This window comes from Pleurodeles waltl, chromosome 6 (genome assembly GCF_031143425.1).
Source record: "Pleurodeles waltl isolate 20211129_DDA chromosome 6, aPleWal1.hap1.20221129, whole genome shotgun sequence".
NCBI classification, from domain to species: Eukaryota; Metazoa; Chordata; class Amphibia; order Caudata; family Salamandridae; genus Pleurodeles; species Pleurodeles waltl.
The window spans coordinates 16,306,873-16,595,230 of NC_090445.1; positions in this window are offsets into that span (position 1 = coordinate 16,306,873).

Sequence of the window (288,358 nt, forward strand, 5' to 3'; positions counted from 1 at the left end):
ACAGTCTAGAGGAGAGCAGCTCCTGTAACCAGGCCTCTAGGCACCGTCTAGAGCAGCGCAGCTCTTGTAACCAGGTCTCGGGCACAGTCTATAGCAGAGCAGCTCCTGTAAGCAGGCCTCTGGGCACAGTCTGCAAAAAGAACAGCTGCTGTAACCAGGCCTCTAGGCACAGTCTAGAAAAAGAACAGTTCCTGTAACCAGGCCGCTGGGCGCAGTCTAGAACACCACAGCTCCTGTAGCCAGGCCTCTGGGCACAGTTTAGAACAGAGCAGCTCTTGTAACCAGGCCTCTAGGCACAGGCTAGACCTGCACTGCTCCTGTAGCCAGGCCTCTGGGCACAGTCTAGACCAGCGCAGCTCCAGTAACCAGGCCTCTGCTCAAAGTCTACAGCAGAGCAGTTTCTGTAACCAGGCCTCTGGGCATAGTCCAGAGCAGCGCAGCTCTTGTAACCAGATCTCTGGGCACACTCTATAGCAGAGCAGCTTCTGTAACCAGGCCTCTGGGCACAGTCCAGAGCAGCGCAGCTCCTGTAACTAGCGCAGCTCCTGTCACCGGACCTCTGGGCACAGTCTAGAGCAGTGCAGCTCCTGTAACCATGCCTCTAGGCACAGTCTAGAGCACAGCAGCTCCTGTAGCCAGGCTTCTAGGCACAGTCTAGAGCACAGCAGCTCCTGTAGCCAGGCCTCTTAGCACAGTCTAGAGCAGAGCAGCTCCAGTAACCAGGCCTCTAGGCACAGTGTATAGACGCGCAGCTCCTGTAACCAGGCCTCTTGGCACATTCTAGAGCAGGACAGCTCCTGTAACCGGGCCTCTAGACACAGTCTAGAACAGAGCAGCTCCTGTAACCAGGCCTCTAGGCACAGACTAGAGCAGAGCAGCTCCTGTAACCAGGCCTCTAGGCACAGTCTAGAGCAGGACAGCTCCTGTAACCGGGCCCCTAGGCACAGACTAGAGCAGAGCAGCTCCTGTAACCAGGCCTCTAGGCACAGTCTAGAGCAGGACAGCTCCTGTAACCGGGCCCCTAGGCACAGTCTAGAGCAGGACAGCTCCTGTAACTAGGCCTCTAGGCACACATTTAGAGCAGAGCAGCTCCGGTAACCAGGCCTCTAGGCACAGTCTATAGCGGCGCAGCTCCTGTAGCCAGGCCTCTAGGCACAGTCTAGAGCAGGACAGCTCCTGTAACTAGGCCTCTAGGCACAGACTAGAGCAGAGCAGCTCCTGTAACCAGGCCTCTAGGCACAGTCTATAGCAGCGCAGCTTCTGTAGCCAGGCCTCTAGGCACAGTCCAGAGCAGCGCAGTTCTCTTCCTCTAACACTCTGAATAAGGTCTTGACTCTGACTTCACAAACCCTGCGCATTAGTTTTATTTCCACCTACAAACGGTGATTTCTCTGCAGTGACACAGCTGGTTAAAGTGCTCTTTTTGTTAGATTGCATTTAGTGAAATACCCGCCCTTTACTTCACCTTTCCACTGAGGCCCTCATTTTGAGGTTGGGGCAGCGGAGGGCACCCGCCAAACTCTTTAGGAGGAAAGATGCTGATTTTGTGTTGTTTCTTTTTAGGGTCGAGCCTGCATTGCATGCACTTGTGCATGCGCATCGCAGCGAGACGCTTTAGGGTTTAGAAAAGGGCTCGGAGCCCTGTCGACGTCACGTCAGTGTTTTTCATTGGTTCGTGGGCTTGCCTATTAAAATCTGCTTGCTTTCATTAGTCGAAGGCCTGCATACGTCATGCCTTTTCCGGTGGCTAGCCCTCCTCGAGCGCAGCGGGCAAGTACAGAAAACATGCGAGGCGCGCTGTTTTCTGTCCGGCTCGTGGACTACTTTTTCTCTAATTTACTAGCGCTTTTTCCCTTGGCACAAGTCGAGCGCTTTACATAGTTAATTGCACTTTTTTGGGTTACGTACATAAATGAACTTTTGCCAATAGGTGAAAAGTCGGGTTAGGAGTTTACAACGCTATCAGCTCTAACATGAGCAAACGCGAGACCCGTTGCATTGCAAATGCTTGTTTAAAGATATAAAGGGTTTAGGTAGCATTGTAGCTGCTGTTTGTCTGCTTGGTTATGTAGGGATTTATCCTTGTCTTCCTCACAAAAAGTAATTAAATGCATGACACAACTAAAAGGTTTGTTATTTTTTAAAACATAACTAGCAAAACACACACACCAATGAACTATTTTTTAAAAATATTTGAAATGTGTAATTGAAGCATAAGGTAGCCACCTTTAGATTTGTTTTATTTTGTGGAATATACAAGTAATAAAATAATAATAAAAAATTGCCATTGCACAGTTTGTCAAGTCCCGGTCGAATGGTTTTGCCAGTGCTTGTTTTCTGCGCCTCCTCCTCTCTGGCCCCTGCATGCCTCTCTCCTTGCCCACTCTCCTCTCTGGCTCTGCAGTTCCCTCCCTCCCCAGTGACTCTACCCTCTCGCTTACTACTCCCCTCAGGGCATGAGTAGGAAGAGGAGGGGTGTGGGGGTAACCTCCCCCGATAATTCAGAGTAGGGGGGCACTGGGCCAAGTTTCCAGAGTTTTATTGGTGCACTATCCATGCCCAGGCCGGGCGGAGCGCGGAGAGGCCACATTACAAGAGAGTGAGAAACATAAACTGGTTTCCACAGCAGGGACAGCGCTGCAAGCAGCAGATCACAGGATGGCTTTAAACTGAGCATCCTTGGGATTCTTCGGGCAGGAGAACTCGTTCTTTTTCACCATATAAGAAGAAACAGAACAGGCAACATACAATTTAAGGCATCTCAATAAATAACAGTTACTTTTCTTTTCAGATAAATATAGTTCGTTTTCATATCAATTAATCACTGTGAACAATACTGCAAAAAGTTTCATCTAGAAGCCCTTGTCATCTAGACAAAGCAACGAACATTTGGAATGTAATCGGTTTTGCATTTGCTCCAGTTAGAGCTATTGGCGTTGTAAATTCCTAACTGGACTTTTCTTGCCACATAAATTGAAAATGAAAAGTAAAACATTAGTTGACAAAAGCGAGCCGATTCAAAGCGCAGCGGCTGCCATGAGCGCGAAGGAGAGACTCAAAAGGAAAAAGAAGTTTGCTCGCACTCAAACATATCAGCAATCGTGCAGTTATCGATGTAACAGGTTCAGTCTGCAAGGTGGTAACACAACCTCCCCAAGGAGGGACAAACGTAAAGCATTTACCAACAAGAACAAAGGATTTTTGAAAGGCAAGCCCATGAACGAGTGATAGTGATGGGCGTGAGGTGTGTGTGGTTAAAAGCCCACAAAGATACCAAGACACCGGAAAAGCAGTGTTTGCGCGCTGCTATGCTCAATCTAAAAACAGTTTTTTAGGTAGAAGCATACCAGACAACACAGCTGTGTGGTTTGCTAAGGACATCTTGCGGACATTCAGAAAGCTTCTCTGGGAATACATTCTGCCCGTTGCTTACCATTGGCTTTGTGGTTTGTAACTCACAGTTGCTTGCTTTCTATTTGCTGGCTTTATTTGTTTTAGGCTGACCAGTTTCAGTTCTCCCTTCTGTGGAGCATAGCCTATAAACAAGGGCTCCTTGTGGTCTTCCACAAATCCTCCCTTTCTGTAAACAGGCCTTTAAATCTTGTTCTTATCTTGGCACATTTGCTGTGCATTCAAAGACAGAAGTCAGGAAACAGAGGTCGACGCCGTGGAAAATGGCAGCACGGAGATGAGGCCGCGGACCAGTGATCACATCCCTGCTCGCCTCACCCTACACTAACCACAGTTTTTGCAACCGGAACGATCAAGGCAACTTTTGAGAGCTGAAACTTTACTTGCAGATACCTCCTTTGCCGTGATTCCTGATCGCACGAGGAGAGCGCTGGTCAATGCTGCAAAAGATGGCAGCTCGTTGTTGGAAGTCCATAACTGAGGGTGAGATCGCAAGTTGCCAACTTTCCTCCCGTTCTAATTCATACTACATACGAATAAGAATCAACAGATTTAATAAAACTCCCACAGCAAGCTGACTACTTACTTGTTGTCACAATTTATGTGACTTAATGCCGTATCCAGAGTATATAATACACAAGGCTTCAGACAGTGGCAGAGGGTAAAAGCTGTACGCCACGGAAGAAGATGGAGGATAGAACCATAAAAAGAGAGACCAGACCACGGTCCATCCACTTCCCCCATACTTACCTCATCCTACACCAATACTAAATTGGGACACTTTTGGCATCCTGAATCTACACCCTCGGCAGCCCTGACTGACGCAAATTTTAATCGCTGGAGGATTGCTGTGATTTTCGATCCAGCAGATGGCGACTTACTACAAAGGGCCTGATTGAAGTCTTGGCGGAAGTGAATATTCCACCACAAGCGTGACAGATATCCCGTCCGCCTCATTTTTATCCCATCATATCCTACGGACATCGTAATAAGGTGGCAGGGACGTTTGTGGCCTGTGAGAAAGTAGCCTCTTTCTAGCATGGTTACCCTGTTTGTGAGTGTGTTTTTACTGTCTCCCTGGGATCCTGCTAGCCAGGACCCCAGTGCTCATAGTTTGTGGCCTACATGTCAGTATGATTTACTGTTTTGTCAGTATGCTTGACTGTCTCTGGAGTCCTGCTAATCAGAACTCCAGTGCTTATGCTCTCTCTGATTCCAAATTTGTACTTACATACTGGTAACCCAGTATTCCACTACAAATTGGTATACTGGACCCCCCTCTTGTAAGTCCCTAGTATATGGTACCTAGGACATTGGGGCCCCAGGAGATCCTTATGGGCTGCAGCATTTGTGTTGCCACCCATAAGGAACTCATACAAACACTTCTTCAGGACTGTCATTGCAAGCACTATTTCACAGCCATTTTCACTGCACCAGGTCACTTATAAGTCACCTATATGTCTAACCTTCAGACCCTCAAGGCTAGGTGCATAATACCTGTCGGTGAGGGCAGCCCTGCACTAGCAGAGGTGCCCCCACATCGCCCAGGCCCATTTTCCCAGACTTCGTGAGTGCGGGGACCCCATTATAAGTGTGCACTATATATAGGTCAATACCTATATATAGCTTCACAGTGGTAACTCCAAATATGGCCATGTAAGGTGTCTAACAACTGTGAATTGGTTGCACAATCCCATGCACTCTGGGGGCTCCAACATGGCCCCTCACTACTGCCATACCAGCCTTCCGAGGTTTTCACTGCAGCCCCTGCTGCTGCCACCTCACAGACCGGCTTCTGCCCTCCTGAATACTGCAGTAGACAAGACATTATTAGGATAATAGATTTTCCTGAGGAATCAGAGAAAGACAATATCCTACAAGTTTTGACTAATTTTATCCGCACTCCAATGAACATCAATTTTACTCCTCAACTTGAATTCCAATACGCTCATCGTGTACGTTCAAAAACCTCTAATCGTAGCACACAACCTCATCATATCGTAGCCTGTTGCTTACGACATTAATGCACCCGGCAGAGTATCACTGAAGCCAGGAAACATGGAAACATGGTCCTTATACCTATGATAAAGCACAACTTATAATTACAGCAGATTTTTCAACATCCACAAATCTCAAAATGAAACCATTTCTAGCTCTCTGCCCTAGCCTGAAAAGAGCGGCATTAAATATCGACTCTTGGAACCAGTGATCATAATTATAACTTTTTAAGGGAAAACTAAAGAATTCTCACACCATCATGACCTAGAATAAATGATTTAGACAAAAAAGAGTCAGAAATGGAACATAAATCTTTCTTTCCTCCACTTGCACGGGGCCCGTCAGCTGTTCCTACCTCAGACTCAGATGATTGAGGAAGATGGGAAACTGTTCCTCGCACTTGGTTTTATGGCAGTAAATTAAAAGCCTGGAAGAATTCACAACCTAAGATGAATCTAGCTTACCTATGAAATCTTGATCATATCTGACTTTGATTTTTTAAGGAATAGATATTACTATTTGGTTTGGTTGATTGTGATATGTTCAATGCAATTTCATTATTCAGTTTTTTTAAAATGTCTATTTTATATATATGTACAAATTATTTTTCTCTTAATTATTCTCGTTGGTGAGATTTGGGGTACAAAAAATTATTAACCTTTTTTTCTTTTATTGGTACTCCACCCTAACTACCCCCTCACCCTGTGACATCCGATCCTCACTCCCTCATCACTTATCACTCTGTTTGGACAATTTTCTTCCACTGGTTGTTAATGTATATAATCATTTATTGATCATTCTTCCGATTGATTATCAATCTTTAGATACTTTTCTTCATCTTTCTTTTTTTGATAATCAGACTATACTATACTATTAGAATTTGATTTTGATATACATTTCCTTTACAGTTCTATATAGACTAAGGGCCTCATTACGAACCTAGTGGTCTAATGACCACCAGGGTCACAATGGTGGTCGGACCACCAGCACTGGCAGATTACGACTTAGCGGTGTTGGCAGTCCTAATCTGCCAGGTCGGCGCTGCCCTGGGGACTACAACCCCCTTCTCTGCCAGCGATTTAATGGCGGTAACACTGCAGTGAAAAGGCTGGCAGAGACAGGGTGCAGGGGGCCCCAGGGCGGCCCCTGCACTTGGCATGGGCAGTGCAAGGCCCCCCTCCCCAGCCCTGTTGCAATGTTCACTGCCTGCTTTGTAGACAGTGAATATTAAGACGGGTGCTGGTGCACCATACGCACCACAGCATTGCCACCGGCTCTATTACGAGCCAGAGGCAATGCTGTATGCCGTTTCCGACAGGGCCAGCGCCAGAAACTGAGTTTCTGCCCACTGACCCAACAGAAAACTCGTAATGGTCCCGCAGGGAGGCTGCCTCACTGGCAGCAACCTACCCGCGTGGACTTCGGCGGACAGGCTTTTCCCGTTTTCCTTCTTTCTTTCTTTCTTTGTTTCCTTCTCCCTCAATAGTTACAATATCAATCCTTTACCTTTTCTCTTTTCCTTTCTCTTTTTTCCACTTATTTCCCCTTTACTTTGATTTTACGTTTTCTTTATTATGCAGTCTCCTCAGACAAAACCACTAAGGATTGTATCTTTAAATGTTCATAGTCTTACACATTTTATCAAGAGGAAAAAAATACTTATCTTGATCAAAAAAAACTGAAATAGCATTATCACAAGAAAATCATAGTACTGCTATAGAAAGTGATGAATTAAAGAGAGATTGGGTTGGACACGTTATACATGCAAGTATCACTTCTAATAAGTCATCTGCAGATTGTATTCCTGCACGAAAATGTGGTGTTTCTATCCCTTCTACTAAAAATCTACCTTATAAGATCATACAAACTTGGGAAAATGTAGAAGGAAGGTACATTTTTGCTGAAATTATTGTATAAAACACTTTTTTAATTGTTGGATTAGATCAAGTTATGCCCCTACTGATTCTAAAACAACCTATCAAACCGGTGAAAACACTGATCGACAGCATCCCCGGATCCCCACCGGCCGCATAAAGAACTGTCCTGTGGGCCGGCGGGCGGAAACATTGTTTCCACCTGCTGGCCCACAGGAAGGCCTGGCCGGGAAATTGACGGCGGCTCCACATGGAGCCGCCGCCAATGCCTTTGTACGGCGGGTGTAGCTGCACCCGTCGCGCAGATCACTGCCCAAAAATCGGGCAATGATCTGTGCGATGGGGCACTGCACCGGGCCCCTGCGCTGCCCATGCCAAGTGCATGGGCAGTGCAGGGGCCCGCAGGGGTGCCCCGGTGCACCCCTTCCACCAGCCTTTCCCTGGCTGGGAAACCCGCCAGGGAAAGGCTGGAGGCTGAGGAAACATTATCCGAGGGGTAGCACCGCTGCCCTGTCGGATAATGTTTCCCCCCACCGCCAGGCTGCCTGACGAAGGAAGCCTGGCGGTGAGTGAGGGCTGCCGATGGCGGTCCTCACTGGGTTCATTATGTGTCGGTTTGGCCCTCCATGCCGGCTGGCGGTTTCACCCACCAATGCCGGCATGGCGGGCCAAACCGCCATGTTCATAATGACCGCCATTGTACTTGATCTCATTGAAGGTGATGCACTTTAAGGACCTTGGAGACTACAGCCAGGTGAAGGGAACTACACTTTCACATTATGCCCACATTCAACTTGGGGAAGAATTGATTACTTCCTAATTCCCCCTTCACTCTAACAGCTAATATCAAATACAGATACAATCACTTGCAGTCATTCAGATCACAACCTCATAGACATACACTTAGGCATAGGTTTCTCCCAACCTCCAAAACCTACATGGAGAGTTCATCTTTCTTCTTATAACGCCTCAAGAAAAAGCTAAATTGCATTTGCATGTGGAACAATTCCTAAAATATAATGAACATTTGGTAAATAGTGCAAGTACATTATGGGGTGCAGGTAAAGCTGTTATAAGAGGATTGTTTATAAAAGACTCAGCTCTTCCTAAAAACAGTTAAATGATGTTAGGTTAAATCTTGAAAGAAAAATCTCTATTCTTACAGATAAATATTCTCAAATGGAATATCCAGAATTATCGAGGAAGTTACTTTCTGCAGCATTCAAACTCAATAATCTGTATACCTCGCACACTGACAAATGTGTATGTCTTATTCCTCAGTGGCATTATGAAAGAGAGGAAAGGGCTGGAAGACTCCTAGCTTACCAATTATGCCAACAAGAATCTTCCAAAGTAATCCCTACTATTACAAATTGTAGAGGAGATCTACTTACTTATCCTTCTGAAATATTGTCACAATTTCAAAACTATTATGAATAACTTTACACCTCCCTAAATTGATTAGATAATAAGGAAGAAGACATCTTTTTTGCAAAAATCAACTTTCCAAAATTAACATAGGAACCAAGAGAAAGCTTAGAGGGGGAAATTACATTGGAAGAAATTTTAAAGGCTACTGAATGTCTTGCTACCGGTAAGATGGTTTCCCCATTGAATTTTACAAAATGACTAAAACACACATGGTTCCATTCTTGGGATTTGTTTTTAATGAAGCATTACACTCGGGACATTTACCTTCCGACTTCCTTCGTGCTCGTATCACTGTCATTTCTAAACCTGGCAAGGATCCCTTAGAATGCTCCAGTTATAGACATATTTCATTGATTAACTCTCACGTTAAAATGTTGACAAAAATCTTAGCTACTCGGCGCAACTGCATTATTCCATCATTAATCCAATCTTCACAGGTTGGTTTTGTTCTAGGTCGCTCTTCCTCTAAGCACCTCTGTACAATTTTACATTTATTATGGCAACTACATAATCACACAGAGGAGAATGTTATATTATCCTTAGATGCAGAAAAAGCTTTTGATGGGGTGGAATAGGGATATCTGTTTTGAACCATGGAAAGGGTGGGCTTTGGAAAAAAAATTGTCACTCTAACTTAAGGCATGTACTAATCTCCTACTGCTGCTATTACTTGTAATGGTTTTACATCCTCATACTTATCAAGACAAGGGATGCCCATCATCTCCATTGCTATTTCTTCTTGCACGTGAACCCTTAGCCATTGCTATAAGACAAAATACAAAAATAAAAGATATAGCATCTCCTGCTGGTGAAATTAAAGTCTTTTACTACTTAGATTATATTCTTTTCGCCCTCTCACATCCAGAATCCTCAGCTACCTCTTTGATTTCTCTTTTAACTCATTTCTTATCCTTTTCAGGTTACAAAATGAATTGGTCTAAATGTGAAGCTTTACCAATCATTAATGCTACTACCATTGCTTCTGTGGGTACCCTTCCTTTTAAACGGAAATTCTTTCAACTTAAATATCAGGCTTACTTTTCGATCCTGGTGTAAATAACATAATGATGGATAATTTATCTCCTATTATTGATCAAATTAAAAGAGATTTATAGCATTGGTCTCTCTTAAACCAATCACTTTGGTGTAGATTACAAGTAATAAAAATGAACACAATTCCTACATTTAATTGTGTATTCTGCATGATTTCTTTAACTGCAAACATTTTAAAGACAGTGTCCTCCATGATATCATGTTTTGTTTGGGGTGATAATAGATCTTTTTTAAGTGGTTCAAAGTTACATTCTTCTTCATTGAAAGGTCGATTACACCTTCCCCATCTAGAAAATTATTGGATGGCTCAATTGGCACACTCTATTTATATGCTTTCAACATATTGGAATATCCCACTTTGGGTTAAATTTGAAGAATCATTACTTAAAACAAATACCCCTCTTGCTATGTATTATACTAATAGTCCTTGTTTTATGAAATCCTCTGTCCCTATTACACACTCTTCTGAGTTACCAGTCTCAGCCTGGCAAAAAGCACATACAATTAAAAATCTCATGCTCAAATACATTCTCAAGCTCCATTATGGATTAATGCTGATATTAAGTGAATGGAGAAATAACTCAATTGGTATCTTTGGAGTAAGCAGAAAATAAACACAATTTTAGACACTTTTACACAACAAAATTCTCTAAAATCTTTTTCAACACTACAAGAGGAGTTTAACCTTCCAGGGTCACAGGTCAATAATTTTACTCAATTAATTTCTGCTCCTCTCAAATCTATGTTGGTCAAATCCCAGGAAATGATCCTTCATTCACCAACCACATAATATATTCACACTTGGAAGAATTTCAAAGGTACAGTTTCAGGTATATATTCTATTCTAATAAAATTTTCCTTTTCTACTGAAAGGTATAATAACTTGCGATCCTGGTGGTCTTCCGACTGAACACAACTTTTTCAGAGAAGGAATCGATCATACTACTGGAAAATTATAACAAATGTCTTAGAGACTCACGCCTGAAATAGAACTATTTTAAAATACCATTAATTCGATCTACCGGCTCCACATTTAGGACGACCGATATTCTTTGTCCTTTCTTTATTTTTAGTGACTCCCACACACACCGGAGCCCCTTTTCTCTTTCACTTGTTCTGAGACGCGCACGGACCTGGGTCGATTGTTGACTTCCGGGTCCTCGACCTTTTTATAAACTCCGATGGCGTTTCACCGCGTTGAGTTGCGGTTCCACGTTCCGGAGGGTAGGTCCATAACTTTGGACCGCCGCTTCCTCAGTAAGTACTTTGTATATATATATTTTTTCAAATAAACCGAGCGATGTACTGTTGGTCGGCAACTGCGTTACTGGGCATTTTGACACGTATGATAATCCGGGTAGCGGCTCGGTGACAGAATTAGCCAATCTTTATCTTTGTTTTTCCATATCAACATCCGCAGCATTGTTGATGGCAATATTTACTATGATAAAGATCGCCTTAGCATTATTAGGTCTCATTATTGAATTTTCATCATCATGAACAATGTTTTAATGACCTAGTCACTGGACAACTCTTCCATACCTCCGTATTAACCATATACATTGAGTGATGAGAATTCCTTGTGTATTTTCACTACTATATACATCACCAAATGAGGGTACTGATGAGTCCTTATATTCATTTATGACAGACAATACCTATATTTACATATGTTGATTACTTATGTTTAATATATTTAGCTGTGAGCCGAGTCCTTGGGACGTGCTTACCAAGGAGCCTGTTCCCGACTTGGGGGTGGTAAGCCTACTTTATTGTCATCATACCTCCTTCTGTGATTTACTGCACAATGTTTGCACGATTACACGAATGACCACCTCTTGGGTATATTTTGGTGTTTGTTTCCACCTTGTGTTTTCTAGGGCGACCTGACTGTGACTTAGCCTAGTGTACTTCAATGTAAGTGACCGGCTTATATAATTTTTGATCTTTATATCATTCGTTTTCGTTTATTTGGAGAAGAGCTTACTTACATCTTAAACATTTTGGTCCTGATGAAGCGTCGTTGGATCCGTAGGGACCTCACGACGCAAAACATGTTGACCCTGGTTGAGGAGGATTTCTAGAGAGTTATTCCTCCGAGTTGATTGCTCTTTGAAAGTAATTGAGCATTGACACTCATTCTATTACTTTCCCTTGTTTTTAATCTTGGTTTCATCCCTGACTATTGATTAAAATGATGATATATGTAGTGATGACTAACCAATTTTATCCTTAATTTTCTTTGTTCTCTCCTTCGTGCACTGGTGCTTGAATGTAGGCATGTCTGTTTAGATAGTTAGAACTTACCAGTCACTATCAGAACAATACGGCTAAGTGCCCCCCCTTTGTGGGGAGCCCGTCAGGCGTTGCACTGCCGGCCTGGCGAGGAGCATTACCCGATGATGATGCCAGCCATCCATTGTGATGCTTGAGGGCACCCGCTCCTGATGTTTCAGGTCTCCCTAGTTTCTTTTTATGGAACAGTGTACTTTTGATTTTTGTACTATTTTAAAATACTACAGTAATATCACTGGTCTCCTGGTAAACTTCATGCATCTAAACTTAGTCCAAATTCCACATGCTGGAGATGTCAAGAACAGGATTGTGACATAATCCATATATTATGGGACTGTTTAAAAATTCACTCTTTCTGGTCACAAATTGAAAGCTATCTAAAGAAATATTCACCTGTTCTCTTCTCTCTTACTCCTTATCATTATTACACAATACTGCAGGTCAGATATCCATTTCTACACATACCTTTAAATGGGCCTCTACAATTCTAAGTTTAGCTAAAATTAATATATTACATTTTTGCAAATTGAATACTGTTCCGACATTTATGCCTAGTTGAAAAATCAGTTTGAAATAGCGCATTTTGAGACGATGATGTATAAATTGATAATAATCTACATCCTTTTGATTCCACATGGGGTCCTTTTCTAGAACTGTAAAGCATTTTTATATTTCAAAGTGTTATATAGTGAATATCATATTCTTTGAAGATATTTGCTTGAATTAACATTGAAAATTATTATACTAATGTATCATATGTTTGAACTGGTTTTTATCAATAATTGTAGGTGGAACCTACCTTTTAGTGACTACTATTTCTTATTCTCTTTATATCCATTTATCTCTATTACTTGATATTATTTGTACCCTTCTTATCCTTGTAATGCATATGAATTGTTTTAATGTTTATTGCTGCTATATCTTTTTATACTTGAAAATGCAATAAAGAATTGATATAAAAAAACAGACAGAGGTCATATGTCAGGTTCTGTCTTCTGAGGGAGCTTTGTGTTAACTTTTCTTTCTCGGACTTCAAAGTGAGAAGATTTATGTGACAATCCTGATGGGTACCCAGGGCGGAGGAAGGCTGTACCTTGTTATTTTTTTCTAGCACACAACAAACTTTAACTGTCTGTAAGTAAACTGTGCAGATATTTCAGAATATGTCTGAAATGGGAAAGCACAAAGGAAGCACATGTTTTGGAAATTCTAAAGTGCTGTAGAAACAAATATTTTAATTCGATCAAAACAAATTAACACACTAGGTGATGACATTTCCACACATTACTGTTTGTGCGATGGATAGTTTTATCAGTAAAACTGTATGTCTGTACAACTGTAATGGTCATTTCAAATGAAAATGTGTTGTCTCTAATGTCAGTGCGCTACCACATGATGCATACTCCACTTTATGCCACTCCACTCTACTCTGCACCACTCCACCCCACGGCACGCCATGGTGTGCTACTTCACTCTATACCACTCCACTGTGCATCAGTGCACTCTACTCTGCAACACACCACTCTATACCACTGCACTCTGTGCTTCTCTACTGTACACCACTCTACTCTATGCCAATACAGTCTACTCCACTCTACTCTGCACCACTGCACGCTTTATCAAAGTACTCTACACCACTCCATCCTGCATCACTTCACTCTATGCCTCTCTACTCTGCGACACTGCACTCTTTGGCACCTTACACTATGCCAATGCACTCTATACTATGTACCACTCCACTCTGAACCAATGCACTCTACATCATTGCACTCTATGCCACTCTAATCTACTGTGCACCACTGCACTGTATGACACTGACCTCTACACCACTCTAGTCTGTACCACTGCACTCTACTCTACTCTATGCTGCTGCGCTGCCACTGCACTCCACTCTTCACCACTGCACTCTACTCTAAAAACAACATACTCTGCCCCACTGCACTCTGCACCACTCCACTGTACACCACTCCACTCCACTCTGTGCCTCTGCAGTCCACGTTGCGCCAATTCACACTATGCTACTCTACTCTGCACCACTCCACTTTACACCCCTCCACACTATGCCACTGCACTCTGTGCAACTGCACTCTACGGCAATCTACTCTGCACCACTACACTCTATGCCACTATACTCTACTCTGCAATACTCTTCTCTATGCCACTGCACTCTACGCCACTTGACTCTGCTCCTCTGCACTCAATGCTAATGCACTCTACGCCACTCTACACTACTGCACTCTATGACACTCTACTCTGCAACACTGCACACTATGCCACTCTACTCTGCACCCCTACACTCTGTGCTACTGCACTGTACTCTGCACAACTCTACTCTATGCCACTCTACTGCACTCTACACCAATGCACTCTTCATCACTCTACTCCACACCACTGTATTCTATGACACTCCACTCTGCAACACTGAAACCTACCCCACTCCACTCTGCACCACTGCACTCTATGTCACTGCACTCTACACCATTCTGTTATACATCACTGCACTCTAACTTGTGCAATCACATGCCACTTCATTCTCCTTTGAAATCTTCTACTCTGTGCCACTGCACTCTACACAACTCTAGTCCATGGTACGCCACTCCACACTGCGCCACTGCAACCTACCCCACTCCACTGTAGGCCACTCTACTCTACACCACTCTACTCTATACCGCTGCACTCTATGCCACTTTACTCTATGTCACTGCACTCTAGGTCACTGCACTCTACGCCTCTGCACTCTAAACCGCTCTACTCTATGCCACTGCACTTTTCACCACTCTACTCTATGTCACTGCACTTTACGTCACTGCACTCTACGCCACTGCACTCTAAACTACTCTACTCTATGCCACTGCACTTTTCACCACTCTACTCTATGTCACTGCACTCTATGTCACTGCACTCTACGCCACTGCACTCTAAACCACTCTACTCCATGCCACTGCACTTTTCACCACTCTACCCTATGTCACTGCACTCTACATCACTGCACTCAGTGCCACTGCATTCTAAACTACTTTGCTCAAAACTAATGCACTCTACACCACTGCACTTTATGACAGTCTACTCTGCACCACTGCACTCTACACCACTGTACTCTACTATGCAGCACTCTATGCTACTGCACTGTATGCCACTTTATTCTACTCAAATCTATTCCACCCTTCGACATGCCACTCCGTGATACTCCACTCTAATACTCTGCTCCATTAACTCTACTCCACCTTACTTTATGAGCCTCCATTCTATGCCCCCCACTCTACTCTCCCCCACTCTACATCCATTCACTCCACTCTATGCCACTCCAGTCTGTGATACTGTACTCTAGGCCAGTCTACTCTACGCCTCTCCACTCTACCCCACTTCGTGCTGCTCCACTCTGACACTTTACTCCACTCTGTGCCACTCTACAACACTTTACTCCCCTCCACTCTACACCTCACCACTCTATGCCACTTTACACCACTGTGCGACACTCTAGACTGCTCCATGCAACTCCCTCTAAGCCACTCAGGGCCACTCTGCTCCAGTCCACTACTCCACTCGATATCACTCCATACCACTCTATGACAGTCTACTCCACTCTATGCTCTTCTACTCTCCGACAGCCCACTCCCTCCACAAGACTCCATGACACTCCACAACATTCTATGCCACTCCACTCTATGCCACTTTGTGACACTACACTTCGCTCCGTGACACTCCCTTTATGCCACTATCTTTTAGCCTTGCTGAACAGTATCCACACTGGTGTACAACATGTCTAAAACACATTTGCAAAGCCAACAGCTCTTGCATAGACAAGCCCTATTCGCTTTGCCAATGCTTGTTGTTTATTTGGGAGAACGAAAGTGCTCAAAAACACAATGGTAAAAACAAATTGCACACCTGAATGCCAGTTGAAATTTCATACCTGCTATGTTTCCCAGGTTCATGCTTGGCAAGCTGGTATTTTTCTTTCTATTCTGGGCATTGTGATTTTATACTGTGATACTCAGTACTACAAGACCCAGAATGACATAACACGTCTGAGCTACGCATGGACCTGGGAAACTTGGCAGGGCTGCAATGTCACTTCTCCTACAGTGCATTATTTGAAGAGCTACCCCACTAAGAAGAAGATACTGCTAAGCAACTACCAAACAACTGCTACATCACCCATAAAGCCCTGTACACATCCACCCCCCGTTACGGACATAGTCAAGCTATCAGGCGGCTGCAGACCATCACAAAACTCCATAGCAATGCTGCTAGAGCCCAGTCCTTTAAAGGGGAATGACTGATGGCACAATAAAACATTTTCTAGCTTTGCGTCAAGAATTTTAGATTCCATTAAGGACACAGAGACGAGGATTATGCTTCTGAAGCTTTACAAGTCAGAAACAGCAACCAATAGTAAAACAGTAAAGACAGAAAACACACCATAACACTGAGGCTTTGAAGCACACCTCTATATGAGCCACCAACAGCAGTCCATAACAGTCTACAGATTAGAGAGGCACCATCTTGACTTCCTCTTTCTTTGCAAAAAAAACACGCAGATCTTGGATAAGAATTCCAACTGCGCAGGCCAATCCAGTCAGATGGAATGCTGATCCTGTAGACAACCAAGAACTTGGAACTTCTTGAAGAATTATGAGTCCTTAGGATCTGATGCTAGAGAGGAAGAAAACTATGTATACCTCAACACACCATCCGTGACAAAACAAGGGAGGGTACTTTAAAGGACCATAAAGAACAACTTGATCAATTGCAGAATCAATCACAATCCCCCCTGGGTGGGATAATCCTCACGTTTGTGCCCTTAATAGAATCTAAACTTCTTGACCGAAAGCTAGAAAAGTTTGTATTCTATGTCAGGACCGGAGGCTCCGATTATGCTGGTTCAAAACTGTTCAACCACCAAAGAAAAAACATGCACAATGGGTTTATAATAGAACATCTTAAACATAGAGTCACTGGCCCAATCAGCTGCACGCAGCGTATCTTCCAACCTAGAACCCAATGTAAAATCTTTAGAAGCCACGGCACCTCTGGTGGAATGGGCTCCATAAACAGAAACATCAATGCCTGCTTCTGACATGATCCTGCGAACCCACCGGGCCAAAGTCGCAGCAGACACTGGTCGAAAAGGTTTCTGAGTTGCAGACAACAGAGAACCACGCAGATCACTCCTATGAATAGCAGTATGTTCTTTGAATACCTTCAGACACTTGACTACACACAATTTATCATTATGGGGAAAAGCCGGATAATCCACTGATCTAGACGTGCATTTAGTCCTTCTGGAAATGACAAAAGAAACTCCATTGGGAGAAAACAACCTACCTGCTAAGTCCAGGGCTTTCACATCAGGAATTCTGCGACATGAAATCAAACATAATAATATTTTGCAGATAATTGTTTAATAGATAATAAATAGTTGTCTGGCCAGGAATTTAAGAATGCCAAAACCACATTCACACCCCAAAGTTGCGAATAACGTAATTTGGGTGGAAGAGCCACCCTGATACCTTTAAGCAACTTACAAACTAACACATGTTGACCCACTGGCTTACCATCTATCCATTCATGTCCAGCAGAAATTACTGATCTAAAATAGTTTACTGACCTGTATCTGAAACCTATTCAGTGCATTCAGATAAGAAATTCAATACATCCTTGAGTTCAGGTCCCACGGGATCCACATCCCTTTGAAGGCAATAACCCACCTGTTTGTTCTATGTCAAAGAATAACGTTTGCGGGTGGATGGATCCCAAGCCTGTTGTATAAATTGGGCAGCTGAAATGCCCTGCACTAGGCTATGTCCCCTGAAATCTTCCAAGCGATGAGGGTTAATTGGCCCAAAAGAAGAAGAGGGTGGTGTGCCCCCACTGGGTCCAGAAGGAGATGCAGGAAGACAAGGAGGAGAAGAGTAAGAGCAGTGGATAACTCCGGAATGGAGGGGAACCAAGACTGACTCCTCCACACTGGGATGATCAGAATGAGAGATGTGCTCTGATGTCTGGTATGAGGTGCCACTCTCTGGATCATTGTAAAGAGTGGAAACGTGTAATTAATTTGACCTGACCAATCCTGTAGGAAGGCATCCGTTGCTAGAGCCAACAGATCTGGTCTCCAACGGAAGAACCTTGGGATCTGGTAATTGTACTGAGATACAAAACGTTCTAACTGTAAATGGCCTAGAATTGAGCTAATCCACTGTAAGACTGATGGATGAAGTTTCCAGTCGCTGGAATCCCTCAGGAAACGAGAATTCCCGTCCGCCACAAGGTTGAGTTTCCCCGGGAGAGACTCCGCCATTACCATGATCTTCTGCGAAAGGCAAAAGTGCCAGAAATCCTTGACAAAAAGTGCCAGAAGCTGAGATTTGCATCCACCCAAGTGGTTGATGTAATGAGCCACGGAGACATTGTCCATCCTGAGAAAGATGCAACAATTACTCTTGATGGGAGAAAGGGGTCTGACGGCGGAGAAGCCCGCTAAAAGTTCCAGACAATTGATGTGGAGGAGAAGTTCCTCCGAAGACCACCGCCCCCCTTTTGAAAACTGGCCGCATCTCGCTCCCCAGCCCCAACGGCTGGCATCTGATTCTATCACTCCATTCGGAGAGGCCCCCGAAAATGGCTTTGCCATTCCAGGCTTCCATGTGAGACAACCACCACTGGATATCCTCCTGAGCACCACTCGCAAGGGGAATGAGATGATCGTAGGAGAGCCATTGTTGGAGATAATGAATCTTCAGCCTTTGAAGGGCCCTGTAATGCAGAGGACCTGGGAAGACCGCCTGACTTGAAGAAGCAAGTAATCCCACAATCCTCAAAGAGACCATCTGTCTCGACAGAGCTGTCTTCAATTCTTGTTTGATCAACTTCATTTTCTGCGAGGGAAGAAGCAAAAGAGCTTTGACTGAATCTATTTGAAACCCCAGAAACTCCAACTGCTGGGACGGAGTCATAGAAGATTTCCTGAGGTTGATCACAAAACCCAGACTTTGTTATGAGGAGACTGTCCATGTTAAATGGGTGAGAAGAAGAGACTGATCCTGATCTAAGATGATCATGTTGTCGAGGTATATGATCAACCAGATACCCCTCTTTAAAAAGGTTTCAACTTCAGAAGTTTGGTGAAAACCCATGGAGCTGACGATATGCCGAACGGGAGTGTCAGATATTCAAACCATTTTTTCTTCCAACAGAATTGCAGATACTTTCTGTGGGAAGGAGAAATAGGAACTGTCAAATAAGCATCCTTTAAATCGAGACAAACCATCCAATCTCTCTCCTGGAGAAGATCTTGTAAAAGATGAATACCTTCCATCTTGAAGTGTCGATATACTCCAAAAGGGTTGAAGTGTCTGAGATTGAGAACCAATCTCTGCCCACCACCTTTCTTCAGAACTAGAAAAACAATGCTGCAGAAGCCCATTGGGTGACGGGAAGACAAGGCGATGGTTTGTTTTGTATAAAGGCTTCGTCTTGTAGGGAAAAACAGAGCGTTGGGGGCTGGCTGGAAGGGAGAATCATTTAACTCTATGACGTAACCTCCAACTGTGTTTAGCACCCATACATCGGAGGAAATGCTTTCCCAATTGTGAACGAAATGCTTTAACTTGCTCCCCAGAGGAAGAATGGAAACAGAGAGATTTGTTACCTGGGGGGGTGGGGTGTTGTCGATGGCTTTGTAGCCTCTGGAGTAACCACGGAAGTTGCGACCACTAGCACTTCTAGCTCTGGACGGGTAGAAACCTGCTTGGGAAGGGTCCTCTGCATGTCAGGTAGGCCCCTCTTGTAGGACTTTGTTGGAAACCCCGGCCGGTCGAGCATCCTCGAAAACGGCCGGCCCTCCCAAAAAGGGGGTTGAACATGCGCTTCAAGGATGTTTGCGATTTGTCCAAAGATGTGAAGGCATTCACATACTTTGCGATGTCCTTCACGAAACAGTCTCCAAACATTTGTCCTTCGGCTAACCGAAGCTAGATCCACCAATTGAGGGTCAATTCGTAGAAGGACGGATTTCTGTCATTCGGAAGAGAGCTGACAGTTTGCATTGACAAGAAAACAAATAGCACGCTGGGTCCAATCAGCTAACACTTCCGGCATTCCCTGATTCTTGCGCTTACAGGGCAAGTTCCAATATTTCCGCCAAAGGGCCAGAGACGTTCAACAGCTTGTCTTGACAAGCATGAAGGGCCCTGCCAATGCCTTTCTTAGGATCTTTGTTATATTTCTTTAAGAAAGTTACCATGGTCGTATCAATTTCTGGAGTGACAGCTGTTTTGTGAGGTAGATCCTGATTTCAACCTGGATCTCACCTCCTTCTCAAAACTCTTTTGAAGGTGCGCCTGCATATACTCTGCCACGGCTGGGGCCGGGGACCAATCCGTAGATCGAGGGTGAATAATTTCTGAGGGTTCGAAGGTTAATGGGGAAGGAGTGGGAGGGGGAGAGAAACGTCTGCGCTTCTTAGAGCATTTGCGACCTTTCGTGGATTCTTGGGGTGAGGATGAGGAACAGGAGTCAGAATCTGGGGGGGGGGGAGATTAAAGGAATAGAAGAACTGGAAGCAGCAGCGGCTGCATAGGTATGTTCAGGTACTTTAAATTGAGACAGTTTGGCCAGGGTATTCGCATGGGGCCAGGGAAGTAGGAGCAGGAAGGGACGAGTCCCCTGACAAAGGAGGAATGGGGTCTAGGGGTTGGGAAAAGTTGTCCAAATCTTTTGAAAAAGGTTGTAAAACAGACGAAAAAGCTTTGCTAATTGGCTTAGCGACAGAAGAGTCACTGACTTGCTCCATACAGGGTTCATAATAATGGTCCTCATATGGGCCACAGGCCTCAAGCCCCTGTTCATAGTTTTCTAAATCAGACAAAATGGTGATAAAAACCACCGGCCAGAGTCCCCTAAGGAACAAGGGTCTGAAAGAAAGTATAGAAATTGAAGGGTTAAACTCTAAAGTCCCCAAATCAAAATTATTGCAGCTCCAGCCTTCAACCGGCCTGGGATGTCATCAGTGGAAACTGGCACAGGCAGAAGTTTCCAAAAATTATTTGGAGATCCAACCGATCATCAAATTACAAGGTTCGACTAAAAATTCTGCTGATGGATTAAAGCCCTCGTTATTGCAGCCTGAGGAGTGGTCGTGCGACTTGTAGAAATTGGCAGCCGAGCACGAGTGAGCGATCAGCTGCCCCTCGCCCAAATCGGCATGCACCCACCCCACTGGGTAACGGTGCGCGTACCAGCTTCAAGGGAAGAGGACATTGGGCCATACACACCGGCCCGGAGCAATGACCCTTGGAGCAGTCCTGTGTGCCGGGAGCGGTCGGAGAGCAAAGATAAGCAAAAGGCCTCGAAGAGGCTGAGGAAAGAGAGGGGGGACGAAAGGGGAAACGGAGGTGCAGCACACACCGAACAAGAAAACAGGATGCGGTGTCTCTGCATCGAAACCCAGGAGTCACGCGATCTGGAGCCCACTCGCTCTATATACCATTCATAGCAGTAATATTAGCATAAATCATGACCTTAGATACTATCATCACGAATAAGGAGAGAGGCGCTTATCTTGACTGCGGAGCAGCAAAGAAAGAGGAAGTCAGGATGGTGCCTCTCTATTTTGTAGGCTCTGCTGGACTGCTATTGGTGGCTCTTAGAGAGGGTGGTTCAAAGCCTCAGTGTTATAGTGTGTTTTCTGTTTTTACTGTTTTACTATTGGGCGCTGTTTTTGAGTAGTAAAGATTGAGAAGTATAATCGGAGCCTCCAAATCTGCGCACAAAGACCTCGCTGGAGACTTTCAAAAGGGACCTGAAAACCCTTCTCTTCCAACCTTTTCGCTCATATGCTGCACAGACACCTAAACTGTCTCAACCATTTTACTGTTTTACGTACCACGTTGTATTCTCAACTTTTGCAATTATTTATAGTTGGATTTGTTCATTTTAAACCAGCTGTAACTTCCAGGTACCAAAATATCTCTTCTGTAAAGCACTCTAGCACCTTTGGGTAGTGTCTGCGCTATATAAATATGCATGAATGAACATCTACAAAACTGAACAACCCCTCAGCGAAAAACAGAAAGATCTCATGTCATCTCATCTCAGAGTGTGACCTCAGTGTAGTGACCCCTCTTCGTGTCATAGTGTGACCTCAGCAGTGCGACCTCTGTGTAGTGGCCCCTCTTCGTGTCATAGTGTGACCTCAGCAGTGCGACCTCTGTGTAGTGGCCCCTCTTCGTGTCATAGTGTGACCTCAGCAGTGTGACCTCTGTGTAGTGGCCCCTCTTCGTGTCATAGTGTGACCTCAGCAGTGTGACCTCTGTGTAGTGGCCCCTCTTCATGTCATAGTGTGACCTCAGCAGTGCGACCTCTGTGTAGTGACCCCTCTTCATGTCATAGTGTGACCTCTGTGTAGTGACCCCTCTGTGTAGTGGCCCCTCTTCGTGTCATAGTGTGACCTCAGCAGTGTGACCTCTGTGTAGTGGCCCCTCTTCGTGTCATAGTGTGACCTCAGCAGTGTGACCTCAGTGTAGTGGCCCCTCTTCATGTCATAGTGTGACCTCAGCAGTGCGACCTCTGTGTAGTGGCCCCTCTTCATGTCATAGTGTGACCTCAGCAGTGCGACCTCTGTGTAGTGGCCCCTCTTCATGTCATAGTGTGACCTCAGCAGTGCGACCTCTGTGTAGTGACCCCTCTTCATGTCATAGTGTGACCTCTGTGTAGGGACCCCTCTTCATGTCATAGTGTGACCTCAGCAGTGCGACCTCTGTGTAGTGGCCCCTCTTCATGTCATAGTGTGACCTCAGCAGTGCGACCTCTGTGTAGTGGCCCCTCTTCATGTCATAGTGTGACCTCAGCAGTGCGACCTCTGTGTAGTGGCCCCTCTTCGTGTCATAGTGTGACCTCAGCAGTGCGACCTCTGTGTAGTGGCCCCTCTTCGTGTCATAGTGTGACCTCAGCAGTGCGACCTCTGTGTAGTGGCCCCTCTTCATGTCATAGTGTGACCTCAGCAGTGCGACCTCTGTGTAGTGGCCCCTCTTCGTGTCATAGTGTGACCTCAGCAGTGTGACCTCAGTGTAGTGGCCCCTCTTCGTGTCATAGTGTGACCTCAGCAGTGCGACCTCTGTGTAGTGGCCCCTCTTCATGTCATAGTGTGACCTCAGCAGTGCGACCTCTGTGTAGTGACCCCTCTTCATGTCATAGTGTGACCTCTGTGTAGGGACCCCTCTTCATGTCATAGTGTGACCTCAGCAGTGCGACCTCTGTGTAGTGGCCCCTCTTCATGTCATAGTGTGACCTCAGCAGTGCGACCTCTGTGTATTGGCCCCTCTTCATGTCATAGTGTGACCTCAGCAGTGCGACCTCTGTGTAGTGGCCCCTCTTCGTGTCATAGTGTGACCTCAGCAGTGCGACCTCTGTGTAGTGGCCCCTCTTCATGTCATAGTGTGACCTCAGCAGTGCGACCTCTGTGTAGTGGCCCCTCTTCATGTCATAGTGTGACCTCAGCAGTGCGACCTCTGTGTAGTGGCCCCTCTTCATGTCATAGTGTGACCTCAGCAGTGCGACCTCTGTGTAGTGACCCCTCTTCATGTCATAGTGTGACCTCTGTGTAGTGACCCCTCTTCATGTCATAGTGTGACCTCAGCAGTGCGACCTCTGTGTAGTGGCCCCTCTTCGTGTCATAGTGTGACCTCAGCAGTGTGACCTCTGTGTAGTGGCCCCTCTTCGTGTCATAGTGTGACCTCAGCAGTGTGACCTCAGTGTAGTGGCCCCTCTTCGTGTCATAGTGTGACCTCAGCAGTGCGACCTCTGTGTAGTGGCCCCTCTTCATGTCATAGTGTGACCTCAGCAGTGCGACCTCTGTGTAGTGGCCCCTCTTCGTGTCATAGTGTGACCTCAGCAGTGCGACCTCTGTGTAGTGGCCCCTCTTCATGTCATAGTGTGACCTCAGCAGTGCGACCTCTGTGTAGTGGCCCCTCTTCATGTCATAGTGTGACCTCTGTGTAGTGACCCCTCTGTGTAGTGGCCCCTCTTCGTGTCATAGTGTGACCTCAGCAGTGTGACCTCTGTGTAGTGGCCCCTCTTCGTGTCATAGTGTGACCTCAGCAGTGTGACCTCAGTGTAGTGGCCCCTCTTCATGTCATAGTGTGACCTCAGCAGTGCGACCTCTGTGTAGTGGCCCCTCTTCGTGTCATAGTGTGACCTCAGATGTGCGACCTCTGTGTAGTGGCCCCTCTTCATGTCATAGTGTGACCTCAGCAGTGCGACCTCTGTGTAGTGACCCCTCTTCATGTCATAGTGTGACCTCTGTGTAGGGACCCCTCTTCATGTCATAGTGTGACCTCAGCAGTGCGACCTCTGTGTAGTGGCCCCTCTTCGTGTCATAGTGTGACCTCAGCAGTGCGACCTCTGTGTAGTGGCCCCTCTTCGTGTCATAGTGTGACCTCAGCAGTGCGACCTCTGTGTAGTGGCCCCTCTTCGTGTCATAGTGTGACCTCAGCAGTGCGACCTCTGTGTAGTGGCCCCTCTTCGTGTCATAGTGTGACCTCAGCAGTGTGACCTCAGTGTAGTGGCCCCTCTTCATGTCATAGTGTGACCTCAGCAGTGCGACCTCTGTGTAGTGGCCCCTCTTCGTGTCATAGTGTGACCTCAGCAGTGCGACCTCTGTGTAGTGGCCCCTCTTCATGTCATAGTGTGACCTCAGCAGTGCGACCTCTGTGTAGTGGCCCCTCTTCATGTCATAGTGTGACCTCTGTGTAGTGACCCCTCTGTGTAGTGGCCCCTCTTCGTGTCATAGTGTGACCTCAGCAGTGTGACCTCTGTGTAGTGGCCCCTCTTCGTGTCATAGTGTGACCTCAGCAGTGTGACCTCAGTGTAGTGGCCCCTCTTCATGTCATAGTGTGACCTCAGCAGTGCGACCTCTGTGTAGTGGCCCCTCTTCGTGTCATAGTGTGACCTCAGATGTGCGACCTCTGTGTAGTGGCCCCTCTTCATGTCATAGTGTGACCTCAGCAGTGCGACCTCTGTGTAGTGACCCCTCTTCATGTCATAGTGTGACCTCTGTGTAGGGACCCCTCTTCATGTCATAGTGTGACCTCAGCAGTGCGACCTCTGTGTAGTGGCCCCTCTTCATGTCATAGTGTGACCTCAGCAGTGCGACCTCTGTGTAGTGGCCCCTCTTCGTGTCATAGTGTGACCTCAGCAGTGCGACCTCTGTGTAGTGGCCCCTCTTCGTGTCATAGTGTGACCTCAGCAGTGCGACCTCTGTGTAGTGGCCCCTCTTCATGTCATAGTGTGACCTCAGCAGTGCGAACTCTGTGTAGTGACCCCTCTTCATGTCATAGTGTGACCTCTGTGTAGTGACCCCTCTTCATGTCATAGTGTGACCTCAGCAGTGCGACCTCTGTGTAGTGGCCCCTCTTCATGTCATAGTGTGACCTCAGCAGTGGGACCTCTGTGTAGTGACCCCTCTTCATGTCATAGTGTGACCTCAGCAGTGCGATCTCTGTGTAGTGATCCTTCTTCCTGTCATAGTGTGACCTCTGTGTAGTGACCCCTCTTCATGTCATAGTGTGACCTCAGCAGTGCGACCTCTGTGTAGTGGCCCCTCTTCATGTCATAGTGTGACCTCAGCAGTGCGACCTCTGTGTAGTGATCCTTCTTCCTGTCATAGTGTGACCTCTGTGTAGTGACCCCTCTTCATGTCATAGTGTGACCTCAGCAGTGCGACCTCTGTGTAGTGGCCCCCTTCATGTCATAGTGTGACCTCAGCAGTGTGACCTCTGTGTAGTGGCCCCTCTTCATGTCATAGTGTGACCTCAGCAGTGCGACCTCTGTGTAGTGGCCCCTCTTCATGTCATAGTGTGACCTCTGTGTAGTGACCCCTCTTCATGTCATAGTGTGACCTCAGCAGTGCGACCTCTGTGTAGTGGCCCCTCTTCATGTCATAGTGTGACCTCAGCAGTGCAACCTCTGTGTAGTGATCCTTCTTCCTGTCATAGTGTGACCTCTGTGTAGTGACCCCTCTTCATGTCATAGTGTGACCTCAGCAGTGCGACCTCTGTGTAGTGATCCTTCTTCCTGTCATAGTGTGACCTCTGTGTAGTGACCCCTCTTCATGTCATAGTGTGACCTCAGCAGTGCAACCTCTGTGTAGTGACCCCTCTTCATCTCATAGTGTGACCTCAACAGTGTGACCTCTGTGTAGTGATCCTTCTTCCTGTCATAGTGTGACCTCTGTGTAGTGACCCCTCTTCATGTCATAGTGTGACCTCAGCAGTGCGACCTCTGTGTAGTGACCCCTCTTCATGTGATAGTGTGACCTCAGCAGTGTGACCTCTGTGTAGTGACCCCTCTTCGTGTCATAGTGTGACCTCAGCAGTGCAACCTCTGTGTAGTGACCCCTCTTCATGTCATAGTGTGACCTCTGTGTAGTGACCCCTCTTCATGTCATAGTGTGACCTCAGCAGTGCGACCTCTGTGTAGTGATCCTTCTTCCTGTCATAGTGTGACCTCTGTGTAGTGACCCCTCTTCATGTCATAGTGTGACCTCAGCAGTGTGACCTCAGTGTAGTGGCCCCTCTTCGTGTCATAGTGTGACCTCAGCAGTGTGACCTCTGTGTAGTGGCCCCTCTTCGTGTCGTAGTGTGACCTCAGCAGTGTGACCTCTGTGTAGTGGCCCCTCTTCATGTCATAGTGTGACCTCAGCAGTGCGACCTCTGTGTAGTGGCCCCTCTTCATGTCATAGTGTGACCTCAGCAGTGCGACCTCTGTGTAGTGACCCCTCTTCATGTCATAGTGTGACCTCTGTGTAGTGACCCTTCTTCATGTCATAGTGTGACCTCAGCAGTGCGACCTCTGTGTAGTGGCCCCTCTTCATGTCATAGTGTGACCTCAGCAGTGCGACCTCTGTGTAGTGATCCTTCTTCCTGTCATAGTGTGACCTCTGTGTAGTGACCCCTCTTCATGTCATAGTGTGACCTCAGCAGTGCGACCTCTGTGTAGTGATCCTTCTTCCTGTCATAGTGCGACCTCTGTGTAGTGACCCCTCTTCATGTCATAGTGTGACCTCAGCAGTGCGACCTCTGTGTAGTGACCCCTCTTCATGTGATAGTGTGACCTCAGCAGTGTGACCTCTGTGTAGTGACCCCTCTTCGTGTCATAGTGTGACCTCAGCAGTGCGACCTCTGTGTAGTGACCCCTCTTCGTGTCATAGTGTGACCTCAGCAGTGCGACCTCTGTGTAGTGGCCCCTCTTCATGTCATAGTGTGACGTCAGCAGTGCGACCTCTGTGTAGTGGCCCCTCTTCCTGTCATAGTGTGACCTCAGCAGTGCGACCTCTGTGTAGTGATCCTTCTTCGTGTGGTAGTGTGACCTCAGCAGTGCGACCTCTGTGTAGTGATCCTTCTTCGTGTGGTAGTGTGACCTCAGCAGTGTGACCTCTGTGTAGTGACCCCTCTTCATGTAATAGTGTGACCTCAGCAGTCCGACCTCTGTGTAGTGATCCTTCTTCCTGTCATAGTGTGACCTCTGTGTAGTGACCCCTCTTCATGTCATAGTGTGACCTCAGCAGTGTGACCTCAGTGTAGTGGCCCCTCTTCGTGTCATAGTGTGACCTCAGCAGTGTGCCCTCTGTGTAGTGGCCCCTCTTCGTGTCATAGTGTGACCTCAGCAGTGTGACCTCTGTGTAGTGGCCCCTCTTCATGTCATAGTGTGACCTCAGCAGTGCGACCTCTGTGTAGTGGCCCCTCTTCATGTCATAGTGTGACCTCAGCAGTGCGACCTCTGTGTAGTGACCCCTCTTCATGTCATAGTGTGACCTCTGTGTAGTGGCCCCTCTTCATGTCATAGTGTGACCTCAGCAGTGCGACCTCTGTGTAGTGATCCTTCTTCCTGTCATAGTGTGACCTCTGTGTAGTGACCCCTCTTCATGTCATAGTGTGACCTCAGCAGTGCAACCTCTGTGTAGTGACCCCTCTTCATCTCATAGTGTGACCTCAGCAGTGTGACCTCTGTGTAGTGATCCTTCTTCCTGTCATAGTGTGACCTCTGTGTAGTGACCCCTCTTCATGTCATAGTGTGACCTCAGCAGTGCGACCTCTGTGTAGTGACCCCTCTTCATGTCATAGTGTGACCTCTGTGTAGTGGCCCCTCTTCATGTCATAGTGTGACCTCAGCAGTGCGACCTCTGTGTAGTGATCCTTCTTCCTGTCATAGTGTGACCTCTGTGTAGTGACCCCTCTTCATGTCATAGTGTGACCTCAGCAGTGCAACCTCTGTGTAGTGACCCCTCTTCATCTCATAGTGTGACCTCAGCAGTGTGACCTCTGTGTAGTGATCCTTCTTCCTGTCATAGTGTGACCTCTGTGTAGTGACCCCTCTTCATGTCATAGTGTGACCTCAGCAGTGCGACTTCTGTGTAGTGACCCCTCTTCATGTGATAGTGTGACCTCAGCAGTGTGACCTCTGTGTAGTGACCCCTCTTCGTGTCATAGTGTGACCTCAGCAGTGCAACCTCTGTGTAGTGACCCCTCTTCATGTCATAGTGTGACCTCTGAGTAGTGACCCCTCTTCATGTCATAGTGTGACCTCAGCAGTGCGACCTCTGTGTAGTGATCCTTCTTCCTGTCATAGTGTGACCTCTGTGTAGTGACCCCTCTTCATGTCATAGTGTGACCTCAGCAGTGTGACCTCAGTGTAGTGGCCCCTCTTCGTGTCATAGTGTGACCTCAGCAGTGTGACCTCTGTGTAGTGGCCCCTCTTCGTGTCATAGTGTGACCTCAGCAGTGTGACCTCTGTCTAGTGGCCCCTCTTCATGTCATAGTGTGACCTCAGCAGTGCGACCTCTGTGTAGTGGCCCCTCTTCATGTCATAGTGTGACCTCAGCAGTGCGACCTCTGTGTAGTGACCCCTCTTCATGTCATAGTGTGACCTCTGTGTAGTGACCCCTCTTCATGTCATAGTGTGACCTCAGCAGTGCGACCTGTGTGTAGTGGCCCCTCTTCATGCCATAGTGTGACCTCAGCAGTGCGACCTCTGTGTAGTGATCCTTCTTCCTGTCATAGTGTGACCTCTGTGTAGTGACCCCTCTTCATGTCATAGTGTGACCTCAGCAGTGCGACCTCTGTGTAGTGATCCTTCTTCCTGTCATAGTGTGACCTCTGTGTAGTGACCCCTCTTCATGTCATAGTGTGACCTCAGCAGTGCGACCTCTGTGTAGTGACCCCTCTTCGTGTGATAGTGTGACCTCAGCAGTGTGACCTCTGTGTAGTGACCCCTCTTCGTGTCATAGTGTGACCTCAGCAGTGCGACCTCTGTGTAGTGACCCCTCTTCGTGTCATAGTGTGACCTCAGCAGTGCGACCTCTGTGTAGTGGCCCCTCTTCATGTCATAGTGTGACGTCAGCAGTGCGACCTCTGTGTAGTGGCCCCTCTTCATGTCATAGTGTGACCTCAGCAGTGCGACCTCTGTGTAGTGATCCTTCTTCGTGTGGTAGTGTGACCTCAGCAGTGCAACCTCTGTGTAGTGATCCTTCTTCGTGTGGTAGTGTGACCTCAGCAGTGTGACCTCTGTGTAGTGACCCCTCTTCATGTCATAGTGTGACCTCAGCAGTCCGACCTCTGTGTAGTGATCCTTCTTCCTGTCATAGTGTGACCTCTGTGTAGTGACCCCTCTTCATGTCATAGTGTGACCTCAGCAGTGTGACCTCAGTGTAGTGGCCCCTCTTCGTGTCATAGTGTGACCTCAGCAGTGTGACCTCTGTGTAGTGGCCCCTCTGCGTGTCATAGTGTGACCTCAGCAGTGTGACCTCTGTGTAGTGGCCCCTCTTCATGTCATAGTTTGACCTCAGCAGTGCGACCTCTGTGTAGTGGCCCCTCTTCATGTCATAGTGTGACCTCAGCAGTGCGACCTCTGTGTAGTGACCCCTCTTCATGTCATAGTGTGACCTCTGTGTAGTGGCCCCTCTTCATGTCATAGTGTGACCTCAGCAGTGCCACCTCTGTGTAGTGATCCTTCTTCCTGTCATAGTGTGACCTCTGTGTAGTGACCCCTCTTCATGTCATAGTGTGACCTCAGCAGTGCCACCTCTGTGTAGTGATCCTTCTTCCTGTCATAGTGTGACCTCTGTGTAGTGACCCCTCTTCATGTCATAGTGTGACCTCAGCAGTGCCACCTCTGTGTAGTGACCCCTCTTCATGTCATAGTGTGACCTCAGCAGTGCGACCTCTGTGTAGTGATCCTTCTTCCTGTCATAGTGTGACCTCTGTGTAGTGACCCCTCTTCATGTCATAGTGTGACCTCAGCAGTGCGACCTCTGTGTAGTGACCCCTCTTCATGTGATAGTGTGACCTCAGCAGTGTGACCTCTGTGTAGTGACCCCTCTTCGTGTCATAGTGTGACCTCAGCAGTGCGACCTCTGTGTAGTGACCCCTCTTCGTGTCATAGTGTGACCTCAGCAGTGCGACCTCTGTGTAGTGGCCCCTCTTCATGTCATAGTGTGACGTCAGCAGTGCGACCTCTGTGTAGTGGCCCCTCTTCATGTCATAGTGTGACCTCAGCAGTGCGACCTCTGTGTAGTGATCCTTCTTCGTGTGGTAGTGTGACCTCAGCAGTGCGACCTCTGTGTAGTGATCCTTCTTCGTGTGGTAGTGTGACCTCAGCAGTGCGACCTCTGTGTAGTGATCCTTCTTCGTGTGGTAGTGTGACCTCAGCAGTGCGACCTCTGTGTAGTGACCCCTCTTCATGTCATAGTGTGACCTCAGCAGTGCGACCTCTGTGTAGTGATCCTTCTTCGTGTGGTAGTGTGACCTCAGCAGTGTGACCTCTGTGTAGTGGCCCCTCTTCATGTCATAGTGTGACCTCAGCAGTGTGACCTCTGTGTAGTGACCCCTCTTCATGTCATAGTGTCACCTCAGCAGTGCGACCTCTGTGTAGTGACCCCTCTTCATGTCATAGTGTGACCTCAGCAGTGCGACCTCTGTGTAGTGGCCCCTCTTCATGTCATAGTGTGACCTCAGCAGTGCGACCTCTGTGTAGTGACCCCTCTTCATGTCATAGTGTGACCTCAGCAGTGCGACCTCTGTGTAGTGGCCCCTCTTCATGTCACAGTGTGACCTCAGCAGTGCGACCTCTGTGTAGTGACCCCTCTTCATGTCATAGTGTGACCTCAGCAGTGCGACCTCTGTGTAGTGATCCTTCTTCATGTCATAGTGTGACCTCAGCAGTGCGACCTCTGTGTAGTGGCCCCTCTTCATGTCATAGTGTGACCTCAGCAGTGCGACCTCTGTGTAGTGGCTCCTCTTCATGTCATAGTGTGACCTCAGCAGTGCGACCTCTGTGTAGTGACCCCTCTTCATGTCATAGTGTGACCTCAGCAGTGCGACCTCTGTGTAGTGGCCCCTCTTCATGTCATAGTGTGACCTCAGCAGTGCGGCCTCTGTGTAGTGACCCCTCTTCATGTCATAGTGTGACCTCAGCAGTGCGACCTCTGTGTAGTGACCCCTCTTCATGTCATAGTGTGACCTCAGCAGTGCGACCTCTGTGTAGTGACCCCTCTTCATGTCATAGTGTGACCTCTGTGTAGTGACCCCTCTTCATGTCATAGTGTGACCTCAGCAGTGCGACCTCTGTGTAGTGGCCCCTCTTCATGTCATAGTGTGACCTCAGCAGTGCGACCTCTGTGTAGTGATCCTTCTTCCTGTCATAGTGTGACCTCTGTGTAGTGACCCCTCTTCATGTCATAGTGTGACCTCAGCAGTGCGACCTCTGTGTAGTGATCCTTCTTCCTGTCATAGTGTGACCTCTGTGTAGTGACCCCTCTTCATGTCATAGTGTGACCTCAGCAGTGCGACCTCTGTGTAGTGACCCCTCTTCATGTGATAGTGTGACCTCAGCAGTGTGACCTCTGTGTAGTGACCCCTCTTTGTGTCATAGTGTGACCTCAGCAGTGCGACCTCTGTGTAGTGACCCCTCTTCGTGTCATAGTGTGACCTCAGCAGTGCGACCTCTGTGTAGTGGCCCCTCTTCATGTCATAGTGTGACGTCAGCAGTGCGACCTCTGTGTAGTGGCCCCTCTTCATGTCATAGTGTGACCTCAGCAGTGCGACCTCTGTGTAGTGATCCTTCTTTGTGTGGTAGTGTGACCTCAACAGTGCGACCTCTGTGTAGTGATCCTTCTTCGTGTGGTAGTGTGACCTCAGCAGTGTGACCTCTGTGTAGTGACCCCTCTTCATGTCATAGTGTGACCTCAGCAGTCCGACCTCTGTGTAGTGATCCTTCTTCCTGTCATAGTGTGACCTCTGTGTAGTGACCCCTCTTCATGTCATAGTGTGACCTCAGCAGTGTGACCTCAGTGTAGTGGCCCCTCTTCGTGTCATAGTGTGACCTCAGCAGTGTGACCTCTGTGTAGTGGCCCCTCTTCGTGTCATAGTGTGACCTCAGCAGTGTGACCTCTGTGTAGTGGCCCCTCTTCATGTCATAGTGTGACCTCAGCAGTGCGACCTCTGTGTAGTGGCCCCTCTTCATGTCATAGTGTGACCTCAGCAGTGCGACCTCTGTGTAGTGACCCCTCTTCATGTCATAGTGTGACCTCTGTGTAGTGGCCCCTCTTCATGTCATAGTGTGACCTCAGCAGTGCGACCTCTGTGTAGTGATCCTTCTTCCTGTCATAGTGTGACCTCTGTGTAGTGACCCCTCTTCATGTCATAGTGTGACCTCAGCAGTGCGACCTCTGTGTAGTGATCCTTCTTCCTGTCATAGTGTGACCTCTGTGTAGTGACCCCTCTTCATGTCATAGTGTGACCTCAGCAGTGCAACCTCTGTGTAGTGACCCCTCTTCATCTCATAGTGTGACCTCAGCAGTGTGACCTCTGTGTAGTGATCCTTCTTCCTGTCATAGTGTGACCTCTGTGTAGTGACCCCTCTTCATGTCATAGTGTGACCTCAGCAGTGCGACCTCTGTGTAGTGACCCCTCTTCATGTGATAGTGTGACCTCAGCAGTGTGACCTCTGTGTAGTGACCCCTCTTCGTGTCATAGTGTGACCTCAGCAGTGCAACCTCTGTGTAGTGACCCCTCTTCATGTCATAGTGTGACCTCTGTGTAGTGACCCCTCTTCATGTCATAGTGTGACCTCAGCAGTGCGACCTCTGTGTAGTGATCCTTCTTCCTGTCATAGTGTGACCTCTGTGTAGTGACCCCTCTTCATGTCATAGTGTGACCTCAGCAGTGTGACCTCAGTGTAGTGGCCCCTCTTCGTTTCATAGTGTGACCTCAGCAGTGTGACCTCTGTGTAGTGGCCCCTCTTCGTGTCATAGTGTGACCTCAGCAGTGTGACCTCTGTGTAGTGGCCCCTCTTCATGTCATAGTGTGACCTCAGCAGTGCGACCTCTGTGTAGTGGCCCCTCTTCATGTCATACTGTGACCTCAGCAGTGCGACCTCTGTGTAGTGACCCCTCTTCATGTCATAGTGTGACCTCTGTGTAGTGACCCCTCTTCATGTCATAGTGTGACCTCAGCAGTGCGACCTCTGTGTAGTGGCCCCTCTTCATGTCATAGTGTGACCTCAGCAGTGCGACCTCTGTGTAGTGATCCTTCTTCCTGTCATAGTGTGACCTCTGTGTAGTGACCCCTCTTCATGTCATAGTGTGACCTCAGCAGTGCGACCTCTGTGTAGTGATCCTTCTTCCTGTCATAGTGTGACCTCTGTGTAGTGACCCCTCTTCATGTCATAGTGTGACCTCAGCAGTGCGACCTCTGTGTAGTGACCCCTCTTCGTGTGATAGTGTGACCTCAGCAGTGTGACCTCTGTGTAGTGACCCCTCTTCGTGTCATAGTGTGACCTCAGCAGTGCGACCTCTGTGTAGTGACCCCTCTTCGTGTCATAGTGTGACCTCAGCAGTGCGACCTCTGTGTAGTGGCCCCTCTTCATGTCATAGTGTGACCTCAGCAGTGCGACCTCTGTGTAGTGATCCTTCTTCGTGTGGTAGTGTGACCTCAGCAGTGCGACCTCTGTGTAGTGATCCTTCTTCGTGTGGTAGTGTGACCTCAGCAGTGTGACCTCTGTGTAGTGACCCCTCTTCATGTCATAGTGTGACCTCAGCAGTCCGACCTCTGTGTAGTGATCCTTCTTCCTGTCATAGTGTGACCTCTGTGTAGTGACCCCTCTTCATGTCATAGTGTGACCTCAGCAGTGTGACCTCAGTGTAGTGGCCCCTCTTCATGTCATAGTGTGACCTCAGCAGTGTGACCTCTGTGTAGTGGCCCCTCTTCATGTCATAGTGTGACCTCAGCAGTGCGACCTCTGTGTAGTGGCCCCTCTTCATGTCATAGTGTGACCTCTGAAGTGCGACCTCTGTGTAGTGACCCCTCTTCATGTCATAGTGTGACCTCTGTGTAGTGACCCCTCTTCATGTCATAGTGTGACCTCAGCAGTGCGACCTCTTTGTAGTGGCCCCTCTTCATGTCATAGTGTGACCTCAGCAGTGCGACCTCTGTGTAGTGATCCTTCTTCCTGTCATAGTGTGACCTCTGTGTAGTGACCCCTCTTCATGTCATAGTGTGACCTCAGCAGTGCGACCTCTGTGTAGTGATCCTTCTTCCTGTCATAGTGTGACCTCTGTGTAGTGACCCCTCTTCATGTCATAGTGTGACCTCAGCAGTGCCACCTCTGTGTAGTGACCCCTCTTCATGTCATAGTGTGACCTCAGCAGTGCGACCTCTGTGTAGTGATCCTTCTTCCTGTCATAGTGTGACCTCTGTGTAGTGACTCCTCTTCATGTCATAGTGTGACCTCAGCAGTGCGACCTCTGTGTAGTGACCCCTCTTCATGTGATAGTGTGACCTCAGCAGTGTGACCTCTGTGTAGTGACCCCTCTTCGTGTCATAGTGTGACCTCAGCAGTGCGACCTCTGTGTAGTGACCCCTCTTCGTGTCATAGTGTGACCTCAGCAGTGCGACCTCTGTGTAGTGGCCCCTCTTCATGTCATAGTGTGACGTCAGCAGTGCGACCTCTGTGTAGTGGCCCCTCTTCATGTCATAGTGTGACCTCAGCAGTGCGACCTCTGTGTAGTGATCCTTCTTCGTGTGGTAGTGTGACCTCAGCAGTGCGACCTCTGTGTAGTGGCCCCTCTTCATGTCATAGTGTGACCTCAGCAGTGCGACCTCTGTGTAGTGATCCTTCTTCCTGTCATAGTGTGACCTCTGTGTAGTGACCCCTCTTCATGTCATAGTGTGACCTCAGCAGTGCGACCTCTGTGTAGTGATCCTTCTTCCTGTCATAGTGTGACCTCTGTGTAGTGACCCCTCTTCATGTCATAGTGTGACCTCAGCAGTGCGACCTCTGTGTAGTGACCCCTCTTCATGTCATAGTGTGACCTCAGCAGTGCGACCTCTGTGTAGTGGCCCCTCTTCATGTCATAGTGTGACCTCAGCAGTGCGACCTCTGTGTAGTGACCCCTCTTCATGTCATAGTGTGACCTCAGCAGTGCGACCTCTGTGTAGTGACCCCTCTTCATGTCATAGTGTGACCTCAGCAGTGCGACCTCTGTGTAGTTGCCCCTCTTCATGTCATAGTGTGACCTCAGCAGTGCGACCTCTGTGTAGTGACCCCTCTTCATGTCATAGTGTGACCTCAGCAGTGTGACCTCTATGCCGTGACCCATCTTAGCGTTGTAGTTTGACCTCAGCAGTGTGACCTCTGAGCATTGACCCCTCTTAGTGTGGTAGTGTGCCCTTAGCAGCATGTGCTTTCTGCAGTAATTCCCTCTTAGTGTGGTAGTGTGACCTCTGTGCATTGACTTCTCTTAGTGTTGTAGTGTCACTTCAGTAGTGTGACCTTTCTGCAGTGATTCCCTCTTAATTTCATAGTATGACCTCAACTCTGTGACCTTTGTGCGGTCAATAGCCTCCTCACTGAGGACAGCAGGGCTGACTGGGGCAGGTCCTGAGGTGCCTGGGGTGAAGGAGATGCCCACCCTCCTGGGTGAGTGGGCAGGGGCAACTCGGTGAGGGACTACTGGGAGGGCGATGCTGGTACGGGGGTGGCGGCTGTACCTGCAGCTGAGGTGGTCCCAGAGGTGTCCGCCACCACCAGGGAGCTTCCATTTGAGGAGGAATCAAAGTCAGTGTTGTCACCTCCTGTCTCTGCCATGGTGCTCCCCTCGCCCTCCATCCCACTGGTCCCTCGGCGTCGGTGGACTCTGCCTCCTTGGTCATGTGGGGTGCAGCTCCCTCTCTCGTCGGTGCCCCTGCTCCTCCGTCAGATGATGCTATTGCACACATGGACAGGATGACAGAAGTAAAAAGCATTTTCAATGCAAGGGGTCTCACATTTGCTTGAGTTAGAGCTTTTAGCGTTGTTAAGAAAAAAAAACGCAGCACAATCGCACTATGTAAAATGGAGCACGATCACACTGTGTGGAAAATAAACAGATAAAGTAGTCGGGAACCCAGGCTGAAAACATCGAGCCTTGTATGTTTTGAGTAGTTTACCGGTGCTGTGTAGGTGGGCTAAACAGCGGAAAAGGCATGACGTATGCATGCCTTTCACAAATGAAAGCAAGCGGATTTTAAAAGACAAGCCCACAAACCAATGTAAGTGACTGATGTGACATGGGTGTGGTTTGAAGCCCAAAGAGAGATTACAGAATGGACGGAGCACTTTGCGCTCGCCCATAAAAAGGGGGAGGGGGGAGAGAGAAAATCACCACAAAATACTAGGCAGGTTACCCACCCTTAGGAGGTAAGGAATACACTAAATATACAGACTAGTAATCAGAAACAGGCATAGAAAAGGTTAGAAAACAGTGCAAATAGTAAAAACCAATAGTGACTGTAGGAAGTTGGCTCTGTATATATTGTTTCAAAGTAAGAAATAGTGTGCACAGGGTTCCCCTTAGAGGTAAGATAGCAGCAAAAGTAGATAATTCTAATGCTCTATTTTGTGGTAGTGTCGTCTAGCAGTAGGCTTATCAGAGGGTAGTGTTAAGCATTTGCTGTACACACACAGGCAATAAATGAGGAACACACACTCAAAGACTTACTCCAGGCCAGTAGGTTTTTATACTGAAAAATATATTTTCTTAGTTTATTTTAAGAACCACAGGTTCAAGATTTACAAGTAATACTTCAAAATGAAAGGTTTTTCACTTAGATACTTTAGGAACTTTGAATAATCACAATAGCATGTACAGTCTTTGTAAAAATGGCAATAAGCTATTTTAAAAGTGGACACAGTGCAAGAAATCAACAGTTCCTGGGGGAGGTAAGTAAAGGTTAAGTTTTCAGGTAAGTAAAACACTTACAAGTCTCAAAGTTAGGTCCATGGTAGCCCACCATTGGGGGTTCAAGGCAACCCCAAAGTTACCACACCAGCAGCTCAGGGACGGTCAGGTGCAGAGGTCAAAGAGGGGCCCAAAACACATAGGCTTCAATGGCGAACAGGGTTGCCCTGGTTTCAGTCTGCCAGCAGGTAAGTAACCGCGTCCTCGGGGGGCAGACCAGGGGGGTTTTGTAGGGCACCGGAGGGGACACAAGCAGGCATAGAAAGTACACCATCAGCGGCACAGGGGCGGCCAGGTGCAGAGTGCAAACAGGCATCGGGTTTTAGATAGGAAGTAATGGGGAGACCCAGGGGTCTCTTCAACAATGCAGGCAGGCACAGGCGGGGCTCCTCAGGGTAGCCACCACCTGGGCTAGGCAGAGGGTCACCTGGGGGTCGCTTCTGCACTGGAGTTCGGTTCCTTCAGGTCCTGGGGGCTGCAGGTGCAGTGTTGGTTCCAGGCGTCGGGTCCCTTGTTACAGGCAGTCGCGGTCAGGGGGAGCCTCTGGATTTCCTCTGCAGGCGTTGCTGTGGGGGGTCAGGGGGGGTCGTCTCTGGCTACTCACGGGCTCGCAGTCGCCGGGGAGTCCTCCCTGAAGTGTTGTTTTTCCACAGGTCGAGCCAGGGGCGTCGGGTGCAGAGTGGAAAGTCTTGCGCTTCCGGCGGGAAACGTGAAGTCTTTAAAGTTGTTTCTTTGTTGCAAGAAAGTTGAAGATTGTTGAACAGGGCCGCTGTTCACAGGAGTTTCTTGGTCCTTGGTTGCAAGGCAGTCCTCTGAGGACCCTGTTGGATGTGTCGCTGTTGCAGTTTTCTTCGTAGTTGGGAGACAGGCCGGTAGGGCTGGGACCAAAGCAGTTGTCGTCTCCGTCTTCACTGCAGGGCTTCAGATCAGCAATCCCTCTTCTTGTTAAGGTTGCAGGAATCTAGTTTCCTAGGTTCTGGGGAGCCCCTAAATACTGAATTTAGGGGTGTGTTTAGGTCTGGGAGGGCAGTATCCTTGAGGGTGGCTACACCCTCTTTGTGCCTCGACCCTGTGGGGAGGGGGGCACATCCCTAATCCTATTGGGGGAATCCTCCATCCACAAGATGGAGGATTTCTAAAAGTAAGGGTCACCTCAGCTCAGGACACCTTAGGGGTTGTCCTGACTGGTGAGTGACTCCTCCTTGTTTTTCTAATTATCTCCTCCAGCCTTGTCGCCAAAAGTGGGGGCAGTGGCCGGAGGGGCGGGTATCTCAACTAGCTGGGATGCCCTGTGGCGCTGTAAAAAAAGGGGTGAGCCTTTGAGGCTCACCGCCAGGTGTTACAGTTCCTGCAGGGGGAGGTGAGAAGCGCCTCCACCCAGTACAGGCTTTGTTACTGGTCACAGAGTGACAAAGGCACTCTCCCCATGTGGCCAGCAACATGTCTGGTGTGTGGCAGGCTGGCAGAAACTAGTCAGCCTACACTGGAAGTCGGGTATGTTTTCAGGGGGCATCTCTAAGATGCCCTCTGGGTGTATTTTACAATACATTGCACACTGGCATCAGTGTGCATTTATTGTGCTGAGAGGTTTGATACCAAACTTCCCAGTTTTCAGTGTAGCCATTATGGTACTGTGGAGCTCGTGTTTGACAAGCTCCCAGACCATTTACTGTTATGGCTACTCTGCACTTACAATGTCCAAGGTTTTGCTTAGACACCGTAGGGGCATAGTGCTCGTGCACCTGTGCCCTCACTGGTGGTATAGTTCACCCTGCCTTAGGGCTGTAAGGCCTGGTAGAGGGGTGACTTACCTATGCCACAGGCAGTGTGAGGTTGGCATGGCACTCTGAGGGGAGTGCCATGTCGACTTAGTCATTTTCTCCCCACCAGCACACACAAGCTGTGAAGCAGTGTGCATGTGCTAAGTGAGGGGTACCCAGTGTGACATAAACCATGCTGCAGCCCTTAGAGACCTTCCCTGGTATCAGGGCGCTTGGTACCAGGGGTACCAGTTACAAGGGACTTACCTGAGTGCCAGGGTTGTGCCAATTGTGGAGACAAAGGTACAGTTTAGGGAAAGAACACTGGTGCTGAGGCCTGGTTAGCAGGGTCCCAGCACACTTTCAAGTCATAACTTAGCATCAGCAAAGGCAAAATGTCAGGGGGTAACCATGCCAAGGAGGCATTTCCTTACATTGACCCTAGGGGTAGTACAAACCATATATTAAAAACATGGAATGCGAATAAGGGACTCCCACTAAGGTAAGTAAAATGTGTAGAGGGGAGCTGGGCGTATCAGAAAACCTCAAAGGTAAGTTACACAGTACACCCCCCCCCCCCCAGCAACCAGGAATGCAGGAGTAAAACACTGGATTTTCCCCAAACCACATAAAAGGAGGAAAAGAAGAAAAAGAAGACACTCAGAGAAGACTGCAAGAAAACCAGCAGTGGATTCCTGAAGAAGAAGACCTGTGGAGAGAGGGGACCAAGTCCAAGAGTCACAGTGGAGTCCAGGAGGAGTAGGAGCTACTACCCACCCAGCTGTGGATGCAGGAGTTGGTTGACGGTGATGAAGAACAGGTCAGCACTGCAGCCTTGGAGCCGGAGTTGAGTTCTTGATGAAGCCTCGTGCTGTAAGGAAGATCGTAGATGGGTGTTGGGGCAGGAATTCCACCAACAAGCCTTGGCAAAGGCAAACTTACGGTTAGTGGAAAAGAGGTGCTGCCAGGGACCAGCAAGGCCCAGGAGAACGCAACCTAGGAGGGGGAGCCACAGGGGACCCTCAGCATTGCAGAAAGTCCACAGGACCCACAGGAGTCCTACAGGACAGGGACACAGGAGTCGCAGAAGAAGCCCACACAGCACTACAAAAGAGGGTTCCACTCTGCAGGAAATCCACGCAGGAGGCTGTGCTTTGCAGGATGGAGTGTGGGGGGCTGGAGCTACACGTCGCCTGAAGATCCCTTGGAGGAGATGCAAATAAGCCTTGGCAGCTGCAAGAGATGTGGTTCAAGGGGGTACTGTCCTGTGAGGGAAGGCAAAAGCTTACCTCCACCAAAGTTGGACAGCTGGCAGAGAGGACCAAGAGGACCATTCCAGGCCATGATTGTGATGCAGGATCCATGCATCTCAGCAGGAGAGGGGATCCACACAGCCAGTTGTTGCTTGTTGAAGGTGCCTCTGGTTGCGGGGAAGTCACTCCTTCACTCCAAGGGAGATTCCTTCTTCTTCTTGTGCAGGCTGAAGAGTTCCAGTCTTCTGAGAATGCATGGTGAGGGAAATGTTGCAAAGCTGGCAGGAGCCCTGGAAACAATGCTGCTGAAGAGTCCTTTCTTCTTGGAACCAGCTTTGTGGACCAGAGAGGTTCCAGTTGCAGTTCCGGAGACCAGACGTTGAAGCAGAGGTTGCAGAGGAGTCCTGCTGGAATCTTGCAAGCCGAAGCTGAGGACCCACCCAAGAGAAAGACCCTAAATAGCCCTGAAAGGGGGATTGGTCCCCTAACCAGGTAAACACCTATCAGGAGGGGGCTCTGATGTCACCTGTCTGGCATGGCCACACAGATGCCCCTAGAGTTCCCTGACAACCTTGAAAAAAGATGGCAGAACCCAGGGACCCTCTGAAGGAGCTCTGGGCACCACCCCTGCAATGGTGATAGAAAGGGGAGTGGTCACTCCCCTTTCCATTGTCCAGTTTCATGCCAGAGCAGGGCCTGGGGGTCCCTGAACCGGTGTGGACTGGTTTATGCATGGAGGGCAAAAAATGTGCCCTTCAAAGCAAATCAGTGGCTTGGGGAGGCTACCCTTCCCAAGCCAGTCACACCTATTTCCAAAGGGAGAGGGTGTTACCTCCATCTCTCAAAGGAAATCCTTTGTTCTGCCTCCCTGGGCTTGATCAGATCAAGCAGCAGGAGGGCAGAAACCTGTCTCAGGGGTGACAGCAGCTGGGCTGCCCGGAAAACCCTGTAAGACTGGTGGTAGCAATGCTGGGGGCCTTCTAAGGAGCCCCCAGAGTGCTTGGAGTCATACTTCCACTACTTGCAACAGTATTGGGGTATGATTCTGACATGTTTGATACCAAACATGCCCAAGTTCGGAGTTACCATTATGTAGCTGGACATAGGTAGTGACCTATGTCCAGCATGCACGTAAAATGGCGTCCCTCATTCACAAAGTCCAGGAAAATGGATCTGGAATTTGTGGAGGCACCATTGCTAGTGCAGGGGTGCCCTCACACACAGGTGCCTGCACCCTGCCCTCTTGGCTGAGAGGGCCTACCATACGGGTGACTTATAGTGAGCTGGTGTGGTGACCTGTAGTGAAAATGGGTGCATGCACCTGTTTCACGCAGGCTGCAATGGCAGGCCTGCAGAACACTGTGCATGGGCTCCTATGGGTGGCAAAATAACTGCTGCAGCCCGTAGGGATCCCCTGGAACCCCAATGCCCTTGGTACCATATACTAGGGACTTACATGGGGGGACCAGTATGCCAATTGTGGGAAGAAAAAGTTAGCAGCAACCAAATTTACAGGAGACAGCACAGTCACTGGGGTCCTGGTTAGCAGGATCCCAGTGAACACAGTCACACATACTGACAAACAGGCAAAAAGTGGGGGTAACCAAGCTAGAAAGAGGCCACTTTCCTACACATAGTGTGATCTAGGCAGTCACCTCACTGCATTGTACCCCTCTTAGTGTTGTAGTGTGTCCTCAGCAGTATGACGTCTGTGTCAGTGTTGTAGTGTGAGTTCAGTCGTGTGACCTCAGTAGTGCGACCTAGGCAGTGTGAGCTCTGTGCAGTGACCCCTCTTAGTGTTGCTGTGTGACTTCAGTACTGTGGCATCACCAGTGTGACCTCTGTGAAGTAACCCCTCCTAGTGTTACTGTGGCACCTCTGCCGTTTGACCTCTGTGCAGTGAACTCTGTTGGTGCTTGTAGGAGGCTGGCCTGGTTTGTAGTGGGTACCTAGGTTACTTACACCTTATACCAGGTCCAGTTATCCCTTATTAGTGAAATGTAGGTAGTGTTCTGGTAGCTTAGGCTGTTAGAGGTAGCTGTAGACGCGCAGCTTAGGCTGAACTAGGAGACATGCAAAGTTCCTGCACTACCAGTATAGTTAAACAGTACTTATATGCAATAAAAGACAATACTCAGTGATACCAAAAATAAAGGTTATAGCTCCATGCACGGTATTTTAGCATACTAGGCCTACCGCTGTGCATTTTAACCTAGATATAGTTTATTCAGCTTCATTTTATTATTCTTACAATAGCCACTTTTGCGGTCTTGTTCTATTTTACTCTATCTAGCTGTGTTTGCCTAGGCCAGCACTGAGTTCTCAAACAAGACATTCCTGCTCACTCTGTGCTTCTTTCAAGGCTGTAGTAAGATAGGTTGCTGATGAACGTGGTACAAGTTTTGTCTCTGACATTCATAGAAAAACACACATCCTTACGTAGTGAAATTTTCTCAGAACATCACTTGTTTCATTATAAAACACTTCCATGTCCCTTACACATTAGTGGGAGATTCCAGCCAGAGAACCACGACTGTATGCTGATTTCTGAACGCTTCGCTACAGCTGCTCATGCAGACTTCAAGCCTTTGCTCAGGTATGGGGGATGATGTCTTCCCAGGGGAACCTGAAGGGCAGAATTAGAGCTTAACACGCTGTGCTCTATCATAGCCTAGGTAGGAGTTAGTCTATTGACTCTCGTGACAATATGGTAGCGTTATTTCTACGCTTTACTCTCCTTGTCACCATTTGAATCTTGTCATGCTGTATTGTCCTGGTTATTGCAGCCCATGCTTTGCTATCTAAGATGCAGTCACTTTATTAAAGCATTATTGAAACATATACTGCCTCTGGATGTCATTGTGTATGTGAGACTAATCTAACTGAGAGAAACGGATGAGACCTGAGTGACCACGGTTTCCCTGAGAAATCAATTATGTCATGTGCTCGGCTGCCCAATGATCGTTGCCCTTGGGTGGAGATGAGGCACTGCTAGTTAACCGGAGCAAAACCCGGATTAGGGCGACCGGTGTCACCTGCAGTGGATCAGATTCAGTATCCCACCCCGCAGGCGGTTTTGCCGCTCAAAATCCAGTAGTCTCATTCGAATAATGAAAGCCTACATGACAGTTTTTGTGACACAAGCCCAAAAATATCTTAGAGGCAATACTCCTTCTAGAGGTAAGTATTATACACAGTATATACACTAGTAACCAAAATCAGGTAAGTAAACAGTCATAGAATAGTGAAATACAGTAGAAAATACAACAGATTGCAATGGGCATAGGGGCAACACAAACCATATACTAAAATAGTGGAATGCGAATGTCAAATTCCCCCCTAGCAAGTGTAGTGTGTAGAGGGGTGCTGGGAGTGTAGGAAAACACCAAATGTAAGTAAAGTACCCCACCCCAGAGCCCAGGAAAGCAGGAGTAAAGTACAGCAAGTTTCCTCAGGACACACTACAGGTCGTGATAAAGGATTTTGCAAGAACCAAGCACGACTACAAGCAACAAATGATGTATTCCTGGACCTGAAGACCTGTGGAGAGAGGAGGCCAAGTCCAGAAGTCAAAGAAGAGCCCAGGAAGGACAGGAGCCCCTGCCAACCTAGAAGAAGGTGCAAAAGTGGATTCTCCGGTCAGAGGAAAAGTACAGAAGTGCACCAAAGTAGATGGCTGCGGGTTCCTGCTTGGTGCAGGAGATGTCCCTGCACCGAGTTGTTGGATGCAGGCTGTTTGTGTCACTGGATTCCACCAACAAGCCTTGGTTCAAGTACACGGTTTGCGTCAAAAAGGTGCTGCCTGGACCCAGGAGGGACCTCAGGGTCTCAACTCAGACTGAGGAGACAGAGGGGACTCTCAGCACTTCGGAAAGCCCTCAGAAGACCAGGCAGCACCAACTGGAGTCACAGAACACGGGGACAAAGGAGTTGCGAAGTGTGGTCTTCGCAGCACTACACAGGAGGGTCCGAAGCCGCCGGAGAACAACTCAGGGAGCTGTGCGTCACAGGATGGAGTGCTGGGGACCTGGGCTACACTGTGCACGAAGAACTTATGGAAAAAGTGCACAGAAGCCTGAGGAGCTGCAGAGGATGCGATGCACAGGGGTACTGTCTGGCCTCCAGTAGGAGTATTGCCTCTAAGATATTTTTGGCCTTGTGTCACTGAAATAAAGTACCTTTATTTTTGTAACACTGAGTATTTTCTTTCATGTGTGTAAGTACTGTGTACTGCATGAGCTTTGCTTGTCTCCTAGATAAGCCTTGGCTGCTCAGCTACAGCTACCTCTAGACAGCTTGGCTTCTAAACATTGACTACATTTCACTAATAAGGGATAACTGGACCTGGTATAAGGTGTAAGTACCTCTGGTACCCACTACAAGCCAGGCCAGCCTCCTACAGTGCTCCGCCGGCTGTGGACCCCCAGGATCCACACTTGCTTGGTGATGGCATGCCAAATCCCCTTCTTCTGATGGGCATTGACCTGCATGGATGACACAGACAAAAGGAGAAAGTCATGTACACATGCACCATACCAATAGGAGTGGTGAGTACACATCAATCACAGCAAGCAGGCACACATACCCATCCTCTCTACTGACACACCTTCACATTATGCCATCTGTATGCCTCTACACCCTCACAAGTTCACACGCCAGATGCAATGTCACGCACAACACCTATCACACATGACTAGGGCATTGGACTCACCTGCTGCTCTGGTGCCCCAAATAGCTGTTCATACAGGGGTAGGATCTCCACCACTAGCCTCTCAAGCTCTTCCGGGATAAAGGCAGGGGGCCTATCCCCTGCAGGACGTGGCATGATGGCTCTCATAGGCAGTACACAGCAGCTCAAGTCGTGGAGGTCTTGCTGGCAACAGTGTCAGGAGTCAAGTGAGCAATACTGCAGAAAATGGTGGTCACGGCCGCCATGTACAGAACTGTCACAGCCGGCGGTCATGCGCATTGGCCCAAGTCTGCCAAAGGCAGCAAAGTTAACCAACTGCAAATTGAACTCCAGTTGCGACTGCCTACCGCCATGACGACTTCTGCCGGCTGACTTAGGTCACTTCCAACTGTCCACTACAGTAGATCAGGCGCCTGCCATTTTGGGCACATGTGATCGATGGATGTGCTTAATTTTCTGCGTCAGTCACTTACTCCCCCCACATATCCGTATGAAGTGCCATCATGGTTGTGCAATATATTGTGCCAAATTTAACAAATGTACGTGTTGAGGGAGTATATATGGTGAGAACTATGTAAAACTACTCCGAGGTGCACAGGCCACGGGTAGATACTGGTACAATCCAAAACATATGTGTGAATAGTGTAGGACACCTAAGTCTTACACACATGTACACTTACATTAGTTTCATATGTACGATCCCATTTACATGTTAGCCAATGTGCATCAATGAGGGCAAATTAGGTGCATATGTATGGCCTCTACTGTATATGTCAGAAGTGCTACGCATCCTCTACAGATGTTAGGTGTCATGTAATATACAATGTGTTAACGATGTGTGCATACTGCATGACTCGTAGTATATTTTCTTCTCTCAACATAGTAATCCTGCCATGAGGAGAGTGAGACAACCACCAGTGTACCGTCCCCTAGTATACCTGGAAACCATAGAGGAAAGGCATGTCATCCAGACATATCGTCTAAATCGTCATAACATCATGGATCTTTTTACACTGTTGGAGACAGATCTGACGCCTGCCATTCGCAATCCCTATGGCATACCTCCCATCATTCCAGTCTTGTCAGTACTCCACTTCCTGACAACAGGGTCTTTTCAGAATACTGTCGCCTTAACAGCAGGGATGTCGTAGCCCATGTTCAGTCTGGTGTTGAAGGGTGCACTGTGTGCATTGATGAATCACCTGGACAGCTAAATCAGGTTTCCCCAATGAGCAGATTTGGCCTATATGAAGGCAGACTTTTATAAGATGGACACATTCCTTATGTGGTAGGATCCATTGAGGGCACACATATAGACCTGGTTCCTCCACGTGCCAATGAACAGGTGTATAGGAACAGAAAGAACTAACACTCAATCAACGTACTGGTGCCGTGTCTGGCAGACCAGTGCACCTCACAAGTAACAGCCAAGTTTCCAGGATCTGTGCTTGATTCCTACATCATGCGGAACAGCAATGTCTCACATCTGATGGCACGGCTACAAACCGAGAGGGCTTGGCTGCTTGGTAAGCTGCCATTGTAGTGTGTGTTTGTGTGTTATGTCTCCTGTCATCACAATATAGCCAGTCGCAGGAACTAAATATTCGTTGTTCCACCAATGTGTTCACTGGTGGCTCAGGCTATCCAAACCATTCTTGGCTGTTGACACCAGTGAGGGACCCAGCCACGCCAGGGTAACTCCGTTACAATGAGGCCCACAGGAGGACAAGGCATGTAATCGAGTGAACATTTGGGCTCCTGAAGAAAAGATTCAGGGGCCTCCACCGATTTGAAGGAGCCCTTCTCCACTCCCCCCACAAGGTATGCCAAACAATCGTTGCCTTCTGCATGCTCCACAATCTAGCCCTGACATGTCCGATACCATTGATAGCAGATGAGGGGGAGGCAGCTGGACCAGTGGCTGGAAATGCTGATATGGCAAGTGATGAAGAGCCAGGGGAAGAAGGAGCAGGTGACTCTAGGACTGAGATCATCAATCAGTACTTCCACTGACATCCAGGTATGTGAAGTGGACCTTTTCATGTGTTGAATGTGCACAACTTGAAGTAGATGGCTGCCATTACACCTCCTGACTTTATTAATCAGTGGGCGTGTAATGAGCTCCAATGCGTATGTGTGAGTTGTGGATGAAGACTGATAGACTGTAAAGTCTACAGCACAAAATGGTCTGCAATATCATGTATTGTTACATCTGATCCTAACAGACTCTTCGGTAATGGACTACTCAGTACCGAGGTATGCTTCTTGAATTTTCCTATCCTCTTTTTCTTCTACTCACTGAAATTGCTATTTCGTGTTTAGCTCTGCAACCTAGGCTTGAGGTATCCATTGTCAATAGCAAATGGTAAATGCTGACAAACGTGGGAGGTGTACCTGGCGGACAGCTGGTGAAATGGATGTAGTGACAGTGGGATGGTACCTTGTTAGTACTTCCTTCATATCAGTGGGGTTGCGACTGCTTAGTGCTCTCCTATTACCAGTGGGGTTGGGGGGGTGTGAAGTGGTGTATTACATGTCAGTTCAAGTATGTGGTCCATGTGTGATGACTGGATCATGGCCTCTGGCTCCACGATGGGTGGGGGACCTTGTGATGACCTTAGGACCTAGTTGTGTTTATATTCTGGTGTTGCTGTCCAAGGTGCAGGTAACTATTTACAGACAAAAGTGAATGACAATCCTACGGGTACGGAGCCTACGTTAGTGTATGATAAAGTACTGGGTTCCTCAGTGATGTTCTTTGTGTGTTCCATGGGATATGTGATCATGTAGCTATGGCATGGGTATGTGAGGAGCCTCTACCTGGTGATAAATAGGTCCAATCCGGGTGCCCCTGCTTAGGAGGTAGTTCACCATGGGCATGGCTTCCATTACCTGTATATGTGCATTGTATACCGCCATGCCTTCCATCCTGATGGTGCTCTCTGTCGTGCTCTATTTGCAGATTGGTATATTGACTATACTCTTGTGATTTCAACCTCTCTGACATCTGTCCTGCAACATTTCTGTTGTTATGCTTCTCCTGCTGAGGAAGCCTCCGTCTGATAAGCATTACACTGGCTACTGATGCAGGGGGGCATGACCAAACCCCAGTTGACAAGCATGACAACTGTTGATGTGTTATAAAAGAGACATACACAGTAGCTGTGTTCAATTGTGATTTATTGTGCGTATCAAAATACTAAAAGTCTAAATAAAAATAAAAAAGCATAAATGAAAAATAAGGTGATGATTGAGGTCATGGTAGATGGATTCATCAAGGTAACTGCTACACCAGTTGGCTACACAGGTCCAATGTCCTTTTACCATGGGAAAATGTAGTCATGTCTCAGAACAGTCTGCAGGGTGTCTCAGTGGCACACAAGGGTGACAAAACAGGAGAGGTTCACTTCCTGGCAGTGGGTTTGGTCTTGGCATATGCTCCAGCCGGATATCTGGTTGGACGCCCACATTTGCGGGGGGTTCTTCAGCTATAGAGGGAGGGGTGTCTGAGGCATGTGGTTTCTCTGGCAGGGCCTCCATTCCGCTAGCTGCCGCTGATGTAAATGGGGCAGATGTTACGTTGCTAGTGGAAGGGGACTGATGGTGTATTGAGAAACCAACCAGGGTGGTGTTGATGTCCCTCAGCACCCCTGCAGTGGAAGCCATGTGGGCATTTTGTGCATGCCACTGCTGCATGACTTCCTGCAGCCTTTGATTTCCCCCCCAACATTGATTATTTGGCCCATCCTGTCCTTGGAACTTTGGTATGCTCCCAGGACACACACTCAAACACCATACAGACACCACAAACACATGAACACATACCTTCACTCAGCCCACACACACCACACACATACACTCATACACAGACACACCATGCACCAAACACATACTACACACGCACCACACACATTCACTTACTCCCACTCATCCCACACACCCATACACACCACAGACACTCACACACATACACTCACATACCACACACTCTTACTCAGATACCACACACACTAGCTCACACAAACTAAACATCCATAAACACACCCCACACCAGACACTCATGTATCACACATACACACACAATGCGCATAACACCAAACGCAAACTAAACATGTACACCACACACGCCCCACACTCACTTATCACCCACACATCCCACACACCCATACACACAACACACACCCATAAACATACAACACACTCTCACTCACACCACACATATAGCACACATGCCACTCAAATGTCACTCACACTGCCCCACACACACCACACACTAACACACTACACACACGGGACACATGCCACACACATGTACTACACAAACCACATGCACACACCGCTTGCGCGCACACTACGCCCTGCCCCCCCACACACACTACACATGCACACTGGGGTCTCCAGGTATTGTTAACCTAACCCCCTCATCTATTCAATGTGTATCTCTATCTTTCTCACACTCTCAGAGGGAGATGAGGCGACATAGTATGTGTCCTACAGTCGTTTTCTCCCCTGTCTCGCTTCCATCCACCCTTCTCTCTATCATCTCCCCGCCCTCTCCTCTCTGCCTCTCTCTCTTTCCCTGACTCACCACCCCCCTCTCCTGCCCATCAGCCTCACCCCCTCCGCTGGAGCCGTTTATATCCCTCACTGCTACTGCCCCTTTCATTCCTTCCTCTCTCCATCCTTTCTTCTCTGCTCCTCCTTCCATCCATTCCTCACCTCCTCTTTCGCACACCCTACTTTCATTAGGGGGATCTCTTCCTCTCCCTTTCCCATCTTTTCCCCTCCACCCCCTCCCCATCTCACCTCTCCCTTCCCTCCCTACCCCATCTACATCCCCTTCACTCTTCCCTCTCCATCTCAACTCTCCCCTCCCTCCCTACCCCATCTACATCCCTCCCCCTCCATCTCACCTCTCCCTCCCTCGTTACCCCATCTTCATCCCCTCCACCCCCTCCATCTCACCTCTCCCCTCGATACCCCATCTTCATCCCCTCCACCCCCTCCATCTCACCTCTCCCCTCGATACCCCATCTTCATCCCCTCCACCCCCTCCATCTCACCTCTCCCCTCGATACCCCATCTTCATCCCCTCCACCCCCTCCATCTCACCTCTCCCCTCGATACCCCATCTTCATCCCCTCCACCCCCTCCATCTCACCTCTCCCCTCGATACCCCATCTACATCCCCTCCACCCCCTCCATCTCACCTCTCCCTTCCCTCCGTACCCCATCTACATCCCCTCCACCACCAGGCGACTTCTCCCACCTTCGTTACCCCATCTATATCCCTTACACCCCCCTCCATCTCACCTCTCCCCTCGATACCCCATCATCCCCTCCACCCCCCTCCATCTCACCTCTCCCTCCCTCGTTACCCCATCTACATCCCCTCCACCCCCCTCCATCTCACCTCTCCCTCCCTCATTACCCCATCTACATCCCTCCACTCCCTCTCCATCTCAACTCTCCCCTCGTTACCCCATCATCCCCTCCACCTCCTCTCCATCTCACCTCTCCCTCCCTCGTTACCACATATACATCCCTCCACTCCCTCCATCTCACCTCTCCCTCCCTTGTTACCCCATCATCCCCTCCACCCCCTCCATCTCACCACTCGCTCCCTCGTTACCCCATCATCCCCTCCACCCCCCTCCATCTCACCTCTCCCTCCCTTGTTACCCCATCATCCCCTCCACCCCCTCCATCTCACCTCTCCCTCCCTCGTTACCCCATCATCCCCTCCACCCCCCTCCATCTCACCTCTCCCTCCCTTGTTACCCCATCATCCCCTCCACCCCCCTCCATCTCACCTCTCCCCTCGATACCCCATCATCCCCTCCACCCCCCTCCATCTCATCTCTCCCTCCCTCGTTACCCCATCATCCCCTCCACCTCCCTCCATCTCACCTCTCCCCTCGATACCCAATCTACATCCCCTCCACCCCCTCCATCTCACCTCTCCCCTCGATACCCCATCATCCCCTCCACCTCCCTCCATCTCACCTCTCCCCTCGTTACCCCATCATCCCCTCCACCTCCCTCCATCTCACCTCTCCCTCCCTCGTTACCCCATCTACATCCCTCCACCCCCTCTCCATCTCAACTCTCCCCTCGTTACCCCATCATCCCCTTCTCCTCCTCCCTTCATCCTTCTCTCCACCCCCCATCGCACCCCTCCTCCGGCACTCCACCCCCATCGCCCTGGGAGGGCTGTCTCCTGGTCATAATCTTTCCAGAGCTGCAGTTAGTTTCCCTTTCCTGTCTCTCTCTTTCCTCCTCAGTGCCCCTCACTCTGTGCGGGTGGGGGGGGGGGGGGTTTGCCCCAAGCCACGGTCCCTCTGCAGTAGTCCCTTTTTAAACCTCTGCAGTTCTCCTGCTTCCTCTGCCTCGCTCTCCTCCCTCCCCCCTCTCTGCCCTTCACACTCTCTCTCTCCCCTCCTGGTTCCAGCCCTCTCTGCTCTCCTGGCAAGCAGGTCTCCTCGTGCCCCCAGCCCACAAGCTCAGCACCAACCCTGGTTAAAGCCCTTGGAGGACCGCTCCCTCTCCTCTCCCTCACCCCCTTCCCCTCCGTCCTTCACAGTCCCTCCCCTCTCTCTTCCAAGCAGTTTATCGTCCCCTCACCCCAACAGCAGCCTCTGATTATAGCGCCTACAGGCAGCTGCTGTTCACTCTCCTCTCTTATTGTCGCTCTTCTCCCCATGCCTTCCCCCTCCCTCTCTCCATCTCCTCTCTCTCTGCCCCCCCCCTCCTGCCGCCTGATTTCCTCTTGCCCCTCAGCCCCTCCTCTCCTCTGCCGCAGCCCCTGTTTATAGCTCCCTCTTCTCCCTTTCTCTCGATCTTCTCTCCATGTCCCCTCCTTCTCCCTCTCTCTACCTCCCCTTTGTCTGCCCCCCTGCATGGTTCCCTCTAGCCCCCCCTCCCTGCTTGGTTCCCTCTTGCCCCTCTCCTCTGCAGCAGCCCCTGTTTATAGCGCCTCCGGTGCTGCCTCTCCTGTGTCTTCCCTTCATACCTCCTCCCTCTTTGTTTCCCCCCTCCCCTTACTCTGCCCCCTCCTTCCGCCTGAGTTCCTTTTGCCCCTCAGCCCCAGCAGCCCCTCTGCAGCCGCTCCTGTTTATAGCGGCTACAGGCTTCTGCAGTTTACCCTCCTCTCTTCCTCTCCCTCATCTCTCCATGCCCTCTCCAAGTTCCCTCCCTCTCGTCTTTCTCTGCCCCCTCCTCCTGCCTGGGTTCCTCTTACCCCTCGGCCCCTACCCCTGTGTAGCAGCCCCTGTTTATAGCCCCTCCGATGCTGCTGCTGCCTCTCCTCCACCCCCTCTGAAAGGTCATTGCGCAAATGGTTAGTCAGAGCCGCGTTGCCTGGCAACTGCCTCCTGTAAGTGGGCCAGGCTCCGCTGAGGACCAGAGAGGTCGCCGTTAGCATCCTTAGCTGCGCAGCGCTCACCTCCGCCACCCGAGCCCCCAGCCCATGCAGCCTCACAATCAATTACTTCCCGCAAACTTCAGTCCTGGGTTTCCCCCCCATTTTTTAGCGCCGTCTTTTAAAATAATAAAAAAAGAATCCTAATTCTGCGGCGGTTTTCTTTTCCCAGGGTGAGTTCGTTTTTTTCCTGCCTGTGCTTCTAGCTTTTTCTTCGCTAATAGGCTCCGCGCTGCGGCGCCTTCAGAGCGGAGGATGGAGCCGCGGTACCGCCGCGGCTCCGGGGGAGTGGGGGGCAGGGGGTCGCTTCGCTCCCCTTCCGTCGGGCTCCAGTCCTCCCTGCCGCTTCTATTTTCGGTGGCGCCCCCTCCTCCCCAGCTCCATGAATTCCTGACATCCGCAGGAGGCTTCTCCCTCCCTCCCAGCGTGCGAAAGAGGCCGCCTAGGCTCGTTCCCACGGAGGTTGGAAACAAACTTATCAAAACTTTCCAGAAGAGAGAGGCCAGGGCTGTCATGCCCTCTGCTCCGTCCTCCGGGGGCCCTGGGGTCTCAAAGAAAGCCTTTCCGTGCTCAGGGAGCAGTCTTAAGGGGAGGGATGTGAGGCCAGGGGCAGGCCAGCACTGGTCTAGTCACTGGTACCTCATGACCTGGTGTCCACTGGTGACAGCGTGGCATCTCATGGCCTGGTGTCCACTGGTGACTGCGTGGAATCTCATGACCTGGTGTTCACTGGTGTTCACTGGTGACAGCGTGACATCTCATGAACCGGTGATTACTGGTACTTGCATGGTACCTCATGACCTGGTGTCCACTGGTGACAGCGTGGCATCTCATGGCCTGGTGTCCACTGGTGACTGCGTGGCATCTCATGACCTGGTGTCCACTGGTACCAGCATGTTACAGCGTGACATCTCATGACCTGGTGTTCACTGGTGACAGCGTGGCAGCTCATGGCCTGGTGTCCACTGGTACCAGCATGTTACAGCGTGGCATCTCATGACCTGGTGTTCACTGGTGACAGCGTGGCAGCTCATGGCCTGGTGTCCACTGGTACCAGCATGTTACAACGTGGCATCTCATGACCCGGTGCTCACTGGTGACAGCACAGCATCTCATGGCCCGGTGTCCACTGGTACCAGCATGGCATCTCATGACCCGGTGTTCACTGGTACCAGCATGGCATCTCATGACCCAGTGTCCACTGGTAACTGCTTGGCATCTCATGACCTGGTGTTCACTGGTACCTGCATGCTATCTCATGGCCCGGTGTCCAATGGTACCAGCATGACATCTCATGGCCCAGTGTCCCCTGGTACCAGCATGGTGACAGCACTGCATCTCATGACCAGCTGCTCACTAGTAACTGCATGGCATCTCATGACCCGGTGTTCACTGTTACCTGCATGGTATCTCATGACCCGGTGTCCAGTGGTAATTGCTTGGCATATCATGACCTGGTGTTCACTGGTACCTGCATGCTATCTCATGACCCGGTGTCCACTTGTAACTACTTGGCATCTCATGACCTGGTGTTCACTGGTACCTGCATGGTATCTCATGGCCCGGTGTCCACTGACACCAGCATGGCATCTCATGGCCCGGTGTCCACTGGTACCAGCATGGCATCGCATGACCCGGTGTCCACTGGTACCTGTATGGTATCTCATGGCCCGGTGTCCACTGGTACCAGCATGGCATCGCATGACCCGGTATTCACTGGTACGAGCATGATATCTCATGAACTGGTGTTGACTGGTACTGCTTGACATCTCATGACCCGGTGTTCACTGGTAACTGCATGCTATCTCATGGCCCGGTGTTTACTTGTACCAGCATGGTGACAACACTGCATCTCATGACCTGGTGTTCACTGGTAATTGCATGGCATCTCATGGCCTGGTGTTCACTGATAAGTGCATGGCATCTCTTGACCCTGTGTTCACTGGTACCAGTATGGGATCTCATGACCCGGTGTTCACTGGTAATTGCATGGCGTTTCATGACCCGGTGTTCACTGGTGACAGCACTGCATCTTATGACCCGGTATTCACCGGTGACAGCGTGGCATCTCATAACTAGGTGTTCACTGGTGACAGCGTGGCATCTCATGACCCGGTGTTCACTGGTGAGAACATGGAATCTCATGACCCAGTGTTCACTGGTAACTGCATGGCATCTCATAACAGGGTGTTCACTCGTAACTGCTTGGCTTTACATTGTTCGGTATTCGCTGGTACCAGCATGGCATCTCATGACTCGGTGTTCACTGGTGACAGCATGGCATCTCATGACCCGGTGTTCACTGGTAACTGCTTGACATCTCATGACCCGGTGTCCACTGGTACCAGCATGGCATCTCATGACCCAGTGTTCACTGGTAACTGCTTGACATCTCATGACCCGGTGTTCACTGGTACCAGCATGGCATCTCATGACCCAGTGCTCACTGGTGACAGCACAGCATCTCATGACCTGCTGTTCACTGGTACCAGCATGGGATCTCATGACCCGGTGTTCACTGGTTCCAGCATGGTGACAGCGTTGCATCTCATGATCTGGTGTTCACTGGTACCTGCATGGCATCTCATGACCTGGTGTTCACTGGTAATTGCATGGCATCTCAGGACCCAATGTTCACTGGTAACTGCTTGGCTTCTCATGGCCCAGTGTTCACTGGTAACTGCATGGCATCTCATGACCTACCATTCACTGACCCCAGCATGGCATTTTATGACCCGGTGTTCACTGGTGAGAGCATGGCATCTCATGACCTGGTGTTCACTGGTAACTGCATGGCATCTCATGACCCGGTGAACAGTGGTAACTGCTTGGCTTCACATGGCCTGGTATTCACTGGTACCAGCATGACATCTCATGACCTGGTGTTCACTGGTAACTGCTTGGCTTCTCATGGCGCGGTGTTCACTGGTAACTGCATGGCATCTCATGACCTGCTGTTCACTGGTACCAGCATGGCATCTCATGACCCGGTGTTCACTGGCGAGAACATGGCATCTCATGACCCAGTGTTCACTGGTAACTGCATGGCATCACATGGCCTGGTATTCACTGGTACCAGCATGACATCTCATGACCCGGTGTTCACTGGTGACAGCACAGCATTTCATGACCCTGTGTTCACTGGTACCAGAATGGGATCTCATGACCCGGTGTTCAGTGGTAACTGCTTGTCTTCTTATTGCCCAGTGTTTACCGGTACCAGCATGGCATCTCATGACAGGGTGTTCACTGGTGACAGCACAGCATTTCCTGACCAGGTGTTCACTGGTGACAGTGTGGCATCTCATTACCAGGTGTTCACTGGTAACTGCTTGACATCTCATGACCCGGTGTTCACTGGTGAGAGCATGGCATCTCATGACCCGGTGTTCACTGGTAACTGCTTGACATCTCATGACCCGGTGTTCACTGGTAATTGCATGGCATCTCATGGCCCAGTGTTCACTGGTAACTGCATGGCATCTCATGACCCGGTGTTCACTGGTACCAGCATGGCATATCATGACCCGCTGTTCACTGGTACCAGCATGGCATCTCATGACCCGGTGTTCAGTGGAAACTGGATGGCATCTCATGACCCGGTGTTCACTGGTAACTGCTTGACATCTCATGACCCAGTGTTCACTGGTACCTGCATGGCATCCCATGACCTGGTGTTCACTGGTAACTGCTTGACATCTGATTACCCCGTGTTCACTGGTAATAGCATGGCGTCTCATGGCCCGATGTTCACTGATAACTGCATGGCATCTCATGGCGCTGTGTTCATTGATACCAGCATGGGATCTCATGACCCAGTGTTCACTGTTACCAGCATGGTGACAGCGTGGCATCTCATGACCTGGTGTTCACTGGTAACTGCATGGCATCTCATGACCTGGTGTTCACTGGCATCTGCATGGCATCTCATGACCCAGTGTTCACTGGTAACTGCATGGCATCTCATGACCCGCTGTTCACTGCTACCAGCATGGCATCTCATGACCCGGTGTTCAGTAGTAACTGGATGGCATCTCATGACGTGGGTGTTCACTGGTAACTGCTTGGCTGCCCATGGCGTGGTGTTCACTGATACCAGCATGGCATCTCATGACCCGGTGTTCACTGGTAATTGCACAGCATTTCATGACCCGGTGTTCACTGATGACAGTGTGGCATCTCATAGCCAGGTGTTCACTGGTGACAGCGTGGCATCTCATGACACGGTGTTCACTGGTGCCAGCATGGCATCTCATGACCCGGTGTTCACTGATAACCACTTGACATCTCATGACCCGGTGTTCACTGGTAATTGAATGGAATCTCATTGCCGGTGTTCACTGATAACTGCATGACATCTCATGACTTTGTGTTCACTGGTACCAGCATGGGATCTCATGATCTGGTGTTCACTTGTACCAGCATGGTGACAGCGTAGCATCTCATGACCCGGTGTTCACTGGTAACTGCTTAGCATCTATTGGCCTGGTCTTCACTGGTAACTGCTCAGTAGCTCATGGCCCGGTATTCACTGGTACCAGCATGGCATCTCATGACCTGGTATTCACTGGTGACAGCATGGCATATCATGACCCGGTGATTGCTGGTAACAGCACGGCATCTCATGGCCAGGTGTTCACTGGTGATATCATGGCATTTCATGACCCGGTGTTCACTGGTACCAGCGTGGCATCTCATGACACAGCGTTCAATAGTAACAACACAGTATTTCATAACCACGTGTTCACTGGTAACAGCATGAGATCTCATAATCAGGTGTTCACTGGTAACAGTATGCCATCTCATAACCAGGTGTTCACTAGTAACAGCATGCCATCTCAGAACCCAATGTTCATTGGTAACAGCATGGCATCTCATGACCTGGTGTTCACTGGTAACAGCATGCCATCTCATAACCAGGTGTTCACTAGTAAGAGCATGCCATCTCATGACCCGGTGCTCTCTAGTAACAGCATGCCATCTGATAACCAGGTTTTCATTAGTAACAGCATGCCAACTCATTACCAGGTGTTCACTGGTAACAGCATGCCATATCATAACCAGGTGTTTACTGGTAACAGCTTGCCATCTCCTAATCAGGTGTTCACTGGAAAACAGCATGCCATCTCATCACCAGGTGTTCACTAGTAACAGAATGCGATCTCATAACCAGGTGTTCACTAGTAACTGCATCAAAACTCATAACCAGGTGTTCACTAGTAACAGCATCAAATCTTATCACCATGTGTTCACTGGTAACAGCATGGCATCTCATAGCGAGATGTTCACTAGTAACAGTATGCCAACTCATAACCAGGTGCTCACTGGTAACAGTGTGGCATCTCATGACCCAGTGTTCATTAGTAACAGCATGCCATCTCATAGCCAGGTGGTCACGGGTAACAGCATTGCATCTCATAACTAGGTGTTCACTGGTAACAGCATGCCATCTCATAATCAGGTGTTCACTGATAACAGCATGCCATCTCATAGCCAGGTATTCACTGGTAACAGCATCAAATCTCATAACCAGGTGTTCTCTAGTAACAGCATGGCATCTCATAACCAGGTGTTTACTAGTAACAGCATGCCTTTTCTTAATCGGTTGTTCACCGGTAACAGCATGCCATCTCATAGCCAGGTGTTTACTGGTAAAAGCATGGCATCTCATGACCAGGTGTTCACTAATAACAGTATGCCATCTCATTACCAGGTGTTTACTAGTAACATCATGCCTTTTCTTAATCAGTTGTTCACCGGTAACAGCATGCCATCTCATAACCAGGTGTTTACAGGTAACAGCATGGCATCTTATGACCCAGTGTTCACTGGTAACTGCTTGACATCTCATGACCCGGTGTTCACTGGTAACTGCTTGACATTTAATGACCCGCTGTTCACTGGTAATTGCATGCCATCTCATGACCAGGTGTTCACTGGTAACTGCTTGGCTTCTCATGGCCCGGTATTCACTGGTGACAGCACGGCATCTTATGACCCGGTGTTCACTGGTAACTGCATGGCATCTCATGTTCCGGTGTTCACTGGTGACAGCACGGCATCTCATGACCAGGTATTCACTGGTACCAGCATGGGATCTCATGACCCGGTGTTCACTGGTACCAGCATGGTGACAGCACTGCATCTCATGACCTGGTGTTCACTGGTACCAGCATGTCATTTCATGACCCGGTGTTCACTGATAACTGCTTGACATCTCATGACCCAGTGTTCACTGGTAATTGCATGGAATCTCATGGCCCGGTGTTCACTGATAACTGCATGGCATCTCATGACTCTGTGTTCACTGGTACCAGCATGGGATCTCATAACCCAGTGTACACTGGTACCAGCATGGTGACAGCATGGCATCTCATGACCTGGTGTTCAGTGGTAACTGCTTGGCTTCTCATGGCCTGGTATTTACCAGTACTAGCATGGCATCTCATGACCCGGTGTTCACTGGTGACAGCTCGGCATCTCATGACCAGGTGTTCACTGGTGACAGTGTGGCATCTCATAACCAGGTGCTCACTGGTAGCTGCTTAACATCTCATGACCCGGTGTTCACTGGTAATTGCATGGCATCTTATGGCTCAGTGTTCACTGGTAACTGCATGGAATCTCATGACCCAGTGTTCATTGGTACCAGCAAGGCATCTCATGACCCGGTGTTAAGTGGTAACTGCTTGACTTCTCATGGCCCGGTGTTTACCAGTACCAGCATGGAATCTCATGACCCGGTGTTCACTGGTGACAGCACAGCATCTCATGACCAGGTGTTCACTGGTGACAGTGTGGCATCTCATAACCAGGTGTTCACTGGTAACTGCTTGACATATCATGACCCGGTGTTCACTGGTACCAGCATGGCATATCATGATCCGGTGTTCACTGGTACCAGCATGGTATCTCATGACCCGGTGTTCAGTGGAAACTGGATGGTATTTCATGACCTGGTGTTCACTGGTAACTGCTTGACATCTCATGACCCAGTGTTCACTGATACCTGCATGGCATCCCATGACCCGGTGTTCACTGGTAACTGCTTGACATCTGTTACCCTGTGTTCACTGGTAATAGCATGGCATCTCATGGCCCGGTGTTCACTGATAACTGAATGACATCTCATGGCGCTGTGTTCATTGGTACCAGCATGGGATTTCATGACCCAGTGTTAACTGGTACCAGCATGGTGACAGCGTGGCATCTCATGACCTGGTGTTCACTGGCACCTGCATGGCATCTCATGACCCGGTGTTCACTGGTACCAGCATGGCATCTCATGACCCGCTGTTCACTGGTAACTGGATGGCATCTCATGACCTGGTGTTCACTGGTAACTGCTTGGCTTCTCATGGCTTGGTGTTCACCGGTACCAGTATGGCATCTCATGACTCGGTGTTCACTGGTGACAGCACGGCATCTCATGACCCGGTGTTCACTGGTGACAGTGTGGCATCTCATAGCCAGGTGTTCACTGGTAACTGCTTAGCTTCTATTGGCCCGGTCTTCACCGGTAACTGCTCAGCATCTCATGACCCGGTATTCACTGGTACCAGCATGGCATCTCATGACCCGGTGTTCACTGGTGACAGCATGGCATCTCATGACCCGGTGATTGCTGGTAACAGCACAGTATCTCATGGCCAGGTGTTCACTGGTGATAGCATGGCATCTCATGACCCGGTGTTTTCTGGTACCAGCGTGGCATCTCATTAAACAGTGTTCACTAGTAACAGCACAGTATTTCATAACCACATGTTCACTGGTAACAGCATGATATCTCATAATCAGGTGTTCACTGGTAACAGTATGCCATCTCATAACTAGATGTTCACTAGTAACAGCATGCCATCTCTTATGAGGTGGCATGCTGTTACCAGTGAACACCTGGTTATGAGTTGGGATGCTGTTACCAGTGAACACCTGGTTATGAGATGCCATACTGTTACCAGTAAACACCTGGTTATGAGTTGGCATGCTGTTACTAATGAACACTGGGTCATGGGATGCCATACTGTTACTAGCGAACACCTGGTTATGAGATTTCATGCTGTTACTAGTGAACACCGAGTTATGAGATGCCCTGCTGTTACCAGTGAACACCTGGCTGTGAGATGGCATGCTGTTACCAGTGAACACCTAGTTATGAGACGCAGTGCTGTTACCAGTGAGCACCTGGCTATGAGATGCCCTGCTGTTACCAGTGAACACCTGGCTGTGAGATGGCATGCTGTTACCAGTGAACTTCCGATTATGAGAAGGCATGCTGTTACTAGTGAACACCTGGTTATGAGATGGCATATGAGATTCCATGCTGTTACTAGTGAGCACCTGGTTTTTGAGATTTGATGCTGTTACCAGTGAACACCTGGTTATGAGATAGTATGCTGTTACCAGTGCACACCTGGTTATGAGTTGCCATTCTGTTACCAGTGAACACCTGGTTATGAGATGCCATGCTGTTACCAGTGAACACCTGCTTATGAGCTGGAATGTTGTTACCAATGAACTCCGGGTTATGAGATGTCGTGCTGTTACCAGTGAGCTCCTGGTGATGAGATGGCATGCAGTTACTAGTGAACACCTGGTTATAAGATGGCATGCTGTAATCAGTGAACACCTGGTTATAAGTTGGCATACTGTTACCAATGTACACCGGGTCATGAGATGCCGTGCTGTTACTAGTGAGCACCTGGTGATGAGATGGCATGCTGTTACCAGTGAACACCTGGTTATGAGTTGGCATGCTTTTACCAATGAACACCTGGTTATGAGATCTTATGCTGTTACCAGTGAACACCGGGTTATGAGATGGCATGCTGTTACCAGTGAACACCTGGTTATGAGATCTTATGCTGTTACCAGTGAACACCGGGTTATGAAATGGCATGCTGTTACCAGTGAACACCGGGTCATGAGATGCCGTGCAGTTACCAGTGAGCACTTGATGATGAGATGGCATGCTGTTACCAGTGAACACCTGGTTATGAGATGGCATGCTGTTACCAGTGAACACCTGGTTATGAGATCTCATGCTGTTACCAGTGAACACCTGATTTTGAGATAGTATGCTCTTACCAGTGAACACCTTGGTATGAGACTGCATGCAGTTACCAGTGAACAACTGGTTATGAAAAGGCATGCTGTTGCCGGTGAACACCTGGTTATGAGATGACATACTGTTACCAATGAACACCGGGTCATGAGATGCCGTGCGGTTACTAATGAGCACCTGGTGATGAGATGGCATGCTGTTACCAGTGACCACCTGGTTATGAGATGGCATGCTGTTACCAGTAAATACCTGGTTATGAGATTGCATGCTGTTAGCAGTGAACACCTGGTTATGAGTTGGCATGCTGTTACCAGTGACCACCTGGTTATGAGATGGCATGCTGTTACCAGTAAATACCTAGTTATGAGATGCCAAGCAGTTACCAGTGAACACCAGGTCATGAGATGCCATACTGCTACTAATGAACACCTGGTTATGAGATGTAATGCTGTTACCAGTGTTACCAGTGTTGGAGTGTAGGGGCTTTGCTTAAAAGGCACCCCGCAGAGAGGCTGACTTGAGTGGTGATGTGAGTGCAGGGCTGGTGGTGGTGGAGTGTTGGGGGCTTTGATTAAAAGGCACCCCACAGAGACTCACTTGAGTGGTGCTGTGAGTGTAGTGCCGGTGGTGGTGGAGTGTGGGGGGCTTTGATTAGAAGGCACCCCGCAGAGAGGCTCTCTTGAGTGGTGCTGTGAGTGCAGTGCTGGTGGTGGTGAAGTCTAGGGGGGCTTTGATTAAAGGCACCCCGCAGAGAGTCTCTCTTGAGTGGTGCTGTGAATGCAGTGCTGGTGGTGGTGAAGTCTAGGGGGGCTTTGATTAAAGGCACCCTGCAGAGAGGCTCACTTGAGTGGTGCTGTGAGTGCAGTGGTGGTGGTGGAGTGTAGAAGGCACCCTGCAGAGAGGCTCTATTGAGTGGTGCTGTGAGTGCAATGGCGGTGGTGGTAGAGTATGGGGGCCTTGATTAAAGGCACCCTGGAGAGCGGCTCACTTGAGTGGTGCTGTGAGTGCACAGGGGAGGTGCAGTGTAGGAGGGCTTTTATTAAAAGACACCCCACAGAAAGCCTCACTTGAGTGGTGATGTGAGTGCAGGGCCGGTGGTGGTGAGGTGTACCAGGGCTTTGTCTAAAAGACACCCCACAGAGACTCACTTGAGTGGTGCTGCAAGTGCCGGTGGTGGTGGAGTGTAGGGGGCCTTGTTTAAAACCACCCCACAGAAAGGCTCACTTGAGTGGTGCTGTGAGTGCAGTGCCAGTGGTGGTGGAGTGTAGGGGCTTTGATTAAAAGGCACCCCACAGCTAGGCTCACTTGGGTGGTGCTGTGAGTGCAGTGCTGGTGGTGGTGGAGTGTGAGGGCTTTGATTGAAGGCACCCACAGAGAGGCTTACTTGAGTGGTGCTGTGAGTGCAGTGCTGTGGTGGTGTGGTGCTGTGAGTGCAGTGGGGGTGGAATGTAAGGGTTTTGATTAAAAGGCACCCCACAGTGAGGCTCACTTGGGTGGTGCTGTGAGTGCAGTGCTGGTGGTGGTGGAGTGTAGAGGGGATTTGATTAAAAGGCACCCCACAGAAAGGCTCACTTGAGTGGTGCTGTGAGTGTAGTGGTGGTGTGGTGCTGTGAGTGCAGTGCAGTGGGGGTGGAATGTAAGGGCTTTGATTAAAAGGCACTCCACAGATAGCTCCCTTGAGTGGTGCTGTGAGTGTAGCGGTGGTGTGGTGCTGTGAGTGCAGTGCTGGTGGTGGTGCAGTGTGAGGGCTTTGATTAAAGGCACCCACAGAGAGGCTTACTTGAGTGGTGCTGTGAGTGGCGCGCTGTGGTGGTGTGGTGCTGTGAGTGCAATGCAGTGGTGATAGAATGTAAGGGGTTTGATTAAAAGGCACCCCACAGAGACGCTCACTTGAGTGGTGCTGTGAGTCCAGACTGCTGTCTGGGGGGGCATTAAAGTGCAGGAGCCCCCAGCACCGAGGCGTCTCAGTGAGTGGTGCCAGTAAGTCCAGAATGTCGGTGGTGGGAGCTGGGGGGGGTTAGAGTAAGGCTGAGATGACGCAGACCCTCAGAGGGGTGATGTGCTGTAGCCCCCCCCCCCCCCGGAGGACGGAGGTGACTCACCGTCTGTGCGGATGTGGACTCAGAGAGAGGCAGGGAAACCAGACAAGGGTGACCCCCCAGGGATGGAGAGCAGTCATGAACACCCCACAGGCCAGGGAACCAGACAAGGGTGACCCCCCCAAACCCCCAGGGGTAGAGAGCAGCCATGAACACCACACAGGCCGGGGTACCAGACAAGGGTGCCCCCCTCAGGGATGGAGAGCAGTCATGAAGATCCCAGAGGCCGGGAGGGTGCAAGCCCCCACCATGCACACACACAGGTCACAACACCACCCCCCACGCACACACACCCAGGTCACAATGCCCCCCCAGCCACACACAGGTTGCAGCCTCCCCCACACACACTCAGGTCCCAGCCCTTGCCATGGCACATATCCAGGTCAGAACCCTCATCATGCACACAGAGAGTGTGGAGCATGCATGATGCAGTATGCCCATACATCCAGGCAGAGCCCATACCATGCACATACAGAGCTTACAGCACGCCCAAACATCCAGGCAAGAGCCCCCATCATGCACACACATCCGCTCATAACCCCCACCAGGCACACATGAAGTACAGGGCGTCCACCATGCACAGACATGCAGCTCAAACACCTATCAACATGCACACACATCGAAGTCAGGAGCCCCACTGTTCAGAAACATACTGCTCAGAAGCCCCAAGCATGCACATGCATCCAGTTCAAAAGCCCACACCATACAAACACGTCCCACACGGAAGCCGCCACTATCTACATACATTCAGCTCAGACTCCCATACACACACATCCATGTCAGAGAGCCCCCATACACACACACGCAGGGCAGTGACATCCACAGTGTACACACATCCAGGTCAGAGACCACCCCTTCATGCACACACATCCATGTCAGAGAGCCCCCATACACACACACCCAGGGTAGTGACATTCATAGTGCACACACATCCAGGTCAGAGACCATCCCTTCATGCACACACATCCATGTCAGAGAGCCCCCATACACACACACCCAGGGTAGTGACATCCACAATACACACACGTCCAGGTCAGAGACCATCTCTCCATGTACACATATCCAGCTCAGAGACCCCCCCCAGGAACATACATTTAGGTTACTGACATCCACAATGCACACACATCCATGTCAGAGACCACCCCTCCGTGTACACACATCCAGCTCAGAGGCACCCCCCATGCACACTCACCCAGGGAAGTGATATCCACAATGCACACTCATACAGGTCAGAGACTACCTCTCCATGCACACACATCCAGCTCAGAGACCACCCCTTCATGCATCCACATCCATGTCAGAGAGCCCCCATACACATACATTTAGGTTACTGACATCCACAATGCACACACATCCATGTCAGAGACCACCCCTCTGTGTACACACATCCAGATCAGAGGCACCCCCCATGCACACTCACCCAGGGTAGTGATATCCACAATGCACACTCATACAGGTCAGAGACCACCTCTCCATGTACACACATCCAGCTCAGAGACCACCCCTTCATGCACCCAAATCCATGTCAGAGAGCCCCCATACACATACATTTAGGTTACTGACATCCACAATGCACACACATCCATGTCAGAGACCACCCCTCTGTGTACACACATCCAGCTCAGAGGCAACCCCCATGCACACACATCCAGGGTAGAGATATCTACAATGCACTCACATCCAGGTCAGAGACCACCCCTTCATGTACACACTTGCAGCTGAGAGACCCCGTACTATGCACACACATCCAGCTTAGAGACACCCCATGCATCTTCAGGTGGCTCCCCACCATCACCCAAGCCGTCATCACCAGCAAGCTCGACTAAGGCAACACACTCTATATCAGAATCAACGCTCAACTGTATAGAAGACTCCAGACCATACAAAAATTAGCGGCCACGATCACCCTCAACCTCCCACCTGCACTCACATCACCGCACACCTCAAAGAGCTCCACTGGCTCTCAATCCACAAACTAGCTCCCCTCAAACTACTCACTCACTCATGCAATGCCTTACACAGCTGTAAGAAGAGGCTCTTTACTTTTTTATTGGGTGCGGAAAGCATGTCAGTATCCGGCAGGAGTTTTCTTCTTTCAGCGTGGATGTGGTGGCACCCTCACCCGACGCCATGTTTTCTTTTCCTGTGCATATAACGCATGCAGGGCATTATGGGGTGAATTCGTGCATGCAGGCGTCTGATAGACCTTACTTACAGGAACAAATTACTGTCAAGAAAACAGAGGGGGTCATTCTGACCCTGGCGGCCGGTGACCGCCAGGGTCACCGACCACGGGAGCACCGCCAACAGGCTGGCGGTGCTCCCAAGGGCATTCTGACCGCGGCGGTTCAGCCGCGGTCAGAAAGGGTAAACCGGCGGTCTCCCGCCGGTTTACCGCTGCCCCATTGAATCCTCCATGGCGGCGGGGATTCAGACACCCCCTACCGCCATCCTGTTCATGGCGGGAAACCCGCCATGAACAGGATGGCGGTAGGGGGTGCCGCGGGGCCCCTGGGGGCCCCTGCAGTGCCCATGCCAATGGCATGGGCACTGCAGGGGCCCCCGTAAGAGGGCCCCACAAAGTATTTCAGTGTCTGCTTTGCAGACACTGAAATACGCGACGGGTGCAACTGCACCCGTCGCACCCCTGCAACTACGCCGGCTCAATTCTGAGCCGGCGTCCTCGTTGCAGGGGCATTTCCGCTGGGCCGGCGGGCGCTCTTTTGGAGAGCGCCCGCCGGCCCAGCGGAAATGTAAGAATGGCCGCCGCGGTCTTTTGACTGCGGTGCGGTCATTTGTCGGCGGTACCTTGCCGGTCGGCCTCCGCCGTCCGCCAAGGTCAGAATCAGGGCCAGAGTGTATTCTGTATTATTTTGTGTTATATACTATTCAGAAAATCTGACTACATATATTTATGGCTATGTTAATCCATGTTTCATTCTGTTTCTTTCCAATCCAAGATGGCAGTTAGAAATGGGGTCCCTGGTTGGCAGTCAGTTTGCACTCTGTCCAAGCAGGGACCCTCACTCTAGTCAGGGTGATGGAGAAATAAACTTAAGATAACCCCTGCTCACCTCCTTGTAGCTTGGCTCAAGCAGTCAGGCTTATCTCAAAGGCAAGGTGTGTGACAAAAGACCTCTTTTTGACATGGTTAACCCCCCACTTTTTGCTTGATATAGGATGTAGCCTAGAAATTGTAGTGCCCCAGGCCCCTGCTAACCAAGTTACCTAGGCCAGAGCTCTTTCCCTAAAACTGTTGTAATGCATTGGCACACTTAGATACACCTTTAGCTACCACTATAAGTCCCTACTAAAAGGTACTTAGGTACCCAGGACATGGGGTACTAAGCGTAGGCACCTGAGGGCAGCAGCACTGATTGTGCCACCCTCTAGGGCTATGCCTCCAGAGGCCCCCAGCACTGACACTCCAGGCTGGGTGTCCTGGTGCAAGCCTAAAATACAAACTCGACAGTGTGCCATGTCCACCATATAGTGCATACACCCCTCTGGCAGGCCTTCCAACCCTAAGGCACGGCGCACCATATTATATGTGAGGGTTTAGCTGCATGAGCAATATGCCCCTACTCTGTTCTTGCCAGACCTGGGGCATAGTGACTAAACAGAGCAGCCATTTTAATAAATGTGCTGGGCATCCCTAAATGTACTCAGGAGTCACCTAGAGGTGTCCCCTGCAAAAGCTAACTATCCTGGCATCGTTGCTGACTGGTTCTATCCAGCCTGCCACCTCTAGACACCCAATCTAGAAACCTTGGAGGATAGATCCGTCTCTCTGGTTTGTGGAACAAAGCCCTTCCTGGGTGGGGGTGCCAACACCCCCTCCCTCAGGAATGTGCACTGCCCTAGTGGTGTACTTCAAAGGGCTAACTGCCTTTGAAACTCGACCTCAAGGCCTGCTGCTAGCAGCCATTAGAAACCCCCGTGCAAACCCCCACTTTTGGTGGGAGCAACAGCGGGAAACTCAAACAAAGGGTAGGAGGAGTGGCCATCTATTTCACTTTCCTCCATCTTAGATGGAAGGAAAATAAACAATCAAGGATAGGGAGGTGACCCTTCCCACAGAAAGTGATCATTTTAGTGGGTGTAGCCACCCAAAGGTAGATGACCTATAGGTCACTACCAGGTTCCATCCCAAAAGACTCACTAAATACAATATTTAGTGGGCATCCCTAGTCCAGGAAATCAGATTGGATGGACAAAACTGCAACAAAGAAAAGGAGCCAAACCCTGCCTGCTGCATCCTGGACCCATCAATCATCGCTGTGGAGCTTCTGGACAGCTGAAAAAACTCTAAAGAAACCCAGGGGACCTCCAGGCTTCGAAAATCGCCAAAGAACTCCCTAAAGAGTGGAGGTACCACTCTACAGCAGCAAGAAACCAGCAAACCAGTAAAAGTCACTTAACTGACCACTAAACCCCGAACCGGAACTTGCAGTTAGACCAAACAACACACCTACAATCGCAAAGACAAACCCTGCAAGTGTGCCAAGCTTGGTGGCACTGCACCCTCCAGTGGTCAAACCATATCAATACCCTGGGTATTGATCAGCTAACATCAGAAACCATTAAAACCAGCCCGCCTGGGTCTAAAAAAGGACCAGGAGGAAGCCCCAGCAGAGGGACTTCAGGAACACCCTAGACCTCCCGCCAGAGTGCTCCTGTTGTCCTGCAAACAACACTTGAACCAACTTACCTCCTGCTCCAGAGGGCATCATTGCACCCATCTCCTGGCTCATAGATTCACTCTGAACCTGGCCGTCCTGTGCCCTGCAATGAAGAACCTACTGTGTCCTAAGGGTCAGTGCTTTTCCAAGTGGTTCTTTCTGCAGTGGCCCTGTACCAGTCCAGAGACCTTTCACTGCTGCTCCCACTGGAACCGGGAGCCACCTGAACTTCTCCAGCTGGCACAGTGTGCTCACCGATAACCTCGACCAACCTGCAAAAGAAGATCTTGGTAAACCAACTGTACGATTTTATCTGTATTTTTAAAGGTGATCTTCCATTGATTCCTAAGGTGCATAATTGTGCACAAAAGACTGTTTTTCTTAAACTTCAAAAATTCATATCTCAAAAAAGACTCAACCAATTTTGATAATCTTGGTCTTAAAATTTACATAAAAATCTGAAGGAGTTTTATAAATTGGTCTCAAGTTATTCCTAACTGATTTGTCTAACTGCTCGACCAATGTACCTTAAAAATTAGAACATTAGGGGGGTCATTCCAACCCTGGCGGTCGGTGTTAAAGCGGCAGCCAACCCGCAAACAGGCAGGCGGCCCAAAAAATGGAATTCTGACCCTGGCGGGAACCGCCAACACAGACCGCCACTTTAACACTCCGACCGTCACGGCGGGACAAACAAACAGCGCAGCGGTCACCGCCAACAGACAGGCGGCAGACAATGTACCGCCCACCCTATCACAACTCACCAATCCGCCACCTTTTCCGGGGCGGGAGCCCCGCCGATAAAAACACGGCGTAAACAGACTACGAACGGGAAAACGCTCACCCTACACACTCCACGAGGAATCTGGACAGCATGGAACCAGAACTACACATCCTACCAGCAATTGTCTACCTGCTCCTCTACCAGGAGCACGAACGCCGGCGCAGAAGACAACGGTGAGTACTGCACCTACGACACAGGGGAGGGGGGAGGAGAAAAGAATACGGGCACACACTTACGCGACCCCCCCCCCACCCAACTACCTACACACCAATGCAGAGCAACAACTCAGAGTGACACCCCCCAAACCCCCCGGAAGAATGCAAAGACAAAATAATATGTTATTGGAATTCAAATATATTGTAAGGCTAAGTAAATAAGTAAGTCGAACATCCCATAACTATATACACATATGTAAATTGTCCCATCAAAATTGGCTTTCTGTCATTGTACGTGGGCCAATGGTCCTCAACACATGGGCAAAGCCCACACATGAGACCCGAATCCATTGGAGAGAACACTGCAGGGGCATCAGATAGGAAAACTACAGGCACCTCAGGGGGAAGGGGGGGCACCTCAGCCACATGAGTCCACGACGCCAGATCCACAAGGGGCCTCCATGGCCACTGTTCAATCCTGGGGAGTGCAAAGCCACAGTCTCACAAGTCCCTACAGTGGGTGGCTTGCCCACTGTGCCATCCTGGGGAGTGCAAAGCCACAGTCTGACAAGTCCCTACAGTGGGTGGCTTGCCCACTGTGCCATCCTGGGGAGTGCAAAGCAACAGTCTCACAATTCCCTACAGTGGGTGGCTTGCCCACTGTGCCATCCTGGGGAGTGCAAAGCCACAGTCTCTCAAGTGGATGACAGACTCCAGCGGTACTGGAGGAGTCTTGGTGCCCAGAGTGTATCATGCAGCCCTGTCCGACACTGATCCGGGCCTGCCCCTTCTGCCAATGTGTCAGCGGTGCTTGAGTTGAAGGGCCCAGCGGAGCAGTGCTTGAGTTGAAGGGCCCAGCGGAGCGGTGCTTGAGAGGAAGGGCCGAGCGGAGCGGTGCAGAGACGGCGGTGCCCAGCGGAGCGGTGCTTGAGTTGAAGGGCCCAGCGGAGCGGTGCTAGAGTTGAAGGGCCCAGCGGAGCGGTGCCGAGACGGCGGTGCCCAGCGGAGCGGTGCTTGAGAGGAAGGGCCCAGCGGAGCGGTGCTAGAGTTGAAGGGCCCAGCGGTGCAGAGACGGCGGTGCCCAGCGGAGCGGTGCTTGAGAGGAAGTGCCCATCGGAGCGGTGCTTGAGAGGAAGTGCCCAGCGGAGCGGTGCTTGAGTTGAAGGGCCCAGCGGAGCGGTGCAGAGACGGCGGTGCCCAGCGGAGCGGTGCTTGAGAGGAAGGGCCCAGCAGAGCGGTGCTAGAGTTGAAGGGCCCAGCGGAGCGGTGCAGAGACGGCGGTGCCCAGCGGAGCGGTGCTTGAGAGGAAGTGCCCAGCGGAGCGGTGCTAGAGTTGAAGGGCCCAGCGGAGCGGTGCTTAAGAGGAAGTGCCCAGCGGAGCGGTGCTTGAGTTGAAGGGCCCAGCGAAGCGGTGCAGAGACGGCGGTGCCCAGCGGAGCGGTGCTTGAGAGGAAGGGCCCAGCGGAGCGGTGCGAGAGTTGAAGGGCCCAGCAGAGCGGTGCAGAGACGGCGGTGCCCAGCGGAGCGGTGCTTGAGAGGAAGACGCCCAGCGGAGCGCTGCTAGAGTTGAAGGGCCCAGCGGAGCGGTGCTTGAGAGGAAGTGCCCAGCGGAGCGGTGCTTGAGTTGAAGGGCCCAGCGGAGCGGTGCAGAGACGGCGGTGCCCAGCGGAGCGGTGCTTGAGAGGAAGGGCCCAGCGGAGCGGTGCTAGAGTTGAAGGGCCCAGCGGAGCGGTGCAGAGACGGCGGTGCCCAGCGGAGCGGTGCTTGAGAGGAACGGCCCAGCGGAGCGGTGCTAGAGTTGAAGGGCCCAGCGGAGCGGTGCAGAGACGGTGGTGCCCAGCGGAGCGGTGCTTGAGAGGAAGTGCCCAGTGGAGCGGTGCTAGAGTTGTAGGGCCCAGCGGAGCGGTGCTTGAGAGGAAGTGCCCAGCGGAGCGGTGCCGAGACGGCGGTGCCCAGCGGAGCGGTGCTAGAGTTGAAGGGCCCAGCGGAGCGGTGCTTGAGAGGAAGTGCCCAGCGGAGCGGTGCCGAGACGGCGGTGCCCAGCGGAGCGGTGCTTGAGAGGAAGGGCCCAGCAGAGCGGTGCTAGAGTTGAAGGGCCCAGCGGAGCGGTGCAGAGACGGCGGTGCCCTGTTCAGCGGTGCTTGTCTTGAAGGGCCCTGTTCAGCGGTTCTTGAGACGGCGGTGCCCTGTTCAGCGGTGCTTGTCTTGAAGGGCCCTGTTCTGCGGTGCTTGTCTTGAAGGGCCCTGTTCAGCGGTGCTTGAGACGGCGGTGCCCTGTTCAGCGGTGCTTGTCTTGAAGGGCCCTGTTCAGCGGTTCTTGAGACGGCGGTGCCCTGTTCAGCGGTGCTTGTCATGAAGGGCCCTGTTCAGCGGTTCATCACATGTGTCTCCAGGGCACCAGATCCGGCCAATATATGGTGTTCACTCGCCATCCGACTTCTCGCTTGCGGGGCCCTCCTGTGCTGGTGTCCCGTGCCCGTGGGTGTACTCCTTCACCCCCGGAATGGGGCAGGTGGGGCCCTCCTGGGCAGCTCGCCTGCTGCCGGACTTGTCGGCCGTGCTGCCCTTGCCATCCTTGCCTGATCCTCTGTGGCCCTTGCCTCCCTTTGGAGATGTGCCAGGTGGCACCCCACTTCCTGACGGTGCCAGGGTGGTGCCTGTGGAGGCTGCCGTCTCTGTCCTCTCGCGCCGGCCCTTGCCTTTTTTGGATTTTTTCCCAGGGGGTGGGCTGGCTGTCCCTTTGCTGCTGGCCGATGTAGCTGCCCTCGAAGGTGGTGGACTCCAATATCCCTGGACTATGGTCCTTGTAGGTCCAGGGGTTGTGGTGGCTGAGGTGCAGATTGGACTTTTACGAGATGGAGGGGGTGGGTCAGGTGATGGAAAGAGGTTAATTTTGGAGAGGAAAAACTTTTTAGGAGCAATGGGAAGGGTAGGTGCAGTGGGTATGGGAGTGGAGGAAGAGGATGTGGTTGTAGGAGAGTCAAGTGTGCTGTCTTTGGGTGCAGGTGCTTGTGACGGAGGCTGTCGTGAGGTGGATGGCTGTTGGGTGGGTGGCTGCCTGCGTTTGTGTGGTTTGGAAGAGGGGGTGACAGACACACTGGGAGAGGACACAGGGGACGTGTAAATGGCAGTGGGGGTGGTGACTGCAATTGTGCGGAGTGTTCTGGTGGGTGTGCTGGTGATGGATGTAGTGGCTGATGAAGTGGTGCATGCAAGTGTGAGTGGAGACATCACAGGGAGGGAGACGAGGAGGAGGGGGACACAGAGGAGGCAGTGGCTTTTGGCATGTCTGCATGTGGATGTTGCTTGTGTGAATGCTTGTGGGATGTGTGGTGCTTATGTTTGGATGAGCTGACCTTGGGTGTTGAGGTGTGTGCAGGCTGGTCTGTAGGTGTGTCTGGGATAGGCAGAGGAACAGGGGAGTGGGACTGGGTGGAGGGAGTTGGAGGAGGGAGGCAGAAGACAGGGACAATGGCTGCCGTCAGTGCTGAGGCCAGAGCGTTGAACGATCGCTGATGGGCAGCCTGACCCGAATGAATGCCCTCCAGGTATGCATTGCTCCGATGCACCTCCCTTTCCACCCCCTGGATGGCATTCAAAAGGGTAGACTGCCCAACAATGAGCGTCCGGAGGAGGTCAATGACCTCCTCACTGAGGGCAGCAGGGGTAACTGGGGCAGGGCCTGAGGTGCCTGGGGCGAAGGAGATGCCCACCTTGGTGTGCGAGCGGGCACGGGGCGAACGCTGAGGGGCTGCTTGGAGGGCGGAGCTGGTGCGCTGGGTGGCGGCTGTACCTGTTGTTGCGGTGGGCACGGATGTTGCCGCCACCACAAGGGAGCTCCCTTCCGAGGACGTGTCGGTGTCGCTGATGTCTCCACGTGTCCCCGTTGTGGAGCCCCCCTCGCCCTCCGTCTCACTGGTGAAATCAGAGTCCGTTGAATGGCCCTCCGTGGCCATGTGAGATGCAGCTCCCTCGTGCTCCAATGCCACTTCTCCTCCGCCAGATGTTGCTAATGCACACATGAACAGGAAGAGCAGACATAAAAAGGGGGGGGGAGAAATAAAGACATGTTGAGTGCATGCATTGGCAACACAGTTGGCGGAGAAGACAGACACAGAAGCCCCCTGCACTACGCCGCGCACTTGGGGTACACTACTCAATCAGTGAGACTTGGCCTACAAGCCAATGGACGACATCTGCACACATAGGTGACACAAGGCCATGGATAGCTGTCCTTGGCACCCTATAGAGGTGGAGGGCGGGGGCACAGGGCCATGCCTTACGGAGGGGACTAGCCTACAGAAATCGCCCTGGCCTAGGGATACCCACATCCCTCCTCCCCCACCCAGACACCTCCACTGCACGCTAAGATAGCAGAATGTGCTTGTACTCACCCCCTTGTGTCTGCTGTGATGTCCTCACGCGCCCATCCAAATCTGGGTAGGCCACCGCCAGGATCCGAGACATCAGGGGGGTCAATTGACGAGTGGCACCCCTCCTACGTTGGGAGGCCATCCCCAGCAGAGCCTCCGCGGTCTTTCTGCTCCAGCGGCGGATGTCCTCCCAACTCTTGCGGCAGTGGGTGCCCCGTCTGTTGTGGACCCCCAGGGTCCGGACGTCCTTGGCGATGGCACGCCAAATGTCGACTTTCTGATGGGCGCTGACCTATGTGACACGTACAGGGAGAGAAAATAAAATATCATCATTTTCTGCATGCTCGATGTGAGTGTCCCCCCATCCCCACCCTTGCCATGTGGCACATGCTCTCATCTGTCGTTTGATGCATGCCTCATACGCTCCCCTCCGCACCATCGTTCATTCACCCCACTCAACCCAGGCATTGCCCACAAAGCATGGTCCCAGTGTTGATCTGTTGGTCTGGAGGACCGTAGAGTAGCGCATACTGGGGGAGGACCCCATCCACGAGGTTCTCCAATTCTTCAGAAGTGAAGGCAGGGGCCCTTTCCCCAGTCGCAGCAGCCATTGTCTCTTCCAGACCGAGGTCACAGCAGCACTTGCAGTATAGGTCCTCTCCTGTGGATGATCAGGTCTCGAGTGATTAAGCTGATAGAAAATGGCGGTCACGTACCGCGGCGGTGCGTACCACGACCGCTGGCGCACTTCGTCATTGGCTCCTGAAACCCATAGGGTTCTATGTTAACCAATGCGGCTTTGCACCGCGGTCTTCGACCGCCTACCGCCACGGTGTGCCACGCCAGCGCATTGACCTCACATCCCATTGTCACACTTCACAGGTCAGGCAGCCGCCATTTCAAGGGCCCACATGGCTTAATTTCTACTGCGTCACACAGGCCTAGGCCTTGCATTGCCACTCATACAAGCCATTCAATGCATAGCGAATCGTGTACTGTGCAAGCTGTGGGAACGTACCTGTGGTTTGCTTGACTCTGTGCTCCATGTTGTTCTTCCTAGGCACAGTCCGCTGGGACTTGCGAGGAGATGGGGGAATGTTCCTGTGTACAGACCGCTGGTGGACCTGTCGACAATGGAAGAAAGACATGTCATACTGACATACAGACTTGACCGAGCCACTATACAGGAACTGTGTGCCCAGCTGGAGCCAGACCTGATGTCACCCATTCGCCAACTCACAGGGATTCCCCCTCAGGTGCAGGTTCTGTCAGTACTCCATTTTTTGGCAAGTGGATCATTCCAAACAACAGTGGCCATTTCATCAGGGATGTCTCAGCCTATGTTTTCTAAGGTTTTGTCCAGAGTGTTGTCTGCCCTGATGAAATACATGCGGAGCTACATTGTTTTCCCTGAGGTGGGCGATTTGGCTACAGTAAAGGGTGATTTCTATGCCCTTGGACATATTCCCAACATCATTGGTGCCATTGATGGGACCCATGTGGCTTTGGTTCCCCCCAGTGAAAGTGAACAGGTGTACAGGAACAGAAAAAGTTATCATTCCATGAATGTCCAGGTGGTCTGTTTGGCTGACCAGTACATCTCCCATGTAAATGCCAAGTTCCCTGGGTCAGTGCATGACGCGTACATCATGCGAAATAGCAGCATCCCTTATGTGATGGAACAGCTACAGAGACACCGTGTGTGGCTAATTGGTGACTCTGGTTACCCCAACCTGTCGTGGCTACTGACCCCAGTGAGGAATCCCCGGACCAGGGCAGAGGAACGGTACAATGAGGCCCATGGGCGGACTAGGAGGGTGATCGAGCGGACCTTCGGCCTCCTGAAGGCCAGGTTTAGGTGCATGCATATGACAGGTGGATCCCTAATGTACTCACCGAAGAAGGTGTGCCAGATCATCGTGGCCTGCTGTATGCTTCACAACCTGGCTTTGCGACGCCAGGTGCCTTTCCTGCAGGAGGATGGTCCAGAGGGTGGTGTTGTGGCAGCTGTGGAGCCTGTGGAGAGTGAAGAGGAGGAAGACGACGGGGACGACACAGACAACAGGGACACAGTGATACAACAGTATTTTCAATAACAGACAGGTACGAATCCAAACCGCCATTTTACATGTACTTACAGTCTCCTGCCTCTCTACTGTCTGAGTTTCCCCCCAGTTTATGTTAACTGAGTTGTGACTTTCCCTTCCGTTTTCAGAGATGTGGGCCCCACTGCGTGACCTCTGCTTTGTTTGCCCATGGACTACAGCTGTGTGACAGTGGTATGTTGTCATCACAATGTAACTGAACATTTTGGCACCGTTAAGTCTAATACATATGTTCAAAATACAAGCAGACTCCAGATAATTTTAGTGCAATAAGTGATTTTATTTAAGTTCTAAATTTAGGGACATGCTTGAAAATCGGTGATGGGTGATGGTGGAGTAATGTCCATGGCAGAGTCCAGATTTTCAGTCTCACAGGTGTATTGTCCATATGCCTGTGGAAGGATGGAGCAGGGGCAGTTTAAGGTTGGACAGGGTGACAATGTGGGACAGTGGGATGACATCAGGGGGTATCCTTTGCTGGCAGGGGTTTTGCCATCCTACTCTGTCTTCTTCCGAGATCTCAGGCCCCGCTTGTGGGGTGGTTCTTCTTCTGCAGGAGGTGGGGTTCTGGTGGCCTGTTGTTGTGTAGGGGCCTCCTGTCCACTAGCGCCGGCGGAGGTGGTAGCCTGTTCTTGGCCCATGCTAGTGACAGGGGCCCTTTGTGGTGCCACATGGTCCCGCAATGTGGTGACAATCTGGTTAAGAGCCACGACGATGGTCCCCATTGCGGAACTAATGTTTCGGAGTTCTTCCCTGAACCCCATGTACTGTTCCTCCTGCAGTACCTGGATCTCCCCGAACCTGGCCAGTACCGTAGCCATCGTCTCCTGGGAGTGGTGGTATGCTCCCATGATGGAGGAGAGGGCCTCGTGGAGAGTGGGTTCCCTGGGCCTGTCCCCCCCCTGTCGCACAGCAGCCCTCCCAGTTCCCCTGTTTCCCTGGGCCTCTGTCCCCTGGACCGTGTGCCCACTACCACTGCCCCCAGGTCCCTGCTGTTGTTGGGGTGGTGGGTCAACCTGGGTGCCCTGTAGTGGTGGACACACCGCTGATTGACGTGTCCTGGAGACAGAGGCATGGGCCCGCTGGGTGGGAGCTGTGCTGGTGTTCCCAGAGGGGGGTAGGTCTGCTGTGGCCTGTGGCTGTGTGAGGGGAACCGACTGTCCCGAGGTCCCCGATGGGCCGGGCTGGTCATCTGGGTCCAGGGAGACAGAGCTGCTGTCATCACTGGGGGCCTCTTCTGGGGGTGGGATGGACATTTCTGGACCCTCCTGGGCAGTGGGGTGGTGTTCGGGTCCTGCAGGGGTATAAGAGTATGGTTACTGCTTCTGTGTGTGCCATAGTGTGCAATGGGTGGGTGGCCGTGTACCCCAGTGCTGGCATTCCCTTGTGGGGGCTATTGTGACGGTGGCTTGTGGGGGAGATGGGTATGTGCAGTGGGCATGCTTTGGTGATGGGTGTCCATGCTTTGTGGACGCATACAGGGCTAGGTTTTGGGATGGGTGGGTTGTGATGGTGAGCCATTTGCAAGGAGTTGGTGTGATGGGGGTGGGGGTGAGGGTGGGGGTATGATTTGGCATGCAGGTGGGGTGGGGGTAATGAAGTAGTGATGATTTGACTTACCAGAGTCCATTCCTCCAGCTACTCCTGCGAGGCCCCCAGGATGCAGGATGTGCAAGACTTACTCCTCCCATGCTTTAAATTCTGGGGGAGTAGGTGGGGGTCCGCCGCCAGTCTTCTGCACCGCGATGTTGTGCCTTGATACCATGGAACGCACCTTCCCCCATAGGTCATTCCACCGCTTCCTCATATCGTCCCGATTTCGTGGATGCTGTCCCACAGCGTTGACCCTGTCCACTATTCTTTGCCATAGCTCCATCTTCCTGGCAATGGTGGTGTGCTGCACCTGTGTCCCGAAGAGCTGGGGCTCTACCCGAACTATTTCCTCCACCATGACCCTGAGTTCTGCGTCAGAAAACCTGGGGTGTCTTTGGGGTGCCATGGGGTGGTGTGGATGAGGTGTGGGGTGGTGTATGTGTTGTAGAGTGTGGTGAGTGTGGTGGTGTGTGGTGTTTTGTGCGTGGATATTGTGTGGGTGATGTTGGGATTTGCCTCTGTGTGATGGTGTACTCTATTCTGTGCTGTCTCTCTCTGGCCTTCAGTCGCAATTGTGGTCGTAAGGGTTTGTGGGTGATGTGGGTGTGTGTTTTATATTGTAATGGGTGTGTGGGAGTGGTGTGTGTATGTGTATCAGGTGTGTGTATTTTGAATTGTCCAATGTGGCTGTGTTTTGTAAAGGTGTGTGTATTTTGAGCGCGGCGGTGTGTACCGCCAATGGAATACCGCGGTTGAAAGACCGCTGCGGGGATTTGTGGGTCGTAATGACATGGGCGTATTTCTGTTGGCGTGACGGTGGAGGTTTGGTCATCGCCAGTTTTTCGCTGGCCGTTGGTGTGGCGGACTTTTGTTGTTGTCGGGTTTTTGGCGGTTTGCCAGTTGTGGGTCAGAATGACCGTGGCGGTTTACCGCGACCGCGGCGGTGTTATGGCGGTCTTCTGACAGGCGGTAAGCGCCTTTTACCGCCGAGGTCAGAATGACCCCCTAGGTGATCTAATTTTTACCCCTGTAAACCAACATGTGGTTGGCTGGACCCCCTGCAGAGTGTGCCTAGCTTTACACACTACATAGAAGGCCAGCCTCCTACAATGTGTAAAGTATTTGTACAAACACACACAGCAATACAATGAAAACACTACTAAATGGACACCACACCAGTTTAGTAAAATAGACAATATTTATCTAAATCAAACAAGACCAAAACAACAAAAATCCAACATAAACAAGTAAAGTTATGAATTTTTAAATTAAAAAGAACCTTACTCCATGGAAAATAATGGATGTGTTGATGTTATACAAAGTACCCGGTTTGTGTCAAAAATAAAACTGCACCGGTGAGCGTGCATCAGAAAAGTCAGGGATGCGTCAATTCCTTACTTGCAAGTGAGGCCGTGCTTTGTTTCTTCTCTGGTCGGGTAGGCGATGCGTAGTTTTTCTCTCCCCCAAGAGAGTGATGCATTGATTTTGGGACCGGCAACCTCGGATCCAGGCAGGTTCACGTTGATTTTGACGCCCAGTGACAATGTGTGCAAAATCTGGTTGCACTGTGATGGAATAACGTGCTGCGTGGGGGTTACGTAGATTTCAGCAGCCGCAAGCAGATGTTGTGTTGATTTTCCAGCCATGATGCATGTGATGTGTTGATTTCCCAGCCACAGTGCAGGTTGTGTGGCGATTTCTCAGCTGCGATGCAGGTGGTATGCCATTTTTACAGCCGCGCTGCAGGTGGTGTGTCAAAGTTTTCCCCACACGGGTCATGTGTGTGGATTTCTACCTTGGTTCCATAAACTTCACCTTTCAAGGGCCCAGGGACTGGATATGGCACCACTTGGCAGGGCAGAATTCTCAGCAGAGAGTCCAGGTGCTGGCAGAGGAAGTCTTTGATAGCCCTAAGACTACAAAATAGGAGGCAAGCTCAATCCAAGCTCTTGAAGACACTTCACAAGCAGGAATATACCACAAAGTCCAGTCTTTGTCCTCTTTCAGGCAGAAGCAGTGACTGCAGGCCAACCTAACAAAGCACAGTCACATGCAAAGGGGCAGTACTCCTCCTCCAGCTCTTCAGCTCTTCTCCTTGACAGAGGTTCCGCTTGAGTCCAGACGTAATCTAAAAATCTGGGGGTTTGGGTCTACTAATTATACACCTTTCTGGCTTTGAAGTTGGCAAACTTCAAAGGCAAGTCTCTGTTGTTGACAAGATCCTGCCATGCCCAGGCCTGGCTCTAGACACATACCGGGGGTTGGAGGATGCATTGTGTGAGGGCAGGCACAGCCCTTTCAGGTGTAAGCATCAGCTCCTCCCTCCCCACTCTAGCCCAGGAGACTCATCAGGATATGCAGGCTATACCCCAGTTCCCTTTGAGTCACTGTCTAGTGGAGATTCACAAAAAGCCCAACTGTCAGTCTGACCCAGACATGGAATACACAGCAGGCAGAGGCACAGAATGGTTTAAGCAAGAAAATGCTCACTTTCTAAAAGTGGTATTTTCAAACTGACACTCTAAAAACCAACTTTACCAAAAAGATGTATTTTTAAATTGTGAGTTTAGAGATCCCAAACTCCATATATCTATCTGCTCCCAAAGGGAAACCGCACTTAAAACATATTTAAAGGCAGCCCCCATGTTAACCAATGAGAGAGATATGCCTTGCAACAGTGAAAACCAAATTTAGGCAGTATTTCACTGTCAGGACCTGTAAAATACATCACTACATGTCTTACCTTTAACATACACTGCACCAGGCCAATGGGGCTACCTAGGGCCTACCTTAGGGGTGCCTTACATGTATAAAAAGGTCTGAGCCATGTTTACAGGGCTACTAATGTGAGTGGCACAACCAGTGTTGCAGGCCCACTAGTAGCATTTGATTTACAGGCCCTGGGCACCTCTAGTGCACTTTACTAGGGACCTACTAGTAAATCAAACATGCCAATCATGGAAAAGCCAATTACACATACAATTTATACAGAGAGCACTTGCATGTTAGCGCTGGTCAGCAGTGGTAAGGTGCCCAGAGTACCAAGACCAGCAAAAACAAACTCCAGCACACAGTCAAAAACAGCGGAAGCAAAGGCAAAAACACCGGGAAAACCACATGAAGGATGCCAGGTCTAACAATGAAGAAACTCTTTGGTTACACTATATAAGGAGCACCAAGGTTAATCCTGGTTGTGTTGCAATTGTTTATTGCCCGCTCCCTGGATTTTGTCTGCCTCCAATTTATTAGACCTTCTTGCCCATCTCCTACTGCCTGCTCTGACCAGGTCCCAGTTTTTCTTCTCCTTGCTGAGTTATGTCCTGCAGCAGTTCCAGATTCTGGTCGAATCTAGCATTCTGTACTGCCTCTGGAGGTAAGTGTCCTTTTTCTGTGCACAAAGCAGCTTCTGCAACCCTTGCCCAGAAGACAAGCTCTTGACACCTATCAGGCACATCTGCTCAGCCCGACTCCTATGCGCACAACCTCCCTTCAAGCGTAGAGCAAGATCCAGGGGACATGCCTTTACCTACCTTGCTCTAGGGCCTAGAACAACCTGCTTCTGCACACCAGACCCTGCTCCTCAGTTCTTGAATTCTGTAAGAAACTGAAGACCTGGCTCCTCAACCGAGCCTGACATCCACAATGCATATACAACCTACTCAGATGGCCCCACTTTTCTCACACTTCTATTTCAGAGTCCCCCACCATATACACACATCCTGCTCAGAAGCACCCGCCATGCACACAATCCAGACCAGAATTCCTCTCCCAGACACAAAATCCAACCTGGAGGCCCCCACTATACACACATATCCTGCTCAGAAGACTCCACACCATGCAAACATGTCTAGTCAGATTCCCATCATGCACACACATACAGGTACCAGTCCCCTCGCACCATGCACACATCTGGGTACTGAACCAATTGAGTACTTTGGTGTCCATCTTCACCCTCAGGGGCCTTCTCTTCAACCTCAGGGTGCACTGTGTGGCCTGGCTCATCTTTTGTTCTCAGGGGCCGTCTTCAACTTCAGGGTGTACTGTGTGGCCTGGCTTCCTTCCTGTCTTCATGGATCTTCTCTTCAACCTCAGGGTGCACTGTGTGGTCTGGCTTCCCTCATGTCTTCAGGGGTCTTCTCTTCAACCTCGTGGTGCACTGTGTGGCCTGGCTTGCCTCTTCTCATGCTGTAAGGACTTTCTCAAGCTTGGATTTCCTCACCCTACTGCCAGGAAGGAGAGTCCCTGTGACTGTGGCCATCAGGCCAGACAGGGAAGGCAGTTTCAAGGTCTCACATTTCTCTTTCTACAGCGACACAAGTACTAACCTCATCGCTGTCCAGCAATTTGAGAAACCCCCTTCCTGGGCTTAGTCCCACAGTTTGATCTGTAGAGAATAATGGTTTTCCAGTAAAGGGGTCCCCAGCTTGGTAAAGTTACTTGAGGCACATGGCTGTGCTTGAGGAGAAAGTGCGAGTGCCAAATGTGTCACAGTTTACGGAGTACATAAAGGGCACCATTTGTCCAATCTTCAAAACAGGGGACAAGATAAACAAGTGCTCCAGATGAAAGAGAAAATTATTTCCTGAACAGATGTTAAAATCATGACCAGTGTATTTATATAGTACTTGGTCAGTGCTCTTGTGGACGGCTAAACAAAGCAAGAGGCATGACAAATGCACGTCCTGGACAAATGAGGAGAAAGATTAGGAGAGCGACGATGGAGCCAGCAAACAGGAAGCTTATGGGTGGGCTGAAGCCCACAAAGTATATACAACATGTCTCTTCGAGACAGCGCATGTGCTGTCTAACTGAGACCTAAAAAACAACACAGCAAGTGTCATTCCCTATTGAATCTGCTTTTGGATGGCTAGTTGTACTTTGTGGCCAGTCTTAAGTTAAGTGCTGAAGTATTAAAGTTGTGGTGATGAACACAGTCAACTGAAGCAAGGTGTCTGGTCGAATCAGTCACAAAACCTGCAGATTTGTGGCAACCTGGTTTGAGTGCTAGATATGTCTGGAATGTTGAATTGGAGCAGCTGATGAACCCCTGTGATCTTCCAGTTGCATCAAAAGCTAACAGTTTGAATCTCAGTTGAGGCCTCTGCAGCACTGAAGATAAATCAGTCCTCTGGAAGGTTCAAGTGTATTTGTAAGTTGCCTCAGGTCTGTAGGTCAGTCTTACAGGCAGTGTCCACTTAATGAACAGTTGCCTCAATAAACAGCACGCTGGGCTCTCTCACTCACTCTCGACTCAGCCGGAAATAAGGCCCAAAACTCAAGCAGGGCCTGGGTGCCATAGCACCCCCCTCAGTCTTCCACTGACTTCTTGCAGGTAGCAGTTTCTTTAGGCAGGCCTCAGCTTGAAGACTCCTCTGTCCCTGGAAGGACACTAAGATGTTTCCTGGTACAACACTAAAAGACAATTCTTGGAGACAGAGGGCCAGATTCACAAAGGTTTAGCGCCAGGTTAGTGTTACTTTTTTAATGCTAAACCAACGCAAATTGGTATTTGCGTTGGTTTCTATTGGAAAGTAACGCAAAACTGCGCAAAACACTGCTTTACATTACTTTGCGTCAAGGGGCGTTCCATGGATGGTTCAGGGGTGTTCCCGTGCTACCACCCATGCCTTCTGATGCTAAACGCTATTCTCTAACATCAGTAGACAGGGTTTAGCGCCAAATATTTATGCCACTGAAAAACAGGCGCTAAAAGGAGAAATGTTGTCATTGCTGTGTGCTTTTCTGACTTTTGATGTGTGCTGCCCTGTACAGCATGCATACAAAGTAGGAAAAGGTTTTTTGCTTGTCTAGGCATAGTATTTTGTACAGGAAGGGTACCCTTCTAGTACAAAACCCAAGCTAGACTCAGGCACGCACCCTAGCACTATGACGCTAAAGATTATGCGTAGTGCTCGGGAGCTAAAATCAGCGCCGGCGCTGGGTAGAGTCGAGCGAACAGCCATATCTGTGTGAAGATGGCGCTCTTCTTCTCTCTCCTTGGCACTCAGCACAGCATTTTTGGCTGCAGTGCTGTGTTGCCAATCAATCAATCAATCAGGGAATTTGTAAAGCGCACTACTAACCCGTGAGGGTCTCAAGGCGCTGCCAGACACCTTTCGGAATCTGGGCCAGAGTTTCTTTCTTCCGCTTCCAAGTTTAAATGCGTCTCTGAGGAGCAGTGCCCTGGCAAAGCTAGTTGAGGGGAGCAATCCTGGTGGAAACCCACCACTCCACCCACTGCAAGCTGCCACCTCAGCCCATGCTCTCTCCTGCTTGACAGTGAACTGCTTCCTTGGTGGGAGTGAGGCTGGTGACTGACGGAATCCCAGAAGCCTTTGCGCTCCAATGTCCAGCTGGACCTGTGGAAGGTTTCTGGGTCCGGCCTTCCTTCCAAGCCTGAAGCATTCCCATTCCTTGCTTATCCCAGGCACCTGAAGAACATAGAAAGCAGAATCCTACCACCTCCGCGACGTCACTCCCAGCGCCCATGCTGTGCGGATGGAGATGCAAGGACCAGCTCTGGTCTTCTGCATGAAGGGGGCAGGTAGCATGAAACATCCACACGAGTCTCCCCCCTGCCCTTGACATGTCATTGACATGGTAGCTCTTGAAATATTCCACTTGAAGCGTTTCCCTTCTGTGATGTTTTGTATCTCAGCTCCTTCTCTCAGACACTGATGGGAAGTTACATCAGTCAAAGTCGGCCATGAAATAAAGGGATGTGTCCTATGGTGTTATACTGTGGGTAGTTGTGGTGTTGTCTTGGCAGGAGCTTCTAGTAGGCGGTGAACCAGGAGGGGATGTCAGGTGGGGCTGTCACTCCGGTGGTGGCTGAGATGCTTCACACTGGAGAACCTTCAATACAGCTACCTGGAAACGCATCTTCTGGTGTCACTGACGTCATCACAGGTAACTTTAATTCCCCTCCCACCAGGATTGGAAAAACGGTGTAAATATCTGATAGCGAGTGCGTCCTCGGTGCGGGCTCAGCCTCTTAACTTGGTACAAGCTCCAATCCTTGGCAGCAGAACAGAAAAAAACATTCCTCACACTTTAGCACTTTTCTGTGTGCACTTTGAATTCACAGTCTTTCCACCCAAGCCGGTGATGTGAAATGTTCCCTGGAGGGGAGGTGTGTTTTGCTTCCCCTCACCATGGCTGATAGATTGGTACCCAGGCTGTAGCGTGCACGAGGTTTCCTTTCAAAGCCTAGTTCTCAGCACTTAGCACAACCCACTGCCTGTCGCCCTGTGTTACTGGGACGTCGTTAGCAAACGTGTTTCCGGGGCCTGTTCAGCAGCCCCCAGAGACCAGAGAGTCACGCACAAAGCAAAAATCCAACGCCCAGAAGGCCAGACAGGAGCAAAATACCTGGAGCAGTATGCACTGGTTTACGGCGTGGAAACAAACACATGTCACGCGTGGACAGAGGGCATCTCACGCATAAGGGTGTGGCTCGTAGGAGGCACATGTTAACGATAAAGATTTACATGTGAATGAATGAACTTGATGAATGAATGAACTGGCGAATGAAGGCCTTGAAGCCTGCAAGATGAAGATCTAACGTTCCTTAGAGCTTTGGCAGCTTTTAAAGTCTATAAACGTTTAAAGTTCACCATTTTGCACTGGTGCTCCGATCGGCGTGAGCTTTGCATCCGTGGGCCTGAGACAGAAAGCCTTTCCCCCCAGATGTGAGCTTCTCTCAGGACTGCCGAGCAGCCCCGTCCGCGGACAGAAGAACCACGCAAAGTGGGCGCTGTTTTCAGGATTCGTAGCTTTGGCGACTCCGAGTAGTTTGAACATTTCTAATGTGGAGTTTCCTGCGGATCCTGTTTTGAGCGCCTGCAGCGTGTGCACATTTCACTCATGCGTGATTCACGAGTGACAACGAGATTCTGTGAACAACCCACATAGACATGATGCCAATGCAGAGACAACTCGGGTGAGAACTGTTCATCCTTCCAGATGCAGGGCTTGGTCCTGCGAGCTGAAGGCCGCAGATACCCCCTCCACCAGGGATGTTTTCACTGGAGACTTCACCGTGTTTCCCAGATGCAGGAGCTGTGCTTGAAGCGCCGAGACGCGCACGGGGAGGAACTGTTTGTTGGTTTTAACGTCGGCAAACCAAAGTCAAGGAATAAATAGTCTGTCAGGAATGACCACCCTTGCTGGCTGCCTAGGGTCAAAGGATCTGATGCAGCTCGGCTTAGAGTGAGCAGCTAAGAATGGCTTGGTTAACTTGTGCCAGGGCTCCATCTGCAGTAGCAGGGCCGAAGCTGCCAGGTTTACATGCTGTCTCCTGGGGAGGCTGACTGGTCTCTTCATTCTTCAGTGGGTTCGCTTGTGAGCCCCTTAGACATCAGCAGGGGAGCCCCTCAGACATCTGCAGGGGAGCAGGCATGACTAGTGGGTACTCTTGTGAGGTCCTCAGACATCTGCAGGGAGCCCCTCAGACATCTGCAGCGGAGAAGGCATGTCTAGTGGGTGCCCTTGTGAGCCCCTCAGACATCTGCAGGGGAGCAGGCATGACCAGTGGGTGCCCTTATGAGCCCCTCACACATCTACAGGGGAGCAGGCATGACCAGTGGGTGCCCTTATAACCCACTCAGATATCTGCAGGGGAGCCCCTCAGACATCTGCAGGGGAGCAGGCGTGGCCAGTGTGTGCCCTTGTGAGCCCCTAAGGCATCTGCAGGGGAGCAGGGGAGCCCCTCAGGCATCTGCAGGGGAGCAGGCATGACTAGTGGGTGCCCTTGCGAGCCCCCCAGACTTCTGCAGGGGAGCAGGCCTGGCCAGTGTGTGCCCTTGTGAGCCCCTCAGACATCTGCAGGGGAGCAGGCATGACTAGTGCGTGCCCTTATGAGCCCCCCAGACTTCTGCAGGGGAGCAGGCATGACTAGTGGGTGCCCTTGCGAGCCCCTCAGACATCTGCAGGGGTGCAGGCATGGCCGTTGGGTGCTCTCTTGAGCCCGTCTGACATCTGCAGGGGAGACCTTCAGGCATCTGCAGGACAGCAGGTGATTGCCAGTGAGTGCATTGTGAGCCCCTCAGACATCTGCAGGTGAGCAGGCGTGGCCCGTGTGTGCCCTTGTGAGCCTCTCAGACATCTGCAGGGGTGCAGGCATAGCCAGAGGGTGCCCCTGTAAGTCCCTCAGACATCTGCAGGGAGCCCCTCAGACATCTGCAGGGGAGCAGGCGTGGCCAGTGTGTGCACTTGTGAGCCCCTCAGACATCTGCAGGGGAGCAGGCATGGCCAGGAAACCACTGTCTACTGGTCTGCAAGAGACGTGGGGGTGGGAAGCGACCCATCACGAACCATGCCTCTGAGCCTTCTCCTCCCAGGTAATGCCCCTGGGTGTGTTGTGCTCTCTGCAGCAGACACTGGGGTGACATGGTGATGCATCATCAGGACGGCTTACACGTGTCCCAGAGTTCTATACTGCCCTGTAATCTTCAACCTCCACAAGGAGGCCACTGGGGTTTTCTTGCAGGTAACAGCATCAAGATTCATCAATATGCCGATGATACACACATCTCCACGAAAGTCTCCTCTTCTTCAGACATCCCAGTGCCTCAAACACTGCCTGCACATCATCCAGGCCTGGGTGACCAGCTCCTACCTGAGACCCAACCCAACCAAGACAGAATCCCTATTCTTTGCCAATAACAGCAAACAAGACACAGTACAAACCTGGCTGAAAGACATGAACCTTGATGGCTTCGAACCCCAGCTTTCTGCGAATGCCAAGTCACTTTGAGTCACCCTGGACACTAGCCGCATCCTCAAGGAACACATTGTCAGGAAAGCAAAGAGAGCCTGGTTCCAGTTCTCCCTTCTAAAAAACAAGTGAATGTGTTTGTTCCAGAAAGCATTTTCAAGACCGCTGTTCACGCCCTCGTGCTCTCGCACGTGGATGGTCTGTAATGTGCTGCTCCATGACCTCCCAGACTCTACACTGGCTCCCAGTAAAGGAATCCTACATGCCACAGCACATCTCATTCAGGGCCAGGAGTAATGCGATCACATCAACCCCATCCTAACAGAACTCCATCGGCTCCCCTTGTTGGCCCACACCATTCTCAAAACTAGCTGCATCATGTACGAAGCCACAACGACCAGCACCCTTGGTCATCTTGCAGACAAGCTCAGCATCTGCCGTGGCTCTCAGCACACCCGCAGCCAGGACACACTCGGATTACAGACCAAAAAGCTTAAAGGAAGCAGATAGGGCCAAACTGGGAACCCAAAGCAGCCCTGGCAAATTTTGTTAGACCAGACCCCATGGGGTGCATAGCGAGCTAGCCTGACCACTACAATGGGGCTTGGAGGTCCCCCCCCCCCACAAGAATTATTTGAAGAAATGGCAAAAATGGTGCATTCTACAATGCATTATCATCATATATTCAATTGTATTCGTTTTTTAAAGCACAGTAAATGATCATCTTACAGTGAACCAGGATACGGCAATCTTTATTGGGGCTCTTCAAAGATTCCCTCACCATCACCCTCTAACAGTGCCTCTCATCTCTGCACAGCGCCTCTCTCATCCTCTTACAGTGCCTCTCATCTCTGCACAGCGCCTCTCTCACCCTCTAACAGCGCCTCTCATCTCTGCACAGCGCCTCTCTCACCCTCAAACCACACCTCTCATCTCTGCACAGCCCTCTCTCACCCTCTAACAGCGCCTCTCATCTCTCCACAGCCCTCTCTCACCCTCTAACAGTGCCTCCCATCTCTGCACAGCGCCTCTCTCACCTTCTAACAGTGCCTCTCATCTCTGCACAGCGACTCTCTCACCCTCTAAGAGCGCCTCCCATCTCTGCACAGCGCCTCTCTCACCTTCTAACAGTGCCTCTCACCTCTGCACAGCGCCTCTCTCACCCTCTAAGAGCGCCTCTCATCTCTGCACAGCGCCTCTCTCACCCTCTAACAGTGCCTCTCATCTCTGCACAGCGCCTCTCACCCTCTAACAGCGCCTCTCATGTCTCCACAGCCCCTCTCTCACATGTACTTCATTTGTTTTATAGCGCCTCTCTTAACAGCATAGGGTGCTGGAGCACTCTATATCACACACACATACAGAGTGGTGAATCATACATGTGTAAATCAGTGCATAGAAAATGTTACATAATACAAAGGGGGCTACAAGGTATAGGATTCACATGTCGTCCACACATTTTTTAGGAGTGCTTGGTCTGGGAAGCATAAACTCAGGATTCAGAACGTAGCACAGTTGTTAGGGCTGACTTTATTAATAATTTAGTTATACCCAAACAAATTCTTTTAAGCAAAATTAGGATAATCAAAGACTGGGAAAGAACATAACTTTCTAACCCGTACCATGCATTTTTCATGCAGCTCTTGGACGGCAGTTCATAGCTCACTGTGCTAGATTATGATTGTAACTTATGTACTGCACAGTAACAAAAGGATCTCTGTGACAGAAGCAGCATCCCACTAAGCCATACACATAAAATACAGTTCTGTGATCTGCACCGTACACCTTCTTTGCAGCAGGCATATTGGCCCACTGTGCTACATTAGATGAGTCAAAACTGCCAATAGACAAAACCCTGATCTCTCACCAGCAGGTACATTAATCACCTGAGTTACCTTGGCACTTTTCTTGTTGCCCGGAAACTGCTGGATATACAAGGAACTTTTCAGTGCTTTTAAAACTACTGCACTGCTACAAAAGTGCCCCCCAGTATCAAAAGCGGAACCCACACTTCCACCCTCTGGGGAAACAGCTGATGCCTGGTACGGCCAGTCCGACTTTGGAAGAAGACTAAAAACAAAATAGCTGGCCTTTTCCATCGATTGCACCCAGATTCCGAAACAGTATCCTGGATCCATAAGGACCGTCCCAACGTTGCTCCAATTTAGGAAAGAGATGAGGATGCAACTCTTTAAAGAACACTACATGACAATGCAGCAACAGTTAAATAACCAGCTACTCCTCTACTCCTCCTGTCACTCGGCAGCAACCAGGTATAGCACCAGGACCCTGTGTGCCACATTTCAAGACATTCAAGGGGCTCCGTGCATGGTGTTGTATGTACCCCCTACTGAAGAGGCGGTGGAATCCCTAGGTGGTGCTGCCATGTAGTTTCCCTCTGTAAGTCCTCTGATACCTGCCAGTTATGACCCCTCCTTAAATGCATTGTCACCTGTCTCTACCCTGCTCACGACAATATTCGGCTTGAACAGAAAAAATAGCAGTATTGAGGAATAATGATTATTTGATTGAGATTACAATGACCAATAAAGCCCAAGCAGAGGCCGTCCCATTTTTGCGTATTCGCCAGAGACTTTTTGGATATTGTATTGTAATTTATCTCAATGATTTCCTCCTTGTGAGTGGAAATGTGGACCCCTGAGTAAGCAGGTGATTCCGCAAAGCATGTGTCAGACCTGTCTGAGACGATATTGCTCAAGATCTGAGTTGTATCTGTATTTAGTTTGTACCCGGATGACCAGCTATGATAAATTGCTGCTGTTCAATGGCTCCTAGAGCTTTACTAGGGTAGCAAGACAGAATCGCTATATTGTAGGTATCTGCTAATAATCTAACCTTTATTCTATGTATATTTAAAAAGGGGGCACAGATAGAGTTTGAAATGCCTGTATACAAGGCTTGAGATAGCAGGCAACCCTTCCTCGTCTGATAAAAATACTTCTGACAAACCTATTTGTCAGACTATTCGAGCTGATAGAGTCCAAAAAGTGTTTGAATTCTAGAAAGAAAGATAGGGCCAAAGCCTGCAGTTGACATAGCTCACAAGAACTGTCAGGAGACCCTGCCGAATGCCTTTTCGGCGTCCAGCTGGATCGTGCCGGCAGGTTGGGCTAGTGACCCTGCTGCATCGAAAGTGGACATCACCAAACTGATATGGGAAGTTGTGTCTCTCGTTGAAATAAACCTGTCTTGCATTTGGTCGACCAGGTAGGTTTTTATGGTGGCAAGGCGATTACAAAAAGTTCTTGTTTATCAGAGAGGGCGGTATGAATTGTTCGATCCTTATCTTTTTTCACACACACAAATGTATGTTACCTTCCATGACTGAGTGAATCAATAGAATTAAAGAGTTTATACATAAAAGATGCCAAACTCTTGGAAAACTTATTATATTACTCTGTGGACAGTATATCCGGGCCCACTGCCTTCCCTGGCGCAAGTTGGGAAACTGCCGTTTCCACCTTGAGCTGGCCAGTGGGGAGACAAGGGCTATTTTATGATGATCTGTCAGTTTATTCAATAACACCTTATTAAGATATGCAGGAACTGGATTTTGAGTTCCCTCACAGTCATCTTCCTATAGCAAAAAATAAGGACTGGAAGACTTCCAGTAAGCCCTTTGCCTACACGCGGCCTGACCCTCCCGATTCCTAATAGAGAGAAGTTAGTTTTGGTTAGCCCTCTCCCTGGCCGGTAAGGCGAGTTAATGATCATGTCCTCACTATTCACAAAGTAGCTGCTTTGCTGGAGGGGTGCTTCTTAACTTGCCTTATCCCAAATCCTTTTTTTTCAGGCCCATTAGTAAGGGTATAAGTTGCTCAAAAATAAACCTTTCCCTATTCACTGGCTACCACTCCTTAATGCTGAGGGAATGGGATATCTCTAACTTCTGCATGCATTAATATAAGCATGTAATTTAAATATTTAAATTCCTGGTCATATGTTAAGAGGTGTGGGGATGCTCCTAATCTAAAATAGCTTTCCTTAATGAAAAGTGAGAGGCCGCTGCCTTCAGAGATGATTCTAGGATTTAGTTCTCTAGATCAGTGCTTTCCAAGCTTTTTAGAAGCAAGAAACAATTTTAAGAAAGATACATTTTGTGACCCACCTAACTTTAATGAATATGAGGCAGGTGATTTTTTTAATGTAACTAAAGCATTGTGTGGTAGCGCACTGTCGTTTACAGACAGCACATTTTCCATCCAAATGGCCTCTACGATTTGCACAGACATATACTTTTACTGATAATATTATATTGCACACAAATGATAATGTGTGGAAATCAGGTTTCGCTTAATATTAATCATGTGTGCCTCACCAAGTAAAGTGACTTGATTTGTTTTAATCCTACTAAAATCTTTGGGCCAGATGTATGAAACTTTTTTGCACTCGCAAACGGTGCGAATCGCAAAAATCAGCCGTTTGCGAGTGCAAAAAAGTGGTCTGCGATGCATGAAAGGCATTCGCAGACCAAAATTAAGAAATCGCAAAAATTTCGATTTTTTGCGTTGCAACCTGGTTTTGCAAGTTGCAATTTGCGATTCGCAAAATCCACATCGCAAGGAGATGCAGCAAAACATCGCAAATTGCGATTTTTTCGCAGAATGGCATTTTGCACATGCAAAATACCATGAAAAGAAACCAGGTGGTAACCTGGTGCAAAATGTAAAAATGCATTTAAAATGCATTTTGAAATTGTACATGTGAAGCACACATGCCCTTTTGGCATGTGTGCACCTTACATGTCCCCAAATTTCTTTTGGGGTGCAGCAGAGGGGGCCTTAGGCCCCCAGCACCCTGGGGTTTTGCATTTACAAAATTGCGATTTCTGGTTCAGAAATGGCAATTTTGGAAATGCAAAAAATTCGCAGATATGGACCAACAGGCCCATAGCTGCGAATGGGGCCGGTATCGCAATTTGCTAATCGGTAATAGCATTTGCGATTTTTAGGAAATCGCTATTACCGAATCGCAAATGTGATACATGGCACTTTGCGAGTCAGAAATAGCGATTTCTTAAAAATCGCTATTTCTGAAGCGCAAAGGGCTGTGATGATACATCTGGCCCTTTGTTTCCTTTGCACTTCAGAAATAGAAAAAATATGCTTCATGTTTTCTTTCCTAACTGCTGAATGTGTACAGATGATTTACAGGTATTTACATTTTGGTGTGTGTTACAAAAAATTACATCCTACAGCCTTTCCTTTCACACTCCCTGTACCCAAGGAAGATTGTCACATAGTTCCCTTTTTTCTCTGACTGCAAAGTGAGAGAAGTGTGTAAACATCAATCTCCATGTTAAAAAAAATAATGAGCAATTTGCCAGAAGACGTAGCCTGACATTTGACCTCTTTCTTTGGAGCAAATGTTACAAGATAAATACAGAATTTAAAGGCATCTTATTTATTACTTGACGTTTCAGGATCCACCAAAAGTCTGCGACCCATAGTTTGGGAATCTCCTCTCTAGATATGTATGATACAAAGGTATCATCCACAAAAACAGATACATTTTGGAAAAAGCGTGGTGTGGTGAAGGGAAAAATGTGACGGCAAGCTCTTCCAAGCAAAAAACACCATGCATCAACCAGGGCATATGTATCTAAAAGTTTTCTTAATGCTGTTTTAGATTTTCGCACTCAGCAAACAGCTTGTAGCTCGGTTGAGTCATATGCTAATTTTAACGGTAAATTAAAATCCCCACAGAGCAATATTGGGTTCATCCACTGGTGACGCTCACCCAACAGCAAGCAGAGTATTGCTGGGTTGTCTGCATTCACAGCCTATACTGAGCGGAGTGTAAAACACCTCCCCTCTTTCTCAACCTTGGCAAGAAGTTATCTACCTTACTTCTAACACTAGTGGCCATCCAGCCCCAGTGTTGTGCTCCTGGTGCCTCATCACAGCGTGGTGCATGAGATCCTGAGACAGTATCTTATCATCAAGACTATTTAATTTATCTCTCTCATTTTAAAAAAAGATGTGTCTCTTGAAGGCAGATAATTTGGGACTTAAGGCTTTGCAATTCCTCCAGTACATATCTGATATTAGCTGGAGATCGTCTGCTATTTATATTTCATGAAGGAATGTGCACATCCTAGGTATGGGTACTTGACTGACACGATCAGGTGTATATATGGAGGATTGGCATTTATCGAGTCATTGATGCTGCATGAGAGTAACTCATTTGACATTTTTTCCAGTTTTACTTTCCAACTACATCATTACCTGCTGCCCGCACACCTCTCACGAGACTTGCCTCTCACCAACCCCAACCCTTGAATACACTATCTTTACCTTCCCCCAGTCCCTGTCCTATGATTCCAATGGGATTGATTGGGCTTAGCCATATTTTATTTCCCTTAATACTAGAAGGGGAAAGATGTTTATTCGTGAAGATGCACCAGGAATGATCCGAAGCCAAAGCAGATAGAAAATAAATACGAAGTAGAGAGAAGTATGATATCAAAAGAAGGAAGAGACATCACATTGCCCAAAGTACAGCAACCCTTTGGATACCGGCACAGATTTCTAATGTCTATATTTGCCCTTCAGTAACTTTCTGAAATATTGCTAGTGTTCAAATGCTGCAGTAGTTCTTGAGTTTTGGCAACTTCTTGGCAATAAGTGACCTTTACAGTCTATGTTCAAATAGGCAGGTTCTAACAAAAAGACTGTTGCATCTGCCCTCCGGATAGATGGTACATGCTGAAGTAGTTGCCTTCTTTGCTCAACTGCTGCACGGCAGAAGTCTGATCTCACAAAAACTCTACAGAATTTAATTTGTTTCCATGGGCATTTGCTTGATATATAAGTTGCTAGAAAATATAGTTCCCTACATAAATCAATATAGCCCCTGGGATTTAGACAAGCTCTGTTATTGCTGACCTTCTTCAAGGGACATCTGTGTGCTCTCTGTACTTGACAGTCAATGTCCCATCACTAAGTTGGGGAAATGGCTGTTCAAAGAGGTGCAGAATGTAAGCTTTTGGATCATCACCTAAATTTTCTTCCGGGGTGCCCAGAACTCGCCGGATGTTACGATGAATCTAATTCTCTTGGTCTTCCATCTTAAGATTTAGGTTCTGTATTTTATCCTCCCATTGCCCAACTGGACGTGGTGTGGTATGGACATTCTCTAAGAGACCTGAAGTGCGTGATTTTGTACAGTAAGACAACCCTTCATTCTACCTATGTTTTTTGATATTTCCAAGATACTTCCTATCTTTTAAGATGAGGGGTTTTAAATGAAAGCAGTCTTGTTCCCTCCATGTGAAGGTGAATACGGCTGTATATAGAGGTAAGGAAATGTTCAGGGGGGCCTCATTAAGATGTCTAACCCTACCACCTGAAAAGAGCTGGGAGTAGAAGATTGGCTACCATGCACCCTTTCAAGGACCGCAGATTCTTGGAGATAAGTCATAAAATTAGTCAGAGTAAGTTCAGTCCCATTTGGATCCTACTGTAGTTCCTCTTCTTTTAGCCCGGTCTTGCCTTCCTCCTATTGGCCCAACTGAGAAAACTTGTCATCCACTTCCTCCACCCATGTTTTATGGTGAGTACTCAACTTTTTTTTTGATGTCTTCGTTGTGCCTGCCTTTTCTGGACCTAACTCCAACTCTGATTCTGAGGTAGAGGTAGGACTCCCCACCTCTGATAAGTCAGAGGTGAAAAAAAGTTCTCTTGAGGTTCCTGCATTTCCTACTGTGACTGTACAACCACTCTTAGTAAGTAGGTAATGATTTACTTTGTGATGCATAAGCTAGCTCGTATCCTGTAGCCAGGTTAGCGCCTTTCAAATCTTGAAGTGGTTCATTGAACTTTGGGGATATTACAGCTTTGGACTTGGATTTATAGATAAATTGGATAGCCGTTGCCCATTCAAGGTTTCTATTTCCTTCACAGAGTCAACTGATTTTTGTGCCTGCTCAGCAAGATATGACTCATGATGTATAATGTTGTTTGGCATTGGTGAGCTAGCTGTTTCATCAGTTAGTGACAGTTCTGTGAGATATTTAGACACCGCCCCTGTATAAATTTGTGCAAACACCTTAGCGCACAATGCTGTATGTCATTGGTCAGAGATTGTTAACTGTAGGAGTGCCTTCTGGTTGTCCCTGTCTAAAGAAGCAGTTTTAGCTGAAGCTGCAAGTCATGACTTGTTATCCAACGTGAGGATATCTGCTGCCTTTTCTACCCCTGCAATTGTCATCACCTGGAGGTGGTGGAGCCCCCCTGGGTTTGTTACCTCAACATACAGTTAAAAGCTGTGTGGTGTGTAGGTTGATTAGATTTGTCCATAGGAGGCCCCCTGAAAGCCACCACTCTTAGGTGGCTCTGAGGTAAAGAACCTTGGTTCTGGTTGGACAAGAGTCTATCAGTGAAGACACAGACAGCCAAGGTGACTCCCATGTGCTTGGCAGTGCTGAAGTGGGTAAACAATCATTGACACGATTCCACCGTCGGCCCAAAAAACAGTGATCCAAGCCTACATTCTTTAAAGGCTAACTATTGGAGAATCTTATATCTGGGAGCAGATAAAGCAGCCCTTCAGCATCTACAAGAAGTACATAATGCTTCAGCCCGGCTCTTCTATTATTTTCCGAGGTCTGTTTCTGTGTCGAATCTTCTACATGAGCTCCACTGGCTGACCGTAGATAACCGTATACAGTTCAGAGCCTCGTGCTACATGCAGAATGCCAGCTCAAGCACAGGCCCACGTTACATTCAAGACCTTGTGGTGCCGTGCCAGCCAGTGTACACGCTTCGATCACTCAACCAGTCCATCTGCAAAGTACCTAGAATCCAAATGGTGCGCACGGACGTCGATCCTTTGAGTACCCAGGGAAGAAGCTGTGGAATGCCTTTCCAGAACCTTTGCAAAGTTGCACCTCTTTCTTACTATGTTCCGTAAGAACCTGAAGACCTGGTTGTTCTAATATGTGGGGTCGACCCACCCTTCATTGGTTCAACAGCGGGAATCCCTTTGGGGTAGCTGAGCGCTCTACAAGACACAATAGTAATAAGCTGCTAACAGTAAGGAAATCAGACATGACTTTTAGTGCTGCTGCATGCGAGCAAGAGTCTGTGAGCTGAACTCTGGAGTAACCAGGTCAAGTTGCATTGATTCAAGTTCCTTGCTCAGGTAACCATTGCAGCCACCAAGCATCCCCAAACCACCCATGCTTCAGCACATTTTCCTGTCCTGCAAGCATTGTTACCTCTGGTCATCAGAAAGGGCGATCCGAGTCTGTGGTTTGCTCCGCGTGGGGCACCAGGTGCTGAACTATGCAGAGCAGGAGAGCAGACCTGCACTAGCTGTGCCACAAATCTGTGGATCCTTCAGAGTATGCCAATGAACCCGAAGAAGTTGACATGGCTACCCCACGTATTCCTTCTACGAAGCTGAGTACTCAGGTCCTGAGATTTTTCAGTTCTTTGTCACTCTCATACTACTTTCAGTCTGTGGCTATCGGAGTTTTTGGAGATCCCTCTTGGCACATCCATTGGTGATCGGCCCTGTCCTGCCTTCTTGCTTCTGATCGGAAAGGGTTTCTTCTCCAAGTTTGTATTGATCTGATATTACAATGGTAATGAAATAGTAACCAAAGCTCAAACTAATCAGGTGAAGGCTTTAGAAGCTTAGATCTATATGTACCCTGATCAAGGCAGGCGGATGGTCACCAAGGGATGCACCCTTTTGTTGAACTTCTGCAGATCAGCAGAGAAATAATACTGAAGATTTCCTTTTGAAATTCATAATACCAGATTATTTAGTGGTTGTTTATCTGGTCCATGATCTTTTTGTTCCTGGATTTCATTTATCTCAGCCTGATCCTCCCATAAAGCCAGTAGATTGCAGATTTATTTTTGACATAGAAAAACATTATTATTTCTTTAAAAAAAGATATTCCCATAAATACATAAAATCAGTTGTAAGACATTTAATTTAAAACATTTAAATCCTAAACTTGAATGGTGGTAATAGCCTGAGTCCGAAACCTTCATCAATTTACCAATAAACGAAGATGAGTCGAAGAAAAACAGTATTTAATGGTACGATTCATCCTTCTGATGTTGGCTTTGGGGAATGAAGCCAGAAGCTGCTGATGCTATTCCCACAGACACTGGTTCCTTGGTGGGATATGTTGCCATAGTGGTGATGTGTGCAGATTACTAAAATCACAATCAAGTGAGGCTTGGCAAGACATGGGCCCTCATTACAACCCTGGCGGTCAAACAGCGCCAGGGCTGTTTCGACGGAAGCATCGCCAACAGGCTGGCGGTGCTTCCCATGGGATTACGACCGCGGCAGAAGCGCTGCGGTCGCACCGCCGGGACCAGCGATTTCCTGCCACATTGGTCCCGGTGGTTGTAATCCACCAGGGCAGCGCTGCTTGCAGCGCTGCCCTCGGGATTACGAGTCCGCTTCCTGCCAGCTTTTTCATGGCGGTATGAACCACCATGAAAAGGCTGGCGGAAAGGGGAGTCGCGGGGCCCCCTGCCACGGCCCCATGGAGCTTTTCGCTGTCTGCATAGCAAACAGTGAAAAGCGCGACGGGTGTAACTGCACCCATCGCACAGCCGCAACACCACCGGCTCCATTTGGAGCCGGCTCCCGTGTTGCGGCTGAGATCCCCGTTGGTTGATCTCCAAATAGACCCCATGGGAGTGCGGCTGCATTGGTGGCCGCCCGGCGGCTTCAACCGCCGCCCGCCAATGTTGAAATGAGGGCCATGGTCTGGAAACAATTAAAAAGATGTTGAGGCCACTCTCTCTCAACATCTGAAATACCTCCCAGCCCCCACCCTCCCCAATCAAAGTTCAAAGAAGCTAACTTTGCTTCTTCAGTTCCCTAAATATTATTAAAGCGTTATTGGGCACAATTCACACCTTCACCTTTTCATCTTTCGGGGGTGATGGTGGCTTCTCTGAACAGTAGCAAAAGGTCTCTTCTGCTGAGATCTGACGTCTGTTAAATCTCAGGGCAGTTTTGACTCCCACTCGTTCGGCTGAGCAAGATAAGAGTGTGAAGGAGGTCTGCTTGTAGGGTTCCCCATTGTTGGTACCCCAAAAGGTAATGCTGTGGATCACCATTCAATCAGGCAGCAGCCTCTCAAACATCCACTCGTTTCAATCATATGTGAAGTATTTGGAGTAAGGTGCTGTATAGTAAGAATGCGTGCTGTTTTTGGGTGCTGTATAATAGTGAATGCGTGCTGTTTGTGGGTAATATTTACAAGCGGCTTGTGCCGCTGGTAAGCCACTTTTCTCATGCTCTGGTGGTGCAGACTGCAGGCTCACATCTACAAGGCCACGCAAAGCCATTTTGCGTGTCTTTCTATGGCCTGGGAGATATGGAGTAAGGCAATGCAGCACAAGTTGCTGCGTAGCCTTAATCTGCATCAAAGAGGCGTTCCATGGGCGTTGCAGTGGGTGTTCCCATGCAACACCCAAGGATTTTGATGCATTCCCAGATTTACAAGGATTTGTAAACCTGGGAATGCGTCAAAAACCTATGTCTCCCCAGGAGAGGTGTAAGGAAGAGAAATAACTTTATATCTCCTTGTTTTTTCCTCTGTGTGCTGCACTCTGCAGCGCATATAGAGGCAGGAAAATGCCTCCACTTATTGATTTTTGCACCAATGTGCAAGGGTGCCCGCATTGGCACATGGCAGCTCATAGTGCCCATGTGCAGTGGAAGAGGACGGGAATGCACCATACCTCAGAGATATTGAGCATTCCTGTCCTTTTCTTTTGACGCAGGCACCGCAGCAAGAAGCCTTGTGGTACTGTCCTGCGCCAAAATGTGGTAAATAAGATCCTATGTTTGTACCATTGTTATTGGATAATAAAGTTTAGCCCAGTACATCGTAAGCTCCACATTTTCTTAACAAGGACCAACATACTTTCCATCTCAAGCTCTAAACTATGCCCATCCAGGGCCAGCACTGCATGCAAAGGCTAGAATATGTCCTTTGGAAGACTAGTCACAAGTAAAATGATCATCTAAAAGTATAACAATTAGATGACATAATTATTGAAAAAACATTCTGGATTAGTGTGGTATACGATTCGAGAAGAACTGTAAGAGCCATATTACAATTTTGGTGGACAGAAAAGCATGGCTGCCAAAATCCCGATAGGGAGGTTGCCACCATTGTGGCTGCCTCCTCACTGGGCCCATTACAAGGTTCCTGCTGGGTCAGCAGGCGGAAACCTCAGTTTCTGACCGCTGGCCCAGTGGGAAACAGCCTACAGCACTGTCTTCTGCTCATAATTGAGCCGGGGGCAATGCTGTAGTGCGCAGGGTGCACCAGCACCCTCGTAATGATCACTGTCTGCAAAGCATTCAGTGAACATTGCGATGGTGCTGGCAGGGGAGGCTCTGCACTGGCCATGCCAAGTGCATGGGCAGTGCAGGGCCCCGCTGGGGACCCCTGCACCCGTTATCCATCGCTGGCGGAGAACTCAGTCGTAATCCCCAGGGCATCGCTGCTAAATGTTCCTATCAGCATAGCATAGCTTATTTAGTTAATGTGGTCAACACACTGAACCTAACTGCCAAACATGTATATGCATCAGATCATGAATGTTTACATTAGATCGCTGATTGATTCTTACACGTTTAAATTGACATTTGAACATTAATGTTGTTTTTTTCTGATTTCTGTAATATAGATGCTAATCTTACATTTAGGGCCTCATTACGACGCTGGTGGTTTCATGACCTTCAGGTTCGCGGTCGTATTCGGACCGCCATGACCGCCAGACTGCCGGGACGACTAATCCTGGTGGTGCAGGCAGTCTGCATTGGCAGTAGTGATGCACACACAATATCAGCGCATGCCCATGCTGGATGGAAAAGGACCTCTCTATAACTCTACATCCAAAAGGATTTTTTGTGGGCATATAATACATGTCTACAAGCCTAAAGGAGGACATAAGGCCCAGATACATGAGAAGATTGCAGTACTAAGGGCCTGCTTTAGAGTTTGACGGATGGGGTTACACCTTCACAAAAGTGACGGATATCCCGCCTGCTGTATGACAATCCCACTATATCCTATGGAAATCATAATAAGGTGGACGGGATATCCCTCACGTATGTAACAAATAACCAGTGCGCCAAACTCTAAATCAGGCCCTAAGTCATCTAAAACCACTCACTTGTTCCCTCGCCCCTACTCCCACGTCCCCCACAAGACCCTTTCTTGAATCGAATGTTGTAAATAGTGCAAGAAGGTTTGGATGCCATGGGGTCGGGTAGGACCCACGTCAGGATGCAGAGTAGGGAAAACTAAATTACAAAAGTCATTGATCGGGGCCTTGACAACAATAGCTGCAGCATCAAGGAGTACTAGTACTCTGCCTATAAATTAGCACAGTATTTTCCAGAAAGTAATGATGGTGCAGAATGCAATTTGACCTTCAATCCAAGTTTCTTCAAACCAAGAAGAGAGCCTCCCGAGCCAGGGAGAAGATAAAAACAGAAACGTATGACCCATATGTTCACAATGGAAAGGGACAAAATGCCTTTTGAGTAGGCCTGGTTTGCGTAGTTGCGCTACATGGAGCTAGGCAAAGTGGAAAAAAAACTTTGCTTTGTTACGCGGAGTTACGAGAGTGGGCTTTCCACACCCGTTCACGTGATGTTTAACATCACTTGCAATGCTAAGTGCGTTCTGGCTCTGGAATTCTCACGCGAACTGCCCCACAGGTTCTCATGGGCGCAGCCATCTTGATTTTTCCTTTGTTATGGTGCTGGGTCCTACTTTTATCCCATTTCAATCTCTTCAATCTTACAATTTTAAAATGTATTTTCCCCTAATTTTTATTTATTATCTTAACTTTTCTCTTTGTGTTTTTATATTTTATGTTTTTTTATTTTTTATTTGTGTCTTTTCATGTCTTTTGTACTATTACGTTTTTTGCTATACTTTCTTATGTTTTTCCTTTGTTCCTTTTTTCTGTCTTCCCCCCAAGTGCCCAGCGTCATGGCAGAGCAGGGGAGTGGCAATGCAAGGCCCCCCCAAACCACTACTGGCAGTCACCTTCCTTGTGGGTGGCAGCACCGTGAAGGGGTGCAGCCCCGTGCCAGTTTTTCAGAGATGGAGGTGGCAGCATTATTTTTTTATGTTCAGTGCCACCTCCCCTCCACCCTGGCAGCAGGCGGCAGGCTTTGGACTGGGTACGGCCTCAAGGAGCGTAGGCAGTGCTGAGAGATGGTGAGCTGGGCTCTGCGCCACAGCTCTGGGGTCTGGGTCACCCAGCAACAGCTTATGCACCGGTGGGCGGACACCCTGGTTCAGGAGACGGACCTGCTGGACCTGCTTGGCATGGAGGTTGTAGGGCTCGGTGAGTAATAATTAATTATTAGATGTGTTCTATGCTAAGATTTTTTACCCAAATACCAAGCATGCTGCTCACAAGCAGATAAGTTAACTTTATGTTACAAATATTATGTGATCATCATCTAGGCAGGTGGTCAGCGCTACCTAATAGTCCTTGTTGTTGCCGATCGCTTGGGCTGATTATTTAAGAAGTAATGCAGATGCTTCTTCTGTGTTCTGTCACTAAGATAGTGATAGTTCTTAGTATTAGCAGTAGCATGTTCTCTCACTTCTCTGTGCCTTTATTTTCTGTAGCTCCTACAGTGCCAAGCAATTTCCCAGTGATATGTTGTTATGCTTGCATGCATCCATCTATGCATTAAAAAATGCAGATTGAGTTGGCCCGTCAAAGGGTGTTGAGAGATTGAGAATGAGATGAGAAGCAAAAAATCATTCATTGCATTTTATTAGTAATTCCAAAATGTACTTTAGTAAATTTGGAATAAGGTTAGGAAATTTCGAATAGGATGGTCCACGATACTAGTAATATACAGGTGCTCTGATTTAGAAAAGTTCAATGTTACTGCAATTCCCTTTTCCTTTCAAAAAATATTTTTGGAGAGGTTATTATTAACTGTACCACTAATCTTTATTTTTTTTCTTTCTTACATCATCCAGCATCCAGGGGCAAGAAGAGGGCTGGTCAGGAGGGTGAGGGAGCTGGAGGTGCCCCCTGCAGAAAAGTGCCAGGGCAGATGGCTCTTCTGGCCCCAGGAAGTTTTCCTGTTGTTAACATTAATATTTATTTCCCTAATTTTACCGATTTATATTTAGATTTATTTTTTACCTTTTGACTGAACCTTTTTCCTAATTCTTTTCCAACTCCTCTTTGATTTATGTTTCCTAAATTCTTCTTATCCCTGCATTATCCTAGTTACTTATTTTCTGTATTTCAAGTTTCTGGATTTTACTTCAAACTGTCTGGCTGTACTAGTCTGTCCGTAGCTTCCTTTCTCTGGCTTTGTCAGTAAACTTTCCCTCTCCGCTTATATATCTTGTGGGCTGGTGGTACTGTAAGGCTGAGAGAACCCATGTACTCTACTGTGAAGACTGGATGCCCACGTAAGGTATTCTATGCATGTTTGTTGAGAAGGCTTTCTTTTTCTTGCTCCAACTCAATCAGTAAAAAAAGAGTGTTTGGGCATGGTCATGTACTTGGACCCTCCAATGTTGTGTATGTATTATATTATTATTATAGTATACCAGCAGTTGATGATGACAGTGCACCATGGTTGGAAGTATGAGGAGGATGGCCCCATTGTATCAGCCAACCAAGACCACATGTCCTTCATTGACCCATTCTTGCACCCTTTTATTTCTCTTCCAAAACTCAGATTCATGAATAGCTCTGCCCCTCCATTACAAATTTCTTTTGTTTGGCTTGACTACCTGGCTTTTCAACAATTGCCAACCAACCAGATGCACACCTGAAATGTTAATAGAAGATACATCTGTAACTGAATTGTAGTGGTGAATTGTGGTTGTGTTATACTATTAAAAAAATAATATCAGGCGTCTAAAATGTGTACCTTTTTTTTAGCCGCACCGACCACCAGTGCCAGGGCCAGCAGCGATAGCAACAGCACCAACATGGCTGTTGTTGAAGGGGAAGTCTTATCCGCAGCAGTGGCGAGGGTAGTAAACCATATTGCTTGCTTAGTGACAATTAGTAATATACTCACTGCAAGGGTGTACTGGACTGGGGTTGTTGACTCGCTCATGAACACCCTGCTTTAGCAGATACAGCAGAAGTTAAGCATTAATGATGTCTTCTATCTGCAACTCAACAGACAAAGGTTCATAATGAACTTTAACTATGATGGGTTTATGGAAAATTGAAAGAAGGATGGAAGGAGAAAGGTTGGAGGTGAAATATAATATGAGTGAAAGGATCTGTGGGTGAAAGGGTGCACAGTAAACATATAGATGGGTGATAGGATGCATGGGTAAGTGTAAAGGATGGATGAAAGTATATACGAGTGAAAGGATGTCTGCCCAGGTGGGTAAAAGGATATGGTTGAAAGTATGCCTGCCTGGATGGGTGAAAGAAATCCTCAGGTGGGTTGGATCTTGGATGGGTGGATGGGTGAAAGGATGCATAGGTGCATACTGGGTAAATGGATGCTGGTGAAAGGTTCGTTGAGAGCCATGTTTGGAATTTAGATGGTTTTCAATTGTGAAAGACTGGATGAGAGAATGTAAAGCTTAAATGGGGTGTATCATATCCAGTGGTGAAGAATATGAATACTAGAAGAGCAATGCAATGATCCGTGGATAAATGCTTGGAATGAAAAAACAAGGGAGCTCTTCTGGACGGGGGTTCTTCTCACCTACTTTATTTGCATGGAATGGTTTTATCAAAGCTTTGATTCAAAGGATTTGGGTGGTAATTCTGACTACTCCCTTGACTTACAGTATTTTTCAAGCAAGGCAGATAATATGTATTCCAGCATCATTAATCATCACCGCCCTCCGTGCCTACGGCCTTTCACCAGTGCCACCCATGATGACATAACAGCTGCATGGTTCAATTCGGCAGAATTGGCACTGCAATGTTGGCTCTACAATGTGTGTCTGCTTAAGTTCATTTAAGGCGTTATTTATGTTAAAAGTTTTCAGTGCATGGCAATGCCAAAACTGGATGTGTTTCTCTTCCTTCTCACTGCCAGCTCACTCAGCCAGTTCCTAGTACTTCACTCCTTTAATCTTTCTTACGTTCTGTCCCAGTCATCTGAAAAGTTAAAAAAATCCATTCTTTGCTTGTGCCACATTTTTCTAGCCAAGTGATATATTTAATTATGGCTTCCATAATAGATTTACGTTTGTTCAAATGTTTCCCTTTCAACATTTGCCAACCACAGTGACTCACACTACTAGCCAAACCTTAGGCACATAATGATGATGAATTGTTCAGTAAAGCATCTACTCTACCTATCTAACTTAATCCCCTCTAACTTACACTTCAGTTTAAGATTCCTTTCCTTACTGCCAAACAAATCTATTTTGTTGGACAAAAGTAATTATTATTACAAAGTGTGGTAGAAAAGGGTGATGAGGACAGGGAGTAAAGTGGTACTAAATAAGTGACTTGACTTTTGCGGATGGGGTGAGCGGGCGAGCGGGCCAAATGCAACCTATATATCTTTTCCTTAATCTGATTCCTTCCCCTGTACTGCAGTACCTCACTTTTCATAGGATGTCTGCATAAATTGATTTTATTATAGTATGTGGCATGTATAATTTTTTGTATTCAACTGCCTTGTAGTCAGGGTAAAATTGAAAGGCATTTTGGAGAAGAGCAGGGCCATTGTAATAAGATAATTCTCTATTACAGCTGCCCCAACTACAGACAGTAACGAGTATGACTTGGGTTGCAGGGGCTAGCTGAGCTAGCATGTCTCCATTAATTTAGCACAGCAGGAGAGAGAAGAATACTTGTACTCCATAGTGCATAATGACTGTGACTCTAATCACATCAAAATCGAATGGCCTAAGGTGACCAGCTACTGTGCCACTACATGATTTTAAATGAATGTTTTGCACAGAGCGTTGCTTACAATTTCTCTTTTTTCTTTCTTCATATAGCTATTTCTACTGGTCCACCATCACAGCAGGAAATAGCAGCCCGGCTGTGGTAGCAGAAGCTGGAGGCTATCAGGGTTGAATATCAGTGGCTGGTGGTCCAGGAGGAGGAGGAGGCAGCAGCAGCTGCTGCCAATGGCCACGGCCCCAGATACACTCGAGCACCTCCAGCCTCTCACTCTCAACACTGCTACCGCAGTTTGCTGGCAGCCACCCGCCACCATTCAATCACTGCTGCCCCCGACACCACTTATCAACATCGTGTCCTTCAAAGGCTTGCATGAATGAAAGCCAGGTAGGCACGCATGGAGGGGCTCCTCAAACAACTCCTGGCCCAGCGTTAGTGCCCTCTTTTGTCCCTTTTTTAACATTTGTTTTGGTGAGTGGGACTTGCTTTGGGTGGTGAGGGTGTGAATAGTTTTTTGGGACCTGGTCTGGGACTGTTGGACTTTGTTTTCTTTTATTCATGGACAGTAGAATTTTTTGGGACATTGGTTGGGGACAGAGAGATTTGTTTGGGGAGAGGGATGGGCCAGTTGCGGGAAGAAGGGGTGGGTTTATATTCTTCTTGTTAGGGTAAATAAATAATTATTTAATATTTATGCCTCAAATCTTTTTTGGGGTGATTTACTCAGTTATGCGATTAGATACCCTTGTCCTACTGCTCTCCTAGTTTGCACTATAGTCTGCAACTACATTTGACCCATAAGGAGTGGGAGGGGGGAGATTTGCCATTACCTATTATACTGCCTTAAAGTACAACAGTGCTCCATAGTTCTCTTACCTGAATAAATGAAGCGAGGGCTGCATGGTTTCCCAAGCTGCCATGGTGGTGTTAGTAGCAGCATGCTAGTGCACTAACAGTGGAGGCATCAGAAGCGAGGTCTCACTCCCACCTAGGTGAACTCAAATGAAGAGCCTGCACACTGAGTTGGTGTTGCTTCCACCACATCCGCCCCACCAAGTGTGTGATCAATTCATGTGTAAATTATTAAGTCACACCTTAATAAATCACACAGCCTGGGGGAAGAGGGTTAGTGATTTGATGAATGGATGGGAAAGGGCATTTAGAGAAAGAAATAGAAATGAATGAGTTTGACACAGTTAACTTAAATGGATTGCAAAAATTCTGTCAGCCCTGGAGAGACTCAAGTTATTATAAGAAAATCTTAATGTTCTGTTACCTAGGTTGGCAAAATAGTACATACAAATAATGTTGGAGTGAAGCTAACACACACAGTTCTAAAAAAGATTATTAAAGAAAAATGATACTAGTCTGTATTGCCAAATTGGGTGCTGCATATGCATTCTTCTTGGATTGCCCCATCAATCTTAATTGCCTCCCTGGCTGAAACAGTCCAATAAGGCAGGCATGAGTGTTGTGGTGCTTTTGCCTTTTGAGCAGGAGAAGAGAAGGCCTGCAGATTGTAAAACAGAAATGATTACTATGATATTGTAGAATCAAGAAGGATAGAATGGAAGGTAACCTTCATGAGGAGTAGTTTACCATGAAGATTCAGAGGAGACAGAGCAAAAGCATAGTCCTTTGCAATCATTCATTAAATGACTGATATGTGATCAATTAAGTGAGAACAATTACAACAACCAACAATCACAGACAAGTGGCTGCATGTATATCGGGATGATCAAACTTGCAACTGTCAATCAAATCAATCAGTCAGTATTTTTTGAGCGTGCTACTCACCCACAGAGTCTCAAGGCGCTGTGGGGTATGTCCTCAGGGTTCAGTCGAAGAGCCAGGTCTTTAGGTCCTTCCTGATTTGAGGTAGCGATGGCGACTGTCTGAGGTGGAGAGGTAAGGTGTTCCAACATTTTGCAGCAAGGTAGGAGGATGATCTCCCTCCAGTCGAGGACTGCCTCATGCGGGGTACAGTGGCGAGCGACTGCTGGGAGGAGCAAAGAGGTCTGGCAGGGGAGTAAAAGGTGATGCAGTGGTTGAGGTATCTGGGTCCAAGATTGTGGAGTGTCTTGCAAGTGTGCACAAGGAGCTTGAAGTTGAATCTCTTCTCTATTTGTTTTAGCTTGCTCAGCTTCTTCTTGCTGCCATCTTAGGGGCCATCTTGAAGCTGTCAGTTGGCAGTAGCACTTAGCTTCACGAGCGAAAGAGGTGTCCGTATGGTCGTGAGTGTGGTCATGCGTCATGTTGTGCACAGGTCTTCTATCTGGAAGTACTGTGGGTGATGTCTCTTTCTTTTTGTGCACCTAAAAGCAAACATGCAAGAAGGATATCAATGAAACATGGCATTGTTGCAGTTGAATTAGTAGCAGTAGAAACACTATCATTTAGTGGTTACTTAAATTATAAATAATTTACAATATAGTGTATCCATTCGTAAAACCACACCAACATTAACTTTCATCATCATGAACACTCAGGAAGGATAAGAAAGAGCAACAACTACAACATACAGAATGTAAATGTTAGCTTTATGTGCATCAAGTTGGCATGTGGCACTCAGGGAGGTGCTGGTGACAAATAGAATAATCCTTGAATAATGATGTGCTGCTGTGCGCCTATGACAGACATGGGGCTGATGGTGAAATTGGAAAAAAGTAAAAATAATAATAACCAAAAAAAATGAAATAAAAATGTTTTAATTTTTTTTAAATCTAAAATTTAAAAATCAATAAATCAATTAGTTATTAATTATTATTATTAATAATTTAAATAAAAAAGTTTGTGAAGCGGATTATTTTAAAACAAATACAATTGCTGATGTAGTAGGGGAAGGGGACTACCATCAAAAACCACTGGGATTCGGGAGGCAATGAGTGATGCAGGTGAAAAACTCAAAAAAAGTATACAGTAAAATATAAAGCACTGTTCATACAGTACATTTAGTAATCAGCATTGACCTACAAGACCTCAAGTATAACAAACAAAATGGTCGCCAGCCACATGGTCAAACAGCAACAACCAGCAAGTAGGCATGGTCACTACCACAAAGAAGGACACATGCAGGCCCACTGGCTGCCAAAACAAAATGGCCGCCAGCCACATGGTGAAACAGCAACAACCAGCAAGGAGGCATGGCCACAACAAAAATTACATGCAAGGCCTAAAAACAAAGCACAATGGCTGCCTACACAAAATGGCCGCCAGCCACATGGCCAAACAGCAACAACGAGCAAGGAGGCATGGCCACAACAAAGAACATGTGCAGGCCTAAAAGCACACTGGCTGCCTTCACAAAATGGCCACCAGCCACGTGGTCAAACAGCAACAACCAGCAAGGAGGCATGGCCACAACAAAGAACACATGCAGGCCTAAAAGCACACTGGCTGTCTACACAAAAAGGCTGCCAGCCACATGGTCAAACAGCTACAACCAGCAAGGAGGCATGGCCACAACAAAGAACACGTGCAGACCTAAAAGCACACTGGCTGCCTACACAACATGGTCAAACAGCAGCAGCCAGCAAGGAGGCAAGGCCACAACACAGAACACGTGCAGACCTAAAAACGCACTGGCTGCCTACACAAAAAGGCCGCCAGACACATGGTCAAACAGCAACAACCAGCAAGGAGGCATGGCCACAACAAAGAACACGTGCAGACCTAAAAGCACATTGGCTGCCTACACAAAATGGCCACCAGACACATGGTCAAACAGCAGCAGCCAGCAAGGAGGCATGGCCACAACACAGAACACGTGCAAGCCTAAAAGCACCCTGGCTACCTACTCAAAATGGACACCAGCCACATGGTCTAACAGCCACAACCACAAGCAAGGAGGCATGGCCACATCAAAGGACACATGCAGGCCTAAACGTATATGGGCTGCCGACACAAAATGGCCACCAGCCACATGGTCAAATGGCAACAACAACAAACAAGGAGGCATAGCCATAGCAACAAAGAATGTGTAGGCCCATGGCAAAAGCACATTGGCTGCCTACACAAAATGGCCACCAGCCAAAATGGTCAAACAGCAACAACCAGCAAGGAGGCATGGCTACCACAACAAAGAAGAACAGATGCAGGCCCACTGGCTGCCTAAACAATTTTTCCACCAGCCACATGGTCAAACAGCTACAACCAGCAAGGAGGCATGGCCACAACAAGAAACATGTGCAGGTCTAAAAGCACACTGGCTGCCTACATATAATGGCCACCAGCCACATTTTCAAACAGCAACAACAACCAGCAAGGAAGCATGACCACAACAACAAAAAATGCGCAGGCCCATGGCAAAAGCACACTGGCTGCCTACACAAAATGGCTGTTAGCCACATGGTCAAACAGCAACAACAACAAGCAAGGAGGCATGGCCACAGCAACAAAGAGTGTGCAGGCCCCTGGCAAACGCACACTGGCTGCCCACACAAAATGCCCACCAGCCATATGGTCAAACAAGTTACAATAAGCAGGATGAATAAAAGAAAACAAAAAACACATTTAGGACTATATTTGACTATACAAAAAGGGCCCCTGGCCACATGGCACAGGGAACAAAGACAACTGGTGGCCTATGGCAAACACTCTCACGCACAGGCCAGACAAAGGAGGCATTGGTACAGGAGGAAAGAACAGCAAGTCAGTATTTCCAAAAACTAAAATTAAATGGGCTAAAAAAGTACATTTTACAACAGCACACATCATACAAAGGCATCAAATAAATTACCCCACCATACACTATTTGCAAAATAAAACGTGAAATACTGCCAAACAACATTTTCTCATTATTTAATCCAATGCCATCCATGGTTTAAATGATGTTTCAGTTCAAATGACAACACAAACAGTTGTTTCATCATGCACCTATGACTAGTACTGGCCTGGGCCTACAGCTGGAAGGCCTATTCCATTAGTAGACTAGGCCATATAACATAGTGAATTAAATGAATATTACACATTTACAAAACATGGAGAAAATTTACTAAACTGTGAAACATTTTTCCTTTGAAGAACAAAAATTGCAAGTAAAACTATAACTAAGCCCCTAATAAAACTGCAGGCCACCAACCACAATACATTTTAAAAATCGAATAGAAGTACAGATAAATCCTGGTGCATGCCCTCTATCAAACAAACAAGTTGTACAACACCCATATACAATTGTTTTTGAACTTGCTTGTGAAATCTCAAATACAACAGAGTCCTTAAATCCAATGATACATCCAGGAGACAAAAAGAGTGATCCTTCCAGCTCGAAATCCAAGTGAAAAGTGACCAGGAGCTGGACAAAGCACTGGCGGGAGCTGGCTGGACAAGAACAAGAAGTTGGAGTCTCTGGGGCACTTCCTCCTGTTAAAAAAAGGTAAATTTGAAAAGTACTCCTTACATTAAAAAAACAACGCAAATGTTCAATTAGATAGGTTTTTTACTCAAAATTGTCTTTTTGAGGAGATTTAGCTGCTTGAGCTTCTCCAGGTTGCAGCCACGGTCACCCACGCTCACCTGCGCTCGCCTATGTCACATAAAGAAGCACGGGAAGTCACTGGCACAGCCGCAAAATCTTGCAGGAACTCGTTTGCGCTCCCGAGTGCCCGACACATCTCTCATCGCACTTCCTGCGCATGCGAAATAACATCAAGCATGCGCCATTGGAAAAAAACTCTTCTCCGTTGCGGAGTGCAGAGTCTAATGGTAACTCTGCATTCTCTGGGGAATGCAGAGTTGCCAAATTCTTCAAACTTCGCAAGCAGAGTTTTTCACGCAGGCCTACTTTTGAGAAGCAGAAAAACATGATTTGAATTGCCTGTGTTTGAAAGGATTGGGGGGGTTATAGAACCTTACCGTTTACTTTACCCCAGGAAGACAAGGGGTGATGAATTAATTAGATGATGTTTTAATAAGGATGAAGAAAAGGTTTAAACCTAAGTATATTATTAGAAAAATACAAATTTTATATTTGTGCTCAGAGTCTGAATGAGTCATTTGATACATTTGAACCAATCTTACGTCAATGTCTTCAGTGTGTAATTTCAGCATGATCGCAGATGAAATGACAAGAGGTCAAATAATAGTAAATGTTTGGATACAAGAGAAGTTGTGGGTGTTGAGAGATCCCACTCGTCAGGATGCTTTTCCTACTCTTAAAGCTAACGAGCCATCTGAAAGATCGATAAGGTCTGTGGATGAAGACATGAATGAGAGAAGGGCTGTGGGAGTGTATAGTGTAGTGAGTCATAACAAAGAAGGTACTCATTTAAAGAAAATTGACAAGGGATTTGACAGGAGATTTTCCTGTTATAAATGTAGGGTGGAAACCAAAAGCAGAGATGTGTTGCTCAAAATGGTGAATGGCTTACACAAGGTTCAAATCAAATCATTAGCATTTATAAAGCGCGCTACTCACCCGTGCGGGTCTCAAGGCGCTAGGGACAAAGGGGGTGGTTATCGCTGCTCGAACAGCCAGGTCTTTAGGAGTCTCCGGAAAGCGGAGTGGTCCTGGGTGGTCCTGAGGCTGGTGGGGAGGGAGTTCCAGGTCTTGGCCGCCAGGAAGGAGAAAGATCTCCCACCCGCCGTGGAGCGTCGGATGCGAGGGACGGCGGCGAGTGCGAGGCCAGAGGAGCGGAGGGGGCGGGTGGGGACGTAGAAGTTGAGGCGTCTGTTGAGGTATTCCGGTCCCTTGTCGTGAAGGGCTTTGTGTGCGTGGGTGAGAAGTCGGAAGGTGATCCTTTTGCTGACTGGGAGCCAATGCAGGTGTCTCAGGTGTGCGGAGATGTGGCTGCTGCGGGGTACGTCGAGGATGAGGCGGGCCGAGGCGTTTTGAATGCGTTGTAGGCGATTTTGGAGTTTGGCTGTGGTCCCGGCGTAGAGGGTGTTGCCGTAGTCCAGGCGGCTCGTGACGAGGGCGTGGGTCACGGTTTTTCTGGTGTCGGCGGGGATCCAGCAGAAGATCTTGCGGAGCATGCGGAGGGTGAGGAAGCAGGCGGAGGACACGGCGTTGACTTGCTTGGTCATGGTGAGAAGAGGGTCCAAGATGAAGCCGAGGTTGCGGGCGTGGTCTGCGGGGGTCGGTGCGGTGCCGAGGGCCGTGGGCCACCAGGAGTCGTCCCAGGCGGACGGGGTGTTGCCGAGGATGAGGACTTCAGTTTTTTCAGAGTTCAGCTTTAGGCGGCTGAGCCTCATCCAATCTGCGACGTCCTTCATACCCTCTTGTAGGTTGGTCTTGGCGCTGGCGGGGTCCTTGGTGAGGGAGAGTATAAGTTGGGTGTCGTCGGCGTAGGAGGTGATGATGATGTCGTGCTTGCGTACGATGTTGGCGAGGGGGCTCATGTAGACATTGAAGAGTGTCGGGCTGAGTGATGAGCCTTGAGGTACGCCGCAGATGATCTCAGTGGGTTCTGAGCGAGGTTGGCTTGATTGTAGATCGATCCCTCCCAAAGCAATGTAGTTATTCCAAGTAGATAATGTGTTGAGGAAGGAAAGTGTGTAGTGCAGAGATGTGTGACAAGACACTTAAGATTGTACACAACAGGCATCCTAGAATTGCTCCCCCATGGAGAGGTAGTTGATGTTAAAATTTGGCTCCCGGGGTTAAATTCAGCTGCGGATAAGTGGATGAAGGAATGCACTGAGTTGTGTGAAAATTAAACGGTATTAAGGATGAACTCTGCACCACTCACTTCTTTGACCTGGCCAAGTTAAATGTGGCAAAAAAGACTTTTTTGACAATTCAGGATCTTTCAATAAATGACTGTATGGATCAAGGTTTGCCCTCGTAATTGACTCCAGATGGGTTGTGGAGACATTTGTTAGCCATACCACTACCAAAGTGGTGGTGGAGTTGTTTAAGGGGGTGTTTGCCAGAGAAGGTTATCCAGAGGCCCTTTTGACTGATAATGGAGTTCAGTTACAATCAATTTGTGATGTAATTTTTGCAGGCGAGTGGTGTTCTGCTTATCATAACTGTGCTATATGATCCCCAGACCTTCAGGCAAGTTGAATGATTCAACTGTGTGATCAATGCCAATATAGTTTGGGCTGAATCTAAGGGGTTGAATTAGAAAAAACTTTTGTGGAATAAATCGTGGCTGTATCACATCACACCCAGCAGCACAACTGAGGGGAACCTGTCTAAACTGCTCAAAGGCAGAGAGCCTGCTATAGGGGTTTGAGAAGAAATTTGTGACAGATGCAAGTCTGTGGTATCTAGGAGAAGATTTACCGACAGTGTCACCACGAAGTACATTGTGTTGAAAGTAAGGCTTCTGGATTCTGGTAAGAGTGCGGCTCTCTGATTCTAAAGTGGGTAAATGGGGGATAGTATTAAAGCTGGGTCACATCACCAAAGACATTTAATAGTTTAGGTAAATTGATGAAAATGGTGAAGGTAAGGCACTTTAGTGTGGTGGCACGAGATAGGCATGTGTGAAAGGTTAGGCAAGTGGCTTGGGTGAATGGGGGGTGGTCTTCATTCTGAATCCAACAATTCTCTGGAAAATATTCTGGTAATAGCATATGAGTCCTCTTTGGATTCCCAAGTGCAACTGACTGCCTGTTCTTCTGGTTTGGGAGACATAGGTAGTGTGTGTGGTCAGACCACTGTAACATGTGGAGTAAACTGATTTCTTGTTCTGTCTGCTGACTCTGTTGATGACTGACCAGCTGCTTTGCCCGCTGTCACTATTATGCTGCTCAGGTCAAGCTGGCAGGTAGGAAATGAACTTTGCCAGTGAGACAAGATTTTTTAGAACTTCTTCTTTTCAATTGTTTATTTCCCAGCCTTCCTTTTCTTACCTGTGTTTTTCCTTCTGAAGGGAAGAGGTTTTTAGGGTTTCGCCTGAGACAGCGCAACTGAGCTGTTGGTGAAATATTTTGTAAACAAAAACAAATCTTAAAATGGGCTTAGAGCCTGCCCATTACTTATCATTGGTTGACTTTGATGTCACTCTTGTTCCCTTGTTTCTTATTGGTCAGTGCCTCCTGCTTCATCCAGCCTCATCCAGTGTTTGTCCCTGTCATGGAGCAAGGTTTCCTGTCTGTGGCCAGTGTCCTTTCCACTCGCTGCGTGATCCTGTAGGTACCTTTGTTTTTTACTTTTTCCCACGCACTGCATATGAGTGCATGTGTGTGCAGTCTGTACCCCTCCCTTTTGTGTTCTTCCCTTCTCTCATCATCCGGGCTCTTGCCCCAACCCCCCTCTCCTCCACTTTCTGTTGTGTTGCTGCTCCCTCCCTCAACTCTTACACATCCTCTGTTGCTTCCAGCCCACCCTCCTTCTCCCTCCACTGTTTTTGCAGACATTTCACAGCAGCGTGGTCTCCTGCACAACATGGCTTAAAGAAAAAAGTGTCATGATACGCTCTACGCTGGCCGCATCAAAGTGTTTTTTTTTCTTTACCTTAAGCTATGTTGCACAGCAGCCCGCGCCTTTCTGCAACATGTCTAAAAAATTTGACAAAGCCAATAGCTCTTGCACTGGAATGTTGCTATAGTGGCCTCACCATCAAGCTACATTGTATGCACACCTGAGTGTTCGTTCACAGTGGTTTTTCAGTCCATTGCACTGTGCTGGTGAACGATGAATAAAATCCTCTGACTTCTTTTTGTCTTCATTAAGGCCAGTCCGCCCTCGATGGCAACAGGTATTGTGCCCTTCCCACAGTCCAGCCTGGTATCAGTGAAGTCTGAGCACCACCAGAGCATTACAGGCCTGCTTCCTATTTGCCCAGGCATTTAATGGCCCCGTGCATCCTCCTATCTGTTGCTTTATCCTCCCCACCTTCCCTATAGTGTCTGTGCATGTGCTACCTTGTGCAGGCTTCAGAGAGTAGAATTAGAAAGTTGGGCACTGGCAGTTTGCGGGCAGGGGATGGAAGGCATTCATGGTACAGGGGCAAGTGGTGAGGAGCTTAATGAACAAGCATTTGCAATGCAAGGGGTCTCGCATGTTTCAAACAAGTTAATTGACAACAGCGGCCACAAGCAAAAACAAAAAAAATCATGAGTGAAAACTGAGAAAGGACGATTTAACCAAATAAAATAAAGTTAGCTTTAAAAAATTAATCTTTGCGATTTTGTGCCTGCTGGGCACGTTTTTGCCAGTCACAAGCCTTCTGTTTGCAGGGCACTTGAAGTTAGAACAAAATAGTACCTTGGACATGTGGGGAGCAGCAGACGGGCACTAATTAAGTTGAAATCAATTAGTGCTTGAACCGTGCTCCACACCGCGGAATGGAAATGATGCCAGACATGCCTCGACGAATTACGAGGCTGTAAAGAAGAGTGTCACGCAAACCAACAAATGGTGAACGACAGGCGGGCTCCAAGCCCTTTACCGAACACAACTGAGTCTCACAAGCTAGAGGCTGAAGAAAACAGAGTCTATCAAGCTAGATGCTGAACACAACTGAGTCTCGCAAGCTAGAGGCTGAACACAACAGAGTCTATCAAGCTAGATGCTGAACACAACTGAGTCTCGCAAGCTAGAGGCTGAACACAACAGAGTCTCGCAAGCTAGAGGCTGAACACAACAGAGTCTATCAAGCTAGACGCTGAACACAACTGAGTCTCGCAAGCTAGAGGCTGAACACAACAGAGTCTCGCAAGCTAGAGGCTGAACACAACAGAGTCTATCAAGCTAGACGCTGAACACAACAGAGTCTATCAAGCTAGACGCTGAACACAACAGAGTCAGTCTCGCAAGCTAGAGGCTGAACACAACTGAGTCTCACAAGCTAGACGCTGAACATAACTGAGTCTCGCAAGCTAGACGCTGAACACAACTGAGTCTCACAAGCTAGACGCTGAACACAACTGAGTCTCACAAGCTAGACGCTGAACACAACTGAGTCTCACAAGCTAGAGGCTGAACACAACAGAGTCTATCAAGCTAGACGCTGAACACAACTGAGTCTCACAAGCTAGAGGCTGAACACAACAGAGTCTATCAAGCTAGACGCTGAACACAACTGAGTCTCGCAAGCTAGACGCTGAACACAACTGAGTGTTGCAAGCTAGAGGCTGAACACAACAGAGTCTCGCAAGCTAGAGGCTGAACACAACAGAGTCTATCAAGCTAGACGCTGAACACAACTGAGTCTCACAAGCTAGAGGCTGAACACAACAGAGTCTATCAAGCTAGACGCTGAACACAACTGAGTCTCGCAAGCTAGACGCTGAACACAACTGAGTGTTGCAAGCTAGACGCTGAACACAACAGAGTCTCGCAAGCTAGAGGCTGAACACAACAGAGTCTATCAAGCTAGACGCTGAACACAACTGAGTCTCGCAAGCTAGAGGCTGAACACAACAGAGTCTCGCAAGCTAGAGGCTGAACACAACAGAGTCTATCAAGCTAGACGCTGAACACAACAGAGTCAGTCTCGCAAGCTAGAGGCTGAACACAACTGAGTCTCGCAAGCTAGACGCTGAACACAACTGAGTCTCACAAGCTAGACGCTGAACACAACTGAGTCTCACAAGCTAGACGCTGAACACAACTGAGTCTCACAAGCTAGACGCTGAACACAACTGAGTCTCACAAGCTAGAGGCTGAACACAACAGAGTCTATCAAGCTAGACGCTGAACACAACTGAGTCTCGCAAGCTAGACGCTGAACACAACTGAGTGTTGCAAGTTAGAGGCTGAACACAACAGAGTCTCGCAAGCTAGACGCTGAACACAACGGAGTCAGTCTCGCAGGCTAGAGGCTGAACACAACAGAGTCTCGCAAGCTAGACGCTGAATGCAACAGAGTCTCGCAGTTAGAGGCTGAACACAACGGAGTCAGTCTCGCAGGCTAGAGGCTGAACACAACAGAGTCTCACAAGCTAGAGGCTGAACACAACAGAGTCTCGCAAGCTAGACGCTGAACACAACTGAGTGTTGCAAGTTAGAGGCTGAACACAACAGAGTCTCGCAAGCTAGACGCTGAACACAACGGAGTCAGTCTCGCAGGCTAGAGGCTGAACACAACAGAGTCTCACAAGCTAGAGGCTGAACACAACAGAGTCTCGCAAGCTAGACGCTGAACACAACGGAGTCTCTCAAGCTAGACGCTGAATGCAACAGAGTCTCGCAGTTAGAGGCTGAACACAACGGAGTCTCTCAAGCTAGACGCTGAATGCAACAGAGTCTCGCAGTTAGAGGCTGAACACAACAGAGTCTCGCAAGCTAGACGCTGAACACAACGGAGTCTCACAAGCTAGAGGCTGAACACAACAGAGTCTCGCAAGCTAGACGCTGAACACAACGGAGTCTCTCAAGCTAGACGCTGAATGCAACAGAGTCTCGCAGTTAGAGGCTGAACACAACGGAGTCAGTCTCGCAGGCTAGACGCTGAACACAACTGAGTCTCACAAGCTAGAGGCTGAACACAACAGAGTCTCGCAAGCTAGACGCTGAACACAACGGAGTCTCTCAAGCTAGACGCTGAATGCAACAGAGTCTCGCAGTTAGAGGCTGAACACAACAGAGTCTCACAAGTTAGACACATGCGCAAGAGCATGCACTCACAGGCTCGACCCTAAAAAAGGTGCTTCTCATTTACACGGGGCCTCAGCCACCCTTGTCATCCTTTGGGGAGCAGGGTGGGATTGGCAAAGCGGGCACTCGGGCAATGGGCCGGTATCTGAGTTGCAGCTGTGGGACGCTTTCCTGGGCAGCATTGAGGCCGACTTAGGCTGTGTCTGTGCGGTTCAGAAGCCAGCGGCCCAGTGGGGGCCTGAGTGGCCTTAAGGATGCAGATGGGCCTCTATTACCACCCTTTTACCACACGGGCGGAAGTGTCATTCTTAGGCTGGACTGGCCATTAATGCTCACAGACTGAGCAGGCGGGACCAGTGGGCCAGAGCAGAAGTAGCCTCACTTATATTCAGATGCGGTTCACCAGCCTGATCTAATCGGTGCACAAAGAGTCCCGGCAGCAATTGCATTTTTTTTTTAATTAGACAACCCTTCCCCTTCTTTTCATAATACTTAGAACACTGAAGCAATGTCTGGCGTAAAGGCACAATCTGCAGATTGCGTGGGCCTATTTTGCATCCCAGTCCAAGGCTGGTGGCATGTGCCAACGGGACAGGGTGGCATCGGGGGATGACGTCACGGAGGCACGTGGGTCCGCACCTTGTCCCCCTGCGCTCGATGACCACGCGCAAATACCTGCGGCCATGCGCTGTAGGGGGGGTCACTCTCTGCCACCCTTGGTAGGGCTTTGGATGAAACTATGGCCTGGTCGTAGCTCACCGAGGGCCACGGGCCCCTTCTGATGCCGGTCACTGGCCAGAGCCGACCTTTGTAAGATAGCGCCCTGGGCGGAGAGAACTTTGGCCCCTTGTTGATGGTAGTGAACTAAACGAGGCAGCAGGGGGGTCCCTCTTGTGTTCACTGGTCAGTACCTGGGTGAGCAGGGACTGTCCCCTGGACACCAACACTCCGGGAACCCACAGGTCCCCTAATTCACCCACAGCTCTGCTGCCTCACAGATGATGGTTTTGTTGATGTGTCTGCGGGGCTCAGAGGTGAAGGGGGAGCAAGGAAGGGGGCGAAAGAGGTGTTAAAAACATCATCCAAGGTTTGATAATGAAGGAATAAAACCACTCTAAATTGGCAAATCGGACAGAAACGAACAGGAGGACAAGGCTGGAGCAGGAAGAGAGGGGGCTGCTGTCGGCGTAACCTTAATGCACACAGCTCCGTGACGTCAATAACCTTAATGCACGCAGCTCCGTGACGTCAATAACCGTAATGCACACAGCTCCGTGCGCCCCTCGGGATACTGGCGCCCTGGGCCTGCGCCCAGCCCGCCCATGATAAAGGACGCCCTGCTCATAACCTTAATGCACACAGCTCCGTGACGTCAATAACCTTCATGCACACAGCTCCGTGCGCCCCTCCGGACACTGGCGCCCTGGGCCTGCGCCCATCCCGCCCATAATAAAGGACGTCCCTGCTCATAACCTTAATGCACACAGCTCCGTGCGCCCCTCGGGACACTGGTGCCCTGGGCCTGGCACAGCCCACCCATGATAAAGGACGTCCCTGCTCATAACCTTCATGCACACAGCTCCGTGCGCCCCTCGGGATACTGCTACCCCTGGGCCTGCGCCCAGCCCACCCATGATAAAGGACGCCCTGGTCATAACCTTCATGCACACAGCTCCGTGCGCCCCTCGGGATACTGCTACCCCTGGGCCTGGCACAGCCCACCCATGATAAAGGACGTCCCTGGTCATAACCTTAATGCACACAGCTCCGTGACGTCAATAACCTTCATGCACACAGCTCCGTGACGTCAATAACCTTCATGCACACAGCTCCGTGCACCCCTCGGGATACTGCTACCCCTGGGCCTGGCACAGCCCACCCATGATAAAGGACGTCCCTGGTCATAACCTTAATGCACACAGCTCCGTGACGTCAATAACCTTCATGCACACAGCTCCGTGCGCCCCTCCGGACACTGGCGCCCTGGGCCTGCGCCCATCCCGCCCATAATAAAGGACGTCCCTGCTCATAACCTTAATGCACACAGCTCCGTGCGCCCCTCGGGACACTGGTGCCCTGGGCCTGGCACAGCCCACCCATGATAAAGGACGTCCCTGCTCATAACCTTCATGCACACAGCTCCGTGCGCCCCTCGGGATACTGCTACCCCTGGGCCTGCGCCCAGCCCACCCATGATAAAGGACGCCCTGGTCATAACCTTCATGCACACAGCTCCGTGCGCCCCTCGGGATACTGCTACCCCTGGGCCTGGCACAGCCCACCCATGATAAAGGACGTCCCTGGTCATAACCTTAATGCACACAGCTCCGTGACGTCAATAACCTTCATGCACACAGCTCCGTGACGTCAATAACCTTCATGCACACAGCTCCGTGACGTCAATAACCTTCATGCACACAGCTCCGTGCACCCCTCGGGATACTGCTACCCCTGGGCCTGGCACAGCCCACCCATGATAAAGGACGTCCCTGGTCATAACCTTAATGCACACAGCTCCGTGACGTCAATAACCTTCATGCACACAGCTCCGTGCGCCCCTCCGGACACTGGCGCCCTGGGCCTGCGCCCATCCCGCCCATAATAAAGGACGTCCCTGCTCATAACCTTAATGCACACAGCTCCGTGCGCCCCTCGGGACACTGGTGCCCTGGGCCTGGCACAGCTCGCCCATGATAAAGGCCGGCCTTGCACCGGCCCTCAGTGTGCCAGCTCTGAATCCGCGGCTGCCATGGCAACGCCTCTGCACCAAGCTCATCCTTCCGGCTCCTCCTTTCATCTGACGGTGGAGCCTCAAGGCGCTGAGAATCAGGGAGCGGCGGTGGGAGGGACATGGATCCCTTTGTGGAGCCCCCCACCCCCACCGGAGGAATGTGAGCTGGGCTCCTTCCAAACACACATCAAAGTCAGCTTCCTGTACTTCTGTTTCCTGCCCCCCTCATCCCTTTCCTCCCACCCCAGGCCTCCTCCTCACAGCCACTGCCGCCGTCTCAGCGCTTTGTCATCAATGAAACTGAGGGATTAACCTGGCGCTTTGTGCCCGCCGGCCGCCCCTGGCACCGGAGGCTGTGGGCACCTGGCTTCCCTCTTCACTCCAGCTTCTCCCTTACATTTTAGATCGGGTAAAACCACCAATGTCTGTCCCTGCTAAGGATGACTGACATACCCTAACGAATCAAGGAGCTCCCAACCTCAGCCCCATATAAGGATGACTGATACACCCTAATACTCAGGGAGTTCCCAACCTCAGCCTCTTACAAGGATCACTGGCACACCCTGAGGACTCAAGGAGTTACCAACCTCAACCTCTTAAAGGATCACTGACAAACCCTGAGGACTCAGGGAGTTACCAACCTCAGCCCGTTATAAGGATGACTGACACACCCTACGGACTCAAGGAGTTACCAACCTCAGCCCCATATAAAGATAACGGACACACCCTGAGGACTCGGGAGTTACCAACCTCAGCCCCATATAAGGATCACTGGCACACCCTAAGGACTCAAGGAGTTACCAACCTCAGCCTCTTATAAGGATCACTGACAAACCCTGAGGACTCTGGGTGTTACCAACCTCAGACCTCAGCCCGTTATAAGGATGACTGACACACCCTAAGGACTCAAGTAGTTACCAACCTCAGCCCCATATAAAGATCACGGACACACCCTGAGGACTCAGGAGTTACCCATCTCAGTTCCATATAAGGATGACTGACACACCCTGAGGACTCAAGGAGTTACTGACCTCAGCCTCTTATAAGGATCACTGAAGCACCCTGAGGACTCAGGGAGTTACCAATCTCAGTTCCATATAAGGATGAATGACACACCCTAAGTACTCGGGGAGTTACAAGGCCCATCTTATAAGGGTTACTGGCACACCCAAAGGACTCAGGAAGTTCCCAACCTCAGTTCCATATAAGAATGACTGACATACTCCAGTGGCTCAGGGAGTTCCCAACCTCAGTCCCAAATAAGGATGACTGACATACCCTGAGAACTCAGGGAGTTACAAACCCCAGCGCCGTATAGAGGTCACATACACACCAAGTACTGAGGGAGTTACAAACCTCAGAAACTTATAAGCCTCACTCACACACAAGGACTGAGGGAGTTAGCATCCCCAGCTCCTTATACAGCTGACAAACACACCAAGGACTGAGGGAGTTACAACCCTTAGAGCCTTATAAGGCTCACTAACACATGACAAGGACTGAGGGAGTTGGAAACCTCAGTCCCGTAAACAGCTCCATACACACTCCAAGGACTGAGGGAGTTATATACCTTAGAGCCTTATAAGGCTTTCTCACACACAACAAAGACTGAGGGAGTTAGCATCCCCAGCTCCTTATACAGCTCACATACACACTCAGGACTGAGGGAGTTACAAACATCAGAGCCTTATAAGGTTCACTCACACATGACAAGGACTGAGGGAGTTAGCAACCTCAGTCCCGTAAATAGCTCACATACACACCAATGACTGAGGGAGATACAAACCTTAGAGCCTTATAAGGCTCACATACACACCAAGGACTGAGGGAGTTAGCAACCTCAGTCCCGTAAATAGCTCACATACACACCAAGGACTGAGGAAGTTATATACCTTAGAGCCTTATAAATCTCACTCACACACAAGGACTGAGGGAGTTAACATCCCCAGCTCCTTATACAGCTCACATACACACCAAGGACTGAGGGAGTTACAAACCCTAGAGCCTTATAAGGCTCATTCACACACAACAAGGACTGAGGGAGCTAGCAGCCTCAGCTCCTTATACACCTCACTCACACATGACAAGGACTGAGGGAGTATGCATCCTCAGCGTCGTATAGCTCTCACATATACTCCAAGGACTGAGGGAGGTACAAACCTCAGAACATTTTAAGGCTCACTCACACAAGAGAAGGATTGAGGGAATAAGCAGCCTCGGCTACTTATACAGCTGACATACACACCAAGACTGAGGGAGTTACAAACTTTAAAGCCTTATAAGGCTCACTCACACACGACAAGGACTGAGGGAGTTACAAACTTCAGCCTCTTATAAGGCTCACTAACAAACGACAACGACTGAGGGAGTTACAACCCTCAGCCTCTTATAAGGCTCACTAAAAAACAACAAGAACTGAGGGAGTTAGCAGGCCCAGCACCGTATACAGCTGACATACACACCAAGGACTGAGGGAGTTACAAACCTCAGAGCCTTATAAGGCTCATTCACACACGACAAGAACTGAGGGAGTTAGCAGCCCCAGCTCCTTATACTGCTCAAATACACACCAAGGACTGAGGGAGTTACAAACCTTAGAGCCTTATAAGCCTCACTCACACACAAGGACTGAGGGAGTTAGAAACATCAGAGCCTTATAAGCCTCACTCACACACAAGGACTGAAGGAGTTCGCAGCCTCAGCACCTTATTCAGCTCACATACACACCAAGGACTGAAGGAGATACAAACCTTAGAGCCTTATAAGGTTCATTCACACACAACAAGGACTGAGGGGGTTAGCAACCTCAGTCCCGTAAACAGCTTACATACACATCAAGAACTGAGGGAGTTACAAACCTCATAGCCTTATAAGGCTCACTCTCAAAGATAAGGACTGAGGGAGTTAGCAGCCTCAGCGCCTTATACAGCTCACATACACACCAAGGACTGAGGGAGTTACAAACCTTAGAGCCTTATAAGGTTCATTCACACACAACAAGGACTGAGGGGGTTAGCAACCTCAGTCCCGTAAACAGCTTACATACACATCAAGAACTGAGGGAGTTACAAACCTCATAGCCTTATAAGGCTCACTCTCAAAGATAAGGACTGAGGGAGTTAGCAGCCTCAGCGCCATATACAGCTCACATACACACCAAGGACTGAGGGAGTTACAAACCTCAGAGCCTTATAAGGCTCATTCACACACGAGAAGGACTGAGGGAGTTAGCAGCCTCAACGCCTTGTACAGCTCACATGCACAGCAAGGACTAAGGGAGTTACAAACCTTAGAGCCGTATAACGATCACTCACACAAGACAAGGACTGAGGGAGTTAGCAGCCTCAGTGCCTTATACAGCTCACATACACAGCAATGACTTAGGGAGTTACAAACCTTAGAGCCTTATAAGGCTCACTAACACACAAGGACTGAAGGAGTTAGCAGCCTCAGCGCCTTATACAGCTCACAAACACACCAAGGACTGAGAGAGTTACAAACCTCAGAGTCTTATAAGGCTCACTAACACACGACAAGGACTGAGGGAGTTAGCAGTCTTAGTGCTGTATACAGCTCACATGCACACCAAGGACTGAGGGAGTTACAAACCTCAGATACTTATAAGGTTCACTCCCACACAACATGAATTGAGGGAGTTAGCAGCCTCAATGCCGTATGCAGCTGACATACACACCAAGGACTGAGGGAGTTACAAACCTTGGAGTCTTATAAGGCTCACTCACACACGACATGAACTGAGGGAGTTGGCAACCTCAGTCCCATATACAGCTTCCATACATAGCAATGAGTGAGGGAGGTACAAACCTCAGAGTCTTATAAAGCTCACTCACAGAAGACAAGAAAGGAGGGAGTTAGCAACCTCAGTCCCGTATACAGCTCACATATGCAGCAAAGACTGAGGGAGTTACAAACCTCAGCCTCTTATAAGGCTCACTCACACACGGCATGAACTGAGGGAGTTAGCAACCTCAGTCCCGTAAACACCTTAGATACACAGCAATGACTGAGGGAGTTACAGATCTCAGCCTCTTATAAAGCTCACTCACACAAGACAGGGACTAAGGGAGCTGCCAACCTCAGTCCCGTATACAGCTCACTAACATGCTGTGAATACAAAGGGAATTACCAACTGCTGCTCCGTTTAAGGCTCACTGATACATGGGTCACTTGACTGGGGGCTTCGCCGGAAGACCCCGCATCCTACAAGGAGCTGTGAATAAAAGTGCAGCACAGACCCCACTGGCAGACCCTGCATCCTACAAGTGAGCTGTGGATAAAAGTGCAGCACAGACCGCACTGGGAGATCCTGGATCCTACAAGTGAGCTGTGGATAAAAGTGCAGCAAAGACCCCACGGGGAAGCCCTGCATCCTACAAGTGAGCTGTGGATAAAAGTGCAGCACAGACCCCACGGGGAGGCCCTGCATCCTACAAGTGAGATGTGGTTAAAAATGCAGCACAAACCCCATGGGGAGACCCTGCATCCTTCAAGGGAGCTGTGGATAAAAGTGCAGCACAGACCCCACTGGCAGACCCTGCATCCTTCAAGGGAGCTGTGGATAAAAGTGAATCACAGACCCCCACGGGAGGGCCTGCATTGTAAGAAGGAGCTGTGTATAAAGGCGCAGCACAGGCCCCTATGGGGAGGGCCTGCATTGTAAGAAGGAGCTGTGTATAAAGGCGCAGCACAGACCCCACGGGGAGGGCCTGCATTGTAAGAAGGAGCTGTGTATAAAGGCGTAGCACAGACCCCCACGGGGAGGGCCTGCATTGTAAGAAGGAGCTGTGTATAAAGGTGCAGCACAGATCCCCCCAAGGAGGGCCTGCATTGTAAGAAGGAGCTGTGTATAAAGGAGCAGCACAGACCCCCACGGGGAGGGCCTGCATTGTAAGAAGGAGCTGTGTATAAAGGTACAGCACAGACCCCCACGGGAAGGGCCTGCATTGTAAGAAGGAGCTGTGTATAAAGGCGCAGCTCAGACCCCACGGGGAGGGCCTGCATTGTAAGAAGGAGCTGTGCATAAAGGCGCATCTCAGACCCCCACGGGGAGGGCCTGCATTGTAAGAAGGAGCTGTGTATAAAGGTGCAGCTCAGACCCCATGGGGAGGGCCTGCATTGTACGAAGGAGCTGTGTATAAAGGCGCAGCACAGATCCCCACAAGGAGGGCCTTCATTGTAAGAAGGAGCTGTGTATAAAGGTGCAGCACAGACCCCAAGGGGAGGTCCTGCATTGTAAGAAGGAGCTGTGTATAAAGGTGCAGCACAGATCCCCACAAGGAGGGCCTGCATTGTAAGAAGGAGCTGTGTATGAATGCACAGCACAGACCCCACTGGGAGGGCCTGCATTGTAAGAAGGAGCTGTGTATAAAGGTGCAGCTCAGACCCCCACGGGGAGGGCCTGCATTGTAAGAAGGAGCTGTGTATAAAGGTGCAGCTCAGACCCCCACGGGAAGGGCCTACATTGTAAGAAGGAGCTGTGTATAAAGGTGCAGCACAGACCCTAAGGGGAGGTCCTGCATTGTAAGAAGGAGCTGTGTATGAAGGTGCAGCTCAGACCCCACTGGGTGGGCCTGCATTGTAAGAAGGAGCTGTGTATAAAGGTGCAGCACAGACCCCACGGGGATGTCCTGTATTGTAAGAAGGAGCTGTGTATGAAGGTGCAGCTCAGACCCCACTGGGAGGGCCTGCATTGTAAGAAGGAGCTGTTTATAAAGGTGCAGCACAGATCCCCACAAGGAGGGCCTGCATTGTAAGAAGGAGCTGTGTATAAAGGTGCAGCTCAGACCCCAACTGGGAGGGCCTGCATTGTAAGAAGGAGCTGTGTATAAAGGTGCAGCTCAGATCCCCACGGGGAGGGCCAACATTGTAAGAAGGAGCTGTGTATAAAGGTGCAGCACAGACCCCACGGGGAGGGCCTGTATTGTAAGAAGGAGCTGTGTATAAAGGCGCAGCACCGATCCCCACAAGGAGGGCCTGCATTGTAAGAAGGAGCTGTGTATAAAGGTGCAGCTCAGACCCCACAGGGAGGGCCTGCATTGTAAGAAGGAGCTGTGTATAAAGGCGCAGCACAGATCCCCACAAGGAGGGCCTGCATTGTAAGAAGGAGCTGTGAATAAAGGTGCAGTTAAGATCCCCACGGGGAGGGCCTGCATTGTAAGGAGGAGCTGTGTATAAAGGTGCAGCACAGACCCCACGGGGAGGGCCTGCATTGTAAGAAGGAGCTGAGTATAAAGGTGCAGCTCAGATCCCCACGGGGAGGGCCTGCATTGTAAGAAGGAGCTGTGTATAAAGGTGCAGCACAGACCCCACGGGGAGGGCCTGTATTGTAAGAAGGAGCTGTGTATAAAGGCGCAGCACAGATCCCCACAAGGAGGGCCTGCATTGTAAGAAGGAGCTGTGTATAAAGGTGCAGCTCAGACCCCACAGGGAGGGCCTGCATTGTAAGAAGGAGCTGTGTATAAAGGCACAGCACAGATCCCCACAAGGAGGGCCTGCATTGTAAGAAGGAGCTGTGTATAAAGGTGCAGCTCAGATCCCCACGGGGAGGGCCTGCATTGTAAGAAGGAGCTGTGTATAAAGGTGCAGCACAGACCCCAAGGGGAGGTCCTGCATTGTAAGAAGGAGCTGTGTAGAAAGGTGCAGCACAGATACCCACAAGGAGGGCCTGCATTGTAAGAAGGAGCTGTGTATGAATGCGCAGCACAGACCCCACTGGGAGGGCCTGCATTGTAAGAAGGAGCTGTGTATAAAGGTGCAGCTCAGACCCCAACGGGGAGGGCCTGCATTGTAAGAAGGAGCTGTGTATAAAGGTGCAGCTCAGACCCCCACAGGAAGGGCCTACATTGTAAGAAGGAGCTGTGTATAAAGGTGCAGCACAGACCCCACGGGGAGGGCCTGCATTGTAAGAAGGAGCTGTGTATGAAGGCGCAGCACAGACCCCACAGGGAGGGCCTGCATTGTAAGAAGGAGCTGTGTATGAAGGCGCAGCACAGACCCCACTGGGAGGGCCTGCATTGTAAGAAGGAGCTGTGTATGAAGGCGCAGCACAGACTTCATGGACAGATCCCATCATTCTACACTGGACAGGCAGCTGTGAGTACCAGCTGGGTGAGTACCAGTACCACACACAGCCTTTTCTGGATTTCAGTATTCCTTCCAGGGCAGTAAAGTAATGCGGCAGTACAGAACCCATGGGAGGGATGTACTTTCTGCCTTGGTTTGGGACAAGCACAGTACATGACCCATCACAGTTAAGTAGGATTTTGATTCAGGGTCTGGGGATATACAGCACAGTAGTGAACCTATTGAATGTTTCAGGGTTCTGCATCAGTGGCCCTGGATTAATTCACATACCGAGCACACTGAATAATCCAGACTTCTGCATCAGGGGCTCTGGATTAATTCACATACTGAGCACAGACTGAATAATCCAGACTTCTGCATCAGGGGCCCTGGATTAATTCACATACCGAGCACGCTGAATAATACAGACTTCTGCATCAGGGGCTCTGGATTAATTCACATACTGAGCACACACTGAATAATCCAGACTTCTGCATCAGGGGCTCTGGATTAATTCACATACCGAGCACACTGAATAATCCAGACTTCTGCATCAGGGACCCTGGATTCCTTCACATACCGAGCACACTGAATAATCCAGACTTCTGCATCAGGGGCTCTGGATTAATTCACATACTGAGCACACACTGAATAATCCAGACATCTGCATCAGGGGCTCTGGATTAATTCACATACCGAGCACACTGAATAATCCAGACTTCTGCATCAGGGGTTTAGGATTAATTCACATACCGAGCACACTGAATAATCCAGACATCTGCATCAGGGGCTCTGGATTAATTCACATACCGAGCACACTGAATAATCCAGACTTCTGCATCAGGGGTTTAGGATTAATTCACATACCGAGCACACTGAATAATCCAGACTTCTGCATCAGGGGCTCTGGATTAATTCACATACCGAGCACACACTGAATAATACAGACTTCTGCATCAGGGGCTCTGGATCAATACACATACTGAGCACACTGAATAATACAGACTTCTGCATCAAGGGCTCTGGATCAATTCACATACCGAGCACACACTAAATAATACAGACTTCTGCATCAGGGGCTCTGGATCAATTCACATACCGAGCACACTGAATAATCCAGACTTCTGCTTCAGGGGCTCTGGATTAATTCACATACTGAGCACACACTGAATAATCCAGACTTCTGCATCAGGGGCTCAGGATTAATTCACATACCGAGCACACTGAATAATACAGACTTCTGCATCAGGGGCTCTGGATTAATTCACATACCGAGCACACTGAATAATCCAGACTTCTGCATCAGGGGCTCTGGATTAATTCACATACCGAGCACACACTGAATAATACAGACTCCTGCATCAGGGGCTCTGGATCAATTCACATACCGAGCACACTAAATAATACAGACTTCTGCATCAGGGGCTCTGGATTAATTCACATACCGAGCACACACTGAATAATACAGACTTCTGCATCAGGGGCTCTGGATAAATTCACATACCGAGCACACTGAATAATACAGACTTCTGCATCACGGGCTCTGGATGAATTCACATACCGAGCACAAACTGAATAATACAGACTTCTGCATCAGGGGCCGTGGATTAATTCACATACCGAGCACACTGAATAATACAAACTTCTGCATCCGGGGCCCTGGATCAATTCACATACTGAGCACACTGAATAATACAGACTTCTGCATCAGGGGCCCTGGATTAATTCACATACTGAGCACACAGAATAATATAGACTTCTGCATCATGGGCCCTGGATTAATTCACATATCGAGCACGCTGAATAATCCAGACTTCTGCACCAGGGGCTCTGGATTAATTCACATACCGAGCACGCTGAATAATACAGACTTCTGCATCCGGGGCCCTGGATTAATGCACATACCGAGCACAGCACACTGAATAATCCAGACTTCTGCATCAGGGGCTCTGGATTAATTCACATACTGAGCACACACTGAATAACACAGACTTCTGCATCAGGAGCTCTGGATGAATTCACATACCGAGCACACTGAATAATCCAGACTTCTGCATCAGGGACCCTGGATTCATTCACATACCGAGCACACTGAATAACCCAGACTTCTGCATCAGGGGCTCTGGATTAATTCACATACCGAGCACACTGAATAATCCAGAGTTCTGCATCAGGGGCTCTGGATTAATTCACATACTGAGCACACTGAATAATCCAGAATTATGCATCAGGGGCTCTGGATAAACTCACATACTGAGCACACTGAATAATCCAGACTTCTGCATCAGTGGTCCTGGATAAATGTACATACAGAGCACACACTGAATACTCCCGACTTTTGCATCAGGGGCTCTGGATTAATTCACATACCGAGCACACACTGAATAATACAGACTTCTGCATCAGGGGGCCTGGATTAATTCACATACCGAGCACACTGAATAATACAGACTTCTGCATCAGGGGGCCTGGATTAATTCACATACCGAGCACACTGAATAATACAGACTTCTGCATCAGGGGCTCTGGATCAATTCACATACCGAGCACACTGAATAATACAGACTTCTGCATCAGGGGCTCTGGATCAATTCACATACTGAGCACACACTGAATAATCCAGACTTCTGCATCAGGGGCTCTGGATCAATTCACACACCGAGCACACTGAATAATACAGACTTCTGCATCAGGGGCCCTGGATTAATGCACATACCGAGCACGCAGAATAATACAGATTTCTGCATCATGGGCCCTGGATTAATTCACATACCGAGCACGCTGAATAATGCAGACTTCTGCATCAGGGGCTCTGGATTAATTCACATACCGAGCACGATGAAAAATACAGACTTCTGCATCAGGGGCTCTGGATTAATTCACATACCGAGCACACTGAATAATCCAGACTTCTGCGTCAAGGGTTCAGGATTAATTCACATATTGAGCACACACGGAATAATACAGACTTCTGCATCAGGGGCCCTGGATAAATGTACATACTGAGCACACTGAATAATCCAGACTTCTGCATCAGGGGCTGTGGATAAATTCACAGTATTGAACCCATAGAATATTCCAGGATTTTACATCAGGGCCCATGGATAAATTCAGGTACTGAACCTATGGTGTATTTCAGAATTTTGTGTCAGGGGCTGTGGATAAATTCACAGTATTGAACCCATAGAATTTTCCAGGATTTTACATCAGGGCCCATAGATAAATCCAGGTACTGAACCTATGGAATATTTCAGAATAATGTATCAGGGTTTGTGGGTAAATTCAAGTACTGAACCTGTGGACTAGGCCAGGTTCAAGCACTGAACCCATGGAGTATTTCAGAATTCTGTATCAGGGGCCGTTTATAAATTCACACACTTAACCCACTGACTATTCCAGGACTGACTGCACCCCGGGACTGTGGATAATTTCACAGTACTGAACCCATGGAATATTTCAGGTTCTGTGTCAGGGGCCGTGGATAAAGTCACGTACGAAACTCATAGAATATTTCAGGCGTCTGCGTCAGGGGCTGCGGATAAATTCACGTACTGGGCCAATGGAGTATTTCAGGATTCTGCATCAGGAGCCGTGGATAAATTCACGTACTGAACACATGGAGTATTTCAGTATCCTGCATCAGGGGCCGTGGATAAATTCCCTCTCTGAGCTCATGGAATATTTCAGGATTCTGAATCGGGGGCCGTGGATAAATTCAAGCACTGAGCTCATGGAATGGTTCAGGAGCCTGTATCAGGGGCCGTGGATAAATTGCCAGTACTGAACGGTGGGAATGTCCCAGCATTCTGCAAGAGGGACTGTGGTTTAAATCCTAGTACCGTCCCATGGGGAGGCTCCTGCGTTGTGCACGAAGGACTGAGTGAGCGGCGAGGGGGTGGGGGGACTGAATACTTCATTTATAACAGTGATTTCTCATTTTTGTGTTCAGGTTCGGTTTCCCTTCTTGTGAATCTATCTGTGTTCAGGTCTGGTGACTCTCCGCGAGTCACAGTGATTCTCATTTTTGTGTTCAGGTTCGGTTTCCCTTCTTGTGAATCTATCTGTGTTCAGGTCTGGTGACTCTACGATTCACAGTGATTTCTCATTTTTGTGTTCAGGTTCCGTGTTCCTTCTTGTGAATCTATCTGTGTTCAGCTCTGGTGACTCTCCACGAGTCACAGTGATTCTCATTTTTGTGTTCAGGTTCGGTTTCCCTTCTTGTGAATCTATCTGTGTTCAGGTCTGGTGACTCTGCGATTCACAGTGATTTCTCATTTTTGTGTTCAGGTTCCGTGTTCCTTCTTGTGAATCTATCTGTGTTCAGGTCTGGTGACTCTCCGCGATTCACAGTGATTCTCATTTTTGTGTTCAGGTTCGGTTTCCCTTCTTGTGAATCTATCTGTGTTCAGGTCTGGTGACTCTGCGATTCACAGTGATTTCTCATTTTTGTGTTCAGGTTCCGTGTTCCTTCTTGTGAATCTATCTGTGTTCAGGTCTGGTGACTCTCCGCGATTCACAGTGATTCTCATTTTTGTGTTCAGATTCGGTTTCCCTTCTTGTGAATCTATCTGTGTTCAGCTCTGGTGACTCTCCGCGATTCACAGTGATTCTCATTTTTGTGTTCAGGTTCAGTTTCGCTTCTTGCCGGTCTGTCTCTCTTCAGCTCTGGGGACTCTCTTGATGATGTCTCCCTTTTGCTCTCAGTTTTTCGCCCCTGTTCTGTGAACGCCCTCGTCTCAGGTTATGGTGGCGCCTATTATAGCGCCTGGAATGCACAGAAGGAACCGAAGAAAGAAACGGGTGTAGGAGAGAGACGGGCAGAGGGGGTTGTGAGGGAGAAGAGAGCATTGGGCAGAGAAGGAGGGACCACGAGGGGAAGGGAGGAGAGGGCAGAGGTATAATGACACGAGAAGGGTTATCAACGGGCTGAGGACGGAAGAGCTGGGCCGGGGGGAGGGGGGGGGGGGGTCGTGAGGGGGAGACGCAGGGGCCGTAGAAATGAAGAAGGGGGTGGAAGAAAGGCGGAGGTGTGAGAAGCAGGGATAAGAAGGATAAGATCATGGGATGTGAGGGGAGAGAAGAGAGAAGCGGGGATGGAAAGAGTTAAAGCAGAGGTGTGAGAAGCAGGGGTAAGAAAGATGAAATCTTGGGATGTGAGGGGAGAGGAGAGCGAGAAGCAGGGATGGGAAGGGGTAAAGCAGAGGTGTGAGAAGCAGGGGTAAAAAAGATTAAATCATGGGATGAGGGAGAGAAGATGTAAGGGATGTAAAGAGTTAAAACAGAGGGTGGGAGAAGCAGGGGTAAGAAAGATGAAATCATGGGATGTGAGGGGAGAGAAGAGAGAGAAGCAGGGATGGGAAGAGTTAAAGCAGAGGTGTGAGAAGCAGGGGTAAGAAAGATGAAATCATGGGATGTGAGGGAAGAGGAGAGACAGAAGCGGGGGTGTAAAGAGAAGGGGATAGAAGCAAGGCACAAGGGTGTTAGAAGCAGGGGTAAGAAAGATGAAATCATGGGATGTGAGGGGAAAGAAGCAGGGATGAGAAGAGTTAAAGCAGAGGGTGTGAGAAGCAGGGGTATGAAGGAAGAAATCATGGGATGTGAGGGGAGAGAAGAGAGAAGCAGGGATGGGAAGAGTTAAAGCAGAGGGTGTGAGAAGCAGGGGTATGAAGGAAGAAATCATGGAATGTGAGGGGAGGGGAGAGACAGAAGCAGGGGTGAGAAGAGTTAAAGCAGAGGGTGTGAGAAGCAGGGGTAAGAAGGATGAAATCATGGGATGTGAGGGGAGAGGAGAGACAGAAGCAGGGATGGGAAGAGTTAGAAGTGGGTGGATGAAAAGAAGAGGGTAAGAAAGACACAATCATGGGAAGCGAGGGCCAGGGGAGAGGAGGCGGGAGAAGGAGGTGTGACGAGGACGTTGGCAGAGGAGAGAGCCTGGCATGTGGGGGTGGGGGTCTGTTCTGATTTTCCCTCCTTGTGAAAACATTTCTCTGTTTCCACTGTCTCTGCCTCTAGCAGGAGCCCCTCACAAAGGCTCTGTTTGTCTTTGCTTCCTTGAGCGGTTGTTTACTGGCCTCTCTTTTTTCGGAGTTTCTTGAACTTTTTGCAGACTCCTCGCTCTCCTCCGTGAAGGTCGTGTGCAGTCTGGCCCATGCGCTCCCATCACCTTTGCAGATCACTGCCTGGCTTCCTTCTCTCCCGGATAGGAACACTTCCCACCACCTCACCTCTCTGTGCTCCCATGTGCTCCCCTCTGTCTGCCTCTCTCCTCTCCCTGGTAGTATGTCTTCCTCTCCTGTGCCCTCCTCTGTCTGTCTCTCTCCTTTCCCTGGTAGTGTTTCTTCCTCTGTCTGTCTCTCTCCTCTCCCTGGTAGAATGTCTTCCTCTCCTGCGCCCTCCTCTGTCTGTCTCTCTCCTCTCCCTGGTAGTATGTCTTCCTCTCCTGTGCCTTCCTCTGTCTGTCTCTCTCCTCTCCCTGGTAGTATGTCTTCCTCTCCTGCGCCCTCCTCTGTCTGTCTCTCTCCTCTCCCTGGTAGTATGTCTTCCTCTCCTGCGCCTTCCTCTGTCTGACTCTCTCCTCTCCCTGGTAGTATGTCTTCCTCTCCTGTGCCTTCCTCTGTCTGTCTCTCTCCTCTCCCTGGTAGTATGTCTTCCTCTCCTGTGCCTTCCTCTGTCTGTCTCTCTCCTCTCCCTGGTAGTATGTCTTCCTCTCCTGTGCCCTCCTCTGTCTGTCTCTCTCCTCTCCCTGGTAGTGTTTCTTCCTCTCCTGCGCCCTCCTCTGTCTGTCTCTCTCCTCTCTCTGGCGCCCTCCTCTGTCTGCCTCTCCCCTCCCCCTGGTAGCATTTCTTCCTCTCCTGTGCCCTCCTCTGTCTGTCTCCTCTCCCTGGTAGTGTTTCTTCCTCTCCTGCGCCCTCTTCTGTCTGTCTCTCTCCCCTCCCTGGTAGTATGTCTTCCCTTCCTGCGCCCTCCTCTGTCTGTCTCTCTCCTCTCTCTGGTAGTATGTCTTCCTCTCCTGCGCCCTCCTCTGTCTGTCTCTCTCCTCTCCCTGGTAGTATGTCTTCCTCTCCTGCGCCCTCCTCTGTCTGTCTCTCTCCTCTCTCTGGTAGTATGTCTTCCTCTCCTGCGCCCTCCTCTGTCTGTCTCTCTCCTCTCTCTGGTAGTGTTTCTTCCTCTCCTGCGCCCTCCTCTGTCTGTCTCTCTCCTCTCCCTGGTAGTATGTCTTCCTCTCCTGCGCCCTCCTCTGTCTGTCTCTTTCCTCTTTCTGGTAGTATGTCTTCCTCTCCTGCGCCCTCCTCTGTCTGTCTCTCTCTGGTAGTATGTCTTCCTCTCCTGCGACCTCTTCTGTCTGTCTCTCTTCTCTCTCTCCCTGGTAGAATGTCTTCCTCTCCTGCGCCCTCCTCTGTCTGTCTCTTTCCTCTCTCTGGTAGAATGTCTTCCTCTCCTGTGCCCTCCTCTGTCTGCCTCGTTCCTCTCCCTGGTAGTGTTTCTTCCTCTCCTGCGCCCTTCTCTGTCTGCCTCTCTCCTCTCCCTGGTAGTGTTTCTTCCTCTCCTGTGCCCTCCTCTGTCTGTCTCTCTCCTCTCCCTGGTAGTATGTCTTCCTCTCCTGTGCCGTCCTCTGTCTGTCTCTCTCCTCTCCCTGGTAGTGTTTCTTCCTCTCCTGTGCCCTCCTCTGTCTGTCTCTCTCCTCTCCCTGGTAGTATGTCTTCCTCTCCTGTGCCCTCCTCTGTCTGTCTCTCTCCTCTCCCTGGTAGTGTTTCTTCCTCTCCTGTGCCCTCCTCTGTCTGTCTCTCTCCTCTCCCTGGTAGAATGTCTTCCTCTCCTGCGCCCTCCTCTGTCTGTCTCTCTCCTCTCCCTGGTAGAATGTCTTCCTCTCCTGTGCCGTCCTCTGTCTGTCTCTCTCCTCTCCCTGGTAGTGTTTCTTCCTTTCCTGTGCCCTCCTCTGTCTGTCTCTCTCCTCTCTCTGGTAGTATGTCTTCCTCTCCTGCGCTCTCCTCTGTCTGTCTCTCTCCTCTCCCTGGTAGTGTTTCTTCCTCTCCTGTGCCCTCCTCTGTCTGTCTCTCTCCTCTCCCTGGTAGAATGTCTTCCTCTCCTGCGCCCTCCTCTGTCTGTCTCTCTCCTCTCCCTGGTCGAATGTCTTCCTCTCCTGTGCCGTCCTCTGTCTCTCTCTCTCCTCTCCCTGGTAGTGTTTCTTCCTCTCCTGTGCCCTCCTCTGTCTGTCTCTCTCCTCTCCCTGGTAGTATGTCTTCCTCTGTCTGCCTCTCTCGTCTCCCTGGTAGTGTTTCTTCCTCTCCTGCGCCCTCCTCTGTCTGTCTCTCTCTTCTCCCTGGTAGAATGTCTTCCTCTCCTTTGCCGTCCTCTGTCTGTCTCTCTCCTCTCTCTGGTAGTATGTCTTCCTCTCCTGCGCCCTCCTCTGTCTGTCTCTCTCCTCTCCCTGGTAGTATGTCTTCCTCTCCTGTGCCCTCCTCTGTCTGTCTCTCTCCTCTCTCTGGTAGTATGTCTTCCTCTCCTGCGCCCTCCTCTGTCTGTCTCTCTCCTCTCCCTGGTAGTATGTCTTCCTCTCCTGCGCCCTCCTCTGTCTGTCTCTCTCCTCTCCCTGGTAGTGTTTCTTCCTCTCCTGCGCCGTCCTCTGTCTGTCTCTCTCCTCTCCCTGGTAGTATGTCTTCCTCTCCTGCGCCCTCCTCTGTCTGTCTCTCTCCTCTCCCTGGTAGTATGTCTTCCTCTCCTGCGCCCTCCTCTGTCTGTCTCTCTCCTCTCTCTGGTAGTATGTCTTCCTCTCCTGCGCCCTCCTCTGTCTGTCTCTCTCCTCTCCCTGGTAGTATGTCTTCCTCTCCTGCGCCCTCCTCTGTCTGCCTCTCTCCTCTCCCTGGTAGTATGTCTTTCTCTCCTGCGCCCTCCTCTGTCTGCCTCTCTTCTCTCCATGGTAGTATTTGTTCCTCTCACGTGCTCCCCTTGCTGCCTCTCTTCTCGCCCTGATAGTATTTCTTCCTCTCCTGTGCCCCCCTTTGTCTGCCTCTCTCTCCTCCCTGGAAGTACTTCTTCCCCTCCTGTGCTTAACTTTGTCTCTCTCATCTCCCTGGTAGCATTCCTACCTCTCCTGTGCTCCCCTTGGTGTATCTCTCTCTCCTCTCCCTGGTAGTATTTCTTCCCTTCCTATGTTCCCCTTTGTCCCTCTCCCTTGTAGCATTTCTGTCTCTCCTGTGCTCCCCTTTGCCCCTCTCCTCTCCCTGGTATTATTTCTCCCTCTCCTGTGCTCCCGTTTGTCTGCCTCTCTCCTCCCCCTGGTAGTATCTCTTCCCTTTCTATGCTGCCTCTGCCCTTGTCTCGCCCCTTCCTGGTAGTATGTCTTCTCCCCGTGTCCTCCCCTTTGATTGCCTTTCTTCTCTCCTGCGTGGCCTTCTCTTCTCCACCACTGGTTCTTTGTTCACCTCTCTCTCCTGACTGTCAGCATCCTCCCTCCCGCGCACATTCAGTCTTTCTTCACCTTTCTTCTCCATATGAGGTTTACCCCCAGTTCTTCCTCCTCCTCGTCTGTATTTCTTTATCTCCCAGTAACTTCCCTTCTGCCTGTTAGTGCCCCCCAACTCTCCCATTTGCCCCCTCACCTCCTGGGTTGCATCACCATTCCCCTTCCTCGGCCCCCCCCTCTCCTTGTCAGTGTGCCGTGTTCCCTCTTTTCTCTCCCCTCTCTGGACGGTTTCTTCCTTCCTCTTACCAACCTCTCTTCTCTCCCTTTTAGTATTTATTTGCCTCGTTGTCTCCCTCGTGTCTGATTCCTCCGTTTCCCCCACCCCTTATCCATCTGAGCCCTTCTAGCTCCGTCCCACATTCCTGCCCCCCCTCCGCACCCCCAGCCAGTACTTCCTTTTCCTGTTCAAGGTCTCCTCCTTCCTGTAAAGTGTTTCTCCCCTGTCTCCTCTGCCGTCTCTTGTGTTTCCCTCTCTGCGAGTTTCTCCCCAGTTACCCACCTTTACTACCTTTACGTCAGCGTTTCTCCCCTTGTCTCTCTGTTTCCCTCCTGTGAGGTTTCACCCTTTCCCCCCTTGTCTCTCCCTTTTCCCTTCAGTGAGGTTTCACCCTTTCTCCCCTTCTGTCTCTCTCCCTTCTCATGTTTCACCCTTTCTCCCCTCGCCTCTCCCTTTCCCTTCTGTGAGGTCTCACCTTTTCTTCTTGTCTCTCCCTTTCCCTTCTGTGAGGTCTCACCCTTTCTTCTTGTCTCTCCCTTTCCCTTCTGTGAGGTTTCACCCCTTCTCCCCTTGTCTCTCCCTTCCCCTGCTGTGAGGTCTCACTCTTTCTCCCCTTGTCTCTCTCTTCTGAGAGGTCTCACCCTTTCTCCCGTTGTCTCTCCCTTTCCCTTCTGTGAGGTCTCACCCTTTCTCCCCTCGTCTCTCTCTTCTGTGAGGTCTCACCCTTTCTCCCCTTGTCTCCCTTTGCCTTCTGTGAGGTCTCACCCTTTCTCCCCTTGTCTCTCTCTTCTGTGAGGTCTCACCCATTCTCCCCTTGTCTCTCTCTTCTGTGAGGTCCCACCCTTTCTCCCCTTGTCTCTCTCTTCTGTGGGATCTCACCCTTTCTCCCCTTTTCTCTCCCTTTCCCTTCTGTGAGGTCTCACCCTTTCTCCCCTTGTCTCTCTCTTCTGTGTGGTCTCCCCCTTTCTCCCCCTGTCTCTCTCTTCTGTGGGATCTCACCCTTTCTCCCCTTGTCTCTCTCTTCTGTGAGGTCTCACCCTTTCTCCCCTTGTCTCTCTCTTCTGTGAGGTCTCATCCTTTCTCCCCTTGGCTCTCCCTTCTGTGAGGTCTCACCCTTTCTCCCCTTGTCTCTCTCTTCTGTGAGGTCTCCCCCTTTCTCCCCCTGTCTCTCTCTTCTGTGGGATCTCACCCTTTCTCCCCTTGTCTCTCTCTTCTGTGAGGTCTCACCCTTTCTCCCCTTGTCTCTCTCTTCTGTGAGGTCTCACCCTTTCTCCCCTTGTCTCCCTTTGCGTTCTGTGAGGTCTCACCCTTTCTCCCCTTGTCTCTCTCTTCTGTGAGGTCTCACCCATTCTCCCCTTGTCTCTCTCTTCTGTGAGGTCCCACCCTTTCTCCCCTTGTCTCTCTCTTCTGTGGGATCTCACCCTTTCTCCCCTTTTCTCTCCCTTTCCCTTCTGTGAGGTCTCACCCTTTCTCCCCTTGTCTCTCTCTTCTGTGTGGTCTCCCCCTTTCTCCCCCTGTCTCTCTCTTCTGTGGGATCTCACCCTTTCTCCCCTTGTCTCTCTCTTCTGTGAGGTCTCACCCTTTCTCCCCTTGTCTCTCTCTTCTGTGAGGTCTCATCCTTTCTCCCCTTGGCTCTCCCTTCTGTGAGGTCTCACCCTTTCTCCCCTTGTCTCTCTCTTCTGTGAGGTCTCACCGTTTCTCCCCTTGTCTCTCTGTTTCCCTCCTGTGAGGTTTCACCCTTTCCCCCCTTGTATCTCCCTTTTCCCTTCAGTGAGGTTTCACCCTTTCTCCCCTTCTGTCTCTCTCCCTTCTCATGTTTCACCCTTTCTCCCCTCGCCTCTCCCTTTCCCTTCTGTGAGGTCTCACCCTTTCTTCTTGTCTCTCCCTTTCCCTTCTGTGAGGTTTCACCCCTTCTCCCCTTGTCTCTCCCTTCCCCTGCTGTGAGGTCTCACTCTTTCTCCCCTTGTCTCTCTCTTCTGTGAGGTCTCACCCTTTCTCCCGTTGTCTCTCCCTTTCCCTTCTGTGAGGTCTCACCCTTTCTCCCCTTGTCTCTCTCTTCTGTGAGGTCTCACCCTTTCTCCCCTTGTCTCCCTTTGCCTTCTGTGAGGTCTCACCCTTTCTCCCCTTGTCTCTCTCTTCTGTGAGGTCTCACCCATTCTCCCCTTGTCTCTCTCTTCTGTGAGGTCTCACCCATTCTCCCCTTGTCTCTCCCTTCTGTGAGGTCTCATCCTTTCTCCCCTTGGCTCTCCCTTCTGTGAGGTCTCACCCTTTCTCCCCTTGTCTCTCTCTTCTGTGAGGTCTCACCCTTTCTCCCCTTGTCTCTCTCTTCTGTGAGGTCTCATCCTTTCTCCCCTTGGCTCTCCCTTCTGTGAGGTCTCACCCTTTCTCCCCTTGTCTCTCTCTTCTGTGAGGTGTCCCCCTTTCTCCCCCTGTCTCTCTCTTCTGTGGGATCTCACCCTTTCTCCCCTTGTCTCTCTCTTCTGTGAGGTCTCACCCTTTCTCCCCTTGTCTCTCTCTTCTGTGAGGTCTCCCCCTTTCTCTCTCTTCTGTGGGATCTCACCCTTTCTCCCCTTGTCTCTCCCTTCTGTGAGGTCTCATCCTTTCTCCCCTTGTCTCTCCCTTCTGTGAGGTCTCACCCTTTCTCCCCTTGTCTCTCTCTTCTGTGAGGTCTCACCCTTTCTCCCCTTGTCTCTCTCTTCTGTGAGGTCTCATCCTTTCTCCCCTTGTCTCTCTCTTCTGTGAGGTATCACCCTTTCTCCCCTTGTCTCTCTCTTCTGTGAGGTCTCACCCTTTCTCCCGTTGTCTCTCCCTTTGCCTTCTGTAGGGTTTCACCATCCTTCCTTCCCCGGTCTCGGGGACCCCCCGGCTCCCTGTTCTTTATTGTATTGCATAGCGCAGCCGTCACCGCGCTGGGCTTCAGGGCGCTGTGCTTAGGTGGGCTCCTGTGTGCGCGCCCACAGATCCAGTCCTAGCACGTGGGCACGTGCACGTCAATCATGTGCTGACCTGAGGCCTGGGGATGCAAATATTTCTCACAACCCAGGGTTTCAGTGCAATGATACAAGGGGGGCTGTTGGGGTGTTGGGTTATTAACTATAATGTATGCGGCACAGACACACACCAGGTGCGGAGCTGTGCATTAACTAGTGACGTCACATAGCAGACAAGAGCAGCTGAGAGATATAAGGTGTCCCCCTGCCAACGTCTCACCCCTTCTCAGGTTTGCCTCTCCACAAGGGTTCAACCTGGATGGCCCACCCCTCCTCCTGCCAGGCTTTGTTTCTCCCCTGCCTCTCTTCTGCCTCCCCTGGCCTCGCCTCTTCTGTAAGGTTTTACCCTAGTTCCCTCTTCTGTCCCTCCACCTTTAGTAAGGGTTTTCTCAAGTTCCCTCTTCTCCCCCTCCACCGTCAGTAAGGGTTTTATCTAGTTCCCTCTTCTCTCCCTCCACCTTCAGTAAGGTTTTACCCTAGTTCCCTCTTCTCTCCCTCCACCTTCAGTAAGGTTTTACCGTAGTTCCCTCTCCCTCCTCCTTCAGTAAGGGTTTTCTCTAGTTCCCTCTTCTCTCCCTCCTCCTTCTGTAAGGTTTTTCTCTAGTTCCCTCTTCTCTCCCTCCTCCTTCTGTAGGGTTTTTCTCTAGTTCCGTCTTCTCTCCCTCCTCCTTCTGTAGGGTTTTTCTCTAGTTCCCTCTTCTCTCCCTCCTCCTTCTGTAAGGTTTTTCTCTAGTTCCCTCTTCTCTCCCTCCTCCTTCTGTAGGGTTTTTCTCTAGTTCCCTCTTCTCTCCCTCCTCCTTCAGTAAGGGTTTTCTCTAGTTCCTTCTTCTCTCCCTCCTCCTTCTGTAGGGTTTTTCTCTAGTTCCCTCTTCTCTCCATCCTCCTTCAGTAAGGGTTTTCTCTAGTTCCCTCTTCTCTCCCTCCTCCCTCTGTAAGGTTTTACCCTAGATCCCTCTTCTCTCCCTCCTCCTTCAGTAAGGTTTTACCTTAGTTCCCTCTCCCTCTTCCTTCTGAAAGGGTTTTCTCTAGATCCCTCTTCTCTCCCTTCACCTTCAGTAAGGTTTTACCCTAGTTCCGTCTTCTCTCCCTCCACCTTCAGTAAGGTTTTACCGTAGGTCCCTCTCCTTCCTCCTACAGTAAGGGTTTTCTCTAGTTCCCTCTTCTCTCCCTCCTCCTTCTGTAAGGTGTTAGCCTTGTTCCCTCTTCTCTCCCTCCTCCTTCAGTAGGGTTTTACCCTAGTTCCCTTTTCTCTCCCTCCTTCTTCAGTAAGGGTTTTCTCTAGTTCCCTCTACTCGTCCTCCTCTTTCTGTAAGGTTTTTCTCTAGTTCCATCTTCTCTCCCTCCTCCTTCAGTAAGGGTTTTCTCTAGTTCCCTCTTCTCTCCCTCCTCTCTCTGTAGGGTTTTTGTCTAGTTCCATCCTCTCTCCCTCCTTCTTCTGTAGGGGTTTCTCTAGTTCCCTCTTCTCTCCCTCTTTCAGTAAGGTTTTTCTCTAGTTCCATCTTCTCTCCCTCCTCCTTCTGTAGGGTTTTCTCTAGTTCCCTCTTCTCCCCCTCCTCCTTCTGTAGGTTTTTCTCTAGTTCCCTCTTCTCTCCCTCCTCCTTCACTAGGTGTGTTCCCTCTTTTCTTGTTTACCTGCCTCCGCCACCTCCTGCCCAGAGGGCCTGGTTAGTTCTCTTCACTGCAGTATTATTTTATCTCCCTGCCTCCTTCTCTCCCCTGAAAGGCTGTTCTCCCCTATATTCAGGGGCCTTCTCCCCTCCAGCCACGCCGGGCCAGGGACCAGCGCCCGGCCCTGCTCTCCTCTCCTGTTAATCTGCCTTTATCTGCCCGTCCCTTGCACCCCTCCCCTCACCTCTCTGAACTCTTGTTCCCTCCATCCCTCTGTGCGGCTCTGCACATCCTGTCTCACCAGGCCCGGCCGACTGACGTCTTCTCCCTCTTCCAAGTATAGCCCCCCACCCCCCCCAGCCTGTCCTCGCTCTGCAAGGTCTCTCTCTCCCTCCCTTGTCTGTCTCTGCCCCTCCTGCCCCAGTGGGCCCAGCTGCCCGAGGCTTAATTCCTCTCCCCTCCCAGTGTTTCCTTCCTCCTCCTTTCTCCCCGTCTCCCCATCTGTAAGGTTCTTCCCCCATCCCTGTTCCTGCCCAGCTGTCTGACCCCTCATATATCTCCTCTCACACCTGTGAGGTTGTTCCCTCCATCCCTCTGTTTCCACACAGATGTCTCACCCCTCTAAGGTTCTTCCCTCCACCCCTCTGTTCCTGCCCAGCTGTCTCACCCCTCACATCTCTCTGTCTCACCCCTCACATCCCTCCTCTCTCACCCCTGTAAGGTTCTTCCCTCCACCCCTCTGTTCCTGCCCAGCGGTCTCACCCCTCACATCTCTGTCTCACCCCTCACATCCCTCCTCTCTCACCCATGTAAGGTTCTTCCCTCCATCCCGGTTCCTGCCCAGCAGTCTCACCCCTCACATCTCTCCCCTCACCCCCTGTAAGGTTCTTTCCCATTCCCTGTTTCTGCCCAGCTGTCTCACCCCTCACCTCTCTCCGTCTCACCCCTCACATCCCTCCTCTCTCACCCATGTAAGGTTCTTCCCTCCATCCCGGTTCCTGCCCAGCAGTCTCACCCCTCACCTCTCTCCCCTCACCCCCTGTAAGGTTCTTCCCTCCATCCTCTGTGTCTGCCCAGCAGTCTCACCCCTCACCTCTCTCCCCTCTCACCCCTGTAAGGTTCTTCCCTCCATCCTCTGTGTCTGCCCAGCAGTCTCACCCCTCACATCTCTCCCCTCACCCCCTGTAAGGTTCTTTCCCATTCCCTGTTTCTGCCCAGCGGTCTCACCCCTCACATCTCTCCGTCTCACCCCTCACCTCTCTCCCCTCTCACCCATGTAAGGTTCTTCCCTCCATCCCTCTGTTCCTGCCCAGCTGTCTCACCCCTCACATCCCTCCTCTCTCACCCCTCACATCCCTCTTCTCTCACCCCTGTAAGGTTCTTCCCTCCATCCACTGTCTGCCCAGCTGTCTCACCCCTCACATCCCTCCTCTCTCACCCCTCACATCCCTCCTCTCTCACCCATGTAAGGTTCTTCCCTCCATCCTCTGTGTCTGCCCAGCAGTCTCACCCCTCACATCTCTCCTCTCACCCCTGTAAGGTTCTTTCCCATTCCCTGTTTCTGCCCAGCGGTCTCACCCCTCACATCTCTCCGTCTCACCCCTCACATCTCTTCCCTCTCACCCCTCTAAGGTTGTTCTCTCCATCCCTCTGTTTCCACCCAGATGTCTCACCCCTCACAGCTCTCCTCTCTCACCCCCTGTAAGGTTGTTCTCTCCTTTTCTGTGCCCCCCACCCCCCACCATTTCTCAGCTCTCTGTCCCTTTACTTCTCTTCTCTCCCAGTATATTTATTTCTCTCTCCTACCTCTCCCTCCCAGGTAAGGTCGCTCTGTACTGCCCCCCCCCCCCCCTTTCCCTTGTTTCCCCTGCTCCTCCTCTCCTGCCCTCCTGCCCCAGCAGGGCTCATGCAGCTGCCCCTTTACTTCTCTCTCCTCCCAGTGTATTTTCTTCTCTCCCTTTGCCCCCTCGCCCCCTGTAGAGTCGCCCCCTCCTCCCCCTCCCTTGTCCCCCCTGCCCTCCTCTCCTGCCCCGACAGGCCTCCCTGCCCGGGCCTCGCTGGTGCTGAGGGGGATTTTCCTGGCAGATAAAGGGCGGTTTGATGGAGGCCCCTCCCGGGGGCCAGGCCTCCCCCAGCCGGCGGTGCTTTCCTGGAGAGGAGCCCGGCGCCAGCAGTCTGGGCCCGGTGACAGCCTTTGAGTTATGGAGGGGGAGGGAGCGCCGAGGGAGGGAGGGAGCGAGGGGTGGAAAAAGAGAAGCACAGATGAGGCTGGGAAGAGAAATCTATACCGGGGAAGGAGTCTGCACAAAGCCTCCATCTGGGGAGGGGCGGGGATGAGGGGGCTGATGGGGCGTGTGTGCTGCATGGAGGGAGGGATGGGGCCTGGTGGGAGAGAAGAGGGAGGCAGAGGGTGAGAGATGAGGCATGTGATGTGGATGGTGTGAGGAGAGGGGCAACACAGGGAAGGAGGGGCTGATGGAGTGTGTGATGCATGGATTGGAGGGAGGGAGGGAGGGATGGGGCCTGGTGGGAGAGAGGAGGAAGGCAGAGGGTGAGAGATGAGGTATGTGATGTGGATGGTGTGAGGAGAGGGGCAACACAGGGAAGAAGGGAGCTAATGGCGTGTGTGTGCTGCATGGATTGGAGGGAGGGAGGGAGGGATGGGGCCTGGTGGGAGAGAGGAGGAAGGCAGAGGGTGAGAGATGAGGTATGTGATGTGGATGGTGTGAGGAGAGGGGCAACACAGGGAAGGAGGGGCTGATGGAGTGTGTGATGCATGGAGGGGAGGGAGGGAGGGCCGGGGCCTGGTGGGAGAGAGGAGGGAGGCAGAGGGTGAGAGATGGGCATTTGATGTGGATGGTGTGAGGAGAGGGGCAACACAGGGAAGGATGGGGCTGATGGGGTGTGTGATGAATGGAGGGGAGGGAGGGACGGGGCCTGGTGGGAGAGAGGAGTGGGGCAGAGGGTGAGAGATGGGGCATTTGATGTGGATGGTGTGAGGAGAGGGGCAACACAGGGAAGGAGGGAGCTGATGGGGTGTGTGTGCTACATGGAGGGGAGGGAGGGGGGAATGGTGCCTGGTGGGAGAGAGGAGGGAGGCAGAGGGTGAGAGATGGGCATTTGATGTGGAGGGTGTGAGGAGAGGGACAACACAGGGAAGGATGGGGCTGAGGGTGTGTGTGCTGCATGGAGGGGAGGCATGTCAGAGAGGCTAGAATGAGACGTGATGTGTGAGGAGCATGTACAGGAGATAGCGTGAGACATGTGAATGGCGTGTCAGAGAGACTAGAGCCAGATATGTGACGTGTAAAGGGCATGTCAGAGTGGCTAAAGTGAGTGTTTTACAGACCAGGTGACACAGTTGTGTTTCAGAGACCAGGGAGCACACTACAGAAGTGTTTCACAGACCAGGAGGCACAGCACAGATGTGTTTCACAGACCAGGAGACACAGAAGAGAAGTGTTTTATAGACCCAGAGTCATAGCACAGATGTGTTTCACAGCCCAGGGAGCACACTACAGAAGTGTTTCACAGACCAGGAGGCACAGCACAGATGTTTCACAGACCAGGAGGCACAGAAGAGAAGTGTTTCATAGACCCAGAGTCATAGCACAGATGTGTTTCACAGACAAAGGGCATGACACAGATGTGTTTCACAGATCAGAGGCACAGCACAGATGTGTTTCAGAGACCAGGGAGCACACTACAGAAGTGTTTCACAGACCAGGAGGCACAGCACAGATGTGTTTCACAGACCAGGAGACGCAGAAGAGAAGTGTTTTATAGACCCAGAGTCATAGCACAGATGTGTTTCACAGACCAGGGAGCACACTACAGAAGTGTTTCACAGACCAGGAGGCACAGCACAGATGTTTCACAGACCAGGAGGCACAGAAGAGAAGTGTTTCATAGACCCAGAGTCATAGCACAGATGTGTTTCACAGACAAAGGGCATGGCACAGATGTGTTTCACAGATCAGAGGCACAGCACAGATGTGTTTCACAGACCAGGGAGCACACTACAGAAGTGTTTCACAGACCAGGAGGCACAGCACAGATGTGTTTCACAGACAGAGGGCACGACACGTGTTTCACAGATCAGAGGCACAGAAGAGAAGTGTTTCATAGACCCAGAGTCATAGCACAGATGTGTTTCACAGACAAAGGGCATGACACAGATGTGTTTCACAGACCAGGAGGCACAGCACAGATGTGTTTCACCGACCAGGAGGCACAGATGTGTTTCATAGACCACAGGCACAGCACAGATGTATTTTACAGACCAGGGGCAAAGCACATATGTGTTTCACAGACAAAGGGCCCAACACATATGTGTTTCGTAGACAAAGGGCATGGCACAGGTGTGTTTCACAGACAAAGGGCATGGCACAGATGTGTTCCACAGGCCAGGAGGCACAAAAGAGAAGTATTTCACAGACCAGGAGGCACACATGTGTTTCACAGACCAGAGGCACAGCACAGATGTGTTTCACAGACCAGGAGTCACAGATGTGTTTCACAGACCACGGGCAGAGCACAGATGTGTTTCACAGACCAGGAGGCACAAATGTGTTTCACAGACCAGAGGCACAGCGCATATGCGTTTCACAGACCAGGAGACACAGAAGTGTTTCACAGACCAGGGGCAGAGCACAGATGTTTTTCAAAGACCAGGAGGCAGATCACAGATGTGTTTCACAGACCAGAGGCACAGCACATATGCGTTTCACAGACCAGGAGGCACAGAAGTGTTTCACAGACCAAGTGCAGAACACAGAAGTGTTTCACAGACCAGGGGTACAGAAAAGAAGTGTTTCACAAACCAGGGGAAGAGCACAGATGTGTTTCAGAGACCAGGAGGCACAGATGTCTTTCACAGGCCAGAGGCACAGCACAGATGTGTTTCACAGACCAGGAGACACAGGTGTATTTCAAAGACCAGGCGGCAGAGGACAGATGTGTTTTACATACTAGGGGGCACAGAAGTGTTTCACAGACCAGGAGGCACAGAAGTGTTTCACAGACCAGAAGCACAGATTTGTTTCAGAGACCAGGGGTAGAGCACAGATGTTTCACAGACCATGGGCAGAGTACAGATGTGTTTCACAGACCAGGAGGCACAGCACAGAATTGTTCACAGACCAGGAGGCACTGGACAGAAGTGTTTCACGGATCAGGTGGCACAGCACAGATGTGTTTCACAACCCAGGGGTCACTGAAGTGTTTCACAGACCAGGAGGCAGAGCTGTGTTTCACAGACCAGGAGGCACAGGTGTGTTTCACAGACCAGGCGGCAGAGGACAGATGTGTTTTACATACTAGGGGGCACAGAAGTGTTTCACAGACCAGAAGCATAGATTTGTTTCAGAGACCAGGGGCAGAGTACAGATGTGTTTAACAGACCAGGAGGCACAGCACAGATGTGTTCACAGACCAGGAGGCACAAAAGTGTTTCACAGACAAGGAGACACAGAAAATAAGTGTTTCACAGACCAGGTGGCACAGGACAGAAGTGTTTCACAGACTAGGGGGCACAGCACAAATGTGTTTCACAGACCAGGAGGCACAGCACAGATGTGTTCACAGACGAGGTGGCACAGCACAGAAGTGTTTCACAGACCAGGGGGCACAGCACAAATGTGTTTCACAGCCCAGGGGTCACTGAAGTCTTTCACAGACCAGGAGGCAGAGCTGTGTTTCACAGACCAGGAGGCACAGGTGTATTTCACAGACCAGGCGGCAGAGGACATATGTGTTTTACATACTAGGGGGCACAGAAGTGTTTCACAGACCAGGAGGCCCAGAAGTGTTTCACAGACCAGAAGCACAGATTTGTTTCAGAGACCAGGGGTAGAGCACAGATGTGTTTCACAGACCAGGGGCAGAATACAGATGTGTTTCACAAACCAGGAGGCGCAGCACAGATGTGTTCACAGACCAGGAGGCACAAAAGTGTTTCACAGGCAAGGAGACACAGAAAAGAAGTGTTTCACAGACCAGGTGGCACAGAACAGAAGTGTTTCACATACCAGGTGGCGCAGCACAGATGTGTTTCACAGACCTAGAGGGGAAGTGTTTCACAGACCAGGATACACAGCACAGCTGGATTTTACAGACTAGGAGGCACAGCACAGATGTGTTTCACAAACCTAGAGGGGCAGAGCACAGATGTGTTTCACAGACCAGGAGGTACAGCACAGATGTGTTCACAGACGAGGTGGCACAGCACAGAAGTGTTTCACAGACCAGGGGGCACAGCACAAATGTGTTTCACAGCCCAGGGGTCACTGAAGTCTTTCACAGACCAGGAGGCAGAGCTGTGTTTTACAGATCAGGCGTCAGAGGACATATGTGTTTTACATACTAGGGGGCACAGAAGTGTTTCACAGACCAGGAGGCCCAAAAGTGTTTCACAGACCAGAAGCACAGATTTGTTTCAGAGACCAGGGGCAGAGCACAGATGTGTTTCACAGACCAGGGGCAGAATACAGATGTGTTTCACAGACCAGGAGGCACAGCACAGATGTGTTCACAGACCAGGAGGCACAAAAGTGTTTCACAGGCAAGGAGACACAGAAAAGAAGTGTTTCACAGACCAGGTGGCACAGGTCTGAAGTGTTTCACATACCAGGTGGCACAGCACAGATGTGTTTCACAGACCTAGAGGGGAAGTGTTTCACAGACCAGGATCCACAGCACCGCTGGATTTTACAGACTAGGAGGCACAGCACAGATGTGTTTCACAAACCTAGAGGGGCAGAGCACAGATGTATTTCACAGACTCAGGGACACAGAAGAGAAGTGTTTCACAGACCAGGGGAAGAGCACAGATGTGTTTCAGAGACCAGGAGGCACAGCACAGAAGTGTTTCACAGACCAGGAGGCACAGCACAGAAGTGTTTCACAGACCGTTCGGCACAGCACACGTGTTTCACAGACCAGGGGCAGAGCACAGATGTATTTTACAGACCTGCAGGAACAGCACAGAAATGTTTCGCAGACCAGGAGGCACAGCACAGAAGTGTTTCATAGACCAGGAGGCACAGCACAGATGTGTTTCACAGACCAGGAGTCACAGCACAGAAGTGTTTCACAGACCAGGTGGCACAGATGTGTTTCACAGACCAGGAGGCACAGCACATTTGTGTTTCACAGACCAGGAGGCACAGCACAGATGTGTTTCACAGACCAGGAGTCACAGCACAGAAGTGTTTCACAGACCAGGTGGCACAGATGTGTTTCACAGACCAGGAGGCACAGCACATTTGTGTTTCACAGACCAGGAGGCACAGCACAGATGTGTTTCACAGACCAGGAGGCACAACACAGATGTGTTTCACAGACCAGGAGGCACAACACAGATGTGTTTCACAGACCAGGAGTCACAGCACAGAAGTGTTTAACAGATCAGGAGGCACAGAAGTGTTTCACAGACCAGGAGGCGCAGCACATAAGTGTTTCGCAGACCAGGAGGCACAGCACAGAAGTGTTTCACAGACTAGGAGACACAGAAGTGTTTCACAGACCAGGCGGCACAGCACATTTGTGTTTCACAGACCATGAGACACAGCACAGATGTGTTTCACAGATCAGGAGGCACAGCACACATGTGTTTCACAGACCAGGAGGCACAGATGTGTTTCACAGACCAGGAGGCACAGAAGTGCTTCACAGACCAGGGGCAGAGCACAGATGTGTTTCACAGATCAGGAGGCAGATCACAGATGTGTTTTAGAGACCAGGAGGCAGAGCACAGATGTGTTTCACAGACCAGGAGGCACAGAAGTGTTTCACAGACCAGGGGCAGAACACAGACGTGTTTCACAGACCAGGAGGCACATATATGTTTCACAGACCAGGAGACACATCACAGATGTGTTTCACAGACCAAGGGGCAGAGCACATAAGTGTTTCACAGACGAGGAGGCACAGCACAGAAGTGTTTCACAGATCAGGGGGCACAGCACAAATGTGTTTCACAGCCCAGGGGTCACTGAAGTGTTTCACAGACCAGGAGGCAGAACTGTGTTTCACAGACCAGGAGGCACAGGTGTGTTTCACAGACCAGGCGGCAGAGGACAGATGTGTTTTACATACTAAGGGGCACAGAAGTGTTTCACAGACCAGGAGGCACAGAAGTGTTTTACAGACCAGGGGTAGAGCACAGATGTATTTCACAGACCAGGGGCAGAGTACAGATGTGTTTCACAGACCAGGAGGCACAGCACGGATGTGTTCACAGACCAGGAGGCACAAAAGTGTTTCACAGACAAGGAGACACAGAAAATAAGTGTTTCACATACCAGGTGGCACAGGACAGAAGTGGTTCACAGACCAGGTGGCACAGCACAGATGTGTTTCACAGACCGAGAGGGGAAGTGTTTCACAGACCAGGATACACAGCACAGCTGGATTTTACAGACTAGGAGGCACAGCACAGATGTGTTTCACAAACCTAGAGGGGCAGAGCACAGATGTGTTTCACAGACCAGGAGGCACAGAAGTGTTTCACAGACTCAGGGGCACAGAAGAGAAGTGTTTCACAGACCAGGGGAAGAGCACAGATGTGTTTCAGAGACCAGGAGGCACAGATGTTTTTCACAGACCAAGAGGCACAGCACAGAGGTGTTTCACAGACCATGGGGCACAGCACACGTGTTTCACAGACCAGGGGCAGAGCACAGATGTATTTTACAGGCCTGCAGACACAGCACAGAAATGTTTCACAGACCAGGAGGCACAGCACAGAAGTGTTTCATAGACAAGGAGGCACAGCACAGATGTGTTTCACAGACCAGGTGGCACAGATGTGTTTCACAGACCAGGAGGCACAGCACATTTGTGTTTCACAGACCAGGAGGCACAGCACAGATGTGTTTCACAGACCAGGAGGCACAGCACATAAGTGCTTCACAGACCAGGAGGCACAGCACAGAAGTGTTTCACAGACCAGGAGGCAGTGATGTGTTTCACAGACCAGGTGGCACATTTGTGTTTCACAGACCAGGAGGCACAGCACAGATGTGTTTCAGAGACCAGGAGGCACAGATGTGTTTCGCAGACCAGAGGCACAGATGTGTTTCACAGACCATGGGGCACAGCACACATGTTCTACAGACCATGGGGCACATTTGTGTTTCACAGACCAGGAGGCACAGCACAGAAGTGTTTCACAGACCAGGGGGCACAGATGTGTTTCACAGACCAGGAGGCACAGATGTGTTTCACAGACCACGGGCATAGCACAGATGTGTTTTACAGACCAGGGGGCACAGCACAGAAGTGTTTCACAGACCAGGAGGCACAGCACAGATGTGTTTTACAGACCATCGGGCACAGCACACATGTTCTACAGACCAGGGGGCACAGATGTGTTTCGTAGACCAGAGGCACAGCACAGAAGTGTTTCACAGACCAGGAGGCACAGCACAGAAGTGTTTCACAGACCATGGGGCACAGCACACATGTTTTACAGACCAGGAGGTACAGATGTGTTTCACAGATCAGGAGGCAGATCACAGATGTGTTTTAGAGACCAGGGGGCACAGAAGTGTTTCACAGACCAGGAGGCACAGCACAGATGTGTTTCAGAGACCAGGAGGCACAGATGTGTTTCGCAGACCAGAGGCAAAGATGTGTTTCACTGACTATGGGGCACAGCACACATGTTCTACAGACCATGGGGCACAGAAGTGTTTCACAAACCAGGAGGCACAGCACAGAAGTGTTTCACAGACCAGGGGGCACAGATGTGTTTCACAGACCAGGAGGCACAAATGTGTTTCACAGACCACAGGCATAGCACAGATGTGTTTTACAGACTAGGGGGCACAGCACAGAAGTGTTTCACAGACCAGGAGGCACAGCACAGATGTGTTTTACAGACCCTGGGGCACAGCACACATGTTCTACAGTCCAGGGGTCACAGATGTGTTTTGTAGACCAGAGGCACAGCACAGAAGTGTTTCACAGACCAGGAGGCACAGCACAGAAGTGTTTCACAGACCATGGGCACAGCACACGTGTTTTAAAGACCAGGAGGTACAGATGTGTTTCACAGATCAGGAGGCAGATCACAGATGTGTTTTAGAGACCAGGGGGCACAGATGTGTTTCACCGACCAGAGGCACAGAAGTGTTTCACAGACCAGAGGCACAGCACACGTGTTTTACAGACCAGGGCGCACAGCACAATTGTGTTTTACAGACCAGGAGGCAGAGCTGGGTTTCACAGACCAGAGGCACAGCGCAGAAGTGTTTCACAGACCAGGAGGCACAGCACAGAAGTGTTTCACAGACCATGGGGCACAGCACACGTGTTTTACATACCAGGAGGTACAGATGTGTTTCACAGATCAGGAGGCAGATCACAGATGTGTTTTAGAGACCAGGGGGCACTGATGTGTTTCACAGACCAGAGGCACAGAAGTGTTTCACAGACCAGAGGCACAGCACACGTGTTTTACAGACCAGAGGGCACATCACAGATGTGTTTTACAGACCAGGAGGCAGAGCTGGGTTTCACAGACCAGAGGCACAGCGCAGAAGTGTTTCACAGGCCAGGAGGCACAGCACAGAAGTGTTTCACAGACCATGGGGCACAGCACACGTGTTTTACAGACCAGGAGTTACAGATGTGTTTTCACAGATCAGGAGGCAGATCACAGATGTGTTTTAGAGACCAGGGGGCACCGATGTGTTTCACAGACCAGAGGCACAGAACTGTTTCACAGACCAGAGGCACAGCACACGTGTTTTACAGACCAGAGGGCACATCACAGATGTGTTTTACAGACCAGGAGGCAGAGCTGTGTTTCACAGACCAGAGGCACAGCACAGACGGGTTTGCCTCCTCAGGCCTTGCGTGCTGACGGTGCTGCTGATGCGGTTGGTGGGTGTGAGGTGCCCCCCTAGAGCGTTGCTTCCTGGCCCGTGTGAGGTGGGTTTAGCATCTGCCAGTTGTGCGCTCTGCCTGTGGTGATTGCCCCCTTCAGTGGGTGCAGGGGTGGTCCGAGGCACTGGTGCACGTCCTGCCGAAGGTCGTCCCCTCCCCCTCCGCACCCTTGACTCTATCAGGTGTAGAGTTTATTTTTGTCCACTCGGTGCTTTTGCACAATTGAGTCATCCATGTTTCGTTAATAACATATTTTTCATGTTTTTATTTTTTTCTATTGCCCGCAGTTAGGACCCAGAGCTGAGGCCGAGGCGATGTCCCCCCGGGTGGTCTCACGACCCTCCTCCCTCCCTTGGCCTCTGACCTCGCACGGAGGCGTCTGCCCCAGAATCTATCACTTTGGGCGCTAAGGATGGTCCTTCTTCCGGGGCCCCACAGGCCTAGTCAGTCCCCCCGACCGTGACGGGTGAGTGCTCGGGTCCCCCCGACTCTGCAGCAGTAAAGCAGCCTTTGTCTCACAGCAAAGGCCCCTGCACACTTGTGATAGCGCCCAGACGTGTACTGTGCAGCTCTAGTCTATGCGGACGACCTGGGTGGAGGGGGCGGTTGGATCCTGGGTGGAGGGGGGTGGTGGAGGGGAGCAGCGGGGTCCTGTGTGGAGGGAACAACGGGGTCCTGGGCAGAGGGGGCAGCGGCGTCCTGGGCGGAGGGGGGAAGTGGGATCCTGGGTGGAGGAGGCAGCGGGGCCCTGGGTGGAGGGGGGTGGTGGGATCCTGGGTGGAGGGGGTGGCGGGGCCCTGGGTGCAGAGGAGCAGCGGGTCCTGGGTGGAGTGTGGGAGTGGTGGGGTCCTGTATGTAGGGAGCAGCGGGGTCCTGGGCGGAGGGGGCAGCGGGGGTCCTGGGTGGGGGGGGGGCAGCGGGGTCCTGGGTGGAGGGTGCAGCGGCGTCCTGGGCGGAGGGGGCAGCGGGGGTCCTGGGTGGAGGGGCAGCGGGGTCCTGTGTGGAGGGTGCAGCGGTGTCCTGGGCAGAGGGGGCAGCGGCGTCCTGGGCGGAGGGGGCAGCGGGGTGGAGTGGGGGGAGGCTGCGGGATCTTGGGTGGAGGGGGGCAGTGGGATCCTGGGTGGAGGGGGGCAGTGGGATCCTGGGTGGAGGAGTCGGTGGGGTCCTGGGTGGGGGGGCAGCAGGGTCCTGTGTGGAGGCGGGGCAGTTGGGTCCTGGGGGCAGGGGGCGTGGGGTCCTGGGTGGAGGGGAGCAATGGATCCTGGGTGGAGTTGGGGGCGGCGGGGTCCTGGGTGGAGGGGGGTGGTGGGATCCTGGTTGGAGGGGGGTGGTGGGATCCTGGGTGGAGTTGGGGGCGGCAGGATCCTGGGTTCAGGGGGCAGCGAGTTCCTGGGTGGAGGGGGGTGGTGGGATCCTGGGTGGAGGGGGTGGCGGGGCCCTGGGTGGAGGGGAGCAGCGGGGTCCTGGGTGGAGGGGAGCAGCGGGGTCCTGGGTGGAGGGGAGCAGCGGGGTCCTGGGTGGAGGGAACAACGGGGGTCCTGGGCAGAGGGGGGCCGCGGCGTCCTGTGTGGAGGCTGCAGCGGTGTCCTGGGCAGAGGGGGCAGCGGCGTCCTGGGCGGAGGGGGCAGCGGGGTGGAGTGGGGGGTGGCAGTGGGATCCTGGGTGGAGGGGGGGCAGTGGGATCCTGGGTGGAGGGGGGCAGCGAGTTCCTGGGTGGAGGGGGGGTGGTGGGATCCTGGGTGGAGGGGGTGGCGGGGCCCTGGGTAGAGGGGAGCAGCGGGGTCCTGGGTGGAGTGTGGGAGTGGTGGGGTGCTGTGTGGAGGGAACAACGGGGTCCTGGGCAGAGGGAGCAGCGGCGTCCTGGGCGGAGGGGGCAGCGGGGTCCTGGGCGGAGGGGGGCAGCGGGGTCCCTTCATTGTGGAGCCCCTGGGTTCAATGCTGTAATGTTATAATCTGGAGTGTAGTAACTATCTGTCAGTGGAGTAACAGCACACCAGGCACACAGCCAGGACTGCACAGCACTAGAAAGACTGAGGGGCATATTCCACAGCCCTTGTGCTGCGAGCCTTGCACTCATTCCTCTGGGGTGACGCACAGCTACCACCCTGCGTGGCCTTTCAGGGCCTCATTGGTATGGAGTAAGGGAAGGCATTGCACGTCAGAGAGGCGTACCACAGGCACTGTGGTGGATGTGTCCACGCAACACCCATGGATTTTGACACATTCCCAGATTTACAAGGATTTGTAAACCTGGTCAGCACCAAAACTTTACGCCTCCCCAGGGGAGGCTCAACGAGGAGAAACATCTTTATTTCTCCTGTTTTTTTTCTTCCTTCTATGTGTGCTGAAATAGAAAGTGGAAATACCTCCCAGGATTGATTTTCTGCAGGACGGTGCCCCTTCCTCACATAAAGAATCCTGCATGCAATGCGGACAGCTGCACCATGATGCAAGGGTGCCTGCATTGGTGCTAGGCTGCCATAATGGCGCAGCGCAGTGGGCAAGGACAGGACGCGACGTACTGCATACATATGGCGCATTCCTGCCCTTTGATGCAGGACGACGCATCAAGAAGGCTTGCGGCGCTGTCTGGCATCAAAAGTCCATCAATGTGGGCCTCAATGTGCGCCCCGATACCCGTGTGAGGCCGTTGCCTGCACCCCTAGAGACGCAGGTCTTTGGCAGAGGTAGGTAGGTATCCCTCATTTCTTTCACACCACAGGGCCTCGCTTCTCCTCCACATTCTCCCTCCCCTCCTTGTTAAGGTGCTTCCATCATTAACACATGAACGCCCTTGTGTCTGCCACCGCCCTTTTCTCTTGTAAAAATTGCTGACACTTGTACGATGGTGTACTTGCTGCTGCGCTCCCCGGGTGCCTGAATGCCACAATCCTTTGTGCTTGAGAAGTCTCTTGTGCACAGTCTCCCCCTCACCAGGCCCATGCTGGGCACCTCACTGTCACAATCCCTTGTGCCTGAGAAGTGTCTTGTGCACCGTCTCCCTCTCACCAGGCCCACGCCGGGCGCCTCACTGTCACAATCCCTTGTGCTTGAGAAGTGTCTTGTGCACTGTGTCTTCCCCTCGCCAGGCCCACGCCGGGCGCTCAATGTCACAATCCCTTGTGCTTGAGAAGTGTCTTGTGCACCGTATCTTCCCCATCACCAGGCCCATGCCGGGCGCCTCAATCTCATAATCCCTCATGCGTGAGAAACGTCTTGTGCACTGTGTCTTCACCTCACCAGACCAATGCCGGGCGCCTCAATGTTACAGTCCCTTGTGCTTGAGAAGTGTCTTGTGCACCGCGTCTTCCCCATCACCAGGCCCGTGCCGGTCGCCTCAATGTCACAATCCCTTGTGTTTGAGAAGTGTCTAGTGCACTGCGTCTTCCCCATCACCAGGCCCGTGCCGGGCGCCTCAATGTCACAATCCGTTGTGCTTGAGAAGTCTCTTGTGCACCGTGTCTCCCCCTATCACCAGGCCCATGCCGGGCGCCTCAATGTCACAATCCCTTGTGCCTGAGAAGTCTCTTGTGCACCATCTCCCCCTCACCAGGCCCATGCCGGGCGCCTCAATGTCACAATCCCTTGTGCTTGAGAAGTGTCTTGTGCACTGCGTCTCCCCCTCACCAGGCCTGTGCCAGGTGCCTCAATGTCACAATCCCTTGTGCTTGAGAAGTGTCTTGTGCACTGCGTCTCCCCCTCACCAGGCCTATTCCAGGTGCCTCAATGTCACAATCCCTTGTGCTTGAGAAGTCTCTTGTGCACTGCGTCTCCCCCTCACCAGGCCTATGCCAGGTGCCTCAATGTCACAATCCCTTGTGCTTGAGAAGTGTCTTGTGCACCACGTCTCCCCCTCACCAGGCCCAGGCCAGGCGCCTCAATGTCACAATCCTTTGTGCCTGAGAAGTGTCTTGTGCACCGTGTCTTCCCCCTCGCCAGGTCGATGCCGGGTCCCTCAATGTCACAATCCCTTGTGCTTGAGAAGTGTCTTGTGCACTGCGTCTTCCCCTCGCCAGGCCTATGCCGGGCGCCTCAATGTCACAATCCCTTGTGCCTGAAAAGTGTCTTGTGCACCGCGTCTTCCCCATCGCCAGGCCTATGCCGGGCGCCTCAATGTCACAATCCCTTGTGCCTGAGAAGTGTCTTGTGCACCGCATCTTCCCCATCACCAGGCCCACGCCGGGTGTTCAATGTCACAATCCCTTGTGCCTGAGAAGTGTCTTGTGCACCGCATCTTCCCCATCACCAGGCCCACGCCGGGTGTTCAATGTCACAATCCCTTGTGCTTGAGAAGCGTCTTGTCCACCGTGTCTTCCCCATCACCAGGCCCATGCCGGGTGTTCAATGTCACAATCCCTTGTGCTTGAGAAGTGACTAGTGCACCGCGTCTCCCCCTCACCAGGTCGATGCCGGGCGCCTCAATGTCACAATCCCTTGTGCCTGAGAAGTGAAGTGTCTTGTGCACCGCGTCTCCCCCTCACCAGGCCTATGCCGGGTGCCTCAATGTCACAATCCCTTGTGCTTGAGAAGTGTCTTGTGCACCGCGTCTTCCCCTCGCCAGGCCCAGGCCGGGTGCCTGAATGTCACAATCCCTTGTGCTTGAGAAGTGTCTAGTGCACCGCGTCTTCCCCTCGCCAGGTCGATGCCGGGTCCCTCAATGTCACAATCCCTTGTGCTTGAGCGTCCTGTGCACTGTGTCTCCCCCTATCACCAGGCCCATGCCAGGGGCCTCAATGTCACAATCCCTTGTGCTTGAGAAGTGTCTTGTGCACCGTGTCTTCCCCTATCACCAGGCCCGTGCCGGGCGCCTCAATGTCACAATCCTTTGTGCTTGAGAAGTGAAGTGTCTTGTGCACCGCGTCTCCCCCCCCACTAGGCCCATGCCGGGCACCTCAATATCACAATCCCTTGTGCCTGAGAAGTGTCTTGTGCACCGTGTCTTCCCCTCACCAGGCCCACGCCGGGTGTTCAATGTCACAATCCCTTGTGCTTGAGAAGTGTCTTGTGCACCGCGTCTCCCCCTCACCAGGCCCATGCCGGGCGCCTCAGTGTCACAATACCTTGTGCTTGAGAAGTGTCTTGTGCACCGTGTTTTCCCCCTCACCAGGCCCACGCCGGGCGCCTCAATGTCACAATCCCTTGTGCTTGAGAAGTGTCTTGTGCACCGCGTCTCCCCCTCGCCAGGCCTATGCCGGGCGCCTCAATGTCACAATCCCTTGTGCTTGAGAAGTGTCTTGTGCACCGTGTCTTCCCCTCACCAGGCCCACGCCGGGCACCTCAGTGTCACAATCCCTTGTGCTTGAGAAGTGTCTTGTGCACTGCGTTTCCCCCTCACCAGGCCCATGCCGGGCGCCTCAATGTCACAATCCCTTGTGCTTGAGAAGTGTCTTGTGCACTGCGTTTCCCCCTCACCAGGCCCACGCCGGGCGCCTCAATGTCACAATCCCTTGTGCCTGAGAAGTGTCTTGTGTACCGTGTCTCCCCCTCACCAGGCCTGTGCCAGGTGCCTCAACAGGGTCCACGGATCTAAGCTAACAGCAGGGTCCCCAGTCTGACCACTCCAGTTGTGCCAAGCAGTGACAGACAGGTCGCCAGATTCCAGTTCCTTTGAAAAAAGCGCCTAATATATATAACTTGATCTTCGCAAGGTCTTTAAGTGGGGTGAAGAAAAGTGTGTGTGAGGGGGCCTCTTTTAGGGCGTGGCCTGTGTAATTATGGGCGTGGCTTGAAGAAGTAAACTCATATCTGTGATTCCCATGGTGTGCCACCCGGCCAGTAATGTGGTCCTCCTGCAAGCTTCCTCTTCTTACATACCAGATACGACACAATAACTGACCTACACCTTAAACCTGCCAGGGTCGGTGATAAATGACTACCAATGACTCGGTTGTAGAGAATACTGAAATGTTTTACATTTAAAATTATGAGCCAGTGAATGAAACCTCACTGAGTCCTGTGGGAGGGGCGGTGCGTTTAGAGTGTCTCAGTCACTCACACAATGTGCACCCCCTCACATCTCCACCTCCCAAACACACAACTCCCGCTCACTGCACTTTGTTTCACTGACCCTTGTCAGTGTCCCTTCACACACACTCAGAGTCACAATCAGCTGGAGTGTGTGAGCGCCGCTCCGTGCGCTCTGCAGAGAGGCCAAGGATTGGATGTGCATGCATTCCGAGCGCCTCTTTGAGGCACTGAGAGGCACTGGGCGGAAACTCACTCGGCCTTTCATTCAGCCTCTTCTCCAGAGCCCTCACTCGTGGCAAATTATAAGCCCTTGGAGGGGAGTCAGTTCAAAGTATGCGCTAAACATGAGTAATCTGCTACTTGGAAATAAACACAAAAACACCACTTTATGGAAATAGCCGATACTTGTAGCGAATGTACCATTGAGTAAATCATGAAATACTAAATCGCTGACATGAATCCTCTTACATTAACGATCAGCGTTATTTACAAACAAAGTTAAGGACATGAATATATGGCCGGATAGGGACCCGTTTAAAGGCCGTTTTAATACTACACAGGACGTGGCCACTTATAGCCCTGATCCCCGCAGACAGGCGGGACCCTTGCTTTCTGCGGTCGCGTACTCAGAGAACTTGCCACCTGTAAAGGTACCTGAGTATTTCTAAACCAGGCATGGAAACTGACCCTTTCTGAGGCCCCTGACTGTTGTGAGTCCTTTCTTTATTTCTACATGACCCCCCCCCCCCCCTTCCCATCCCTCCCCACTCTCAGCGGCCTGCTCCACCTCACATGCAGGGAAACATATTTACAAAGTGCCCGCAACTCATAGCAAAGGTCACCAGGTTACCTGTACCTCACCTGTCACTGACCTACCAACCCCTGGAACCAGCTGCTGTCCCCCCCCCCCCCTCAAGATCACACTGAACCCCTATGAGTGGCATCTACCGCAAAGGAACCAGAGTGAGGCATGGGATGGTTTCCTACAGCACACAGGAGTAATCCCAGTAACTAAAAGTAATCATCCGGTACCTTCCGAGGGGCGCATGCTCTGTAAAGGCACGGGGGGGTGTCCTACAGTTAGTGGGGGGTCTCATGGAGGTATCTGTCAGAGATACCCCCCCCCCCTCAGAAGTGCCAGCAGTCCTAGAAGATACGCTCCTCCTCCTCCTGCCTAGGCCAAGTGACTGTGGCAACATAATCTGTTTATTTATTAGTGTTTTCTAAGCGCTACATATCATTTGCTGTCACGCCGTGGCGCTAGCTCACCAGGTGGGGCACGGGGATGAATGGTGGAGGAGTCCTTCCACGCCTCGGCGCCGGCGCAACGTCCTGTGTGATTCTGGTCAAATCACGTATCTCCCCATGCCCGCTGACAGCGCCTCGAACCCCCCAGGGGTTATAAGCCACACTATATAAATCTACATTTCATCTGCACCCAGCCTCACTCGTCAGGAAAAAAGCTTTACTGGCTGTCAAACGGAGGATGATTCGAGCACCTGTGTAGGTGAAGTGACTGTGCACCAGTATCTGTTCATTACTAATGCTTTCTAAGCGCTATATGTCATTGCCATTAGTGCTAGCTCATCAGGTGTGGCACTGGGCTGGATGGTGGAGCAGACCTTCCTCACACGACCTCCGCTAGCTGTCTGGGCCAAGTGGCTCTGCCACCTTTATCGGCTGACTATTGGTGTTTTCTAAGCGCTACATGTCCCAAAAGTTGTCATGGAAACACAATGAGCTTGAAAGCCAACTAACCCTTCTTAACATTTGATACAGTATTGGATCGCTGTGAAGAAGTGTGAGAAACGTGCAAGAGGAGTCTGCTGCAAACTCGCATTCTGGGACCGCGTTTAGTGTTTGGGGAAAAAAATGCAGAAGGGAAAGGAGGGGCCGGAAAGAAGGAACAAGAGAGAGGAGGGTGGGGGAGGGGGAGATGTTGGGGAGAGACAGAGATTCGTAGGAGAACTGAGAAGCTTTACTTGCAGGACAGCAAAGACGCAATACTTTCCAACCAAGGACCATTCACTGTTGGTGGTTTCTAAGCGCTACAAGTTATTTGTTGTTATTGGTGTTGGTGTTTTGTAAGCGCTACGAGTCATTTGCTTTTATTGGTGTTTTCCAAGCGCTACACTCCATTTGCTGTTATTGGTGTTTGCTAAGCGCTACAAGTTATTTGCTGTTAATGGTGTTTTCTAAGCGCTACAAGTCATTTGCTGTAATTGGTGTTTTTTTAAGCGCTACATGACATTTGCTGAGCGCTACACATCATTTGCTCTTATTTGTGTGTTGTAGGCGCTACGTATCAGTCACTGTTACTGGTGTTTTGTAAGCGCCTCGTGTCATTTGCTGTTATTGGTGTTGTATTCTAAACGCTATATGTCATTTGCTGTTATTGGTGTTCATGTATTTTAAGCGCTACAAGCCATTTGCTGCCATTGGGGTTTTCTAAGCGCTACACGCCATTTTCTGTTACTCAGGCTGCACTGGGTGAATGGTGGAGTGCCCCTTCACTCGTGGAGGCAGAGTGTGTTTTTCAGTCCTCCCTGGGGGCCGAGGCAGAATCTCGCTCATGTAGATTGCTGGTAGCGCTTAGGAGCAGGATACCTTCACTAGCTTCAAGCGCTACCAAGAGCTGGAGCACCTCATGGTCCCTTGGACCACCTCTGCTCTGCCTCCGCCCTTCTCCCTCCTCACAGCGCACGAAACCCCGGGGCGCCCAGGGTCTGTGGAGTAGCGCTTAGGAGCAGGAGACTTTCACCAGCTGTAGGCGCTACTAAGAGCTGGAGCCCTCCCTGGTCCCTTGCAGAGTCTCCCTGCACCGCCTCTGCTCTGCCTCCGCCCTTCTCTCTCCTCACAGCGCACGAAACCCCGGGGCGCCCAGGGTCTGTGGAGCGCTATAATTAGATATATGGCTCGGGTCAAGGTGCAGGGACACCCACAGCGAGCTGGCAGCTTTAGAGTGGAGCTGAAGGGGGCGCTGTGTGGCTGCAGGAGGCGTACCTCCTCTCTGCTTGGGGTTAATGCACATTATTACATGTTGGGTTCACACCAGACTTGCTGCAGATCACCAGTGCTGTGAAGTGTGAACAGAGACACAGAGGCGCTTTAAACGCCCTGGTGAATACCACTGAAACTAACAGTAATACGCATTTGCAATTCAATTGGTCTCGTCTTGTATTTTCTTGAGTTAGAGCTACTGGCATTGTAAATTCAAAACTGGACTTTTCTTGCCACATAAATTGGTCAACCCTGCCTCATAATTTCGTCCTTTCCTGCCATATAATCCCAGTGAATAATATAACAAAAAATGTTTTGGTCCCTCTGGGGGAAGGATATGAATTAACCTCCACAACAGTGGTTGTACCATAAAGAACTTTCTATCTTAAAACATATACAATTATCATATAAACCTTTATCAGAAATACACTTTTGGAATTAGAGTGTAATGCTCAAAACACCAAAACAAGAATATCATTTGGGCCGGATTGGAGGGTGAAAGGAGAGAGGGAGTCGGGAGTAAAGATGGAGAGCACAAGTGGCGTAGTAATGGGGTCATGGGCTCTGGAGTAACAAAGGAAAATGGGGTTGACTGGAATTTGGTAGGAGAATAGGGCTGTAATTAGAGTTGAGTGAGGTCCGTAGGTCTTAGGCCCTGGTGCCACTGCACCTGTTGCTCCATTGATAACTAGGCCTCAGGAGAGAAAGCGGATGGGGCAGAAAAAGAGGAGCGAAGGGAATACAACAGACAAAAGGAAGAAAGAGAAGGGGTTCCAAAGAAATAAAAGAAAGAAGGGAAAGAAAGAACGAGAAAATGAAAACACAACTGAGAAGAAATAGAGCAAACATTTGAGACAAAAGAAAAAAGGGAAGGAAGCTAGCGAAGAATGATAAAGAAGAAAAAACAATGAAGTGTGAAAAGAAAGAGAAAAATTAACATTAGAGAAAAAAAAAAGAGAGATGGTGAGAGAAACAAGCAGTGAAAGAGCCAGGGCATGTATGTGCTGACACATTTCCCACAGACACAGAGTGGGACAAGTAACTTGTGGCTTCTGCATACAGATGGGAAAAAGAGGGATTTATAGTAAAACGGGAATTGACAGATAAAGATATGAAAAACACCAGAGTCACTGACCAACAGGCTCAGAATGAAACCCCCGTATGTGGAAGTTACTAAACGCTGCGGGGAGAAAATGAGTACTTAGTGATCGAAGTATCTCAGTGTAATACAAAGTTGGAATGGCACATGGCTGCTTTTGCTATGTAATCAGGGTATTACAACAGTCATGTGCAGTTGTGAGCTAATATTCTTTTGCTAGATTTTCACAGACATAATTTTGCACAAATGTCATTAGTCTGAGATAGATTTTTTAAAACTTTTTTTTTACCAGTATTACAAAATGCTTTCTTATAAGAATGTCTGTTTTAAAATTTTAAAATATAATTAAATTGCTGCAATAGGAAATAAAGAGGATGGTAAATGTATTTTAAAGAGCTTTATTTTTTGCTGCTTTACTGTATTTTGAGTGTGATTTTATGAAATGGCATGTTTTATATGATACAAGGCATTATGTTCTATACACTGTGATAAATGTAGTTGTTTTGTAATGGTTTTAATTAACTATACAGTAAACAATACAATACAATACAATACATGTAAACCTAGGAATGCTCAAAACTGTACGCCTCCCCAGGGGAGGCAAATGGAAATAGGAAAAATCCTCCATGGAATATATTTCACATAGGCAAAATCTATTGTTTTGCCAATGCGTTTTCTGTATTATTACATAAAACACAATCTTGAAATGCATACCTTGAGGATGTGTGCTGTATGGAAACTTCTCCAACCTTTGATTTTACTAACATGTTGTCCATGTAGAATGGCAACCCAGGCCATCCAAAGCGTGCACATCACTGACTTGACTCCTAGTTCACTAACTGATTTAGTCTGATGTACTATTACTATTAAGATGAAACAGTTCTGCATGTGAATAAAATAAATTTTTGGAACTTTTGAAGACATTTTTCATATTTTACACGTGTTGCAGAATGCCTTAAAAAATTAAGTGGCCCAAAAGTTAAGTGTGCAATACACCCTAGTTACTTGCTTTTTTTCACGTCGATTAACTTGTAAATAAATGCGCACCCGTTTTGAACAGGGGCCGCATGCAAAGGTCAGGAGTGTACTTGCGGCTCCCAGACTATAGATCTACAGGGACGTTATAGTATAGATTATACAGCAGCGCTAGCTTTAGTGCAGCATAGAGGCAGGTAAAAAAACAAAACGCTAGAATGTAGTCCACGCTGACTGTGTCATAAAGCTTTTTCTCTTTACTTTCAGCCATTTGGAACATGGCTAAGAAAACTTTGGCAGAGCCAATAGATCTGGCATAGGCACGACCTGTTGACTTTGCCAATGCTTGTTTTGTTTAAATTTGCAGTTTCGCCTAAAAAAAATCTTACGTTTTTATTTACTGATTATGTGTCATCTACTATTTTGGAATGGTAAGTAAATAATGAAAGCAAACTGAGGTTGCGTTATTCCACTGCTTTGCGCACATATGTCATCACGCATGCGCCAGTGGAATGACTCAGTAGCCAACAGCGGTCCCATCATCACATGTTTTTTAAAAATGTATCTTTTTTTGACAATGTTGCAAAGTATTAGGCAAAATCCCAACAATGTGGAGCAGCGCCAAAAAGCCCTGGCAAAGCCAACCGATCCCACAGGCAAGAGGTATTTGCTCTGCCGGTTGCTTGTTATACACTGAGGGCTAAAGCCTCAGTATCTTTAGATACCCTGCTCATGGCCCAATCAGCGGGTACACTCCTGGTTATCACAGCCCAGACCTGCAGCACAGATGTTCGGTCTGAAAATGAAGATTTCTGATCTCCCTGCAGAGTTCGGACATAGAAAGTGTGTAAAAGCATCAGAAAAGGACGAATGAGTCAAAAGAGCCATTGAAGAGGGGCCACAGTGGGCACAATTAAGATAGGTTGGTTGCTAGAAGTGTGATAAATTGCAACATTTGCACAAAAATGCAAAATTATGCAGCTTTTCACTTTTCATGAAATTTGATTGGACATTGTAGGAAGCTGGCCTGGTGTGTGGTGGGTACCCAAGGTACTTACACTTTATACCAGGTCCAGGTATCCCCTCTCAGTGAAGTGTAGGCAGTGCCTAGAAGCCAGGCTCTCTAGAGGTAGCTGTGGATGAGCAGCCAAGGCTTATCTAGGAGACATGCAAAGCTCATGCAATACCACTGTAGTCACACAGCACTTACACACATGAAAGAAAACACTCAGTGTTACAAAAATAAAGGTACATTATTTTTGGAACACAATACCACAAAATACTAGACGGGCAACTCTCCAATAGGAGGTAAGTAACACACTAAATATATGAACAAACAATCAGAAATAGGCATCAAAACAGTGCAAATAGCAATAACCAACAAAGACCCTAGGGGGAGCCCAAACCATATACTAAAAAAATGGAATGCGAATAAGGTACCCCCACCTAGGTAAGTAAAATGTGTAGAGGGAGCTGGGAGTACTAGAAAACCACAAAGGTAAGTACCACAACACCCCCCAGCGACCAGGAATGCAGCAGTAAAACACTGGATGTTCCCCAAACCACCCAAAAGAAGGAAAAGAAGAAAAAGAAGAACCCAGACAAGACTGCAAGAAAACCAGCGGTGGATTCCTGAAGAAGACCTGTGGAGAGAGGGGACCAAGTCCAAGAGTCACAGTGGAGTCCAGGAGGCGTAGGAGCTACTACCCACCCAGCTGTGGATGCAGGAGTTGGTCGACGGTGATGAAGAACAGGTCAGCCCTGCAGCCGAAGAAGAGTTCCTGATGGATGCAGATGATGTCCCACGCTGAAAGGAAGATTGCAGACGGGTGTCGGTGTAGGAATTCCAACAACAAACTTTGGCAAAGGCAAACTTGCGTTTAGTGGAAAAGTGGTGCAACTGGGGACCAGCAAGGCCCAGGAGGACTCAACCCAGGAGGAGTCCACAGGAGCAAAGGCAGCACCCACAGGAGCCCCACAGGACAGGGACACAGAAGTTGCAGAAGGAGCCCACGCAGCACTACAGAAAAGGATCCCACGCCGCAGGAGATCCACGCAGAGGGCTGAGCGTCACAGGAAGGAGTGCTGGGGACTAGAGCTACACGTTGCCTGAAGATCGCTTAGAGGAGATGCAAACAAGCCTTGGCAGATGCAAGAGACACAGTGCACGGGGGTTCTGTCCTGTGTGGGAAGGCAAGGGCTTACCTTAACCAAAGCTGAACATCTGACAGAGAGGACCACCAGGACTTCTCTGGACCACCACCTGTGATGCAGGATCCTTGCAGCCAAGATAAGGGGAGATCCACGCAGCCGGTCATCACTTGTTGTAAGAGCCTGCGGTTGCAGGGAAGTGACTCCTTCACTCCAAGGGAAATTCCTTCTTCCTCTTGTGCAGGATAAAGAGCTGCAGTCTTCTGAGGATGCACGGCTGGGGAAATGTTGCAAAGCTGGCAGGAGACCTGGAAACAAAATTGCAGAAGAGTCTTCTTCGTTGATTGCAGCGTTGTCGGTTCATGGAGGGTCCAGTTCCAGTGGGCAGAAGTTGAAGTGGGGGGTGCAGAAGAATCCTGCTGGAGTCTTGCGAGACGAATCTGAGGACCCACCCAAGAGAGAGACCCTAAATAGCCCTGGAAGGGGGATTGGTCACCTAACCAGGTAAGCACCTATCAGGAGGGAGCTCTAACGTCACCTGCCTGGACTGGCCACTCAGATGCTCTCAGAGTTCCCTGCCAACCTTGGAAACAAGATGGCAGAACCCAGGGACCTTCTGGAGGAGCTCTGAGCAGCACCCCAGGGGTAGTGATGGACATGGGAGTGGTCACTCCCCTTTCCATTGTCCAGTTTTGCGCCAGAGCAGGGACTGGTAGACCCTGAACCGGTGTGGACTGGTTTACGCACGGAGGGCACCAAATGTGCCCTTCAAAGCAAAACCAGTGGCTTGGAGAGGCTACCCGTCCCAAGCCAGTCACACCTATTTCCAAAGGGAGAGGGTGTTACCTCCCTCTCCCAAAGGAAATCCTTTGTTCTGCCTTCCTGGGCTTGAGCAGATCAAGCAGCAGGAGGACAGAAACCTGTATGAGGGGAGGCAGCAGCTGGACTGCCAGGAAAGCCCTGTAAGTCTGGTGGTAGCAATGCTGGGGTCCTTTAAGGAGCCCCCAGAGTGCATGGAATCATACTTCCAATACTTGCAACAGTATTGGGGTATGATTCCAACATGTTTGATACCAAACATGCCCAGGTTCGGAGTTACCACTATGTAGCTGGACATAGGTAGTGACCTATGTTCAGTACACATATAAAATGGCATCTCTGCACTCACAAAGTCTAGGAAAATGGATCTGGAGTTTGTGGGGGCACCTCTGCTAGTGCAGGGGTGCCCTCACACACAGGTACCTGTGCCCTGCCCTCTGGGCTGAGAGGACCTACCATATGGGTGACTCATAGTGACCTGGTTCAGTGACTTGTTGTGAAAACAGGTGCATGCACCCGTTTTACGCAGACTGCAATGGCAGAACCCTTTGCATGGGCTCCCTATGGGTGGGAGAATAACTGCTGCAGCCCATAGGGATCCCCTGAAACCCCAGTGCCCTGGGTACCTAGGTACCATATACTAGGCACTTACATGGGGGGACCAGTATGTTAATTGTGGGAGGAAAAAGGTACAGTTACCAAGTTTGAACTGAGAGAGCACAATCACTGGGTCCTGGTTAGCAGGGTCCTAGTGAACACAGTCAAACACACTGACAACATGGGGGTAACCATGCCAAGAAAGAGGGTACCTTCCTACACCCATACCTTGTGTGAACACTGAAGCACCATACTGTCAGGAGACTGCTTTAAGTTGAAGGTATCTTCCACAATGTATCTTCTGCTTTCTGGGAAAATATGTGAATGTTTTCCTGAATTTCTCAAACATAATTAAATTTCAGCCTGGCTTCCTAGTAACACAGCAGGCAGCGAATATCCACAGCAGCTGGGCTCAGCAGCAAAGACTTGTAGAGTGTCCAGACCCAGTTCGCAAGGTAACCGTGCTGCAGGTTGTGTACATACATGTGCAGTGGGAGATCTACAAGCATGTACCTGTGCTGTCGGAGGTGTGCACACACATGTACTTGTGCAATGGAGGTGTATTACATGTACGTGTCTTTGGGAAGAAGCAGACAGGCCCAGTTCACTCATTCACTCAGGTACCTGTGCAATTGGAGGTGAACACACATGTTCCTCTGCAGTGGGAGGTGTGCACAGATGTACCTGTGCAAGGGGAGGTGTGCACACATGTATGTGTCTTTGCGTAGTGTAAGGCAGCAGTTGCCTGTGCAGCGGGAAGTGTAAACACATGTACTTCTGCAGTGGGAGTGCACACCTGCGTACAGAGGGAGGTGCACACATATGTACAGTGTGCAAACGTTTGACGTGGGGAAAGAGCAGTGGTTAATTTGTAAAGACATATGTGCCGGTGCCCTCCTTAGGAGGCCACCACAGCTTTCACCACCCATGGGCAGCATTGCAGTGTTAAACATACATAACTACCAGCAATCCCACTGGTACAAGCGAGACAATTCAGACTATTCTTGGCCCCCAAAGTTATAAGAATGGCCTGGGCGACACATATTGGTTGTTTACAATGTATGTTGAATTTATAAACAAGTGCTGTTCTGCATATCTTTAAATTACACAAACAGCGCCACCAGGTGGCAGCTGTCGCAAGTGCTGGTATTGAGAATTAAGTGCTGGTGCCCAGCACCGGAAACCACCGGCTCAAATTAAGCACTGTGGAAGAGAAAGGCTTCTGCAGGGGCCAGATGTGTGATGGAGACGGGGGTCTTGACATGAAGACGCACACATTGCACCTTAAGAGAGATGTGTGTGAGGAAGGCAGGGAGCCACATACCTCACTTAGATTGTTTTATAAACATTCTGGAATGGTAAAAAGAGACACAGGGAGTCACAGCCCATATACTTTTCTTATTTTGGGCATTGGTCTAAGCAATGTAACATGATTGTCCTTCATCTTTTCTGAAGATTTGACCTCCTTTCCTGCAGATTTTCTAAAACATTTCTACAGATTTTAAAACAATTTTCCTCATATTTGGGCTGTTTCTAGTGATGGACACTTGGGCCCTAGGAAGGCCTCGGCACAAATCTGAAACTGTGTTGACATCAATGGAACCATCGAGAATGCAAAGGCGTGTGGCTGTGTCCCAAGAAATGGAACTCACCCCCAAAAGAGCATGCCTGTACTGCAAAGTGTGGGGTGTGCGCCCGGTTAGCATCTGTGAGGAAAACAGTTCAATATATGGTGTGGCTGTGAGACCTCACTGTGTAATAAACTCATGACCTGTCCTGGGACCTCAACCCTGGGCAGATGTGGCTCTGAAAACTCAGGCATTATCAAAGAACCCAGTGCAAAGCAATGGGGAGTAGGAAAACAGTTGAATAAGAACGGTATAGGAATCAGTGAAAACCCCAAACAAATTTATTAAAATAGTTTGTATTTTTATCTTCAAATAGACACCTCAGTGAGAAAAATCCACTGGACGGTCTAGGGGTAGGAATTTTGAAAGGATGATGAAATGTCTGCTTTTTCATTCACAGTGATAAATCATTTTAATGGACGGAGTTCATGTTCCTTGCAAAGTTTGCAAAACTTTTATGAAGTTGTCACTCACTTTGGGCAACCAACTGTGGCAGAGAGCAAGTCACGGAGACCAAAGACCCTTGGTTGAACCTCAGACCAAAGCATCTCCAGTCCATTTCCAGGCTTTGGGGGTCATTCTGACCTCGGCGGTAAAAGGCTCCTACCGCCGGTCAGAAGACCGCCATCCTACCGCCGCAGAAAGCCGCCACGGTCATTCTGACCAACAACTGCCAAGCCGCCAAAAACCCGACATCCACGGAAGGCCGCCTCATCAGCGGGCAGCGATAAACTGGAGATGACCAAACCTCCACCACCACGCCAACACAAACACGCCCATGCCATTACGACCCACCAATCCACGCGGTGGTCTTTCAGCCGCGGTATTCCATTGGCGGTACACACCGCCGCGGTCAAAATACACACCCAGGCTCCAAAATCCAGCCACATTGGACAATTTGAAATACACACACCTGATACACATACAAACACCACTCCCACACATCCAAGCAACTATAAAACACACACCCACATCACCCACAAACCCCCACTAGTTGGAAATCGGAGAGAAGGCGAGAGAGAGAGAGAGAGAGAGAACATCAATCTAAAACCCCAACACACACAGGAACCCAACATCATCAACCACACCACATCTACGCACACATCACCACACACCACCACTCACAGCACCGCAAACACCACCTCACACCTCATCCACACCACCCCATGGCACCCCAAAGACACCCCAGGTTTTCTGACCAAGAACTCAGGGTCATGGTGGATGAAATCATAAGGGTAGAGCCCCAGCTCTTCGGCACACAGGTGCAACACACCACAATAGCCAGGAAGGCGGAGCTATGGCAGAGGATTGTCGACAGGGTCAACGCTGTGGGACAGCATCCCAGAAACCGGGAAGACATCCGAAAGCGCTGGAACTACCTACGGGGGAAGATGCGGACGATGGTCTCCAGACACAACATTGCTGGGCCGAAGACTGGCGGCGGACCCCCACCCACTCCACCCGAATTCACAGCATGGGAGCAAGAGGTCTTGAACATCCTGCATCCTGAGGGCCTCGCTGGAGTAGGTGGAGGAATGGACTCTGGTAAGTCTAGTCTCAACTACTCCCCCCCAACCACCAGCATGCCAAGCGACACCCCCACCCTCACCCCCAACCCCCAGCACACAGCCTCCCTGCCAATGTCTCATCAGCACAACCCACCCAACCCAAAACCAAACCCTGAATGCCAACACAAACCATGGACACCCATCACCTATGCATGACCACTGCACATACCCATCCCCCCGCAAACCACCCTCACAACTCCTGCCACAAGGGGGTGCCAGCACTGGGGGACAAGGGCACCCACAAATCGCACACCATGGAACACACAGAAGCAATAACCATACTCTTTCACCCCTGCAGGGCCCGAACGCCAACACACCGGCCAGGAGGGTCCAGATATGTCCATCCCACCCCCAGAACAGGCCCGCAGTGAGGACAGCAGCTCTGTCGACCTGGAACCTGATGACCAGCCCGGACCATCGGGGACCTCTGGACAGTCGGTTCCCCACACACAGACACAGGCCACAGCAGACCTAACCCCCTCTGGGAATATCAGCACCGCTCCCACCTAGCGGGCCCATGCCTCTGACTCCAGGACAGGTCAATCAGCGGTGTGTCCGCCACTACAGGGCACCCAGGCTGACCCAACACCCCAACAACAACAGGGACCTGGGGGCAGTGGTAGCGGGCACACCGTCCAGGGGACAGAGGCCCGGGGAAACAGGGCAACTGGGAGGGCTGCAGTGCGACAGGGGGGGAGGACAGGCCCAGGGAACCGACTCTCCAAGAGGCCCTCACCACCATCATGGGTGCATACCACCGCTCCCAGGAGACGATGGCGATGGTAATGGCCAGGTTCCAGGAGATCCAGGCACAGCAGGAAGAACGGTACATGGGGTACAGAGAGGAGCTCAGGAACATCGTCCAGGCCCTGAACCTAATAGTCACCACATTGCGGGACCATGTGGCACCCCAAAGGGCCCCTGTCACCAGCCCGGACCAGAAACAGCCTACCACCTCCACCGGCGCTAGTGGACAGGAGGCCCCCACACAACGACGGGCCACCAGAACCCCACCTCCTGCTGAAGATCAACCACCCCGCAAGAAGAGCCTGAGATCACAAAGGAAGACAGAGTAGGATGCCAAGACCCCCGCCAGCCTAAGATCCCCCCGGATGTCATTCCACTGTCCCACATCGTCACCCTGTCCAACCTTGAACTGCCCCTGCTCCATCCTTCCACAGGCATATGGACAATGCACCTGTGCGACCGAGAACTGGACTCTGCCATGGACATCACTCCACCCCCACCCATCACCGTTTTACTATCATGGACCTATATGTAGCACTTTAAATAAATCACTTATTGCACATAAAACACTCAGGAGTCTGCTTGTATTCTTAACAAATGTATTATGCATAACGGGTCAAAAACGTGCAGTTACTTTGTGATGACAACATACCAATGTCAATTTGCTTTACTCCATTGCCGAACAAACCAGATGTCACGCAGTGGGTCATACAGCTCTGAAAAGCCAAGGGACAGTCACAATTCAGTTGAAAGGAACTGGGGGGAAACACAGAAAGTAGAGATGCAGGAGGCCAGAAGGAAATGTAAAATGACGTGGGGGATTCTTACCTGGGTGCTACTGAAAATACTGTTGTATGACCGTGTCCCTGTTGTCCGTGTCGTCCCCGTCGTCTTCCTCCTCTTCACTCTCCACAGGCTCCACAGCTGCTACAACACCACCATCTGGACCATCCTCATGCAGAAAAGGCACCTGGCGCCGCAATGCAAGATTGTGAAGCATACAGCAGGCCACGATGATCTGGCACACCTTCTTTGGTGAGTACATGAGGGATCCCCCTGTCATATGCAGGCACCTAAACCTGGCCTTCAGGAGGCCGAAGGTCCTTTCTATGATCCTCCTAGATCGCCCATGGGCCTCATTGTACCGTTCCTGTGCCCTGGTCCGGGGATTCCTCACTGGGGTCAGTAGCCACGGCAGGTTGGGGTAACCAGAGTCACCAATTAGCCACACACGGTGTCTCTGTAGCTGTTCCATCACATAGGGGATGCTGCTATTTCGCATAACATACGCGTCATGCACTGACCCAGGGAACTTGGCATTTACATGGGAGATGTACTGGTCAGCCAAACAGACCACCTGGACATTCATAGAATGGTAACTTTTCCTGTTTCTGTACACCTGCTCATCGTCTTTTGGGGGTACTAAGGCCACATGGGTCCCATCAATGGCACCAATGATGTTGGGGATATGTCCAAGGGCATAGAAGTCAGCCTTCACAGTGGCCAAATCACCCTCCTCAGGGAAAATTATGTAGCTCCGCATGTATTTCGTCAGGGCAGACAACACTCTGGACAAAATCTTAGAAAACATAGGCTGAGACATCCCTGATGACATGGCCACTGTTGTCTGAAAAGACCCACTTGCCAAGAAATGGAGGACTGACAGAACCTGCACCAGAGGGGGAATCCCTGTGGGTTGGCGGATGGGGGACATCAGGTCTGGCTCCAGCTGGGCACACAGTTCATGTATAGTGGCTCGGTCAAGTCGGTATCGAAGTATTATATGACGTTCCTCCATTGTCGACAGGTCCACCAGCGGTCGGTACACGGGAGGATTCATCCTTCTCCTCGCAAGTCCCAGCGGACGGTGCCTAGGAAGGACAACATGGAGCACAGAGTCAAACAACCCACAGGTACGTAACTACAGCTTGCACAGTACACGATTGTCAATGCATTGAATGGCTTGTATGAGTGGTAATGCAAGGCCTAGGCCTGTGTGACGCAGTAGTAATTAAGCCCTGTGGCCCCTTGTAATGGCGGCTGCCTGACCTGAGAAGTGTGACAATGGGATGTGAGGTCAATGCGCTGGCGTGACACACCGTGGCGGTAGGCGGTCGAAGACCGCGGCGCAAAGCCGCATTGGTTAACATCGAACCCTATGGGTTTCACGGGCCAATGACTAGCTGCGCCGGCGGTCGCGGAACGCACCGCGGCGGTACGCGCCGCCGCGCGCGTGACCGCCATTTTCTATCTGATTAATCACTCGAGACCTGATCATCCACAGGAGAGGACCTATACTGCAAGTGCTGCTGTGACCTCGGTCTGGGAGATACAATGGCTGCTGCGACTGGGGAAAGGGCCCCTGCCTTCACGACAGAAGAATTGGAGAAACTTGTGGATGGGGTCCTGCCCCAGTATGCGCGACTCTACGGTCCTCCAGACCAACAGGTAAGTACACTGTGTGCACGTTGCATGGGCTATGCCTGGGTTGTGTATGGTGGATGTAAGATGGTGGGGTTGGGAGCTAATGAGGAGTGCAAGGCACGACAGATGAGAGCATGTGCTACATGGCAAGGTTGGGGAGGGGGGGCCAATCGCATCTATCATGCGGAAAATTGATGATATTTAAATTTCCACCCTGTACATGTCAAATAGGTCAGCGCCCATCAGAAGATCGACATTTGGCGTGCCATCGCCAAGGAAGTCCGGACCCTGGGGGTCCACAACAGACGGGGCACCCACTGCCGCAAGAGGTGGGAGGACATCCGCCGCGGGACCAGGAAGACCGCCGAGTCACTGCTGGGGATGGCCTCCCAACCTAGGAGGGGTGCCAGCCATACCCTGACCCCCCTGATGTCCCGGATCCTGGCGGTGGCCTACCCCGATTTGGATGGGCGCGTGACGACATCACAGCAGACACAAGGGGGTGAGTACCAGCACATTCAGCTATCTTTACACGCAGTGGAGGCGTCTGGGTGGGGGAGGAGGGCTGTGGGTGACATTAGGCCAGGGCGCTTTCTGTAGTTTAGTCCCCTCTTTTAGGCATGGACCTGTGCCCCCACCCCCAACCTCCTGTACGGTGCCAGGTACAGCTAGCCATGGTCCTGCATCACCCATGTGCGCGTTTGTTGTCCCTAGACCTGTTGGCCCAGTCACAAGTACTCAGTAGTGTACCCCGATTGCGCGGCTTAGTGCATGAGGCTCCTGTGTCTGTCCTCTCCGCCAACGGTGTTGACAATGCATGTACTCAACCTTTTATTATGTCTCCCCCCACCCTTTTACTTTGTCTTCTTGTGCATGTGTGCTTCAGCATCATCAGGCGGAGGAGACTTGGCACCGGAGCACGAGGGAGCTGCGACTCACAAGGCCCCGGTGGGCCATGGCACAGACACCGAGGCCACCAGTGATACAGAGGGCGAGGGGAGCTTCACAACGGGGAGCCGTGGTGAAACCAGCGACACCGACACGTCCTCGGAAGGGAGCTCCCTAGCGGTGGTGGCTACATCCGTGCCCCCCGCCTCTACAGGTACAGCCGCCACCCAGCGCACCAGCTCCGCCCTCCCAGCAGCCCCTCAGCCTACGCTCCGTGCCCGCTCGCCCAAGAAGGCGGGCGTCTCCTTCGCCCCAGGCACCTCAGGCCCTGCCACTGTTACCCCTGCTGCCCTCAGTGAGGAGGTCATTGACCTCCTGAGGACCATCATTGTTGGGCAGACTACCCTTTTGAATGCCATCCAGGGGGTAGAGAGGGAGGTGCATCGTAGCAATGCATACCTGGAGGGCATTCATTCGGGTCAGTCTGCCCATCAACGATCGTTCAATGCTCTGGCCTCAGCACTGACGGCAGCCATTGTCCCTGTTTCCAGCCTCCCTCTTCTAACTGCCTCCACCCTGTCTCTGTCTCCTGTTCCTCTGCCTATCCCACCCACACCATCAGACCAGCCTGCACACACCTCAACACCCAAGGGCAGCTCTTCCAGACATAAGCACCACAGATCACACAAACATTCACCCAAGCAACACCCAGATGCAGACATGCCAACAGCCACTACCACCTCTGTGTCCCCCACCTCCTCATCTCCCTCCTCCCTCCCTGTGACATCGCCATTCACACCTGCATGCACACCACCAACAGCCAGTACACCCATCACCAGCACACCCTCCAGTACAGTCCGCACACGTGCAGTCACCACCCCCACTGCCTTTTACACGTCCCCTGTGTCCTCTCCCACTGTGTCTGTCACCCCCTCTTCCAAGACACACAAACGCAGGCAGCCACCCACCCAACAGCCAACCACCTCACGACAGCCTCCAGTCCATGCACCTTCACCCAAGGACAGCACACCTGACTCTCCTACAACCACCTCCTCTTCCTCCACTCCCATAACCACTGCACCTACCTTTTACCTTGGTCCTAAAAAGTGTTACCTCTCCAATCTTGACCTCTTTCCCTCACCTGACCCACCCCCTCCATCTGCTAAGAGTCCCAAGAGCACCTCAGCCACCACCAGCCCGGGTTCACGTGTCAGCGTAGTCCATGGATTTTGGAGTCCCCCCTTTGCCAGCAGTGAGACATTGGTCAGCAGCAAGGGGACAGCCAGCCCCCCCCCTGGAAAGAGGACCCGGAAAGTGAGGGGCCGCCGCGGGAGGAGTGCCACGGCTGCCCCCAAGGACCAAAGTTCAGACACTTCACCTGCCACAACATCCAGGGGAGGCAAGGCCCAGAGAGCCACAGCGAAGGAGGGCAAGGGCAGCAGGGCGGAGAAGTCAGGCAGCAGGAGCGCGGACCAGGAGGGCCCCACAAGCCCCATCCCGGGTGTGAGGGAGGACACGCAAGGGCTCAGGACACTGTCACCGAAGGGTCCAGCAACTGCACGGTCGGAGGGCGACTGAGCAGGGAGTCCTGCCCAGGTCAGACTCCCTGGAATTACAGGCCAAACACCGCTGAAGAGGGCCCCGCCGTGCAGGAAGGCACTGCTGAAGAGGGCCCCGCCGTCCTGAAAGGCACCGCTGAAGAGGGCCCCGCCGTGCAGGAAGGCACCGCTGAAGAGGGCCCCGCCGTCCTGAAAGGCACCGCTGAAGAGGGCCCCGCTGTGCAGGAAGGCACCGCTGAAGAGGGCCCCGCCGTCCTGAAAGGCACCGCTGAAGAGGGCCCCGCCGTCCTGAAAGGCACCGCTGAAGAGGGCCCCGCCGTCCTGAAAGGCACCGCTGAAGAGGGCCCCGCAGTCCTGAAAGGCACCGCTGAAGAGGGCCCCGCCAAGACAGGCCCCGCTCCGCTGGGCCCCGCCGTCTCAAGCACCGCTCCGCTGGGCCCCGCCGTCTCAAGCACCGCTCCGCTGGGCCCTTCCTGTCAAGCACCGCTCCGCTGGGCCCTTCATCTCAGGCATCGCTCCGCTGGGCCCCGCCGTCTCAAGCACCGCTCCGCTGGGCCCTTCCTGTCAAGCACCGCTCCGCTGGGCCCTTCATCTCAGGCACCGCTCCGCTGGGCCCCGCCGTCTCAAGCACCGCTCCGCTGGGCCCCGCCGTCTCAAGCACCGCTCCGCTGGGCCCCGCCGTCTCAAGCACCGCTCCGCTGGGCCCTTCATCTCAAGCACCGATCCGCTGGGCCCTTCATCTCAGGCACCGCTCCGCTGGGCCCCGCCGTCTCAAGCACCGCTCCGCAGGGCCCTTCCTGTCAAGCACCGCTCCGCTGGGCCCTTCATCTCAGGCACCGCTCCGCTGGGCCCCGCCGTCTCAAGCACCGCTCCGCTGGGCCCCGCCGTCTCAAGCACCGCTCCGCTGGGCCCTGCCGTCTCAAGCACCGCTCCGCTGGGCCCTTCATCTCAAGCACCGCTCCGCTGGGCCCTTCATCTCAGGCACCGCTCCGCTGGGCCCCGCCGTCTCAAGCACCGCTCCGCTGGGCCCTTCATCTCAGGCACCGCTCTGCTGGGCCCCGCCGTCTCAAGCACCGCTCCGCTGGGCCCTTCATCTCAGGCATCGCTCCGCTGGGCCCCGCCGTCTCAAGCACTGCTCCGCTGGGCCCTTCCTGTCAAGCACCGCTCCGCTGGGCCCTTCATCTCAGGCACCGCTCCGCTAGGCCCCGACATCTCAGGCACCGCTGGGCCAATGACTGTGCCGGTTCTGTGTCGTGCTAATGTTCACGCTGCACTCGGCCCACCCTGCCTCCTCCATTGCCTGTGGAGACTGTTATCCACTTGATGGACTGTGACTTTGCACTCCCCAGGATATGACAGAGGGCAAGCCACCCACTTGTGAGACTTGAGAGACTGTGGCTTTGCACTCCCTAGGATATGACAGTGGGCAAGCCACCCACTTGTGAGACTTGAGAGACTGTGGCTTTGCACTCCCCAGGATATGACAGTGGGCAAGCCACCCACTTGTGAGACTTGAGAGACTGTGGCTTTGCACTCCCCAGGATTGGACGGTGGGCATGGTGGCCCCTTCTTGGATCTGGCGTCGTGGACTCATGTGGCTGTGGTGCCCCCCTGAGGTGCCTGTAGTTTTGTCATGTGATGCCCCTGCAGTGTTCTCTCCAACGGACTCAGGTCTCCTTTGTGGGCTTTGCCCATGTGTTGATACACTTCGGCCCACGGACATTTGCATTTTCTGTGACTGTGCGGGACTTTCTGCCTCTATTTCTCGGTCACGCAATGTTTACATTAGATAATATTTCCATCATTTTCCTATTTTGCCATGTCTTCAATGAACCTATTTTGTACATAAATGTTGTTTCTCACTTGTATCATATCTTTTCGTTATTCCGGGGGGTTTGGGTGGGGTAACTTTGACTTGGTGCTCTGCATTGGTGTGTAGATAGTTGGGGGGTGGGTGTGATGCGTATGTGTGTGCCCGTAACCCTTCCTCCTCCCCCCCTCCCCTGTGTCGTAGGTGCGGTACTCACCGTTGTCGTCTGCGCCGGAGTTCGTACTCGTGGTAGATGAGCAGGTAGACGAGAGCGGGTAGGATGTGTAATTCGGGCTCCATGCTGTCCTCCGTCCTCGTGGAGTGTATAGAGGTGAGCGTTTTCCCGTTCGTAGTCTGTTTCCGCCGTGTTTTTATCGGCGGGGCTCCTGCCCCGGATGAGGTGGCGGATTGGTGAGTTGTGATAGGGTGGGCGGTACTTTGTCTGCTGCCTGCCTGTTGGCGGTGACCGCCGCGCTGTTTGTCTGTCCCGCCGTGGCGGTCGGAGTGGTAAAGTGGCGGGCTGTGTTGGCGGTTCCCGCCACGGTCAGAATTCCATTTTTTGAATCGCCAGCCTGTTGGCGGATTGGCCGCCGCTTTATCACCGACCGCCAGGGTCAGAATGACCCCCTTTATGAGCAAACCGCCATAGGCTTCAACCAGTGGTCCTGATGCAGAAGGATGCTGAGGATACTGATTCAGAGGCGGAGTCCTCCTGGGACCACTCCTCAGTCCACGGACACGTTGGGCGACGTTGGCCACAGCAGTCGATGTCCCTTGAATACCTGTGGCACCAACACAAGGTGCACTGATACCTGTAACACCAATGCCTTGTGCACCAACACAGAGTGCACTGATACCTGTAACACCGATGCCTTGTGCACCAACACAAAGTGCACTGATACCTGTAACACCAATGCCTGGTGCACTGATACCTGTCACACCAATGCCTGGTGCACCAACACAAGGTGCACTGATACCTGTAACACCGATGCCTGGTGCACCAACACAAGGTGCACTGATACCTGTAACACCGATGCCTGGTGCACCAACACAAGGTGCACTGATACCTGTAACACCGATGCCTGGTGCACCAACACAATGTGCACTGATACCTGTAACACCGATGCCTGGTGCACTGATACCTGTCACACCAATGCCTGGTGCACCAACACAAGGTACACTGATACCTGTAACACCGATGCCTGGTGCACCAACACAAGGTGCACTGATACCTGTAACACCAATGCCTGTTGCACCAACACAAGGTGCACTGATAACTGTCACACCAATGCCTGGTGCACCAAAACAAGGTGCACTGATACCTGTAACACCGATGCCTGGTGCACTGATACCTGTCACACCAATGCCTGGTGCTCCAACACAAGGTGCACTGATACCTGTAACACCGATGCCTGGTGCACTGATACCTGTCACACCAATGCCTGGTGCACCAACACAAGGTGCACTGATACCTGTAACACCGATGCCTGGCGCACCAACACAAAGTGCACTGATACCTGGCACCAACCCAAGGTGCACTGATAACTGTCACACCGATGCCTGGTGCACCAACACAAGGTGCACTGATACCTGTAACACCGATGCCTGGTGCACCAACACAAGGTGCACTGATACCTGTAACACCGATGCCTGTTGCACCAACACAAGGTGCACTGATAACTGTCAAACCAATGCCTGGTGCACCAACACAAGGTGCACTGATACCTGTCACACCAATGCCTGGTGCACCAACACAAGGTGCACTGATACCTGTAACACCAATGCCTGGTGCACCAACACAAGGTGCACTGATACCTGTCACACCAATGCCTCGTGCTCCGACACAAAGTCTACTGATACCTGTAACACCGATGCCTGGTGCACCGACATAAAGTGCACTGATACCTGTAACACTGATACCCGATGCACCAACACAAAGTGCACTGATACCTGTAACACCGATGCCTGGTGCACCAACACAAAGTGCACTGATACCTGTAACACTGATACCCGATGCACCAACACAAAGTGCACTGATACCTGTAACACCGATGCCTGGTGCACCAACATAAGGAGCACTGATACCACCAACACAAGGTGCACTGATAACACCAACACAAGGTGCACTGATGCCTGTAACACTGATACCCGATGCACCAACACAAAGTGCACTGATACCTGTAACACCGATGCCTGGTGCACCAACACAAGGTGCACTGATACCACCAACACAAGGTGCACTGATACCTGTAACACCGATGCCTGGTGCACCAACACAAGGTGCACTGATACCTGTAACACCGATGCCTGGTGCACCAACACAAGGTGCACTGATACCTGTAACACCGATGCCTGGTGCACCAACACAAGGTGCACTGATACCACCAACACAAGGTGCACTGATACCTGTAACACCGATGCCTGGTGCACCAACACAAGGTGCACTGATACCTGTAACACCGATGCCTGGTGCACCAACACAAGGTGCACTGATACCTGTAACACTGATGCCTAGTCCACCAACACAAGGTGCACTGATACCTGTAACACAAATGCCTGGTGCACCAACACAAAGTACACTGATACCTGTAACACCAATGCCTGGTGCACCAACACAAGGTGCACTGATACCTGTAACACTGATACCCGATGCACCAACACAAAGTGCACTGATACCTGTAACACCGATGCCTGGTGCACCAACACAAGGTGCATTGATACCTGTAACACCAATGCCTGGTGCACTGATACCTGTCACACCGATGCCTGGTGCACCAACACAAGGTGCACTGATACCACCAACACAAGGTGCACTGATACCTGTAACACCGATGCCTGGTGCACCAACACAAGGTGCACTGATACCTGTAACACCGATGCCTGGTGCACCAACACAAGGTGCACTGATACCTGTCACACCAATGCCTGGTGCACCAACACAGGGTGCACTGATACCTGTAACACCAATGCCTGGTGCACCAACACAAGGTGCACTGATACCTGTCACACCAATGCCTCGTGCTCCGACACAAAGTCTACTGATACCTGTAACACCGATGCCTGGTGCACCAACACAAACTGCACTGATACCTGTAACACTGATACCCGATGCACCAACACAAAGTGCACTGATACCTGTAACACCGATGCCTGGTGCACCAACACAAAGTGCACTGATACCTGTAACACTGATACCCGATGCACCAACACAAAGTGCACTGATACCTGTAACACCGATGCCTGGTGCACCAACACAAGGTGCACTGATACCACCAACACAAGGTGCACTGATACCACCAACACAAGGTGCACTGATACCTGTAACACTGATACCCGATGCACCAACACAAAGTGCACTGATACCTGTAACACCGATGCCTGGTGCACCAACACAAGGTGCACTGATACCACCAACACAAGGTGCACTGATACCACCAACACAAGGTGCACTGATACCTGTAACACTGATACCCGATGCACCAACACAAAGTGCACTGATACCTGTAACACCAATTCCTGGTGCACCAGCACAAGGTGCACTGATACCTGTCACACCAATGCCTGGTGCACCAACACAAGGTGCACTGATACCTGTAACACCGATGCCTTGTATCCAACACAAGTTACACTGATACCTGAAACTTGGATGCCTGGTGCACCAACACAAGTTGCACTGATACCTGAAACATCAGTACCTGGTGCACCAACTCAAAGTCCACTGATACTTGTAACACAGATGCCTGGTGCTCCAACACAAAGTCCACTGACACCTGTAACACCAATGCCTGGTGCTCCAAAACAAGGTACACTGATACCTGTAACACCAATGCCTGGTGCGCTGATAACTGTCACACCAATGCCTGGTGCACCAACACAAAGTACACTTATACCTGTAACACCGATGACTGGTGCCCCAACACAAGTTACACTGATACCTGCCACACCAATGCCTGGTGCACCAACACAAGGTGCACTGATACCTGTAATACCAATGCCTGATGCACCAACACAAAGTGCACTGATACCTGTAACACCGATGCCTGGTGCTCTAACACAAAGTCCACTGATACCTCTAACTCCAATACTTGATGTGCCAATACAAGGACCACAAATACCTGTAACACCAATGCCTGATGCTCCAACACAAGGTGCATTGATACATGAAACATCGATGCCTAGTGCTCCAACACAAGTTGCACTGATACCTGTAACACCAATGCCTGGTGCACCAACACAAAGTCTACTGATACCTGTAACACAAATGCCTGGTGCACCAACACAAAGTACAGATACCTGTAACACCAATGCCTGGTGCACCAACACAAGGTGCACTGATACCTGTAACACTGATACCCGATGCACCAACACAAAGTGCACTGATACCTGTAACACCGATGCCTGGTGCACCAACACAAGGTGCATTGATACCTGTAACACCAATGCCTGGTGCACTGATACCTGTCACACCGATGCCTGGTGCACCAACACAAGGTGCACTGATACCACCAGCACAAGGTGCACTGATACCACCAACACAAGCTGCACTGATACCTGTAACACCGATGCCTGGTGCACCAACACAAGGTGCACTGATACCTGTAACACCGATGCCTGGTGCACCAACACAAGGTGCACTGATACCTGTAACACCGATGCCTAGTGCACCAACAGAAGGTGCACTGATACCTGTAACACCAATGCCTGGTGCACCAACACAAAGTACACTGATACCTGTAACACCAATGCCTGGTGCACCAACACAAGGTGCACTGATACCTGTAACACTGATACCCGATGCACCAACACAAAGTCCACTGATACCTGTAACACCGATGCCTGGTGCACCAACACAAGGTGCATTGATACCTGTAACACCAATCGCTGGTGCACTGATACCTGTCACACCGATGCCTGGTGCACCAACACAAGGTGCACTGATACCACCAACACAAGGTACACTGATACCACCAACACAAGGTGCACTGATACCTGTAACACCGATGCCTGGTGCACCAACACAAGGTGCACTGATACCACCAACACAAGGTGCACTGATACCTGTAACACCGATGCCTGGTGCACCAACACAAGGTGCACTGATACCTGTAACACCGATGCCTGGTGCACCAACACAAGGTGCACTGATACCTGTAACACTGATGCCTAGTCCACCAACACAAGGTGCACTGATACCTGTAACACAAATGCCTGGTGCACCAACACAAAGTACACTGATACCTGTAACACCAATGCCTGGTGCACCAACACAAGGTGCACTGATACCTGTAACACTGATACCCGATGCACCAACACAAAGTGCACTGATACCTGTAACACCGATGCCTGGTGCACCAACACAAGGTGCATTGATACCTGTAACACCAATGCCTGGTGCACTGATACCTGTCACACCGATGCCTGGTGCACCAACACAAGGTGCACTGATACCTGTCACACCAATGCCTGGTGCACCAACACAGGGTGCACTGATACCTGTAACACCAATGCCTGGTGCACCAACACAAGGTGCACTGATACCTGTCACACCAATGCCTCGTGCTCCGACACAAAGTCTACTGATACCTGTAACACCGATGCCTGGTGCACCAACACAAACTGCACTGATACCTGTAACACTGATACCCGATGCACCAACACAAAGTGCACTGATACCTGTAACACCGATGCCTGGTGCACCAACACAAAGTGCACTGATACCTGTAACACTGATACCCAATGCACCAACACAAAGTGCACTGATACCTGTAACACCGATGCCTGGTGCACCAACACAAGGTGCACTGATACCACCAACACAAGGTGCACTGATACCACCAACACAAGGTGCACTGATACCTGTAACACTGATACCCGATGCACCAACACGAAGTGCACTGATACCTGTAACACCGATGCCTGGTGCACCAACACAAGGTGCACTGATACCACCAACACAAGGTGCACTGATACCTGTAACACTGATACCCGATGCACCAACACAAAGTGCACTGATACCTGTAACACCAATTCCTGGTGCACCAGCACAAGGTGCACTGATACCTGTCACACCAATACCTGGTGCACCAACACAAGGTGCACTGATACCTGTAACACCGATGCCTTGTATCCAACACAAGTTACACTGATACCTGAAACTTGGATGCCTGGTGCACCAACACAAGTTGCACTGATACCTGAAACATCAGTACCTGGTGCACCAACTCAAAGTCCACTGATACTTGTAACACAGATGCCTGGTGCTCCAACACAAAGTCCACTGACACCTGTAACACCAATGCCTGGTGCTCCAACACAAGGTACACTGATACCTGTAACACCAATGCCTGGTGCGCTGATAACTGTCACACCAATGCCTGGTGCACCAACACAAAGTACACTTATACCTGTAACACCGATGACTGGTGCCCCAACACAAGTTACACTGATACCTGCCACACCAATGCCTGGTGCACCAACACAAGGTGCACTGATACCTGTAATACCAATGCCTGATGCACCAACACAAAGTGCACTGATACCTGTAACACCGATGCCTGGTGCTCCAACACAAAGTCCACTGATACCTCTAACTCCAATACTTGATGTGCCAATACAAGGACCACAAATACCTGTAACACCAATGCCTGATGCTCCAACACAAGGTGCATTGATACATGAAACATCGATGCCTAGTGCTCCAACACAAGTTGCACTGATACCTGTAACACCAATGCCTGGTGCACCAACACAAAGTCTACTGATACCTGTAACACAAATGCCTGGTGCACCAACACAAAGTACACTGATACCTGTAACACCAATGCCTGGTGCACCAACACAAGGTGCACTGATACCTGTAACACTGATACCCGATGCACCAACACAAAGTGCACTGATACCTGTAACACCGATGCCTGGTGCACCAACACAAGGTGCATTGATACCTGTAACACCAATGCCTGGTGCAGTGATACCTGTCACACCGATGCCTGGTGCACCAACACAAGGTGCACTGATACCACCAGCACAAGGTGCACTGATACCACCAACACAAGCTGCACTGATACCTGTAACACCGATGCCTGGTGCACCAACACAAGGTGCACTGATACCTGTAACACCGATGCCTGGTGCACCAACACAAGGTGCACTAATACCTGTAACACCGATGCCTAGTGCACCAACAGAAGGTGCACTGATACCTGTAACACCAATGCCTGGTGCACCAACACAAAGTACACTGATACCTGTAACACCAATGCCTGGTGCACCAACACAAGGTGCACTGATACCTGTAACACTGATACCCGACGCACCAACACAAAGTCCACTGATACCTGTAACACCGATGCCTGGTGCACCAACACAAGGTGCATTGATACCTGTAACACCAATCGCTGGTGCACTGATACCTGTCACACCGATGCCTGGTGCACCAACACAAGGTGCACTGATACCACCGACACAAGGTGCACTGATACCACCAACACAAGGTGCACTGATACCTGTAACACCGATGCCTGGTGCACCAACACAAGGTGCACTGATACCTGTCACACCGATGCCTGGTGCACCAACACAAGGTGCACTGATACCTGTAACACCAATGCCTGGTGCACCAACACAAGGTGTAGTCATACCTGTAACATCGATGCCTGTTGCACCATTACAAGGTGCACTGATACCTGTAACACCAATGCCTGGTGCACCAACACAAGGTGCAGTCATACCTGTAACATCGATACCTGGTGCACCAACACAAGGTGCACTGATACCTGTAACACCAGTGCCTGGTGCACCAACACAAGGTGCATTGATACCTAAAACATCGATGCCTAGTGCTCCAACACAAGTTGCACTGATACCTGTAACACCAATGCCTGGTGCACCAACACAAAGTCTACTGATACCTGTAACACCGATGCCTGGTGCACCAACACAAGGTGCACTGATAGCTGTAACACCAATGCCTGATGCTCCAACACAGTGTACTGATACCTGTAACACTGATATCTGTTGCATCAACAGAAGGTGCACTGGTACCTGTAATACCAAGGCCTGGTGCGCCAACACAGGGTGGACTGATACCTGAAATACCGATACCTGATGCATCAATACAAAGTCCACTGTAACCCCGACGCCTGGTGCACCAACACAAGGTGCACTGATATATGTAACACCAATGCCTGGTGCACCAACACAAGTTGCACTGATACCTGTAACATCGATGCCTGGTGCACCAACACAAGGTGCACTGATACCTGTAACACTGATACCCGATGCACCAACACAAAGTGCACTGATACCTGTAACACCGATGCCTGGTGCACCAACACAAGGTGCATTGATAGCTGTAACACCAATGCCTGGTGCACTGATACCTGTCACACCGATGCCTGGTGCACCAACACAAGGTGCACTGATACCACCAGCACAAGGTGCACTGATACCACCAGCACAAGGTGCACTGATACCACCAACACAAGCTGCACTGATACCTGTAACACCAATGCCTGGTGCACCAACACAAGGTGCACTGATACCTGTAACACCGATGCCTGGTGCACCAACACAAGGTGCACTGATACCTGTAACACCGATGCCTAGTGCACCAACAGAAGGTGCACTGATACCTGTAACACCAATGCCTGGTGCACCAACACAAAGTACACTGATACCTGTAACACCAATGCCTGGTGCACCAACACAAGGTGCACTGATACCTGTAACACTGATACCCGATGCACCAACACAAAGTCCATTGATACCTGTAACACCGATGCCTGGTGCACCAACACAAGGTGCATTGATACCTGTAACACCAATCGCTGGTGCACTGATACCTGTCACACCGATGCCTGGTGCACCAACACAAGGTGCACTGATACCACCAACACAAGGTGCACTGATACCTCCAACACAAGGTGCACTGATACCTGTAACACCGATGCCTGGTGCACCAACACAAGGTGCACTGATACCTGTCACACCGATGCCTGGTGCACCAACACAAGGTGCACTGATACCTGTAACACCAATGCCTGGTGCACCAACACAAGGTGTAGTCATACCTGTAACATCGATGCCTGGTGCACCATTACAAGGTGCACTGATACCTGTAACACCAATGCCTGGTGCACCAACACAAGGTGCAGTCATACCTGTAACATCGATATCTGGTGCACCAACACAAGGTGCACTGATACCTGTAACACCAATGCCTGGTGCACCAACACAAGGTGCATTGATACCTGAAACATCGATGCCTAGTGCTCCAACACAAGTTGCACTGATACCTGTAACACCAATGCCTGGTGCACCAACACAAAGTCTACTGATACCTGTAACACCGATGCCTGGTGCACCAACACAAGGTGCACTGATAGCTGTAACACCAATGCCTGATGCTCCAACACAGTGTACTGATACCTGTAACACTGATATCTGTTGCATCAACAGAAGGTGCACTGGTACCTGTAATACCAAGGCCTGGTGCGCCAACACAGGGTGGACTGACACCTGAAATACCGATACCTGATGCATCAATACAAAGTCCACTGTAACCCTGATGCCTGGTGCACCAACACAAGGTGCACTGATATATGTAACACCGATGCCTGGTGCACCAACACAAGTTGCACTGATACCTGTAACATCGATGCCTGGTGCACCAACACAAGGTGCACTGATACCTGTAACACTGATACCCGATGCACCAACACAAAGTCCACTGATACCTGTAACACCGATGCCTGGTGCACCAACACAAGGTGCATTGATACCTGTAACACCAATGCCTGGTGCACTGATACCTGTCACACCGATGCCTGGTGTACCAACACAAGGTGCACTGATACCACCAACACAAGGTGCACTGATACCACCAACACAAGGTGCACTTATACCTGTAACACCGATGCCTGGTGCACCAACACAAGGTGCACTGATACCTTTCACACCGATGCCTGGTGCACCAACACAAGGTGCACTGATACCTGTAACACCAATGCCTGGTGCACCAACACAAGGTGCAGTCATACCTGTAACATCGATTCCTGGTGCACCATTACAAGGTGCACTGATACCTGTAACACCAATGCCTGGTGCACCAACACAAGGTGCAGTCATACCTGTAACATCGATACCTGGTGCACCAACACAAGGTGCACTGATACCTGTAACACCAATGCCTGGTGCACCAACACAAAGTCTACTGATACCTGTAACACCGATGCCTGGTGCACCAACACAAGGTGCACTGATAGCTGTAACACCAATGCCTGATGCTCCAACACAGTGTACTGATACCTGTAACACTGATATCTGTTGCATCAACAGAAGGTGCACTGGTACCTGTAATACCAAGGCCTGGTTCGCCAACACAGGGTGGACTGATACCTGAAATACCGATACCTGATGCATCAATACAAAGTCCACTGTAACCCCGATGCCTGGTGCACCAACACAAGGTGCACTCATACCTGTAACACCGATGCCAGGTGCACCAACACAAGTTGCACTGATACCTGTAACATCGATGCCTGGTGCACCAACACAAGGTGCACTGATACCTGTCACACCAATGCCTGGTGCACCAACAAAAAGTCGTCTGATACTTTGTGTTGTACTCGTACTCCAACACAAGTTACACTGATACATGAAACATTGATGTCTGGTGCACCAGCACAAGGTGCACTGATACCTGTCACACCAATTCCTGGTGCACCAACACAAGGTGCACTGATACCTGTAACACCGATGCCTTGTATCCAACACAAGTTACACTGATACCTGAAACTTGGATTCCTGGTGCACCAACACAGGTTGCACTGATACCTGAAACATCAGTACCTGGTGCACCAACTCAAAGTCCACTGATACTTGTAACACAGATCCCTGGTGCTCCAACACAAAGTCCACTGACACCTGTAACACCAATGCCTGGTGCTCCATCACAAAGTGCACTGATACCTGTAACACCAATGCCTGGTGCGCTGATAACTGTCACACCAATGCCTGGTGCACCAACACAAAGTACACTTATACCTGTGACACCGATGTCTGGTGCCCCAACACAAGTTACACTGATACCTGCCACACCAATGCCTGGTGCACCAACACAAGGTGCACTGATACCTGTAATACCAATGCCTGATGCACCAACACAAAGTGCACTGATACCTGTAACACCGATGCCTGGTGCTCCAACACAAAGTCCACTGATACCTCTAACTCCAATACTTGATGTGCCAATACAAGGACCACAAATACCTGTAACACCAATGCCTGATGCTCCAACACAAGGTGCATTGATACCTGAAACATCGATGCCTAGTGCTCCAACACAAGTTGCACTGATACCTGTAACACCAATGCCTGGTGCACCAACACAAAGTCTACTGATACCTGTAACACCGATGCCTGGTGCACCAACACAAGGTGCACTGATAGCTGTAACACCAATGCCTGATGCTCCAACACAGTGTACTGATACCTGTAACACTGATATCTGTTGCAACAACACAAGGTGCAGTCATACCTGTAACATCGATGCCTGGTGCACCATTACAAGGTGCACTGATACCTGTAACACCAATGCCCGGTGCACCAACACAAGGTGTAGTCATATCTGTAACATCGATACCTGGTGCACCAACACAAGGTGCACTGATACCTGTAACACCAATGCCTGGTGCACCAACACAAGGTGCATTGATACCTGAAACATCGATGCCTAGTGCTCCAACACAAGTTGCACTGATACCTGTAACACCAATGCCTGGTGCACCAACACAAAGTCTACTGATACCTGTAACACCGATGCCTGGTGCACCAACACAAGGTGCACTGATAGCTGTAACACCAATGCCTGATGCTCCAACACAGTGTACTGATACCTGTAACACTGATATCTGTTGCATCAACAGAAGGTGCACTGGTACCTGTAATACCAAGGCCTGGTGCGCCAACACAGGGTGGACTGATACCTGAAATACCTATACCTGATGCATCAATACAAAGTCCACTGTAACCCCGATGCCTGGTGCACCAACACAAGGTGCACTGATACCTGTAACACCGATGCCTGGTGCATCAACACAAGTTGCACTGATACCTGTAACATCGATGCCTGGTGCACCAACACAAGGTGCACTGATACCTGTCACACCAATGCCTGGTGCACCAACACAAAGTCGTCTGATACTTTGTGTTGTACTCGTACTCCAACACAAGTTACACTGATACATGAAACATTGATGTCTGGTGCACCAGCACAAGGTGCACTGATACCTGTCACACCAATGCGTGGTGCGCCAACACAAGGTGCACTGATACCTGTAACACCAATGCCTAGTACTCCAACACAAGTTACACTGATACTTGGAATACAGATGCCTGATGCTCCAACACCAAGTCCACTGATACCTGTAACACCGATGCCTGGTGCTCCAACACAAGTTGCACTGATACCAGAAACATCGATGCCTAGTGCTCCAACACAAGTTGCACTGATACCTGTAACACCAATGCCTCGTGCACCAACACAAAGTCTACTGGTACCTGTAACACCGATGCCTGGTGCACCAACACAAGGTGCACTGATAGCTGTAACACCAATGCCTGGTGCACCAGCACAAGGTGCACTGATACCTGTCACACCAATGCCTGGTGCACCAACACAAGGTGCACTGATACCTGTAACACCGATGCCTTGTATCCAACACAAGTTACACTGATACCTGAAACTTGGATGCCTGGTGCACCAACACAAGTTGCACTGATACCTGAAACATCAATACCTGGTGCACCAACTCATAGTCCACTGATACTTGTAACACAGATGCCTGGTGCTCCAACACGAAGTCCACTGACACCTGTAACACCAATGCCTGGTGCTCCAACACAAGGTGCACTGATACCTGTAACACCAATGCCTGGTGCGCTGATAACTGTCACACCAATGCCTGGTGCACCAACACAAAGTACACTTATACCTGTAACACCGATGACTGGTGCCCCAACACAAGTTACACTGATACCTGTAATACCAATGCCTGATGCACCAACACAAAGTGCACTGATACCTGTAACACCGATGCATGGTGCTCCAACACAAAGTCCACTGATACCTCTAACTCCAATACTTGATGTGCCAATACAAGGACCACAAATACCTGTAACACCAATGCCTGATGCTCCAACACAGTGTACTGATACCTGTAACACTGATATCTGTTGCATCAACAGAAGGTGCACTGGTACCTCTAATACCAAGGCCTGGTGCGCCAACACAGGGTGGACTGATACCTGAAATAGCGATACCTGATGCATCAATAGAAAATCCACTGTATCCCCGATGCCTGGTGCACCAACACAAGGTGCACTGATACCTGTAACATTGATGCCTGGTGCACCAACACAAGGTGCATTGATACCTGTAACACTGATGCCTGGTGCATCAACACAAGGTGCAGTGATACCTGTAACATCGATACCTGGTGCCCAACTCAAGGTGCACTGATACCTGTAATACTGATGTCTGGTGCACTAACACAAGGTACACTGATACCTGTCACACCAATGCCTGGTGCACCAACACAAAGTCGGCTGATACTTTGTGTTGTACTCGTACTCCAACACAAGTTACACTGATAACTGAAGCATTGATGTCTGGTGCACCAACACAAAGTCCACTGATACCTGTAACACCGATGCCTGGTGCACCAACACAAGGTGCACTGATACCTGTAACACCAATGCCTAGTACTCCAACACAAGTTACACTGATACTTGGAATACAGATGCCTGGTGCTCCAACACCAAGTCCACTGATACCTGTAACACCGATGCCTGGTGCTGCAACACAAGTTGCACTGATACCTGAAACATTGATGCCTAGTGCTCCAACACAAGTTGCACTGATAACACAAAGTCTACTGATACCTGTAACACCGATGCCTCGTGCACCAACACAAGGTGCACTGATAGCTGTAACACCAATGCCTGGTGCACTAACACAAGGTGCACTGATACCTGTCACACCAATGCCTGGTGCACCAACACAAGGTGCACTGATACCTGTAAAACCGATGCCTGGTATCCAACACAAGTTACACTGATACCTGAAACTTGGATGCCTGGTGCTCCAATACAAGTTGCAATGATACCTCAAACATCAATACCTGGTGCTCCAACTTAAAGTCCACTGATACTTGTAACACCGATGCCTGGTGCTCCAACACAAAGTCCACTGATACCTGTAACACCGATGCCTGGTGCTACAACACAAGCTGCACTGATACCTGTAACACCAATGCCTGGTGCACTGATACCTGTCACACCAATTCCTGGTGCCCCAACACAAAGTACACTTATACCTGTAACACCGATGACTGGTGCTCCAACACAAGTTGCACTGATACCTGTAACACCAATGCCTGGTGCACCAACACAAGGTCCACTGATACCTGTAACACCGATGCCTGATGCTCCAACACAAGGTGCACTGATACCTGTAACACCAATGCCTGGAGCACCAACACAAGGTGCACTGATACCTGCCACACCAATGCCTGGTGCACTTATACCTGTCACACCAATGCCTGGTTAACCAACACAAAATTCACTGATGCCTGCCACACCAATGCCTGGTGCACCAACACAAGATGCACTGATACCTGTAATACCAATACCTGGTGCACCAACACAATGTCCACTGATACCTGTATCACCAATGCCTGGTACTTCAACACAAGTTACACTGATACTTGTAACACAGATGCCTGGTGCTCCAACACAAGGTGCACTGATACCTGCCACACCAATGCCTGGTGCACCAACATAAAGTGCACTGATACCTGAAACATCAATGCCTAGTGCTCCAACACAAGTTGCACTGATACCTGTAACACCAATGCCTGGTGCTCTGACACAAAGTCTACTGATACCTGTAACACAGATGCCTAGTGCACCAACACAAGGTGCACTGATAGCTGTAACACTAATGCCAGATGCACCAACACAAGGTGCACTGATACCTGTTACACCAATGCCTGGTGCACCAACACAAGGTGCACTGATACCTGTAACACCGATGCCTGATGCTCCAACACAAGTTGCACTGATACCTGAAACATCAATGCCTAGTGCTCCAACACAAGTTGCACTGATAGCTGTAACACCAATGCCTTATGCACCAACACAAGGTGCACTGATACCTGTCACACCCATGCCTGATGCACCAACACAAGGTGCACTGATACCTGTAACACCGATGCGTGGTGCACCAACACAAGGTGCACTGATACCTGTCACACCGATGCCTGGTGCACCAACACAAGTTGCACTGATACCTGTAACACCGATGCCTGGTGCATCAACACAAGGTGCACTAATACCTGTAACACCAATGCCTGGTGCACCAGCACAAGGTGCACTGATACCTGTAACTTCGATGCCTAGTGCACCAACACAAAGTCTACTGATACCTGTAACACCGATGCCTGGTGCATCAATACAAGGTGCACTGATACCTGTAACACCAAAGGCTGGTGCACCAGCACAAGGTGCACTGATACCTGTAACATCGATGCCTAGTGCACCAACACAAAGTCTACTGATACCTGTAACACCGATGCCTGGTGCACCAACACAAGGTGCACTGATACCTGTAGCACCAATGCCTAGTACTCCAACACAAGTTACACTGATACTTGTAACACAGATGCCTGGTGCACTTATACCTGTCACACCAATGCCTGGTGCACCAACACAAAGTTCACTGATACCTGCCACACCAATGCCTGGTGCACCAACACAAGATGCACTGATACCTGTAATACCAATGCCTGGTGCACCAACACAAGGTCCACTGATACCTGTAACACCAATGCCTGGTACTCCAACACAAGTTACACTGATACTTGTAACAGAGATGCCTGGTGCTCCAACACAAGGTGCACTGATACCTGCCACACCAATGCCTGGTGCACCAACACAAAGTGCACTGATACCTGAAACATCAATGCCTAGTGCTCCAACACAAGTTGCACTGATACCTGTAACACCAATGCCTGGTGCTCCAACACCAAGTCCACTGATACCTGTAACACAGATGCCTGGTGCTCCAACACAATTTGCACTGATACCTGAAACATCGATGCCTAGTGCTCCAACACAAGTTGCACTGATACCTGTAACACCAATGCCTGGTGCACCAACACAAAGTCTACTGATACCTGTAACACCGATGCCTGGTGCACCAACACAAGGTGCACTGATAGCTGTAACACCAATGCCTGGTGCACCAACACAAGGTGCACTGATACCTGTCACACCAATGCCTGGTGCACCAACACAAGGTGCACTGATACCTGTAACACCGATGCCTGGTATCCAACACAAGTTACACTGATACCTGAAACTTGGATACCTGGTGCACCAACACAAGTTGCAATGATACCTGAAATATCAATACCTGGTGCACCAACTCAAAGTCCACTGATACTTGTAACACAGATGCCTGGTGCTCCAACACAAAGTCCACTGATACCTGTAACACCGATGCCTGGTGCTCCAACACAAGTTGCACTGATACCTGTAACACTAATGCCTGGTGCACCAACACAAGGTCCACTGATACCTGTAACACCGATGCCTGATGCTCCAACACAAGGTGCACTGATACCTGTAACACCAATGCCTGGTGCACCAACACAAGGTGCACTGATACCTGCCACACCAATGCCTGGTGCACCAACACAAAGTTCACTGATACCTGCCACACCAATGCCTGGTGCACCAACACAAGGTGCACTGATACCTGTAATACCAATGCCTGGTGCACCAACACAAGGTCCACTGATACCTGTAACACCAATGCCTGGTACTCCAACACAAGTTACACTGATACTTGTAACACAGATGCCTGGTGCTTCAACACAAGTTGCACTGATACCTGAAACACCAATGCCTGGTGCACTTATACCTGTCACACCAATGCCTGGTGCACCAACACAAAGTTCACTGATACCTGCCACACCAATGCCTGGTGCACCAACACAAGGTGCACTGATACCTGTAATACCAATGCCTGGTGCACCAACACAAAGTCCACTGATACCTGTAACACCAATGCCTGGTACTCCAACACAAGTTACACTTAATACTTGTGACACAGATGCCTGGTGCTCCAACACAAGGTGCACTGATACCTGCCACACCAATGCCTGGTGCACCAACACAAAGTGCACTGATACCTGAAACATCAATGCCTAGTGCTCCAACACAAGTTGCACTGATACCTGTAACACCAATGCCTGGTGCTCTGACACAAAGTCTACTGATACCTGTAACACCGATGCCTGGTACACCAACACAAGGTGCACTGATACCTGTAACACTGATGCCTGATGCTCCAACACAAGTTGCACTGATACCTGAAACATCAATGCCTAGTGCTCCAACACAAGGTGCACTGATACCTATAACATCGATGCCTGGTGCATCAACACAAGGTGCACTTATACCTGTAACATTGATGCCAGGTCCACCAACACAAGGTGCATTGATAACTGTAATAACGATGACTGGTGCACCAACACAAGGTGCACTGATACCTGCAACACCAATGCCTTGTGCATCAACACAAGGTGCACTGATACCTGTAACACCAATGCCTGGTGCACTGATACCTGTAACATCGATGCCTGGTGCTCCAACACAAGGTGCACTGATACCTGTAACACCGATGCTTGGTGCATCAACACAAGGTGCACTGATACCTGTAGAACAGATGCCTGGTGCGCCAACACAAAGTGCACTGATACCTGTAACACCAATGCCTGGTGCACCAGCACAAAGTGCACTGATACCTGTAACACCGATGCCTGGTGCAGCAACACAAGGTGCACTGATACCTGTAACAAAGATGCCTGTTGCGCCAACACAAAGTGCACTGATACCTGTAACACCGATGCCTGGTGCACCAACACAAAGTGCACTGATACCTGTAACACTGATACCCAATGCACCAACACAAAGTGCACTGATACCTGTCACACCAATGCCTGATGCAGCAACATAAGTTACACTGATACCTGTAACACCGATGCCTGGTGCAGCAACACAAGATGCACTGATACCTGAAACATCGATGCCTGATGCTCCAACACAAAGTCCACTGATACCTGTAACACCGATGCTTGGTGCATCAACACAAGGTGCACTGATACCTGTACCACAGATGCCTGGTGTGCCAACACAAAGTGCACTGATACCTGTAACACCAATGCCTGGTGCACCAGCACAAAGTGCACTGATACCTGTAACACCGATGCCTGGTGCAGCAACACAAGGTGCACTGATACCTGTAACAAAGATGCCTGTTTCGCCAACACAAAGTGCACTGATACCTGTAACACCGATGCCTGGTGCACCAACACAAAGTGCACTGATACCTGTAACACTGATACCCAATGCACCAACACAAAGTGCACTGATACCTGTCACACCAATGCCTGATGCAGCAACATAAGTTACACTGATACCTGTAACACCGATGCCTGGTGCAGCAACACAAGGTGCACTGATACCTGAAACATCGATGCGTAGTGCTCCAACACTAAGTCCACTGATACCTGTAACACCGATGCTTGGTGCACCAACACAAGTTGCACTGATACCAGAAACACCGATGCTTGGTGCACCAACACAAGTTGCACTGATACCAGAAACACCGATGCTTGGTGCACCAACACAAGTTGCACTGATACCAGAAACACCGATGCTTGGTGCACCAACACAAAGTGCACTGATACCTGTAACACCGATGCCTGGTGCACCAACACAAGGTCCACTGATACCTGTAACACCAATGCCTGGTACTCCAACACAAGTTACACTGATACTTGTAACACAGATGCCTGGTGCTTCAACACAAGTTGCACTGATACCTGAAACACCAATGCCTGGTGCACTTATACCTGTCACACCAATGCCTGGTGCACCAACACAAAGTTCACTGATACCTGCCACACCAATGCCTGGTGCACCAACACAAGGTGCACTGATACCTGTAATACCAATGCCTGGTGCACCAACACAAAGTCCACTGATACCTGTAACACCAATGCCTGGTACTCCAACACAAGTTACACTTAATACTTGTGACACAGATGCCTGGTGCTCCAACACAAGGTGCACTGATACCTGCCACACCAATGCCTGGTGCACCAACACAAAGTGCACTGATACCTGAAACATCAATGCCTAGTGCTCCAACACAAGTTGCACTGATACCTGTAACACCAATGCCTGGTGCTCTGACACAAAGTCTACTGATACCTGTAACACCGATGCCTGGTACACCAACACAAGGTGCACTGATACCTGTAACACTGATGCCTGATGCTCCAACACAAGTTGCACTGATACCTGAAACATCAATGCCTAGTGCTCCAACACAAGGTGCACTGATACCTGTAACATCGATGCCTGGTGCATCAACACAAGGTGCACTTATACCTGTAACATTGATGCCAGGTCCACCAACACAAGGTGCATTGATAACTGTAATAACGATGACTGGTGCACCAACACAAGGTGCACTGATACCTGCAACACCAATGCCTTGTGCATCAACACAAGGTGCACTGATACCTGTAACACCAATGCCTGGTGCACTGATACCTGTAACATCGATGCCTGGTGCTCCAACACAAGGTGCACTGATACCTGTAACACCGATGCTTGGTGCATCAACACAAGGTGCACTGATACCTGTAGAACAGATGCCTGGTGCGCCAACACAAAGTGCACTGATACCTGTAACACCAATGCCTGGTGCACCAGCACAAAGTGCACTGATACCTGTAACACCGATGCCTGGTGCAGCAACACAAGGTGCACTGATACCTGTAACAAAGATGCCTGTTGCGCCAACACAAAGTGCACTGATACCTGTAACACCGATGCCTGGTGCACCAACACAAAGTGCACTGATACCTGTAACACTGATACCCAATGCACCAACACAAAGTGCACTGATACCTGTCACACCAATGCCTGATGCAGCAACATAAGTTACACTGATACCTGTAACACCGATGCCTGGTGCAGCAACACAAGATGCACTGATACCTGAAACATCGATGCCTGATGCTCCAACACAAAGTCCACTGATACCTGTAACACCGATGCTTGGTGCATGAACACAAGGTGCACTGATACCTGTACCACAGATGCCTGGTGTGCCAACACAAAGTGCACTGATACCTGTAACACCAATGCCTGGTGCACCAGCACAAAGTGCACTGATACCTGTAACACCGATGCCTGGTGCAGCAACACAAGGTGCACTGATACCTGTAACAAAGATGCCTGTTTCGCCAACACAAAGTGCACTGATACCTGTAACACCGATGCCTGGTGCACCAACACAAAGTGGACTGATACCTGTAACACTGATACCCAATGCACCAACACAAAGTGCACTGATACCTGTCACACCAATGCCTGATGCAGCAACATAAGTTACACTGATACCTGTAACACCGATGCCTGGTGCAGCAACACAAGGTGCACTGATACCTGAAACATCGATGCGTAGTGCTCCAACACTAAGTCCACTGATACCTGTAACACCGATGCTTGGTGCACCAACACAAGTTGCACTGATACCAGAAACACCGATGCTTGGTGCACCAACACAAGTTGCACTGATACCAGAAACACCGATGCTTGGTACACCAACACAAGTTGCACTGATACCAGAAACACCGATGCTTGGTGCACCAACACAAAGTGCACTGATAGCTGTAACACCAATGCCTGATGCAGCAACATACGTTACACTGATACCTGTAACACCGATGCCTGGAGCAGCAACACAAGATGCACTGATACCTGAAACACCGATGCTTGGTGCTCCAACACTAAGTCCACTGATACCAGAAACACCGATGCTTGGTGCACCAACACAAGTTGCACTGATACCAGAAACACCGATGCTTGGTACACCAACACAAGTTGCACTGATACCAGAAACACCGATGCTTGGTGCACCAACACAAGTTGCACTGATACCAGAAACACCGATGCTTGGTGCACCAACACAAAGTACACTGATAGCTGTAACACCAATGCCTGATGCAGCAACATAAGTTACACTGATACCTGTAACACCGATGCCTGGAGCACCAACACAAGGTGCACTGATACCTGTAACACCGATGCTTGGTGCACCAACACAAGTTGAACTGATACCTGTCACACCAATGCCTGGTGCACCAACACAAGGTGCACTGATACCTGTAACACTGATGCCTGATGCTCCAACACAAGGTGCACTGATACCTGTAACACCGATGCCTGGTGCAGCAACACAAGGTGCACTGATACCTGTAACACCAATGCCTGGTGCACCAACACAAGGTGCACTGATACCTGAAACATCACGACAGTCGAGGTCCCGTTCAAGGTCTCCACCCAGGAGACATGGTCACTCTCCTGAGAGGCACGACAGACGCGAGGACAAGGAACGCAATGTCCCCTGTGCCTATCGCAACAGCAAGAACCCAGGAATCAGCCGGAAGCACTCCCGCTCCAGGTAGGTGCTCTTGGGACTGATTGCAGCCATAGGGTTCCATCTCTGCAAACCCCAAGCCACCTCAGAACAGGCTGGTGTCACACGAGTGGGGGCTCCAATTAGCCATCACTTGTTTAGCTCAGTTTGTGATAAACCTAGCAAATTATTAGGAATCATTCACAAAAATGTCTCTTCCCCAATCTTGATATCAAAGGAAAATGAACTGAACTTGTAAGTGATTGGGGGTGAGGCCACCCACAAGTTGTTTCTCGTATATGGGTGTCATAACGCGTCATCCACACCAAAAACCTCCAAGTTCTGTCTAACCTTCGGGTCCTACAAAGGTGCAGATAGTTTGTAAACCATGGAGAAGGCTCCTTGACAGTGTAATCTGAAGTATTAGATTTCTAAAAACAGCTCTGTTTTATTTTAGTCACTTGATAGTCTTTTGCCATCTGATAGCTCATTCTGTAAATGGTATTATTTTCGGGGTCAGTGATCTCTGCTTAAAGGTTATGTAGGCGTGAGTCTTTCTTTCTGATACAGCTATTTACTCATGAAATCAGGTCCAGTGTACACCCAGAAAACATTATGGGGGTCATTCTGACCCTGACGGGCGGCGGAGGCCGCCCGCCAGAGTTCCCCCCTCCAGAACACCGCTCCGCGGTCATAAGACCGCTGCGGTGATTCTGGCTTTTGCACTGGGCTGGTGGGCGGCCGCCAAAAGGCCGCCCGCCAGCTCAGTGCAAAAGAGCCTTCCCACGAGGACGCCGGCTCAGAATTGAGCCGGCAGAGGGGGAAGGTGCGACGGGTGCAGTGGCACCCGTCGCGTATTTCAGTGTCTGCAATGCAGACACTGAAATACAATGTGGGGCCCTCTTACGGGGGCCCCTGCAGTGCCCATGCCATTGGCATGGGCACTGCAGGGGCCCCCAGGGGCCCCCAGGGGCCCCACGACAACCCATACCACCATCCTGTTCCTGGTGGGAGAACCGCCAGGAACAGGATGGCGGTATGGGCTGTCAGAATCCCCCATGGCGGCGCAGCAAGCTGCGCCGCCATGGGGGATTCCCAGGGCAGCGGAAAACCGGCGGGAGACCGCCGGTTTTCCCTTTCTGACCGCGGCCAAACCGCCGCGGTCAGAATGCCCTGCGGGGCACCGCCAGCCTGTTGGCGGTGCTCCCGCCGACCCTGGCCCCAGCGGTAGTGAACCACCGGGGTCAGAATCACCCCCTATGTTGTTTAGAAGGCACTGTCAGTCAGGCTTTCCTTGTTAGCATCACCATCCCTTCTGGACACCAACATGCTGTCTAATAAGTTCTCGTGCGACTGAAAGACTAGTCTAATAACTGACTGTGTCCTACACTATAGGGGCCAAAGTAAACAATGTGTTCTGCTGCAAAACATTCAACGTTTTTTGCTTGTTCTCACATAGGGGGTCATTCCGACCCCGGCAGTCAAGGACCGCCGGGACCGGGGATGCGGGAGCACCACCAACAGGCTGGCGGTGCCCCGCAGGGCATTCTGACCACGGCGGTTTGGCCGCGGTCAGAACAGGAAAACCGGCGGTTTCCCGCCGGTTTTCCGATGCCCTCAGGAATCCTCCATGGCGGCGCAGCAGGGGCCCCCGTAAGAGGGCCTCACAAAGAATTTCAGTGTCTGCTCAGCAGACACTGAAATTCCCGACGGGTGCAACTGCACCCGTCGCACCTTCCCACTCCGCCGGCTCCATTCGGAGCCGGCTTCATCGTGGGAAGGGGTTTCCCGCTGGGCTGGCGGGCGGCCTTCTGGCGGTCGCCCGCCAGCCCAGCGGGAAAGCCAGAATGGCCTCTGCGGTCTTTCGACCGCGGAGCGGCCATATGGCGGTTCCCTCCAGGCGGGCGGCTCCCGCCGCCCGCCGGGGTTTGAATGACCCCCATAATGTTGAAAATTATAGCAATATTTCTTTGTTAACGCTTGTTTTCTATTCGTTTAGCAGTTTTTATTAGGGTTGGTATTAAATGCAGTTGTCATCTCATCACCCTTGAAAACGTATTCTCCAGTTTGTAATAGTTTTGTTTAAGTCTTCATTTGTAGAGATTTTCACATTAAAAACCTAGTAGTGTCTGCAAATGTTATTAATCTCATCTGGAAACTTAACTAAGGTAAGACCAGGGCTAATATCAAAGTGGTAGCCAGACGTGGTATTATCACTTGAGTACAGTGATGCTTAGATGGCTGGATGTAGTCTTCCTTAGCACTATTACTCATCCAAACCCTACCTCACAAAAGCAGGGGTCCCCCAAGGATCAATCATCTCATCTTTGCTTTTCAACATCTACATGATATCATTATCAGAACTGATCAATGATTTTCATCTCACATGCTACAACTATGCAGACGACACACAAATACTACTTAAATTAGAATGCCCCAAAAACATTGAAAACTCAGAAATCTTCAGTTGCCTCAGAGCCGTTGATCAGTGGATGACCTGGAGCTATCTCAAACTGAATACCTCCAAAACAGAAATACTCATATGTGGTGACTGGAAAAGTTATGACCCTCTGTGCGTCTGGCCTGACGATCTCAGACCACCTCCTCAATTATCCAAGGAAGTTAAAAACCTTGGAATCACCATGGACTCCAAGTTAACTATGAATGCCCAAGTGGAAAAATTAGCACGAACAAGCTTCATCACCTTGAAGACTCTGTGACACATCTTCCCCCACCTCAGATTTCCACACAAGGTGCAAGCTACTATCTCGCTTGTACTATCCAAACTGGATTATGCCAATGGCCTCTACCATGGATCATCTCTATCTATTATGAAAAAACTACAACGTATTCAGAACTCCGCAGCCAGGCTACTATTACATGTAAAGCCACAAGCCCACATCTCCCCTGCCTTGAGAGCACAACACTGGTTACCCGTTGCCAGAAGATGCACTTTCAAGCTGCTTTGTATCACCCACAAAGCTATACATGGAACAGGACCCCTTTTTATCAGAAACAAAATAACCAAATACATTCAACAAAGAAACCTCCGCTCAAGATTGGCACCCCGCCTTAGAACACCACCATACAAGAAAAAGACTATAGGTGGTACATCCTTCTCCATTCAAGCAGTCAAACTATGGAATTCCTGACCCCCAACTAAAAGAGCCACAGATAACTTTCTTGTCTTCAGAAAACTACTCAGGAGTTGGCTCTTTCCTTCATAACCACCATATTCAAACAACTATGGACTGATACCTGTAACACCGATGCCTGGTGTTCCAACACAAGGTGCACTGATACCTGTAACACCAATGCCTGGTGCACCAACACAAGGTGCACTGATACCTGCCACACCAATGCCTGGTGCACCAACACAAAGTTCACTGATACCTGTAACACCAATGCTTGGTGCTCCAACACAAGTTACACTGATACCTGAAACATGGATGACTGGTGCTCCAACACAAGTTGCACTGATACCTATAACACTGATGCCTGGTGCTCCAACACAAGTTGCAGTGATACCTGCAACACCAATGCCTGGTGCTCCAACACAAGTTGCATTGATACCTGTAACACCAATGCCTGGTGCGTCAACACAAGGTGCACTGATACCTGAAACAGTGATACCTGGTGCCCCAACAGAAAGTCCACTGATACCTGTAACACTAATAGCTGGTGCTCCAACAGAAGTTGCATCAATACCTATAACACTGATGCCTGGTGCACCAACACAAGGTGCACTGATACCTATAACACCGATCCCTGGTGAACCAAAACAAGGTCCACTGATACCTGTAACACCAATACCTGGTGAACCAAGACAAGGTGCACTGATACCTGTAACACAGATGTCTGGTTGCTCCAACACAAAGTGCACTGATACCTGTAACATTGATACCTGATGCAGCAAGGCAAGGTGCACTGATACCTATAACCCCAATGCATGGTGCACCAACACAAGGTGCACTGATACCTGTAACACCGATGCCTGGTGCACCGAGACAAGGTGCACTGATACCTGTTACACCGATGCCTTGTGCATCAACACATGGTGCACTGATACCTGTAGCATTGATACCTGATGCGCCAAGGCAAGGTGCACTGACACCTGCAACATCGATACCTGATCCACCAAGGCAAGTTGGACTGATACCTGTAATGCTGATACTTAATCCACCAACACATGTTGCACTGATACCTGTAGCATTGATACCTGATGTGCAAAGGCAAGGTGCACTGGTATCTATAACACTGGTACCTGGCAGTCAAGAGACCAATGCCAACACCCTGAAAGCCCACTTGCACCTGCTACCTCAGAGATATTTCTGGAATGCCCTGCAGGTCGGTGCTGCCATTGAGCGGGAACCCTCCAAAGGGTGTTTCAGCAGGGGCGGCTCCTCCATTAGGGCGGAGCCACGAAGGGATAATAAACTAGGTTTATTATCTCTTCGTGGTGGAAGGGGGCGGGGACATCCGGGTGACGAGCACCGAGGGGAATGTACTGTGCACTCGCCTCAGAGCGCATGTGTGTCTGGACGGCCGTCCCGGGCCGGCCAAACACACGTACACTGTAGGCTCTCTCCAGTCCAGCAAGACGGATGCCTGGCTGGTGGAGCCTGCACAGGTTCCCAGTCTGCCTGGGAGCGCCCAGCCTGTGCCTGCTTGCAGCCTGAGGAGCGGTGAGGAGCGGGTATGTTTTTCTTTTCTTTTAATTTTGACCTGCCCTGCGCGATGCCCCCGTGCGATCCGCGACTGTGTTTCAGCAGCTATTCTCCACCTGGAATGGCTACAGCTTTCTGTGCTACTGGCACTGGTCAGCAGTGCCTGGTCGCTGAGGACCCATCATCGGTCAGCAGAGATGAGGACAGGACGGGGATCCAGGCAGGGTCGAGGACCCCTGTGCCCCAGAACCCGATGAGCTATCTCCTTACACAACCCAGGGATGTGCAGTGTGTGACCATTATGCATAAGTAGATAGCATAACTACATGCCCATTCAAAGGGGGCACAAAACGACCTGCCTCATGAATATTAATGAAGCCGTTTGCACTTTACGATCCCTGTGATTGGCTGTGTATGTAGGGATGGAGGCTTGCAAGGGACATCATAACTCCATATCTTAATTTGCATTGCCAAAGAGGAATCATTTTTTTCCTAAAGAAACCTGGGTCCTTTAAAGGGGGAGGTGCTGCATTATTAAACAAAACACAAAACACTTCCACTGACACTCCGATTTGCATATCCATAGCTGATCAATGACTTGCACCTACAGTTGCAGTCACAATCCATACACGCCTTCACGCACCCTCCTAGTTGGAAGTCATCACAGTCACAAAGGCCTTTTATGAATCAGAAAGACTTTTCGAACTCTCCAACAGGCTTTTGTAGCTTATAAAAGATACTTTGAAGTCCAGTCTCTGTGATTTATTAAATTCCTTTCTACTTACGAGAAGGCCTGTGACGTGGGCTGACACGTGGAGTGCACGTGACATGTGGGCCAACACGTGGATTGCATGTGACATGTGCGCCGACACGTGGAGTGCATGTGACATGTGGGCCGACACGTGGAGTGCATGTGACATGTGGGCCGACACGTTGAGTGCACGTGACATGTGAGCCGACATGTGGAGTGCATGTGACATGTGGGCCGACACCTGGAGTGCAGGTAAAAGAAGACACGGAGGCACTGCTTGGCTTACATGCCGGTGTGTCACTGAAAAACTCAGCCACGCCCCTGCGCGCGCAGGAACAAACCAAAATCCCCACTTACATAGGTGACACCTAGACCACCTCGTATGTTACTGCAGAGGAAGTACATTACATTCCTCCCCAACTTTAATAAAATGCAAAACAATAATATTGTATTCCTCATGATAACATGCACAGGTATGACATCGAGAGAATGACCACACCCAGGGCTCGGATCTTCTCTCTGCAGGGTCAGCTCACAGTTCCGCTGAGTCCTCATACCAGGAAGTTCTTCAGGCAGGTAGAGGGCACCAGGTGACCTCGGAGGTGGTATCTCGGATGGTCACTCCATCCTGAGAAGCTCTGAGTAGAGGATGCTGTCAAGGATCTGTTGTCCTGTCCGTCCTCTGATGACCCCAGGGTTGACTATCCTCCATCTGGACCATGAGAGTCCTCTGTCTAGCTCAGGGGCAGAGGGGATGACGTTTCCCATGTTTCACTCTTCAACGGGGTCAGTGTTTGTGGGGAAGTCTGCAGTTTCCAGGAGCGCTCCTCGGGCTCTAATGAAGAAAGAAACGTTGCAGGTTGAATTCTTTGTTTCCTCTGCATGCCCTGACCATCATCCCCTGGCGTTTGACCACAGTCCACGGGTGGCATTCTAAGGGTAACCAAAACTTACTTCCAGGGTTCCAGTCTCCAGGCCTGATGTCTGAGGGCCGAGCCCTTCTCTTGGCGCTGGCTCACTTGCTTGACTCTGTCCTCCTGTGAAGGACCCTTGCATCGTCAATGGGGCGTGGTGCCCATGCTGGGCGATGCAGGATGGTGCCAGTGACTGTGCGCTCCATGCTGGCATGCCCTGGAGCTTCATCTGTGGTGGAATGAGGTGTTTGCAGATACTCTCGTAAGAACCCACAGGTTGCCCTCTCCACTGGTTGTTTGTCAGTATGGGCACGGGGACCACTTTATTCAGGGTACTAAAGTGTCCACCTCTCCATTGGCTTGTGGCCAGTGGGGTGTAATCTTGTGGTGCTAGATGCCTCAGGATGGCAGGTAGTCAGCATATTCCTGGCTCTGAGATGGTGATCCATTGTCTGTCCATAATTCTCTCACAAGACCATGAGCTACAATCATCTTCTCCATCTTTGCAATGACTTTGGAGGCCGTTTGTGATCCAAGCAGTTCAATTTCCATGGTATTTGGTGTAATCATTGATCAATACCAGGGCATTCATCCCATCAGGTAGGGGACCAAAGTCCAAACTGGCACACACCCCTGGCTGCTGTGGGACTGCTTCAGTGAGCACTGTGGCTGGTGCCCTTAGGGTCCCAGCCACCTGGCACCATTGGCAGGACCTTACTGCTGCTTCTACCATCTCATCCATGCCTGGGAATCAGACCTTCTAACGAAGCCTGCTCTTGGTCTTGGCTACCCCTTGGTGGCCATGGTGGGCCAAGTGAACGGCCTGGCTGGTGAGGCTTGAAGGAATTAGTAGAAGTGCCCTTCTTACTAGGCACCCACTTGAGTCTGCCATGAATTTTTGGTGGGCATTGAAAATGGATTTCAGGACATACTTTGCCTCCGGGGAACTTTGTGACAGGTGTTTTTTTCAGCGTTTGCGTTTGCCTGACCGGACTGCCGCTTATGGCAGTTGTAGGCATTCGTCATCTTTGGTGGCTTGTAGAATGGCATCGAGGGATAGTGGAAGTGGCCTGGACCTTTCAGCAATGTACCGGACATACTCCTCCATCTCCTCTGCCTTCTCTGCTTCCTTGGGAGTTGCCGCACGGGGCTGGCGGTAGAAGTAGTCCGCTGGGTTAGTGGCACCTGGTCTATACACCACATGACATTTGTACTCTTGTAAGTGAAACATCCATTTTTTGATGCAAGGTGGTGGTTTGAATGCTGAGCCCTGGAACAGGGGCACCAGAGGTTTGTGGTCAGGTGTGACCACAAAAGGGTGTCCATATATGTATAAGTGAAGGTGCCTCCAGGCCCAGTGGATGGCTATGGCTTCTCACTCCATCTGTGTTGTTGTTTTGTCTCCATGAAGGACCTGCTGTGGTAAGGTTCCATGTCGTTTTTGCTGGGTGAGAACAGCTCCGAGTCCTTTTCGGCTTGCGTCCACCGCAATGGTTGTTGGTTTCTGCAGATGGAAATAAGGCAGTGGTGTGTCCGCCGCCAGGGCTTCCTTGATCTTATGGGTGACTTCTTGTATGGCATCCAGGTTCATGGGGTAGTTGTCTTGGTGAGTTTCCGAAGTGAATGGTTGAGATTTGTGAGGCCTGGTTTATGCAGCTCTGTACTTCAGATATGTTGGTGGGGGTGGGGTTTCCTGTACATTCCGCACCTTTCTGGATCTGGTTCTACTTCATCTGCCGAGAGCTATATCCCAAAAAAGCTGATTTGTTGTTTCAATAATTCACATTTCTCCTGATGGAGAGTTAGCCCTGAGTCTTGGATCGTCTGAAGGACTCCACAGAGATGGCAGTGGTGTTCCCTCAGTTTTTCATATATATCAAGATGTCATTGCTGACATCGATAATTCCTGGTATCATTTCCTGGATCATGTCGTGGAAGACTTCTGCTGCACTGGATACTCCAAAATTGAGGCAGCGATATCACTTCAGGCTAACATGGGTAGAGAATGTTGTTATATATCTTGATTCCATGTGGAGAGGCAGCTGGTGATAACTGTAATGAATGTCGACCCTTGAGAACTACGTCACTCCACTGAGCGCCCCAATGATGTCGTCGACTGTGGGGGGGTCAGATGGCGTTTATGTTTGATCACGACGTTGGGAAGGTGCTGGTCCACACAGATGCAGACTTCTCCTGGCTGCTTCTGTTTCTTCGCCACTACTATCGGGCATAACCATGGTGTGGGCTTCTCACCTTTTTGATTATGTCAGCATGTTCCAGCTTCTCCAATTCTTTCTGGACCTATGACCCAAGGTGCAAAGCAATACCCTGGTGTCTCAGTGCTACTGGCTGTTTGGACTTGTCAATGTGTAGTCTCACTTCCTTTCCTTTTAGACAGCCAATCCCTTGGAAGGTTCCTGCGAACTCCTTGCTGATAATAAGATCTTTGGCTTGTACTCCAAATGCAAACAATATAGGTTGCAATGTCTCTGCTGTATGTCCGTTGACCAGCATACTGTGTCCTCCATTGGCCACATAAGCTGTGGTGTCAACTCCTGCCTCTTAGTGGGACAACGATGATTTAAAGCACCCAAGCATGGGTAGGGGTTGTGCCTGTCCATACACGAATACTCTAACTTGCACCTTTTCTAGCTGTGGGGGTTTTGCTAATGCACAGTAGGTATCCTCAGACATGAGGTCGATGGATGCCCTTGTGTCGGTTGTTGCTATAACAGGGTGGGGCCCACTTTAAGTTGGCATCATGGGAGCAGATGGCGGGTCAATCCGGCCTCTCTTACTGCAAAGACTATGTGGACTGTGTATCCTTCCACATCATCGTCCAAGTCTTGACGATGGCCTAAACATTTTCTTTCGGAATCCTTCTTTTCAGTGACCTTCAGACTTTTGCAAAGTGGTTCTTTTTGCTGCAAGCTGGGCACTTCTTACCTTTGACAGGGCATTTATTAAGTTTGTATGGTTGCCACTTGCATTACCCATATACTTTTGGTTTTCCTGGGGGAAGTTTCTGAGTCACAGCGCTACTGCATGATTGGATGGCATTGTCTGGCTCTGTCTTAATAGTCTGGTGCAGGGTAAACCTAAGTTTACCTAGGTTGGAGCAGCTTCTATGTGAGACGCCCTTGCCTTGGATAGCTCTTTTGGCCTCCCTAGGCTCAAGATGTCTTGGAGTGGCTTCCCAGTCTCTTGGAGAATGGTCTCTCTCAGTTTTGTGGATGAACAGCCTGGCCTGATTTGGCCTCTTATGTCTTCCTGTTCGTCATGAAACACACAGGTACTCACAAGATCTTTGAGGCGATTATAAAAGATGTTGAGTAAATCCTCTGGGTCTTAATGGATTTGTGGAAAAACAAATTTTTATAGCCTCTATTTGCCATGGGTTCAAACGTAAGTTTAGAGCTCTGACTAATGTGGCGTATGTCCTGGGCGTCGCCTCTACCAGGGTCTTGTACATCTTGTGGATGTTCTTTTCTCCAAGGTGTAATAGGAGGGCATGGAGTCATTCTACTGCGATGTCGGCATTCTCAAAATATAATTGGAGGCGGTCCACCCAGTCTTTCCACTTGAGTGCCAGGGATGAAGGAGCACCTTCTACAATAAACAGCCCTATGGCTGGGATCGCAGTCATGATTGCATGGAGGTGTACTGTTGCGTGGATGGTATTCGTTGAATGCAGTGGCCAGGTACTGGGGATCACCTCGCGGCACAAGCACTGTTACCGCAATGCGTGTAATACCACCACCTGCCGAGGGATGCTGTGTATGTTTGTTGCTGGTCTGATGATTACTCTCCCCTCTTTTTGTGTTCCCTTTTCTTGTTTTTTTTTGTGTGCCTCATGTACGGTGGCATGTGCATATTGCAGCTTTTCTGGCCTGTGGGCCGGCTGTGAGGTTTCATGCAGAGTGGTGAAGCGTGCGGTAATGCCTGACTGGCTTGGGATGATGTCCTTGCATGTGTTTCTCTCATGCTGGCGTGAGGCTGCTTGGCCTTTTGGGCGGTGTGTCCGGTCAGAGGGGTGGGGAGGGAGACCACTGCCTTGACCTCTGTCGATCTACACCTCCTCTCATCAATACTGCTGAGATCTCGCACATGGAGACTGTCCGATGCTTGGGACCCCTCCCAGCGTCATGCGCCCGGGAATAGGCTGAGGGCTTCCATCCCTCTGCCGGCACGAACAGCGCTTGCATGAGGATTGCTGACAGAAGGCCACAGCGCCAACGGCCACGTGTCTTCGGGAGAGGGATGGGGGTCCGCAGAACGAATACCCACCTCATCACCAGTGTAATGTCAGGCCTGTGACGTGCGCTAACACGTGGAGTGCAGGAAAAATGGGAGATGGCGGCACTATTTGGCTTACATGTGGCGTGTTACTGAACAACTCAGCCACTCCCCAGTGCTTTTATTCCTCTGCACTCATACACGGGTAACAACAACTAGACCAGCAGCGGCTTTTACGCTAAGGCAGAGGAGCGTCGCCCCACTGTTGTGAGCAGTGCAGAAAAATAAAATTAAAATGATAATGACACAGTTATTATTTTATTTTTCTGTGCTGGAGCCAGGTTAGGGCGGGGGTGGGCTGTCACAGTTAGGAGTAGAGTGCGCCATAAGTGTACATGACGGTTTGGCAGGCCGTGCCGTGCCAGCCAATCAGATGTGCGTACTTAGCATTTCTCCACCCTGCTGTATTGCACCGCCGGGAGGAGGACATGCACAGGCTCCCACTCCCTGTCTGAGGACCGAACCAGGCTACTCAGACCAATCATGACACAGCTGTCATGCTGGTGACAGAAGCGTTGTGATTGGCTTAGGAGAGTATGGGCGCCTGTGTGCTGCCAGGAGTCAGGAGGACGGAGGAGAGACTGAACCCGTCTCCCAACGGAGCAGGTAAGTGTTCTTTTTTTTATCCACCCACATCACCACCCCCATTCCCGGGATGATGGGGGGGTGGTACATTACAAGTGTAACATATTTTTTCCCCTCTTCCCTCTATCGTCCTTCAGTTGTTATACTTTCTCTTGACGGCTACAATCTTCGAGCAGTCTTGTGATCCTCAAACCCTGCTGTTTAGTGCACAGTTCTTCTAGAGCTGTGGAACTGTCCTGTCGTCTGTACTTTATGTTTGTTCATCTGTAACGCAATAAGAAACAAGATCTAATCCTCTCCCACAATCTACTCACTGATGTATGCACACCTGTTTGAAGTGTATCCTCTCTTTTCAATACAAACCCTAAAAAAAGCTGCACACCTACAAGAAAATAGCTTTATACTTCAGGCCCAAAGCCTTTGTTGTGGAGACTGTTGTAGGAAAGTACCCTCTTTTTGGCATGGTTACCCGCAACTTTTGCCTGCTGTTAGTGTGTCTTGACTGTGCTCACTGGGATCCCGCTAACCAGGACCCCAGGGACTGTGCTCTCTCCCTTCAAATGTGTTTGCTTAAGACTTAACACGCCCCACAATTGGCATACTGGTGCCCCCATGTAAGTCCTTAGTATATGGTACCCAGGTACCCAGGGCTTTGGGGAACCAGGTGATCCCCATATCCTGCAGCATGCATTATGCCACCCATAGGGAGCCCATGCAAAGTGTATCTGCAGGCCTGCCATTGCAAGTGCATGCACCCTTTCACTACAGGTCACTGCACCAGGTCACTGCACCTGGTCACTGTAAGTCACCCCTATGGTAGACCCTCCTAGCCCAGGGGGCAGGGTGCAAAAACCTCTGTGTGCGGGCACCCTTGCATGAGCAGAGGTGCCCCTACGAACTCCAGCTCTATTTCCCTGGACTTTGTAAGTGCGGGGAAGCCATTTTACACGTGTACTGGACATAGGTCACTACCTATGTCCTGCTACATAATGATAACTCCGAACCTGGCCATGTTTGGTATCAAACATGTTGGAATCATACCCCAGTACTGTTGCCAGTATTGGTTGTATGATTCCATGCACTCTGGGGGCTCCCTGGAGGACCCACAGCATTGCTCCTACCAGTCTTCTGGGGTTTTCCACGCAGCCCTCGCAGCTGCCACCCCTCAGGCAGGTTTCTGCCCTCCTGCTGCTTGAACAGCTCAAGCCCAAGAAGGCAGAACAAAGGATTACTTTGAGGAGGGGGAGAGGTTACACCCTCTCCCTTTGGAAATAGGTGTTACATGGGTAGGGAGGGGTAGCCTCCCACGCCATCGGCTTGCTTTGAAGGGCATATTTAGTGCCCTAATTGCATAACCCAGTCTGCACCAGTCCAGGAACCCCTGGTCCCTGCTCTAGCGCAAAACTGGATAGTGGAAAGGGGAGTAACCACTCCCCTGTCCATCACCATCCCAAGGGTGGTGCCCAGAGCTCCTCCAGGTGGCCACTTGGTTCTGCCATCTTGAATCCAAGGTGGGCAGAGGCCCTTGGGAGCATCTGAGTGGCCAGGTCAGGCAGGTGACATCACACCCCCTCCAGATAGGTGGTCACCCTGCTAGGTGACCAGTTCCCCTTCCTGGGCTATTTAGGGTCTCCCTCCATGGTGGGTATTCAGATTCATTGTGCGATATTCCAGCAGGACTCCTCTGCAATGTTTACTTCATCTTCTAGACACCAGGACTGCAACTGCACCTCATAGGAACCGAGAATCTGCAACTCCAGCAACGATTTCGCTCTGCAACATTGTTTCTCCGGCTCCTTGCAGCTAATGCAGCAATTCCCCGGCTGTGCATCCTCTGAGGGCGACAAGTCTTCAGCCTGCACAAGAAGCAACAAGGAATCTTCCTTGGAGTGAAGTAGTCACTCCGTGCATCTGCAGGCACCAACAGCAACAACATCTGGCTGCGTGGATCTTGCAAAATTATATGGATCCTGCAACACAGGTGGCAGTCTGGAGTCGCCCCCTTGGTCTTCTTTACCGGCTGTCCAATTTGGGAGACGGTAAGCCCTTGCCTTTCCTGTGCACTACAACTCTTGCAGCTACCAAGGGTTGTTGGCTCTGATTCCAAGGGATTTTTGGGCGTGGGACTCCTCTTCAGGTGTGCTGAGTGGGCCTCACTGCTACTCCTGTGCCTGCTGCCTGTGAGTTGCCTGTGGGGGCTGCATCCTTGACTTCTGACTCTTCTCACTGCTGAGGGTTGCATGAGACTCCCCTCTTTCGGTTGGGTCCCCCTGGACCTTCCTGGTCCCCAGCAGCTCTGCATCTCTTCATCTGCCATTCTTGCCTTTGCTAAGGCTTAATGGTGGTTTTTCCACACCAGTGTCTGACTGCAACTCTTCTTTCCACGTGGGTCATTGTCTGCATCACTTCTGGAACTCTTCGTTTGCTCCTGTGCTGCATAGCTGACTCCTTGTTTCACCGTCAACCCGGTCCTGCCTTTCCAGAAGTGTGGGTAGTGGCTCCTTCCCCAACCGGACACTCCAACTCAAACTGGACTTGGTCCCCTTTCTTTAAAGGTCCTCTTGTGTCAGGATCCATCTTCTGTTTCTTCCAGTCTTGCTTGGGTCTAGCACAGTCCTTTTCCAAAGTTTACCTGGGGGTTTGGGGAAAAAATAGGTATTTACCTCTTCTCTCCTGGTCGCTGGGGGGCACTCTGGTACTTACCTTTTGGGGTTCCTAGTTCCTCCAGTTCCCCTCTACAGATTCCACTTCCCTGTGTGGGTGGCTGCCTTTCGCATTCCACTTACTTAGTATATGGTTTGGTCTCCCCCAGGATCTCCATTATTTTCTGTTATTTCACAGTTTTCTATTGGTTTCTATGCTAGTCCCTGACTTCTAATGTGTATATGATAGTGTGTTTACTCACCTCCTAGTGGAGTATTGCCTATACAGTATTTTAGTAATTGTGTTGCCATAATAAAGTACCTTTATTTTTGTTACACTGTGTGGTTCTTTCATGTGGGTAAGTGCTTTGTGACTACAGTGGTATTACATAATCTTTGCATGTCTCCTAGATAAGCCTTGGCTGCTCATCCACAGCTACATATAGAGAGCCCTGGCTTCTAGGCACTGCCTACACTTCATTAATAGGGGAACCCCGGAGCTGGTATAAAGTGATAACAACATAGGTGCTCACCACACACCAGGCCAGCTTCCTACAACTGTCATAGTGCTCTCAATGTCCCTCTGATCCCCACTCTCTGCACATGAGGGGCAATCGGGGCGATTAGGGCTTCCGGTCCCTGTATTGTTTTTTAAAAAAAACATTTTAGAAATATTTAATTGCTTTGATACAATATACTATAACGCCAGATGCTATGTTCTGCCCAATTTCACAAACAAAATGACCCATTATGATAACACGTTCCCAGGTCCAGTTCTGGTCATTATCCCCCAAAATACTGCGATGTGGAATCAACATTTTGCTAGCCCAGCGGTCCATGATAGTCCCACCATTTCTGCCACACCTTCTGGAAGTTTTGGGGGGGCAGCTTCTTGCTTCATATATAGTTTCTGATCTCTGGATTCTTATGGTCGCAAAATCCCAAATGCACAAACTGGCGGTGCTCTTCACCTCTCAGAATGTGTTCAGAGGAGATTTGTTCTTTCATTGTAGGATTAGGAAACCTGAAATGCGGGATCTAATTCTGGCTTCAAGATCTGACCAAAAACTCAATCCATGTGATGCAAATAAATGACTCTTCCCATGGCCGAAGTGGTAAATGCGTGTTGTGTGTGATAAAGGCATGTAGCGAACAAAAACTGAACATGTTTCAGGCAAAATGCTGTCAATCTGTGGCCTGCCCCAGGACACTCCCCCCATCAGGCCTTAGTCCTGGTATCACGTTTGAAGTGAACCACGGTCAGCAGATGGTGTAATGCACATAGCACCACAGGTTTGGAGGGGCTCCTCCTGCAGCAAAATATTGTGGTGCAAGGCTCTGTGGTGTTTCTTGAAGCTACGTTTGCACTATATGAAATACCTTCAATAAAATATTCAGCTTGGGGCAGTGTGTATTTATTTAAGTCCTTCCAGTCACTGGTGATGTGTTGTGCTGTACCCCAATGAGTGATGTGGGACATGGGTACATTGATTCCCTGTGCAAACAGGAGGCCTTGGTTCTACTCCCGGCTTCACTACTTCACTGTTAGAAATGGGGTCTCTAGCTGGCAGTCGGTTTGCACCCTGTCCAAGTAGGGACCCTCACTCTAGTCAGCATAAGGGAGATATCCGCTCAGATAACCCCTGCTCACCCCCTTGGTAGCTTGGCACGAGCAGTCAGGCTTATCTCAGAAGCAATGTGTAAAGCATTTGCACATAACACACAGTAATAAGTGAAATCACTACAAAAGCCACCACACCAGTTTTAGAAAATAATATTTATCTGTGTAAAGCAAGACCAAAATGATAAAAATCCAACATACAGTGTTAAAGATATGAATTTTGCAAGATTTACTCAAAAATACAGTTCCTTGAAGTCGATAGCCCCACCTGGGGCTTTCAGAGCGTCGTGATCAACAAAACCAATAGTTCAAGCTGGCTGCGGCGTTGCGGGCCAGCTACGGTGTCGGAGAGACCCGCAAACAGTACCTTTGGAATTGCAGGGCATTGTGATCCTCGCAGTGAGCTCTAGAGAGCGGCATCGCTGGTGTTGCGGTGTCACTTTCGGAGTCGGTGCGGGGGTGGTCGGGCCCTTGAAGTCACATGTGTTGCAGATCGAACTCCGGGCTGATGAAGTCAGGAGCGCTGATGTAGATGGCATCAGGGCTGCGGTGCGAAGCGGGACGATGTGATGTGCGGTGCTCAGAGGTCACGGTGCTGGCAGCGGCTCGTGATTGCCTCCAGTGACATCGGTAAGACCACAGCTGCAGTGTGAAGTGGGCCGGTGAGACGTGCGGTGTCACCAGGTCACGGTGCAGGCAGCGTTGTCGTCATTGCTGAAGCGCTGTTGTCGGTAGGCCCAAGCAAGCGGTGTGGGACAGAACGGTGCTTAGTGTACCTCACGAGCGGTGCCCACAGGCCATGGTGCAGGCTGCATGCCTGGTGACGACACTGGAGTTGATGGTGCTGGCGTTGGTGGACTGGGGCTGCGGTACGGGACGGGACAGTGCTTTGTGTACCTCATGAGTGGTGCCACAGGCCACGGTGCAGGCAGCGGCGCCGGTGTCAGCAACAGCGTTGTCGTCAGGGATGCCCAGGCTACGGTGTGAGCAGGCAATGCCAGAGTGCAGGCCCACAGGTCGTGGTGCGAGCAGCGGCTTGGTGAAGTCGTCCGATGACTGCGTCAGTGAGACCAGGGTTGAGGTGCGAAGCGGGGCATTGCGACTGTGTGCGGCGTCAGCAGGTCACAGGGCAGGCCAGAGGTGTTGTTGACGGCGTCGTAGTGGTTTCTCCTCTTGAACAGCACAAAACACACAGTTCCCAGTGCTTTAGGAAGAGGAATCTGAAGTCTTTGATATCCCTGAGACTTACAACAGGAGGTAAGCTCTACTCCAAGCACTTGGAGAACTTTCTCAAGCAGGACACACAGCAAAGTTCACCCTTTGCACTCTTTTCAGGCAGAAGCAGCAACTGCAGGCCAGTCCAGCAAAGCAACACAGCAGTCGGAGACGGCATTAAGTGAGGGCAGGCACAGCCCTTTCAGTTGTGAGTGACCACTACTCCCTCCACTCTAGCTCAGATGGCTCATCAGGATATGCAGGCTACACCCCAGCTGCCTTTGTGTTACTGTCTAGAGGAGAGATGTGAACAGCCCAACAGTCAAACTGACCCAGACGGGGAATCCACAAACAGACAGAGTCACAGAATGGTTTAAGCAAGAAAATACCTCCTTTGTAAAAGTGGCATTTTGAAACACACAATCTCAAAACCAACTTTACTAAAAGATGTATTTTTAAATTGTGAATTCAGAGACTCCAAACTCCACATGTCTATCTGGTCTCAAAGGGGATCTGCGCTTTAAAGTTATTTAAAGGCAGACCCCATGTTAACATATGAGAGAGATAGGCCTTGCACAGTGAAAACCGAATTTGGCAGTATTTCACTGTTAGGACATATAAAACACACTAGTATATGTCCTACCTTTTAAATACACTGCACCCTGCCCATGGGGTTACCCAGGGCCTACCTTAAGGGTACCTGACTTAGTAAAAGGGAAGATTTAGGCCTGGCAAGTGGGTACCCTTGCCAGGTCGAATTGGCAGTTTAAAACTGCACATACAGACACTGAGGTGACAGGTTTGAGCCATGGTTACAGGGCTACTAATGTGGGTGGCACAACCAGTGCTGCGGGCCCACTAGTAGCATTTGATTTACATGCCCTGGGCACCTCTAGTGCACTTTACTAGGGCCTTACCAGTAAATCAAATATGCTAATCATGAATAAACCAATCAGTCAGTCAGTCAAAAGAATTTTATTTTGGCTACAAGAGCCACAACAATACAATTTACACAGAGAGCATATGCACTTCAGCACCTGTTAGCAGTGGTAAAGTGCCCAGATTCCTAAAGCCAACAAAAACTGGTCAGAAAAATTAGGAGGAAGGTGGCAAAAAGATTGGGAATAACCCTGCAAAAAGGGCCAGGTGGAAGATTAAAAAATTGGTTGATTCAGCTCAAATAACATTATCTGTCAGTGCTTTTGTATTTTAATGTGCAGAAAATCAAAGTGCTTTGAAACAGACTCAAGACCACTATTAAGCTGCACTTATAGGTTGGACATTTACAAGTGATACACACTGTGAGGTGACACCTCCAGTGCTTAATTTGTAAGCAGTAGTGCCAGGGCCCTCGTCAGGCGGGCACCGCAGCTTGCCCCTGCCAGTGGTGCCAATGGCAGTATCTACACAACTACTAATCCTCAGACTGCTACAAGGGTTACAATTCACACTGTTCCAGGCCCTCAAAGCTGCAAGAATGGCCTGGGAGGCAGATATTAGTTGTTTTTAATGTATTGAATTAATAAACATTGCACAAACAGCGCCACCATCTGGCAGCTGTGATTAGTGCCGGTGTTGACAATTAAGTGCCGGAGCCACCCGAACAGATTCAGCACTGCTTGGCGCCTCGTGGGCTTTGGTGGTGGTGAAAGGGGGTACAGCGAGGATGACAGACTCATGGGCTTTGTTGCTGATGGGGGGTGATGGAGTAAGGGCGCTGAACACATGGGCTTCAGTGGCGAAATCTATTGGACTGAGGGTGCCAGATGCTTGGGGTTCGTGCTGGTGAAAGGGGGTGGATTGAGCGTGATGGACTTGTGTGCTTTGGTGGTGACTGTGTTGGATTGAGGGTGCTGGACTCATGGGGTTTGTTGCTGGTGAAAGGCGATGGATTGAGGGTGATGGAATTGTGGGCTTTGGTGGTGACTGTGTTGGATTTAGGGTGCTGGACTCATGGGGTTTGTTGCTGATGAAAGGAGATGGATTGAGGGTGCTGGACAGATGGGCTTTGTTGCTGGTGAAAGGGGATGGAGTGAGGGACCTTTACGCATGGCTTTGGTGGTGGTGATATGTGTTAGGCGTCTGGTCTTTGGTGCTTGTAAAAGGGATTGTTTGAGGGCAGTGGGTGGTTGGGTTTCAGTACTGGTGAAATGTGCTAGGTTGGGGGCACTGATACATGAGCTTTGGTAGTGGTGGAATGGGCTGGACTGTATGGGCTTTGTTGCTGGTGAAAAGGGATTGCTGTGGTGACTGTGGCTGCTGGGGCAGCTGCATTGATTCTGGTGACTGTGGCTACTGCAGCAGTGGCTGTGGCTGGTGCACTGTGGTGGTTATGGTGGCTGTGCCAGCTTCTTGACTATGGTGTCTGCGGTGACTGCTGTGGTGGGTATGGTGGCTCTGGCGGGTGCGGTGGCCGCTGCTGTGGGTACGGTGGCTGTGGCCGGTGCAGTTTTTACTGTGGGTATGGTGGCTGCTGTGGGCACAGTGGCTGTGGTGGATGCAGTGTTTGTTGTGGCGAGTGCAGTGTTTGCTGTGGTGAGTGCAGTGTTTGCTGTGGGTACGGTGGCTGTGGCTGCTGTGGGTACAGTGGCTGTGGTGGAGGCAGTGCTTGCTGTGGTGGGTGCAGTGTTTGCTGTGGGTACGGTGGCTGTGGCTGCTGTAGGCACAGTGGCTGTGGTGAATGCAGTGTTTGTTGTGGTGAGTGCAGTGTTTGCTGTGGTGAGTGCAGTGTTTGCTGTGGGTACGGTGGCTGTGTCTGCTGTGGGCACAGTGGCTATGGTGGATGCAATGTTTGCTGTGGTGGGTGCAGTGTTTGCTGTGGGTACGGTGGCTGTGGCTGCTGTGGGTACAGTGGCTGTGGTGGGTGCAGTGTTTGCTGTGGTGGGTGCAGTGTTTGCTGTGGGTACGGTGGGTGCAGTGTTTGCTGTGGGTATGGTGGCTGCTGTGGGCACATTGGCAGTGATGGGTGCAGTGTTTGCTGTGGGTAAGGTGGCTGTGGCGGGTGCAGTGTTTGCTGTGGTGGGTGCAGTGTTTGCTGTGGGTACGGTGGCTGTGGCTGCTGTGGGTACAGTGGCTGTGGTGGGTGCAGTGTTTGCTGTGGTGGGTGCAGTGTTTGCTGTGGGTACGGTGGCTGTGGCTGCTGTGGGTACGGTGACTGTGGTGGGTGCAGTGTTTGCTGTGGTGGGTGCAGTGTTTGCTGTGGGTACGGTGGCTGTGGCTGCTGTGGGTACAGTGGCTGTGGTGGGTGCAGTGTTTGCTGTGGTGGGTGCAGTGTTTGCTGTGGGTACGGTGGCTGTGGCTGCTGTGGGTACGGTGACTGTGGTGGGTGCATTGTTTGCTGTGGTGTGAGCAGTGTTTGCTGTGGGTAGGGTGGCTGTGGCTGCTGTGGGTACGGTGACTGTGGTGAATGCATTGTTTGCTGTGGTGGGTGCATTGTTTGCTGTGGTGTGAGCAGTGTTTGCTGTGGGTAAGGTGGCTGTGGTGGATGCAGTGCTTGCTGTGGTGGGTGCAGTGTTTGCTGTGGGTATGGTGGCTGCTGTGGGCGCATTGGCTGTGATGGGTGCAGTGTTTGCTGTGGGTACGGTGGCTGTGGCTGCTGTGGGTACAGTGGCTGTGGTGGGTGCAGTGCTTGCTGTGGTGGGTGCAGTGTTTGCTGTGGGTACGGTGGCTGTGGCTGCTGTGGGTACGGTGACTGTGGTGGGTGCATTGTTTGCTGTGGTGGATGCATTGTTTGCTGTGGTGTGAGCAGTGTTTGCTGTGGGTACGGTGGCTGTGGCGCGTGCAGTGTTTGCTGTGGGTACGGTGGCTGTGGCTGCTGTGGGTACGGTGGCTGTTGCTGCTGTGGGTGCAGTGCTTGCTGTGGTGGGTGCAGTGTTTGCTGTGGGTACGGTGGCTGTGGCTGCTGTGGGTACGGTGACTGTGGTGGATGCCTTGTTTGCTGTGGTGTGAGCAGTGTTTGCTGTGGGTAAGGTGGCTGTGGTGGATGCAGTGCTTGCTGTGGTGTGAGCAGTGTTTGCTGTGGGTATGGTGGCTGCTGTGAGCACATTGGCTGTGATGGGTGCAGTGTTTGCTGTGGGTAAGGTGGCTGTGGCAGGTGCAGTGTTTGCTGTGGGTATGGTGGCTGTGGCTGCTGTGGGCACACTGGCTGTGGTGGATGCAGTACTTGCTGTGGTGGGTGCAGTGTTTGCTGGGGGTACGGTGGCTGTAGTCGGTGCAGTGTTTGCTGTGGGTATGGTGGCTGCTGTGGACACATTGGCTGTGGGTAAGGTGGCTGTGGCGGGTGCAGTGTTTGCTGTGGGTACGGTGACTGTGGGTACGGTGACTGTGGTGGATGCATTGTTTGCTGTGGGTAAGGTGGCTGTGGCGCGTGCAGTGTTTGCTCTGGGTACGGTGACTGTGGTGGATGCATTGTTTGCTGTGGTGGATGCATTGTTTGCTGTGGTGGATGCAATGTTTGCTGTGGTGTGAGCAGTGTTTGCTGTGGGTATGGTGGCTGCTGTGGACACATTGGCTGTGATGGGTGCAGTGTTTGCTGTGGGTAAGGTGGCTGTGGCGCGTGCAGTGTTTGCTCTGGGTACGGTGACTGTGGTGGATGCATTGTTTGCTGTGGTGGATGCATTGTTTGCTGTGGTGGATGCAATGTTTGCTGTGGTGTGAGCAGTGTTTGCTGTGGGTATGGTGGCTGCTGTGGACACATTGGCTGTGATGGGTGCAGTGTTTGCTGTGGGTAAGGTGGCTGTTGCGCGTGCAGTGTTTGCTCTGGGTACAGTGGCTGTGGTGGGTGCAGTGTTTGCTGTGGTGGGTGCAGTGTTTGCTGTGGGTACGGTGGCTGTGGCTGCTGTGGGTACGGTGACTGTGGTGGATGCATTGTTTGCTGTGGTGTGAGCAGTGGCTGCTGTGGGTACGGTGGCTGTTGCTGCTGTGGGTGCAGTGTTTGCTGTGGTGGATGCATTGTTTGCTGTGGGTAAGGTGGCTGTGGCGCGTGCAGTGTTTGCTCTGGGTACGGTGACTGTGGCGGGTGCAGTGTTTGCTGTGGTGGGTGCAGTGTTTGCTGTGGCGCGTGCAGTGTTTGCTCTGGGTACGGTGACTGTGGCGGGTGCAGTGTTTGCTGTGGTGGGTGCAGTGTTTGCTGTGGTGTGAGCAGTGTTTGCTGTGGGTATGGTGGCTGCTGTGGACACATTGGCTGTGATGGGTGCAGTGTTTGCTGTGGGTAAGGTGGCTGTGGCGCGTGCAGTGTTTGCTCTGGGTACGGTGACTGTGGTGGATGCATTGTTTGCTGTGGTGGATGCATTGTTTGCTGTGGTGGATGCATTGTTTGCTGTGGTGTGAGCAGTGTTTGCTGTGGGTATGGTGGCTGCTGTGGACACATTGGCTGTGATGGGTGCAGTGTTTGCTGTGGGTAAGGTGGCTGTGGCGGGTGCAGTGTTTGCTGTGGTGGATGCATTGTTTGCTGTGGTGTGAGCAGTGTTTGCTGTGGGTAAGGTGGCTGTGGCGCGTGCAGTGTTTGCTCTGGGTACGGTGACTGTGGCGGGTGCAGTGTTTGCTGTGGTGGGTGCAGTGTTTGCTGTGGCGCGTGCAGTGTTTGCTCTGGGTACGGTGACTGTGGCGGGTGCAGTGTTTGCTGTGGTGGGTGCAGTGTTTGCTGTGGTGTGAGCAGTGTTTGCTGTGGGTATGGTGGCTGCTGTGGACACATTGGCTGTGATGGGTGCAGTGTTTGCTGTGGGTAAGGTGGCTGTGGCGGGTGCAGTGTTTGCTGTGGTGGATGCATTGTTTGCTGTGGTGTGAGCAGTGTTTGCTGTGGGTATGGTGGCTGCTGTGGACACATTGGCTGTGATGGGTGCAGTGTTTGCTGTGGGTAAGGTGGCTGTGGCGGGTGCAGTGTTTGCTGTGGTGGATGCATTGTTTGCTGTGGGTAAGGTGGCTGTGGCGGGTGCAGTGTTTGCTGTGGGTAAGGTGGCTGTGGCGCGTGCAGTGTTTGCTGTGGGTACGGTGGCTGTGGCTGCTGTGGGTACGGTGGCTGTTGCTGCTGTGGGTGCAGTGTTTGCTGTGGTGGGTGCAGTGTTTGCTGTGGGTACGGTGGCTGTGGCTGCTGTGGGTACGGTGACTGTGGTGGATGCATTGTTTGCTGTGGTGTGAGCAGTGTTTGCTGTGGGTATGGTGGCTGCTGTGGACACATTGGCTGTGATGGGTGCAGTGTTTGCTGTGGGTAAGGTGGCTGTGGCGGGTGCAGTGTTTGCTGTGGGTAAGGTGGCTGTGGCGGGTGCAGTGTTTGCTGTGGTGGATGCATTGTTTGCTGTGGTGTGAGCAGTGTTTGCTGTGGGTATGGTGGCTGCTGTGGACACATTGGCTGTGATGGGTGCAGTGTTTGCTGTGGGTAAGGTGGCTGTGGCGGGTGCAGTGTTTGCTGTGGTGGATGCATTGTTTGCTGTGGTGTGAGCAGTGTTTGCTGTGGGTATGGTGGCTGCTGTGGACACATTGGCTGTGATGGGTGCAGTGTTTGCTGTGGGTAAGGTGGCTGTGGCGGGTGCAGTGTTTGCTGTGGGTAAGGTGGCTGTGGCGGGTGCAGTGTTTGCTGTGGTGGATGCATTGTTTGCTGTGGTGTGAGCAGTGTTTGCTGTGGGTATGGTGGCTGCTGTGGACACATTGGATGTGATGGGTGCAGTGTTTGCTGTGGGTAAGGTGGCTGTGGTGGATGCATTGTTTGCTGTGGTGGATGCATTGTTTGCTGTGGTGGATGCAATGTTTGCTGTGGTGTGAGCAGTGTTTGCTGTGGGTATGGTGGCTGCTGTGGACACATTGGCTGTGATGGGTGCAGTGTTTGCTGTGGGTAAGGTGGCTGTGGCGGGTGCAGTGTTTGCTGTGGTGGATGCATTGTTTGCTGTGGTGTGAGCAGTGTTTGCTGTGGGTATGGTGGCTGCTGTGGACACATTGGCTGTGATGGGTGCAGTGTTTGCTGTGGGTAAGGTGGCTGTGGCGGGTGCAGTGTTTGCTGTGGGTAAGGTGGCTGTGGCGGGTGCAGTGTTTGCTGTGGTGGATGCATTGTTTGCTGTGGTGTGAGCAGTGTTTGCTGTGGGTATGGTGGCTGCTGTGGACACATTGGATGTGATGGGTGCAGTGTTTGCTGTGGGTAAGGTGGCTGTGGTGGATGCATTGTTTGCTGTGGTGGATGCATTGTTTGCTGTGGTGGATGCAATGTTTGCTGTGGTGTGAGCAGTGTTTGCTGTGGGTATGGTGGCTGCTGTGGACACATTGGCTGTGATGGGTGCAGTGTTTGCTGTGGGTAAGGTGGCTGTGGCGGGTGCAGTGTTTGCTGTGGTGGATGCATTGTTTGCTGTGGTGTGAGCAGTGTTTGCTGTGGGTAAGGTGGCTGTGGCGCGTGCAGTGTTTGCTCTGGGTACGGTGACTGTGGCGGGTGCAGTGTTTGCTGTGGTGGATGCATTGTTTGCTGTGGTGGATGCAGTGTTTGCTGTGGTGGATGCATTGTTTGCTGTGGTGTGAGCAGTGTTTGCTGTGGGTACGGTGGCCGTCGTGTTTGATGCGGCCAGGCTCGCGCGTGCTTCGCCTGCTCCCCCACCTCCCCGTGCACGTGCCGGGTCCCAGGCGCCGCGCGCTCCAGCAGGATGACAGCCGCGCGCCCTCCCTCGCGCCTCATGAATATTAATGAGCGGCTCATTAAGATGCAGGTCGGAGCAGCGCCGGCTCCTAGCGCCGGGAGCCGGGGCGCCTAGGCGCTTCTCCGCGAGGACCGGGGGCCCCTGCTGCGGCGCTAATCACCCCTCGGGCACGAGGCCTCGTTAACTGGAGGCACTTCTGGCTCCCTGAGCCCCCCCCAGCTCAGAAACACTCCCCCCACCGGTCTCTCTGCAGCCTAGGGGTGCACTGGGGGCTCCTTCTCTCTTTTTTCTTTCTCTCTTTTTTTTGCATTTTTGTTTATGCATATTGTTTTGAAATTTCTTTTTTTCTGCAGTTTTTTTTTTTATATAGCGCGAAATCGGCCCGAGGGTATTGGAGCGCTTTGCACGAGAAGCAGTTACTCTGCACGAGGACGCATTCATTTTATTTTTTGGCAGCCACGGGGAGTAGAAGTGATTTACCCAGGATCACAGGATGCTTCGCACCACCTGATAGTATGACTGGTTGTTGGAGCGCTGTGGGCCTGAGCGTAGCACTGGCAAGGACCCCTGGCGGCTGTAGCGCCTGGAAGGGCAGCTTCACAGCACCTGATGGGGTGACTGGCTGTTGGAGAGCTGTGGACCTGAGCGTAGCACTGGCAAGGACCCCTGGCGGCTGTAGCGCCTGGAAGGGCAGCTTCACAGCACCTGATGGGGTGACTGGCTGTTGGAGAGCTGTGGGGCTGAGCTTAGCACTGGCAAGGACCCCTGGCACCTGTAGTGCCTGGAAGGGCAGCTTCAAAGCACCTGATGGGGTGACTGGCTGTTGGAGAGCTGTGGGGCTGAGCTTAGCACTGGCAAGGACCCCTGGCACCTGTAGCGCCTGGAAGGGCAGCTTCAAAGCACCTGATGGGGTGACTGGCTGTTGGAGAGCTGTGGGGCTGAGCTTAGCACTGGCAAGGACCCCTGGCATCTGTAGCGCCTGGAAGGGCAGCGTCACAGCACCTGATGGGGTGACTGGCTGTTGGAGAGCTGTGGGGCTGAGCTTAGCACTGGCAAGGACCCCTGGCATCTGTAGCGCCTGGAAGGGCAGCTTCAAAGCAACTGATGGGGTGACTGGCTGTTGGAGAGCTGTGGGGCTGAGCTTAGCACTGGCAAGGACCCCTGGCACCTGTAGCGCCTGGAAGGGCAGCTTCACAGCACCTGATGGGGTGACTGGCTGTTGGAGAGCTGTGGGGCTGAGCTTAGCACTGGCAAGGACCCCTGGCATCTGTAGCGCCTGGAAGGGCAGCTTCAAAGCACCTGATGGGGTGACTGGCTGTTGGAGAGCTGTGGGGCTGAGCTTAGCACTGGCAAGGACCCCTGGCACCTGTAGTGCCTGGAAGGGCAGCTTCACAGCACCTGATGGGGTGACTGGCTGTTGGAGAGCTGTGGGGCTGAGCTTAGCACTGGCAAGGACCCCTGGCATCTGTAGCGCCTGGAAGGGCAGCTTCAAAGAACCTGATGGGGTGACTGGCTGTTGGAGAGCTTTGGGGCTGAGCTTAGCACTGGCAAGGACCCCTGGCACCTGTAGTGCCTGGAAGGGCAGCTTCACAGCACCTGATGGGGTGACTGGCTGATGGCGATCTGTGGGCCTGAGCGTAGCACTGGCAAGGACCCCTGGCAGCTGTAGTGCCTGGAAGGGCAGCTTCACAGCACCTGATGGGGTGACTGGCTGATGGAGATCTGTGGGCCTGAGCGCAGCACTGTCAAGGACCCCTGGCGGCTGTAGCGCCTGGAAGGGCAGCTTCACAGCACCTGATGGGGTGACTGGCTGTTGGAGAGCTGTGGGGCTGAGCTTAGCACTGGCAAGGACCCCTGGCATCTGTAGCGCCTGGAAGGGCAGCTTCACAGCACCTGATGGGGTGACTGGCTGATGGAGATCTGTGGGCCTGAGCGTAGCACTTGCAAGGACCCCTGGCAGCTGTAGTGCCTGGAAGGGCAGCGTCACAGCACATGATGGGGTGACTGGCTGTTGGAGAGCTGTGGACCTGAGCGTAGCACTGGCAAGGACCCCTGGCACCTGTAGTGCCTGGAAGGGCAGCTTCACAGCACCTGATGGGGTGACTGGCTGTTGGAGAGCTGTGGGGCTGAGCTTAGCACTGGCAAGGACCCCTGGCATCTGTAGCGCCTGGAAGGGCAGCTTCAAAGCACCTGATGGGGTGACTGGCTGTTGGAGAGCTGTGGGGCTGAGCTTAGCACTGGCAAGGACCCCTGGCACCTGTAGTGCCTGGAAGGGCAGCTTCACAGCACCTGATGGGGTGACTGGCTGATGGAGATCTGTGGGCCTGAGCGTAGCACTGTCAAGGACCCCTGGCGGCTGTAGCGCCTGGAAGGGCAGCTTCACAGCACCTGATGGGGTGACTGGCTGTTGGAGAGCTGTGGGGCTGAGCTTAGCACTGGCAAGGACCCCTGGCATCTGTAGCGCCTGGAAGGGCAGCTTCACAGCACCTGATGGGGTGACTGGCTGTTGGAGAGCTGTGGGGCTGAGCTTAGCACTGGCAAGGACCCCTGGCATCTGTAGCGCCTGGAAGGGCAGCTTCACAGCACCTGATGGGGTGACTGGCTGATGGAGATCTGTGGGCCTGAGCGTAGCACTTGCAAGGACCCCTGGCAGCTGTAGTGCCTGGAAGGGCAGCGTCACAGCACATGATGGGGTGACTGGCTGTTGGAGAGCTGTGGACCTGAGCGTAGCACTGGCAAGGACCCCTGGCACCTGTAGTGCCTGGAAGGGCAGCTTCACAGCACCTGATGGGGTGACTGGCTGTTGGAGAACTGTGGACCTGAGCGTAGCTCGATATCCTGCCTTTACGCCTCATGACGTCATCTGGCTGGCACTTCCCCCTCACCAGGGGCCGGTGCCATAGGATGCCCTCTGACGTCATCCTTCACAGAGTCAGCTGTGCTGATTGGTGCTTCTAAACACAACAAGCATCAGATCTTCTGGTGCCAAAGAGTGTTGACAAGTTGGTTTGGCCCCCAAGCGTGGTGGGCGCCGGGGGGTCCAGAGTCTGTGGGACTTACACCCCCAGTTTGTACCTCTAGCTGTTATTTTTTATTTTCTCAGTTGTAGACTCGAGACAGCTGTAACCACATCACCTGCCTCAATGATCTCCAGAAAACGGTGCTAAAAAGACATCCATATAGAGGCACAGGGGGGCTTCTTCCGGGTGAAAGGGCAAACTCGTCCTCTTCCAGCCCCGTAGAACATACATGGACATCTTAAGGGTGTGGGGGGCCCTCAACCAAACATATTTTGGGGGGCTCCTCAGAACAGCTTTGAATTTATGATCCAGTTTCAGCTCTTTCATTCCCACTTTGGCCAGGTCACTGACAGTGCAAAGGCACACCTCCATATTCTAAATGTGTTGCACCTGAAATTCAGGGACAGGGACCTGTGGTTTCAATATTATAACACAGCAGCAGCTCAGTAATGTTCCTGAAAATCATCTCTGTGACACACACTTCCACCTCCAGCCACCTCCAGCCATTTCTCATATGTGGGATACTGTTTTGAGCTAAAAGATTTTTTTTATGGATGTTGTCTGAAACATAAACACAACATTTCTGCTGCAAATTGTAATGGACTCACACACCACTCATTAAAAATGATTTAAAGGAAAGAGACATTTAAATCAATCTGTTTAAGAATTATTCAAGGTCATCAGGGGGAGGCTCTGCAGAACAGAGGTGGCTCTATCAGGGGCCCCTGAAAGGCTGGGGCTGGGGCCAGACGCACTGTGCCCAGGCCTTAAAACGTCATTCTGCGCACTTCATTCATTGGCTCTCTCCTTTGTGAGTGAGCACACAGTACTGTGGTGTGTTGCAGCCTTTCTGTAGTGCCTAGTACCCATATGTGGGCACTGAGGCACATACCAAGTGAGCTGCACTGTGTGCGGTGCGTGGCTGGAATCTCTTTTTGTTTTGAGCCTGGTTGAGATGTTTTCATGTTCCTCCAGGTGACACCGAGATGCAGTTATCATGTTGTGGGACGCGTCCCTGATGCTGTGATGACTGAGGGCATATGAGAGGCAGACGCACACATTACAATTAAGGCTCCCAGCTTTACGAAATTTATTTTGTTCGACATTTCCATCTGTTTTTATTTTTTGCTCATTTTTTCTGTATCCATTTTTATTTTGTGCGTACTGTATACATGAAGCTGCAATAGGTATTTTTCCACATGTATTTAACTGATACATTTCCCCCCACATTTGAATGTGTAAAAGATGTCAGAGGTATACAGTGCAATAGCGTTATCTGAAAATACTTGCACTGTAGAATAGCATTACTGTAAGCCTGCACTTAATTAAGCGTAATTAGGAAATCTGTTGTCTTTTTTTCTGCCTTACTCTGACTCTGTAGCCCACAGGCCTGGCACTCAGGATTCACAGCAGAAAAAAACATTCAAAGGAGGCCTATTTAAAAATAAATACAGTCAGGTAAACACATAGTTTTCTGCCTTTACGTATCTGATAAAATCAGTAAAAATAGAAAACTGGGAGCCCTAATATAATGAAAATAAGGAGTACAGGCAGCTGCACAGCACCAGCCTGACGTAAGGGCAGCGGGTTGCTCAGTGTGTGGGCACCAAAGCATGGTCGCATGCAGCGCTGCCTTGAAAGGATGCCCCTTAGTGCCAGGGATGGTTTGCCAAAGCATGGTCGCATGCAGCGCTGCCTTGAAAGGATGCCCCTTAGTGCCAGGGCTAGTTTGCCAAAGCATTGTTGCATGCAGCGCTGCCTTGAAAGGATGCCCCTTAGTGCCAGGGCTGGCTGGTTTGCCAAAGCATGGTTGCATACAGCGTTGCCTTGAAAGGATGCCCCTTAGTGCCAGGGCTGGTTTGTCAAAGCATGGTTGCATGCAGCGCTGCCTTGAAAGGATGTCCGTTAGTGCCAGGGCTGGCTGGTTTGCGAAAGCATGGTCGCATGCAGCGCTGCCTTGAAAGGATGCCCCTTAGTGCCAGGATGGTTTGCCAATGCAATGCGGCATGCACTGCTGCCTTGAAAGTATGCCCCTTAGTGCCAGGGCTGGTTCATCAAAGCATGGTCGCATGCAGCGCTGCCTTGAAAGGATGCCCCTTAGTGCCAGGGCTGGTTTGCTGAAGCACGGTCGCATGCAGCGATGCCTTGAAAGGATGCCCCATAGTGCCAGGGCTGGTTCATCAAAGCATGGTTGCATGCAGAGCTGCCTTGAAAGGATGCCCTTTAGTGCCAGGGCTGGATCATCAAAGCATGGTCGCATGCAGCGCTGCCTTGAAAGGATGCCCCTTAGTGCCAGGGATGGTTTGCCAAAGCATGGTCGCATGCAGCGCTGCCTTGAAAGGGTGCCCCTTAGTGCCAGGGCTTGTTTGCCAAAGCATCGTTGCATGCAGCGCTGCCTTGAAAGGATGCCCCTTAGTGCCAGGGCTGGTTCATCAAAGCATGGTCGCATGCAGCGCTGCCTTGAAAGGATGCCCCTTAGTGCCAGGGCTGGCTTGCCAATGCATGGTCGCATGCAGCGCTGCCTTGAAGGGATGATCCTTAGTGCCAGGGCTTGTTTGCCAAAGCATGGTCGTATGCAGCACTGCCTTGAAAGGATGCCCCTTAGTGCCAGGGCTGGTTCATCAAAGCATGGCCACATGCAGCGCTGCCTTGAAAGGATGCCCCTTAGTGCCAGGGCTGGCTTGCCAACGCATGGTCGCATGCAGCGCTGCCTTGAAGGGATGATCCTTAGTGCCAGGGCTGGTTTGCCAAAGCTTGGTCACATGCAGCGCTGGCTTCAAAGGGCTGGTTTGTCAAAGCATGGTCGCACGCAGCACTGCCTTGAAAGGATGCCCCTTAGTGCCAGGGCTGGTTCGTCAAAGCATGGTCGCATGCAGCGATGCCTTGAAAGGATGATCCTTAGTGCCAGGGCTGGTTTGCCGAAGCATGGTCGCGTGCAGCGCTGCCTTGAAAGGATGATCCTTAGTGCCAGGGCTGGTTTGCCGAAGCATGGTCGTGTGCAGCGCTGCCTTGAAAGGATGCCCCTTAGTGCCAGGGCTGGTTTGCCGAAGCATGGTCGCATGCAGCGCTGCCTTGAAAGGATGCCCCTTAGTGTCAGGGCTGGTTTGCCGAAGCATGGTCGCGTGTAGCGCTGCCTTGAAAGTAAGATGCTTAGTGCCAGGGCTGACTGGTTTGCCAAAGCATGGTCGCATGCAGCGCTGCGTTGAAAGGATGCCCCTTAGTGCCAGGGCTGGTTTGCCGAAGCATGGTCGCGTGCAGCGCTGCCTTGAAAGTAAGATACTTAGTGCCAGGGCTGGCTGGTTTGCCAAAGCATGGTCGCATGCAGCGCTGCGTTGAAAGGATGCCCCTTAGTGCCAGGGCTGGTTTGCCGAAGCATGGTCGCGTGCAGCGCTGCCTTGAAAGGATGCCCCTTAGTGCCAGGGCTGGTTTGCTGAAGCATGGTCGCGTGCAGCGCTGCCTTGAAAGGATGATCCTTAGTGCCAGGGCTGGTTTGCCAAAGCATGGTCGTGTGCAGCGCTGCCTTGAAAGGATGCCCCTTAGTGCCAGGGCTGGTTTGCCAAAGCATGGTCGCATGCAGCGCTGTGTTGAAAGGATGCCCTTTAGTGCCAGGGCTGGTTTGCCGAAGCATGGTCGTGTGCAGCGCTGCCTTGAAAGTAAGATGCTTAGTGCCAGGGCTGGCTGGTTTGCCAAAGCATGGTCGCATGCAGCGCTGCGTTGAAAGGATGCCCCTTAGTGCCAGGGCTGGTTTGCCGAAGCATGGTCGCGTGCAGCTCTGCCTTGAAAGGATGCCCCTTAGTGCCAGGGCTGGTTTGCCGAAGCATTGTCGTGTGCAGCGCTGCCTTGAAAGGATGCCCCTTAGTGCCAGGGCTGGTTTGCCGAAGCATGGTCGCATGCAGCGCTGCCTTGAAAGGATGCCCCTTAGTGCCAGGGCTGGTTCATCAAAGCATGGTCGCATGCAGCGCTGCCTTGAAAGGATGCCCTTAGTGCCAGGGCTGGTTCGTCAAAGCATGGTCGCATGCAGCGCTGCCTTGAAAGGATGCCCCTTAGTGCCAGGCTGGTTTGCCAAAGCATGGTCGCATGCAGCGCTGCCTTGAAAGGATGATCCTTAGTGCCAGGGCTGGTTCATCAAAGCATGGTCGCATGCAGCGCTGCCTTGAAAGGATGCCCCTTAGTGCCAGGGCTGGTTTGCTGAAGCATGTTCGCATGCAGCGCTGCCTTGAAAGGATGCCCCATAGTGCCAGGGCTGGTTCGTCAAAGCATGGTCGCATGCAGAGCTGCCTTGAAAGGATGCCCTTTAGTGCCAGGGCTGGATCATCAAAGCATGGTCGCATGCAGCGCTGCCTTGAAAGGATGCCCCTTAGTGCCAGGGCTGGCTTGCCAACGCATGGTCGCATGCAGCGCTGCCTTGAAGGGACGATCTTTAGTGCCAGGGATGGTTTGCCAAAGCTCGGTCACATGCAGAGCTGCCTTGAAAGGATGCCCCTTAGTGCCAGGGCTTGTTTGCCGAAGCATGGTCGCGTGCAGCGCTGCCTTGAAAGGATGATCCTTAGTGCCAGGGCTGGTTTGCCAAAGCTTGGTCACATGCAGCGCTGGCTTCAAAGGGCTGGTTTGTCAAAGCATGGTCGCACGCAGCACTGCCTTGAAAGGATGCCCCTTAGTGCCAGGGCTGGTTCGTCAAAGCATGGTCGCATGCAGCGATGCCTTGAAAGGATGATCCTTAGTGCCAGGGCTGGTTTGCCGAAGCATGGTCGCGTGCAGCGCTGCCTTGAAAGGATGATCCTTAGTGCCAGGGCTGGTTTGCCAAAGCATGGTCGTGTGCAGCGCTGCCTTGAAAGGATGCCCCTTAGTGCCAGGGCTGGTTTGCCGAAGCATGGTCGCATGCAGCGCTGCCTTGAAAGGATGCCCCTTAGTGTCAGGGCTGGTTTGCCGAAGCATGGTCGCGTGCAGCGCTACCTTGAAAGTAAGATGCTTAGTGCCAGGGCTGGCTGGTTTGCCAAAGCATGGTCGCATGCAGCGCTGCGTTGAAAGGATGCCCCTTAGTGCCAGGGCTAGTTTGCCGAAGCATGGTTGCGTGCAGCGCTGCCTTGAAAGTAAGATGCTTAGTGCCAGGGCTGGCTGGTTTGCCAAAGCATGGTCGCATGCAGCGCTGCGTTGAAAGGATGCCCCTTAGTGCCAGGCCTGGTTTGCCGAAGCATGGTCGCGTGCAGCGCTGCCTTGAAAGGATGCCCCTTAGTGCCAGGGCTGGTTTGCCGAAGCATGGTCGCGTGCAGCGCTGCCTTGAAAGGATGATCCTTAGTGCCAGGGCTGGTTTGCCAAAGCATGGTCGTGTGCAGCGCTGCCTTGAAAGGATGCCCCTTAGTGCCAGGGCTGGTTTGCCAAAGCATGGTCGCATGCAGCGCTGCGTTGAAAGGATGCCCTTTAGTGCCAGGGCTGGTTTGCCGAAGCATGGTCGTGTGCAGCGCTGCCTTGAAAGTAAGATGCTTAGTGCCAGGGCTGGCTGGTTTGCCAAAGCATGGTCGCATGCAGCGCTGCGTTGAAAGGATGCCCCTTAGTGCCAGGGCTGGTTTGCCGAAGCATGGTCGCGTGCAGCTCTGCCTTGAAAGGATGCCCCTTAGTGCCAGGGCTGGTTTGCCGAAGCATTGTCGTGTACAGCGCTGCCTTGAAAGGATGCCCCTTAGTGCCAGGGCTGGTTTGCCGAAGCATGGTCGCATGCAGCGCTGCCTTGAAAGGATGCCCCTTAGTGCCAGGGCTGGTTCATCAAAGCATGGTCGCATGCAGCGCTGCCTTGAAAGGATGCCCTTAGTGCCAGGGCTGGTTCGTCAAAGCATGGTCGCATGCAGCGCTGCCTTGAAAGGATGCCCCTTAGTGCCAGGCTGGTTTGCCAAAGCATGTTCGCATGCAGCGCTGCCTTGAAAGGATGATCCTTAGTGCCAGGGCTGGTTTGCCAATGCAATGCGGCATGCACTGCTGCCTTGAAAGGATGCCCCTTAGTGCCAGGGCTGGTTCATCAAAGCATGGTCGCATGCAGCGCTGCCTTCAAAGGATGCCCCTTAGTGCCAGGGCTGGTTTGCTGAAGCATGTTCGCATGCAGCGCTGCCTTGAAAGGATGCCCCATAGTGCCAGGGCTGGTTCGTCAAAGCATGGTCGCATGCAGAGCTGCCTTGAAAGGATGCCCTTTAGTGCCAGGGCTGGATCATCAAAGCATGGTCGCATGCAGCGCTGCCTTGAAAGGATGCCCCTTAGTGCCAGTGCTGGTTTGCCGAAGCATGGTCGCATGCAGCGCTGCCTTGAAAGGATGCCCCTTAGTGTCAGGGCTGGTTTGCCGAAGCATGGTCGCGTGCAGCGCTGCCTTGAAAGTAAGATGCTTAGTGCCAGGGCTGGCTGGTTTGCCAAAGCATGGTCGCATGCAGCGCTGCGTTGAAAGGATGCCCCTTAGTGCCAGGGCTGGTTTGCCGAAGCATGGTCGTGTGCAGCGCTGCCTTGAAAGGATGCCCCTTAGTGCAAGGGCTGGTTTGCCGAAGCATGGTCGCATGCAGCGCTGCCTTGAAAGGATGCCCCTTAGTGTCAGGGCTCGTTTGCTGAAGCATGGTCGCATGCAGCGCTGCCTTGAAAGGATGCCCCTTGGTGTCAGGGCTGGTTTGCCGAAGCATGGTCGCGTGCAGCGCTGCCTTGAAAGTAAGATGCTTAGTGCCAGGGCTGGCTGGTTTGCCGAAGCATGGTCGCATGCAGCGATGCCTTGAAAGGATGCCCCTTAGTGCCAGGGCTAGTTTGTCCAGGGCAGATGAGCCACTCCCTTGTATTTATTTCTTTCACATTTTTGTAAATTCCTCTTAGCACACTGCATATGTGTGCAAACAATAAATTAACACTGCACACTTGCCAAGGCCAGATCTATTGGCTTTGCCAATGCTTGGTTTTAGCTGCATTGAATATGGCGGATGAGTATCCGATGGCACCTAGGTGCTTGCAGTGTTCCCTGCTGAAGGCCAGGCCTCTGTGTGGCGGATATCCCATCCACCCTATTGGAATTCCTAATACAGCGGATGGATATCCAATACTTTGTGACAGAGAAACCCCTCCCCTAAACTCTAAATCGGGCCCCTTGTCTGCTGCTGATTTAAGGTGTGTTCAAAGGCTAGGTCAGAAGGTGTGAGGCCATATAAATGTCTCTTACTGATAGAAACTGGCCAGGGGACCAACTCCATAAACCTCTGTGGGCTTCTGGGATGGAGGAGCCCACCATTCAAGACTAAGAAGCCATTAATGTTGTCAAAGAGGGCCCCCTGCAGTGACCACCAATGTCAAAGAGAGAGACCTCACTGCAGTGTGTGTGACCACCGATGTCAAAGAGAGAGACCCCACTGCAGTGTGTGGGACAACCAATGTCAAAGAGAGAAACTGCAGTCTGGGGGACCACCGATGTCAAAGAGAGAGACCACACTGCAGTCTGTGGGACCACGGATGTCAAAGAGAGAGACTGTACTGAAGTGTGTGAGACCACCGATGTCAGAGAGAGAGACTGCACTGCAGTGTGTGTGACCACCAGTGTCAAAGAGAGAAACTGCACTGCAGTGTGTGAGACTGCCAATGTCAAAGAGAGAGACTGCACTGCCTTGTGTGTGACCGCCAAAGTAAAAAAGAGAGACCCCACTGCAGTCTGTGGGACCACACATGTCAAAGAGAGAGACCCCACTGCAGTGTGTGGGACCACCAATGTCAAAGAGAGAGACTTTACTGAAGTGTGTGGGACCACAGATGTCAAAGAGAGAGACTGCACTGCAGTCTGAGGGACCACTAATGTCAAAGAGAGAGACCCCACTGCAGTCTCTGGGACCACCAATGTCAAACAGAGAGACTGCACTCAACTGCAGTCTGTGGGACTACTAATGTCAAAGAGAGAGACCCCACTGCAGTGTGTGGGACCACCAGTGTCAAAGAGAGAGACCCTACTGCAGTCTCTGGGACCACCAATGTCAAAGAGAGAGACTGCACTGCAGTCTGGGGGACCACCAATGTCAAAGAGAGAGACTGCACTGCAGTCTGAGGGACCACAGATGTCAAAGAGAGAGACCCCACTGCAGTGTGTGGGACCACCAATGTCAAAGAGAGAGACTTTACTGAAGTGTGTGAGACCACCGATGTCAAAGAGAGAGACTGCACAACTGCACTGCAGTATGTTGTAGAAGCCTAATTATTCAGCACCCATTCAGGATACAAACGACCGTCAAAGAGAGAGACTGCACTGCCTTGTGTGTGACCGCCAAAGTCAAAAAGAGAGACCCCGCTGCAGTCTGTGGGACCACACATGTCAAAGAGAGAGACCATACTGCAGTGTGTGTGACAACCAATGTTAAAGAGAGAGACCGCACTGCAGTCTCTGGGACCACCAATGTCAAAGAGAGAGACTGCACTGCAGTCTGGGGGACCACCAATGTCAAAGAGAGAGACTGCACTGCAGTCTGAGGGACCACAGATGTCAAAGAGAGAGACCCCACTGCAGTGTGTGGGACCACCAATGTCAAAGAGAGAGACTTTACTGAAGTGTGTGAGACCACCGATGTCAAAGAGAGAGACTGCACAACTGCACTGCAGTATGTTGTAGAAGCCTAATTATTCAGCACCCATTCAGGATACAAACGACCGTCAAAGAGAGAGACTGCACTGCCTTGTGTGTGACCACCAAAGTCAAAAAGAGAGACCCCACTGCAGTCTGTGGGACCACACATGTCAAAGAGAGAGACCATACTGCAGTGTGTGTGACAACCAATGTTAAAGAGAGAGACTGCACTGCAGTCTCTGGGACCACAGATGTCAAAGAGAGAGACCGCACTGCAGTCTCTGGGACCACCAATGTCAAAGAGAGAGACTGCACTGCAGTCTGGGGGACCACCAATGTCAAAGAGAGAGACTGCACTGCAGTCTGAGGGACCACTAATGTAAAAGAGAGAGACCCCACTGCAGTGTGTGGGACCACCAATGTCAAAGCGAGAGACCCCACTGCAGTGTGGGAGACAACGATGACAAAGAGAGAGACTGCAATGCAGTCTGTGGGACCACCGATGTCAAAGAGAGAGACTTTACTACAGTCTGTGAGACCACCAATGTCAAACAGAGAGACTCCACTGCAGTGTGTGACACCACTGATGTCAAAGAGAGAGAGACCACACTGCAGTCTGTAGGACCAGGGATATCAAAGAAAGAGTCGCCACTGCAGTGTTTGACCACCAGTGTCAAATAGAGAGACTGCACTGCAGTATGTGAGACCACCAGTGTCAAATAGAGAGACTGCTTTGCAGTATGTGAGACCACCAGTGTCAAATAGAGAGACTGCATTGCAGTATGTGAGACCACCAGTGTCAAATAGAGAGACTGCACTGCAGTATGTGAGACCACCAGTGTCAAATAGAGAGACTGCATTGCAGTATGTGAGACCAACAGTGTCAAATAGAGAGACTGCATTGCAGTATGTGAGACCACTGATGTCAAAGAGAGAGAGACTGCATAGCAGTCTGTGCGACCAGGGATGTCAAAGAGAAAGACTTTACTACAGTCTGTGAGACCACAGATGTCAAAGAGAGAGACTGCATTGCAGTGTGTGAGACCACCAGTCCACCCTTCTCAGTCCATTCCACCTCACTCCAGTCCACCCCACCCCACTCCACTCCAGTCCTCTCAACCTACCCCACTCCAATCTGCCCCTCTCCAATCTAAAACAATCTGCTTCACTCCAATTTAAAACAATTGTCCCCACTCGGATCTGCCCACTCCAGTCTGTCCCACTCCAATCTGCCCCACTTCAGTCCAAAAAATCTGCCCCAGTCAAATCCAAAACAACCTGCCCCACTTCAAACCAAAATATTCTCCCCCCCAAAAAAAAACAAAAAACAAATCCACTCTCCGACCCTCTACTCTTCTTACTCCACTCTACGACATTCAACCAAATCCACTCTGCGACCCTCTACTCTTCCTACTCCACTCTACGACATTCAACCAAATCCACTCTGAGACCCTCTACTCCTCCTACTCCACTGTACGACATTCAAACAAATCCACTCTGCAACCCTCTACTCCTCCTACTCCACTCTACAACATTCAGCCAAATCCACTCTACGGCCCTCTACTCCTCCTACTCCACTCTACATTCAACCAAATCCACTCTGAGGCCCTCTACTGCTCCTACTCCACTCTACATTCAACCAAATCCACTCTGAGACCCTCTACTCCTCCTACTCCACTCTACGACGTTCAACCAAATCCACTCTGAGACCCTCTACTCCTACTCCACTCTACAACATTCAACCAAATCCACTCTACGACCCTCTACTCCTCCTACTCCACTCTACATTCAACCAAATCCACTCCGTGACCCTCTACTCCTCCTACTCCACTCTACGACATTCAGCCAAATCCACTCTGAGACCCTCTACTCCTCCTACTCCACTCTACGACATTCAACCAAATCCACTCTGAGACCCTCTACTCCTCCTACTCTACTCTATGACATTCAAACAAATCCACTCTATGACCCTCTACTCCTCCCACTCCACTCTATGACATTCAACCAGATCCACTCTGCGACCCTCTACTCCTCCTACTCCACTCTATGACAGTCAAACAAATCCACTCAACGACCCTCTACTCCTCCTACTCCACTCTACGACATTCAACCAAATCCACCCTGAGACCCTCTACTCCTCCTACTCCACTGTACGACATTCAACCAAATCCACTCTGAGACCCTCTACTCCTCCTACTCCACTCTACGACATTCAACCAAATCCACTCTGCGACTCTCTACTCCTCCTACTCCTCTCTACGACATTCAACCAAATCCACTCTACTACTCCTACTCCACTCTACGACATTCAACCAAATCCACTCTACGACCCTCTACTCCCCCTACACAACTCTACGACATTCAACCAAATCCACTCTGAGACCCTCTACTCCTCCTACTCCACTGTACGACATTCAACCAAATCCACTCTGAGACCCTCTACTCCTCCTACTCCACTCTACGACATTCAACCAAATCGACTCTGAGACGCTCTACTCCTCCTACTCCACTCTACGACATTCAACCAAATCCACTCTGCGACCCTCTACTCCTCCTACTCCACTCTACGACATTCAACCAAATCCACTCTGCGACCCTCTACTCCTACTTCACTCTACGACATTCAACCAAATCCACTCTGCGACGCTCTACTCCTCCTACTCCACTCTACGACATTCAACCAAATCCACTCTGAGACCCTCTACTCCTCCTACTCCACTCTATGACATTCAACCAAATCCACTCTACGACCCTCTACTCCCTCACTCCACGCCACTAACGTTTAGCCATGATGAACAGCAGCCACACCATTGTATCACATGGCGAAACACACTGCCAAAGCCAATAGCTCTTGTACAGGCGAGACCTACTGGCTTTGACAGGGCTTGTTTGTCTTCTCTTCACAATACTTCGTCTCCAGCCCTTCCCGGCAGCACCTGGGAAAAGCTGCGCATGGACGCCAGGTGAGAAGCCGAGCTCAGGCACGGGGGCCACAAAGAGATGGCGCCCCCTCTGACCTCCGTGGAATGACCCTGTACAGGGCCTGACTCTGCAAGGTTCATGGCTCCTGTCAGAAGCTCTGCGCTGCGTCGGTAGAGCACATTCCACAATAATCCCGTTTTATAGCGCTTCACTCGCTCTTCCGCTGGTTCTAGGCGGCATGAACACTACGAGTCCTTCTTGTACAATGGAAGGGCACCCAGTGCACAGGGATCAGCACGGAAAACTGAGGTGACTCTGCCAGGACTGGGACTGGAGGCGTCAGCAGTAGGTCTCAGCTCGCTGAGCCATCCTGCCAGGCAGCGCCAGGGGTGCCCAAGGGTTCTGCCTAGAATGGCAGCGTGCCAGCCTTTTGTGTGTGTAGAGGCAGGGCCCGGCGAGGGGCCACCGCGGAGTCTCTGTTGAATTATGTATAAAACGCAGGAATAATGCGCGCATTATCTGCCCTGGCACACCACTGAAGTGGCTGGCATTCCTACTGGCATATGTATCTGCTCAGGGCGGGGCACACGATCAAGCCCTCAACCTGGTGCAAATATGAGCACGTGCATTATTGTAACAGGAGTGCAGTTTGACCCTCTCCTGCGGTGTGGCACAATATGTGTCCACTGCATGCGCAATATTGTAGAAGCAGGGCAGTTTGACCCTCTCCTGCGGTGTGGCACAATATGTGTCCACTGCATGCGCAATATTGTAGAAGCAGGGCAGTTTGACCATCTCCTGCGGTGTGGCACAATTTGTGTCCACTGCATGCGCAGTATTGTAACAGGAGCGCAGTTTGACCCTCTCCTGCGGTGTGGCACAATATGTGTCCACTGCATGCGCAATATTGTAGAAGCAGGGCAATTTGACCCTCTCCTGCGGTGTGGCACAATATGTGTCCACTGCATGCGCAATATTGTAGAAGCAGGGCAGTTTGACTCTCTCCTGCGGTGTGGCACAATATGTGTCCACTGCATGCGCAATATTGTAGAAGCAGGGCAGTTTGACCCTCTCCTGCGGTGTGGCACAATATGTGTCCACTGCATGCGCAGTATTGTAACAGGAGCGCAGTTTGATCCCCTCCTGCAGTGTGGCGCAGGTATGTGTCCACTTCACGCCCAGTATTGTAGCAGGAGCGCAGTTTGACCCTCTCCTGTGGTGTGGCACAAATATGTGTCCATTGCACATGCAGTGTTGCAGCAGCAGTGCAGTTTGACCTTCTCCTGCAGCACAAATATGTGTCCACTGCACATGCAGTGTTGCAGCAGCAGTGCAGTTTGCCAGCCTCTCATGCCATGGCGCATATATGTGTCTGCTGCGCATGCTGTATTCCTGCGGATGCCTGTTGCCCGTGTCACATGCCATGGAACATCGGTGTGTCTGCTGCGCATGCAGGATTCAGCGGGTGCACCGTGCGAAACACTACAGCTGCATGGCCGAAATATGTCACAGCTGTGCATTCGAAAGGGTGCGCAGGGTGTCCCTTTCTCGTGCCCTTGTGCAAATATGTGCCTGCTGCATGTGCAGTATTCAAGCGGTTGCATGGTCTGCCTGTTCCTGGGGTGTGCACAAATATCTGTTATGCATGCAGTATTTCAGCGGGTGCACAGTTTGTCCCACCCCATGTTGCAGTGCATAAGCAGTGTATGTGTCTGCTGCACCTGCAGTATTTCGGATGGTGTGCAGTTTGCCTCTTTCCAGCTGCACATGCAGTATTCCAACGGATGCACAGTTTGCCTCTTTCCAGCTGCGCTTCAGTATTACAGCGGGCGGGCAGCTTGCCTCTTTCCAGCTGTTCATGCAGTATTCTAGCAGATGTGCAGTTTGCCTTTTTCCAGCTGCGCATACAGTATTTCAGCGGGTGTGCAGTTTGCCTCTTTACAGCTGCACGTGCAGTATTCCAGTGGGAGGGTAGTTTGCCTCTTTCCAGCAACACATGCAGTATTCCAGCAGGTGGGTAGTTTGCTGCTTTGCAGTTGCTCATGCAATATTCCAGCAGATACGCAGTTGCCTTTTTCCAGCTGCACATGCAGTATTTCAGCCGGTGCACAGTTTGCCTCTTTCCAGCTGCTCATGCAGTATTCCAGCAGATACACAGTTTGCTTTTTTCCAGCTGCACATGCAGTATTCCAGCGGGTGCGCAGTTTGCCTTTTTCCAGCTGCCCATGCAGTATTTCAGCAGGGGCGCAGTTTGCCTCTTTCCAGCTGCACATGCAGTATTTCAGCAGATGCGCAGTTTGCTTCTTTCCAGCTGCACATGCAGTATTCCAGCAGGTGCGCAGTTTGCCTCTTTCCAGCTGAGCATGTAGTATTCCAGCGGGCGGGCAGTTTGCCTCTTTCCAGCAGTGCATGCAGTATTTCAGCGGGTGCGCAGTTTGCCTCTTTCCAGCTGCACATGCAGTATTCCAGCAGATACACAGTTTGCTTTTTTCCAGCTGCACATGCAGTATTCCAGCGGGTGCGCAGTTTGCCTCTTTCCAGCTGAGCATGTAGTATTCCAGCGGGCGGGCAGTTTGCCTCTTTCCAGCAGTGCATGCAGTATTTCAGCGGGTGCGCAGTTTGCTTCTTTCCAGCTGCACATGCAGTATTCCAGCAGATGCGCAGTTTGCCTCTTTCCAGCTGCACATGCAGTAGTAGTTCATCGGGTGCGCAGTTTGCCTCTTTCCAGCGGCACATGCAGTATTCCAGCAGGTGCGCAGTTTGCCTCTTTCCAGCTGAGCATGCAGTATTCCAGCGGATGCGCAGTTTGCTGAGTAGCACATGTGCAGTTTGACGCTACAGAGAGATAAAGGCCAGGCCCTGAAGCACTGCGGTATTTCACGACTTCCTCTTAAAAAATGCCTGCTTAGAGGAAGGCTATTTGGGCACCGCAAACATATTTAGAAAATTGTGCTGTAATCAGGAGCATTTGGTCCCATTTAAAAAATAAATCTGAGGGGGTTTAAGCCACCCCCCCAAACTCTTAAAATGGTACGTGCTCCCTGGAGGCTTCTGCACAACGTGGCTTGGGGCACTTCAGGGGTGAGGGGTGGGTGCCGGTAGATGCATGTGCCAAGCTTGCCCCCCTTCCTTGCAGGAGTCTGGACTTTCTTTCACCGGGGCAGCAGGCAGGAACTATTACTGTCACACTGTGGGCCCGATTCGCAAAGGTAAACTTAGACCAAGAGCCTAACTTTAGACCAAAAGTCTAGAAAGTTAGACTTTTGGTCTAAACTTCGACTTTTGGCCTAAGTGTAGCTTGGGGAATCAGGCCAAAGAAGTCGTCCCATGTAATGTCGTGTAGTATTCCAGGGTTACCCAGGCAGGGGACAGGAAGTAGGCAGGAGGCAGGGGGCAGGAAGCAGGCAGGGGGCAGGAGGCAGGGGACAGGCAGGAGGCGGGGGCAGTGAGCAGGGGACAGGAAGCAGGCAGGAGGCAGGGGACAGGCAGGAGGCAGGAGGCAGGGGACAGGAAGCAGGTAGGAGGCATGGGGCAGGAGGCAGAGGGCAGGGGACAGGAAGCAGGCAGGAGGCAGGGGGCAGTGGGCGGGGGGCAGGGGACAAGAAGCAGGCAGGAGGCAGGAAGCAGGGGGCAGTGGACAGGAAGCAGGCAAGAGGCAGGGGGCAGTGGGTGGGGGGCAGGGGACAAGAAGCAGGCAGGAGGCAGGCGACAGGAAGCAGGCAAGAGGCAGGGGGCAGTGGGCGGGGGGCAGGGGACAAGAAGCAGGCAGGAGGCAGGAAGCAGGAGGCAGGGGACAGGAAGCAGGCAGGAGGCAGGGGGCAGGAGGCAGGGGACAGGACACAGGCAGGAGGCAGGGGGCAGGAGGCAGGGGACAGGAAGCAGGCAGGAGGCAGGGGGCAGGAGGCAGGGGGCAGGAGGCAGGGGACAGGAAGTAGGCAGGAGGCAGGCGGCAGGAGGCAGGGGACAGGAAGCAAGCAGGAGGCAGGCGGCAGGAGGCAGGGGACAGGAAGCAGGCAAGAGGCAGGAGGCAGGGGACAGGAAGCAGGCAGGAAGCAGGGGGCAGGAGGCAGCGTATAAACAGAAACAATAGTTAGCACTAGTTCTTGCTTCAGCCTATCTTTTTTCTGAAAGAAATTCATGTACTCATCTCCTGCGGTCCTACAACCGACCCCTTAACCAAACTTTTAGTCACTGTCCAGATAACTCGAAACCCCCGGCCCCCGTCACCTGGGCCATGGGAGATGAGCGCCCCCCCACTTAACACTGAGTGAAAAGTGAACCCCCCCTTCTTTGGTTTCAGTCATTCTGTGTTCAGTGGAGGAATGTGGTGTTTGGTGCCCCCCCTTCAGGGCATCAAGAGCTGGCACTGCTTGTTGGGTGGGGTGGGATGGGGGGCTGTGGGGTGCTGAATGAGGCCTGTCCTGCCCCTGGGTGGCCCCCACCCTTCAGGGCATCAGGAGCTGGCACTGCCTGTGTGGGGATGGGGAGGGGGGCTCTGGGGTGCTGAACGAGGCCTGTCCTGCCCCTGGGTGCCCCCCCCTTTCAGGGCCTCAGGAGCTGGCACTGCCTGTGGGGTGGGGTGGGGAGGGGGGCTGTGGGGTGCTGAACGAAGCCTGTCCTAACCCTGGGTGCCCCCCCTTCTGGGCATCAAAAGCTGGCACTGCCTGTGGGGCGGGGACGGGGGCTGTGGTGTGCTGAACGAGGTCTGTCCTGTCCCTGGGTGCCCCCTTTCAGGGCATCAAGAGCTGGCACTGCCTGTGGGGTGGGGTGGGGGGCTGTGGGGTGCTGAACAAGGCCTGTCCTGACCCTGGGTGCCCCCACCCCCTCAGGGCATCAAGAGCTGGCACTGCCTGTGGGACGGGGTGAGGAGGAGGGCTCTGGGGTGCTTAACGAGGCCTGTCCTGCCCCTGGGTGGCCCTCACCCCCTTCAGGGCATCAAGAGCTGGCACTGCCTCTGGGGTGGGATGGGGTGCTGTGGGGTGCTGAACGAGGCCTGCCCTGCCCCTGGGTGGCCCCCCCACTTCATAACATCAAGAGCTGGCACTGCCTGTGGGGTGGAGTGGGGGGATGTGGGGGGCTGAACGAGGTCTTCCCTGCCCCTGGGTGGCCCCCCACTTCATCTTCATAACATCAAGAACTGGCACTGCCTGTGGGGTAGGGTGGGGTGGGATGGGGTCCTGTGGGTTGCTGAACGAGGCCTGTCCTGCCCATGGGTGCCCCCCACCCTTCAGGGCACCAGGAGCTGGCACTGCCTGTGGGGTGGGGTGGGGAGGGGGGCTCTGGGTGCTGAACGAGGCCTGTCCTGCCCCTGGGTGGCCCTCACCCCCTTCAGGGCATCAAGAGCTGGCACTGCCTGTGGGGTGGGGAGGGTAGTTGTGGGGTGCTGAACGAGGCCTGTCCTGACCCTGGGTGCCCCCCCACCCCCCAGGGAATCAAGAGCTGGCACTGCCTGTGGGACGGGGTGAGGAGGGGGGCTCTGGGGTGCTGAACGAGGCCTGTCCTGCCCCTGGGTGGCCCTCACCCCCTTCAGGGCATCAAGAGCTGGCACTGCCTGTGGGGTGGGGAGGGTAGTTGTGGGGTGCTGAACTAGTCCTGCCCTGCCCCTGGGTGCCCCCCTTCAGGGCATCAGGAGCTGACACTGCCTCTGGGGTGGGATGGGGGGCTGTGGGGTGCTGAACGAGGCCTGTCCTGTCTCTGGGTGCTCCCACCCCCTTCAGAGCATCAAGAGCTGGCACTGCTGGGGGGGCATGGGGGATCTCTGGGGTGCTGAACGAAGTCTGTCCTGCCCCTGGGTGCCACCCCCTTCAGGACATCAAGAGCTGCACTGCCTGTGGGGTGGGATAGGGAGGGGGGCTCTGGGGTGCTGAACGAGGCCTGTCCTGCCCCTGGGTGCCCCCCCAGGGGATCAAGAGCTGGAACTGCCTGTGGGGTGGGGGGCTGTGGGGTGCTGAACGAGCCCTGCCCTGCCCCTGGGTGGCCCCCACTTCATAACATCAAGAGCTGGCACTGCCTGTGGGGTGGAGTGGGGGGATGTGGGGTGCTGAACGAGGCCTGCCCTGCCCCTGGGTGGCCCCCCACTTCATAACATCAAGAGCTGGCACTGCCTGTGGGGTGGGGGGCTGTGGGGTGCTGAACGAGCCCTGCCCTGCCCCTGGGTGGCCCCCCACTTCATAACATCAAGAGCTGGCACTGCCTGTGGGGTGGGAAGGGGGGCTGTGGGGTGCTGAACGAGGTCTGTCCTGCCTCTGGGTGGCCCCCACCCCACCAGGACCACCCTCTCTGGGGCATCAGTGCATCCCTGCTGAGCGGCTCCTGTTTCTCCCTCTGACCCCCCAGCCCCCAGGGGTAAAAAATGACATTAACATCAACAATGGCAAAAAATATATATTAAAAAAATATAACAATTAAATAAATAAAATAATTTAACAATATATTTGTTTTGTTAATATAATATAAAAACTAAAAAATATTTAAACAGCAAAAACAATTTAAAACAAATAAGAAAAATAAATAATTTAAATGTCATTTAAACAAAGATAGGGAAACTGATACACTTTCCCCAAATTACATTTGCTATTCTCTTTCCAATCAAAGCAACAGTTGGGAAAGTGTTGGATGTCAGATGGGTCATTTCAACACATACTCCCTCTTAATAACAAAATGAAATACCTAACAACAAAAATATTAATGTTAGAAAATAAATAAAATGTACATTAACGAAAAGATTGTTTTATAAAAAAAAATAACCACATATAAAAATTGTTTGCAGCGCTGCCCTGGCGGATTAGGACCGCCACAACCACCAGACGGCTGGGACGACTAATTCTGGTGGTGCTGGCAGTCCGACTGCAGCAGGACCGGCGCTGTCATAATGTGGTGTTTGGACCGCCGCATTTGGCGGCGGTCCGTACGCCACCGCGAGTCTGGCTGTCTAGAGACGGCCAGACTCGTAATGACCAACAATATTTGTGTCACATGATATTTAGGGGCCGGTAATTGTGTCATTCACCTAGCAGCAGTTGTCTTCAGAGATCTTCCAAGTAAGTTCCTACAATGTAACCTGGCGCCAGCCGGCACGTGTTTCACCCCAGTGGCTCTAGGGCTGCAGTTTTTTCAAGGCTTCCTGATTCAAGAAAGCAAAGATCCTGTGGTTGACTTGATGCAGTCTTGGGTCGTTCGTGTGTCGCGGTAAGTACTGGAGCAATACCTAGGAAGCCAGCTATCCCACTGACACGAGAGCAACTGACCTGCATATGGCACGCATAAGTGTGCGGTGGGCATTCAACCCTCTGAGGGAATTGCAGCATATATAGAAAAGGAAAAAGCCTCCCAGGATTGTTTTTCTGCAGGAAGGTGCCCCTTCCTGCACAAAAACAATCCGGCATGCAACTCAGGCATGCTTGCACCATGGTGCAAGGGTGCCCACATAGGCACTTGGCTGCCTAAAGAGCCGCAGTGCAGGGTAAGGAACGGGAATGTACAGTATTTTTTAAAATACCATGCATTCCTGCCCTTTCCCTGTCACGCAGGACAGCCCAACAGGATGGCTTGCTGCCTGCCCAGCTGCACAGAGCCCATACATATGGGCCATAGGGTGCATGCCTGGCCCACCCAACTGCAATTCACGCCCTCTCAGGCAGCTGGTAGCAATTACATTCAAGAATAACTTTTCTGTGCCATTTCTTTTTTTTAACCACATCTCTTGTACCGTACCCTCTTTTCTTAACCTTTCTCTATCTCTACATCTCCATGTACCTCTATACTGTCTCTGTTTCATCTCTCTCTACCTCACATTTGTCTACCTCACCTCTCTATCTCTCAAGATACCCAGTATACCTCACTGTCTCTACCCAACTCGCATGATCTGGCCTCTCTTGATTGTTCTCTGTGCCTTCCTCTAACCTTATCACGCGTGATCCCTTCTCTAACGCCACCCTCCTCGTACCTCCTCCCTCTCTCTGTACCTTACTGCTCTATTTCAGTCTGAATGCTCTGTATTTCTGTTCCTTCTACCTCACAACCCCAGCTCTATCTATCTCTCCATTTCTCTTTTACCTCCCTTTTCACTACTTCTCTCTCAGTCTTTTCTCTGACTCAACCAAGAGCGGCCCCTCCCCGAGAGCAGAGGAGCGTCGCCTTACTAAGAAAAATGCCTCCAGGACAGAAAAATAAAATGGTAATAAACTTTGTGTCAGGACGTGGCGGGGCAATTGGTGGCGAGTGGCAGCAGGGAGCTGTGTGCTTGTTTAAAGTGCGCATGTCACTCTGGCCGGCCGTCTTGCGACGGTCAGCCTGACATGCACACTTCAAACATCTCCAACCTAGCTGTCTTAAGACAGCTGGATTAGAGACGGCACAGGCCTCCAGTGCTCTGGTGAGCGCTGAGAGAGCCCACTCCCACCAATCCCGACTGTGCTTTCTTGCTGGTTACCAGCATGAAAGCAGCACTGGGATTGGTTATTGCAGTTTCCTGGGTCCCGTCAGGGCTGGTTTTAGCGCTGGTAGCGCCCGATGCGACAATCTTTTTGGCGCCTCCCCCCTTCCCCCACATGACCTCCTCCTCTGATTTCCTCACTACCACCCGGCAAAAGTGCCCCTCATCTCTTCATAGCCCCACTCTCACTTAGATTCCATTTGTTTTAATGCACTGGTAAAGGCTGGCTTTACTAATCCACTCAGCTATCCACATAAAACACAGTTCTGTTCTTTGCAGCAGGAACATTAACCCTCTATGCTACTTTATATCGAGTCAAAACTGCCACTGGACAAAACTCTGATCACTCTCTCTCCAGCTGGAACATTAATCACAAGAGTGATATTGACATTTGAATTTCGTAGAGTAACCCGTCCACTGAGTTCATTACTTCCTGAGAGCACTACACTGGTTACCTATTGCCCGAAGATGCACCTTCAAGCCGCTTTGTATCACCCACAAAGCTATACATGGAACAGGACCGCTTTTTATAAGAAACAAAATAACGAAATACATTCAACAAAGAAACCCCCTCTCAAGATTGCCACCCTGCCTTAGAACACCACCATACAAGAAAAAGACAATAGATGGTACATCCTTCTCCGTTCAAGTAGCCAAACTATGGAATTCATTACCCCCAAATATAAGATCCACGGATAACTATCTTGTCTTCAGAAAACTACTCAAGAGTTGGCTCTTTCCTTCATAACCACAATATCCTAACAGCTATGGACTGCATAGGCCTGTGTTGATAATTATTTTTAACTCGATTATGTGTGTATTCTAGATATGAATAGTTCTTTAGGAAATATGTATCGCTACTATGTCATAACAATAAATTACACACATACTCTTTAAACCTGTTTAACAAACGTATATTTACTCACTATTAAATATGTATGTGGATGGATATATATATATATATATATATATATATATATATATATATATATATATATATATATATATGTGTATATGTGTATATGTGTGTGTATGTGTATATATATGTATATATGTGTATGTGTGTATGTGTGCATGTGTGTATGTATGTGTGTATATACATATATATGTGTATGTTATTCTATGCTTAACATGTTCATAGGTCATTGCATAGCTCCTAGATAAGTTGGTATATTAGATACTTATGAATCCCTGCTCTAATTTTTATGTCACACTGATCAAATGTTTTATTATCATAAGCATTTCACTGTTCAAGAATTGAGGAAAGAAAGAAATGTTAGAAAAGTACACTTATAATTAACTTCAAATATTACAAATCTTAAAAGTCATGTTTCTACAATACAACTTTCCTTCTCATATTATTATACCCATTATTATATTCCTTGAAAATGTATTCCCTTACTAGGTATTTATATATCTATTTATTTATTACTCTAGTCCTACTGAACTAGAGAAAAATAAATAAAAATGAATAAAATAAAATATAGAAATAAAATGCCAATTATAAATAAGTAAAATAATAATGATAATAATAATAAATAAATAAATTAAATAAAAATAAAAATAATGATTAAAAAAGTATATATATATATATAAATAAAATTACAAATAAATACAAATATTATAAATGTACTCTCTTGTAAGCTTTACTCTGTCTCCCCATCATCCTATATCTCTATCAATCTATCCTCCATCCCCACTCTGATTCGTCCCAAACCCATTCTACTACTTTCATCTCCAAAAAACATGCCTAAGCTCTTTCCTCCTCTTCCACATGTAACTCACACAAACCTCACTTTACTACCATGATCTCCCAAACACCCTACTAAATTCTCCCTCATTTATCTCACCTTTGACTCATCCAAAACCCCTCCTGCTACTGTGATCTCCCTAACCCTTTCCACAGACTCTTCCCTCCTCCATCTCTCCTTTACTCATCCCAAGCCTCATCGTATTACTATAAACTCCCAGTTAAAACTTCTGGATTCTTCCCTCCTCTATCCCTCCATTACTCTAGTCAATCCAACTAACAAACTAGCATATCCTCTGCTCAAATTAACTCATTATAATACTAAAAAGGTACTCATATTTTCCTATAGTAATCCACCACTAATTCCTCTTGGGTTCCAGAGTGGCGTGCTACTCGCCAAAAAGCGATTCAGCGCCTCGTCAGGGGTAGTAATCACTATAGAAATACTATTACAATACAATACAATTACAATATTGACATTTTAATTGTTTCTTGACGACTGGACACACAAGGAACTTTGCAGCAGATGCTTTTAAATCTCAAGTTTTGTAAGTTATTGCTAAACACAGCGCCCCCTTGAGGTCAAGACCTTGTGCGGCCGTACTGCCGTAAAACCGGCCTTGGATCCTGTCACGTGTTGGACCTAGGAGAGAAGGAGAGACATCGAGAGGAGGACGTCCCTCCAAAGATAAGTGCAGTTTTTTCTTTTTTCTTTTATCATTATTGTACCCCCCCAGCCCGCCATTGTAAATAAGAGCCAGCCGCCGCTGATCTCAACACTCCTCCTCGCATCTCTATCTCATTTCTTTCTCTACCTCACATTTCAGTCACTACCAGAGCTCTCTCTACCCCGCCACTTTCTCTCAGTATCTAACCTCTCAATGTACCTCACCCTTAGTTCCCTACCTCCCTTCCCCATCTCCCCTCTCTCTCCATTTCCCTCTGTTATTTTTCCTTTAATTCTCCAAATACCTTACATTTTCTGGCTACCTCTCCTTCCCTACCTCAAGTTCTTTCACTGTGTGTGTACAATCACCTCCTCCCGCTCTCTCTCGCGCATACACACGCACGCACGCACACACACACACAAACACACACACATGTACCCACACACCTCACTCATCTCTCTGGACCGCCTTCTCCACTTCTACTCACCCCCTCCACCCCAACTATCTCTTTTTTTTATTTCTTTCTTTATAGATCTCTCTACCTCACCACTCCTCCATCCCCCTCTGCCTCACCCCCGCGCACACACACTCGCACACACACACACACACACACATACTCACACACCTCACTCATCTCTCTCTGGACCTCCTTCTCCACCTCTACTCACCCCCTCCACCCCAACTTTCTACTTCTCTCTTTATAGATCTCTCTACCTCACCACTCCTCCATCCTCCTCTGCCTCACCCCTCTCCTTGTATCAGCATAAGCATGTGTCTCTCAGCTCTAGGTATATCCTTCACCCCTCTCTCTGCTTGTCTTGGATCCCCACGGCTCTCTTTAGGAGTTACCTGTTCTTCTACAGCTCTTCCAGCTTTGCTGTTTATCTTCCTTGCATCTCTTTCCGTATTCCCCAGGTCTCTCTATCTAACTTTACCTCACGCTGTCTTTACCTCTCTCCGGCTGACTTCTTTTTCTGCGTTAGCTCTCTCTTTACCTCATTCCTTGGCCTGAGCTACACCCCTGCCTCGCTGTCCATGCCCTTCGACCTACCACTTTCTGTCTCTACCTCTCTACCTCAAGGTAAACCTTACCTATGTCTCTACCTCTTATTCTCTTTCTATATCTCTCTAGCTTTCGTTTGGCTACATCGCCTTTCCTATTTACCTCACTCCTACCTCAGGTACCGTCCTACATCACCTGTGTCTTGTACCCCGTTCTCTCTCTACTTGACATCCCTCTCTGCACTGTTCTCTCTTGTCTCTGTCCTGCTTCTGTCCCATTCTCTTTCTCAGCAGGGTCCCAGGTAACTGTCCAGCCAGAGAAGTGCCCAGATACAGAGAGCTGAGGAGCATCAAAGCAGTGGAAGTGAAATGACAAGCAAATGATCAGATTTCAACAGGTGGACAGTGAAAGTCCCCAGGACAGGGCTTTGATGTTCACTGTCTGCAGCCAGAACAACAGGGAATGAGGGCATATTTGGGATTATAAATGCCCTGCAACTAAAGCTACAATTTCAAGCAATGTGTGTGTGTATACATCTTATTTTGATATTAGGCACTGGACCTCTAAACATCTACCAGTTCATACGTCCTTGTTTTTCTAGCCTGGGAGTAACAGGCTGGGGAGGAGCTTAATTCCACACAAAATGTTGTTTTTGCAATTAACAAAAATCTAGATCCAGAGGCGAGGAGACATGGCTTTGGCAATGCCAGCTCATGGTTTCTCTCAGTGCTCTTTACTGGTGGACAGCAGGCACCTGAGGCCTTCAGCTGCTTCTAAATGCCTCTATTCTTGAAGGTTTTCAATATAATACAGTGTTATTTGTCAAGATTGGGGGTTTGCAGGGGCCCACAAGGGGCGATTTATTCCAAGTAGGTTCAAACTGAGGGCCCAAAGTACATCTTGTCAGGACAAGAGAGAGACATTGAAGAAAAAGACACAAAGAGATGAGGGAAGAGAGCAGCAGAAAAAGTGAAATGTGAGAGAGGGGGAGAGGGAACGTCAGTAAGAGAGGCAGAAGGGAGTGCGGGAGAGAGGGGGAGACTGTGAGAATGGAACCAAATATAGAGATGGGACACAGTGTGAGAATGGGAGGAAATATAGAGATGGGAGACAATGGGAGAATGGAAGTGTTGGAAAGTATCCTCTTTCTTGGCATGGTTACCCCCTTTTTCTGCCTGATGGCAGTGTGTTTGACTCTGTTCACTGGGATCCTGCTAACCAGGACCCCAGTGATTATGCTCTCTCTCCCAAACGTCTGTATTTCACCCACAATTGGCATACTGGTGACCCCATGTAAATCCCTAGTATATGGTGCCTAGGTACCCAGGGCATTGGGGTTCCAGGGGTTCCCTATGGGCTGGAGCATATATTTTGCCACCTGTAGGGAGCCCATGCAAAGGCTTCTGCAGAACTGCCATTGCAGCCTGCGTAAAACGGTGCAAGCCCCCTTTCACTGCCACTTTTCACTACACCAGATCACTTATAAGTCACCCCTATAGCAGGCCTTCTAGCTCTGAGGACAGGGTGCCAAGTACCTGTGTGTGAGAGTGGCCACGAACTCCAGGCCCATTCCCAGGGATGCCATTTTACGCGTGTACTGGACATAGTCACTACCTATGTCCAGCTACATAATCGTAACTCCGAACATAGGTATGTTTGGTATCAAACATGTTAGAATCATATGCCAAGGCTTTTGCAAGCACTGGTTGTAGGATTCCATGCACTCTGGGGGCTTCTTAGAGGACCCCCAGTATTGCCATTTCAGCCTTCTGAGGGTTTCCAGGCAGCCCAAGCTGCTGCCACCTCTCGGACAGGTTTTTGTCCTCCTGTTGCTTGAGAAGCTCAAGCTCAGGAAGGCAAAACAAAGGATTTCCTTTGGGAGAGGGGTATTACCCCCTCTCCCTTTGGAAATAGGTGTTACAGGCTGAGGAGGGATAGCCTTCTCAAACCACTGGCAATGCTTTGAAGGGCACATTTGGTGCCCTCCTTGCATAAACCAGTCCACACCGGTTCAGGGACCCCCAGTCCCTGCTCTGACGCGAAACTAGACAAAGGAAAGGGGAGTGACCACTCCCCTGTCCATCACCACCCCAGGGGTGTTGCTCAGAGCTCCTCCAGAGGGTCCCTGGCTTTTGCCATCTTGGATTCAAGGTTGGCAGGGAACTCTGGGAGCATCTGAGTGGCCAGTGCCAGCAGGTGACGTCAGAGCCATCCCCTGATAGGTGCTTACCTGGCTAGGTGACCAAGTCACCTTTCAGAGCTATTTAGGGTCTCTCCTTTGGATGGCTCCTCAGATTCGGATTGAAAGACTCCAGAAGGAATCCTCCACACTCTCCACTTTGACTTCTCATTGAAGAAACTGCATCTGGACTCCGAAGAGCCAAACAAGCTGCAACAAAGAAGCAAGACACCTCCTGCAACATTGTATCTCCGGCTCCTGTCAGCTACTGCAACAGTTTCCCAGGCGTGCATCCTCTGGAGACAGCCTGTCTTCATCCTGCCTCAGAAGGAAGAAGGTATCTCCCTTGGGGTGAAGGAGTCACTCCCTGCTTCTGCAGGCACCAACTGCGACGACGACTGGCTGTGTGGATCCCCTCTCCTGCTGAGCTGCGTGGATCCTGCATCATGGGTGGTGGACTGAAGTGGTCCCGACGGTCCTCTCTTCCAACTGTCCAACTTTGGTGGAGGTAAGAGCTTGCCTCCCCACGCAAGACAGTACCCCTGTGCTCTGCGTCATTTGCAGTTGCCAAGGCTTGTTGGCATCCTTGAACAACGTTCTTCATGCGCCGTAGAGCTCCAGCACCTCCTTCCTGTGACGCACAGCTTCCTGCGTGGTTCTCCGGCTGCATAGGACCCTTTGTTGTAGTGCTGCATGGGCTTCCTTTTGCAGCTTCTTTGTCCTCGTGCTGTGGGACTCCTGTGCATGCTGCCTGGTCTTCTGAGGGCTCTCTGAGTTGCTCAGAGCCCCCTCTGGCTCCCCCTCCTGGGTAGAGTACACCAGGTTCCTCCTGGTCCTGGGCAGCGCCATTTTCCACTAACCGTGAGCTTTGTGTGTGCCAAGGCTTGTTGGTGGAATTCAATGATGCAAACCAGACTGCAATCATCCATCCGGCGTGGGGCATCATCTGCACCAACCAGGAACCCGCATCCGTCTTCTTGGGTGCAGCACTGACTGTTGTTCTTCACAGGTGGTTCTTCTTTTGCACCTTCAACCTGGTTAGCAGGGGCTCCTGTTCTCCCTGGACTCTTCTGTGCTTCTTGGACTTGGTCCCCTTCTTTCACAGGTCTTCAGGTCCAGGAATCCATCGTTGGTGTCTTGCAGTCTCTTCTGGTTCTTGCAAAATCTTCTTTCCTCTGTTCTTGTGTGTTGTAGGAAAGTTACTGTGATTTACTCCAGCTTTCCTGGGCTCTGGGATGGGTTCTATTACTTACCTTTGGTATTTTCTAATACTCCCAGCGCCCCTCTACACACTACAGTTGCACAGGTGGGAAACTGACTTTCGCATTCCACTTTCTTAGTATATGGTTTGTGTTCCCCCTAGGCCCATTTCTATTGTGATTTTCACTATTTGCACTGTTTCTAACTGTTTTTCACCTGCTTTGTATTCTAGTGTATATAATTTGTGTATTACTTACCTCCCAAGGGAGTATAGTCTCTTTGGTATTTATGGCATTTGAGTCACCAAAATAAAGGCCCTTTATTTTTGTAACACTGAGTCATTTCTTTCATGTGTGTGAGTGCTGTGTGACTACAGTGGTATTGCATGATCTTTGCATGTCTCCTAGTTAGGCCTTGGCTGCTCATCAACACTACCCCTAGAGAGCCTGGCTTCTAGACACTGACGACATACACTAATAAGGGATAACTGGACCTGGTATAAGGTGTAAGTACCTTAGGTACCCACTGCAAACCAGGCCAGCCTCCTACAACATGCAAGTCTGTGAGTTAAACATTACTGAGATCAGTAGAAGGGGGTAGCTGCCTTTGAGTGTCTCAAACACTCAATTCCTCCCCTTCACACCAACTTCCTCTGAAGCTTTTCTATGAGACACTTGCACTTTTTTCGTTCAACATCTTCCTGAAATTCTCTATCTGCACATTTCACACCTCATCAAGCTCCTCTTCTGCATCCTCTTTCAGTCTCTCCTTCTGGGTGTACTTCCTTGCATCTCCCTCTGTTCACCAACCCCACACCCATCCACCTGTGAGCGCGTCGTTGCCTTACCTCCGCCTTGTCAATACTTTGACAGCCGTCCACCTCCATCACACATTTTCACATTAAATTACAATTGGCACATTGACCATTGCTCTGTGCTTTCTACAGAGAGGCCAAGGATTGGATGGGCATGTATTCTAAACAACTCTATGGCCACTGACCGGCACTGGGTGACCCCCACACTGCCTTCAGCCTCAATCCTAGAGCTCTAAAACATTGCTCCTTTTAAAAACCAGCTCAAACCCTGAACTCAGGCATCTAGAGACCCCCCTGTTCAGAATCAGCCCAATACAAGTGCAGTATGCTACATGAAACAAACTACAGAAAGCCAACATCCTGGAAAAAATACTTTCTCTTAGGGGCGTAAATAAAGTCAAATATGTGAGAGCTACACAGGAGGTACTTCAGCGCATGGATGGCCTTACTGTTCCGTGCAGTCAGTACTGACACACAGTTGTGAAATCCATCAGTGGTTTCCTAAAGGCCATCAATATAGGACCAACAGGGACCCATTTTTAGGGTCGAGCCTGCGTCGCATGCGCTTGCGCATGTGTATCGCTTGCGAGACGATTTAGGAGTTAGAAAACGGCTCGGAGCCCCGTCCACGTCACGTCAGCATCTTTCATTGGTTCGTGGGCTTGTCTGTTAATATCTTCTTGCTTTCATTAGTGGAAAGCACACATACGTCATGCCTTTTCCGGTGGTTAGCCCTCCTCGGGCGCAGCGACCAAGTACTGAAAACATGCGAGGCTCGCTGGGTTTGTGGACTACTTTTTCTCCATTTTCACAGCCCGATCTCGCTTGGCAGAAGTCGAGCACTTTGCATAATATCGACCCTGGTACATAGTTAATTGCACTTTTGCCGGTTACGTAGATAACTGCACTTTTGCCGATAGGTTTCATTACGAGTGAACTGTAGCAGCGCGATCGTGCTGTTTTTTTCTTTCAATCTGGCAAGAAAAATCCGGTTGGGAGTTTACAACTGGTAATAGTTGTAACTCGGACAAACGCGAGACTCTAGTGCATTGCAAATGCTTGTTAAAGTCTGTTTTTTAAGTCCTGCCAGGTCTGAGACCTGGAGGGACCATCGAAGGTGGACTGCATGTGCGCCATCTCCACACCACAGCATAAGCATGGACAAAGCCAATAGGCATGGGTTTAATGTGCTCATGCACAAAGCATTAGTACAGTATAAAAAGACACAGCGGGTGGAGCCAGCAGGAACCTACTGAGAGAGCAGTCGTTGTAAAGAGGTCCTTTAGCAGCTCAGTGCAAGCACTTGAGCGGAGGCGGAAGGATACACCTAATAGCTAATAGCAGCCCTGCCAAGTTTCCCAGGTCCATGCATGATGAGCTGCTCCAGTCCAGTTTTTTCTTTGAATTCTGGAGCTTGTGGTCTTGTTTATTCGTCAAAACCAGCACTACAAGTCCCAGAATTCAAAGAAAAAATCTGAAGTGGAGTACTGCATTGTGCATGGAACTAGGGGCCAGATGTTGCAAACGATTGCGACTCGCAAACGGGCCGATTCGCAATTTGCGACACTGCAAATTCGGAAATGGGATGCAAAAAGCCCATTTCCGACTCGCAAAAAGCGATGGGACCCGTTTGCGAGTCGCATCCGGTGCGACCCGCAAATTGCAAGTCGCAATTTGCGAGTCGCAACCCATATGCAATTGCAACTCGCAAATTGCGACTAGTCGCAAAAAGCCCAGTTTGCAAGTCGCATTTACCACTAACTCAGAGTAGGTGGTAACCATCACCAAAGTATAAAAGGAGACCCAAAAGGCATCTGGGTTACTCAAGATGGCGGAGATATACCTGATAGCAGTGAGGAGGAGAGTCTACGCAGCCCAGCAGAGGAGGATGAGGGGCCACAGACAGGAGAAGATATATAGAACCAGGCAGACTCTTTTCCAGCAAACTGAAGAGGAGATCTATGACAAATACCGCCTTAGCAGCGCAGCCATTCTAGAATTAATAGATTTACTGAAACCACAGCTAGAACACAAGACTCTGCGTGGCTGCGCCATCCCTACGCATGTGCAAGTACTATGTGCACTGCACCTCTTGGCCTCAGGGAGCTATCAGGGGGTCATTGCCGTGGCAGGTGGGGTATCCCAAAGTGCAGTGTCAAGGTTCCTCAGGGCATTCCTAGATGCCTTAGTCACGCACATGTCTCACTTCATATACTTACCAAGGAATGAGGCAGAAATTAACAGCACCAAGCTGGACTTTTACCGCATTGTCCTCTTTCCTCATGTCATAGGGTGTGTAGATGGGACACACATTCAAATATGCCCCCCTGCTAATCTGGAACACATTTTCCGCAACAGGAAGTGTACCCACTCACTCAACATACAGGTTGTTTGTGATGCCCATTATGTCATCACGGACATCGTAGCTAAGTTTCCTGGCAGTACCCATGACTCATACATTTTTAGGCATAGTGGGATACATCAACGCCTGGAACGTGGGGAATTTGGAGACGGATACCTCCTAGGTAGAGCTGCAGACACAGACACTTGCAGACATACACACAGGTCACTGTGCACGACTATCTGGACTTCCTAACAGTGTACTTTTGTGCCCAACAGGTGACAGTGCATATGCTCTCAGGCCTTGGATCATGACTCCGTTTTTAACACCCAGAACTGAATCAGAGAGGCAATACAACAGTGTGCATAAGAGGACCAGGAACCTGATCGAGCGCACCTTCGGACTGCTGAAGGCAAGATTCAGATGCCTCCAGAGTGTTCTGGTATGCTTTCTGGAGTGTTCTGCTGCACCTGCAAGCAATTTTGAAGGTAATCGCAATTTGCGACACCCACTCGCTAATTGCGAGTTCGTTTTTTGCACACTCGCAAACAGCGACCTCGCAAACTGCGGACTCGCACACAGCGTTGCAAGTCCGGCTGCGAGTCGCAAAATCGGATCGCTATTTTTTCTGACATTCCAATTTGCGACTCGCATTTTGCGAGTCGCATCAACTCGCAAAATGCGAGTCGCAATTTTTATTTTTGCTACATCTGGCCCCAGGAAACGTGGCAGATACCTAACAGCATTGGGTGAGAAATAAATACTCCCTGGGCTGTGCCAGGAGGTGATCGATGACGTCTCAAGCCAATGGCTGAAAGAGGCTGGGGAGGAAAGCCAATGGTTGGAAAGGGCGGATCCAACGCCTACTCTTTATATTGTTAGCAACACACAGATGCTGCAGTGTGAAAACCCAGAGCTAACAAGGGATCCTGTGAACCAAGCTGCAGGTGGTCCTGCGACACCGACGCTGCACCCTGCTGTTGCTAGAGAGTGGGCCAAGCCCCCCAAGGCAACCCCCTGGCCTTCCCAAGGCCCACCCGCAAGCAGCACACACATCTGTGTTTCATTTTTCCTGCAGCCTGGGCTTTTCTTTAATCCCGGCAGCATGAGAGCTGAGGCCAAGGCCTCGGCTGCAGCAAAGAAATCCTTCCTCTCTTAAATTCCTCATGAGGTTGGGGCGCTGGGAACGGGAGTGAGGGGCAGGGCTTACCATATCCACAATTTATTCCGCACACTACTGGGTTGCAGCGTTTTTCTGAGAAAAATACTGGAGATTTCTTCCCTCATGAAGGTGCCTTGGCTATAAATGTGTGTGCAATTCTCTGCACTCATTCTCAGGCTTGCACCCCTATTTCATTTAAAGATCACTTAGAAATAGTTGAGCAATCTCTAACAACTTTGGAAGAGATTTCCTTATGTATTTGCTGTTATAACTTTATATGGCAAAGTGGTAGGAAATAGAGTTTTTTTCTATTTTCCCAATTGTTTTAGTGGCCTTTAAATAAAAGTGCAGACCATGTCAGTAATTACTGGCCAATTTAGTGATTGGTGTTTAAGCATGAGACAGGTGGAGTTTCTGAAAGGCTGACAGGGCTGGGTCAGAGTGAGTCGCATGTCAGAGAATATCTTAATTGTTGCCTGGCATGCGATGAAATCCGCCCCAGCCCTAGACCCCTTTCCTAGACACTAGGGGGCATAGTTACGAGAAGGTGGGCAATCAGCTATGATGCGCCACTTTTCTTGCGCCCACCACGCACCCCCTACCTAACGTCACCATGGTAGCGCCGTATTTGCAACATAGCGCACCATGGAGCACATCAGCACAATAGCGTCAACATTTTTGATGCTATTTTGGCGCATTGGTTGACTAGCTCCAAAGATTATGGCGCTAGGCCAGCAATGCGTGGGGAGGCCCAGTGGACACAATGGGAGCGTCACGTTAATGCTTGCCTTGGGCAGGGGTTAAAAATGACAAGAAAAATGGCGCTGTGAAAACTCGTAAATTTCACTGCGCCATTTTTCTGGGCCTCCTAACAGGGGATCCCCCCCTTCCACACATTATGCATGTCACAGGCATAATGTGGCGCAAGGGGTTACAAAGTGGCGCAACGCATGCATTGCACCACTTTGTAAATCCGGCGCAGGGGAGAAGGCCTCCTCGACGCCACCTTAGTGTAAAAAAAAATTACGCTAATGCGGCGAAGGAGGCTCTAGGGGCTTGTAAATATGCCCCTAGGATTTTACAAAATGCTCCCTGTTTCTTAACGCGCTTCAAAACAATTCTCTATTGGGCTATATTTTTGCAAAACCTTGCTGTGTTCTGGTTATTGCTGCCACCCCAAGTCTTGTAAGTGCACCACGCCTCCTTGTAAGCAGTCACTGGGAACTACAAGTCCCATGCAAGTGTTGATTAACTCCATCCTAATGTCTGAGGGCCCGATTTAAATTTTGGCGGACGGGCTGTCCTAGTAACCAAAATCTAAATCAGGCCCTAAATCTATGTTACATTTACTACTAAATGTAGATTTATATAGCGCAGCTTATCACCCATGAGGTCCTCAAGGCGCTGTCCATGGGCACAAGGAGATTAAGGGGGTCATTACGACCCCGGCGGTCAGTGGTAATATGGTGGAAAGTACTGCCAACAGGCTGGCGGTACTTTCCTCCATATTATGACATTGATGGTGTGGCTGAAGCCAAATCGCCAATGTACACACCGAACACCACGGCGGTAACGGCCGACAGGCTGGAGACATCAATCTCCAGCCCGGCGGCCGTCACTGTACCGCCTGCGGCATCATGATCCCTGCTAAATCCCTTCCCTGTCACTGACCTCTCCCCCTCCACAGGTTCTCCCTCCACCCTCCCCTTACTCTCCAGACCCCCACCCATACACGCCCCTCCCTTCACACACACATATACACACCCAGTCCCACATTCATCCACGCATGCATAAATCCATTCACACACACATCTGCACACGCTTACATATATACACGCAGACACACATTCACATAACATACACACACTCACATCCTCAGACATGCACACACATACAACACGCAACACACACCCGCATACACGCACGCACAGACATACACACACACACCCACACAAACACAACACCCCTTACCCCCCTCCTCTGTCGGAGCACCCACTTACCTGTGTCCAGGGGGACCCCTTCCAGCAGGATACAGGACAGCGTGCTGCTACCGCCAGCAGCGCCCGCCAGGAGAACACCGGCAGACCGTATTATTTCTCATAATATAGCTGGCAGCAGCGCCACCTTACCGCCATCCGCCGGTATGGCCACAGCCGGATTTCCGCCATCCTTCTGGCGGAAATCCGGCTGTGGTCATATTATGGCAGATGGCTGGTAGCCACGGCAACTGTATTTTGGCGCCCGTCGCCGCGGCTGTAGGTGGTTTTTACTGCCAAGGTCCAAATGAGGGCCTAAGTGATTTGCCCAGAATCACAGGACGTTGCACCAACGTCAAGGCTCAACCCAGCCCTTCAGCTCCCAAGGCAGTCGCTCTGACTAATGTGCTACATCCTCTCCTAGTATGCCTTCAAATGCACCATTCATCAGTTTTCCCTAAAATGTATTTGTGGAACCCGTCTTCCCCATAACTATAAATCATATTTTGTTCTTATCAACGGTACATGCCCACACAGTATTAAAAAGATGCAGTGTTGGGCTTCCCTGCTTGTACAGCAGGTGGGAAATTTGAAAGTCTGATGCATGGCTTTCTGACCTCTGAGAAGATGACTGAGGAAGACCTGATTTCAGGTGATTTGTTTCTCCACACAGGGGATGGGTTGAGCCACCATGAAGAAAGCTACAGCTGTGGAACTGCCTCTAGCAAAGTTTTGTCCCCAAAATAAACTTGTCTTTATTTGATAAAGCAGAGAGACCCAGGCAAAAGGGCTGGACATAGAGGGCCTGGTGAAGGGCTTTGTTCACCTGGGTGCAGAGGTGGCAATGTTCTACCCAGCAAGACTCAAATGAACAGAGTGCGTATGTTTGTGAAAGCCAACTCTGCCAAGGCCTTTATGGGGACTACAAGAGATGGCATCCTCAAGCAGTGACGGGCCAGGTTTGGTGCATGGAGGGGCGTCAGTTCCTCAGGGGCACCAGTGCTCATCACTTTAACTGCTTTGTGAAATTAAGTGAAGCTATTTATGTGATTACATGTGTGTGTGTGTGTGTATATATATATATGTGTATATGTACTTAAATAGATTCACTTAATTTCAGAAAGTATCTATCTATCTATCTGTCTACCTAGTCACTTAAGAAACCAGAGGTTACAGGGACGTTATAGCTAAGTTCGGAATTTACTGAAACAAAACCATAGAAATTCAGCAGTAATAGTTATGGTTATCTCAAGTAACTATAACACGCACCCTAAGGTAACTATAACTCGTGCCCATGCACAATTTTCTCATCAATAATGTTGCTGCAAATATTACAGTGAAATTATCAATGATGTCATAGAAGATGTCAAGATGTCATGAGTGATGAAATATCTGGGATAATTAGCAGTGCATTTCGAAGGAGACTGCCAATAGGTAATATATATGAATATATATATTCAGTTAAAAAAAACAACAGAGGTCACAAGGATGTTATAGTTAAGCTCACATTTTAAACATACAAAACCATAGAAATTGGCACAGCCTCAGGCTGCCCTTTCACCAGAGGCCAGGTCCAGTGAGATGCAGTTTCAGGCTGTACTTTCACCAGATGACAGGTCAAGTGTGGCACACTCTCAGGCTGCCCTTTCACCAGAGGCCAAGTCCTGTGTGCCGTAGTCTCAGACTGCCCTCTCACCAGAAGCCCAGTCCTGTGTGCCGCAATCTCAGGCTGTCCTTTCACCAGATGCCAGGTCCAGTATAGTGAAGTCTCAGTCTGTACTTTCACCAGAGGCCCAGTCCTGTGCGGCACAGTCTCAGGCTGTCCTTTCACCAGAAGCCCAATCCAGTGTGATGCAGTCTCAGGCTGCCCTTTCACCAGACACCCAGTCCAGTGTGCTGAACTCTCAGGCTATCCTTTCACCAGAGGCCTAGTCCTGTGTGACGCAGTCTCAGGCTGCCCTTTCACCAGAGGCCCAGTCCAGTGTGGCACAGTCTCAGGCTGTCCATTCACCAGAGACCAGGTCCAGTGTGATGCAGTCTCAGGCTGTCCTTTCACCAGAGGCCCAGTCCTGTGCGGCACAGTCTCAGGCTGTCCTTTCACCAGAAGCCCAGTCCTGTGCGGCACAGTCTCAGGCTGCCCTTTCACCAGAAGCCCAGTCCAGTGCGGCACAGTCTCAGGCTGTCCTTTCACCAGAAGCCCAATCCAGTGTGATGCAGTCTCAGGCTGCCCTTTCACCAGACACCCAGTCCAGTGTGCTGAACTCTCAGGCTATCCTTTCACCAGAGGCCAAGTCCTGTGTGCCGTAGTCTCAGACTGCCCTCTCACCAGAAGCCCAGTCCTGTGTGCCGCAATCTCAGGCTGTCCTTTCACCAGATGCCAGGTCCAGTATAGTGAAGTCTCAGTCTGTACTTTCACCAGAGGCCCAGTCCTGTGCGGCACAGTCTCAGGCTGTCCTTTCACCAGAAGCCCAGTCCAGTGCGGCACAGTCTCAGGCTGTCCTTTCACCAGAAGCCCAATCCAGTGTGATGCAGTCTCAGGCTGCCCTTTCACCAGACACCCAGTCCAGTGTGCTGAACTCTCAGGCTATCCTTTCACCAGAGGCCTAGTCCTGTGTGACGCAGTCTCAGGCTGCCCTTTCACCAGAGGCCCAGTCCAGTGCGGCACAGTCTCAGGCTGTCCTTTCACCAGATGCCAGGTCCAGTGTGATGCAGTCTCAGGCTGTCCTTTCACCAGAGGCCCAGTCCTGTGCGGCACAGTCTCAGGCTGTCCTTTCACCAGAGGCCAGGTCAAGTGTGGCACAGTCTCAGGCTGTCCTTTCACCAGAGGCCCAGTCCAGTGTGGTACAGTTTCAGGCTGTCCTTTTACTGGAGGCCCAGTCCATTGCACCGCAGTCTCAGGCTGCCCTTTCACCAAATGCCACGTCAAGTGTGGTACAGTCTCAGGCTGTCCTTTCACCAGACGCCCAGTCCAGAGTGCCACAGTCTCGGAAAGATCTCTCACCAGAAGCCCAGACCAGAGTGGCACAGTCTCAGGCTGTCCTTTCACCTGATGCTAGGTCCAGTGTGGCACAGTCTCAGGCTGTCCATTCACCAGACACCCAGTCCAGTGTGCTGAACTCTCAGGCTATCCTTTCACCAGAGGCCAAGTCCTGTGTGCCGTAGTCTCAGACTGCCCTCTCACCAGAAGCCCAGTCCTGTGTGCCGCAATCTCAGGCTGTCCTTTCACCAGATGCCAGGTCCAGTATAGTGAAGTCTCAGTCTGTACTTTCACCAGAGGCCCAGTCCTATGCGGCACAGTCTCAGGCTGTCCTTTCACCAGAAGCCCAGTCCAGTGCGGCACAGTCTCAGGCTGTCCTTTCACCAGAAGCCCAATCCAGTGTGATGCAGTCTCAGGCTGCCCTTTCACCAGAGGCCCAGTCCAGTGCGGCACAGTCTCAGGCTGTCCATTCACCAGAGACCAGGTCCAGTGTGATGCAGTCTCAGGCTGTCCTTTCACCAGAGGCCAGGTCAAGTGTGGCACAGTCTCAGGCTGTCCTTTCACCAGAGGCCCAGTCCAGTGTGGTACAGTTTCAGGCTGTCCTTTTACTGGAGGCCCAGTCCATTGCACCGCAGTCTCAGGCTGCCCTTTCACCAAATGCCACGTCAAGTGTGGTACAGTCTCAGGCTGTCCTTTCACCAGACGCCCAGTCCAGAGTGCCACAGTCTAGGAAAGATCTCTCACCAGAAGCCCAGACCAGAGTGGCACAGTCTCAGGCTGTCCTTTCACCTGATGCTAGGTCCAGTGTGGCACAGTCTCAGGCTGTCCATTCACCAGAGGCCCAGTCAAGTGTGCCACTCTCAGGCTGTCCTTTCACTAGCGGCCCAGTTCAGTGTGGTACAGTCTCAGGCTGTCCTTTCACCAGATGCCAGGTCCAGTCTGCTCTCTACCTCTTACTTACCTTCTCTCTGTCTCTCTTCCTCCTTCTGCTCTCTACCTCTTTCTTGCCTTCTCTCTGCCTCTCTTCCTTCTGTTCTCTGCCTCTTTCCTTCCTTCTCTCCGCCTCTTTCTCCTTTTGCTCTCTATCTCTTTCTTGCCTTCTCTCTGCCTCTTTTTCCTTCTGCTCTCTACCTCTTTCTTGCCTGCTCTCTTCCTCTTTCTCTTCTCTACCTCTTTCTTGCCTTCTCTCTGCCTCTCTTCCTCCTACTACTCTCTAGCTCTTTCTTGCCTTCTCTCTGCCACTCTTCCTCCTTCTCTTCTCTACCTCTTTCTTGCCTTCCCTCTGCCTCTCTTCCTCCTTCTCTTCTTTACCTCTTTCTTGCCTTCTCTCTGCCTCTCTTCCTCCTTTTGTTCTCTAACTCTTTCTTGCTTCTCTCTGCCTCTTCCTTATCTATCCCTTTCTTGCCTTCTCTCTGCCTCTCTTCCTTCTGTTCTCTGCCTCTTTCCTTCCTTCTCTCCGACTCTTTCTCCTTCTCTCTACCTCTTTTCTTGTCTTCTCTCTGCCTCGCTTCCTCCTTCTGCTCTCTACCTCTTTCTTGTCTTCCCTCTGCCTCTCTTCCTCCTTCTGATCTCTACCTCTTTCTTGCCTTCTCTCTGCCTCTTTTCCTCCTTCTTCTCTCTCCCTCTTTCTTGCCTTCTCTCTTCCTCCTTCCCTTCTCTACCTCTTTCTTGTCTTCTTTCTGCCTCACTTCCTCCTTCTGCTCTCTACCTCTTTCTTGTCTTCCCTCTGCCTCTCTTCCTCCTTCTGATCTCTACCTCTTTCTTGCCTTCTCTCTGCCTCTTTTCCTCCTTCTTCTCTCTCCCTCTTTCTTGCCTTCTCTCTTCCTCCTTCCCTTCTCTACCTCTTTCTTGTCTTCTTTCTGCCTCACTTCCTCCTTCTGCTCTCTACCTCTTTCTTGTCTTCCCTCTGCCTCTCTTCCTCCTTCTGATCTCTACCTCTTTCTTGCCTTCCCTCTCTTCCTCCTTCTGATCTCTACCTCTTTCTTGCCTCTTTTCCTACTTCTGCTCTCTCCCTCTTTCTTACCTTCTCTCTGCCGCTCTTCCTTCTTCTGTTCTTTAACTCTTTCTTGCTTTTCTCTGCCTCTTCCTTCTCTACCTCTTTCTTGCCTTCTCTCTGCCTCTCTTCCTTCTGTTCTCTGCCTCTTTCCTACCCTCTCTTCGCCTCTTCCTCCTTCTCTTCTCTACCTCTTTCTTGTCTTCTCTTTGCCTCTCTTCCTCCTTCTCTTCTCTTCCTATTTCTTACCTTCGCTCTGCCTCTCTTCCTCCTTCTGATCTCTATCCTTTTCTTGCCTTCTCTCTGCCTCTCTTCCTTCTGTTCTCTGCCTCTTTCCTTCCTTCTCTCCACCTCTTTCGCCTTCTGCTCTCTACCTCTTTCTTGCCTTCTCTCTGCCTCTTTTTCCTTCTGCTCTCTACCTCTTTCTTGCCTTCTCTCTGCCTCTCTTCCTCCTTCTCTTCTCTACCTCTTTCTTGCCTTCTCTCTGCCCCTCTTTCTTCTGTTCTCTGCCTCTTTCCTTCCTTCTCTCCGCCTCTTCCTCCTTCTGCTCTCTACCGCTTTTTTGCCTTCTCTCTGCTTCTCTCCCTCCTTCTCTTCTCTACCTCTTTCTTGCTGTCTCTCTGCCTCTATTCCTCCTTCTGATCTCTACCTCTTTCTTTCCTTCTCTCTGCCTCTCTTCCTCCTTCTGCTCTCTATCTCTTTCTTGCGTTCTCTGTGCCTCTCTTCCTCCTTCTCTTCTCCACCTCTTTCTTGCCTTCTCTCTGCCTCTCTTCTTCCTTCTACTTTATACCTCTTTCTTGCCTTCCCTCTGCCTCTCTTCCTCCTTCTCTTCTTTACCTATTTCTTACCTTCGCTCTGCCTCTCTTCCTCCTTCTGATCTCTATCCTTTTCTTGCCTTCTCTCTGCCTCTCTTCCTTCTGTTCTCTGCCTCTTTCCTTCCTTCTCTCCACCTCTTTCGCCTTCTGCTCTCTACCTCTTTCTTGCCTTCTCTCTGCCTCTTTTTCCTTCTGCTCTCTACCTCTTTCTTGCCTTCTCTCTGCCTCTCTTCCTCCTTCTCTTCTCTACCTCTTTCTTGCCTTCTCTCTGCCCCTCTTTCTTCTGTTCTCTGCCTCTTTCCTTCCTTCTCTCCGCCTCTACCTCCTTCTGCTCTCTACCGCTTTTTTGCCTTCTCTCTGCTTCTCTCCCTCCTTCTCTTCTCTACCTCTTTCTTGCTGTCTCTCTGCCTCTATTCCTCCTTCTGATCTCTACCTCTTTCTTTCCTTCTCTCTGCCTCTCTTCCTCCTTCTGCTCTCTATCTCTTTCTTGCGTTCTCTGTGCCTCTCTTCCTCCTTCTCTTCTCCACCTCTTTCTTGCCTTCTCTCTGCCTCTCTTCTTCCTTCTACTTTATACCTCTTTCTTGCCTTCCCTCTGCCTCTCTTCCTCCTTCTCTTCTTTACCTCTTTCTTACCTTCTCTCTGCCTCTCTTCCTCCTTCTGTTCTCTAACTCTCTCTTGCTTCTCTCTGCCTCTTCCTTCTCTATTCCTTTCTTGCCTTTTCTCTGCCTCTCTTCCTTCTTTTCTCTGCCTCTTTCCTTCCTTCTCTCCGCCTCTTTCTCCTTCTGCTCTCTACCTCTTTCTTGCCTTCTCTCTTCCTCTTTTCCTCCTTCTACTCACTACCTCTTTCTTGCCTTCTCTCTGCCTCTCTTCCTCCTTCTCTTCTCTAACTCTTTCTTGCTCTCTCTCTGCCTCTATTCCTCCTTCTGTTCTCTACCTCTTTCTTGCCTTCTCTCTGCCTCTCTTCCTTCTGTTCTCTTCCTCTTTCCTTCCTTCTCTCCGTCTCTTCCTCCTTCTACTCGCTACCTCTTTCTTGCCTTCTCTCTGACTCTCTTCCTCCTTCTCTTCTCTACCTCTTTCTTGCCGTCTCTCTGCCTCTATTCCTCCTTCTGCTGTCTACCTCTTTCTTACCTTCTCTCTGCCTCTCTTCCTTCTTCTGTTCTCTACCTCTTTCTTACTTTCTCTCTGCCTCTCTTCCTCCTTCTGCCCTCTCCCTCTTTCTTGCCTTGTTTCTGCCTCTCTTCCTCGTTCTTCTCTCTACCTCTTTCTTGCCTTGTTTCTGCCTCTCTTTCTCCTTCTCTTCTCTACCTCTTACTTGCCTCTCTTCCTCCTTCTGCTCTCTACCTCTTTTTTGCCTTCCCTCTGCCTCTCTTCGTTCTTCTGTTCACTACCTTTTTTTACCTTCTCCTTGCCTCTTCCTCCTTCTGCTCTCTACCTCTTTCTTGCTTCTCTCTGCCTCTTCCTTCTCCTCTCTACCACTGTCTTACCTTCTGTCTGCCTCTCTTCCTTCTTCTTTTCTCTACTTCTTTCTTGTCTTCTCTCTGCCTCTCTTCCTCTTTGTGCTCTCCACCTCTTTCTTGTCTTCCCTCTGCCTCTCTTCCTCCTTCTGATATCTACCTCTTTCTTGTCTTCTCTCTGCCTTTCTTTCTCCTTGTGCTCTCCACCTCTTTCTTGCCTTGTTTCTGTCCCTCTTCCTCCTTCTGCCCTCTACCTCTTTTTACCTTCTCTCTGTCTCTCTTTCTCCTTCTTTTCTCTACCTCTTTCTTGTCCTCTCTCTGCCTCTTTTCCTCCTTCTGCCCTCTACCTCTTCTTTACCTTCTCCTTGCCTCTCTTCCTCCTTCTGCTCTCTGCCTCTTTCTTGTCTTGTTTCTGCCTCTCTTCCTCCTTCTTTTCTCTTCCTCTTTCTTACCTTCTCTCTGTCCCTCTTCCTCCTTCTGCCCTCTACCTCTTCCTTACCTTTTCTTTGCCTCTCTTCCTCCTTCTGCTCTCTACCTCTTTCTCACCTTCTCTTCCTCCTTCTGCCCTCTACCTCTTTCTTGTCTTCTCTTTGCTTCTCTTCCTCCTTCTGCTCTCTACCTCTTTCTCACCTTCTCTCTGCTTCTTTCTCCTTCTGCTCTCTATCTTTTTCTTACCTTCTCTGTGCCTCTTCCTTCTGCTCTCTCCCTCTTCCTTGCCTTCTCTCTGCCTCTCTTCCTCCTTCTCTACCTCTTTCTTGCCTTGTTTCTGCCCATCTTCCTCCTTCTTCTCTCTACCTCTTTCTTACCTTCTCTTCCCTCCCCTTCACCCTTCTCTAACCTCTTCCTTCTCTCAGTGCCTTTGTTATCCTTCCTTTGGTTTTTGTTCAGCCTTTTACTCTTCCAAGGTGAACGCAGTCGCACTTCGTGTTTTGTTTTCTTTGGTCTCTTTCCTCCGGTCCGATGCTCTGTTCAAACCTCGCGCCCTCCCAGTGCACCCCTGCGCATTAACTCTCACCCCATCACCCCCTACTTCACCTTCTGTGCCCCCTCCTCTGCTCATCCCCGCTCCTGTCAATCCGCCCTCCTCCTCTCTGCCCAGCCACCCCCCTTCCCCCTTCACATTCACCCCTGGACCCCCTGATCACCCACCCGGTCCACTCCCCCCTCCCCTCAAATTCCCCCTTGCCCCCTCCCCCCACCCACCTCACCCAACAGCTCCACCCCACCTCCCCTTCGTTCCCTCCACCGCCCCCCCTCCCCTTTCCAGGGCTTCGAGTGTTAAATTCCTTTCTAGCTGAGTTGGCAAACCAAGCCCAGGCAGAGCAGCCGGGTCTGAAGGGGGGGGGGGGGAGGTTGCACACAAACTTCATTATCTGCCTCCTTCAGAAGCTGCAGCGGGCACGAGAACCAGCACCAAGGGCTGGGGCACTTAGAGGGTGCCAAGGGCTGGTCGCCTCTAAAGGACAGAGGGCTCCCTCGAATCCACCATAATGCGGGAGGCTGAACCTTTCCAAGATGGGCACTGCCAAATGATGGTCCCCTTCCCAGACTCGGCCCCCGTTCCCCCAGCCTTCTCCTGGGACCCCTACTCTGCCTGAAACTGGGCCTTCCCCATGCTGAGACTCCCTGGGAGCCCCCACCCTGCCTGAGGCTGGCCACTTCCCGGGCCCCCATGTGCACCCCTACCCTGCCTCAGGCTGGCCCTTCCCAGGCCCCCATGTGCACCTCTACCCTGTCTGAGGCTGCCCCCTTTCCGGCCCCCCATGTGCACCCATACCCTGCCTCAGGCTGGCCCTTCCCAGGCCCCCCATGGTCACCCCTACCCTGCCTGAGGCTGGGCCCCTCCCAGCCCCCCCCCCCCATGTACACCCCTACCCTAGCTAAGGCTGACACTTCTCAGTCCGGGCCCCCATGTGCACCCCTACCCTGCCTGAGGCTGGCCCCTTCCCGGGCCCCAATGTGCACCCCTACCCTGCCTCAGGCTGCCCCTTCGCAGGCCCCCCATGATCACCACTACCCTGCCTGAGGCTGGCCCCTTCCCAGCCCCCCCCATGTACACCCATTCCCTAGCTGAGGCTGCCCCCTTCCCAACCCCCCCATGTGCACCCCTATCCTGCCTCAGGCTGCCCCATTCATTCCCAGTCCGTCCCCCGAAGTGCACCCCTACCCTGTCTGAGGCTGGCCCCTTCCCAGGCCCCCCATGTGCACCTCTACCCTGCCTGAGTCTGGACCCCTTCTCAGGCCCCCTATGTGTACCCCTACCCTGCCTGAGGCTGGGTGTCCTCAGGCCGGGCCCCCCATGTGCACCCCTACCCTGCCTGAGGCTGGCCCCTTCCCAGACAGACCCCCCATGTGTACCCCTACCCTGTCTGAGGCTGTGTGTCCTCAGGCCGGGCCCCCCATGTGTAAGCCTGTCTGAGGCTGGCCCCTTCCCAGCCCCCATGTGCACCCCTACCCTGCCTGAGGCTGCCCCTTCCCAGACCCCTCATGTACACCGCTACCCTGCCTGAGGGTGCCCCCTTTCCAGAACCCCATGTGCACCCCTACCCTGTCTGAGGCTGGCCCTTACCGAGCCCCCATGCGCACCCCTACCCTGCCTGAGGCTGGCCCCCTCCCTACCCCCCCATGTGCACCCCTACCATGTCTGAGGCTAGCCCCCTCCCTACCCCCCCATGTGCACCCCTACCCTGCCTGAGGCTGGCCCCTTCCCGGGCCCCAATGTGCACCCCTACCCTGCCTGAGGCTGGCCCCTTCCCGGGCCCCAATGTGCACCCCTACCCTACCTCAGGCTGACCCCTTCCCGGGCCCCAATGTGCACCCCTACCCTGCCTCAGCCTACCCCTTCCAAGGCCCCCCATGATCACCCCTACCCTGCCTGAGGCTGCCCCCCTCCCAGCCCGGGCCCCCATGTGCACCCCTACCCTGTCTGAGACTGCCCCCTTCCCAGGCCCCCCCCATGTGCACCCCTACCCTGCCTGAGGGTGCCCTCTTTCCAGAAACCCATGTGCACCCCTACCCTGTCTGAGGCTGGCCCCTTCCCTGCGCCCCCCCCATGTGCACCCCTACCCTGCCTCAGGCTGAGCCTTTCCCAGGCCCCCATGTGCACCCCTACCCTGTCTGAGGCTGGCCCCTTCCCAGACAGGCCCCCCATGTGCACCCCTACCCTGTCTGAGGCTGTGTCCTCAGGCCGGGCCCTCTATGTGCAAGCCTGTCTGAGGCTGCCCCCCATGTGCACCACTACCCTGCATGAGGCTGGCCCTTCCCAGGCCCCCTTATGTGCACCCCTACCCTGCCTCAGGCTGGCCCCTTCCCAGGGCCCCATGTGCACCCCTACCCTGCCTGAGGGTGCCCCCTTCCCAGGCCCCCCTATGTGCGCCCCTACCCTGACTGAGGGTGTCCCCTACCCAGGGCCCCCATGTGCACCCCTACCCTGCCTGAGGCTGCCCCTTCCCAGCCCCCCCATGTGCACCCCTATCCTGTCTGAGGCTGCCCCCCCATGTGCACCCCTACCCTGTCTGAGGCTGCCCCCCCATGTGCACCCCTACCCTGCCTGAGGCTGGGTGTCCTCAGGCTGGGGCCCCCATGTGCACCCCTACCCTGTCTGAGGCTGGCCCCTTCCCAGACAGACCCCCCATGTGTACCCCTACCCTGTCTGAGGCTGTGTGTCCTCAGGCCGGGCCCCCCATGTGCAAGCCTGTCTGAGGCTGGCCCCTTCCCAGGCCCCCCCATGTGCACCCAACCCTGCCTGAGGCTGGCCCTTCCCAGGCCCCCTTATGTGCACCCCTACTCTGCGTCAGGCTGGCCCCTTCCCAGGCCCCCATGTGCACCCCTACCCTGTCTGAGGGTGCCCACTTCCCAGGCCCCCCCATGTGCACCCCTACCCTGTCTGAGGCTGGGCCCCTCTCAGGCCCCCCATGTGCACCCGTACCCTGCCTGAGGCTGGCCCCCTTCCAGGCCCCCCACGTGCACCCCTACCTTGACTGAGGGTGTCCCCTTCCCAGGCCCCCCATGTGCACCCCTACCCTGCCTGAGACTGCCCCTTCCCAGCCCCCCCCATGTGCACCCCTACCCTGTCTGAGGCAGCCCCCCATGTGCACCCCTAACCTGTCTGAGGCTGCCCCCTCATGTGCACCCCTACCCTGCCTGAGGCTGGGTGTCCTCAGGCCGGGGCCCCCATGTGCACCCCTACCCTGTCTGAGGCAGGCCCCTTCCCAGACAGACCCCCCCATGTGTACCCCTACCCAGTCTGAGGCTGTGTGTCCTCAGGCCGGGCCCCCCATGTGCAAGCCTGTCTGAGGCTGGCCCCTTCCCTGGCCCCCCCATGTGCACCCCTACCCTGCCTGAGGCTGCCCCTTCCCAGCCCCCCCCCCATGTGCACCCCTACCCTGTCTGAGGCAGCCCCCCATGTGCACCCCTAACCTGTCTGAGGCTGCCCCCTCATGTGCACCCCTACCCTGCCTGAGGTTGGGTGTCCTCAGGCCGGGGCCCCCATGTGCACCCCTACCCTGTCTGAGGCAGGCCCCTTCCCAGACAGACCCCCCCATGTGTACCCCTACCCTGTCTGAGGCTGTGTGTCCTCAGGCCGGGCCCCCCATGTGCAAGCCTGTCTGAGGCTGGCCCCTTCCCAGGCCCCCCATGTGCACCCCTACCCTGCCTGAGGCTGGCCCCTTCCCATGCCCCCCACGTGCACTCCTACCCTGCCTGAGGGTGCCCTTCCCAGGCCCCCCATGTGCACCCCTACCCTGTATGAGGCTGGCCCCTTCCCAGGACCCCCATGTGCACCCCTACGCCTGCCTGAGGGTGGCCCCTTCCCAGGACCCCCTTGTGCACCCCCACCCTGTGTAAGGCTGCCCCCTTCCCTGCCTCTTCCCCTTGTGCACCCCTACCCTGCCTCAGGCTGGCCACTTCCCAGGCCCCCCATGTGCTCCTACTCTGTCTGAGGCTGCCCCCTTTCCAGTACCCCCATGTGCACCCCTACCCAGGGCGGGACTGGGACAGAGCACAGTCCCAGGCCCCAGAGACCTCCCTGCAGGGGTGTTTGCTGCAGCCAATGGTTGTAGTAATATCAGTGAAATTAACACAAAAAACAGACCCACCTCACCATAAAACAAGAGCACAGCAGCAGCGGAGGGCCTGGGCCAGAGGAAAGGAGCGAGAGTGCGCAGGATCACACGTGTGTCTGTGGGTCCTTAGGGTGTCAGCTACCTGCTGTCAAGGAGTCAGGAAGGGAACGTTATCGACGCCTGCAGTGCCGGTGCCGGCCTGCAGGAGGCGCTCCAGTGACAGCTGGAGCTCCGGCAGCGCATCTTTGTTTGTGGAAGGTGAGTGATGCGGGGAAATGAGCAAACCTGTGCTAGCCTCACCCCTCATGCGTGACACCTGGCAGTGCAGTCCACACCAGGGGCACCGGTGAACCCCGATCTAGCAGCTACAGCGGGGGGGCGTTCCTTAGGGGCCTCTTCTGTCTGCAGGCAAAGGATCATGAAGAATGTCAAAGGGAGGTGAATGCATGAGGGAGTGAAAGTATGGACGGATGAATGGGTGTGTGAGTGATAGGGTGGATGGATGGATGAATGGGTATGTGAGTGAATGGATGGATGGCTGTGTGAGTGAAAGTATGGATGGATGGATGGGTGTGTGAGTGAAAGGATGGATGGCTGTGTGAAAGTATGGACGAATGGATGGGCGAGTGAAAGGATGGATGGGTGTGTGAGTGAAAGGGTGGATGGGTGTGTGAGTGAAAGTATGAGTGGATGGATGGGTGTGTGAGTGAAAGGGTGGATGGATGGATGGGTGTGTGAGTGAACGGATGGATGGGTGAGTGAAAGTATGGACAGATGGATGGGTGTGTGAGTGAAAGGATGGACGGATGGATGGGTGCATGAGTGAAAGGGTGGATGGATGGGTGACTGAAAGTATGGACGGATGGATGGGTGTGTGAAAGGATGGATGGATGTGTGTGTGAAAGGATGGATGGGTGTGTGAGTGAAAGTATGGACAGATGGATGGGTGTGTGTGTGAAAGGATGAATGTGTGTGTGTGTGAGTGAAAGGATGGATGGGTGAGTGAGTGAAAGTATGGACGGGGAGATGGGTGTGTGTAAAAGGATGAATGTGTGTGTGTGTGAAAGGGTGGATGGATGGGTGTGTGAAAGAGTGGATGGGTGAGTGAGTGAACGGATGGATGGATGGGTGAGTGAAAGGATGAATGGGTGTGTGTGTGAACGGATGGATGGGTGAGTGAAAGGATGGATGGGTGTGTGCGTGAAAGGATGGATGGGTGTGTGAGTGAAAGGATGGATGAGTGTGTGTGTGAAAGGATGGATGGGTGGGTGTGTGAAAGGATGGATGGATGGGTGAGTGAAAGGATGGATGGGTGTGTGTGTGAAAGGATGGATGGGTGTGTAAGTAAAAGGATGGATGGATTGATGGGTGTGTGACTGAAAGGATGGATGGGTGTGTGTGTCAAAGGATGGATGAGTGTGTGAGTGAAAGGATGGATGGATGGGTGTGTGAGTGAAAGGATGGATGGATGGGTGACTGAAAGGATGGACGGGTGTGTGAGTGAAAGGATGGACGGATGGGTGACTGAAAGGATGGATGGGTGGGTGCGTGAGTGAAAGGATGGATGGGTGTGTGAGTAAAAGGATGGATGGGTGACTAAAAGTGTGGACGGATGGATGGGTGTGTGAGTGAAAGGATGGACGGACGGATGGGTGTGTGAGTGAAAGGATGGATGGTGTGTGTGAGTGAGGGAAAGGATGGATGGGTGTGTGAGTGAAAGAGTGGATGGATGGATGAGTGAAAGAGTGGATGGATGGGTGAGGGAAACGGTGAATGGATGGATGAATGAAAGGTCAGATTGGTAGCTGGATGGATGAATGAGTGAAAGAATGGATGGATGTGTGAAAGGGTGGATGGATGGATAAATGGACGGATAAGTGATGGCTAAATAAAAGGGAGGTTGGATGGATGAGTGAAAGGGAGGGTGGATGGATGAGAGAAAGAATGGAAAGATGAGTGAAAGGGAGGGTGGATGGATGGATCGGCTAAACGGATAGGTTTGGAGATGGATGGATAGGTTTGGACATGGATGGGTGGACGGCCAGAATGGTAAACGACTGAATAATGGACCAAAGAATGAATAGATGAGAGAATGTAAAGGTGAAATGGTAGGTATCAGCAGGTGGATGAAAGGATGAATGAATAGGTGCTTGGATGAAAGAGATGAGATAACCCTTCTGGGAGGCTTATGATGACTTGCTTCCTTTGCTTGGTGCTGTAAGAGCTTTGGTTTGAAGTGGGTCCATGCCATCTACATGAGGGCACCTACATGAGCCCGACAGTGGCGGGGAGTGATCCCTGCCCTGGATTGTGGTGACCAAGAGCAGTGAGTGAGCCAAACCTCTTCTAGAGGGTGTAATGTTCACTCACCCCCTCCCATTCACTTCCAGTCACACTTACTCTCTCTCACTCATCCCACTCACTCTGACACTCATATTCAGTTACCTACAGTCACTCATTTTCACTCAGTACATGTGACAGATTTACAGTCTCACACACACAGAGTCACACAGTGCTCCATTTTTAAAATCAATTTAAGACTGAGTAATCTGTGTAATAGACATGGGATAGAAAAGTGTGGAACCCCCCCCGCCCCCCAAGAGAGTGAGCGGATCCTGTGATCAATGTATTTGAGCTGTCACTGCTGTATTTGAGCTGTCACTGATGTATCTGAGCTGTTCTTTATGTGAGCTGTCACTGCTGTATTTGAGCTGTCACTGATGTATTTGAGCTGACCTGTATGTGAGCTGTCACTGATGTATATGAGCTGTCACTGATGTGTCTTAGCTGTTCTTTATATGAGCTGTCACTGATGTATGTGAGCTGTCACTGATGTATATGAGCTCTCACTGATGTATTTGAGTTGTTCTGTATGTGAGCTGTCACTGATGTCCTGATGTATGTGAGCTGTTCTGTATGTGAGTTGTTCTGTATGTGAGCTGTCCGGAAGTATGTGAGCTGTTCTGTGTGTGAGCTGTCCTGATGTATATGAGCTGTCCTGATGTACATGAGCTGTCCTGATGTATGTGAGCTGTCCTGATGTACATGAGCTGTCCTGATGTATGTGAGCTGTCCTGATGTACATGAGCTGTCCTGATGTGTGTGAGCTGTCCTGATGTACATGAGCTGTCCTGATGTATGCGAGCTGTCCTGATGTGTGTGAGCTCTCCTGATGTATGCGAGCTGTCCTGATGTATGCGAGCTGTCCTGATGTGTGTGAGCTGTCCTGGTGTACATGAGCTGTCACTGATGCATGTAAGTTGTTCTGTATGTGAGCTGTCCTGAAGTATGTGAGCTGTTCTGTATGTGAGCTGTCCTGATGTGTGAGAGCTGTTGTGTATGTCAGCTGTCCTTAAGTATGTGAGCTTTTCTGTATGTCAGCTGTCCTGATGTGTGTGAGCTGTTCGGAATGTGAGCTGTTCTGTATGCGAGCTGTTCTGTATGTGAGTTGTTCTGTATGTGAGCTCTCTTGATGTGTGTGAGCTGTTCTGTGTGTGAGCTGTCCTGATGTACATGAGCTGTCCTGATGTGTGTGAGCTGTCCTGATGTACATGAGCTGTCCTGATGTATGTGAGCTGTCCTGTATTTGAGCTGTCCTGATGTGTGAGCTGTTTTGTATGTGAGCTGTCACTGATGTATGGAAGCTATCCTGATTTATGGGAGCTGTTCTGTATGTGAGCTGTCCTGGTGTATGTGAGCTTCCCTGATGTGTGTGAGCTGTCCTGTATGTGAGCTGTCCTGATGTGTGTGAGCTGTTCTGTATGCCAGCTATCACTGATGTATGTGTGCTGTCCTGATGTATGTGAGCTGTCCTGGTGTATGCAAGCTGTTCTGTATGTGAGCTGTCCTGATGTATGTGACCTGTCAATGATGTATGTGAGCTGTTCTGATGTGTGTGAGCTATTCTGTATGTGAGCTGTCACTAATGCGTGTGAGCTGTCCTGATGTGTGTGAGCTGTCCTGTATGCGAGCTGTCCTGATCTGTGTGAGCAGCCCTGATGTATGCGAGCTGTTCGACATGTGAGCTCTCTTAATGTGTGTGAGCTGCCCTGTATGTGAGCTGTCCTGATGTATGTGAACTGTCCTGTATTTGAGCTGTCCTGATGTGTGAGCTGCCCTGTATGTGAGCTGTCACTGATGAGTGTGAGCTGTTGTGTAACGTCTGGTGCTGCTCGAGTGTGATAACAGATGTGTGCTCACTAGTGCTACAGTACACAGCACAGCTAGCACACACTTGTGGTACGTGTGAACCTGTCAGGGCGGTGAGTGGCCGAGAATGAAAGGCCCTCATGCTTCACAGGCAACAGCAAAAGCAAACTGAGGCCGGCACTGAAAGGGAGCTCATCCCGGGCCTTCTCCATAGCGGCTAGAATCAGTGAGGCCAGCAGGCGCTACAGAGAACCAGGACACTTCCTCCATAGTGTACATAGAGCAGGGCCCTAGTGGAGAACATGGGCCCCTCCTGCACAGTGTGAGAGATCAGGGCCCCAGTAGGGAACATGGACATTCCCTGCATAGTGTGAGCAGAGCATGGCCCTAGTAGGGAATACGGACCCCTCCTTCATAGTGTGGGAGAGCAGAGCCCCAGTAGGGAATACGGACCCCTCCTTCATAGTGTGGGAGAGCAGAGCCCCAGTAGGGAATACGGACCCCTCCTTCATAGTGTGGGAGAGCAGGGCCCCAGTAGAGAACATGGGGCCGCCCTGCATAGTGTAAGCAGAGCCTCAGTAGGGAACATGGACACCTCCTGCATACTGTGAGAGATCAGGGCCCCAGTAGGGAACATGGACATTCCCTGCATAGTGTGAGCAGAGCAGGGCCCTAGTAGGGAACATGGGCCCCTCCTGCATAGTGTGAGAGATCAGGGCCCCAGTAGGGAACATGGACACCTCCTGCATACTGTGAGAGATCAGGGCCTAGAAGGGACCATGATCCCCTCCTGCATAGTGTGAGCAGAGAAGGGCACTAGTAGGGAACATGGGCCCCTCTTGTAAAATGTGAGGAGACCCCTAGTAGGCCAAATGAACCCCTTCTGCATAGTATGAGAGATCAGGACCCTAGTTGGGACCATGAACCCCTCCTGCATAGTGTGAGCAGAGCATGGCCCTAGTAGTGAACATGCACACTTCCAGCATAGTGTGAACAGATCAGGGCCCTAGTAGAGAACATGCCCCCCCTGCATAGTGTTAGCAGAGCATGGCCCTAGTAGTGAACATGCACACTTCCTGCATAGTGTAAGCAGACCAGGGCCCTTGTAGAGAACATGGACTCCTCCTGCATAGTGTGAGAAAGCAGAACCTCGGTAGGTGATATGAACCCCTCCTGTGTAATGTGAGGGGAGCAGGGCTCTAGTAGGGAACATGGGCCCCTCCTGCATAGTGTGAGAGATCAGGGCCCCAGTAGGGAACATGGACACCTCCTGCATACTGTGAGAGATCAGGGCCTAGAAGGGACCATGATCCCCTCCTGCATAGTGTGAGCAGAGAAGGGCACTAGTAGGGAACATGGGCCCCTCTTGTAAAATGTGAGGAGACCCCTAGTAGGCCAAATGAACCCCTTCTGCATAGTATGAGAGATCAGGACCCTAGTTGGGACCATGAACCCCTCCTGCATAGTGTGAGCAGAGCATGGCCCTAGTAGTGAACATGCACACTTCCAGCATAGTGTGAACAGATCAGGGCCCTAGTAGAGAACATGCCCCCCCTGCATAGTGTCAGCAGAGCATGGCCCTAGTAGTGAACATGCACACTTCCTGCATAGTGTAAGCAGACCAGGGCCCTTGTAGAGAACATGGACCCCTCCTGCATAGTGTGATCAGAGCATGGCCCTAGTAGTGAACATGCACACTTCCTGCATAGTGTGAGCAGATCAGGGGCCTAGTAGAGAACATGGACCCCTCCTGCATAGTGTGAGCAGAGCATGCCTTAGTAGAGAACATGCACTCTTCATGCATAGTGTGAGCAGACCAGGGTCCTAGTAGAGAACATGGACAGTCCCTGCATAATGTGTAGGGAACATGCCCCCCTCCTGCATAGTGTGAGTAGAACAGGCCCCTAGTAGGGAACATGAACCACTCCTGCATAGTGTGAGAGCGCACGGCCCTGGTAGAGAACATGGACACTTCCTCCATTGTGTGATCAGAGCAGAGCCCTAATAAGGAACATGGACCCCTCCTGCACAGTGTGAGCAGAGCAGGGCCCTAGTAGGGAACATGCACCCCTCCTGCATAGTGTGCAAGATCAGGGCCCTAGTAGAGAACATGGCCACTTCCTGCATAGTGTGAGACAGCAGTGCCATCGTAGAGAACATGGACCCCTCCTGTATAGTGTGAGCAAAGCAGGTCCCTAGTAGGGAACATGAACCACTCCTGCATAGTGAGAGAGAGCACGGCTCTAGTAGAGAACATGGACACTTCCTGCATATTGTGAGCAGAGCAGAGCGCTAGTAGGGAACATGGACCCCTCCTGCATAGTTTGCAAGATCAGGGCCCTAGTAGGTGACATGGACCCCTTCTGCATAGTGTGAGCAGAGCAGATCCCTAGTAGGGATTATGGACCCCTCCTGCATAGTGTGAGCAGTGCACGACCCTAGTAGGGAAAATGGACACCTCCAGCATAGTGTCAGAAGTGCACGGCCCCAGTATGGAAAATGAACCCCTTCTGCATAGTGCGAGCAGAGCATGGCCCTAGTAGAGAACATGCACTCTTCCTGCATAGTGTGAGCAGATCAGGGCCCTAGTAGAGAACATGGACAGTTCCTGCATAATGTGAGTAGAGATGGGCCCAAGTATGGAATATGGACCCCTTCTGCATAGTAGTAGTGAACATGCACACTTCCTGCATAGTGTGAGCAGATCAGGGCACTAGTAGAGAACATGGACCCCCCCTGCATAGTGTGAGCAAAGCATGACCCTAGTAGGGAACATGCACACTTCCTGCATAGTGTGAGCAGATCAGGGCCCTAGTAGAGAACATGGACAGTTCCTGCATAATGTGAGTAGAGATGGGCCCAAGTATGGAATATGGACCCCACCTGCATAGTGTGAGAGATCAGGGCCCTAGTAGGGAACTTGGACTCGTTCTGCCTAATGTGAGCAGAGCAGGGCCCCACTAGTGAATATGATCACTCCCTGCATAGTGTGAGAGAGCAGAGCCCTAGTAGGGACCACATACCCAACCTGCATAGTGTGAGAGATCAGGGCCCTAGTAGAGAATATGGACATTTCCTCCATAGTATGAGAGATCAGTGAACTGGTAGGGAAGATTAACCCCGCCTGTATAGTGTGAGACACCACGGCCCTAGTAGAGAACATGGACATTTCCTGCATGGAGTGAGCATGACCTAGTACAGAAAATGAACCCCTCCTGCATAATGTGAGAGAACAGGACCCTAGTAGGGAACATTAACCTCGCCTGCACAGTGTGGGCAGAGCAGAGCCCTAGTAGGGAACATGGACCCCTCCTGCATAGTGTGAGTAGAGCAGGGCCCTAGTAGGGAACATGGACCCCTCCTGCATAGTGTGAGTAGATCAGGGCCCTAGTAGGAAACAAGGACCCTTCTGCATAGTGTGAGTAGATCAGGGCCCTAGTAGGGAACAAGGACCCTTCTGCATAGTGTGACACAGCAGGTCCCTAGTAGGGAACATGCCCCCCCCCTTCTGCATTGTGTGAGTAGAGCAGGGCCCTAGGAGGGAACATGAACCACTCCTGCATAGTGTGAGAGAGCAGAACCTCGGTAGGTGACATGAACCCCTCCTGTGTAATGTGAGGGGAGCAGGGCCCCAGTAGGGAACATGGACACCTCCTGCATAATCTGAGGGGAGGACGGCTCTAGTAGGGACTATGGACCCCTCCTGCATAGTGGGAGAGATCAGTGCCCTAGTAAGTAACACAGACGCCACCAGCGAGTGAGCGGGTGGCATCTGGTTGGAGGAAGCCTTATAGGGGAGAAGTGGCAGGTGTGGGGGTAGAATCCACAGCTTGTATCCTATCTAGGGTAGAACACAAATGGGCCTCTGTCAGCTCTGGGTAGAATCCCCAGCTTGTGTCCTGGTTCTTTAACTCCGCCTCCACAGGGTAGGACTCATCACTCAGGGGTCGACTACATATAGATCTCTGTCGCCTCCGGGTAGAATCCACAGCTTGTGTCATATCCAGGGTAGAATACATATGGACCTCCGTCAGCTCTGGGTAGAATCCATAGCTTGTGTCCTGGTTCCCTAACTCCGCCTCTATGGGGTAGGACTCATCCTTCGGGGGTAGAATACATATGGACGTCTGTCGCCTCTGGGTAGAATTCTGCCACATCTATCATGACTCACATCTCGTATTCCGCCAAAATCCAGACTCCCACACAAGTCCGCCACACCAAAGGTCAGTGATAAACTGGCGAAAACAAAACCTCCACCGTCATGCCAACAGAAACACGCCCATGCTATCACGACCCACGAATCCACGCGGCAGTCTTTCAACCGCGGTATTCCATTGGCGGTACACACCGCCGCGCTCAAAATACACACACATCTCCAAAACACCGCCACATTGGACAATTCAAAATACACACACCTGATACACATACAAACACCACTCCCACACACCCAACACAATATAAAACACACACCCACATCACCCACAAACCCCTACGACCAAAAACTATAGACGAAGGCGACAGACAGAGAGCACAGCAATAGACAACCCCACCACACAGAGGCACACAACACCATCACCCATACAACATCCACGCACAAAACACCCCACACCACCACACATCACCACACTCATCAACACATACACCACCCCACACATCACCTACACCACCCCATGGCACGCCAAAGACACCACAGGTTTTCCGAGAAAAGCTCAGGGTCATGGTGGAGGAAATCGTACGGGTAGAGCCACAGCTATTTGGATCACAGGTGCAGCACACCTCCATAGCCAGGAAGATGGAGCTATGGCGAAGAATCGTCGACAGGGTCAACGCTGTGGGACAGCATCCAAGAAACCCGGAGGACATCAGGAAGAGGTGGAACGATCTACGGGGGAAGGTGCGTTCAGTGGTCTCCAGGCACAACATCGCGATTCAGCGGACTGGCGGCGGACCCCCACCTCCTCCCCCACAACTAACAACATGGGAGGAGCAAGTCTTGACCATCATGCATCCAGAGGGCCTCGGAGGAGTCGGTGGAGGAATGGACACTGGTAAGTCAAATCTTTACTATCATATCCCCCACCCTATCTGCATGCTAACACACACCCCCACCCTCACCCCCTCCCCAATCACTCCAACTCCTCACTAATGTACTAATAACACAAACCACACATCCCAACACCAAGCCATGCATGACACAACTAAGCATGGACACCCATCACTAAAGCATGCTCACTGCACATACCCATAACACCCCCCCAACCATCATCACACAAGCCCCCACACAGGAATGCTTGCACTGGGGTACACGCACACCCACCCATTGCACACCATGACACACACACATGCAATAATCATGCCTTTATACCCCTGCAGGACCACTACGTAACGTCACCAGACAGGAGGGTCCAGACATCTCCACTCCACCCACAGAAGAGGCCCACAGTGACGACAGCAGCTCTGGCCAACTGGATCCAGATGACCAGCCCGGACCATCGTGGGCCTCGGGACAGTCGGTTCCCCTTGCACAGGCATAGCCCAGCACTGACCTTCCACCCTCTGGTAACACCAGCACACCACCCACCCAGCGGGCCCATACCTCCGTCCCCAGGACACGTCAATCAGCTGTGTGTCCACCACTACAGGGAACCCAGGATAACCCACCACCCTAACAACAACAGGGACCTGGGGGCAGAGGCAGTGGGCACACGGTCCAGGGGACGGAGGCACAGGAACACAGGGGAACTGGGAGGGCTGCTGTGCGACAGGGGGCGGACAGGCCAAGGGAACCCACTCTCCACGAGGCCCTCTCCTCCATTATGGGAGCATACCACCACTCCCAGGAGACGATGGCTACGGTCCTGGCCAAGTTTCAGGAGACCCAGCGCCTGCAGGACGAACAGTATTTGGGCTTCAGGGAGGAGCTCAGAACCATCAGCTCCGCCCTGGGCACCATCGTAGGGGTGCTGAAGGACATACAAAAGACCATGAGGGACACTGTGGCACTCCAAGGGGCCCCTGACACTAGCCTGGACGATGAACTGCCCACCTCCTCCGCCGGCGCTAGTGGACAAGACGCCCCGCCACAGGACCACCACTCCAGCACCCCACCCCCTGCAGACGGAGAACCACCCCGCAAGCGGTCCCTGAGATCCAGGAACAGGACAGAGCAAGATGGCAAGACCCCGCCAGGAAATGAGACCACCCTGATTGTCATCCCACTGTCCCACTTTGTTACCCTGTCCAGATTGGAACTGCCCCAGCTCCACTTCCTATGCCCATATGGGCAATGCACCTGTGAGACTAATAGACTGGACTCTGCCATGGACATTCCTCCACCATCACCCATCACCATTTTGCCACCCCCTCCAATAATTTGCACTTCAATAAACACCCTTGAACCACAAAACAATCTGGAGTCAGTCTGTGATTTTGATAATGTGTATTAGCTATGACAGTGACAAAATCCGTTCTCAATAGTAATGTCAACATACCTATGTCACACATCAAAAGTCCATGAAGGATGCAAGCAGATGACACACGTTGGTAACCACACCTGTGAAACCGTAATGGAAATGTACAACTCAGTTACCAAATACTGCTTCAAATTGACACATAGGATAGAGGTAGAAGTGTGAAAGTGAATGTAATAGTAAAAAAAATGTTCTCACCTGTGTGTCACTGGAAATATTGCTGTATGACTGACTCCCTGTTGTCTATGTCTTCTTCCTCAGCTTCCTCCTCATCACTGTCCACAGGCTCCACAGCTGCCACAACACCGTCATCTGGAACATCCTCCTGCAGAAAAGGCACCTGGCGTCGCAAAGCAAGATTGTGAAGCATCAAGCAGGCGATGATGATCTGGCACACCTTCCTTGGTGAGTAGAATAGGGAACCACCTGTCATGTGGAGGCACCTGAACCTGGCCTTCAGGAGGCCACAGGTGCGTTCGATCACCCTCCTAGTCCGCCCATGGGCCTCATTGTACCGTTCCTCTGCCCTGGTTCTGGGATTCCTCACTGGGGTCAATAGCCATGACAGGTTGGGGTAACCAGAGTCCCCTAATAGCCACACACGGTGCCTCTGGAGTTGACCCATCACATACCGGATGCTGCTATTCCGCAGGATGTAGGCGTCATGCACTGAGCCAGGGAACATAGCATTTACCTGCGAGATGTACTGGTCTGCCAAACATACCATCTGTACATTCATGGAATGATAACTCTTCCGGTTCCTGTACAGCTGATCACTCCTGTGGGGGGGGACCAGAGCTACATGGGTCCCATCAATAGCACCTATGATGTTGGGGATATGTCCCAGGGCATAGAAGTCACCTTTAACTGTAGGCAAATCCTCCACCTGAGGGAAAACGATGTAGCTCCTTGTTGGGAAAAATATATATTCACATGTATGTACCTATAGATATTATACTTTAGTTCCAACTCTCTTTACCCTTATCTGAATCCCAGTAAGACTTCCCTACTGACCTCTCTGACACCTATGCCAGTTGTACAAACAAACCTCTTCAAGCCACGTTGTTAAGTTTAGCTCGGTCTCACAACACTCTGGACAACACGTTTGAAAACATAGGCTCGGACATCCCTGATGCGATGGCCACTGTTGTTTGAAATGACCCACTTGCAAGGAAATGGAGCACTGATAGCACCTGCACTTCAGGGGGTATTCCTGTGGGATGGCGGATTGGTGAGATCAGGTCTGGCTCCAACTGGGTACACAGTTCCTGGATTGTGGCACGGTCAAACCTGTAGGTGATGATCAAATGTCGCTCCTGCATTGTTAACAGGTCCACCAGCGGTCGGTACACCGGAGGATTCCTCCATCTCCTCAAATGTCCCAGCTGACGGTGCCTAAGAAGGACAACAGCGACCACAGAGTCAACAAATTCTCAGGTATGTACCCACAGATACACAGAACACGACACCAAACACAAAACTCTTCCTGTATGTGTGTTGAGTGTAAGCCTAGGTATGTGTGACGCAGTAGTAAATGAAGCCATGTGGGCCCCTGAAATGGCGGATGCCTGACCTCTAAACTGGGACAATGGGATGTGAGGTAACTGTGCTGGCGTTGTACACCGTCGCGGTAGGCGGTCGTAGACCGCGGCGTAATGCTGCATTGGTTAGCATTGGACCCTATGGGTCCCAGTAGCCAATGATGAAGTGATGATACGCCAATGATGAAGGGATGTCACCGCTGCGGACTTGACCGCCATTTTCTATCTGTTAAATCACTCGATACCTGATCTTCGACAGGAGAGGACCTACACTGCAAGTGCTGCTGTGACCTCGGTCTGGAAGAGACAATGGCTGCTGCGTCTGGGGAAAGGGCCCCTGCCTTCACTGCTCAGGAGTTGGAGAAGCTCGTGGACGGGGTCCTCCCCCAGTACACGCTACTCTACGGTCCTCCAGACCAACAGGTAAGTACACAGGGAGCACGTTGTATGGGCTATGCTGGGTGGAGAGGGCTGGATGTCAGTAGGAAGGGGGCAGAGTTCTGCGACCATGAAGGAGTGTGAATGGATGTGCCACATGGCAAGGGTAGGGATGGGGGCCACTCACTTCGACGGTGCAGTTGGTAATGACTTCTCTTCTTCCCCTGTACATGTCATGTAGGTCAGCGCCCACCAGAAGAAGGACATTTGGTGTGCCATCGCCAAGGACGTCCGGACCCTGGGGGTCCACCAGAGACGGGGCACCCACTGCCGTAAAAGATGGGAGGACATTCGCCGCTGGAGCAAGAAGACGGCGGAGGCTCAGCTGGGGATGGCCTCCCAACATGGGAGGGGTGCCCGTCGCACCATGACCCCCCTGATGTTCCAGATCCTGGCGGCGGCCTACCCTGAGTTGGATGGGCGCTTGAGGGCATCACAGCAGACACAAGGGGGTGAGTACACTCTCATTCTGCGGACTTTGCGTGCAGTGGAGGGGTCTGGGTGGGGGAGGAGGGCTGTGGGTTTCCCTAGGCCAGGGCGAGTTACGTAGGCTAGGCCCCTTCGTAAGGCATGGCCCTGTGGCCCCCCACCCCACCTCTGTAGAGTGCCAAGTACAGGTATACATGCCCCTGTGTCATCTATGTGGACAGATGACACTCATAGCCATGTAGGCCATATCCCAGGAATTGCATCTGTAGAGGCCAAGAGCACGGCGTAGTGCAGGGGGCTGCTGTGTCTGTATTGTCCGCCAACGGTAGCGGTAAGCCATGCACTCAACCTGTCTTTCTTCTGTCGCCCCCCCCATCTTTTTGTACTCTCCCTGTTCTTTTGTGCATCAGCATCATCAGGCGGAGATACAGTGGCACCGGAGCACGAGGGAGCTGCATCCCACATGGCCATGGAGGGCCACACCACAGACTCTGAATACACCAGTGGGACGGAGGGCGAGGGGAGCTTCACGTCGGTCACCGGATCAGCAAACAGCAACATGGACTCGTCCGCCGATGGGGGCTCCCTTGTAGTGGCGGCACCATCTGTGCCCCCCACTTCAACAAGTACAGCCGCCACCCCCCCCTACCAGCACCGCCCTCCCAGCAGCCCATCAGCCTTCGCCCGTGCCCGCTCACCCAGGAGGGTGGGCATCACCTTCGCCCCAGGCACCTCAGCCCCTGCCCCTGTCACCTCTGCTGCCCTCAGTGAGGAGGCCATTGACCTCCTCAGGTCACTCACTGTTGGGCAGTCTACCATTGTGAATGCCATCCAGGGTGTAGAAAGGGAGTTGCAACACAGTAATGCATTCCTGGAGGGCATTCATTCTGGTCAGGCTGCCCATCATCGAACCCTGCAATCTCTGGCCTCAGCACTGATGGCAGCCATTGTCCCTGTGTCTAGCCTCCCCCCTCCAACTTCCTCCACCCAGACCCAATCTCCTGTACCCCAGCCCATCCCAAGCACTCCATCAGACCAGCATGCACACAAGTCAACACACACAAGTAGCTCAAGCAAACATAGGCACCACACACACCACAGACACTCACACAAGCATCACACCCATACAGACACAGCAACATCCACTGCCTCCACTGTGTCCCCCTCCTCGTCGTCTCCCTCCTCCCTCCCAGTGTCGTCTGCACTCTCACCTGCATGCACTACATCTACAGGCACTAGGACTCGCACCAGAACACCCAGCACCACACCCCGCTCACCTGCACTCACCACCTAAATTCACATTTACACGTCCCCTGTGTCCTCTCCCAGTGTGTCTGTGATGCCCCCTCCCAAAGTACACAAACGCGGACACCCACACACCCAACATCCATCCACCTCACGACAGCCTCCAGTACCTGAACCTGCACCCAAATCACCTAAAGTTAAACCTCCTACAACCACCTCCTCTTCCTCTACTCCCAGACCCCCTCCAGCTACCCGTCCCAGTGTTCGTCAGAAACTCTTCCTGAGCAACGTTGACCTCTGTCCCACCACCCCCCCCCTCCAATTCATAGGTCCCGTAGTAGCACCTCAGCCAAAAAAAGTCCGGTACCTGTGGTACGTGTTAAAGGTGTGTGGAGTGCACCGGCCACCAGGGCAGCCAGTGTGACATGGAGCCAAAGCACTGCCAGTCCACCCCCTGTAAAGCACCTAAAGTTGGACAGTGCCCGACGGGAGAGGGTGAAGACTCCTGCTGGCAAAACAGCTCACAAGGGTCCCGGGGGGGAGTGCCGAGTCAGCTGTGACTCCTCCCAAGGTGGTGAAGGGCCAGAAGAAGTCTCCAAAGTCTGGTAAGAGCAGCACGGCGGAGAAGGCCGCCTTCCTCCCCGCTGGCCGGGACGCCACCACCAGCACTATCGTCACTGGTCCGGAGACCACCGCCAGAGTCAGTGCCCTGGAGGGCAGCACTATCGTCACTGGTCCGGAGACCACCGCCAGCGTCAGTGCCCTGGAGGGCCCCGGCAGCCACAGCCCCACTGGGCACTGAGGGACCGTCATGCCACACACCGCTGCACAGGTCAGAGACAGCAAAGGCAAGCACCGCTGCACAGGGCAAAGACCCCCATGGCAAGCACCGCTGAACAGGGCAAAGACCGCCATGGTGAAGACCGCTGAACAGGGCAAAGACAGCAAAGGCAAGCACCGCTGAACAGGTCAGAGACAGCAAAGGCAAGCACCACTGAACAGGGCAAAGACCACCATGGTGAAGACCACTGAACAGGGCAAAGCACTGCTGAACAGGGCAAAGACCGCCATGGCAAAGCACCGCTGAACAGGTCAGAGACAGCAAAGGCAAGCACCGCTGAACAGGGCAAAGACCGCTATGGTGAAGACCGCTGAACAGGGTAAAGCACTGCTGAACAGGGCAAAGACCGCCATGGTGAAGACCGCTGAACAGGTCAGAGACAGCAAAGGCAAGCACCGCTGAACAGGGCAAAGACCGCCATGGTGAAGACCGCTGAACAGGGCAAAGTCCGCCAAATCAAGCATCGTTAGCCCATGTGCAGCTGGGACAGTGACGGAACTGGGACCGTCATGGGGAGCGTGATGCACTCTGGGCACCAGTCCCCCTCCAGAACCAGTGGAGACTGTTATCCACTTGAGAGACTGTGGCTTTGCACTCCCCAGGATGGTACAGTGGGCAAACCACCCACTGTAGAGACTTGAGAGACTGTGGCTTTGCACTCCCCAGGGTGGTACAGTGGGCAACCCACCCACTGTAGAGACTTGAGAGACTGTGGCTTTGCACTCCCCAGGGTGGTACAGTAGGCAACCCACCCACTGTAGAGACTTGAGAGACTGTGGCTTTGCACTCCCCAGGATGGTACAGTGGGCAAACTACCCACTGTAGAGACTTGAGAGACTGTGGCTTTGCACTCCCCAGGATACATCAATGGGCATGTGTGAGAAAGTAGCCTCTTTCTAGCCTTGTTACCCCCACTTTTGGCCTGTTTGTGAGTGTATGTCAGGGTGTTTTCACTGTCTCACTGGGATCCTGCTAGCCAGGGCCCAGTGCTCATAGTGAAAACCCTATGTTTTCAGTATGTTTGTTATGTGTCACTGGGACCCTGCTAGTCAGGACCCCAGTGCTCATAAGTTTGTGGCCTATATGTATGTGTTCCCTGTGTAGTGCCTAACTGTCTCACTGAGGCTCTGCTAATCAGAACCTCAGTGGTTATGCTCTCTCATTTCTTTCCAAATTGTCACTAACAGGCTAGTGACCAATTTTACCAATTTACATTGGCTTACTGGAAGACCCTTATAATTCCCTAGTATATGGTACTGAGGTACCCAGGGTATTGGGGTTCCAGGAGATCCCTATGGGCTGCAGCATTTCTTTTGCCACCCATAGGGAGCTCTGACAATTCTTACACAGGCCTGCCACTGCAGCCTGAGTGAAATAACGTCCACGTTATTTCACAGCCATTTTACA